The following is a 287,461-nucleotide window of genomic DNA, read 5'->3' as shown; positions in this document are numbered from 1 at the left end:
GCCTTTACAGCGATGGAGATGGCATCAAACAAATTTCCACCACATTCCAGCAGCTAAGGGAGACAGAAAATTATTTCTTACTGTAGGTATTATCCCAATTAAAGGACACTGGTTCCTAAGAAACGCTGACCGAGGGTTTATAATGTAAAGATAAGAATGTGTGGCTGCTCTCCTGGCTCACTGACACTCACAGTGTGTTCACCCTAATTGTAAGCACTGCCTTGTCATGGCTTACATGGGCCATGCGTGTGGGGTCACAGTTTCCTGGCTGTAGTACCACCACTCAGTCCTCAGCTTGTGGTGGATCTACTCCAACAGGCCCTCCAGCCGGTTGGGCCTGCACTGAAGAAGCAATTAATTCCTTTATTTTGCCCCAAATTGCTTCCTATGGCACTGCAAGCATTAGCCTCATCTTTGCCAACATATGCCCAGCCTCCAATCAAGTAAAAAATGGTGACCATTGATGGTGCAGCTGCTACCAGGTTCACGTTTATTAGTGTGGTTACCTACTGTATGTAATTACCAATGTATGCCTGATGCTCAAACATGTGACACTCCATGTTTTACATTAAGTATGATAAAAACTAAGGTCTTCCATACAAGTTTTTGCCCATGAGCAAAAAGTGTTGACTGCACTTATGTGTGCTTATCCTTCCTGTGTGCAGGGAAGGTTAGAGCCCATTACTAAGTGGAAGGCAACATATCCTTCTATCCTCATTTGAGAAGCCTTGGCCTGAGGTTATGGAATAAAGCCAACTGGGCTGCCCCAAGGAAGAAAGGAGAAGCAGTCACATGTAGAAAGAAAAGTCGTGTATTTCCATGTGTTTTCGTTTAGAGTCTGTCTCCTCCTCAACTGAACCGTGAACTCCTGAGGGCTGGACTCTGTCGGTTTTATTCACTCCTTTATCCTCAGAGCCCAGCAGATGTCTGCCATGAAGAAGGAGCCTGGTGATTATTTATGGAAGACAGGCAGGCCCTAAGCCTGGGCCTTCCAAACTCAACTAAGAGTCAACAAATATACCTGGCACGTCTCATTCACACACTTCATTCACGCCCAGTGCAAATCTCTAATTCCCACCTTTAAGCTTTCTGAGCAAACCGTCTTTCTTGCAGCCTTGTATAATTACTGCTTATTAAAATATGACCCCCCAGCCTACATCACCACCTGGCTTTGTAACTGCTGCTCATTTGTCTAGCAACCAGACTAGCTCTTCTCTACTTTGCTTCAGATATAGACTGCCACACAGCAAAGAGCTCCAGCTAGACTCCTGAGTCAGACTGTCTGGACTCGACTCCTGTCTTCACCAGTTAGCTGCATGACCATGGTGGTACTTAACCTCTCTGTGGCTCATGGAGGATAAAAATCACACCTATCTCACAGAGTTGTTATAAAGGTTGAATGAGTCAGTATTTGTAAAGCCCTTAGAAGTACGTCTAGCACACAGTAAGCGATAGCTAAGTGTTTTTAAATAAACAGTGATTTGCTCTTTCATTTTCCAATTGTTGTCCTTACAGACTGTCTGAGGATGCATGCTGCACATTCTCCATCTTCATCGTTCACAGTCGAGGTTCCTAACCCTGGCTGTGCATCCGAATCAGCTGGGGAGCTTATTAAAAATGCAAGGTGAGGCCCTGGAGTCTGTATTTTACTCCAATCTCTAGGTGGTCCTAATGATCAGCCAGGGCTGAAGACCACCACTTTACACTCTGCTGTTCCACAGTATCTGCTTTATACAAAGAAAGTGCTAGATAAATGCTGCTGCCTGTTCTAGCAGTTATGGGACCGCCAAGCTGGAGAGGACCCTAGAGAGCACCTCACCCAACCCTTACTAGCCAGTTGAGGATACAGAAGCTCTCTCACTCATGGCACACAGCCTGACTCCCCATGCAGTGCTCTTTCTATTGTCCTGCACCACGTCCAATTAAGGCTGGACACAATCTGATTTTCAACATTCTAGCTTATCACCAAGAGATGAGGGCAGAATGCTAAACTCTGAGTATCTGTTGAGGGGCTCCCCAAAAGGCAGACACCAATTACCTGCCTTCCTCCCCAGGGTGTAAAGGATGAGCCCATTCCAGGCCTCAGGTCTGCCTGCTCACAATGCACCACACAACAGGGTGACTCAGGGTGCTCCCTAGCCGGGCGGTGTAGGTCTGACACTTGGCTCTGCCACTTGCTGACTATGTGTCCTCTGAGCTTCAGTTTTCCCCTCAGTAAAGCAAAGCCTGTCTACAGGGCAACTGAGGATTAAATGAGATCATATCCTTAACATTCTTGCCACCTAACAGGTGCTGATGGACCCTACCTTCCTCTCTTGCTGCCAGGAGAATTCTACCAAGAATCGTTCTGCTAAACATAGTGGTACAGCCAAGAAGCAGGGGGAGAGTGTGTGGGATAAGGTGGCCGGACTGGGCTGTCTGAATAGGCCCAGATAAGCTGGGAGCAGAAGAGGAGGTGTGGGACATCTAGTGTTAGAGACACACCAGGACTGTGGTTCCAGAGCAGGTCATAGGTGTCCGCCCTCTCCTGGGAGAAAACCCCTCCTGTAACAGAGCGGGGGAAGGAGCAGCACTAGAGAGGGGCAAGACACATCTGGTCACAAACACACCTCCGCCTGTCAGATGCACAAATCCTAGAATGGTTCTTTTAGAGGAACAGCACAACTTATTCTGTTATCCTTCTGGGGACGAGGGGTTGCTTTTCATAAGGCAAACTTCCAAAACATACTACTAGGAAGTACAGCCTACCAAGTAGAAAACATGCCTCCCCGCAAAAAATCTGCTCCTCCTGGATTTCCCCTTACTGTTCTCAGATAGCAGGCTCAGCACCTCCTGGCTCCACATACAGCCAGCTGCCAGGCACTGCGATGGCTCCCCCACTCTCTTTCTCCCATGCCCAATGCCACAAGCCATGCGCTGGTCCTCATTACCACTTCCGGGGCCCATCGCAAGACAGCCTTGTGACCGATCTCCCCACCAAAGGTCACCTGTACACTGTCAGCATGACAAAGTCCTAACAGTTATCCCACTTGGGGTAAGAACCAATGCCATTAAAGAGCAAAGAAGAGTGAAGTTAAATTTCTACTCTCATAACCCAATTGGGGAAAAGAAACAATACTGGAAACAGGTGGATCATCTGACTGCAATAGGTTTTAAGTAAACGTGTCTGTAGTAAAAGTATGAAAACATGGAAGGTTGCCCAGTGAGTATCTGAAAGATGGGCTCTGCCTGAGGACTGTCCAGACCAGCTGGTAAAAATAAATCATAGGAGATTCAATTTTTACAATCCCAGGGACAAGACTAGATTTCCACCAACTTGCTTCAAACATGGACTCAGTGTATTCAGTATATTTTTAGATGTAGGATAAAAACTTACTCCCCAAACAAAAGCCTATCCCCCACTTCACATGCATGAAACACATTCCTATCAAGGCCAGAAGCAAACATTTGCTTTCTTGGAAGAGGAACCCCTCCATAGGTGTGAATTCTGTGAATGACAAAAACTAAGTTACCTCACTAACAATACAATTTTTAAAAATACTTTTCTAATCACTAAAACTTTTTCTGAGGATGACAACATTTTATTTTTTTTATTATTTTTTGTGTGTGTGAGGAAGATCAGCCCTGAGCTAACATCCATGCTAATCCTCCTCTTTTTGCTGAGGAAGACAGGCTCTGAGCTAACATCTATTGCCAATCCTCCTGCTTTTTTTTTCCCCCAAAGCCCCAGCAGATAGTCATATGTCATAGTTACACATCCTTCTAGTCGCTGTATGTGGGACGCGGCCTCAGCACGGCCAGAGAAGCGGTGCATCGGTGTGCGCCCGGATCCGAACCCGGGCCGCCAGTAGCAGAGCGCACGCACTTCACCGCTAAACCACGGGGCCGGCCCGATGACAACATTTTAAAAGCTCATGTCGTCTTCCAAAATAAATAAAACCTTAAAAATATTTAAATAAAATATTACAGAAAAAATCCAAATGTAAGGAAGAAAGGTCTTCAGGGGCTGGCCCCATGGCGTAGTGGTTAAGTGCGCACACTCTGCTGCTGGCAGCCCGGGTTCGGATCCTGGGCGCGCACCCATGCACCACTCGTCAGGCCATGCTGTGGTGCCGTCCCATATAAAGTGTAGGAAAATGGGCAGAGATGTTAGCCCAGGGCCAGTCCTCCTCAGCAAAAAGAGGAGGATTGGCATGGATGTTAGCTCAGGGCTGATCTTCCTCACAAAAAAAAAAAAAGCTCTTCACTTTTATAAGACAAATGAAACCAGAATCAAGATGAACAGACAACCAACCAGCTGGGAGAGAATATTTGCAAAACATACATCTGACAAGGGATTGATCTCCATAATATATAAAGAACTCACACAACTGAACAACAAAAAAACAAACAACCCGATCAAAAAATGGGCAGAGGAAATGAAGAGACACTTCTCCAAGGAAGATATACAGATGGCCAATAGGCACATGAAAAGATGCTCAACATCACTAATCATCAGGGAAATGCAAATCAAAACAACACTAAGATACCACCTCACGCCCGTTAGAATGGCTATAATCACCAAGACAAAAAAACAACAAATGTTGGAGAGGATGTGGAGAAACAGGAACCCTCATACACAGCTGGTGGGAATGCAAATTGGTGCAGCCTCTATGGAAAATGGTATGGAGATTCCTCAAAGAATTAAAAATAGAGATGCCCTAAGATCCAGCCATCCCACTACTGGGAATCTATCCAACGAACCTGAAATCAACAATCCAAAGAGGCTTATGCACTCCTATGTTCATTGCAGCATTATTCACCATAGCCAAGAAGTGGAAGCAACCTAAGTGTCCCTCGACTGACGACTGGATTAAGAAAATGTGGTATATATATACAATGGAATACTACTCAGCCATAAAAAAAGACAAAATCGTCCCATTTGCAACAACATGGATGGGCCTGGAGCGTATTATGTTAAGTGAAATAAGCCAGAAAGAGAAAGACAAACACTGTATGATCTCACTCATATGTGGAATATAAACCAACACATGGACAGAGAAAACTGGACTGTGGTTACCAGGGGCAGTGGGGGTGGGCACAAGGGGTGAAGGGAGTCATATATATGGTGACGGACAAACAAAAATGTACAACCCAAAATTTGACAATGTTAGAAACCATTAAAACATCAATAAAAAATATATATACTATTAAAAAATAAAAAAATAATAATAAAAAAAAAAAAGCTCTTCAGATGACAGGGACACTCTTGCTTACCACACATCCCCTGCTCACGTAAGAAGGTTCTAAGGCTGGTTCTAAGCTGAGATAATGTCCCTCTATTCATCAGTTCTGCAAAAGCCTTCATGAGAGAACAGGCTTCTTGACTGAATTAAAAGTACATCAGGCCCCATCACTGAGCCAGCCTCCTACAAAACCACAATTGTGCAGAAACAGTGAGAAGGAACAAAGCAAGATCACCTAAAGGAAAAATGCAATGCACCATAACACTTTTTTACGGGGTAAGGAGGAGGATATAATGTTCTTCAGACACAGGAAGGAACTTGAGAGTTCATGTAGCAGGGCTGCACCTCCCTGGGCAGCTATGAAGCCTGCCTCTTATTGATAAGGACTGTAGGCTGCCAGTCCCTCCCTCCTCAAAACCAGGACCTGCAAAATTACCTGCTTGATAGGAATCACACTATAAGGTACATCCCACTTACTAAAGATGAGAAAAAGCAAACAGACTTGTAATTTCATTCTTTTTACCCATTAGCATCAGCATTCAGAACAGCCCTAACCTGCCGGACAATGGTAACCACTTTTGACTACGACTCTTGACTATGCTCCCTCCAATATCAAATTTATTTTAAAACATCTAGAAAGCCCTACCCTGTTTCATGCAGGGCCAACATTTAGAGACAGCCAGGCTGTTCCTCTTCATGAAGTTCACTATCAGTCCACAAGATCTGCTTTATCTTTAGATTCATTAAAGAATCTGTTTGGTCAATGGCTTAGTCTTGTGTCCTCAATCTGAAGTGGAAGATGTCACTAATCTCAAGGTTGATAAAATTTAATGAAAAGGAATAAAACAGAGCCAACAAGAGCCTGTACATGAACAAGCTACCGGTAAAATTAATTACAGCTGTAAGAGAAGTTACTGTCAAGTGCCAAAAACCGGGCAGAGGAGTATTGGGGTGAGAAAGCACTAGGAAGGCAATGGAGAACTGACTAGAAAGACTCCTGCAGGAGCAGACTCCGGAGGGCCTCAGGGTCCTCACCTGGGAAAAGAGGGACTCAGAGCAGATGGGCTATAGGGTGTTTTCAAGGGAGGATGGCTTAGTGAGGTCAAGAGTAGGCACTGGCATTAAACAGACCTGGCTTTGAGGCCCAATACCACTACTCACAAGCTGAGACCTCTCAGGCTAGTTCCTTTACCTCTCTTTGTCTTAGACCCCTCACTTATAAATGGGGAAAATAACAGTGCCTACTCGCAAAACATTTGTAAGGGTTAAAGGAAATACATGCAAAGAGCTCATGAACATTCCATGCAGAAGAATATGCCAACCTGTCTACATTCTGCCCATCAACTCTGGCACCATCCAGAGAGCATCTCTTGTTTTTTTCTTCCCTGACAATCTCTGTGGATAATTTTAGATGCTACCATGATATGATTCTTTATAACTTTATTGTAGGGTGGCATTATATGTATGCTACTATACATATATTTAATAAAAAAAATTATTACAGGAGACCAATCTTTTCCCAACTAATCTCACCCTGGAAGTTGAAAGTATCCACCTGAAGAACAAAAAAGCACTGGGAGGAAAGTAGGCCAACTGCTCTCCAACAAAGGTAGAGCATGGCCAGCACAGCAACGTGAGACTTACCAGCACATCCACATAGAGAATCCAGCAGTGCTCCCGAGGACTAACGCAGAGGGACTTGAGGTCCACGCTGCTCTTATTGTTAAATATCCGATAGAGGGTGTTAGCAATCTCCGTGCCAAGGTCATCACCTCCTCGACCTTCAAATTCAGGGGTAGCATTGGCTGAACTAGATAGAAGGGCAACAGAAAAGCTGGGTGAGGCTTTTCAAATGCAAAGAGAAAAAAGGTAAGGCTTTATTCCAGTTTCCCTGTGGAGTGCTGGAAGAGCCAGCACTATAAGGAAAGTCACTAAAATGAGGAAAGGATGGCATCTGCCACTTTTCCAGCCTCCAGACACACGTAATGAGCCAGACCGGCACTATGCTCTGGATTTGTCAGTGGGTGTGATGGGAGGCCCCCCTGACTTCTAACAGAAGCCATCTTTATCCAGAGGGAAACAAGAGAGCAATGGTAAAGTGAACCTTGGCCAGTAATAATTAACTCTCTTATCTTGAGAGTACAATAAATACTCTTCTCTGGCAGGCCCAGGAAGCCAGGAGGCCTAGAGGATCAAACAGTCTGGCTTACAGAGGGTTTACATTATATACGCCATCCCTAGTTTTCACAGCCTTAGAATGCACTATGATGCTCTCAAAACAAAAACCACAATGTAAGTACCATAACCTTCCCAGAATGATTGAGAAGATATGTATGACAGTATGTCACAGAGTTATGTCATAAACTTTAGATTATCACTGTAATAAAAGGAAGGAAAATGAAATAAGAGAGAAAGACTGCCAGCTGATTAAATATTAGGTTATCCCTTTTACTTGATTTGCTATTTTTCAGGAGAAAAACTTTTCCATTTTGGCCTCTTGAATCTTATGCCCAATTACCTCAACAAAGAAGGAACAGCCATCAACATTTGCCACTCTAAGCCCTACTCAAAAGTGTTTAACAGGAAATTTTTGAAGGTTTTGGCTTAACAAAAACAAACCCTTTATACATCTGTGAGATTAAACATTCTATTAATCATTTTACTACAATGAGTAAGGCCCAAAAACCTAAGAAACCAGTTTTTTCAGTACGGTCTCTACAAAATCACATATTGAAGCTTTCTGGTCCCCAGCCCATCTGTCCATCCACTCATCCACCTAGAAGGTACCCAGCCCTATGCACTGGAGACTTGGAGACTGAGCAAGGCGGATGCAGGCCCTAAACCAGCAATTCCAATGAACTAGGGGGGAGTTTCATGCTAGGGAGCAAAAAGCTGGGGTAGGGGATCAGGGAGGGTGTCAATCAGTGTTGAGGGTTATAGGAGACCTCAAATCTGAAGATGAGTACAAGACTTTCAGGCCATAGACAGCAGGGGGATTCCAGGCAAAGCAAAACCTGTGTGAAGGCTCAAGCCTGTGCTCAGCCCATTTGTGTAATGCTAAAAGAAATCTCACCTAATACATTTAAATATCCCTCTTGTCTAGTCCATTCTAATACAGGTGAAAGAATGAATCCCAAAACAATCAAGAGTGTATCACTGTATAATAACTTTGCTTGTCTAAACATATAGTCTTCCCTTACCTCTCTGAGCCAGCAGAACCCCAATTCAAAATCCCCAAGAGAAACTTCATTACTGCCATAGCAACCTCGCTGTTCCCTCACTGCCTTTGCTGGACTCAGGCACTGAGCCATGAAAAGAAGCTCATTTATGGTGAAATAATCAAGTCACCAGGGACCAAGTTTATTATTTTGCACAGCCAGCAAGACACAGCCTGTTTCTAATTTAAACACTAAGCAATCAATATTAAGTTCCGTCTTTTAAGTGTTTAAAAACATATCTATATAGATCTCTGTGTAGACAAACCCAATGAGAGATGAAAACGTTTACCTTTTCCTGATACAGTGGGCCACATCCTCCTGGGTGTGACTAATTACTCGGGGGACTGATGAAGTGGCTCTTCTACTGCCCTCGGGGATGCTTTACAGAACTTTCCAGGCCCAACTGGCTAAATTAATCTACCTACAAAACCAAGCCCCATTTATTTTTTGACACTGGGCTAATTTAAAGTGGAAATGTTTCCCATTTTAAAAGTTGATTTTTTAACACATCATTCTTTCAGCATAGCTGGTAGCCAGGCAGAGAGGAAGGTTTAGAGGGTCTTGAGACCACGGAAAGCTCCTGTGTCTGGATGGTGCCCTGGCCATGGAGCGACTCTGGGGAGCAGGCTGGGAAAATGAAAGAAAGTTGTTCAGGGTAGGGGATGGGGTGCACTATTTTGGGAAACATGAGAAAAGCCAGAGACCCATATTCTGCCAAAGGATGGAGAGAAGGGCTGGAGTAGAGAAATGAGGGTTCCGCCTCATCAGCAGGGGTGCTCATAGCACAAGGACACTTTCTGATAGGGTTAGACAGAAACGTAGATCTGGAAAGGGCCTTAGACAGACCATCTCCAGAGGACAAAAAAACAAATGCCTGCAGGGGCCAGCCAGGTAACTACATGTATCTGAACCAAGGTATATATGTAATTAACAGGGAGTGACAGAGACTGTGGCCAACTTTCCAGCCCTCTCTAAAGGCATTTTAATTCACCAATTAAAAAAACCTCTATTAGAAACAAAAATCTCACAGGCAAGATCTGACCTACAGGATGACACTGTGAAACCTCAGATGGTCCAACTCTCTCATTTTACAAGAAGGGAAACTTTAACAACCTTTTTGAATGTTTACTATGTGCTAGACACCACTCTTAGCACTTTAGATGTATTAACTCTTAATTCTCACAACTCTATAAAGTAGGCACTATTATTGACCCCATTTTAGAGGAAACAAAACTGAGCCACAAAAAGATTATGTAATTTGTCCAAGGTCACACAATTAGTGACTAGGGAGCTAAGATTCCAACCCAGGCAGCCTGGCCCTTATCTGCTAGGCTTCGCTGGACTCCCCCTAGATGTGTAATTCAGCACACTTGGCTTGTAGCCTAACATCAGTCAGATTAGGTTCCTTGGGCCTGTCTTATGCCTCAAGGTAATGAATAGGTGTTCCGATCTTGGGACTTATTACTAGACCACGAATGCTGGAGTTAAGGAATGCAGGGGCTGGCCCCGTGGCTTAGCAGTTATGTGCGCGCACTCCGCTACTGGTGGCCCCAGGTTGGATCCCGGGCACGCACTGACACACCGCATGTCCCACCATGCTGAGGCGGCGTCCCACATACAGCAACTAGAAGGATGTACAACTATGACATACAACTATCTACTGGGGCTTTGGGGAGAAAAAGGGAAAAAAAGAAGGAGGATTGGCAATAGATGTTAGCTCAGGGCCAGTCTTCCTCAGCAAAAAGGGAGGAGAATTGGCATGGATGTTAGCTCAGGGCTGATCTTCCTCACATTAAAAAAAAAAAAAAAAAGGGAATGCAGAGCAAGAGAGTCCTAAAGAAAAAGCTTCTCTATTACACACAGTTTAAAAAGAGAGAGAACACAGGCTGGTAATCCTAGGCCCCGCTCATAGGCATTACAATATATTCTTTTGGTATGGGAGTATACACTTGGGTTTTTTTTAGCATAAAACCAAGTGCTTTCTACATTTGCAATTACCAAAACCAACTCAGATCCTTCATAAAGTATGAGCCAACCCCTCTTCCAGGGCTGTTGGGAAATCACTTACTGAGCTGAATAAACTAATAAAAATCCTGGGAACGCTGCCCCTCCCAGTTCTCCACCCCTCCTGACTCATCACCTGCACTCTGCTCCTCCTGCTAGGCACATCTCTGGTTTAACTGCGGTAGGTTGAGACCGAGGCCATGTCCACCTGGAACGGGACTTCAGACAGTAGGCCCATTGTTGGTTCCCTTGCAATCAATCTAGCTTGCAAATCAGTGGAGTCTTACAGCCAGGTCAGGCCATGACCAGGGCAGAAAAAGTGATTTAGTGGGTACCTATAGCAGGGCCACCTCAAGGCCTTACCCCTCCAGTAGCCACCTAGCCCCAAGGCAGGTCTCAATTCCTGATTCCTCTGTGCGCGCATGTGCTCATTTCTGAGCCTGCAGAAGTTTCCCTATAATTGGCTACGGGAACAACAGCACATTCTGAGCTTTTCATTGTAAGCCCTTGTCTGAAGTTTCTGGGAGTCATCTCCTCAGCTCTGGAGACTCTCAGAGTACAACCAGCTTCAAATGGCTTCTGCAGGTTACCTCTCTGCTTTGCCTGCACCCCTAGCCCTTCAGCAGAGAACAGCGGTCCCACCAAGCAGCACTAAGCAGGTAAGGAAGAGATATCAAGTGGCTCCACCCACCAATTCAGGGCTCAATGCTTCCGGTTCAATATTAGTGAAAAATACAAGTGATCACATTGAAAAGTAGTTAAGATCCCAAAGGGAAGTGACAAGTATTGGGCACACTGAAACATCTATGAATGAAACATGTTCTCCTCAACTTCCCAAGTTAAAAAACGAAGCCTCTCTGAGAGGCTAAACCACAGTTCCTAAACCCATCAACATGGTGGTCAGAGAGCTGAGAAGCGACCTGATGGACCACCATCTAGTGGTAATCCAGAGTGACATACCAACTCACTAAATTCTTACCTTTCTCTGGGCTTTAGATGGAAACCACCTTTTCCCAAATTTTCAAAATTCTTATTTAAAATGGCCTATTCTCAGACTACAACTAACAAACCAAAGACATGAGACAGGAGTTAGAAGGTCCGAGTTTGCTCCCAGTTTAGTGAAAGTACTGCCAGGCATCTCTGGAGCAGAGCTCAAGAACCCCAAATCTTGACTACTCCACTAGTATGAGGAGCAGGGTCAGTGCAGCCGGGGACCCTTCCCAAAGGGCATCGTTCCCAAGACACCGGGAAAATGATGGAGGTGGGAGGTGGTGTCTACTCCAGGCTCCACATATTACTCCAAATAGGCAAAGGGAAGCAGAATGAGTTAGCAGAAAAGCAATTGGTTTTTGAGACCTCTCTACCACTGGGAAGCTAAATAATTAAAACCTGCAAGCTGCTCATAAGTAGCTAAGTCAAGCTGGGCTCAGACTGGCAGAAGGGACACCTTGCCCCCCATTACTTTCCTCCCTCTGGGTAATAACTCTGTTTCAGCCTATAATGGGTGAATTCCTTGAGCTCTCCAGCAGAGGCCCCATACCGGGGTTTGGGGGACAGCACCCTTATTGCAGGGCACGTCCACAGGTGCCCAGGAGCCATTGCTATTCACTGGATCGGAATAAAGCGGATTGTTTGTTTACTCAATTAAGAGTTATCAGAAGACTCAAACGAGGTTCTGATAAAGATGGCTGCCAGTGTTGCCTGGTAACCTCTCCCTTCTCTGTAGGAAAGGGGTTTTGTGACTCTCTCATGGTGATTCTACTTGCTGGGCTGATCACACTAACTGTGCCATTTAGAGAAACGCAAATGTGCCACCTTGAGACTATCCATCTTGAGAAACAGATTCAGGAGAACTCTCTGGGAACTGGAGCTTCTGGGCCTGTTGGCATTCTCCTGAGACTTACAAAGGGGGAAAAGAGACCAGCAGGAGCCACTCTCAGCCAGGAGAGAGAGACTACTCCTAGAAGCCAGAGCTTGGGAAGAGGCGGCTCCAAGGCTCTTCTCACCCTGGAGCCACCCTCCCTTTACAGCTGTGACAAGAAAGGGACAAGAGCAGTGGCTAACCTGGAGCCATGGTCAGACAGAGCCACAATAAAATGCATCCTGTACTGAGCATCTGGTGTGGCTGGGCTGACTATCTTTGGTCTACCTAAGACGAATGAGGTAGAAGATAATGAAGAGGAAGAAAAGAAAAGCAAATTAGTTCCTCACACATGGTGTCTGCTCCTCACTGACTGTGTGAGGCATTGAATTAGGCAGATCAAGGCCAGGAGAGGCATTTTTCTTCCTCTAAGAGCAAAGGAAAGAACAAGCTAGAGGGCTGAACAAAGTCATCATCATCCACAGCAACTTAAGGAATGGGCCAATTCTACTGCACAGCTCAAACTGGTGACAGCAGCTGGGTAGAACCAGGAGAAGACTGCTTGGGGGTCCAGTAGAGAGGGCAGGAAGGGGCTGGAAGGAAAACTGGCCAGAAAGATGAATGCAGATACCTTCTGGGAACTCTAAGCACAATATCCCTCTAAAGCTGGCTTCTGTAGGCTGCATGAAATAGAAAGAGAAAAGATTCAGAGTCAGGTAGACCTGAGCTGGCATTACTAGCTATGTGATCCTAGGAAAGTCGCTTACCCTCTCTGAACTCCATTTGTCATCTCTCTCACAGGACTGTTGTAAGGATCAACTTCTGTGTTTGGAAGTGAAGATTGGCAGACTACAACTTGCTACACAACTAGCATTTGTGCAAAAAAGGGCTGACAGAGCAGGCACAAGGCTGCTATCTTTAGAGAGGCCTGCTTCCAAGGATGGCCCTCAGCTGGCATCTGGGAACTTGACTCCCAGAGTGTTCCCAGTCAACATTAAACTATGTCCACTGTGCCTAGCTGTGCATGCAAATCATGGTTTATGCAGAACATTTGCTTTCCTTCTAGGAGTCTGGAATTTCAGTATGTGTTAAGCAGAGGGTGCTTACGTGACCAGCCCCAATAAAAATCTTGGGTGCTGAGTCTCGAATCGGTTTTCTTGGGCAGAATCGTTGCACATGTCGCTGCATTTTTTTGTGTGTGTGAGGAAGATCAGCCCTGAGTTAACATCCAATGCCAATCCTCCTCTTTTTTTTTGCCGAGGAAGATTGGCCCTGGGCTAACATCTGTGCCCATCTTCCTCCACTTTATATGGGACGCCGCCACAGCATGGCTTCACAAGCAGTGCGTTCGTGCGCGCACGGGATCCGAACCTGCGAACCCTCGGGCTGCCGAAACGGAACACGCGTACTTAACCACTACACCACCGGGACGGCTCCGTTGCTGCATTTTTGTTGCTGTATGAAATCTTAGCTATGGGTATAACTATATGCTAAGTCTCGTGAGTCCTTCCAGCAAATCTCTGAATGTGCGGGTGGTCTTGGGGACCCTCAATATAGTATCAGTATTATATACTTGCACCTAGCATGAGCCAATAGAGATCCTTACTCACCTCAAGAAGGCCTGCTGTCACCACCTAGCTAGAAGTGAAGTTATAGACAGAAAATGAGACTGAGCCAGCAACCCAATAAAAAGCCCCAACCCCTAGAAGGGAGAAGTAACAAGAGGGAGAGAAATAACATTTATTGAAAGCCCACTGGGAGCCAGTCATTGTGCTAGTGGCTCACTCTGTCTTCATTATCATGTCCTCATCATCACAACAATATTATCATCCCCATTTTTCAGATAAAGGAATTTAGCACAGACAGACGGAGTAACTAGCCTGAAGTCACGCAGCTGGCCAGAGAATGAAGCCAGCAACAAGGCTGGCTGGCTGCAGAGACTGCGGAGTCCTTGCTCTTCCCACACTGCCTGCCTAGCTGCCACTCCCTCAGCCGTCAGGCTGCTTGGCTGGCCCTAGTCCTTGCTCCACCAAGCAACTCATGAAAAGTTTTTTGCAAAGCTACAGCAGGAGGAGAAGCAGGATGTTTTAGACTAAACGATCCTTATCATCTACGTTTGATATTTTTCAAAGCACCGTAACACCCATGATTTCACTTGACTCATAACCACCACGTGCCGGGCTGCCTGCAGATGCCCTCCTTTTTCAGACAGGGAAAATGAGGCCCAGCGAGGGCCAGGTGATTAGGACAAGGGCAGGACTTGAGCCAAGACCTTCTTCCACATATCCCAGTGCCTGGCACATAGGAGGAACTCAGTAAATATCTGCTGGCTGGATGAATGACGATTAAACGCAAAATAAAAGTGGGCTCAATGGGAAACCAGAGGTTCATTCTCTGAATCTTCATCTTTTGTTTTTCTTTAAAAATATCTGCATAGTACTGACCAGTCAACAAAGAACTCCAAGTAACCTTCATTTGGTTTCTCCAGCTTCGGTGTCCCCATTTCTGCTTTCACTCCTACCAAGATGTCTGTGTGACCCTGCAGACATATGCAAGAAGGGTCCTCACTCAAGGCAGGCAGCCAGGCACCCAACCACCTCCCTCCTCTCCCAGACAGACGCCCCTGGGGTACTCTCTTAGGAGCAGTGCTGGGACTTGGAAGTGGCCCTTTGAGAAGGTGAGGGGTCCTGCAGATCTAGACAAACCCCTCCCAGAGTTTGGCCTGGATGTTGGATATGCCCCAGAATAATTTGCACTCCAAAAGCCCTGAGGGGCCTGCAGCTGGTTCCCCGGGGCCTACCCACTCCTCTACCTGGGCATGGACTGTGGCCACAGTACTCACCATCTTGACCCTGGCAGACCCACTGGTATTAGACACCACATCGGTTTCCACTTCAACACATCGGTAGTCATCACAGCCACGGCCATCCACACGGAGGTCTTCCTAAGAGCAACAATCACAATCCTAAGGCTGTGATCCCAAATCATTAAAAGACTCCTAAACTAATTCACTCCTTTTTTTCCCCCTAGAAAAATATGCAATACAACATCTCCTTTTCTCATAGTGAATCATTCAAAATTCTGTCCTCACAGCTAGTAACAATATTACTATTTTACACGTGAGGAAATGGACACTTAGAGAAGGTAAGCAACTTATCTGAGGTCCACAGCTAGCGAGAGAAAGCTAGGTTTCCATCCCAGGTCAGTTCGAGTGCAAAGTCCATACTACATACCACTAACCAGAAAAGGCACACAAAACAAACAGAATCTGAACAAGAGACAAAATAAGCTGCCTCTTTCAAAATCCGCAATTCAGAAATTGCACCAAGTACGTGTTGTCAGAGCCACAGGATACGACTCTCAGCTGTGGCCCTCCTACCTCCCAAACTCAACAAGATCTACTCCGTAAACAGCTAAATAACTACCTGATATCTTCTAAAACAGGCATTCTCTAGGACAAGGTCAACAAACTTAGGCCTGCGGGCCGCCTGTATTTGTAAATCATTTTATTAGAACACAGCCATGCCCATCCATTTAGGTATTGTGTGTCTGCTTTCACGCTACAGCGGCAGAGCTGAGTGGCTGTGATAGCAACTATAACCTGCAAGCCCAAAATCTTTACTATCTGGCCCTTTACAGGAAAAGTTTGCCGCCCCCTGCTGCAGAAGATGGGTTTCAGGGTGGTCTACATACTGCCTGTCCCTTTTCCCCATTTACTTACATCTTCAGTTATTTACTTCTATCAGTATAACTCATAAATATCTATTTTATGTTGTGGTTATAATCCAATACTATCACTATCTATTTTGTGGCTCAAAGTGTTCCAGATTTGTCCACTGGGAGCTCTTCTGTGTTGCTTCTTGCATTCTTTCAAATGCCTCCAACCTTTCCTGAGCACTTTGTTACTTCTGACAACACAAGGTGTTCCAGTCTCCTGTATTTTCCCTGCCCCAGCCCTGGGGTCAGCCTTTTCTCCAAGAAGACCTGGTTCCTTTTACTGGAGAATGATACTTAAAAACCAGAATCCGGGTGCTCCGGGTGCTAAGTCGGTTCATTGCTACTGGAACATCACTGCTTCTAGACCTTTTCAGCAGACAGAGCTAGAAAATATGTGCATGTGTACTAAGCCACGTATATATCCACACCTATATTTATTTTTGTATCTCTCCATATATCTAGTAAAAAGCCATGTGTTCATACTGATAGGTTGGTTCTAACCTTCCTCTTGTCTTATTTGTAACTTCTTTCTCAGACAAAGACAAACCTGGCTTTCATTATCTACAATGTATTTATGTATTAGTATTCACATAAAGTAGTTACACAATTGCTAACCCACAGCCCTGTGAGAAACAAATTTACTAATAGGGCACACAGTATTTGTGTAGAGCTCTTCTTGTCTTTAGCCTACAGTGCCCACTCCAAACAGTGTTTTTCTGGTGTCTTCCCCCATCCTTAGGAGTGGCTGTTACTCATTTGTACCCATTAGGTTTATTTGCAACTGCTGATGTTTCAGTTTGGGTACCCCACATCCTGGTTACTTTTCATTTCTCATTTACTTCTGGGTATGTGGACAACTACCAGGGTTCTAGGAGTCAAAGCTATCAGAAAAGGTATGCACAGAGAAAAGTCACTGTCCCCTCATCCCTATTTTCATGCCTCCCCTTCTTTCTATCCCTTTCCCACCCACCCCAGGCAAGTGACCAGTCTCTTTAGTTCCTGGCTCACCTTTCTCGTACTTGCTTTGCACAAATGAGCAGACACATGCATATCTTTATATTCCCTCTTTCTTATAAGAATGGTGGCATACTACACATACTTTTACACTTTGCTTCTTTTTTTTTAATACATACGCAGGAAATCACTCCACATCAGCTCATAGAGATGTTCCTCATCCTCTGTAACATTTTTTTGTGTGTGTGTGAGGAAGATCAGCCCTGAGCTAACATCCATGCCAATCCTCCTCTTTTTGCTGAGGAAGACTGGCCCTGAGCTAACATCCGTGCCCATCTTGCTCTGCTTTATGTGGCACGCCGCCACAACATGGCCTGACAAGCGGCGCGTCAGTGTGTGCCCGGGATCCGAACCCGGGCCGCCAGCAGCGGAGCACATACACTTAACCGCTACGCCACAGGGCTGGCCCCTGTAAACATTTTTTGAAAGCACTTTCTTTTTTCCAGAAAAAGAATCATTAGCTTCATCAGATTCTCGAAGGGGTTAATGCTCCTCAAAATGTTAAAAAAAAAAAAAAATGCTCTGAAGTATGCAATTGTCACAAACTTGTCTTTAAACTGCCTGGCTAATTGCTTATGTGATTGACTTTTTTATTTTGAGAACTAAAATATAGAAAAGCAAAACACTGCATGCTCCCCACCACACAGTACTACTACCATCTGTCATGTTTGTTTCAGTTCTTTTACTCTCTGGACTCCCATTAAAGGAGAGAAAATAAACATCCTAAGTCAGGTTGAAGTCCCTTTGCAGACCATCCACTCCCAACCCATTCCTTCCCTGGAGGACTATCTGGAGTCTGGGGAGGCATGTATTTGAAAAGCAACAGAATTTCAAGTCTAGGAGAATGTGCCTCTGGTAGTATTCCATAAAGTGATCCCTCTTCACTGGAGGATCCCAAAACTATGTAACTGGGTCTCTTCACAACCCCACCCACAGAACATGAAGGCTTCCTAGGCCAATCTTTGACACCGCCACCCTCACCCGTTAGCCCCATCCCCCCACCCCTGTTGTACCCTGCTAGGAAAAGGGAAAACCCGGCCCAGAAACATCATTTACAAGGAATCTTTCATAGGTTGCAGGTATGGTACAAGTGTGAGCAATCACTAGGAGCATCAGTCATGGGTACCAGGCCTGGTCCCGCCATTAACTAGCTGCTTGACCTAGGACAAGTCCCTTCCTCCTCTAGACTAATTCCGTCATTTATAAAAGATGGAGATTGAATTAGATTAGAAGCACTCAAAAGTGCTTCTCTAATTCTACAGATCTTAAACAGCCACAATTATTTGCAAAAACTACTAGTAGCTACTATTTAATGTACATTTACTATATACTAGATAATGCACAAGAAACACTACACAGGTAACACATTTAATCCTTACAATCACCCTATCAGATAGGTATTTTTCATTTCATTTTACAAACGGGGAAACAGGTCAAAAGATGCTAAACGGCTGGCCTAAGGTCACACAGCCAGTAAGCAGCACTTAAATTCCAAGCCAGAGCTCCTAACCACAATTCCACATGGCCTCTTGCATTCTAAAAGGTCTCTTCGCTGTGCAACAAGAATCAGCACAGCCTCCCTCAAAGGATAAAGTAGCTGGCTATACTAGTTGGTCCTGATGATGGTGATAATGACTCTGAAAGCAGGGAGGCCACAAGGTTACAAGGCTTCCAACTACTGCTTTAAAATACCACTCACTCTGGAAAGATCTAGTCACAACCCTTTGTAGTGACAACCCACTTGTTGCAGGATGGGGCTAGGGGAGTGTCAGAGAACTGGGCCTCACCAGATCTTGCCTTTCCAGTCTTTAAATCACCCTCTGTCCCCTGGGGAAGGCTCAGTGGGAAAGGCTCAGGCGTCAAGAAATAAACAAAAAGCTACAAATTTTCCTTTCCAAGGATGCATAAAGTGTAATTTTTTTTCACAGAAAAAAGCAGCCAAAAATGGGAGAAAAACAAACCAAAACACCCAATGAACTAGTCCATGAATCACTGCAACCAGGACAACTTTCTTTTTAATCCAGTTTTCCTCATAAAAAGCTTAGGAAATCAATCACCCAAACCTGCTTGGCCTGGCTTACAGCCTGATGCCCTCCCAGAATTTTTCTTCATCTGTAGTACTCAGGAGCAAAAGAATTAATCCACATGTGAAAACTTAAACAGACGCAGCCCTGAAGTGAAAGTTCCATTTAAAAAATCAACAGAGATGTCAACAGGTGATGGACAACCAGAGCAGAGTCCTGTCCTTCCCAGCAGAGGGGACAGAGGCACCTTTCTAAACAAAGGGCTTCTGGATGCTGGGATGGCTCCTGGTGACTTTCAAGCTGTTACTGTGTGATCACAACCCTGCCAGTTGGGTGTGGTGTGATGGCATCACCTCCAACCTATATGTAAATCTCTGCTGTCACGTACCAGCTTTGTGACCTTGAGCAAGCTAGTTCCTCAACAGCTGAGTTTGTCCTTCATCTAGAAAGCAGGAGTAACCCCGATCTCAGAGTTACAAGAGAATCCAAAAGCCATAAATCACTTAAGGGGAACCCCCAGCAGAGAGTAGCACATAGGGGTCCCCCCTCAGCAGTTCCCTTCTCCTGCTTCTGGGGGCACGTATGAGCTCACTGATCCTCAAAAACAACCCTGGAGAGAGGTTACAGATGAGGACACTGAAGCACCAAGTTTCAATCCCCTGTTAGCAACAGAGTGGAAGGACATATGACTCAACCCAGAGCTGCTTCTCCTCATTACCCAGGGAACCCAGGCCATTACTCCTCAACAGAAGCCAGCAAGTCATCTCTAAAAATCCAACACACTTGAGAGGATTGAGACTTAAAGTGGTCCTCTGAGGTGATGTCCCCCCCCCCCCAACCATCACCTTGCTTTGACTTGTCCAATAGTTCAGAGCTTGCTAGAGAAGTGAGGCCAGAATGCCTCCCCTACGAGAAAGCAACCCCACTGCTTAGGAACGGGACCACACCTGGTCCAGCTTAGCAGACTCAGGCCCAAGACACAGCAGGCAAAACTACATGTTGATCTTCGTTTCACTTTCCAAGCCTGTTGAGTAGCTCCACATTCCTTTGAAAGGATGTGATTCCACTCACCTTGCAAGTGCCTGGCTCAGGCTTCTTGTGCCATGGGTCTGTAAGTGGAAAATGCATATGGCTCAGAATCAAGAGTCCTGGGGGCTGGCTTCAGTTCTGTGTGGCCGGATTGACCTAAGTACTGACTGCTCAATCTCACAGCTGAACACCAGGCTGGGCCCTGTTCTCCCTCCTCTGTGCTGCTCCCCCAACAATGCTTACAATTAAAGCTCGATCCACAGGCAAGAAACTGAAACCATCAGCTGAGCTACACTTTCCTTCAACAGCCAAGAAAAAATTCAATGAAATGCTTTGACAGGGCCCCAACAGGAACACCTCTCGACAGGGCTCATCAACTGCTGTGGCCTGGTCTGAAACTATGAGGGCCAGTTTAATGCCAGGTCATGGCCATGGCACCCAATGGGCAGAATTCTGGAAAGTCTATTGTGCCTACAGTTCTACTGAGGCCACATAACCGAGTCACCATCCACCTCCTGTTGGCCAGGGCCAGCGATAGGTTCCTGACCCAAAGGTACACAATTCAGAGAGTGACCAGCTCTTTTTGGCATGAAACTGATTCTCTCCTTGGAATTCAATCTCTGATCTGGGAGATGTTTGAGAGAAGAAGGGAGTTAAAGGAGCTGACAGGTCATAGTGTGGAGGGAAGCTGGAGAGGCCACACAGAAGTAAAGGTGTGGACACAGTTTACCAAGGTGAAGGGAAGCTGGACAGCAAGCAGCTGCGGAGAAGGGACACACTTCAGCAGAGGGAAGTGGAGGTGTCACCAGAGACACACAGACAGGCAGACAGTCACAAAGACCACGTGATCCACGGTGGAGCCCACGAGAGGTAGGGCCCCAGAACTGCTTAGGGACTTTCTAGCCCATGCCACAAACCCCCTTTTTCTTTAGATAATGTAACAATCTCTAGCCCTCCAAATCAAAAGAGCTTACATCTCAACAACCACAGGCCGAATCCCTAATGGGTCACTATGAAGACTGGGGCAATAGTGTGGATAGTTTGGGACAAAGCCACACTTCTGATGAAAAAAAACACTTGAAAGGGAGCCAACATCTCTTCAGGGTTGGCCACATGCCATGTACTCAATACTCTCTTACCTCATCATTCCTCACAACCCCATTCTGCCCACAGATGGACACGTTCTCATCTTACACAGGAGGAGCTAGCTCAGCCACCCAGGAAAAATCACTCTTATTGTGAATGGTGGAGCTGGGAAAGGAACCCTGTTCAGTCTCACTCCAAGTCTTCATTCAAACAGAGGTGGGAAGACCACGTGACCTCAAGCAGGAGGGAGCAGAGATTTCTGCAGCAGACTCTAGGCTGGACCAGGCCAGTGGCTTGCCCATAGGCCAGTGTCTGGTAGCTGCATCAAAATCTCCCAACACTTTCTGAAAAGGTCCATTCCCAGGCCCCAGCCCCAGAGATTCTGATTCAGAAGGTCCACGTAAAGCCTGGGAATCTGTACTTTGTGGGTGAGTAAAAGGTGCTTCAAGGCTTCAGAATCACTGGGCTAAGATGGAGGTTAGCAATATCATCTCATGGACAAAGAAAGCACATATCTAGGCAGTTAAGCAAACCTGAAAAAAGGATAAATCCTAGGTTCTGGAAATTCTGAAATCTGCCCCCAAATTCCTGAATATTGTAAAGGGAGAAAAAAATAATTTGCAATAACAGGTTAGCAAAACAAAACCTGTAGAAAGAAATGCAAAATAGGGTTCTAAGGGAACTTATAACCAACATCAGAAAAATACTACCTAAAAAGATAACAATGTAGCAATATATGTCATATACTACTTAAGGTCTAGAAAAATGGTGGCAGGGGGTGGAGGTCTCAGAATTTCCCCTCCCCCTCCTGTTTCCCCACATGTTTTCAGAGGAAAGGAGAAAGCGAAGTAGAAGTGGGGATTCTCTCTAGTCTTTGCCTTTGGATCCCTATTTAAGGAAGGGAAGACAATGACTTTCAATGCAGTGGTTAAGCGGCATGAGAGTTGAGTATGGGCTCTGCAATCAGACAGACCTGGATTTATATCCCAGCTCCACGATGCACTTACTGTGTGACCTTGGACAAGTGACTGAACCTGTCTGAGCTCAGTTCCTCATCTGTAAAGCAGAGACAATAAACTTACCTTTAGGACTGTTACCTTCAAAGGCTGAAAGAGAACTTAATAGAAACCAATGAAATCATATATTAAAATATTGATTTATCAACCTTTCCATTTACCCTGTGCCACTCCCCCAGATCCATTCTCCATCCTCTCCTGCCCTAATCTGTGCACCAGGTTGACTCCCCCTAAACTGCATCACCTGGATTCCCTTTGCTGGCCTCTGGTTGGGTATGGCCAATGGAAGATACCAGAAGGAGATCAGAGAGTGCTTCCCCTTTCCCCCTAACCTGGGGCCACATTTCCAATAGAGCCTGCATCTACCCAAGCCTACAACTCCTGTTGGGCAACTCTTCCTCCACAGTTCCAGCTATCACTGGCATCTGATTATTTCCTCCCTTGCCCCTTTGGCCTACGGGTGTACTTACTCCTGTGGAGTATGTCTTCTAACATGTACTTTTTTTTTGCTTGAGCCAGTTTGTTGGTTACCATTACTAGGGACTGAATTCTCAACACACATTGCCACGTTAATTTCAACTGCTTCTAACTACCACCAAACCAAGATGAAATATCCCTGAAATAGTAAAGGAATCAAAGGCTGAAAGGAAAGGGATGCCAAAAGCTGAAATTGACCATGCTGGACCAAAGGTGAAAAGTAAAACAAAAAATGATTAGGTCTGTGCAGGCAAGAACAGGATTCTGGCTAGGCATTGCTTAAGGTGCACTGCTGGCACTCAAAAACCAACAAAACAAAACTTTAGGCAATTTTAGAACTGAATCAGTGGAGATCCTGTGGTAGGCTCATTCACCTGCATTCTGACCTTTATTCAGACAGTGTAAATTCTGTTTTGCTCCTCCTTAAATATAGAATTCTGTTTCCCTCCTCCATAAGTACAGCAAATTTGTGGCCAACATTAATACCCTGATGAAGAGATTTATTTAAAGTCAATTACTCTGCATGGCTCTGCGATACATAGAGCAGAGCGTTTACCAACAACTGTGGCCCTAATATGTCCATGGTACTGGTGACAGCTTTAATTTAAAAAATGAAAACACTGTCCAACTCATCTCCCTTTTAAGGCCTACCTTACTCATTCACCATTACTGAGTATTTACGAAGTGCTGGACACTGGCTAGGCTTTAAGGGTACCATACAGACAAGTCAAGAGATTATTACCTTCCAAGATCCATGATGAAGGAGTGACTGAGCCTCTAAGACCTCTAGGATCAGGCTTCTAGCCACCTCTACAACCTGATCTTCCACCATTACCCCAAGCCCACTCTTGTGGCTCCATGCTTCCTCCACCTAAGGGCCTGTGGACTCACCATTCCTTCCTTCTGGAAGGCTCCAGCTTACTTAATTCTTAGTCATGCTGAGAGCTCAACTCAAATACTATTTCCTTAGGGAAGCCTCCCCTGACTTCCCAGACTAGATCAGATCCCCAACCATTTTTCCTTCACAGCACTCAGTACAATTTTACATATAAACACACAAAGAGATCTGTAATTTCTGTCTCTTCCTTCTAGCATGGGAGCTATATAAGGGCAAGCTCCTTCCCACCCTTTGAGTCTAGCTCAGTCCTAGGGTGAAAGAATGAATGAATAAGTCCTGAAAATACACAGGAGGGACACTTGACATGGATTTAGGGGAGCAATTCCATCTCCTTAGGGAAGCCTTCAGAGCATTATAGCCCCCAGTATTCTTTAGCTCCTTTGACCTCCACTGACTATATCACTGTCTTGGCATATATCTTATATTCCATCGCCTTTATTTTATTCATCCTTGAAATAATAAAAGAATGAAAAGCTGACGAAAAAGGGCCGCCAGAAGCTGAAATTGACCATACTGGACCAAAGGTGAAAAGTAAACAAAATGATTAGGTCTACACGGGCAAGAACAGGACGCTGGCTAGGCTTTGGCAGACATCTGGGAGACGTCTCTAATCTGGGGAGGTTACCCACAGGAAGGACACACTTGGCTTTTCTTGGTAGCTCATTACCAGGCCCAAGGTTCTCTGACTTTCATTCTGGAGCGGTCAAAGCCAGGGACTGAAGACTAAGCACACAATATCTTAGTATAGTTATAGCTGCCTCTAGGGATCTTAGTTCTCCACTGGCAAAATGGGAAACACCAACAATTACGCTACCGGCTGAGGAGCCGCTTTTTAAACTAAACCCTTCCCCCTTTCTTTGTAAGGAAATTTATATTTTCAAAGCGCTTTTACGTTGGATGCCTCCTCTCCCTGTGCCTCCCAACCACGAGGTGAGGAAAAGCGGGCCAGAGGCCCACCTCCAACCCCCATTTCCTGGAAGAAAAAAGAGAGGCTCAGCCCAGGGAAGCGACACAGGAAGGCCGAAGAGATGGTGCTCCCTCACTAAGAAAAGGCCTCAGGGACTGCCCACCGCTTGCTACCGGGGTTCGGAACCTTGTGGAGCCGTAAGGCTGCAAGTACGCATACAGTCCTAAATGGACGCTCACCGCCCGGTCCTAAACACGCCCGCGTTGCCGGCTTCGGGCTGCAAACGCCGGCCGCCGAGCTGTTTAATCACGAGGTAAACCCAGGCCACCGCAGCCCGGCCGCCTCCTCCCACGCGAACCGAGGGCCGGTCGCGACCCGCAGGGCGAGAGGAACCCGGCGGCCGACGCTGACGCCGCTGCTGGAGCTACCTGAACGCCATGCATGATGTACACCTTCTCCGCCTCGCTCAGCGCCACCGACGCCATGCCGCCTCGCCGCCCGCGCGCCGCACGTCATCCGCCCGCCTCGCCCCCGCGCCGACCGCGCCCCCCCCGCGCCCGTGCGTCATCAACCCGCGCGGCGGCCGCTCCTGCAGCCGCCGCCGCCGCCACTCTCGGGAGCTCGATGGGCTTCTCCTGCGCGCCGCCCCGTGTCTGCCCGAGTGCAGGGAGCCGAGGCGCCTCGTGCCGGGGAGCCATCGCTGCAGCCCGAGGCCGGGTCCCGGGTCGGGGTCTGCAGGGGGAGGCGACGGCGGCGGCAGCCCCACCGGGGGTCTGGGACTGGGAAACTGCCTCCGGCTTCACGGTCAGTTGGGAGCGCGGACTGGGGTTGGTGAAAAAGCTCGGGTGAGGCGAGAGGCGCGGGATGGGGCCGGAGCCGGAAGACTCGCAGTGGGAGAGGCGCGCGGCGCGGTTTGCTCAGAGCTGGAGTTGAAGTAGCAGGTCGTGTGTGTGTGTTTGTGTGTGTCCATCCGAAAGAGAGACCGACCCCGAGCGAGGGCGAGGCGGACGTCGTGATTGGCCCGGGGGGCTGTCTCCTCGCTCTCCCCTACCCTCCGACCCCCTGTCCTGCATTTCCCTGGTCCCCAGAATGGTTGACCACAAGAGGCGATGCAGCCCTCTTTAGGTGGTTCTCGATGGGAAGTGTCCGGGCCGGGAGTGAGTGCCCACTAGTCCCGAGGCGTCCTCACTCCAGCCCAGGGATTCTCCCCCCGCCCCCCTCTCTCTGAGGCTCGCCGAACGCTGACCCAGGACTTTGCTGGATCCCCTTGCCCTAGGTGGTCGCCAGAGCATTGTCCCAAGGGGAGTGAGGGGGAGAATCTTCATAACCGGCTCTGGCGAGGGGCATAGCGATGGCTAGAAGTCCTGGCTTGGTGGGGTGGTCGTTGGGAGCTGTGAACAGCTGCCCGAAAAAAGGCCAGCCCCGGCCATGGCCGGATAGGAGTATGGGCCTTGGATATCCGGAAAGGATGCCTGCAAGGTGAATATGGGGTCACTGAAGGAGCCCATTACAGCAGGGCAGACAAGGTACGATGCACATGTTAAAGGGGCCATGTGGATAAATGGGGGAAATTTAACCCCAAGTGATTGAAGAAAGAGATGATCTGATGACTTTTCCGAATGTCCCGTTTTTGAGGAACCTCCCTGTTCTCAAAAGTGGAAGTAACCTTTGATGGCTTGATAATCCAAAGAATGTTGGGTTTTTATCGGTAGTAGCTTCAGTAGTTTCACAGATAACTATTGGGAGCTTGCTATGGGTGGGCTTTGTGCTAGCTTTGGAACACATAAGACAAGTAAAACACAACTTCTGCTCAGAGAAGCTCCCCAGGCAGAGGGGAAGGTTCCAGGGCCAACATAACCACAGAACGTGGTGGTTAAGAGCTATGGTGGTAGCATCAATGAGCACAGTGGGATAGGGAAGTGGGTCAGAGGAGGGTACAGAGAGGAGGTACCTGCCCACATTCTTAAGCACTAAACTGGTGAGCCCCAAAATAGATGATCTCTTCTCAGTAGACTGGACATTAGTTGTTTCTTATGTCTACTCTACTACGTAGTTGTCTACAGGTGCACCTACAGGGGAAGACATGTTGCAGGGTTGGACTTTGCTCTCCAGGGAAACTGGGAGGGGTGAAGGCAGAAGGGTTTCCTCCCTAATGAAAGCACAGGTGCCCCACCTGTTGTGGCACATAGATGCCATTGTATGTGGTTGGATGCCTGGGTTCTATGTGAGGAACTCTGATGAGATAACAAGGGAATGCTGATGTTAGAAATGGTATTTTGTGCTCGAGATTGCTCAGAAAGGAGAGATCTTTGGATGTGGAGTTTTAGTAGCTAGGATATATAAGGGGATTGAGGCTTTAAAAAGTGGCAGCAAATGGACAGATCAGAAAAGACATGGGAAGAAAAGTCTGAGTTTGGATACCATGTAATCATCTTTGCATAAAAATCTTTTAATACGTCTTTAAAAATAGAGAATATAGGGGCCGGCCCGGTGGCACAAGCCGGTAAGTGCGCGTGCTCCACTGCGGCGGCCCGGGGTTCGCCGGCTCGGATCCCGGGCGCACACCCCGGCACCGCGTGGCAAGCCATGCTGTGGCAGCGTCCCATATAAAGTGGAGGAAGATGGGCACGGATGTTAGCCCAGGGCCAGTCTTCCTCAGCAGAAAAAGAGGAAGATTGGCAGACAGGGCTGATCTTCCTCACACACACGCAAAAAAGTAGAGAATATATGTTTAAACTGTTTTCCTGACAACTGACTAAAAGTTCCTTGCTAGAGAGGAGTGGGCAGTATTTGCTAAATAATGTTATGAATGACGTCTAACATGTTAGGCTAAATAGGATGAGAGGCGTAAACAGTAGAATGTTCATTTTAAATTCTCTCCAAAAACAATTACACCTTCACTACTTCAATGCTTCCAGAACATTTTTATCACGTTTGTTGTGATAATGCATTAGACATTTTTTAAACCCATAAAATCAGAGTTCTTTTTTGGTTTAGTGAAGCAATTCAAAGAGTTTATGATAGCCAGAAAATCAAGAAGCCAAGGATGGCACGTTATTCTGTTAAACCAGTTTTTCCGTCGGGTCAGATTCTTTTGGGGACATACTGTTTTGTAGGTCTGTCTATTCTAAATCTCTGTACTCTAGTACTTTCATTTAACAGTAACTTTCATAGTTATTATGTGCCAAGCACTGTTCTAAAGCACTTTATAGAGACTAACTGATTCAGTCCTTGCCATAGCCCTATGAAGCAGGTACTGTTATCCCTATTTTACAGATAGGGAAACTGAGGTACATGGAGGTTAATTGTCTTCACCAAAGTCACAGGTCACATTACGGGTAAGTGGCAGAGCCGGGATTTGAGACCAGGCAATCTAGCTCCCATACTTGCACTCCTAACCATTCGCTTATGCAGTCTTTCCCCCGGGGCTCCATTTCATTCACCAGAGTATTTAGTGAAAGAGGCCTGTGTTGGTTATGGAATTGGTAACTGCCCTATTAGTTTTAATTCCGAAAACAAGGAATCTGTTCAAGCATAAACTCACATCCCTTGAATCGTTTTTGTAGAGAAATGTAGACTATGGTGCTGTTGTGAAGTTCCTATATCTGTTTCAGCCAACCCTTTTAGATAAGAGGAGAGGTTACATACAGGCCAACTAGAGCTTAACTCCAAGTAGCAAAGGAGAGCCTTCAACAGCAGAGAAGGCCGATGGGTCTGGTACGGAAGGTTGACATAGGCATGGAGACCCAGATTCCAAACATGTGCCTTACTCCCAGAATAGACATCTAGAAGCTCTTTAAACAATCAGGAAGTACTGTATTTGTTTACATGCCTGTGAGTCGCTAGTGTTCTCGTGGGTCTGAAGAGATAAAAAACTGAAAAGACACACCTACCTAAAAGGAGTTTAGGATTTATTATAGCCGGGCACTTGAACTAGTGCATGAACAAGATAATAAAATAAAGTGCTCAATTGAGGCGCATGGTAATTAGCCTCAGAGGCCAGCCTATAATAAGGTGCTAATTGTGCAAGCCAGGTATCAAGGGCAAGAGGTAAAGAGCTGCTGCTAGCCACTAGCAAGCAACAATAACGTTACAGAGATGGAGTAAATCTTTCCCACCTAGCCTTGGTTAATTAAGGCAGTAAAAACCGGTTACAGAAGAGCTTCAGGGCAGTGCTGAGTCCAAGGTGCTGAAGTTGCAGAGAGCTCTTAAAAGCCCAGCAGGGGAACATTTTATTCCAAGTCTTAAATAGAGGTAGCCCAGTTTTAGGTCTTTTCCTTTGCATTTTCACGATTAGCCCAGCACCCCAGAAAAGCAAAAGTGAGCTACTGTTTTCCCTATAGATCTGTTTCCTTTAAACACTTTGCATTTGTGCTGTCTGCCTTGTCTTAAAGAATATTGGATATTAAAAAACCTGTGATAGTCTGGCCAGCAGGTCTGTGTCTGTCTTGCTGTTCTGGAAATTATAATTTGGGATTACAGTGATAGAAAAATTGATAGAAATACATGGGTAAGCTTATTCCCACTCAGAGGAAGGGTCTTCATATGTGTTTCATTTTCAAAGAGTGGCCGGGTGCTTCCTGTGTCTCATTAGGGCATGTGTAAGAAAAGGAGATCACATATCCTCATTAGCAAATCTGGAAGTATTTAAACACACATACACACCCTGATAGCCATAGAAAGTAACAGAGTGTGAAGCAGAAATGGAGGGGTAGTGTCTTAATATTGACCTGTTGGGGGCAGGGGGAGAGGCTAATGCCATGCTACCTCTAGTTTCTTCCTGTTTTTGCATTTTTTAATCATTTACCTTCCTGTTCAGAAGCAGATTCCAGAGGCAAACGGCTAGGTCATTCCTAGCTCTCGACTGAAGGTGAGAAGGCCTCCGTTGCATGTCACACCTAATTCAGTCTTTCATCCAGGAAATGCCAGGAAATATCAGGCAAACTCCATCTTTTCATGGTTCCTCCAAACTGTAACTTTCCTGGTATGGAGAGATTTGGATTTGCTTAGCTACCTAAGACGTGAGTGTCTCCTCTTCAGGGTCAGTGGAGATGGAATGCCTTTGGGTAGGATCAGTTTTTCACCTTAGGAAAATGAGCCTAGTGGGACAAGTATAGTTCTGGCCACAGTTCTGTTGCAATTAGTTTTAACTTTGTTATGTACAAAGTGTGCATTGCTACACCAAGAAAGAGTAGCAGAGAATTCAGAAAGGCAGGTTGGTTAGGAAGATAATGATCTATGGTGGAAAGACTATTGGGTGTCTATTCCAAAGATCTGGGCTTTGTCGCTAACTTGCTTGGTGACTTTGAGCAAGTCAGTTAACCTCTCTAAGCCTCAATTTACCCTAAAATACATATCTTACCAGGTTGTAAAACTCAGAATAGATCCTGGATATATAAATATTTAAACATTGAAAAACGGTCATGTTTAACTTTGAATTTTAAGACTTCCCTTTTTTACCACTTCGTAATATTTGATGTATTTTGATAGTGCTTTTTGCTCTCTGAAAACAATTAAATGAATGAATGAAAGGAAATGGTAATTACATGCCATACTTGACTGAAGAAACTGAGCATGCTCAGGAAAATTGCTAAGTGGTGGGTTTCTTTTTGCATATTAACAAAGAATGGGAAAAAGAAGTTAAGGGATGCTTTTGGTTAAAATATAAAATCCAAAAAATTAACAAAGGAAATGTTTAATTTGTTCCTGAGAACAGAGGATTCAGAATCTCAGCCCTGCAAGGGATGTTAGCAGTTAGCTCAGTCTTCCCTCTTGTTTGATAGATGAGGACACTGAGGCTCAGGGAGGGTAACTGTCTGTCCGGAAATTATGAGGTTGGCGAGCGGCAGGACTGGAAGTGGAATTCTGGCCTCTTAACTCCAGGCCCAGTCTTCATTCCATTTAGTGCTAGCCTCCCGTCTATCTCCAAAGCCCTCTAACAGGTGCCAGAGAGCCCGTCACCTGGTAGGCAGGGGCTTTGGACTCGTAGAGCACACTACAGCCACGTTCCTCCCAAAGCTGTGCTCTTGCATTGCCACTTATAGTGCCTAGGATAAGTGGGATCAGCAGAGACCTGCAAGCTAAGTGGCTCCCATTCTTGAAGCCTGGTGCAGTTGCGATAGTTGTTCTCTCCTCTTCCCTGGCTCTTTCCGAGCCCTCCAAGCCCTTTTGCTTTTAGTCTCTAAAAAAGCCAGCCTCTTAGCTGGGTGATGTCACAGTGGCTACATGTCTGCACATGGCACAATGTGGGGCCAGATGCCATTTTCAACACCCTCAGGTGGCAACCTTTGCTGGTTGGTCTCTGCCTAGCGTGGGTGGGCTTTCTCTCAGAAAAAGCAACCTGCTAGAATTTGGTGCCACAGGAAGTGTTTCCCAGCAGAAGCAGATTTTAGGGACTCAATTTTAAGGTGACTCTCCTGACTGAAGCTTCATGGCCCTCCTGCTTCCTGGGTTAAGGCAGGATCAGTCTTCTAAATGTTGGCTGGTGTTCAGCCAAGGCCCCACTTTAGAGTATAAAATGCTTAAGTTCAGGCCTGTGGCCTCTGAACACCACTGCTTGTGGCCCACCCACTATCTCTGCATAACCATGTGTGGGCAAGAGAGTCAAACTGTAAGTAACCCAGGTCACTCGTGGAAACATCAGCACCCCTCCCCTTTTTGTTTTCTAGATATTGGGCAAAATGAATGGTTGTAGTGAGTAGTTCAAAGTAGGCTCTGTAATGAGAGCAGGCTTAGGAGTGTATCCTGTCTCCACTGCTTGCTAGAAATATGAATTTAGGCAAATCTCTCCTTGCCTCAGTTTCCTCATCTCAAAAAGAGGGTGAGAAAGTGAGCGTACAGCCTAGTGCCTGGCAAGTAGTAGACACTCAGTAAGGGTCAAGGCCGCCCTGTACAATCAGCATGCCCCACACTGTGGCAACCGCAGTCAATATGCCCATCTTGGAACCTGCCCTGACAGAGGCCAGAAGGCAGTTCAGTGCCAAATGAGGTCGTGCACCTGGTTACAAAGGGTTCCAGATACTATGAGAGTAGTATCACACTCATTGACAAATAGTAATTGAGTAGCTAGATCAGTAATATATTGTTGCCTTTATAAAGATTTTCCTGCTGGGTTGCAGACTTTCTGGAAAGAGGAGTTAATGCAGGAAGATGGCAGCATAAGCAACTAGTAGTTACCATCCGTTAGACCTAGAAAGGAAGTTAGCCAACTCCCTAAACATTTTATGGAAGATCAGCTGACTCTTTGAGCTTCATTTCTTCACGCATCTGTAGGACAGGCTGGACTAGAGTTTGGAAGAGGTCAGCTAGGCCCTAGAGTGTCTTGCAGAAAGGCTGTGTTTTCGATGGCCAAGTGTGTGAGGTGTCATGCTAGTGGGTGTCATGCTCCATTAAAGAGATAGCCACCACAAGTAAAATGACTCACAGAAGAAAGAATGCTCTTTTTAAAAAAAGAATGGGTATTATAGGCTCCCAGGAGCTAGTGGAAGGAAAGTCTGCTTAGGGTCCATTTCTTGGGTTTTTAAAAGGAGTCGCAGAGCTTAGAGATCTAGCCCTTCCTGCTCACTTCAGAGATGAAGACGTTAAAGCTGAGTTGAAGTGACTTCTCAGGTCCATCAAATGTGTGTGAGGGAGGAGGAAGCAGAATTCGTGTTTCCTGCTTGGCTATTCCTGCCATCCCCGTCTTGCAAAAGAAAAAAAAAGCCATGTGCTGTGCTCTAATGGGGTCTCTGGTGGCAAGCAGAGCTGGCTTTGAATCCTGGCTTTACCACTCCCTCGCTTTATATGACTTTGGGAATATTACCCAAACCTCTGTGCCTCTTTCCGTCTATACAGTGAATAATAAAAGCTACTGTGCTGGGTTATTGTAAGAATTAAAACGAACTACTTTATGTAAGTCCTCAATCATAACAGGCATTCAGTTAATGTCAGTACCCATCTCTATTCCTGTAGACAGCACCATATGTTTTGTCTAAAACATATGTTTTAGGCACAATCTCAAGTGGGCTTTGATTTCCTCATCTGTAAAACAGAGGAGTTTGACTAAAATCTATTAGATGGTCTTTAAGGTTTCTTCCAGCTTTAAAATTCTGACTCAAGTAGTGATTTTTTTTTTTATAATTTTATTTATTTTTTCCCCCAAAGCCCCAGTAGATAGTTGTATGTCATAGCTGCACATCCTTCTAGTTGCTGCATGTGGGACGCGGCCCCAGCATGGCGGGAGAAGCGGTGCGGCAGTGCGCGCCAGGGACTCGAACCCAGGCCGCCAGTAGCAGAGCGCACGCACTTAACCGCTAAGCCACGGAGCCGGCCCCCTTTTTTTTTTTTTTTTTTCTCTTTTGTTTTTTTTGCTTTCTATTTTTATTGATTTCTATCTCTTTTGTTCTATTTACTTAGGGTTTCATTTTCTTTCTCTCTTTTTTTTTTTTCCGCGAGGAAGATCAGCTCTGAGATAACATCCATACCAATCCTCTTCTTTTTGCCGAGGAAGGCTGGCCCTGGGCTAACATCCGTGCCATCTTCCTCTACTTTATATGGGACGCCACCACAGCATGGCTTGACAAGCGGTGCGTCAGTGCGCGCCCAGGATACGAACCTGCGAACCCTCGGGCTGCCGTAGCGGAGCATGCACACTTAACCGCTAAGCTACCCGGCCCCAAGTAGTGATTTTTTTTTACCAGTTAATCTTATGTGTGGTCTTGTTTTCAAGTTGTCTCATTAATTTTTCTCATTGTTGCAACGTATGATAAAGCATACCCATAAAAAGGGAAAGTAGAATGTGTTACTCAAACGAGTAGTTTCTACTGATCCCCAACATTTGTGACCTATATTATGTCATCACATATGTGAGTGTGTATTTTTTTAATAGATCTAGAAAGCCAGGAGATGGTAAACTAGCCAGTTGTAGTACAATAGTCAGTTTTAATAAGTGGAGGAACTTTTGGCTCTATCAGCTAAAATCCTAAACTTTTTTCTGAAATGAAGACCCATTGTTAGGAGTTTGAGTGTGTGCATGAGTGGGATTTATAAGAAGGTGGCCAGTTATGAGGCAAGAAGGCAAATTTACCTTACTGACCACTTCCTGGTTCCTTCAGTGTACTTTAGTGTGTATAGGGTTTGGTTTGGGGGTGCAATATTTTACTTTTTTTCTTTTTTAATTTTTTCATTGAAAGTTGAGTATGACAGAAGCAAGAGACAGGCAGAGGGAGACAGACCCTCCTGTAGAGGCAGAAACAATATAGACTTGTTGGTAAAGATCTCATGGAACAGGCCAGGGTGCTCTGCCTGTCTGGACACCTTCCTTAGCTGGCAGGGTGTGTTGTAGAAGATAAGTCACCTTTCCTTTGGAAAGGCACACCCTTACCTTTTGGAAAAAGTTTAGTGACTCATTCTAGTTTTTCATGAAATATTTCAAACATAGTGATTCATGATTCATTCTTTGTTTTTCTGAGTTTCATCTAAAAATGGGTATAAAATTTACAATCCTTTTAAATCCTTACACAAAGTAAATTAAGAAAATTGTAGCCCAGATAAATTAATTTTCTGCTTGATCAGATTCATTTCTAAAGCTTCTAGGGCATGGACCATTTATTCATCTTTGAAGTTGCAGGGCTGGCTTGTGAATACTTTTAGACTTGAAGTCTATCACTCTAAAATGTGAGAAGTTCTAAAAGAGGCAAACACCATATTCTTAAGACAGTAGGATTTAAACCATAGAAGGTATTGATCTACTCATTAAGATGAATTTCAGTTGAGAATTATGATGGAAATATCAGAAAAGATGTTACCTTCTTTCAGTGGACCTTTTAAGTGATTGTTTAAGGGTAGACTGAGTTATTTAACTGTGCTAAAAATTAGGTTAGGTGAGAATTCAATGTTTAGGACAAGTTCAAGAGGATGCCAGCCCAGTCCCCCAATAGCAGTCCAGCATAATACTAGATTTATTAAAATTTTAGATAGTCACCTGAAACAAATTTTGACCTAAGTTAAAAGCTTCCTATTTATGAGTTTCTACTACCTTGCTGATGTTTGTGACATCTGCTAAGGAGTTGATGAAATTGAGTTTCAACGATATAGTTCTTACTAGTAGGGACCTAGAAGGTTTAATCCTTTAATTTTTTTTATATATATATTTGGATAAACCTTATCTCTAAGCCAAGAGAAAATAATTGCAACTGATTTTGAGTTTGTTAAACCAGTCTGTGTACAGATATTTCCTACAAGCCTTAGTGTCTGGGTTCATTGTCCTTTGTAAATGCTACTTTAATCTATACAGTCCCAAGATCTGCTGTATGCTGTGCATGAATGAATGTGTGGATGTGAGGATGTGGGTGGGTGTGGTTTAGGAAAATAATCTTCACAAGGTACTTTGAGATGCCCTTAAGGATTTGGTTTTAGATCTCGCTGAACTATTCCATGACTTCAGTATAGGATCTTGTCTCATGAAAGCAGGCGAAGTAGAACTTGTTGGCAGTCTGAGAGGATCTGGGTTTCTTGGGACACTCGTTGAATTGAGAACAGTGGAGTTTTGGCACTCTAATACATCCAGTGCAGAACTTTTATGTTTTATGTGCTGGTCATGCCTTTAGCCCCTGTTCATAAAGCATAGGCTTTGGGTCAGTTTTCTTAGGCCAGGTGATGGATTTATAAGTATTTGCCCCCTATTCAACAAATGATAATTAACTACAGACACTATAGCTGGATTCTGCCCATCACTAATAGTCAACACTTGGCCAGGCATCCAGCCTTGGGACCTGTGAGCTTGGCATTAGCATCACCATTTTCAAATCCTTTGAGTTGCCAAGCCGTGGATAGGAGCTTGGGAATTGAATCATAAGTGGTATACCCCAAAGGCGACCCAGCACCCCAGTCCCTTGGGCTCATAGGATAGGACCCCAGACTGCATTTCACTAAATACATTTGTGTCTGGCTGTCTGGGTTAGTGGAAGGACCCACTTGTGGTCAGGCATCGTGAAGCACGTCTGTTATCCATAGATGGATCTGGAGGCAATTCTCTGGACCAGAAGCAGTGGGGTTTTTTTAGAAAATTAGCTCTAATTTCAGTCATTTCTTGGTTTTGGCTTCTGAAACTCTAAGAAGGAAGAGTAGATGATTTCCTTAGACTTATGACAGGACATACTGCCCCCCATAGAGCTCAGATTGTCATTCTGACACTGCATCTTTCTAATCAGGATCTCTAGCTCTAGGGAGCTCCAGAACTTCTCTGATGCTGTGAATCTTTTTCTCCAATGACTTCCTTAGCCCCAGGGCTTAGTCCCTTCATCTATCTGGGCCTCAGTGCATTCCTCTGTCAAGTGGAAAGAATAATTACTTTGGACATGGATTACTAACATATGGAAAAGCCAACTCTTTTTAATGCTACAAAACCTTTGACCAAAAAAGTACAATGTAGAGTACTATAATTAAAATTGCAAAATGATCGTTGTTCTCGATCTTTCTTTGGAAAACTGGTAGCTACTTAGAGGAAGAAAAACCTCAGTTCCACCAAACTGGGACTCAGGCCTGTTGCCTTAGTGCCTCCCTGGGCTCCTTGGCCTCTGGACTGAGTCCTCTTGTCTGTCTTGCCTGTCACTGCCAGAGTGGCCTTACTGTAGCATGAATATGGTCCTCTCACAACTTTCCTCAGAAACTATAGTTGCTCACCATTACCTCCAGGGTGAAGTCCCAACACATCATGAAATTTGAGGCCTTGTAAAACATAACCTTCTCCCTACCTTTAAAACTTCATTTCCAGTTATCCTCCCCCACCCCATTCCCAACAAAGCCCGCATATGTACACACTCATGTACATGCACACAGCCCTGGACATCCAGCCCCCACCAGCGCCACCACTGGCCCTGGCAGGTCTACCCACCCCCTTGCCCTTATCTAAGCAATACACTTCACCTGGCTCCATGCCCTGCTCAGATCCCGCCCCTTCAGAAGTCCTTGCCATGAAAAAGTCTATTTATCTCACTTCTGGTTTTGTGGGGGTTTTTGTTTGTTTGGGGTACTGCCCCTCTGTTGTGCTGTTCATTAGTCACCTATGTGTTAGGATTATTGTGGAGTGTGTCTGTCTGGTTTATGTATCCATTCACTCAAGAACTGTTGAGTTGAGCACATACTCATGTCAGATACCAAGCTACAAAACTAAACAAAATGGGACTTGCAGGTTAGTAGAAAAAAGCAAATAAGATTAGTCTTACCAGACTGGGAGCTGGGAGAGGGGAATGGCAGGGCTGAACAGGGCAGCACAGACACATTATTGTACTCATCATCCCTTATGTGTGAGGCCCCTGCACAGTTCCTTGCATTTAGTGGCTGCTCCATGAATGTCTTTGAGTTGAGTTGAATTGAAGAGAGAAGTCTTCAAGAGCAAATAGGGCAAGGGAATGGGGTGCCGGGGCGGGGTGGGGGCTGGAGGAGGGTATGAGGTGTCCGGCAGGGGTGGTACTGAGGGTTCTGGGACCCACCAGCCTCCTCGTGTACCTGCCCCAGACGCCCAAGCAACCAGTTCTGCCCCAACTCCTCTCAAGCAAGGACTCGAGTGGGGAGTGGGTCCTTGGCAAAGAGTCGCTGCTCAACCCCGAGGATTGGAGTTTCCCTAATTCAAAATAGAAAAGGAAAAGAGGTCAGTATTTGCCAGTATTGTTGCCAGTATTGTCAGTATTGTTGTTACGGACAGAGTGAAGGAAATGTCTACAGTTCATTTCAACGTGGGTTTTTCCCCATATTTCTCAGATTTTCGTTTGGCTAATTTAACGAACAAATCCTTATTGGAAAGCTGCTTCCATTGTTTTGGTGGGGCTGGGGGCCAAGTAAACTTTTTATAGTAGTATGCCTCGCTTGGTTTTGATTGGGATATTTTGAAACTCTAAAGTGTGGATTGAAACGTGCTCTTCAGTTCAACACTTAGTGTCTAGCTCTGCCAGGTGCACCCTTGGCTGAGTCCTTTCCCAGATCACAGGCTCTCACTCACCAGTGAGGGGCAATGGGAAAATCTGTACACTCTTTGGTCCCTCATTGTTCGAGGATAGAACATTCTGATTACTTGAGTAAGAGTCCCAGTCCACCTTCTTCCTGGTCCTATCTGGTGCACCCTTCGCCATCTAGAATATGGCCACTGAAAGTAAGCAGACAGGTCCTCCAAGAGGTGAGCCTGGGGTCACAAAGCTCATGCCTTTTACTCATGCATTCGTGTAATGAACACATGAAGTAAGTGACTACTACGTGCCAGGCACTGGGCTAATGAAAAGACAGGGCTTGCAGCCCTCAAGAGCTTATGGTGGGAGAGCAGAGCAAGTCTTCCCTAAAGACCTATTACCTAAAATGAGTACCCTTCTTTTATAAACAAATCTAACAAGATTTAGTTTTATTTGCTTTTCTAGCCAACAGCCAATTAGCAGTAGTAAATAGAAAGTATGTTGGGAGGACTGGTAACTAGAGACACAGAAATGACAGTAGCCGGGAATGGAGGAGGAAGACAAAGAACCATACAAAGGAGATGCTGGAATTACAATTATAATAGTCTGAACAGACCAGCTGGTGTGAGGCCGAGAGCCCAGTGAATCTCTGTACCCCTGAGGACATCATTACCTAACACACTCCAGTAACTGATGTTCCTAGTAATGACTCTATCTCATTCCAAAGAAATGGATAATAATTGTACTTAAGACAGGAATGGCTATAATATCTTTTTTTTAAATTTTGGTTTTGCTTTTATTTTTAAGATTTCCATCTTAACCATCCAAATCTTTAAAGTATGTTTCTGCTTAGGAGCAAGCTACAGTTACCTGGGAAATTTACTTATATGGAAGGGCTTATTCTCAGTAAAACCCCACATATGAAACATAACTCTAATTTAGTCAAGTCATTGCCGTATGTACAATCAAGAATGAGCAATTGTCAGAGGCTAGAATACAATCAACTACTCTGAATATACTGGGGACATAATTTAATCACTGGAAGTATCTAAACAGGAGCATTGCTCTCAGACTTATTTTCAGTGATCATCCTTTTCTGAAAACCATACCATTTATGATCATTGGAGAATGGTTTGGTGGAGCCCACAGGTTGTGATGAGATGACCCTCTGCAGATGATGGAGGTTATGCTACAGCAGACAGGGGTGGGCTGGTGAGTTGTAACTGACCATCTCCGCCACCACAAGCTGTTCTTCAGGGGAAGCAGGAGTCGAGATGGATCTCAGTCATTTATTTGGTGGTTAAGAGGTGCCTAGAACTAGGGGTCAGGAAACCTCTGTAATGAGCCAGAGAGTAAGTACTTTAGGCTTGTGGGTCATACTGGATCATACTGTCTCTGTCACAACTAGTCAACTCTGCCATTATAATGCAAAAGCAGACATAGACAATATGCAATCTAATGGTGTGACTGTGGTCCAATAAAACTTTATTGGTTAGAGCTTAAATAGTGATAGTGGGAACATAGGTGGTATACGTATATACAAATCTGTATGGCAGCAGGAAAACCCAAGAGAACACTTACATTTGGAGGTTGTCAATTGTTGAGCTTTTGAATCATTGTGGGTTTTCATCTTTTTGTTTGTTTGCTTTTAGTTGAACAGAGTTTGGAATTTTAGAATTTGCTGGGCATAGGTCAGGTCCCAGACATCCCTGGTCTGCAGTCTCCTGCTATCCTTCTGGTTGGTGCTTCAGAAGGTGTCCCTATATCTTTTCATGCCTCTAGGGTGTCACTGGCAGCGCTAAATGCCACTGCCTTCTGGAGAGCACAGGGTTGCTTTATTGGAAACTTCTAGTTGATAGACCATCAAGAACCACCACTTTTACCGTACTTGGGATGGGTTATTCCATATGTGCCATGCTTCTTGTTCTCTAGGTCCCAACACAGTGTGCCCAGCATGTGGTAGTCACTCAGTATTTGCTGGGTCGATGTTCCTTTGGACTAGCCCACAGCACACATTTAACTGCCTGTCAGCCGTTAACTCTCTGCCGCCCTGGGAGGGGAGTCCCTGGCCTTATTCTTGCATTATTAGTCTGTGCAACTTTTGACTCTAGAATATGTCGTTTTGAGTAGTAGTTCCTGCTCTGCCCTCTTAGCTTTTTGGACACATCCTTACTTTTCATGACTGTACTGTATTCAGTGTAGGTGCCCTTTCTTTGTTGGGGGTGAGGGCAGTGGAAGAAGAAGGAACATTGGGCAAAAGGGTGAGGAGAACCCAACTCAGCCTTTGAAAGCTTGCCCTTGCCCTTTAGAGCCACAGTCTTCAGAAAAACATACATAGCCAGGGCTGCTTTTGAGTGATTTCCTCTATTATGAAGTGATTTGAGTTCTCGGCAGACTGAAATGTCACTTGCTGTGCTGTAGACTGTGCTATGGGTGGCTTTATCACTTACATCTAGTGGTGAACTTGAACCATCAGAGTTGCTGAGAAACCTGATTGATGATGCAAAAGGCCACAGAGTTTAAGATAAAGAAATAGAGGAGGTAAATCTGAGCTCGCTGTGTCTGGCATTGCATGCTGTGGACAGATAGGCTTTAGTTATTGATTCTTAGTTATTTCATTGCTGTCTCCAAAGACTCGAGCTGCAGCTGTTGGGAAGAAAGGGTGCGTTGCTCAGCGCTTGTTTCTGAAGGAATGGATGTCTTTCCTAGAGAGAACACATGTGTGCCGTCTGTGACGTGTACAGAGTGTTACAGTCTACAGCATTCATCAGGAGCTCCCTTGACCCTCACACCAACCTGTGAGGAGGTGGCTGGTGCTGGAATGTGGGTGTTTTCACAGGTTGGGAGCCAAAAACTCACAGAGTCGCACAGCCAGGTGTGGGGAAACATCTTTGGACTCATTGTCCAACATTTCTACAGTTTGCCCCATCACCCACAAGGAGAGCAGAACTCAGAGAGCCTCTTGTCTCTGGAAAATAAACCATTTTGGCCATAGGACTGACAAGGCTGGCTTGTTTCAGGAACTTTCCCCATCCTAGGGACTGTTTTGCCTTTATCATCAGCTCACGCAGTACAGTAAGTTATAATGTCTTAATGGTTGCAGCTTAACGCTAGTCCCAGGTAACCGCTATTTTCCTCCTACTCATCCTTGTTAATCCCACAGCCTCAACATCTGTCTCTGGGTTTGTCCATGGTGCAGAGGCAGCAGTGTTACTGCTGAAGAGAGTTTTCCCAGAGGGCTTGGTACTCCGCCCCTTGCCCCTTTGTGTTTTAGGTCAAAATTTGAATGTATCTGTTGAGACACTGTCTGCCCAGTAGATCCTCTGTCAAAGAGGAATTGTAGGTTCTAGTCCCACCTCTAAGTTGGTGTGCTGTGTGTGCTGCCACTGCCCTGGCTGACCTTGGGCAAGGCGTTTGCCCTTTGAAGGCTGTCTTTTCATTATCTGTCATGTGAAGGCTTTGAACAAGGTGGCCCCATTTCACAAAGGCTAAGTTAACTCTCAGGACCAGGGAAGAGAACTCACATTTTAAATGAACAGAAGGTTTAGGCAGCTTTTCTGCAAGAGGTTCACACATAGATACTCATGACTTACTTTGGAAAGGTAATTTTGTCAAGTCTCCTTGATGACAAGACAACACCAAATTTCTGGGTTCTTTCCTCTCTCTTCCAGATGCCAGTATGGACAGAATAGCTTATGATGCTTATCCCCGCCCACCACTTCCGAAACATTGAGCGGAAGCCAGAATACCTCCAGCCGGAGAAGTGCGTCCCACCTCCCCACCCCAGTGCTGTGGGAACCATGTGGTTTATCCGGGATGGTTGTGGCATTGCCTGTGCCATTGTCACCTGGTTTCTGGTCCTCTATGCGGAGTTTGTGGTCCTCTTTGTTATGCTGATTCCATCCCGAGACTACGTGTACAGCATCATCAATGGAATTGTGTTCAACCTGCTGGCCTTCTTGGCCCTGGCTTCCCACTGCCGGGCCATGCTGACGGACCCCGTGAGTATGTCTGGGCTTGTTTTGACCTGCCCACACTCTCCTCCTCTGGCGCTGGCATGGCCGCAGCCTGCATGTTCCCCCAGACCTTGGGAGTGTGGAGAACAGGAGCGCCAGGGCTGGGGTGGGAAAGTGGACTTGGCCTCACTGAGGAGACACCATCTGTGCCACAGCCTGCTTGTCTTGGTTGAATGATAATATGTGTACGTTGGTATATACATTAATTGAGCCTGCTATGGGAGAGGTTTGGTCTAGGGGAAACCTAGCCTCTATTTAGAAAGGTGTAGTCAGGTAACATGGAGACTATGGCCAGATGATTGGAGGGAAAGCATGCTGTGGGGTTGGGTCAGGGCGGGGCTTCCCAGCGAAGACAGCACTGGAGCTAGGTGCATTTGAAATTAAAGCCTATCCAATTCCAGGAACCTGCACAGAAATGGCCTTCACTTTGTTTGGGCAAAGCTCATCTTTTCCTAAAAAGCTGGACAAGCCTGTTTCAGGCCGCAGCAAGTGCCTTTTGGTGAATATCTGTGGGTAAAGCAGTGGTATTCTGCCGATGACGTAGCTAAATATACCAAGCTGTGCAAGTGGCTATTGAATGTTGTGTACCCTGGTATTAAATCCTCTGTTTCTGTTCATTATCTTGTATGGGAAAAGCAAGAGAGGTAAAGACCTCATGTACTTAATTGTTTCAGTATATGGGACAAGTGTGTTTAAATTAAGAAAGGGAAAGCGCTGCTAATGGCAGTGGTACTGGCCACACAGATTTCATTTCTGTGAGCCCCAGGGAAGGCGCAGTAAAGATGTGGGTCCTGCGCTAGTTCCCTTCTCGAAGGGCTCCATTTCCTACTGGCTCAGATGGTGGATTGTTAGTCCGTGCCAAGGGAAAGCAGCTGTCCCAGCTCAAGTACATGTCAGCAGCCAGTCCAGACAGCGCCTCTTTTCCTGCACATGCCTGGGGAGACACACCGGCAGGCAGGGGCCTGTTGGCCTGGTGTTAGTGCCGCTTGTGGGATCATTGAACAGCTGTCACCTGAAGGAAATGAAGTACATGGTTATGATTGTAAGTGCCTCGAAACATAAGGATGTGAAAGAGTTTTCCCAGTAGCATCAACTTGATCATACTAGAAACAAGTTAAGGGTTTATTCAGAAATTTTTGTGATTTTCTTACTATTGGGGATACAGAAGTAAAAGACATTATTTTGCTCAGCTTATAATTTAGTGTCTGCTAAGACCTAGGCACTATTCCTACCCTCAAGGTGCCCTCTATCTAGGGGAGAAGACAGGTGAGGCTAGCCCCGTGTGATGAAGGCTATGGCAGAAGGAAGCATGGGTTGCTGTGGAAGAACAAGGGAGGGGATGTTAACCAATCTACACAGGGTGACTACTTGGAGGAGGTGATGCCCAAGCCAGTCCTTGTCAGCAGTGCATGTGGGCAGGGGAGGTGGAGGGTGGTAGGGCAGGAAGACATTGACGACATTCCAGGCAGAGGGAACAGCATGTACAAAGTCACAGGAATGCAGGAGTGTGGCTCCTCTAGGCAACCAGGAGTTCTTTGGAATGGTGGGAACTTAGGAGGAGAATAGGTCTGGGTTGGTGGCGTGGGTGGGGGGCCAAAGAAGTAGGATAGGGGTTGGATGATGGGGAACGGTCTAGAGCCCCTGAGGATTTTACACAAAAGAGTGATCCAGATAATGTGATTTTTGGGAGGCGAGGGGGACTACTTTGGATCAAGGAGATCTGAGAAGGCCTCTCTGAGGCGATGCCGTTTGAGCTGAGACCTGAATGACGTGAAGCTGCAAGTCAGACAGGTGAAGATCTGAGGACAGAGCATTCCAGGCAGAGGAGAGAGTAGGTACAAAGTCCCAGAGGTAGGAGGGTGCTTGGCATGTTTGAGAAACAGGACTAAGACCAGAGTGACCGAAGCATGGTGAGTCGGGGCAAGAGGAGCTAGAAGAGGTGGAGAGGGCTGCAGAAGCCAGATCAGGCAGGGCTTTGTAGGCCTCGTGAGAACTTTGGTCTATATTCTAAATGCAGTGGGCAGCCATTAGAGAGGCGTGATGTGACCTGATTTTTAAAAAGACAATGCCTTGTGCTTGTGATGGGGGTTTGAGGTAGAGAAGTAAAAGCAGGAAGATGAGAGTTATTGCAGTGGTCCATACAAGCCATGGTGGTGGCTCAGACCACAGTGGGAGCAGTGAAGCTGGAGAGAAGCTGTTGGATTTAGAGTCTATTTTAAGCCACCAATTCTCAAGCCTGGCTGTACATTAGAATCCTTTGGGGAGCTTTCAAAAAGTACTGATACCTGGGCCCCACCCCCAGAGATTCTACTGTAATTGGGCAAGGGGGAGCCCTGGGTACTGGGGTGCTTTAAAACTCCCAGGTGTCTCATGTTCTGCCAGATCTGAGAACCGCCATTCAGAAGAGCTGGCAGAATAGAGGAGGGAGATTCGCTGGTACCATTTTTTTTTTTTTTTTTTATAATTTTATTTATTTTTTTTTTCCCCCAAAGCCCCAGTAGATAGTTGTATGTCATAGTTGCACCTCCTTCTAGTTGCTGTATGTGGGACGCGGCCTCAGCATGGCCGGACAAGCGGTGCGTCGGTGCACACCCGGAATCCAAACCCTGGGCCGCCAGCAGAGGAGCACGAGCACTTAACCGCTAAGCCATGGGGCCGGCCCTCGCTGGTACCATTTATTGAATCTGGGGAGAACAGATTTTGGAGAGAAATCAGGCTTTTGTTCTGGCCAAACTGTGTCCATATTACATGTAAGCAGAGACATCAGATGGGCAGTAGATAGCCAGGTTTGGGGCTGGTGGAGAGTCAGGATCAGAGAGTGGAGTGTGGAGGTCATTGATTTCTAGAGGGCATGTGAATCAGGGAACTGGATGTTAAGTAGGGGTGAGAGAAGCTTCCATCCTGGCGTTCTTGCTGCCCTCGTGTATGTTCTGTTACCCCCGCATTGACTCACATGGCCTCTCCAGAGACCCCCTCAGTCTGAAGAGAATGATTCTCACTGTGGTGTGTTGCTCAGCTTCCAGTTCCAAATAAGGGGAAGCCAGACTATATCCCAATGCCAGTCAGCTTCTCATGGGTGTCTTTTGCTGGTGGCCCCAAAGAAAACTGAGCAAAAAAGTGAAGCATTTGTCAAATCTCTACCATTAGTTAGGGGAGCAACTCAAAGTATGTCCAACAGATGTGCCAAAGTATGTCCAACAGATGTGCCGCATCTCAGGCTCTTTATGCTGCCACCTGCCTCTCTCCACTCCCAGCAAATGACACCTGATGCAAAACCCAGTGTGTAAAACAGAGAGAGGTGGAGCTGCAGAGGTGGGAGCCCCTGGGGCACCCTGGGCTTCCAAGGGGCAGAGTTGGGAGCCCAGATCTCACAGTGAAGGCAGATCAGTTAGGGTTCCTTGTTAACCCTGCAGGGAGAGTATGTTTTTAGAAGGGCATCACTACAGGATTGCAAAGAGTTCCCTAACAGGGTGATCGTGTTTGAATCTCAAGAATTCATGTTGCATACAAATTTTTCAGAAAAACTTACATCCTAAGATTATAAATAATGTATAACAATGTATGCATTGTGTATCATTTTGGTTTGTTAGTATTATTAGAAAAGAAAAAATCTCTTATAGTCTCCCCCAAACAGTTACTGTACTACTTCCAGCTCTGAAATTGTTGTTCTCAATGTAACATCGGAACAATTGCAACCACCACAGCTTTCTGGACCATTGAGCAAACATTTACTCCAACACAGAAGTAAATGGGGCCCATGTAGAGCTTGAGCAGAAAAGGGAAGAGGGAAATGTGTAAGCAGCCCCCTCAGAGGTAAAACTCCCATTTGGGAAATGGGGTAAAAGGGATAGGGCTATAAAGAGAGGGCAGGGGACAGAGGGACAGAGGGGCAGGTGCCTCACTTGGCAGGTGGGCTGGCCTGGAGGCGGCATGGACGTGGGCAGGAGCCCAAGTCAGACTGGTGTTTGATCTCAGGATGCCCTCTCCTTGCCCGCTCTGAGGTTGCATAATGTCATCAAAGGAGCTTTCTTTGTTCCTGAAATGCTTCAGACGTTTAGAGGTCTAGAGTGGCTCCACTGCCCAGAAGAGGCAGCCTCTTGAAGAAAACCTGGACTCAGAAACCCTTATCTTGGTACCTCTCTCTCTCTTTTCCCCCCTCCTCCAATTTCACCACCTTTTCCAGTTACAAATACATTTTTAATTCCTCATTCTGTGAACTCCCTCAAGAATCCTGAGGGATTCCCTTTAAAATTTAGATCTACGACACAGATCTTCTGTGTCCCAGAAGAAGCTTACAGCTGAGAGACATAACTTGTTTCTTTTTGTCCTGGCTGCCGGGAAGCTCAAAAGCCAAGCACTGCACAGTCACAGCAATTGTGTAAACCCTCTGATCAGCATTTTTTGCTCCTCCTTTCTTTGGACCTAATCATTTATTAACGTCATTGTAAATTATCTCAAACCTGAGATTTGCAAAAAGGAGGAATGTAAATCGATACAGTTTAACCATTGTTAAGGAAAAGAAAATTCATCTGTCTGCCTGCCGCTGCCTCTCCCTCCCTTTGAATCCTACCCTGTGAACACCTGGCTATAAACAGACCTCGCATGACTATCTCAGACCACTGCAGGCCACCGATTTTAGTTTCAGCTGCCAAAACTCATCAGTGGAAAGAGCAGGGCTCACTTCAACGTGCAGTTAGTATTCCCTTCTGGAGCCTCTCTCAGTGACCTTATTGAGCACAACCGTGTACAGAAGCAGTAAGTATTTGCTTAGGCCGGTAGCACGGAGCATGATGTTGGGCTCACAGGAACACAGGAGGAATAGCACTAGGCTTTCCTGCAGTGGACCGTGTAACAGGCTGCGTGCTGGGTGCAGCCAGAGAAGGGCCTCGCCCGTCTTGCCCAGAGGTCTTGGCACATTCCTAGGTCAGGACACTTGCCTCAGGGTTCACTTGAGTAGGTGTTACATCCTCCCTTGTGCCAGGCAACTTCTCATACATGCCACTCAGTAACTTATAAGTACCAACTGGAAAGTCTTTCTAGCTCCAGAGAGAGGAATGTGACCAATTGGGGGATTACCTACCTCCTACTGTGGGTAACCCAAGTGGGTTCGCCTCCTGGCGAGTTAAATAAGGCTCTACACCAGTGGAAGTTGTCTCACAGAGTAAAGTGTATTTGCAGCAAATAGGAGACCATGAGGAATCATTTCCAAAGTCATGATGTCCCTGAACAAAGGGAAGCAGGGACATTTTATATCAGATGGGGAATGAATGTTTGCAAGGAAGAGGTGGGTATTCTCTTGGGCAGGCTCAGTTGGAAAACATCCTTCCACATACACTGCAGGTTACAGTATTGAGACCTAAGCTCCTCCTGGAGAGATCTTAACATTAAAAATAAGGCAAAGGTCGTGGGCGTAGCTCTTGTGGTGAGGCTTGGTCTGGTTCAGGGTGGTTGGTGGTTGCATCTCCTTAACATAACAAAAGGGAAAAAACCAATTTGGGAAAACAGTTAAATGCTTCCAAACCCACCCTTGAGTTCCTTGGAGCACTTAGCACTACCTTTCTGTGGAGGAGACAGATGGCCTTGTGACACAGACCTGGGGCTGGTCACCCTGTTCTCGGCAGAGCTAATAGAGGGAGAGTTTCTGCTCAGACCACTAGGTGTGCACATGCCTTGATCCCATGGCCCCTGAAACAATTTAAGCAGGTTTTCATCCTTGTTGCTTAAAATCAGTGGAATCATTGGTGCTTCTTTGGAACGTGTTTCCATTGCTTTCCATTGTGTCCTTTTTACATCATCATAATTATCCTGGATACTTAATTGAAACTGGCCTTATTGTCCTGGGCCTGTTTTGGTCTTATGTTAGCGTGGTGATACAGTTGTTGGCAGGAGAATGAATATGGCATCAAGACAATAAAAAGAAGCCTCCTCAAGTCACTTAAATAGAAACATCTAATAAATATGTAAGTTGTCTTCTGACAGAGGCATAGGTTCTAGACTTGGCTTGCGTGGATCTGATTCCTGGTTCTGCCACTTATTAGTCATATGATCTTGGGAAGTTGCCTAACTTCTCTGCTTTAGTTACCCTCATCTATAAAATGAGGAATGGCGTAGTCTCTACCTCATAGGTTTATTGTCAGAATTAACTGACAAAATACAGTAAAGCATTTGGAACTGTGCCTGGCATGTAAGCCCTCAATACATATCTGTTGTATCATCATTATTATTCAGCTTGGGTTTATTGAATACTTGCTGTACGCCAAGCCCTGGGCAATTCACTGGGCTACAAGTTGAAAGACATTGTCTCTGTCCTCCAGGAATTTACAGTCACATAGGAGAGATCGGTGTGTAATTAAATGATAGGTTTTATAAGACAAATATAAGCTATCGTAGCACCAAGGCCAAGTGATGGGTTCTGCCTCGGGTGTGGCCTGGGGCCACTATGAAGAAGGCAGAGGAGGTGATCTCTGAGTGAGTTGGTTTGGGTGCAAGAGGCAAGGAGGTACCTGGCAGGCTGGAGGGGAGGTGCTAATATGGGGTCTGTAAGGGCACAAGAGGAAGACTTGAGAGCATGGTGCTTGTGGGAAACTCCAGGTAGTCCACAGGGCGGGACTGTCCAGGGAGGGAGGTGACACTGGATTGGTGGTGGCCTTGCATGAGCCCTGCCCAGGAGCTTGAACTCTGGGCCATGTGAGTTCTCTGGGGAGCCAGTGAAGGCTTTTAGACAAGGAGAATAACATGATCAGATTCACATTTTAAAAAGTTTACTCTGGGAAATAGTGGGGAGAAAGGATAGAGGTGGGGCTGTAGGATGCAGAGGAGAGACTGGAAGCAAGAAGACCAGGAGATTCTCTAGTATCTGGGGCACATGATGATGGGGCTGAACTAAGGCCTTGAGAGTAGCATGGAAGGGAGAACATGGGATTCAAGGCACAACTTGGGACCATATTAACCTGGTGGAGTAGGTGGGGGTGCGAGACAGAGCGTTAGAAGAGTTGGGGATGACTAGTGATTTCTACCCTGGATGACAGGGTAGATGGATGTGCCATGGGCCAAGGAAGGGAGAGTAGGAGGGACAATTTGGGGAGAAAGTAATGGGTTCAGTTCTAGCATATTGAAATTTGGGGGGTTGGTTTTATTTTGTTTTAATGCCTTGTGAACAACCAGATAGAGATATCTGCAGCTCCAAAAGAGGGGTCTGAGTTGGAGCTAGCAGTTGGAGCATTACCACTGAGTGGTGATGGGGAAGACTGTCCGGGGAATGCAGTATGAGCAGAGAAGAGGGCTGGCGGTGGAACCCTGAGGAACACTGGTGTCCAGGATGGGCAGGATCACACGAGAGAGGAAGAGGCACAGCCCCAGAGGCAGAAGGAGACCTAGAGAGAGTGGAGCAGCCGTAGGAGAGAGTGATGGGGAGGAGGGACTGGTGGTCTGTGAGGAAACCTGAGGAAGATGACTGCGAAGAATAGACCTTTGGATTTGGCCTCAGTGAGTTGCTCAGTGCCTTGGTGAGAGTGATTCCCTGGTATGGAGGCACACCAGGGCATTGACAGGTGTCAGAGAGCAGTGAACTAGAGTGAGAGGTGAGCAGAGACAGCAAGCGCACACGACTTCAAGAAACTTAGCTGTGAAGGAGAGGGAGAGTGTGAATCTGCTAAGAACACAAAGGAAAAGCTCAGAAATAATAGTATGGGCCCCTGAGGGACCCTCGTCCTCTAAGACAGTGGGTATCCGTGGATCCAGGGATGGGGGGAGGGACATGAGGAATATGAAGGAGCATACAGAGCAAAACAGCAGCCTCAGTTTTCTCTGAAGTAGAAAAGGAAGTGGGTAGGGGTCAAGGAAGGTACTAGAAGTTTGGGCTAGCCACTGAGGGGAATGGTTGATGGAGTCATATTAGGCCTCCCTCCCGCAGATTTAAATGGATTCCGCTACAGGGCCGAATATATATTAGAAGCATATGAGCATTTTTATGGATCTATATATTTTTATAAGTGTTTTTAGCTTACTATGTACAAAGAGAAAAGACTGTAAGAATATACTCCAAAATGTTAATAATACTTATCTTTGGGTGATAGAATCAGCAGGTAGGTTTTTCCCTTTTAATGTTCTCATCTCTCTCTATCTTTTAAAATCACGAACAAATATTACTTTGGAAATTAGGAAAAACATCAATAAGTTTTGTTCTGCCAGGCTGTAGTAATTTGGAAGCTTCAAGGCATCCCTGTGAGATGTATAAGAAGGCGGGGGGGGGGGGGGGGGGGGGGCGTGTTTTTCAGTAATGCAAGTGTGACAGCAGTGGCAAAAATGTCCCAGCAGGCCTTCCAATTCCCTGTCCAGAATTGTACAGAACAAAATTCCTTACTATGAACTAATAACAAGAAGTTCTGAAATCTGTGGAGATAAGCCCGGAAGAGCATATTCTTTAAAAAAAGAAAAAGAAAGAAAGAAAGAAAAAGACGTCTGAGGCAGAGACTGGAAAGTGCCTGTGTCACAGAATCCTCAGTCTCGGGCTGGCCCAGCCAGTCTCTGGCTCTTAAAGATGGGCTCCCTGGGGGGGTGGGGTCTTGTCTGGATGAAAATGAGCCTTCCAGGAGATTTATGCAAATGGAGTCACACTGGACGGGCAAACTTTGAGAAAGACTGAGCTGTTAAATGATGTCTCTGGTGGTCTGAGGTGGCAGGTGATAATGAAAAGACCAAATGAGAGCTCCAATCGCCCTGTGCTGTGCACAGGTTTCCTCTTGTAGCCCTTATGTGGGGCCTGCTGAGGTTTACAGCAAATTCTGGCGGTTGGGACCTTAAAAACTGGACCTAGAAGAAAACAAATATGACCTGGGCCTTCATTTAGGAAAACTCAGCCCCATTGCTTCACCTCCTTGGGGAAGTGATGTTCCTTAGTGCTTTTCCCACGTACTCGTGACACTAGTGACCTAGATGTAGTTTTGTGGCTTCAGGATCCACAAAAGGTCACACAGTTGCCCAAACTCAATTGCTTTTTACATTAAAGAGAATTAAAAATAAAGCCCTCTGGGCTTTTGTGGGACCCTCTCCTCTGCCTGGGCCAGGGCCCTTCCCAAGCCCCTTTTAAAATCCACTCGGCTGGGTGGTCTGGTCCCTGCCTTGCCTTTGTGAAGACTTCCAGACCTTCACTGCTGCCTCAAGTGGGGCCCTCAGATGTCTCAAGATGAGATAGTCATGGCATTTTGGTTACAAACTTAAGGAAAGTTGGTCATATTCCTGTTTTGGATAGCTCCTTTCTGAGGTATATTTTTTTGCTTGTATTTTTAATGAGTTTTTTTCCTCATTGTAAAAGCCACATGTTCCTACTAGAACATTTAAGAAATGTAGTGAAGAAAATAAAAATTGCCTGTGATCTTACTACATGAGATAACCGTTAATACTTTTGCGTGTATCTTTGTGTGTATGTGTGTGTGTGTGTATAAAATCTTTACCAAAATGGCCTTTATTCTACATACTGTTTGGAAATCTACTTTTCCCTTTAACAGTCTATCATAGGTGTCATGAGCTGTGTACTTTTATGGCATATTTAATGTCAAGAACTATATCCTAAATGGCACTGTATGTACCATATAGTCCTTGCCTACTAAAGTTTGTTTGCTTTTAAAATTTCTATCATAGGCTTTTCTGGCGTCGGACTGCATTTTGTAAACCAGAATATTTTTTCTACTTCTTTTTTGAACTTTTAGGAAACTTAGTAATGAAACACTTCAAACAATTGAAAAGGATATAAAGGATAATATGATGACCACTCATGTGTTCACCCCCAGCTTCAAAAATAAAGCATTACAAAGAGTTTTAGCCTCTTTATGTATACACCCTCCACCTGCCACTTCATTCCACTCCGTCCAGCCTCCCACCACCACAGAGGTGATCACTGTCCTGAGTCCCATGTGATTTTCAGCATCTTGGTGCCCATAGCACCCACGTACCAGGATCCACATTTTTAGAAGTTTCTTCTTGGGACCTCGTCTCCACCATACTTGAAATCCTGAGCCTCCGCCAGTGAGATGAGCATTCATGTGGATGAGTGACCCTTTGGATTTTCTCATTCCCTCCTTGTCTCCTGCCCCTCACGAACCATCAGCGTGTCGCCCTCAGACAGACCAGTGGGGAAGTGCATCATTGCTCCTATTGATAAGTTAGCCAAGTGCTGCCCGTCTCAGGAGTGAGTAGGTTCTTACTGAGGCAGGAGAAGGAGGGCTAAAGAGCTGGTGATAACAGAGAGCTCTGTGGGAGAGAAGTTGGGGGCCCAGCAAAGAACCACATGAGGGATGGGGTAGGGGCAGGAGGAAAGGTCAGGAGATGGGGGGCGCCTATAAGTGCATGCCAGCCTGAAGACCCCAGAGAGGCATCCCAGGGCCTCTTGGAGACAAGTTGAAAATCTTTCCATAATTGAATCGTAGTACTGGATTTTTCCTCCACTGCTGGGAAGACACCCTTACACATGCCGCTGTTCCCCACCCATTATTTCCTAGACAGGCCGGCTGCAGGCCCATCTCTGGCTGGGACTGTTCCCCCCAGGTGCCCACCTCCTGCCTGCACTGCCAGGCTCCTCGTCGCCCTTCAGGCCCAAGTGCCTCCTGGCCTTCCTGGGGTCCCCACCCTCAGCCCTCCTGCCTCCCCCTAGCTCCTGATGCCCCAGTGGCCATGCCTTTCACCAGGTGCCCAGCCTCCTCACTGTGTCTATGCATCTGTGTGCCTGTCTGCCCCACCAGGATCCCATCACTTCTTTGTACTCCACACAGTGCTCGGTACGATATAGACTTTTAGGAGAGAGTTGTTAGTTGATCTGCCTTTGCGGTTTCCATAGCTGGAATCTTTATCCTCTGTGAGTCACTTTCTTAGCAAAAGACCAAACCACAGTGCCCTTGCATTCTCAGCATTTAAAGCGTTTTCTGTTTCTTAAGTGGTTCTTCCCATTCCAAAATTATTCTTTTGTACGAAAGGTTCTGACACCCAGTCCTCATCCTTTCTGCCCTGTGAACCGCTCACTTGGCCTGTTATAGTCCCTCAGCCCCACTGTAGGGAGACCAGGGATGCTCTGTCAGCTCTGAAATCTCTATCTACCCACCCTAATAAACCACACTGTCACTCGCTCTGGGCCCCTTCAGAACTTGGGCACAGTCCCGGGTTCTGTTGTTCTGATGTTGCATTACCTTCCCTGATTGTAGTATCTTGTGGATGCCCACTGAGGAGTGGAGCCTGGTGTCACCTGGACCTGACACAGGGGTCTTGTGGGGAGAGGTGGACCCTGAGTCCCATCCTATAGCTGTGAATTGACCCAGTGTCAGGCCCAGCTCTTTTTTTTTTTTTTTTTAATTGAGGTCATATTGGCTTATAACATTGTGTAAATTTCAGATGTACGTTATTATATTTCAGTTTCTGTGTAGACTGCATGGTGTTCACCACCAGTAGTCTAGTTTTTATCCATCACCATACATATGTGCCCCTTTATCCCTTTTGCCCTCTGCCCACACCCTTCTCCTCTGGTAACCACTAATCTGTTCTCCTTATTTATGTGTTTATCTTCCACATATGAGTGAAATCATACGGTATTTGTCTTTCGCTGTCTGACTTATTTTGCTTAGTATAATACCCTCAAGGTCCATCCATGTTGTCACAAATGGCACAATTTTGTCTTTTTTATGGCTGAGTAGTATTCTATTGGGGGTGTGTGTGTGTGTGTGTGTGCGTATATATATATATATACACACCACATCTTTATCCATCCATTGATGGGCACTTGGGTTGCATCTACATCTTGGCTATGTGAATAATGCTGCAGTGAACATAAGGATGCATAAATCTCTTTGAATTGTTGATTTCATGTTCTTTGGATAAATACCCAATAGTGGGATAGCTAGATAGTGTGGTATTTCTATTTAATTTTTTTGGAAATCTCCATACTATTTTCCATAGTGGCTGAGCCAGTTTGCATTCCCACCAGCAATGTATGCAAGTTCACTTTTCTCCACATCCTCTCCAACACTTATTTCTTGTCTTGTTAGTTATAGCTATTCTTTTTTTTTTAATAATTTTATTTTATTTATTTATTTTTTTGTGTGTGAGATCAGCCCTGTGCTAACATCTGCCAGTCTTCCTCTTTTTTTACCGAGGAAGACTGGCCCTGGGCTAACATCCGTGCCCATCTTCCTCCACTTTATATGGGACGCTGCCACAACATGGCTTGCCAAGCAGTGCGTCGGTGCACGTCCGGGATCCGAACTGGCGAACCCCGGGCTGCCGCAGCAGAGCGCGTGCACTTAACCGCTTGCGCCACCGGGCCGACCCCAATTATAGCTATCCTGATGGGTGTGAAGTGATATCTCATTGTAGGTTTGATTTGCATTTTCCTAATGATTAGTGATGTTGAACATCTTTTCATGTGCCTGTTGGCCGTCGGTATATCTTCTTTGGAAAAATGTCTGTTCATATGCTCTGTCCATTTTTTGATCAAGTTGTTCATTTTTTTGTTGTTGAGTTGTATGAGTTCTTTATATATTTTAAAATTAACCCCTTGTCGGGTATATGATTTGCAAATATTTTCTCCCAGTCAGTGGGTTGTCTTTTCATTTTGTTGATGGTTTCCTTTGCTGTGCAGAAGCTTTTTAGTCTGGTGTAGTCCCATTTGTTTATTTTGTTTGTTTGTTTCCCTTGCCTGAGTAGACATGGTATTTGAAAAGATACAGCTAAGACCGATGTCAAAGAGTGTGCTGCCTATATTTTCTGCTAACAGTTTTGTGATTTCGAGTCTTAATTCAAGTCTTTAATCCATTTTGAGTTACTTTTTGTGTATGGTGTAAGATAATGGTCTACTTTCATTCTTTTGCATATTGCTATCCAGTTTTCCCAGCACCATTTATCAAAGAGACTTTCCTTTCTCTGTTGTATATTCTTGGCTCCTTTGTCAAAGATTAGCTGTTCATAGATGTGTCGTTTTATTTCTGGGCTCTCGATCCTGTTTCATTGATCTGTGTGTATGTTTTTCTGCCAGTGCCATGCTGTTTTGATTACTATAGCTTTGTAGTATAATTTGAATTCAAGGAGCATGATACCTCCAACTTGATTCTTTTTTCTTAGAATTGTTTTGGCTATTCCGGGCCTTTTGTTGTTCCATATAAATTTTAGGATTCTTTGTTCTGTTTCCTTGAAGAATGGCATTGGGATTCTGATTGGAATTGCATTGAATCTGTAAACTGCTTTACATAATATGGACATTTTAACTATGTTTATTCTTCCAATCCAAGAGCATGGAATATCTTTCCATTTCTTTGTGTCGTCTTTGTTTTCTTTCAATAATGTCTTATAGTTTTCAGTGTATAGGTCTTTCACCTCCTTGGTTAAATTTATTCCTAGGCCCGGTTCTTGTTTGGGAGCTGGGCAAAGCTGGTGGAGTCCCCCAGGGTTACGTCCTTGGCTCCCTTCTTTTTTGTTCTGCTCTCTTGTACTACTTCTTTCACTTTTTGCTGGAAACGGATCAATCTTTTCCGGGCCAGGGGCTCTGGTCCTGAACGAGGTAGACTCTAATCAAGGATCTCCTGGTCTAGCACAGTAGTTCTCAGCCCTGCTTTTTAAAAATGCAGGTGTCTGGGCCCTGCCCCTGACAGTTTTTATAAAGTAGTGTTGCATTAGAGTCTAGGCAGCTGTATTTTCACAGTAGACTGCAATGCATAACCAAGAATACACGACCACAGTATTAACTTGGTTCCCTACACTTTTTTTGTGTGTGTGTGTGAGGAGATCAGCCCTGTGCTAACATCCGCCAATCCTCCTCTTTTTTTGCTGAGGAAGACGGCCCTGGGCTAACATCTGTGCCCATCTTCCTCCACTTTATATGGGACGCCGCCACAGCATGGCTTGCCAAGCAGTGCGTCGGTGCGCGCCCGGGATCCGAACCAGCGAACCCCGGGCCGCCGCAGCGGAGCGTGCGCACTTAACTGCTTGCGCCACCGGGCCGGCCCCTGGTTCCCTACACTTTTTGTTTAGATCTCTGAATTTCTTCTCCACTTCTCCCCCATCCTCATAGTTCAGTTTTTCCTTGCTGGAACATCAACAGTAACCTCCTAACTAGTCTCTAGGATTTTAATCTCTCCCTCTTCTTATCTGATCCACACAGCACAGGCAACTGAATTCTCATCCTAAAGCACTGATGTTACCTAGTGGCTCTGGGCTGCCTATAAAGAAAAATCCCATGCCAGCCTTTAGACCTGGCATTCAATACTCTGCCCAGGCTGGCCCAGCCCATCAGTCCAGCCTGTCTGCTGACACTGTGTACCCTGGGCTCAACCACACTGATTTTCTCACCATCTCCCTATGCCAGGCTCATTCTCACCTCTTTGCCTTTGCTGTGCCCCTCCTCTGGCCAGAATCTCTTTTCTTCTACAGGTCTGCCTAGAAAACCTCTGCATTTCTCAGGACAACTCTTAAACCTCACATCTTGAAACTTCTCTGATTTCCCTGGTTAATTGGCTGCTGCTCCCCTGTGTTCCCTCATCACAACTGTCTTCTACAGCATGTAACCCCTCTACTAGGGGTCCAAAAGACCAGGAGCCACCTAAGGGAGAGACCTTGTTTGATTCCCGAATCCATAGCAATGAGTGCGGGAGCACAGACTGGTGAGGATAAGTTATTGAGACCCTGCCTGGGCCTGGGCACTGCCTGTTTTCCTTCTGTTTGGATGGGTGCACAGCCCAAGTAGACTCTGGTGGCATTTTGGCTCTGCTGTTGGCTCTACCACAAGTGTGGACGCTAGAATAAGAATGCAAAGTATTCACACGCATCCTAAAAGGATGGGATAGCAAATCAAGGGGAAGTTCTGGTCAGAGAGCAAGTTGAGTATCTGAGGACAGTGGCTTACAGTTGCTTGTGGATTCATAAGAACTAAATATAGATTACCAATCTTTCATAACCATAGTACTGGTAAAAAAATAAAATAAAATAAAACTTGATTCCAATTTAAACAAAATTCAGTGCTGCAAATTTTGATCTGGGAAAACTGGACTGTTAGATGTGAAGCTTACCAATGAAAATTCGCAAAGGCCAAAGCTATTGGGCCTGGGAAATTTAAAAAGTAGCTGGTGAGTCAAATCCTCAACTGTAATATTTACACAGGAAAGAATGGATTCAGTGAAAACAATTTCAGTAAAATGAAAAGAGAAAATCATCAGGAACAATATAACCGTTCAGTGGAGAAAATCAATCACTTTTCCTCAGGAAAATTCTTTGTCAGTAAATATTCCTCGATGTTGGCATAATTCTGAACAGAGTCCACATGTTGTTGGGATGCAAATGTCCTATCCCTGTGTGTGTAATTGCTGATTTCAAATGACTGTCTGCAGCGTGGAGTGTCAAAATGGATGGAACCCCCAGCCCAACCCTGATGCCTTTCCTCTTTATTCCAGGGGGCAGTGCCCAAAGGAAATGCCACTAAAGAGTTCATCGAGAGTTTACAGCTGAAGCCCGGACAGGTGGTGTACAAGTGTCCCAAGTGCTGCAGCATCAAGCCCGACCGTGCCCATCACTGCAGGTACACACGCCCCCAGGGCTCGCCTCCTCACGCCCACACACTCACCCACCGCTGCAGGTACACACGCACCCGGGCCTGCCTCCTTACCCCCGCACTCACCCACCACTGCAGGTACACACGCCCCTAAGCCTCGCCTCCTCACCCCTACACTCACCCACCACTGCAGGTACACACACCCCGAGCCTGCCTCCTTACCCCTACACTCACCCACCACTGCAGGTACACACGCCCCCAAGCCTCGCCTCCTCGCCCCCACACACTCACCCACCACTGCAGGTACACACACCCCGAGCCTGCCTCCTTACTCCTACACTCACCCACCACTGCAGGTACACATGCCCACGGGGCTCACCTCCTCGCCCCCACACACTTACCCATTCATCTGCGGGTGCCCAACCAAGCCCACTACTGCAGGTACACACGCGACCCCAGGCTCACCTCCTCACCCGCTCTAGGCACCAAGTGACCACTGGGTCTCCCTCCTGATTCCCATGAGCTCACTAGATTGGAAAGGGCATTTGGTTTGGGCTCAGGACACTGATCCCAAAACTTGGCTCTGCCACACCTGACATAGGATGTTGACTGTCTCCCCTTTGTTTCCATGTCTGTAACATTGGGAGGCTTCCTGCTCCTCCTACCTTACAGCTTTATTACTTTGTTAAGGGCGCTTGAGACAAAGCTTTAGAAAATCATTCTGTGAATGTCTAGTACTTGACCCATTTAAGAGGTGGGCCCTATTCACTTAAATTTTACAGAGAAATGAAGGGATTGTCCTTGAATGAAGGCTTTTCTTTAAAACAAAACTTCTAGAGGTTGTGACAATTGTAAAATTCGGCCAAAAAAGACATTTCCCCATCTTATCTGTGATGATTTTTCCCATTTGGTTGTCAGATTTCTTTGTTGTTTTGAGTCTTCTCAACAAGAAGACATCTGGGTAAAAATTGCGCTTTATCATTACAAGGAAACTTTAAATGCTCAATTACAGAAATACCAACATGTCGCTTGGTCCCTTTTTCAGACTGGTGTGTGTGCGGTGGAGAGAGGTTGTGGAGGAATGAACAGGCTCCTAATGTCAGGAGGTCATCCTTGTCGGAAACATTTGGGTTTTGTGAGAGATCCAAGCGACTGAAAGGTGCCATTTCTGGGTGGACCTCTCTGCCCGCTCCCCTCTCGGAGGAGAGCAGTCAGTCTCCAGCATTCAGATTCCACAGTCAGCTCCTAAGTATGTCCCAGGCCCCTCAGCCCACCCTGTCTCATCATTAGTCATCTTATTTTCATCCTCATGGTCGCCCCCAGAGATAGGTATTGCTATAGGAATGACTCCCTAGATGAGGGATTAAGGCTCCAAGGGGTTAAGTGACTGCTGCAAGATCACACAGCTGGTGAGTACTGGAGATAGGATTGGGTCCCAGTGGTTCTGACTCCAAGTCTGGGGCTCTTTGCACTAGAACTCCAGTTTGGGGATGACCCATGTAATTGAGGTGATTGTATGTATCTTTTTCTGTCTGTCTGAGAGAGAGAGAGATCTGAAGACCTCCCCAACTAGTTGCTACCTCTTGAGGGTGAGGGTTGAGGAGTTTGGGCAGGGGCCTGTGGTAATTGCTGTCTCCTATGGGGTTTTCTGTCTCTCGGTCAGCTTGCTTCTGAGATCTGTCTTAGAAGCTAATTCAAGGCTTGCTTCCTGTGCCTGAGATGGAGGCATCAGTCTAGTCTTTTCCCACCACCCTGAAGCTCAGGAGACCAGCTGTTTTCTAAGCATCACCCTGATGAAAAGGCGCAGCTTGCTTTTGTGATTCCTCGGGGCAGCCCAGTGTGGAGGAGCAAGCTCCAGCCTTGAATTTGAAGAAGTCAGCATTGGAGGTCCAGCACTGTCCCCACCACACTCTGGGACCTTGTGAGCCTCAGCTTTCTCCTCCATAAAAAGGGCTGTTCTTCCCTAGCTTGTTGTGAGGATGAAATATGAATGACTGAGTCACCTAGCTCGACGAGTGGAAGCTATTTGTTAGTAGGGGAACGTATGAGCGCTGGGAGCATGCTGGGTTTATACAGGCTGAACCAGAAACAGGGAGGTGTGAACTTTGTAGCAAAGAACTTTCCAGTGACCACAGTGGTTCTTTTCTCTTGCCTTCCTGCGTCCTCGGCTGCCTCCGCTGCCTGGCATTTTCCTCACCGCCTCCTCCTCGCCTCTCTCCCCAGGATAATCCGAGGGAGGTATTCTTGAGTGCTAGTAAACAAATCAGCTTGAGCAAAACAAGAGCTGCTGATTCAGATGAACTCGAGTGAAGATGCCTGTGCATTGCCTGTTCCTGCCTCAGGAAATGTGTGCTGACAACTGCTCCTTTGTGATGGCTCGTGGTGGCCCAAGCCATCTGGGGACCCATAGTTTTGGACAAGCAAAATCCCCAGTACACCAAACAGAGCTGGGTTTGTGACTGGTTGAGACGAGAGGCCTGCTGCCTGGTTAGAGGAAGTTAGTGTTGGTCTTGCCTGCTCAGACAAAGATGCACGTGCACACCCGTGTGTTTGCGCCCAGCTGTTTGGCTCCTCTCCTCCCCATAGAGTCCATGGAATTTAAAACTGTCTCCATTCCCTGAGCCCTGGTGGTTACCACAGATGGATACTCCCAGACCTTGGACCTGTAGGTGTTCCTTCCAGCCTGGTGGTATGTGGGTGGGTCTTCCTTCCAGGGAGAGGTACTCTGGAACCCCAGGCTGCTGTCACCCTGGAGTTGAACCTCCTCTTCATGAGGACCAGAGCAGCATGTGGAAGTCCCATTGGGGGAGCTGTTTATACTGATGTGGACAGGCAGGGTGTTAGGCTTGTGCGTTAGGTTCTTCTTGCACAAGGAGGTGGAGACTTCTGACCTTGGCAAAGCCCCACACCCCTCCCCACCCCCCCAGACACACACACTGAGGCTGAGACAGTCATGGACTGCTTAGTCGCCTGCCAGATTCTTATTTTATCTTTCTCTTGGTTAGGGTTACTGATAAAATTTATATAGCACTAATATTGTTTTGAAAGCATTTTATATACATTATCTCTAACCCAGAGAGATCAGGGGCTAATCCTGCAGAGGGTGGTTTAGAGAAGCTATGTTTCTTTGCCCAGAGCCCAAAGTGGGGATCTGAGAGCAGTGTTCTTCCCATTACGCTGCACTGTGGTACCCAAATCGTGTCTAACTGGCGCTAAGATGTGGTAGGTGCCTTTTTTGCTTAAAAATTTAACCACAGCCAGTGAGATGAGATGAAAACCTATATATGGAGCATGGTCCCCTTGGTACCTTCTTGCTATTTTCTTTTCTCTTCCTTCCTGGGGCATCCCAGTCTGATGTGGTAGAGCCCGTTTCCCCAGCTTGCTCTTTCCCCCTCTGTCCCATCAGAGCCTTCACTCAGCTGACCCTTGCTAAGCGGGGCTCTGGGCTTGGCTCTGGGTTGTGGAGGTGGCTTAGACATGGCCCCAACCCAGGGGCCTCCTGCCCAGGGAGGGCAGATGCACTTGTCCACCATAACACAGTTTGGTGAGTGCTGCTATAGAGAGAGGCACAAGGCCCTTATGGACATGGCAGTTTCCATGGAGACCCATCACCCAGGGTGGGCAGGAGGGCCTCAGCCAGCTCCTCTGGGGCTGAGTACCAAGGAAGGGCCCTTGGACCTCTCTGGAGAGGGAACACATAAGTGCAAAAGAACCTGAATGCCTGTGAGCCCATGAGCTTGTCTGGCTCTACCAAGGTTTTGAAGGAAGTGCTTTAGGGCCTGAAAGATGGTAGGGAGCCTGGAGGAAGAGGGGAGGGGAAGCAGCCGCCCTCTTCTAAAACAATGATTTAAAAACATAGAAGGGGCCTGGGAAACCTTAAAGGCGGGGACACCAAAAAATACCTCCGCTTAAGACGTTTGGTCTTTCCAGTGGCTGTTATCGCGTGCTTAGAACATGTTGTCAGGCCCTCCGTGCCTCTGCCCCCGGAGCTCCCCAGTCTGCAGCGTCTCGCACTGGAATTGGTGCTAGAGAGGAGTGCAGGGAGAGGGCTGATGGACAGGTGAGGAAAGTGTGAGCAAGGAGGAGCCTTGGGGAAGAAGGTGGATTTCGCCAGGGAGCAAGAGTGGAGAAAGGGCCCTCTGGGGGCCTGCCTTGGCCGTTGTGTCTGGGGAGGGGACAACGCTGAGCCCACCATGAAGGGGGCTGGGAAGAGGGCTGGCTCTGAGGTGACTGATTCTCAGTAGGGTGTCAGGGCTTGTGGTAGGAGGCCCACATTTTTTCTTCCTCCTCATGACAGATGGTGCCTTAAGTGAAACAGAGAGACAGGGTGTGGGCAGTCACCACCCTGGGCCTGGAGCATCCTTCACTGACCCACTCAAAGACCCACCTCCAGGCTTTGGGTCTCTCCTGGCCTCAGCCCCAGAGCCATTCAGGCTGGATGTGTTGTGAGCCGTAGATGCGTCAGCCTCTGAACACTGCCTCCAGCCCTGTGCATGGATGGTCCTCCCCCACCCACGTGCCCACCACCTGGCCCAGGAGCCTGCATCTGAACAACTCTGTAAGCCAGAGGGAGAAGCGCCATCTTGGCATTTCCTGTCTTTGAAAATGAGAAACTGAGAAACCAGCACTCTAGACCATTCTTTGCAGCTCCCATTGGGCTGTCCTCATTCTCCCTGCTCCCTGAAGGATGAGTAGTTTTCTAATTGGGTGGCCCAGTGAGACTTAGCCCATTGTGAGCCCCAGCTTCCTGGGCTTCAGGCCTGATCTCTTCTGAGAGGCTGGGAGGAGAGCAAAGGATGGATTTGCTGTGAGACTTGTTTAAACTCTTGGGCAGCTTTCAGAAGATGTCAGGCCACTTGGTGCCTCTCTGTTGCTGAGCAAACACTGCCTCAGAGCACCCACTTGAAACCCCTTTTAGAAATAAGTGCAGATGGAAGAGAAACTGCTCAAGAGCCTGGAGCAGGGAGGTGATTACCCTCGGGAATTTGGTCCCCAGACAGGGAGGGGATTAAGAAACCCCAGAGCTGATTGTCCTGGGAAAGACATGCAAGAAATGGACTATAGTGGGTGACTCCACGGAGGGAATGTGGGGCCTGGGGGCTGAGGCCCAGGATGCAGGGAGCAGCTCACTCTTCACTGTCTTCTTCTCTGTACTTTTATGATTGTGTACTGGGAATAAGTGTTACCAATTAAAACATATATTATATATTCATATGTGTTTTTTAAATTGGTAACACACATACAGAGAGAGAGAGAGAAACAGAGACAGAGCAATAGAGACAAGGTAATGGAGTTGCTAGTACCTGACTTTCTCTTCATTTCCCTCCATGTCCCTTTCATGCCTCCCTTTCTTACCTTGCCCTCCTGGCCCCCAAGCAGATTCTAGAGCTGGGCCAGCATCTCTGAGATGTGCCCATTCCCGACACATCCTGAGATGTGTTAGTGACGCCCTTTAAAGTTGTGGAGAAGAGCAAGGCTGAAGACCAGTATGGCTCCACCCTGGTCTGAGGCAGGCCCAGTATCTGTTCTCACTTTTTCCTTATGACAATACTTATTTCCTATGGATGGGGAACGCGAGGCTCAAAGCTTAGCCAGTCTGACCAAGGTAGCTCAGCAGCCCCAGGCCTGCCTCCCACCGCTGAAGCTCATGCCATGCTGAGAAAAGGCCACACCTCCTCCTTGGGGTGTGGGTGAGCCCTGCAGCCCAGAGTCGGCTGTGGCCTTGCCCTGGAGCCCTCCTTCAGGGTGATCTGTGTTCCTAGCCTGGAGTCCAGGGAACAGCTCACCTCCACACCCGGAAGAGCTCCCTCCATGCTTTCCCTCCCTGCCAGTTGGTCACCCAGAGCTCAGCAAGCACCATGATGTGAACTGATGCAGCCCTTCTCCTGTCAGCAGGGCCCTGAGGCCAGCCCTTCCTCCAGGGTCCACCTGCTGTAGCCCACTGTGCACCTTACTAAGAACCCGAGATCAAGTTAGTGATAGAAACTAGTGGAAAGAAAAGTTGGTTGAACTAAGGAGCTTTCAAAAAAGAAATCTAATTATATTATTTCCAAGCTTGTATTTATAGTATTTCAGACTATTTTGAACAAATAATGCCCCTAAGATAAATGTTAAGGAGTTTATTTTAATGACTTGAACAAGGAACAATTTTTGATGAACCCGTCTATTAGCAAATGGGTCTTTCTAAACTTGAGCTTTGGAAAGTAGTTGCTTTCAAGCCGCCATTAGCCTTGCCCTCTCATTTCAGATTATTACTTTGTATTGTCCAAAAAGGGGTGTGGAGGGTGTTTGCTATCAAGTAAGCTTGAAACAGTCTCAGTCCAAAAATGATCCCAATAACAAGTTAGTAATTTGCAAATTAATGAGATTTCTGACCAACCTTAAGCTCAAATGACTTTTCGGCTTTTTTTGGCTGAGTGGATATTATCTGAGAGCTAGAAGGTCCTTGCAGGGGGGCTTCCTGCCACCCTGAGACACCCTGCACTTGACCCGCTCTGAACTCGTCTAGCGCTCTCTTCCGTCAGCCGCACTCTCCCTGATAGCACAAGGCAGTGCTTTGGCGGAAGTTCCACCTAGCCCCAGATTTTTGGTCTTTGGGGGAAATTAGGAGCAGCTGTTTTCTGTATCCTATCTCATCCTGTCGAGTTTTTGAAACTGCTTCTTCATTCTGTCCTCTCGGTAAACCAGATTTGCAGCTCGGTGTTACCTCAGGAGAGCAGCCTCTTTCTCAGCCATGTTAGTTCCATCCTATTTTTATGTTAAACAAGACAAGAGGCCTTGGAGGTGAATGAGTGTCCTCCTATTTGGAATGACTGTGACCCTGGGGGTCCTGACCCTGCCTTCCAAGCCCCTTGCAACACACACCCAGCAAAACACTGTGTAGTGCCCAAGGGGGCCATTTCTGAAGAGTGGAGCTGGAGCGTGGGTTCTCTGTTCCCTTCCGGCCCTCCCGTGACTAATACCCCTGAAGGTCTGCCTTGTGGGCTCTTTCAGTGTTTGTAAGCGGTGCATTCGGAAGATGGACCACCACTGTCCCTGGGTCAATAACTGTGTTGGCGAGAACAACCAGAAGTACTTCGTCCTGTTTACAGTAAGTCAGTTTCCGAATTCTGCCCCACCCTCTGTGAAGCAATGGAGTGCTTTGTTCCTTTGAAAATACTCAGCACTCGGTGTTCAGAATACTGCCTGGCCATGTAGACCTCCGCCTTTCGGCCAGAGCTCACCTTGGTCAACAAGTGCCTGCTCCCAAGCCCTTCACTGGAGCGTTTAGAAGTGGACTCAAGGTGATTAGCTGTAAGCAGGGGCTGTGTTCTGGGCTCCTATCCCAAGTGTCCAATCTAAGTAGCTAAAGAAGGCAGTTTTCATGATGACTGCAAACCCACCCTTAGCTGCAGGTAGGTGGAGTATGTTTAGTGTGAGGGCTGGAGGGGCCGTTGGCAGTCAGCACCCTGACTTTTCAAGTGAGGAGAAGCAGCAGGCTTGGAGCTCCCCAGGGCAGCCCAGGTCACCTAGAGCCCAGGTCACGCCTGGTGACGGGCACTTGTTTCTGTTCTTGTCCCACATACTCCCAGTGAATGGCTGCTCACCTCAGACCCAGGCCTGGGGCAGGGGAGCTGGTGGGGAAACCACCAGATGCCTCTCTGGCCCCCTCCTAGTCAGCCCTCAGCCTAACTAAGTGTTCCTGAGTGGGAGGTTCTGAGCGTCCCTGTCCTGGGAGCCTGCATAGTCAGAAGGTTCTCACAACAATGGTGTCTGCACTGCTTTCCTATTTCAGATGTACATAGCTCTCATTTCCTTGCACGCGCTCATCATGGTGGGATTCCACTTCCTGCATTGCTTTGAAGAAGACTGGACAAGTGAGTATGTGCCAGGGCTTCCCTCCCTGCTCCAGGGGAGTATGAGCCCAGCGGGGGCGGGCTCTTTGTTTCCATCATGGTGCCAGGGGCCAACCTCATTTTATTAGATCTCCTGCAAGCCTATGGACTGACCAGGGAAGAAACAGCAGAAGCCCGAATCTCTCTTCATGAAAAAAAGCAGCCCCTTAAAGTCAGTTCCACAGGTAAAGTAGTGAGTTGGACAGACCCCCTAGCCTGAGCGTGCCCAGGGAAAATGCAGGCCCCAGCACGGAGGCACGTTTCAGGGAGTGGGAGCCACGCCAGGAGAGAACTTTTGTTTCCATGTCTCTAAACGTGGCACCTTAACTGAAGGTCGTTCCAATCTTGCAGAAATCCACGTTTAACTTTCTGGCTAGGACATGGAGGTTTTTTGTTAATTTGTTTGTTTTTTTGTGGTGGTTGTCTTTTAACTGCTTAATCACCAATTTACGTTAAGATTGTAGACAAAGTCTTTCTGCTTTAGAAGTATCCCATTTAAATGTACAAATGCTGAGGAGGAAACTCCCACCAGAAGATTGCATAATCCTGAGGGGAAAAAAATAGATGCTGAAAAAAATAAATAAATAAAATTTTAAAGCAGAATAAAAATAAGAAATAAATGTTTTTAAGTTGATGCTGGAAGAATTAAGAGAGGCCACCTGCTGGGCTGGATCTTTCACACGTAAAATCTGTGAGACAAACATCTTGAGCAGGAACATCATATATCCACTGTTTTTCCCTTTTTCATTTCACCATCTTTTAGAAGCTTTGCTCCCCCTTTACTTACTGACTTCTTGGGCATTTCCTTGCTATTATTATTCCCCAGAACTTGTCAGGCTGTGAAAAGGACGGTGGCTTTAGCTCCTAACTGGATGTGAAGAGGCTTTCCCTGCCTCTGTTCATAGCATGCATCTGCCCCCTTCTACTCTCCCTGGCCCTGCCCCCTGCTCTGTCTGGCTTGACCCCACCTAGGGGAAGAGAACACCATGTGTATTAGTCACTTGGGCTGCCATAACAAAATACCATAGACTAGTAAGCTTAAATATTTATTTCTCACAGTTCTGGAGGCTGGGTAGTCCAAGAGCAAGGTGCTGGCAGATTCATTTCCTGGTGCAGACTCTCTTTCTGGCTTGCAGATGGCCACCTTCTCCTTGTGTCCTCACATGGCAGAGAGAGAAAAGCAAGCTCTCTGGTGTCTCTTCTTATAAGGGCTCTAATCTCATCATAAGGGCGCTACTCTCCCTCCTGACCTCATCCCATCCTCGTTACCTCCCAAAGGCCACATCTCCAAATACCAGCACATTGGGAGTTGGGGCTTCAACACAACTTTTGGGGGGAAACAGTTCAGTCCATAGCACCATGTCTCCCCATTTTCATGACTACCACAGTTCTGGCATAAGCCAGAGAGGAGAAGGTCAAGCTAGTAGGGAGAAGAGGGAGGGGACGAGTGGGTTTCTGGAGATCATACCATTCTGCATAGCTGGGTGGGTCACCAGCAAGTTCCTTGGTGAACATTCTGAAAGGGCACACATTCTGCTAGGCCCTGGGGATCCAGTTCAACTCCAGATGTGGTCTTGGCAACTTGCTAGTGGAGTCTGACAAGGACATCTTATCGCAAACACCGCCCACCCATCATCAGGTTAACAGACATGGGCAGTGATGAGAGTAACACAGACTATCAATGAGGCAGAATGCCTCTGTCTTTGGAGTGGAGCTGGCAGGGGCCGTTTTCTTGATGCCCACTTAAAGCCAGGCATGGCACACAGGGCTTTTTGAGCAGTGCCTTATTTCAACCTTGTAACAAGCCTGCAGGGTAGAAGAGATGCTCCCTACTTTGCAGACAACAAAAGCTGGGGCTCACAGAGGTTGAGCAAGTTCCCAAGCTCACACAGCTGAGAAGAGGGCCTGCGATTCAAGCCTCGGTCTGGAGCGGGGTTTCCCAGCCCTGCCTGGATGGCTCCAGTGCCCAGGGTCCTCCCTGCATGCTCTTGATTGTGTTTGGTCAAGATTCCTGATGGAGGAGGCTTGAGGCACCCAGTTCCTGTGGCAGCTAGGCTGAGAAGGTGCCAGACAGTCCCCAAAGTGGACGCCTGAGAGTTGGCCATTTGTGAAGTTAAGACCATCACGGTCCAGTCCTGGATGAGCTGTTGGGCCATCCAGCTTGTGTAAGAAGGGGCAGGGGGCTGTTCCCAAGGATGAGGGCACTTGGAGTTGATATTTAAAGAAGAGTGGGGAGGTCATTCCACATTCCCTGGAGCTGGTTCCTGCCTCTCCAAACTCGATCTCTAGTTCCTGGGGCCAGCCCAGGAGGGGCCAGGTGCTGTGCGAGAATGGAAAACAGGCCACAGCACTGGGCTCTGCCTCCAGCTCCAGGGTAAGGAGGGAGCAAGACAATTCCACCCAGTGAGCATCCCCGTGTGCTCGGGCTGGGCCAGGCCGAGCTGTACAGATGTTCTCATGCATTCCCAATCATCCCACTGTACAGAGGGGAAAACTAAAAGCTGAGAGATCTGACCTCTGGCCCAGATTCTTTTCTGGTCAGGCACTGCTCCAAAGTTGGTTGCACAGCAGGGAGGCAACGTCCCCACCCTCCTGGAGCTGGAGGTGCAGTAGAAGCAGCAGATATCAAGAAAGGAAAAAAGCAGGTAGTTCCACAGTGCAGGGGATAGGAAACACATGGGGCCAGAACAGAATATCAATGGGGGCATCTTAGTGAGAGCTCAAGGTCAGGAGTTGGTGCCAGGATCCAGGCCCCACCTTGTCTGCCTGACTTCAGAGCCCTCATCCTTCCCAGCAACCCACCAGAGGCCAGGCAGGCAGCTGCCACACCTGTGGCCACGGGGGGCCAGCCCATCAGGCTGCTGGGCCACCCCAACCAAGGCCTGCCCAGCAGGGAACCAAGAAGGGAAACCATCTGGAGGCAATAAGTTCCAAGGGAAACGTGAGAAGATGAAAGCATTTAGATGAGATGTTCCTTACCGTACCACCCATAGAGTGCTGAGTTCCCAGATTCGGGAGCTGGTTTCCAGATCTGACCTCCCTTTCCCCTTCTGATGTTCTTGTGAGGGAGCCAGCAGGGCAGCTCACAGGGGGCACTTACTCCCTGAATTCCCAAAGCCCAGTGAAGCCCGACTCTGCCTTCTAGGATTGGACCTCTCCAGCCAGGGAAACAGGCCTGAGCACTGGAGCAACGAGAAACATGAACCACAACCCGGGCTTGACAAGCACAGGCAACAGCTATCAGTGAGGGCAAGAGTCTTTGGGCAGTAGTGCCAACCACAGGGCCAAGACTGCACTGCTGGTGTCATCAGCCATCTCCCAGTGGGGGCCAAGTTCCCCCAGGGGTTTCCTGAGAGGCTGCCTGGGTGGGGAGAGCCAGAACAGGGGCTCCCCTCCCTGCTCACTCCCACCGTCTCCCACAGCACCTCTGCTTTTCTCTGGTTGGGTTTCTGCTTTAGACTTTATTCAGACAAAGGATTCTGCTGCTTAAAACCACACATCTAGTCAAACCTCACCACTTTAGAGTGGAGGGAGTAGGGGTCTGGGGAGGGACAAGGCTTGCCTCAGGTCACAGTGGGCTCGTAGAGGAGCCAAGAGAGTGAAAACACTGCTCCTGTCGACTCCAGCCTTGGAGACTGACTGTCTCAGCGATGCAGATGATCCTGAGAGGGACATTTGCCGTGGGGGTTCTCACACCTGGGTCAGCACCAGAGCAGCAGTCACACTGCCCATTGGTGAGCTTCGAATCCCAAAGCCACCAAGTGGCCCTCCAGACCTGCCGTTTCCTCTCACCAGCAGATAGTGGCACAGAGGGGGCCATGCCTCATACAGGAATGCCCAGAAAACTCATGGCCAGACCAGGATTGGACTGAGGCCCCTCCACCTGTGCAACCTGTGTTGTGCTCTGAGGAGAGGAAGGTCTCCCTGTGGTGTCCTCAGGCCTTCTTGCCTCAGATCTGAGTCCCTTCTGGGTCCTTGCATGTGCCAGGCACTGTGCCTGGCACCAGGATACAGACATCACGTGCTGGCCAGGAAAGAGACAGTGTGCAAGGAGTGATGCGTGTTCGGGAGGGGAGGCCCCAGCAGGAGGGCTCCTCTGAGGAGCACTGGTGCAGCCTGGCGTGGGGCAGGATGGTCCCTGCCAAGGCCTGGAGGCCAGGGACGTGTGGCCTCAGGAGGAACCAGTCCTGCTGGAGGCCGAGTGGGAGCCCTGGGGGCTCTGGGTGGTGGGCAGCAAGCAGCGGCCATGAGCCCCATGTGCTCCTTTTCTTTCAGAGTGCAGCTCCTTCTCGCCACCCACCACCGTGATCCTCCTCATCCTGCTGTGCTTTGAGGGGCTACTCTTCCTCATTTTCACGTCGGTGATGTTTGGGACCCAAGTGCACTCCATCTGCACAGATGAGACGGTAAGCAGGCGGCCTGCCCACCACCTCTGCACCTGGGGTCGGGGGAGGCCCCAGTGTGGCTGGGAGGCATGCTTGCAGGCCAGGCCCCTCTATTTGCCGTGACACTGGATCTGCACGCACACACGAGTCCTCCCCACTTGGGGCCGGCACAGCAGGTCACACCAGGAATGGGGCCCAGCAGCCTTGGTGAAGGGCTCCCTTTGCCACCAATCCTTGCATCTTCTCATGATGGTTCTGTCTTGTACACAGCACTGTGTCAGGCATTCTGCTGGGCACTGGGACACCCTTCGCATCTGGGGGCCACAGGCCTGGAGACAGGGTGGTGGACAAAGAGTGCCTTAAGCCGGGTGGCATAGGCAAGGTCAGCTTCCCAGAGGAGGTGACTTCATGACTAGGTCCTGAGGGCAGAGTCAGGAGACAGCCGTGCCTTGAGCCCCGCAGAGCAGTCAGTGGGCAGCAAGCTCTCACCGGGCCTCTAGGTCACTTCTGCTTGCCCCAGCTGTGGTCCTCATCCACTGCCTTCTCCCCACCCCTACCTTCCCCCTACTCACAGCTCCTTCTCTGGGAGCTTCGAAGCTGCTGGCTGGGCCAGACTGGCGTCCGCTCCCCTGGTGCCACTGCTGCTACCTCTCAACCTTCCTAAAGTGTCCAGAAGCCTCAAGGTGGTCAATCCATGGCTGTGTGTGGGCATTTCTTTTTTGGCTTTGGGGTCCAGGTAAGGGGCCCCAGGAGGAAGGGGCAGAACTTAGCACTGGGGTGAGGAGCAGAGGCATCAGGTCGTGAGTCCATCCTGGCACTACTCCTGGCTTCCCAAGGTCCCCCTCAGGTGGCAGCTGTCAACAATTGTCTAATGACCTTTTGGGGTCGGGGCCTGGGTTTGGGACCTCTTGGGTAGTCAGCCTTAGATGGAGGCTCAGAGGAAGACCGAGACATTGCCACTGCTGCTGAGGCCCCCTCCCCTGTGGGTGTGGAAAATCAGCGTTCAGGGAAGAGAAGGACGATGCTGTCTGGCTGCCAAGGCACTTTCATTTGGATCTGTGGGAATTCTCGACGGGTTTAGAAAGTTGGGGAGCTCTCACCAACTTCTCTTCTTTTATAAGAAATAATATCATTGCAAAAGAATTTCTGTAAAAATAGTGGCCAATGGTGTAGATCCAGCTGTGTATCCAAGCATTAAATATGACCAGCCTTTCTGCATGAAACCTGCAGGGAATCTAGAGGTGGCTGTGCGGCCCCGCCTGCTGTTGGGATGCTGCCAGGCCGCATAGGCCATGCTCTGGGGGAGCCAGAAGGAAAGCTCTCATGGCGCTGGCCCTAGCTGCTCTTCCCCTCAGGGCCATTCCCAAAGGGAATTGTGTCAGAAAGGGAAGGAGAAAGGAACAGAGGGCCCTGATGCTCGTGGGAAAGGGTGTCTTCCCCTTGACCTGTATCTTCCCAGATGCCTAGGCTTTGAATAGAGACTCAGACTGGGCTGTCCCCTCATGCCCCCTCCCTACTCCCCCACCTCACCAGAGACCACAGCAGACAGACCCCTGGCCGGGCTCCTGCCAGGCTGCTTCTCTCCTGTCCCACTGGGCAGGGCCGTGTTTCAGGCCCTGCGTGCTGACTGGCTCCATCTGAAGAAGGGAAAAGGGGAGGGACCAGCTTTCTCCCCCAGCCCCCATTTTTCCTGTGAGACTTGGGGGTGGAGGGCATGGCGCTGGCTCTGCAACAAGTGCTGAGGTGGCCTTGGGTCACGCTTCTCCCCACAGGAGCACTAGGAAGACCTTTGCCGTGACTGAGGCTGACTGGTCTATCCCTGCAGCCCCTCTAACCTATACTAATCCTTTCTCCTTCCTCCTCTGTGGTGACCTCTCCCCTCACCACAGTCTCTCACTCCTGTTGGACCTTCTCAGTTGTGCCTCGCCAGCCCTGCAAAGCAGGGGGCTTCTTGACTCCCTGGCTGGTGAGACTGACAGCGCCAGAGCAGTCATTTGATTTGTTCCTTTTTTTTTTTGTCTGCAAAGTGGTCATAGTAGCTTCAAACTTCCTCTGAAGCTGTGGCAAATTAACAGCCATCATTGGCTGTCATGATCGTGAGCTCCCCGCCAGCTCTGAGGCTTCTCACGCCAAAGCCTTCCCAGCCCTCCACACACAGCCCAGCACCAGGCCAGAGGCGCCTCTGAGAACCCAGTAAGGACTCAGGTCTGTGTAGATGGCCTCCTTCACTTAACAAAACACACCGGATCTACTAGGAATAATGGCCTAGGGGCCTGCTGATTTGCTCATTTTTCCCTCCCTTCCTGGAGGGACTTGTAAATATGAGCCCACCCAAAAAAAAAGTATGATCTTTTTTTCTTTAACACTTTTTATGAGAGAAAGAGAAGAAACATGTAATATGTAGATAGCTTTATGGCTTTAAAAAGGAAGCATTTCCTCCATTCACCTCAAGCTAATAAACATCCCTCCCCAAAACCTCAGCAATAAAATGCTTGACTGAAAGTATGATTGTTCTTGTTTTCAGGGAATAGAACAATTGAAAAAGGAAGAGAGAAGATGGGCTAAAAAAACAAAATGGATGAACATGAAAGCCGTTTTTGGCCACCCCTTCTCTCTAGGCTGGGCCAGCCCCTTTGCCACGCCAGACCAAGGGAAGGCAGACCCGTACCAGTATGTGGTCTGAAGGACCCCTGACCAGCATTGCCACTCAGACACAAACCACATCACAGCACTACCGTCCGATCCATTCTCATGAATGTTTAAACCGAAAAAGCAAAACAACTACTCTAAAACTTTTTTTTTATGTCTCAAGTATAAAATGGCTGAGCATTGCAGAGAAAAAAAAAATGTTCCCATGTTTTATTTTTAACAGATCATCCTTTCTATTTTTTGGTGACCGAAGCTGCTCTTCTTTTTCCCTTTTTAAAATCACTTCTCTGGCCTCTGGTTTCCTCTCTGCTGTCTGTCTGGCATGACTAATGTGGAGGGTGCTATCTCCGGCCATGCCCACTTCTACTAACTGAGTGAGGCGTGACGCTGGTGCGTGGATGGACCGTCTGGACGCCTGGTTGGGGATGCATAGGAGAGCCAGGAGGACCTGTGACTTCTCACTGCCCAGGAGGCAGTGGCAGGCACCCCGATGGGACTTAAAACCTCACCGAAGACGGATGCTTACCCCTTGAGGCCTGAGAGGGGCAGGATCAGGGCTGGATCCTTCAGAAGGGCCCTTGACACAGCAGCCTCATCCCCCACGTGGATGCGATTTGCCTCCTAATTCATGAAATCACTTGCCTGCCTTGTACTTTATGGGCTCCGGTGTGTAGAATGACTTTAAGGGGTTGGGGAGACAGATGAAAGAGGTCTTATTTGTATTCTGAATCACTAATTACATTCCTTCTGATTATGTGGAAGAGTGTGAAGGGAAGAAGTTTTTCTGGTTCAAAATGCCTTACACAATCAAAAGAAGAAAACAATTCCAAATTTCAGGCGAGCTGCATTTTCCTTTGTTGCATCTGCTTACTCTCCTACCACCCCACCTCCCTCCCTCCCCAAGCAAGATGTCAGTGAAGCAGTGTTAATGCCGAGTGAAACAGCCACAGTCCCCAGCACATGCAGCCCCACCGTCAACCTGTTTTTCCTCACTTTGTAAATCTCTAAAGTGGGTTCACTTTCTGATATTTTAGACCCATAAACGGGCACATGCCCATGTCTTATCTATATTTTAACCTGGGAGACTGTTGACCTGGCCTGGGGCTGACCACGATGCGAGGGCGACATTGCAGCCCTCAAACTTCTCAAAGTTGGTAGACAGCCATCCCATTCACTGGAATAAGCAGATTCATGGAGGCTAGGGCCCTGAGACTGAAGAGCTCTTCCTTTTGGAGGCACTTCCTGTGTCAAGTCTCATTTGCAAGAGGAAGGCCTGAAGATAGTGGGGGAGGTGAGGAGACAGGGAGTGCCCGGCAAATGCAAAAATCACAGAAATTTGAATACTGACTATCTGTGAACTCTTACACATGCATTTTTTTTAAGTGATCATCACCACAAACCTCCTTTTTTAGCTTTTGCTTGGGGTGGGGGTGGGGGGTAAGGCTTATAAAATCCAGTCCTGGATAGGGAAAAAGTTAATCTAGCCATGTGATTTTTCAGAAAAGTAAGCGAAACATGCTGCCTCTTTTCAATTCTGTCAGTGCTTCCACATGGAAACAAAATGCAATAAAATTTTTCCAAAATCTGTTCTGATTAAGCTCTGCTCTCTCTCAGCGTTACCTGCGGGGAGAGCCAATGGTCCAGTCAACACGAGTTTGCTCTGTTTGTTTCATTGCTTTTAAAGGACGTTTATTCATACTCCCTCTCTTGAGTGAGGTGTTTACTGTGTTTTTAAAGGACCTTTACGGTCCCTTCTTGAGCAAGCTTGCCCCACCAGGCCCCTCTCCTTTGGCTTTCTGCAGCCTGAATCCCTTCCCTTGTGCTCCCGGGCTCTCTGCTACTACAGGAAAGTCATCAAGTCTGCAGAGTTTGCTTGTAGGGTTGGGCATGGGGGAGAGACTCATTTTCCTCTGCCCACCCAGCAGAAAGCAAAGTCAGCCAGAGGAAATCGCTGAAAATCGCCACAAATAGTTCTGGTGCATTGCTTTGAGGAGCTCTCCATTATCCCTTTGATGTTTAACCAAAGAACTCTGCAACATTTTCTAAGTCCATTAACCTTGACTTGCTGCTACTGTCCTATTTATGCTATAGTCAAGACTGAGATCTGAAATTTTTTTTAAATGCTGTTTTTAAATCCAGTTTATAGCATGTTTTCCACATGCCTCTTTTTTTTTTTTTTTTTGGTGAGGAAGATTAGCCCTGAGCTAACATCCATTACCAGTCCTCCTCTTTTTGCTGAGGAAGATTGGCCTGGGGCTAATATCTGTGCCCATCTTCCTCTGCTTTATATGGGACGCCGCCACAGCATGGCTTGACAAGCAGTGTGTCAGTCCGCGCCGGGGATCCCAACCTGCGAACCCCGGGCTGCCGAAGCAGAGCGCGCGCACTTAACTGCTACGCCACTGGGCCGGTCCCGTTTTTTTTTTTTTGAACAGTTCACTTAGGTGTGTGAAAGAAGTGTGGCTGTTAAGTGACTCAGAGCAGTTGAGAAGGCTCTGACCCTGCTCCCACCCCTCAGGGATCCATCCCTTGGGAGGCAGTGCTGCCGTGCTGTCCTCCTGCCGAGGAGGGAGACTGGAACTCAGGGAATATTTTTAAGTATTTGGATGCCCTCACAATACTCCAACCTCAAGGGCCTTTTTCTTTAAGTGACCCAGGTTGGGTTTTCCCTCATGGAAATTCTAAGGAATGCAGTAGTTAGGGCTGAAGATATATTGAATTTTTTCTTGAGTCCTAAAAATAGAAAGTCGTCATTTAAACCTGAGCATACTGTGTATATCTCTCCCAGAGAGGAAGGCTCCTTCCGACATCCTGTATGATTCTCCCTCTGGGTTTTTACAAGCCCTTTGGCTGAAAGAATGAATGTTCCCCAGCTCTCAAGCAAGAGTGAAATGTGCACTCACTAGGAGGATAGGAATACCCCAAGATTCCCTGTGTTTTTCCTATTTCATTTTCGTTGAGTTGGAAAACATTCTGCAGAGAGCACAGTGACTGAGGAATGTGGCTGTCCTTTGCAGTATAGTAATTGGTCTCCAGCCTGGCGTCCACACAAGAAGAAACAGGCATTGCTGAGCTCTCTCAGTGTTCGCAGACGGCTAAAAAAAGAGGACATCTCTCTACACGAAGGCTGCCCCAGCTTTTTGCTTCGGTGCAGGATTTCGGACAGCACTGAATGGTGCACGCATGGGAAACAAGCCAGTAGTAGCCACGGGGTTTCAGAACATGGGCTGTGGAAAGTGGAAGGGAAAAATAAAGAGGAAGGTGACATGGCAAGTTGCATTCAGTGACTCCTTCCCACCTGTCAGCTTCAGTTTTGTGTTCATAGCAACCAGATGGAACATGCAAAAGTCCTAGGTCCAAACAAATCGCCTGTTTGTATGGGCTTGGTGACAGTGTGCATACACAGTGAATTTGGGTAGAAGTGCATGTGCCGAGTCTCCTCTTAGTCATACCATTTCATCTTTGTAATAGTTTTTTCTTGGAAGAACCCCAAGTGAGACACCTTGAATTACCAGCTTTTGCTTGTTCGGCTAGGCCGCTTGGAAAGTTAAAATCCAGCTTCCTGATGCAGGAATCTTTCAGAAGAGATAGATTAAGAAATGTTTATTAACTACCCACGTGAGGTCAGCATCACACAGAAACCCCAGATCTTGGGAGCCTGCATTGGGATCTCCCAGCCAGGCCAATGGGTTTTAAGTTTCTGTCATTTCAAGACTTGTAGTGCATCAGCCTGAGGGGTGAGCCAGCCAGGGGTCTCAGCCTAGAAGGGGCCCTTCAGCACCAAGGAAATGTGAAGAGGAAGATTTTGCTAGAAGCCATCTCAGGAATCGTGCTGGCAGTGCACTGAGGCAGCGCGTCGCAGAGTGTGGCCCTCAGACCAGCAGCATCAGCATCGCGTGGGAGCTTGTTAGAAAGGCACGTTCTTGGGCTCCACCCCAGACCTGCTGAATCAGAAACTCAGAGGCTGGGGCCCAGCAAGCTGGACTGTAACAGCCCTCCAGGTGATCCTGACACACGCTCAAGTCTGAGAATCCACTTGGGGTGTGCAGGGGTCGCCCCAGAGGTGGTCCTGGATGCCTGCTGATGATGTGGTCCTGTATGCTGCTGAGCTCAGTGTGGTGCTGGTTAGGGGGTGCCTACTGTGAGTCCTCTTCCCACATAACCCGCAGCCTCCCCAACAAATGAATGCTGAGAAGACAAGGAAAGTCTGGTTTTTTGAAGGGGGTCCAAATTATTAGTCTGTCCAACAGTCTTCCCGCACATCTCATCTGTCCAACTGGTTTCTGGACCAAGGGGCCCTTTGGGTGAAGAACCGTCCAGAAGGGAGAGGGGAAAGAGTGGAGCAGGGGTCCTCCAAATGGGAATGGTGGCGGGTGAGTAATTAGAGCACGTGTCCTGGCCTTTAGTGTCCATCTGTGGGCCTCAACACCCATGTGGCTTTTTCTTGTATCTTTTAAATACATATCTTACCTGAGAGTCACCTCATAGGAGATAAAGAATTCCCATTGAAAGAGAAACAAGCCACTGGCCAGCCTACTCTCCCAAACCGAAGACTTCATTTCCCAACCCTCTCCCTCAAGAAAAAAATCATTGATGACTTGAGCAGCGTGATTACCCTAGCAAAGCTGAGTGGCCCCAGGGATCCCTCTCCATCTGCGCACACTGGAGCTGATGAAACTGATCCAAGGAATTATGAAAAGCATTGCAGAGTAGTGTTTGCAAAAACCTTCTGGGGGAAGGCACGTGCTCTGACATGGACATAAAGGACGCCCTGGAGTTCTGCAGCTGAGGTAACGTAGTCCGATGATGGGACATTTGGGCCCTGGCCTCAGTCCCCGGTTCACATGCCTGCTCAGCTACTTCCTTCCCGTGTGACCTTGGGCAGTAACTTACTTGACCTTTAGTTTTCTCATCTGTAAAATCAGGGAGATAATGTAAGTCACAAGGTTGATGTGAGGATTAACTGAGAGTAATGAAGATAAATGTTAGTATGGTATCTGGCACGTGGTATGGCTTGAGTAAATGTTAGCTCTGTTAGAGCTGTGCTTTTCAAACCATGGTCACAACTGTTCATGATCTATGAGATCAATTTACTGGTTTGCAACAGCATTTTAAAAGAAATAAAAAATAATGCATTACACACTGGAGAATAAGTATCGTTGCATGAAACTTGGGGGGGGCGCATCATGCTGGGTTGCAACAGAAAAGTGTTTTCTATTGTGGGTTGCAATAAAAAGATGTGTCTTCTCTCACTGTCTTCTCTCACTGACGAAGAGAGAGTGTTATCTGGCCATCTCTGAGGAGGGCAGGTTTGCGTGGGCTGCAGCATCTCTGCCTTGCTGCATCTGGTGATGGAGGGAGCAGGGCGACCACCTGCTCTTGCTCTGTGGGTCTCAGCTGAGTCCTTACAGAGCGTTTGCTTGGGTCTCTGGAAGACTTAGTACTGATACGTTAACTTTGGGGCATTGGTGGATTTGTTCACAGATCACGACTTATGTGTCACCCAGGCAAACGAGGCCCGAAAGGCCCAGGCCACACACTCCCTGCAAGAGGTGCTGGCTTAGGCTGTTACCGTACCCTTACCAGGGATCAACCATTCTTGTTCGCTTGAGCCTGAAGTCAGTATTACTGCTGCTTCTGCGAACCTCCAGCTTAAGGACTTTGCCTTCAGGACGCCTTTAAATCCACGCAAAGCTCAAAATTGAGTCCTGCCTGGAAAAAGAGACCGATTTGGCTCCTCCTGAGCCTGAGGGTCCAGACCCTCCTGCCTTTTTTATACATCAGATTCGTCTGGAATATTTTCTTCTCTCCAGACTCAGAGTTGACACTCCTTGGATGTTTGTCCATTCAGCTGCTGAGGAACTTCATCTGGTGGACATCGATTCATCGCTGTCTGGAGTACTTTTACGAGCTTGCTGAGGAGGTTGAGTATAATCCAAGAGGGCTCTTCTGGGAACACACCATCGGAATGGAAAATAGTAATCCTGTGGTTCTTTTGCTTCATTTCTGTTTACAGCTTTTCTCTGCCTTTGAGATCAGCACAGGCAGAGTAAGAATTTGCAGTAGGACTGAAAACACGTTGGGCAGAGAGAAGACACCAATTCTGGTCCCGGTTCTCATGTGTGACCAGCAGGACAAGGCTTGGCCACTGTCATGGCCTCTCAACCTCTGTTTTCCCATCTGCCAAGTGTCAATACTTGTTTGTCATGAGGACCCACAGTCATGGCTGTGAGTGAACCCAGTCAGTGTGGATACAGCCAATCTGTCCTTCCTGGGTGTCCCCTCTGTAGCCTGGTCTGCCACATGATGATGTCCCAGCTACCCTGCAATCATGGTTAAAATGCTCTCTTGACATGCTGCAAATGATCACCCAGGAAGGAATGCAGGATCCCCAAAGCAATCACCTCGTGAGCCATCACTGCTTCTGCTAAGTGGGGAGGCCTGGCAAGGGGCCAGTCCGAGAGCAGTGCGGCATCCTGCACTCATGACCCACGTGAGGCTCCCTCGAGACTTGTGTCAGCAAGGTCCATTTTCTGAAACATCTTTTTTGTTCTGATTATAAAAGTAACACCTGCTCATTGGTGAAAACTTGGAATGTGTGGGAAGTCTACAGAAATACATACAAATCATCTAAACTCCTATCCCCCAAGGTGACCACAGGTTCCATGATGATGTCATGGTAACTTTACGTTCTTCCCTTGTCACCACATAGACAAGATTTTCCAATGTCACGTGTAACTGTATTAACACCATTTTTTTAATAGGTGCGTAGTGTTCTGCTTTATAGAATAATTTTCTTAGCCACCATTATTGGACGTTTCAATTGTTTCCAACTTTTCGTTGTTATAATTCATTGTTTAAGACTGTTGCATAAATCTTTGTGTCTCAGATTGTTTTTCATTTTTTTAACTTTATTGTGAAATAATTTCAGACTTACAAAAAAGTGGTAAGAATAGTACAAAGAGCTCTCATATACCCTTCAATCTGTCTTTCCAAATGTAAACGTTTTCTATAACCATAATACAAATATAAAAACCTGGAAATTATTGAAACAATACCATTAACTAATCTGTATGCTTTATTCACATTTCTCCAATTGTCCCACTGACGTCCTTTTCTGTTCCAGGATGCCACGGTGCATCGTTTGTCGTGTCTCATTAGTCTCCTCCAATCCATGACAGTTCTCAGTCTTTGTCTTTCGTGAACTTGACTCTTTTTTTTTTAATTGAAGTGAAATTCACAGAACTTAAAATTAACCATTTTAAAGTGTGCGATTCAGGGGAATTTAGTACATTTATAATGTTGCACAACCACCGCTTCTACCTGGTTTCAAAACATTTTCATCAGACTTGGACTCTTGAAGATGATAGGCCAGGTATTCTGTAGACTATCCTTCGACTTGCGTTTGTCTGATGTTTTCTCATAATTAGATTGAGACGATGCATTTTGGGCAGGGGAACCACTGAGGTGACGTTGTCTCCTTCCCGGTGCACCGTATCTGAGGCACATGACGCTGATATGTCTCATTACTGGTGATGTTAACTTTGATTGGGTTAGGGTGATATCTGCAGTTTCCTTACTGTAAAGTTACTGTTTTACCCTTTGTAGTTAGTAAAGTATCTTATGAGCAGATACTTTGAGATCAGATTCTTTAAACTACAATTTTCTCAAAAGCCCAGAAACTTAAATCTCTGAGATGGTATGGGAAGAAAGAGTGCGGGAGAATTCAAGCTGGCCCAGGGTGTGGTTAGATCTCAGTCTATGTGTGTGCCTCAGTTTCTCTTTCTGCGTAACAGAAAGGATTATACCAGTTATGTGAGGATCTTGTGTGGAAAAGAAGAGAAAGCCACAACTAGGTACTCAGAGATGGTTCTGAGGCGGAGAGTCGTGTGAATGAGCAGTATCGTGCCTGGCAAACCCTCAGCCAATTCCTTTGGCTTTCAGAAGAGATGGAGAAGACAGAGGCCCCACTGGGGGGTAAAAGGCTCTGTGGAGGGTATTGTGGGCCTGGAGAGGTGGCCCAGCTGTGCTTTTAACTCCTTTGGGTTTCTGCCCTTACCCAACATCCTCTTTCTGTGGCCGGGTGGCTGAGTCGCAGCCGACACCCAGAGGCAGGTGAGTGGGCAGCTTGGGAGAGGCCACAGGTGTGTATGCTGCATGAGCAGACCTGACGCCGGCCTCTGCCTCCCCACGGTGACCCTGTGCACCTTCCAGCTGCCCGCTGCATGTTGGCACTAGCTGTACACACATCTGCTTCCTCATCTCACGTGTTTGTATCCTGTGCTCTCCCCTTAAGCCTGTCATCCTTCTTCATGCCAAGTTTGCAGTGCCTACCATGGGGGGAGTGGCCTAGATACTTAGGGAGGGGTCATCTTTTTCACTGGTCTCGGGATGGGTGGCCCACTCATGCCCAGAGAGGCCTGGGATGTCAATTCTTGGTCCTTGGCCACTGGGCAGCCTGGCCCCTGTGCAGCAGCTAGCCTTGCTTGGTGAGGCTGGGCAAACCCTTGCACCTGTGAGAGGAAAGTGGGGGAGGCCTGGTGATGGGTGGGACCCAGGCCAGTTCTCCCGGAAAGCCCTGCTTGCTGTGCTGCTCCACGCCGCTCCCCACTCCGCCCCATCAGCCCTCGAAGGGCCTCCCAGGCCTGACCTGCCCACAACAGGCTGTGCCCCAGCAGCCGCATCCACCCATGCCCTGGGTCTCAGTGCTGGGCTGTGCCGGGCTGGGGCGTGTGCCTGAGGGGGCACAGCCCGGACCTGCTGACCCTCCCTATCCCATTGTCCCTCCAGGGCATTGAGCGCCTCAAACGGAAGCACCAGCCCAGGCAGCACACAGGCAGCTGGGAGTCGGTAAAGCAGACCTTTGGCGGGGACTTCTCCCTGAACTGGTTCAACCCCTTCTCCGGACCGTGTCACCCAGAGCCTCTGCGTGACAGGGACTGGGTGCGGCAGGTGGCATCGCTGTCAGACACCGACAACACGGAGACGACGACGGAGGAGCAGTCAGAGGAGGGGAAGTACAAGGACTCTGTGGAGGTGATAGATGAGTAATGCTGCTGTGGGAGAGGGATGGACACTAAAAAGTCACTGTCAATCTGTACACTGGCCTGTGGCTACGGGGTTCGTGGGCGCGACGCGCTCCCCTGCACGCGCTACTTCCCTCAGGCCGCTCACTTGGCGTTGCTGTCCTTTGTAACCCACTCCCACTCCCCGTGTTGAGCCAGGTCTCGGGGTGGGGCCTGAACTAGGGTGACACAAGGTTCGAGGGACTTTTTCTGAGTTCGTCTAAGAGGAGTCCGCCAGGAGAGGGAGTGTCAGGAACCATTCTCCAGACTGGATGTCCTTCGAGTTTGCGCAGCGTCCCCCAGCAAAGGAAGCTCTGAACAGGGCAGCCCGGGGACAGAAAAGAACTTGCCTTTGGCTTTTCTTGGGATGTCTGTCTTCTCTTGGGAAGGTTGGGGCCCTGGCTCCTGGCTTTTGAGAACTAAGGCCATGACCTTATGATGGAAGGACACAGCAGGGCTGGCCTTAGGGACCTGAGGTGGGACACTGACATCAGGAGAGATCAGCCGGGAAAGGGGCCCCCTGCTGCCTGCCTGAATTCGGAGAAAGGCCTGGCTGCCGCAACTACCTTTAAGGGTCAGCTGTGGTTTGAGAGAGGACCCCAACACTAGGCTACAGACACACACGTGCGGGACGTGTCCAGGTTGGAAACAAGCCTGAGTTATGACAGCTGCGCCAAAACTTAGCTCCCGGTCCGTAGACTTTAGTCCTCATAGAGTCAGCTGGGCGCTGTCCTGCCTTGTGGCTACAAATCTGTCCATTCCCAGGTGGGAGTTGGGGGAGGACCTGTTTAGAGCTCCTGGGGACTCAGACCTCCCCCACAAGAACAGAATTTAACTCTCCCTCCTGGAGGGAGTCTAACAACCACATGGGCAGAACTGACCAGAAACCGGCCGATGTGTTTAAGGCCAGTTCTCCCAAGGTAGTGCCCATCTTGTCTCTGAAAGGATGGGTGGTGGCCAGGGCCTGTAGATTGATGAACCAAGAAGACAGACAAACAGACACACACATACCCCGCACACTCTACCAAGATGAGCCTGGACCCTGGTCACCCCATTTGAAGCCTGAAGGCCTGAGCAGGGTTCTTGGGCTCCAAAACCCCATTCCAGCGGTTCCTGAAGCAGCATCTTCTGCACAAAGTCCAACAGAAGGATTGGTGTCCCACTTAGGTATAAGAATGGATTCCCCACCCCCCACTGCCAGCAGAGGCCTTTGTTCTTCTCTTTGGCCCATTGCCCTGGAATTGGCTGGCACCAATATTGGTGGCTCAGGCACTAAGGCAGAGCCTGCCCACGCAAGGTCTCTTTTCAGGGCCCCTCTTCCAGCTCGAGGCAGAGCGTGAGTCCTGGTCCAGGGGGGCCTGTCGTCCCAATTAAATGGGGAAGAAGGTCAGTATTTGGAGGTGCCACCTAGGACACTTAGGAAGGCTGTGGTGACCGTGAGAAAGAAAGGAGGGCCAGGCAGTGACCTAGTCCTTGGACAGCATCCTTGGGCATTCCATGAAGGGCAGTGGTTCTGTCAGACCCCCTGCCTAAATTGATGACCACCAGGCTCTGGGGTTAATTGCTCAGAGGGGCAGGTGTTCACAGAGCCATCTCTGTTCTAACCCCTGCTCAGAGCTCTCTGATGATGTCCCATGAGAGGGCTGGTGGCAGGCGTCGCGTTGACAGAGCAACCAGAAAGGCTCGGGCCTTCCACAGCCAGGCCGTGGGCCAATCTTCTTGGTCCATATCAGCTTTCCTATTTATTAATAGTTAACAATGATGCCCATTAACTCGAAGTCTGGGCAGGGCGTTGCTGCTCACCCCTTTGGGAGAGAGCTGTCCTCTGACCGTGGAGGCCTGCTCTTTGTTGTCCTGACCCAGAAGGCAGCCCTGGGGTGCCAGCAGGGCGGACTATATACCCAAGAGACTCCAGGCAGTGCCGCCTGAGTCCCTGAGGGGGCCGCAGTCAGAGGGTCAGTTAAGGGGAGACAGTTCTCTGGTCACTGTTGGCTGACGACATCAGTCTGCCAAGTTCAGGCCCGAGGTCAGAGGTGTGTGCTTGAGAAACGTCCTTGCACAGTGGGATTGAAACTGCTCTTCCTTGGGGTGTCTTGGTCTGAAAGCAGAGGTCCCCATGAGCCCTGAAGCCTGTTCTGTTTTCAGATTGGTTGGTGGGAAGGCGTTTTACCCGCACAGAGTCAGACCTGGCCCGTGCCTCCTTGCTGAGCCCATCTCCGTGCTAGACCTCAGACACCTCAGACCCTGTCCTGGGAGGGGCTGCACTGGGCCCTAGCCAGGGCTGCGTGGGTGATGACCTGTCCAACCCCCACACCAGTGACACAGTGGCCTTCCCTCTGCGGTGGCTGGTGACAGCATAACATTCTGCTTAGCCTCAAACTGACAAGACGAGGGCCAACAGGGAGGGAGGCTGGGCGCAAACTTCTGCCTCTTTCTCTGAATAAAAAGCTCTTTGCTCGACCTTAGTGACTGGAGTCTCCTGTCTTGGAGATATCTCAAGGGCACCTCTACGAAAGCCTCTTTTCTTCCATTTCCTGTGGGGGAGACCAGTGAGTGTCACACGCAGGCCAGAACTGTGCATGCAGAGTCACTAACTACACCCTTCTCTCTGAGTCACCTCCTATGTGGGATTTCCAGCAGAAGGAAAAGGCACCTTTCATGCAGGGAGCATTTATTGAGCATCTACCATATGCCAGGGAGGTGGGCATTGGGGCAAGAGTGCCCAGGATTGAGGGGTTTGACTTTACAGCCCTGCCCCCCACCCCTGAATGTCATGCACATTACACAGAAAATAACCCTCAGTCAACCCACACACGTGCCTCCGCCAGAGGGTGTCCAGTTGGGGTTACAGCCTTTGGGAGAGGGGCTGGGCGTCCTGAACAGGGCCCAGAATAAAGAAGCCCAGCCCCTCGGAGAGACTGTCCCTTGACCTGGGACGTTCAGAGGATCGGACGGCTACCAAGTGCTCACATGATCCCCAGCACAAGCTACTGTAAGAAGCTTGTTCACAGAAAGAAACAAGTGACCCAGGGGACCACAGAGTCATCTTGAAGCAGTCAGAGTTTCATTAAAAGCATATCGACCATTTGAGCAGGTCTCTGGAGGGCAGAACAAAAAGGAATGGCTTCAGTTAACAGAGATGCGCTTTCAGCTGGCACAAGGAGGCGCCTCCTCCCAAGATGACCGCCCCCACTCCCCGCAATGGACCCCTGCTCAAGGGAAGTGGGTGCTGCTGGCTGTGGGGTCTCCCTCCCTTGGGCCTGCCCGAGGCTTCTGAGAAAGAGAAAGCAGCCTCCTCCTGGGCTGGCCTGGCCTTTACCCTGAGGGGCAACCTGCCCCCTGAGAGAGCCTGTCCCCAGGCCTGGGGCCATCTTGGGGTGGGTTCCTGTGTTGCCTGCTGGCTCTGCTTCCAGGCCAGCCCTTGGGCTCACCCGGGCCACCAGCACTGGTGAGATGTGGTGGGCAAAGCAGGAGGCTTCAAGTGGAGCACCCTTTGTGGTGTCTTCTTTACCCCAAAGATCAGGAAGGGGCACCCTTATTTAAAACCCTTTTCCTCCTTGGGCTAGTCAAAGTCAGTATCCCCTGTGGCTGGCCTGCCCTCTCTGTGCCCTGAGGTGGAGGCCCACAGGGTCACAAAGGCAGCTTTACTCCTGTGGGATGGTGGATGGGAGGGACAGAAGGGCTAGGGAAAATTGTACTTCCTTGGCCATACGCAGGCTAAAATGGAAGAGATGGAGGAATTGAAGCAATAGGCCCAGCAAATTCACAGACAGGTCTAGGACCACATGCGAGGTGGTTTCCAAGTGGAAGCCTTCCTGCAAAGGGAAGCCCAAGTCTGGTGGAGACTCCAGGGGGCGCAGGGCTGGCTGTCCTCACGCTGCCCGTGGGCTGTGAGTGCTGAGCAGGGCAAGGGCCAGGGATCAGCCTGCTACTGTGGGAGGGCGGTTCTCTGATCACTCTCTGAACACTGCCTGGAGGATGTGGGATGTTTCAGGTGTTAGAGGTGAGAGGGATTTCCCTCTCATTTGTCTGCATGGGACCAAGGTGGAGGAGGCTGCCAGTATCCTTGGCGAAGGTTCAAGGTCTGTCTGGAGGGAGCAGGAGGTGTGCAGGGTACCCTCACCAGGAGAGGTGTGGCCATTCATTGTCTCCCTCCCCCACTGCATTGGCCCCCTTGAAGGTTCATGATTTTAACTTACCCACACCATCACTCACAGGTTGGAGGGGCCGCTGGCTCACCCACCACCACCAAGGGGCTGGGGATTCTTAAACCTGGAAGACTGGAGATTCCTACTAAACTGCAGGTGACTCGAAGGCTCACCCGGCCCTGGGGAAGCACAGGAGCCATGGCATTGGGCTTAAGGCACCACAGTTTCAAGCTACCCGAAGTTATAGAAAGTCAGCGGCAAACTGACACCAGCTGGTCTCCCAGCCCTGCTTCCGGTTGGTGGGCAGGACCAGCCTCGGGCTCAGTGGGTGCAGATATCAGAGGGAAAGCCCCCAACCACCTGTTGTTCCTCAGATGAGGGCCCCTTCGGGGATCAAGGAGGGCTGGGAGCGCAGCACCCAGGAGAGGGAATCCTTGGATTTCAGGAGACAGCACCTCGGGAGCTTTTGACAAATACTGATGATTAGGCCCCAAGCCTGGAGAATCAGACACAGCCGGTGGGGTTGGAACATTCAGTCAGGGTGCAGGGACCACTGGCAGCATCTTGGCTGTTGGCAGCCTTGTTAATAAACTGGCAAGCTGAGGACCAAGTTTAGCCTCAGACATGCTGTATTGGTCCCCACAGTGATTTTCACAACTTGAGTTAGTTGCACCTCATAAGATCCAGGAGCTTACACTGTTGAAGACCATACACACTCTTCTAGCTTCTTCTGCAAGATCAGAAGATCCTGAAGACAGACCTCGGTCCCATTAGGCACTCAGGCCATCTTCTGTCCATTTTCCTCTTACTGCTCAGCCCATTTGGCTCTCACAATAGTCCTGTGAGCTGGACACGTCACACTAGTATCCCCATTTTATACTGAGGTGCAGAATCTCTGAGGCGTGCTCACGGTCAGTCTCCTGGCTAGTTGAGAATAAAGCTGACCCCAGTATGACGCTCACCCAATGTGGGACCCCAGCTTTGAGGCTTTAAATGACTCGGTTTACCTCTCTGGGCCTCAGTTTCCTCAGATGTAAAGCAAGGTGGTTGAACCAGCTGATTTCCAGGGGCCCTTCCAGCTCTGACATTTCACAGACCCTCCTGGGAACCCCGCCTGGGTTGATAGAGGTTCTTGCTTCATGGGTGTTAGCAACAGTTGTCTCTTATATGAAATCCAAAAGGAGCATCTGTTTCACGATGCGTCACCTGACAGGAATCCTCTACCTCTCTCTACTCACTGTGTGGTTGGGGAGCCACCCCACTGGCAACACCGGCATCAGCTGGGAGCTTGCTAGAAACACAGACTCTGAGGCTCCACCCCGACCTGCCGAATCAGAATATGCATTTTAACAATATTCCCCAGGTAATTTGCACACTAAGGTCTGAGAAACCCTGGTCTAAGGGAAAGAGTAGTATACTGGTTTTTCCTTGGACTATTCAGACACCCTGTAAGAAATAGGCTGGCAGAAACCTTCTTCTTTTTTTTTTTTTTTTGTGAGGAACATCAGCCCTGAGCTGACATCCATGCCAATCCTCCTCTTTTTGCTGAGGAAGACCGGCCCTGAGCTAACATCTATTGCCAATCCTCCTCCTTTTTTTTTTTTTTTCCCTTTTTCTCCCCAAAGCCCCAGTAGATAGTTGTATGTCATAGTTGCACATCCTTCTAGTTGCTGTATGTGGGACCCCCGCCTCAGCATGGCCGGAGAAGCGGTGCATCGGTGCGTGCCTGGGATCCGAACCCCGGGCCGCCAGTAGCAGAGCGCGTGCACTTAACCGCTAAACCACGGGGCTGGCCCCTAGAAACCTTCTTTCAGGAACAAATCATTAGAGTTTGGTAAAGTCCTTTGCTGGATATATCAGTATATCAAAATCAATAATTTCCATATAGTCCAGCAAACGATTAGAAAATATAATGAAAAATATTTCATTCACAAAAGCAGCAAAAACTATAATACACCTTATAATTAATCCAACTAGAAATGTACGAGTTATATATGAAGAAAACAATAACACTTTTCTAAACGTCACAAAGAAAACCTGAATTCATGGAACAATATCCCACATACCTAGAAGGGAAGACTCAATATTGTCATTTGGCATAATTCTCCACCAAATAAATTGATAAATTCAATGCAGTACCAATCTAAATCCCAATAGTTTTTAAAAGTTCTATGGACAAGAAAAATGGGGGTGGGGGGCAACACATGCCTACTACGTGGGGGGAACACATGCCTACTACATATCAGTATGTACTGTAGAACTATAATAATTTAAGTGGCATGACATTGCATTAGAAGATAAATAAGCAAATTAAAGAGTCCAGAGACCCAGATATATCTGGGAATTAACAATATGATAAAAGTAGCATTTCAAAGCACTAGGAAAGGGTAGATTATTGGCCAAGTTGGAGCTCTACATTATTGCATCCCCCAAAATTAAATTCCAAATAAATACCTAATTGTATTCATAAAGCCAAAAATTCTAGAAAAAAAACATAGGAGAATATTTCTATATTCTTGGGGTGACATGAAACCCGGTATCCCTAAGGAAAGGATTGACAAATTTGGCTACATTAAAATTTAAAAGTTCTAATGATGAAAGGCATCTTAGAAGGTAGAAAAATACAGACTATGATAAGCAATTTGCAACACGTAACACTGTTGCCCGTCCAAAGACTGCACACAGACTGGTGGCAGCGGCTGCAGAGAGGAAAAGTGAAGGGCCCAGCTTTCCTCCTGACCTGAGAGGTTTTGGGGGCGGAGGGTCACAATGTCAGGGAAAAAGCAGGCAAGACGTAGGTTTTCTGAGGGAGGACGATGAGTTCAAGGAGTTCCCTGTGGAAGACTGGGCTGGTTTAGGTGACGATGAAGATGCACATGTCTGAGAGGATCATTGGGATGATGACAATGTAGAGGATGGCTTATCCAATCAGTTATGAGCTGAACTAGAGAAACATAGTAAGATGGAGACATTATAGCGTCCAGAAGAAGTGTTGAAGTCGCCTATGCTTGAACTATTTACTAAATTCTAGGACAGAGAAGCCAGGATGAGACATTTAAAACAATATGTTCATTTCATTACCTGCTTGGGTATATTTTTGTTTTTGTAACACAAAAAATAAATGTTTCGGTCTAAAAAAAAAAGTTTACACACAAATTAATATGAAAAAATAAATGAGAAAAAAGGATATGAACAGGCAATTCACAGGGAATAGTGAATTAACATAAGAAAAATATTCAGTCTCACAAACAATCAGAGATGCAAATTAAAACAATGAGATTACTTAACCATTAGGCTGGCAAAAATCAAAAAGATCTGTTAGTGGAGCATAAATCAATGCAATCTTTTCCAGAAGCAATTTGGCGCTAGCAAAATGTACCTACATTCTGACCCTGTAACCCCCTACTGGGAATTCACGTCTCAGAAATACTTGCACACATGTGCAAAGATATATGTCCTGGAGAGGTCGTTTCTGCCGTTTGTAAGAGCAGCTTAGGCAGACTCACGCTTGGTCAAAGGTCTGCAACGGGGAGATGCCCAGGCTTTCCACACAGAGCTTGGCGTTCGTCAAAGGGATGTGCAGGGTATGCTTGAAGATGCAAGTGCAGATAAGTAGCTGGCCAACTCTGCCTGTGGTAGGCAGCTGCGGTAGGGTGAGGATGAAGGGGGGGAGAAGCTATCTGTGAGTGAGGTGCGTGTTTTCATAAGTTAAGGCAGATAAGTAAGTTTCTGCAATTATGAAACCTTTGATGATTGGCTCATCGTTGAACATAGGGTGCCGAGGTAGGTATTGGAGTCCAAGGACAGAGTCACTTCCGACACTGCCAAAGAGCCTGAGAGGAGGGGCGTGACCCTTTATCATAGCCCCCAGTATTCGTTTCATCATCAAGCACAGAATTAGATTACATCTCGATGGATGGAGCTGGGTAACTTTGGGCAAGTCTCTTTCTCTCTTTAGAAAACAACAAGTTGGGCTCGGGATGGAATCATAAGCAGCTGAGTTCAAGCTCCCGTCCTGAGTCCATGGCCAACATCACCAACCACTGTCAGGACTTCCTGCTCATTCTCAACACTATGCCCTGGGTACCCACCACTTATTGATTAGGGTGGGCATTTGAGATAAAATCTTTTTTTTTTTTTGAGGATGATCAGCCCTGAGCTAACATCCGATGCCAATCCTCCTCTTTTTTTTTTTTTTTTTTTTTTTTGCTGAGGAAGGTTGGCCCTGAGCTAACATCCGTACCCATCTTCCTCCACTTTCTGTGGGACGCTGCCACAGCATGGCTTTGACAAGCAGTGCATTGGTCTGCGCCCGGGATCCGAACCTGCGAAGCCTGGGCCGCTGAAGTGGAGCGTGCACACTTAACCGCTTGCGCCACCAGGCCGGCCCTAAAAATGTTTGCCATCACAAAAGAAGACTTCTAATGACACTTTCAGCACTCCTAATTTCTGACTCTGTGATAGACGCCAGTCTCCTGGTCCAGTAGTCTCTTTGGCCCACATTTTCTCTGTGCCTGAATTCCTTGTGACTACCAAATGATAGATGCTCAATAAATGTTTGTGTTTACTCACACACAAAAGTTTTTTAGTATATGGAAATAGTCCACAGAGAAGAGGGGCATCTCAGATCCTTAGGGACCCTGATCCCTTTTAGAGTCCAAGGCGTCTCCTGCTCCTGGTTCTGGTACCTTGACTTTTGCATCTGTGTGGTCTTATGGAGGACACCCAGGCTTGTTGTGTCTTTGCCCATGTATGTCTGGAGCTGAAAGGAGCCTGAGCTGTTATTATTGAACCAGGTTCCTTTTTGCCCATCATCTAAACTATGAGATTGCAGCCTCTGCTGGGTTTTAATCACAAGGCAACCAAGTGAGAAAGTGGGAGAACAAGTCTCAACTCCACCTACTCAAAAATGGGGACTCAGGGATATTTATGGGGTAGGGGGGCAAGGTGGTCTGAAATGTGGGGATAGATGATTGGAGGTAAGGAGAAGTGAGGTAATTGATGATCTGTGCAAGCGTCGTCAGACTTCATGCCTCTTTATAGGATGCATGTTCACAAAATGGTGGCGTTAGCATGATCTAAGGGTGGAGTTTTTAGCCTCTTGACATGAAGAGGTCACTTATCGGGCACCTAGGCAGGCCCAGTTGATGGGTTGGTGGTCTCAACTGGCGTGAACTGGACAAGGGGTTCCTAATTCCTGAAAAACAGCTCACACATCTGTTACCATGGTGACCCAGGCACCAGGGAGATGTTATCTATAGGAACCTAGTGGGAGTCAGACTGTATATTGCCTATGCAGCACAGTTACCAATGAGTGAGTGAACAACCGAAAACTATAATTAGTAATCGCAAAAAAAACCTTTGGTTACTAGCTACCTAATCCTCAGTGGCTGCTTACCGGTTTCACTGTTGACAGTCTTCGGGGTAGCTGTCTTTCTTTTGAGAGTGATGGTGAACTTGACGGCGTTTCCCAGCAACACAGGATCTGCCTGAACATGTATCTGAAGAAGGTCCTCCTTTTTAGGTAGTTTGTACTCTCATAACTGAAGAGAGAGGATGTGTGGGTCATGACCACCCTCTCCTCAGGGGAGCCTGAGAAAGACACAAAAGCAGCTTCCTTAGGGGCCAGCCCGGTAGCACAGTGGTTAAGTTCACCTGCTCTGCTTCGGCGGCCCAGGGTTCGAGGGTTCGGATCCCGGGCACGGACCTACACACTGCTCATCAAGCCACGCTGTGGTGGCATCCCATATACAAAATAGAGGAAGATGGGCACAGATGTTAGTTCAGGGACAATCTTCCTCAAGCAAAAAGAAGAGGATTGGCAATGGATGTCAGCTCAGGGCCAATCATCCTCACCAAAAAAAAAAAAAGCAGCTTCCTTAGAGTGCTCCTCCAGGGGCCAAATATCCCAACCCACCCTGGAGGCAAAAGCAGCCTGCCCATCCACTGGGACTTCAGAGACATTCCAGGAGCCCAAGAGCTATGAATTCACACAGAGAGGTGTTCAAATCCCCATTCCTGGGCTGGCCCCGTGGCTTAGCGGTTAAGTGCGTGCGCTCTGCTGCTGGCGGCCCGGGTTCGGATCCCGGTCGCTCACCGACGCACCGTTTCTCTGGCCATGCTGAGGCCGCGTCCCACATACAGCAACTAGAAGGATGTGCAACTATGATGTACAACTGTCTACTGGGGCTTTGGGCGAAAAAATAAATAAATAAAATTAAAAAAAAAAAAATCCCCATTCCTGAAGAATAGCACATTCTGACATCCGTGAAAATGGCAGAATAAAGACCTCCAAAAATCCACTTCTCCATAAAAGCAATGAGAACACTGGCAAAAATGATCAAAATCAACTTTTTCAGAACTCTTGAAATTAAGCAAAGGCTTGTGATAATCTGAGGGGCATTTATTCAAGAAAAATAGTTTCTGCTACAAAGACATCCCTCAAGGTCCTTCCAGCTACGAGGGGCTGTTGTCCTACCCAGGACTGGGCAACCCATGACTAAGGTGGGTAATCATCCCATTACATCCGACTCGGGCTCCAGTCCGGGTTCTGCCATGAGGAGCTGTGTGACGTCAGTCAACTCTCTTCACTTTCCTGAGCCTCAGTTTCCTCATCTGTAAAATGGGGATAAGACTGCACTTATCTCGAAAGGTTAGTTGTGAGTTAAATGGATCATGTAGGTACCGTACATGGCACACGGTAGAGACCCCTTATGCTACTATATCATTATTGTCATTAGTATTATTATTAGAATTATATTTATAAAATATCTGGCAAACTGAATTCCCTTCTCAGTGGGAATGGCAGGAGAGAATGGGTATGCTTTTTGTTTCTGGAGATTTTTATTAGAACTTTCCACACCTGCGTGGCTACATACCCAAGACCCCCAGAACATAGGGCAGGGCAGGAGAGCATCACAGACACAGAGCAACGTCCCACCTGCCCCTCCTCACCCAAGCTGAGCTCCTGCGGCCTGCTGTCCCCCGCCTGCCGGTGTCATAGCCCTCAGGCAGATCTAGTCACTTTGTCCAGACTTCTGTCCACACATGGAAATCCATGTGGCAGTTTGGGAACAGGACCCACTCCAAACCACCCCTAGAGATAAACATACCTAAATGACCAGGGACATCTTCATCATCAGAAACCTACTGATGTTGTTCTCAGGAGTTGGGGAACCTTTGTCAACACTGGCAAGGGAGGGGCCATCGCTGAGCCCCTCCTGCCCCACCTAGAAAGCTTGTGGGGCACAAAGCAGGGTGAAAGTAGGTGGGGTGGGGGGAGTCACATCAGACCCTAATCTGGCCTGTGGTTCCCAAAGAGCCAGGGGATCTTCACCACTAGACGCAGTGAACTCCTCAAGGCAAGGACCAAATCTTATTTGCCTTGATGTCTTTGGTGTCTGAGGCATAATAGACACCTAATAAATGTTTGCTGAATGAATTAATGAATGGATTAACAGTTTCAATCTTTTCCTGGACCGTGGACTGCCATTTGCAGGGATTCTGATTTTGTGGATCAGTAATTTGTAACTAGCCAGTCTCTCAACTCTCAGATTAGTTCTTGCTATTTTTAAGTTGATTCTCTTAGTTGTCTAGGTAGACAATTATATCATATGCAAATAATACAGTTGTAGTGCTTCCTTTCCAATAGTTTCGAGTCTTTTTTTTTTTTCCTTGTCTTGGTACATGAGCTAGAACTTCAGAGCAACTTCTGAATAAAAGCTGTGAGAGTAGCCATCCCTGTCTGCCTCCACCTTCAACTGGGAGACCTATAAAAATTATAAATTTCTGTTATAAATACAACAGTGCTGGACACATAAGTGCTGTATAAATAATTTAAACATAAATTAGCAAAGGGCCCTAATTTAGACTTTTGATATAATCTCTAAAAAGGTTGTCCAGGCAGGTGGGGAGGAACCTTCTGAAAGGACTAAAGAAGATGACACTTGTCACAGATCTTTGAACTGGTGGCCTGGGCTTGGCCACACCCACCTACCCACCCCCTCCTGGCCTGCACATTAACATTCTTTGCAAACTCCATCATGCCTGGTGAAAAGCACAATTACACTCCCCCTGTCTCCCCAGATATTAAAGATAGCAGTTTATTAAATGTAAACTTTTACAATTTGCCACAATTTCTGAAGCCTGTTTTGGAGGCTGTTCAGTTTTAATTTATAAGGAGCCTCAAAAGAACGGTGTGGCCTGGGCCTCTTGCGACCTCTTAGGTAAGGTAGCTGGACAACCCTTTCCACCTACCAAAATCAGAGGGAGAGCAAAGGGTAGCCCCCAGCCCAAGGGTGATCAGAAGGAGCACAAATACACGGAAGGGAGACAGGCAAAGGGTCCTGGGGAGGAGGGACACACATGCCATCTTAACTCTGTCACCACTCTGCTCTGGGCTGCAGGTTTTCCTCCCGTCCTGTCTAGTGGCCCCAGCCTGTCAGTGCCTCCTGGACCCAAGCCAGCCATAGAGCAGTGTGGCGGGAGGCAGGGGAGTGGGGGGATGCTGAGCTCCAAGGATACTCACACTTTCAAAAGTCCTAATGGACCATGTTCTGTTTCCTGTGGAACAAAGCACATTCCTCTTCCCAGGTGTGGTAAGCAGGCAACCTCTATGATGGCCCCAGTAATGCCCACCTCCTGCCATCGTGGAAGCCCCTCTCCTAGAGTGTGGGCTGGACCTAGTGACTCACTTCTTTTTTTTTTTTTTTCAGATTTTATTTATTTATTTATTTTTCCCCCCAAAGCCCCGGTAGATAGTTATATACCATAGCTGCACATCCTTCTAGTTGCTGTATGTGGGACGTGGCCCCAGCATGGCCGGAGAAGCGGTGCATCGGTGCATGCCCGGGATCCGAAGCCGGGCCGCCAGCAGTGGAGCGCGCGCACCCAACCGCCAAGCCACAGGGCCGGCCCTAGTGACTCACTTCTAAGTGATAGAGCACAGCAAAAGTGATGGATGTCCCTTCTGAGAGAGGGTTACAAAGACACTGCAGCGCTCCCTCTCTCACTTGCTGGCTCTGATGGGAGCAGCTGTCCAGTTATGAGCTGCCCTATGGAGAGGCCCGTGGGGTGAAGAACTGATGTCCACGGACAGCCCTGGGGCCTGCCAGCAGCCACGTGCGTGAGCCTGGAGGGGATCCTCCCCCAGTCGAGCACTGAGACATCTGCGAGCTGTGAGACCCTGAGCTGGAACACCACGCCTGGATCCCTGACCCACAGACACTGTGAGATGATAACATCTGTTGTTTTGAGGCACTACATTTTGGGGTAATTTGTTACAGCAGCAGATAACTAACACACTAACTGCTCCGCCAAGTTTCTTTGCCTGGGGTGGGGGCCCTAGATAGGCAGCCCTGACCAGAAGCCCTGCCTGGTGGTCATAGGTCCACAGTGGATCCAGCAGGCCCATTGAGGGCTGCACATTTCTAGGGATGAAGGAGCAGTATTGACAGGGGACCCGGGAGGGGAAAAGTTGTCAGGGCCTCCTTACAGCAGAGGGCCTCCAAAGTCAGCTGGGGCTCTCAAATTCCCAAATATGTGACCTGATTTTTTGTAACCTAATCTTGGAAGGGACTTCTGCAACACCTAGGAGTCCAGGGTGCTCATGCTTCGCCCACAGCCTGAAGAGGTGGCTTGGAGGATGTCAGGAGGGAGCCCTACACTGGAGTCAGTAGAGCTGACTCAGCCTCCACCTTGCTGTGCAGCCTTGGGCCACCTGCCGCATCTCTCTGGGCTGGTGTCCTCATCTTTGAAACAAGCATTGACCTAGCCCACTGCTTCCCAAACTCCAACACTCAGAAGAATCACCTGGGAACAGGCTACTAACAGGCCCACACCGTGTCAGGTGTTGGCTGGGTACTTGTTACTTGTTATTGAATCCTCATAATAACCCAAAAGATGAGATGATGGAAACCCAGAGAGGCTCAGAGTCTTGCCCAGGTCATAGAGCTTGCAAGGAGAGAAGCAGCCAGTTATGTACAAGTCCACTTGCACCCCTGAGAACTAGAGCCTCTTATCGCAAGCTCTGTCTGCCAGTGACTCAGTCTCTTTTACTCATCTGAAACAGCACATAAAACATTGACCAGCTTAAACTAGTTTTGCTTCCTTAAAACAGGTTGTTGATTAATCAAACCTTGCTCAATAATAGAGACAGCACTGCTCATGTGCCAGGTGGGAACCCATAGCCCCAGGGTGACCCTGAAATGAAGAATCTCCAGAAATGTTGTGAGAAGTCCTTCGATTAGGAAAATCTGGCTTCCAGTAGCCCACGTGGCTTAATTATGGACTGATTCGAGACTAGCCAATCAGTTTACATGGGCTCAGCTGCAGCTTAGAAGCCCTTAACTCCTTAAATTTTGCCCTGAACCTTGGATCGGGGAGACAGGTTTGAGAGCTTTGTCTCCTGTCTCCTTGCTGGTTGACCTTGCAGTAAAGCCTTTTCTTTTCTCAAAAGCCAGTGCCATGGTATTGGCTTCTGTGTGCATTGGGTAACAATTGTTTCTCATAGTTCAGCCCATCCACCCAGCTGACCCCCTGGACTGGATAATGTGCCAGCATGGGGGTAAAGGGGAAGGAGTGGGCACTTTGTGGGCATGGTAGGCTCTGTGCCTGGCCCACAGAAGGTCAGTGTGAGGGCCCCATGGTAATCCCACCAGCCACTAACCTGGAACTACCAGACAGGCCATGAGGGAACAGGAGCCCCAACCATTTATGGAGTACCCTACGTGTGCTGGGCACACACTCACAGCCAACTGGCAAAGGGGGCATTTCAGACTCACCTAGAGATGAACACACGGCTGCCTACCACCCAGATGGCAAAAACAACCACTTGGCTAAAGTCTCTGTGGGCCCTTGGAGAGTGTTCTCAGTGTGGTTGGGAGACCCCTGCGAGTCCCGAGGTCTATGATTAAAACTATTTGCACAATAATATCAAGATATTATTTGCGTTTTGCACTCTTATTCTCTCACAAGTGTACAGAAGATGAAAAGCTCATTGATGTGGTTTCAGATTCCATATTGCAATCAACTTTAAGAAACCGCCACTTGTTGTGCACAGGCGTAGAATCAAAGAAGACTATCCAACATTATCTGAAAAGGCTGTGGAAATCTTCCTGCCATTTTCATGTACATATCTGGGGGAGTCAACTAAAACAATACACCTCAATAGAGTGAATGCAGAAGCAGGTAAGAAGATCCAGCTTATTTCTATTAAGCCAGACATTAAAAAGATTTACAAAAGTGTAAAACAGTGACACTCTTCTCTCTACATATTTTAGGCTTCCAAAAAATAGTTATTTTTCACAAAAATATGTTATGTTAACATGCGGTGAATTTATTCTTTCTTTTAGAATAAATTAAGTGAATTTTTTTAAACTTCCCAGTTTAAATTTCTAAAATGGTAAATATTTGCAGATAGAAACGTCATAAACACAAGCTGTTTGGGGTCCTCGATAATTTGTAAGAGTGTAAAGGGACCTAACTGGCTGAGAACTGCTGCTCTGGGCAAACGGACTTCCACGTGCCAGGTGGACTGGGGTGACCAGCCATCCTGTTTGCCCAGGACTGAGAGGTTTCCTGGGACACAGCACTCTCAGTCCTAAAACCAAGAACGTCCCAAGAGAACTGGACTAATTTGCCCACCTAAGCTGGAGCCCAGCTTGCAGGCAGGAAGAGAATCTTTCACCTGAACCATTTGCAGAGGCAGAAGCTGAGGCTGGGAGAGGTGAAGCCATTTGCCTACAGTCACCCCCAGGTGGCAGGGCTGGGGTTCTGAACTCAGGTCTGACTTGAAAACTGGCACTCAGAATAGACCTAGCAAGTGTGTATTTCTTGATAGTTTGGAATGGTTGATTGGGCATAGCACAGTGGTGTGGTTCAAAGAGCTTACAGCCCAGCTGAGGGAAAAAACCTAAACACTGCTGAGCAGTTGGTGAACAGCACAAGACAGCATCAAATTTGGGGCAAAATTACTCTACTGACTTCTACATTATTGGAATTTTTTACAGTGAGATTCAATGTATATATTCTTTGGGATATTAGTTGTGGTTTACTATCATTATTACTTTTATTGTTATTATTTGGTTAAGAAAACATATGAAGGACTCTCAGAGCTGTGATAGTTCAAGCAAATGGGAGCCCAGTAAGGGCCAGAGTGGGCAGGGTCCACCTGAGCCTGGCCCTGTTCCAGGGGCCCTTTGGGACCAGACCCACCTTCAAGTAGCTCATGTTCTGGTCTCGGTGGGTGGGGAGTGGGGGCTGGGGGTCAGAAAATAACAGGGATCACACAAACACTTTTAGGAATGACAAGTGCCGTGAAGAAAATACAACAGGTCCCCGTGAGAGCAGCAGGCTCCATTGGCCCAGGGAGCCTGGGAAGGTCTCCCTGAAGAGGGGGCATCTGAGCTGTGACCTCTGTGACCACCAGAGGCGGCCAGGCCCTGACTTTATAGCCAGAGAGATCTTCCTGGCGGAAGAGAGGTTGGATCTGGAGGTCTTGTCCAAACCTATACATACTTTATGGGCAAGAGAAGGGGATTTCTCTAGGAATTAAGGGCCCCCCACTGCTTTCCCCAGAGTGCAGGCTTTAGCAGAGAAAGGGCAGGGCACTGAGGGGCATGTCCAAGCAAGGGAGATGGGGGCCAGTGGGGCAGGCCTCCCCCACCTACCAGAGCACACACTGCCCTGGACACCAGCACAGAGTCCTTCAACTCCATGGTCTCGAGGGGACTCTGGCTCAGCAGGTAAATGCAGCAATTCAGGATGTTTTTCTCAAACTATTTTGGGAAATTAAAAAAGAGGTCATTAATAAGTGTTTGCTCTATGTCAGAAACTTAACACATACTATCTAATTTGCACTTCACAATCACCATGGGATAACCCATCTCCAGGCAGGGAAATCACAAAGAAGTTTACCACAGCATCAAAAATCAGAGACCCTTTAAATGTCCATCCACAGGGCAACAGTTAAATAAAGCCATAGGGTGGAATATTATGTAGCCATTAAAAAGAGGTATTAGAAGAGTTTTTTTTTTCCTTCTCCCCAAAGTCCTACTGTACGGTTGTATAGCCTAGTTGTAAGTCCTTCTAGTTCTATGTGAGCTGCTGCCACAGCATGGCAACTGACAGATGGGTGGTGTGGTTCTGCAACCAGGAAACAAACCTGGGCTGCTGAAGCGGTGAGAGTGCCGAACTTTAACCACTGGGCCATCTCCAGAAGAGTTTTTAATACCATGGGGAAAATTCCTTTCTGATCAAGTTAAATAAAATAGACTACAAAGGTGTGCACATATAACATTATGTCAACTTTGAAAGCATTAGTAATAGAAAAAAAAGTGAAACATTAAAATGTTATCACTGAAGGAGGAGATTATGATTTCATTTTCTTTCCACATTTCTGTGTTTTCTAAGTCTTGTAAGTCTTTTGTGATAAGCATGTGTTACTTTTTAATTCTATTTATATATTTATTTTAAATCACTTTATTGAGATATAATTTATATCCCATAAAATCCACCCTTTAATCTGGACAATTCAATGGTTTAGTATATTTACAGAGTTGAAGTACATGTGTTACTTTTGTACTCTGAGAGGGACACTACCAAAATAAAAGGAATATATAATAATCTTCATTCTCCAGAAGGCATCTGGGAGAGTTCTGTGGTTATAATCCTTTAGGGTTCTTAAAGTCATCCTTGATTTTCTAAGAGGGGTAACTACCTAGGATTCGAGTGATTCCTTCTTCCCCAACCCTCCTGTGGTCTTCATTTTGGCTGTTTCTTTTCTCTGTTGACCCCCCACCCCCACCTCTCCTGCCAGTCACTTGCTCCCATTTTGTTTCCCTCTGCCTCCTCCTCTGTAAATGGCGATGGTAGGTCGGCCCTCCAGGGATGAAGTGAGAGTGAACCAAGAGGATGTACATGAAGCATCTTGCAGAGTGCACACAGCAGGCCTCACTCATGGGAGTCCCTCCTCTGTTGTCCCCACTTCCATCCTCTCCTGGGTGTCCAGACCCGGGGAGAAGAGGGAAGCCAAGCAGTTCTGTAGAGCATGACATTTTCCAGAAGGTTTTTGTTGCAAAATCTAGTGAGAGGGAAGGTTGGAAGTTTCTGGTGCCGTGAATCCTCACTCCTGGACTTGTGCCTTTAGAGCCATGGAGCCCTGCCTCTTTCCACATTGTTGCTCTGCCTCATGGCTACACAGAAACATTCATCCTTCCACTCATCAGAGGTCTCCAGAACAAAATCTTCTAAAAACTCTCCCTCAAGTTTTAGAAGTTCTTTATCTACGCCAACATTCCAATTGTAATGAGGCTTCCTTGTAAATAATTGTTAAGTGGTTCGTTCTTTGATAAATACACTGGGAGGTAGGGGGTGGCAGAAAGCAGAGGAGGATGGGAAAGGCCCCAGGCAGGGCCTGGAGAAAGGGCTTCCAGCTCTGAGTCCACCACCTGTCTACACAGTCTGGGGAGGTCACCCACTCTCTGAGCACGTTTCACATGTATGAGGCTGGGGTTTGACCTGAGGCTCACAAACTTTTCTCCACAACCTTTACTGGCTACTACCTAACTAAAAAGAGGGTCCAACAAGTCAGGTCTGGTCCAGCCACAGGATGACAAATTAATTACCTGACGGAAGTTCCAGGGTTTTTCTTTGACGGAAACCTGTGTAAAAAGTGAAACCTGTGTAACGGTAGCCTGTGTTGAGGATGTGCTCATTTTGCTCCCCTCAGCAGCCACGAAGACCATGTCCTCTGAAGCAAGAGCACACGCACACGGGGTCATCGTCCACTCCCTGGGACACAGGAGGCTGCCTGGGCTGGGCATCTGCAAGGTCTTCATGAGGGGTATGGGACAGTGGGTGTCAGGGGGCAGGGCATGGGAGGCGAGGGCTAAGAAGGCACCAAAAAGAACTTCCTGGGGCCGGCCCCATGGCCTAGTGGTTAAGTTCCACTTCGGCAGCCCAGGTTCAGTTTCTGGGCACAGACCTACACCACTTGTTGGCAGCCATGCTGTGGTGGAAACTCACATACAGCATAGAGGAAGATTGGTGCAGATGTTAGCTCAGCGTGAATCTTCCTCATGCAAAAGAAATTCCTAAGCCAGCTGTAAGAGAATTCCACCAGGCAAATCTGGGGCAACTTGAGCACAAACATGATTAAGAACAGGAATGAACTGTAAACCGTTGTGGAAAAAATGAGATCCGTGAGTCCATACAGATGATAAATAGATTGATTGATAGATGATAGATAGATAGATAGATACATACATACATACATACATAGACAGACAGATGATAGATAGATGGGGGTGAAGGGAGGGCTCTGCTTCGAGTAGAATACTGGAGGCCAGCAGTTAAGTGTGGAGGGAGAGCTGGGTCTGGAAAATCACTGTGCAACCATCACAGTGAAGGTTGGTTCAGGCAGGAGCCATCGGTGGATGCTAAATCTAGGGGTGGGGAATTTTGATGAGAAGCAGGATATTTGCATGGTCTTAAAGCATCCCCACACAGACTGCTTATTAGTTACAAAGGAAAAAATAGTAATTACAGAGCAGAGAAATTGGATGACATCTTGACCAAATGACCAAATTTAACATCCCCAATGAGGGACGGGTGGACATCGTGTGCCTCCAGATTGGTGTCCTGAGAAGGACACAACATCACTTATATAAATTCCAGCCAGGGATGCATAACCTGAATCTAAAGATGCTGAATCATCAGACCAACCCCAAATGAGGAATGTTCTGTTAAAAATGAAGGGAGAGATCCATTCCTCAAAAATGTCAATGTCAAAAAAGACTAAGAAAGGCTGAGGAAATGTCCCAGATTAAAGAAGGTAAAGAGACACGACAACTGAATGCAACACATGAGCCTGGACCAGATCCTGTCCTGGAGGGAAAAAATGTTAAAAAGAACATGATTGTATCAACCGACCAACCTGGAACACCGATAATTAGATTAGATACAAGTGTTAAGTCAACACTGAATTTACTGAAGTTCATAACCGTATTGCAGTTGTATAAGAGAACGTTCTTGTTCTTAGAGAATACGCTCTAAAGTATTTAGGGGTAAAGAGCTATAATGTATGTAACTTACTCTCAAATGGTCCAAAAGTAAAGTGTGCGTGTGTGTGTGTGTGTGTGTGTGTGTGTGTGTGTGTGTGTGTGTGGAGAGAGAGCGAGTGATGAAGCAAATAGTCCAAAATGTTAACAATAGGTGAATCTGGATAAAGGGTATATGAGTGTTCTTTATACCATTTTTGCCCACTTTTCTGAGCTCAAAATCGTTTCCAAACACAAAATTTTTAAAAAAGAGCCCCCTGGTTTCTAGCTTGTTCACCTGATGGCTTTTAACCCCAGGAAGCCTCGGGAGGAGGGGAAGGTGTGGAAAAAGGTTGGCATCAACAAGATGCAACATGATGTCCAGCACCGTCGGGAGAGAGGCCGATGCTGGTGATGGGGCAAGTGACCTCGAGTCACGTTTGCATAAAGGCTCCAGTGTAGCCACAGGAAGGAATGAGTTGGGCCAATGAAAGGTGGAGAAAAGAGAAGAGACCTAAAAGAGCAGAGAATTTCAGAAGGAAGGGAACACCAGTCATGACTCAGGCCCTGCCCCCGGAGGTGGTGAGTAAGAAGTTGTTGGTGACCCCTCCGCAAGGGCAGCCTCTGTACAGTGGTGGAGGCAAAAGCCAGCTGGGGTGCAGTCAGGCAGGAGAGGAGGAGAAGGGATATGGCAGAGGAGCTCGGCCACAAAGAGGATGCTCCAAAGTGTCCATTATCTGTTCCTGGGTCAGGTCCCTTCACCTAGGTTGCAAGTGTCTCAAGAGCAAGTGAAGTTCATAGACTCCGCACGGTTGCTTCTTGTTTCCTCACGTGAGTCTCCCCCGACACTCCCCCAGCCAGCCTGAGTTGCATATCACCTTCACACCATGTGGTGAAGAGAATATACAAAATGTTTTCCTCATGTTTAAAGATGTGTTTGTTCCCACTTTTCACTTGCAGGTGGTACTTGCCCACGATGGTGTTGAGGGGGGTGCTGACAGCCACCTTGACCTAAGCAAAGACACAAGACGTGGTAGACACGTCCCTCCTTGGCCACACTCTGAGTCCTATGAATGCCTCGCAGGATTCCTTGGTTTTAAAAAATCACCCCGTCTGGAGCCAGCCTGTGTCTCTCAGAGACCAGGAGTGGTCAGGGCCCTGGAGGGCCAGGACGGCCTGGGATGGGCAGATGCGTGAGACAGAGAAGCAGCCAAGAAAAGCAAGAGGCTCCGGCAAGTCCTGCCAATGGCCCTAGACAGACTCGGTTGAAACCTTGATGAGAATTGTCACCCCTCTGAGATTTACTCCCTTCACTACAGCCTGGAGATGAGGCCACCTTCCAGGCTGTTGATTCCATAAATAATGCAAATGTAAGGTGCCTGGCTGACCCAGCACTTCAGGGGACACCCTAGATGTCAGCTGTCTTTTGCAGCAAAAAACTCCTTTCTCTGTTGCTGGAATATAAGCAGCCTGAGCCCCAGAGGGGCATCAGTCCCAGGGTGCCCCAGGCTTTCATCCAGCCTTTTAGGATAGGTCATGGCTGGATAGATAATTAGGGTAGATGTTGCTGCAGCCACAATGGCACTAATAATAATTCTCATCATTGTCACAAAACACTTCTGTTTGTGACCCAGGATCCTCCCAAACCTTGTGAGGTGCTTATTATTATAAGGTATCTTCTAGGAGCAGTGGGCTCGCCGTTCAAATCCCAGCTCTGCCTCTTACTAGCTGTAGGACCTTGGCTTGTTACTTAACCTCTTCTGTGCCTCAGTTTCCTTATTTAGATGCTTGGAATGATAATAGTGCCCCCCCATGTAGTACTGTGTGATAATTAAGTGAGCTAATGTATGTAAATGCTTAACTATCATTATTTTGCTGGTGGGGAAACTGAGGTTCAGAGAGGTAGCACAGGAGGTGAAACAAGGACAGAACTCCCTTGACACTACTCCAGAATCCACCGCTCTAGCTCCCCAAAGCCCTCTCACACACAGCAAGAGGAAGGAGGTGGAGCCCCTCTGAGGACATGAAGGCCCCTGCTCCCAATCCACACGGCGGCCAATCTACATGACTGCCACACAGGGCCTGTGCTCCATGAGGGGATTGTCTTGGGCACCAGCAGGATGACTATGACAATGTCCTGTTCCCTAAGGCTCAGTCACCAGAGCTCAACGCCCAACAGGGCAGACCATAATTTCCTCTTCCCAGCCGTGTCCCCAGCACCGCTCGGCACACAGTAGGCCTTCGATGGTTGTTTGTTACAAAGGCATGAAGGGGAATCTTCCAGGGTGCAGGAAATGGCATTCACCTTGACCTGGTGGTGGTTCCATGGGTGTATTTATACATAAAAATTCATTGTGTGTACACTTAGGATTTGCATCCTTTATGTATGTTATATACTAATAAAAAATTTTAAAATAATACTTGGTTGAATGAAGAAATGCAGCTCTCTCCTCCACTCCATTTCTGCCACTGGGGTGGAACCATGAAGCCAACTTTCCTACCAGACCTCGTACAAAAATCAAGACTTCCAGATGAAAGGAAAATGAGTTCAAAACCCTATTCCTAGAGAGATTTTCATCACACCCTGAAAAACACTCAAACGCTGCAAAACCAGAGTTGGGAGTCTGGGAACTGGACAGGAGGGAGAGGAGGAAGATCCCCTGGGCCAGCGGTTGGCCTACTTGTCTCGTTTCCAGCTGCAAATTCTGCTTCTCAAGGAACCCAACGTCACTGCCACATTTAAATCATGGAATTAACCTCACAGTAAAACTTCTGGGGATTTATCCTAAGGAAATATTACAGGCTAGTCCAAAGAGCTGGCTGAGAGACGGTTCATGACAACACTGAGAAGACGGTGGATGACTGTAAAACCCTAACGCCCAGAGGGTTGGGCCAGGCAGCTCCACGCCCTCACACTGGAGCAGGAAGCCACCAGGAAAATTTCTCTCGTAGGGGACCGCTGACTGAATGGGGAATGTTCACAGTATCTTGTAAAGTGAACAAAGTGAGAGACAAAATATCCCCATTTTTGTATTTAAATATTATATAGTCATAGAAGAAAGCCTGGAAGGAAGGATTGACAACTGTTAATTGGTGGGATGATGGGTTTTTATTTACTTCTTACTCATTTCCTCCAGGGAACACTGGCCCTTTTGAAATTAAAAGGGGAAGAGGCGAAATTAGGAGGTTTAACCACAGTCAGAGCTGCCGTGTGCCTCGGGCAAGCTGCACTCTGCTGTGGGCTGGTTCTCAGTACCGTAATTGACTGCAAGTCCTATAACGTCCCTGAGATGTCTAGACTTCTTGGACAGGAACTGACAGTGTCGCTGTGGGTGGGTGGCACGAGGTGGGTGGCCTCCCCGTTGAAAGTTGTTGGCCTACTGGTCTGGGGTCAGGTGCTGAAGGCACCATGGCAATGCTCAACAAGGCCAGGAAAGGGCTCCTCAAATTAGGCAAGGAGCCTGCCAGAGCCAGCCGCCACTCATCACCCAGCCAGTGGGCCCCCACCTCTACACCAGACTCACTGGGATTGGTCGCCTGCCAGCGATGATGCTTTGCGGATGACCTTGGACAGAGCACCACCACTGTGTTTTGAAGATGCCAGGATTTGGCCCTGGAGACACCCGAAGGGCACAGAGTCTTGACGCTGGCCTCAAGAGAAGCTCCCCTGCTTCGGGGGCACCACCCCTCAGCCCAGCATTCAGTGTCCCCCCTCCTTCAAGGCTCCTCACCTGTCCTCTGGCTCCTGGGGCCCTCCGTCCAGCCCCTCCATCTGCAACCTTTCCCTTATCCAGCTGCCCTCTCCCCCAGGGCCCCAAGGCCTCCCTCCACCCGGCATGTCAAGTGTTCATTTTCTTCTCAGCTGGGAGGACTCTTCTTTGCCTCCTGCTCTCCACGCCCTCCCTGATCACCCAAGGGAACCCAGGCCTCCCTGTTGTCTCCATGTGTGTGAAACACTTAGCTGGTGCCTCTGCCGTGTTCCATGTCCCCATCTGCTTTGCATTACTGCCTGTCTAGACCTTGCTGGGCTCTGATTGGACAGATGGACAGGCTCATTTACTCCAGGGCAACCAGCTTAACCTCTGCTTCTCTCACCTGGAAGAGGTGAACACCACCGCCAACCTTGCCAGCTGTCAGAGGACCCTCATTAAAAACGTTGATCAGGTGATGTCATGACCTCCAAGGACTCCCCATTGCTCCTGGAATCAAATCCAGCCCCTTTCCACAGCCTGCATATGCCCTCCTCATAGCTTCTCCAGCCTGCCCACCCTCCTCCCACAGTGACCTGCCTGCAATGACCAGGTCTCTGGTCCTCAGAGATCCGGTTCTTGACAATGCTGGGTGGCCAGTGTTGCCTCCTTGGGGACCCTTGCACTTGCCGTGCCCCCGGCAGGGACCCCTGCTCTCTTCACATGGTGGCTCCTGCGTGGGGTGTGGGTCTCCGCAGGGAGTCCTCCTCCCAGGGAAGCCCTGCTGACCCAGCTGCATCAGCCCCGCCTGACCTGCTGCTGTCTCCCTGGCCGGAGGGCCCTCTTGTTCTGATTTCTTCAGTGCCTGGGCCCCTATCTAATATCTCATACTCTTGTCACCTCACTGTTTTTCTCCCTCTACTAGACCCAGCAGGTCTAGGAGGGCAGGGATGCTTCACCGCTGGATTCCCAGAGCCCGAGATGGTTCCTGGCGCACAGTAGGTACTCGACAAATATTTGCTGAGTGAGTGAATGATCCAAGGTTATACATGTAGGTGCTCAGTACATGTTTGTGAGAGGACTGTGTGTGTCCCCAGGGACACTATACAGTCACTGAAGTCGGGGACAGTGAGGTCCTGGTCCACCAGGCAGAGCAGGTGGCCCAGGGCACAGCACGGAGTAGGTGCTTATTTCATCTTGGCAGAAGGGAACGTTCCCATCGTGACTTCCAACATCTCTCCTGTTCCTCCCTCGGAGAAGGAGAGAGGGGAGCTCTCCCCTGGGAAACTGTATCGTATGTCCTCTTGTAAAGTTGATCCATTTGACCTATTTTTATTTTTATTTTATTTATTTTTTTTTTGTGAGGAGGATCAGCCCTGAGCTAACATCTGCCAATCCTCCTCTTTTTTCGCTGAGGAAGACTGGGCCTGGGCTAACATCCGTGCCCATCTTCCTCCACTTTATATGGGACGCCGCCACAGCATGGCTTGACAAGCGGTGCATCAGTGCGCGCCCGGGATCCGAACCGGCGAACCCCAGGCCGCTGCAGCGGAGCGTGCGCACTTAACGGCTTGCACCACCGGGCCAGCCCCCATTTGACCTATTTTTAAAGCTTAAAAACTACATTAAAAAAGCAGGACACTCTGCCCCCATTATCTCACTGCCTGTCACAGATCTCATAATTTCCTGTCTGTTCCCCTAATTGTGCTTGTGCACACAGCTTTACCTAACTGTCACCAGGGGGTGAGGCATTTCCTATTATCTTTGCATCCAAAGTGTGATATTTTTAATCACTATTACTGGCTTGCCTCCAGCCCACGCAGCTATGGTGTCAGCAAACAGCCCTATGATTCATCTCTAGAAACGTCTCAGACCCCCTAAAACAGCTGCCCCACTGAGTCTCTGCCCTTTCTGCTCTGCTCCCTCCCCAGCCACCCTCCCCTACACCCCCCAGGTCCTGGCCAAGGAACCAGAGCATCTGAGGATGGAGAGCTCACCATCAGCCAGGCCCAGACTCAGCCTCCCATTCCCTCGCCACTGCACCCCGTATTATTCCTGAAGTACAGATGGGGAAACTGAGGATCCGGGAGGCAAAGGCACTCCTGGCTCAGACTGCTCTGGAAGGGCCCCTCAGGATCAGAACCCACATGGTCCAGCCCCTAAGCCCCATGCGCGGGGCCCCAGGCTTTGCCATCTGAACTGCAGGTTCAGGCTGTCCCAGGACTGCAGGGCCCCAGGGAGCACCAGCCACAGGTAACACACCTGTCCTCGCCGGACCACGAGTTTGATGTCTGGAACGCCAACGTGTGGGGAGAAATAGCACTCTCTTTTCTCAGAAAGTCCGCGTGGAGGACATTCAGATCTGTCAGCAACACAGCATGTGGAAAAAGAAAGAAAAGAGGACATTTATTTCCTGATGGTGTCTTTCTAGCTTCAAAAATCTGGTGGTGGGGTGAGGTGGAGCAGGGCAGAGCTGGGTTTCCATCCTGCTCCACCTCTCCAAGGCTGTGGGCCTCTTTGAGACTCAGTTTCCTCACCTGTAAGATGGGGTGCACCTACTTTGTGGGGTCACGTGGGGGTGAGCTGAGACAAATGGACGTCAATTGCTCGGCCCAAGCACCTCTGCGAGTACCCTGTCAGGCGCCCCCCCTGCCCTAACAGTCCCCCTCTCTCTGCAGAACAAAGCCAAGGCCGAGGTCGTCTCCACAGTCAACACAGAAGCTATACAGAGCTGCCAGAGAAAAAGAGGAGTGGGCAAACCAGGACAGGAGCTGACAAGGCCTAACACTTGGACATCAGCCCAGACTCTGACAAATCAGACCCCATCCAGAGGCGGGAGTTCAGCCCCTGAAGAGAAAGCAGGGGGAGAAAGCGGCGGGTTATGCCCTTTCACCCAATAGAGGAGGAGGCACGAAGGAGCTCCCGCGATCCAAGTCCAAGGCCTTTTGTATTATAAATGGGTTTTTTTCCTTGATGCTAAAATTGAAAAGCACATTCACTAAAAGAAATAACTTCCACCTGTGCAAAGGTGTGCACACGCGCGCGCGCGCGCGCGCACGCACACACACACACACACACACACACACACACCCTTCTCTTTAACACGCGTATCTCTCACCATTGTTATAATAAAATTAATTTCTGTTCTCTCACCTTGAGAACCAACCCCCTCCCTTTTATCCGGAATTCAAGCTCATGGTCACAGAAGGGAAATGACCCCAATAAAATGTCTTGGGGTAGCTCAGCTGTTATCACCTTATAGAAGCAACAGTGAGGCCTAGAGCTATGGGCGTCAGTCTTGGCTGCACATGGGAGTCACCCAGGAGCTGTAGAACCTGCTGATGTCCACCCCAGAGATTCTGATTCTGTTGGTCTGGGTGTGGCCTGAGCATCTGTATTTTTAGAGGCCGCAGGTGATTCCAGTGTGCAGCTGAGTTTAAGAACCGCTGGCTCAGAGTGATTAATATGAACCAGGCAGAGCCCCCACATTAGAGGGACACCAGAATCACCCAGATTGCTGGGCCCACCCCCAGAGTCTCTGATTCAGTAGCTCTGGGTACGGCGGAGAATTTGCCTCTCTAGCAGGTTACCTGATGCTGCTGATGCCACTGGCCCAGGCACCACGCTTTGAGAACCACTGGATTAGAAAGCTCCAGGGTGACCTGTGAGGTAAAGTGAGGTGAGATGGGTGGGGCTGTCCCCTGGAGGGCTCATCCAACAGGTGAAATCCATTCTGCAGAGTGTGGAGGCCAGCAATGAAAACCTGGGTTCCCTTGACTACAAATGGGTGGGTGATCACACCCACACGACAGGGCTGCCTTGGGAACTGGGCCAATGGTGTGTTTGGAAACAGCACAGCATGCTCACGCCTGAGCGGCTGTGGGAGGGGGGTCAGCCAGGTGTGCTCCCAGGAGCAAGCTCCCAGCGCACCGCCTACCCTCTGAGATGCTCCTCAGGGCCTACAGGGCCTGCTCCCTGCAGGCTGGGGGAGGATCCTCTGGCAGACAGACCTGGGCCCATGGCTAGGTGGGGTCAGGAGCTGCACCATCTTAAAGGACTTGATTATTTTACCAATGGCAGAGCTCCTGCTATGGGAGCCAGAGCTGACTAAGGAGAAGTCAGGGCTGGAAAAGGGATTGAACAGTCTCACCCACATTCTGACTCATTCCTGCTTCCTCATGAACCCAGCAGGTTGCTGCCCTGGGCAGCCGGCCTGCCCAGCGGGGCCCAGGGATAAAGGCACAGGCTTTGGTGCCAGGAAGCAGGGAAGAGCGGTTCAGAGGTCCAAACCCTAAACACAGTCAGTCTGGGTCTGAGTCGTGGTTCCATCATTCCCAGTCAGGTCGTGGGGCCTTGGGCAAGCTCCTTAAGCTGTGTCCTCGACTGCCGGGAATGATCAGCACAGTTCCTCCCCCATCAGCTGGTGTGCACGTTGAGTGCTTGGCACAGTGCCTGGCACACAGTAGGCACTCAATAAATGCTGGCTGTCTCTAATGGCAGACAGATCTTGCATGCAGCGGGTTGAATGGTGGTCCCCCAAAAGATATGTCTACCCGGAACCTGTGAATGTGACCTTATTTGGAAATAGGGTCTTTGTTGATATAATTAAGGATCTCGAGATGAGATCATCCTGGATTATTAGGCTAGTCCCTAAATCCAATGACAAATATCCTTACAAGAGACACACAGAGGAGACACACAGAGAGAAGAAGGGGAGCCATGGGAAGATGGAGGCAGAGATTGGAGTGATGCAGCCACAAGCCAAGGAACTCCTGGAGCCACCACAAACTGGAAGAGGCAAGGAAGGCTTCTCCCTTAGAGCCTTCGGAGGGACCTGGCCCTGCTAACATCTTAATTTTGGGCTTCAACCCTGCAGAACTGTGAGAGAAGACATTTCTGTTTGCTTAGCCACCCAGTTTGTGGTCATTTGTTATGACCACCCTAGGAAATAAATACAGGGCATGTAATGCATGTGCACTACTGGGGTGACACCCCTCCCTCTGGGGCACTGCAACATGACCCACACATCCCCTCAACGGCATGTCTGGGAGGCCAGAGGGGCCCTGGGCCTACTGGAAGTCACACCAGGGCTGTCATTTTTAAAATACCTTTGTATTCTGTGGCTATTGCACCTGGATGGGGGGTAAAAGTAGATGGAAAACGTTCACTGCTTGTAATTTCATAAATGCGAGGGGACCCCATCGGGGAGGGCTGGGAAAAAGAAGTGTTGGTGGAGCACAGCCCCCTTGTTTTGTGCCGCCAGTGGGCGAGTTGGAATTTAAGTTCTGAGTATTAAAAACAAGTCTCCATAACTGATGATTTTTGCTATAACTTTTGCCTATTGGAGTCTCTGGAAAAAGGAAGACACCAGGAAGAGAGGCAATTTCCAGATGGAGATCACTTTTGGAGTTTTAAAAAGTGAATTTGCTTTTAAACCAAAAGTAGCATTAGTTGCTAAGGAGCTCTTGTGACGTCACCAGCCTGAGAAGCTGATGATTTTCCAGCTGGGTGCGTATTTTTGAGTGGGTCCATTGGCACTCTAAACATGACAAAAGAGCTCAAGAGCACCTGCTTGTCACTTGGACCTGGGACACAGTGTAGCTGTCTGGCCTTGTAGTATCTCGGCTGCCGCTGGCTTTTTTTTTTTTTTAAATCCTGAATCCACAGATGCTAACTGCCTGGACACTGTCAGCTCTGGGCTGTCGGAGCCTCGGCCCGAGCCGTGCTGAACAAAAGCGAGGCCAAACTCAGTGGGCAGGACTTCCACTCAGGACAGCTGCAGATTTGGGACACCCCTCTGTGGGGCCCCTAGCTATGAAAACATCAGATGCTGGCTGGACCGCATGGGTCACATATAGATGCCCACAGGAAAGAGCTTGCTCTCCGATGGGACCACCTGAAATCCAGCTGCTCATCGGCTCTGTATTTCTGAGGCCGAGGCTGATCGTGTTCCTAACTGGTGATTTCTGCCAAAAGCTGCCAGGTGGGGAAGGGGCAGCACAGCAACTCCACGTGCTCCTGACAGATCCGGACCCCTGGGGGATGTCTGGGTAGGATGCTGTTGCCCTGTGTTTGGCTTTCCAGATTAGCGGCAGTTTTCAGCAGTGGACTGACAGCCTGCCTCTATTTCCCTCACCTTTCTCCTGGTACACACACCTGAGGAAGGCAGTTTGATTATTAAGTGCAGCTGTCCCCAGAAAGGGGTTGATCATTTCTAGGCTGCTCAGTGGATAAACGGTCAGGACAAATGGAGTGAGAGATCATGTAAACCCACTTCAAAAATGTTTGAAAGTTCAGGATTTCATCCTGACTGATTCCTGAGTTTGATGTGTCATTCTGTTTAAATCATATAAAAGTGCTTTTGTCCCTGTGCATACAACCCTTCTAGATGAAAGGTCTGGGGGAGAAGAAGGGATGACTGAAAAAATGTGAAGTTATGATTGCTGAATGGGACACACTGAGTTCATGATCATGGAGGGAAACAGAACCCCAGCACCAAGGGAGGTACAGAGGCGGCGGGAGGGCATGAACGGTCTGATTTTCAGAACTGTTCCTGGAAGCTTTCCCCTCTTCCTGAGGAAACGTCTGTGCTGCCTTTCCCGGCTGCTGGGAGCACTTTGAATCCAGACTGCTGAGCCCAGGATCACACCCAACAGTGCCAACCGAGACGGCAGGGGCCCAGTACCTGCACTCTCCCCCGAGAACACTTACAGGCGTGGTCCATCCTTGTGAAGCTGTGCACTGGTGCCACAGACACGCAAAACTGCCTGGAACTGACTGCCTCGGGCTGTCCCTCTGAAACCACGACTGACCTGAATTATTCGGTCTGGGCTGAGAACATGGGAGGCCACGTTGGGGCCTGGCAGCCTGTACCACCTGGTGTATGTCCTCCTTGGGGTGCCATTACACTGTAACGGGGTGCTGTTAGCTGTAAACTCTGTGTCCAGGGGACCACGTGTGCCCTCTGGGACTTTTTTTTTTTGTGTGAGGAAGATCAGCCCTGAGCTAACATCTATTGCCAATCTCCTCCTTTTTTGTGTTCCCTTTTTCTCCCCAAAGCCCCAGTAGACAGTTGTATGTCATAGTTGCACATCCTTCTAGTTGCTGTATGTGGGACGCCGCTTCAGCGTGGCCAGACAAGCGGTGCGTTGGTGCGGGCCCAGGATCCGAACCCGGGCCGCCAGTAGCGGAGCACGCGCACTTAACCGCTAAGCCACGGGGCCGGCCCCAGGGACTGTACTTCTTGTGTGTGCTCCTGACCCTCACGACACTGCCTCAGCCCTGGAATCTTTCAGGTCAGCTTCCATTTTCTGGCCAGAGTTGTACTATGCCTGAGTTGATGCCTCGGGTCGAGTGAGAAAAGGTTCGTACAGAAACTGAAGGAAGAAGGCACCTGGCTTTCTAAGGGAGGCCTATGGCTGATGGGCTTTGCTTTAACCGGCTAAATCCAGGACCCGTTAGGGCATCACTGAGGTCAATACTGCAGGTTGTTCTCACCCGTCTGTGGGGTCTCACTGATGACAATTGTGCTATAAGGTCCTTTGGCCACGGGCCAAGGGGATGGACCTGCAGAGAAGAGTTAACACAGCAGGCCTGAGGCTGCTCGCCTTAGACAGGCCTGTTGCAAGATTAGCCCTTGGCTGGCATCCGGGAACTTGGATTTTGGAAGGGTCCCCACCACCCTAATTGATGAGTGGCTCACTGTGCCCAAGCTGTTTGTATCAACAACTTAGCTTATGCTGAAATGGAGTCTGGGATTTTGATGTGCACTAGGCAGAGGGTTCCTATATGACCAGCCCCCAGTAAAAACCCTGGGTACTGAGTCTCTAATGAGCTTCCCAGTAGATGACATTTCCCATGTGTTGTCACAACCCATCACTGGAGGAGTTGAGCCTGTCCTGTGAGACTCCACTGGGAGAGGACCCTCAGAAGCTGGTGCCTGGTTTCCCTGGGCCTTCACCCCACACGCCTTTTCCCTTGGCTGACTTTTCCTTGTATCCTTTCACCATAATAAATCATAGCCATGAGTACAACTATGTGCCCTCCAGTGTCCATCTGGCTGACCTAGGCTGCCACCACTGCTGCCAGCAGGCAGTCCTGGAGAGTCACCCCACAGGACTGCTCATGGGAGCTGGAGCCTCTACAGAATGCAAAATATTTAACCAGTTGTTAAATATTTTGACATCACCCCTTCTGTAGAGGTCTTGGACCCCCCAAACTGAGAAAGTAAAATAAACAGTTGTCCTTGGTTCATGACACCTTAGGGCACAAACGCTAATCCTCCTTAGAGGAGTTTACTCTCAACCAAGGTTTCACAGGATTCTCATAGATAAGGCCACACTCAAGATGAGCTTACAGCCCCAAATTGAAAAACACAAGGAAACAATCCACTATTTCAGAAAAACCAAATAAGTATTGCCCCAAGAAATCAGATAATACAATACACAAACTATAAAATAATATATAGAACATGAAATAGCAATTCAAAATGGCTACGGGCATTAAAGAAGGGATCAAAAAGATGGGAGAGGAATAAGACACTGATAAAATTGACAAGACAGATTTTATTTTATTTTATTTATTTATTTTTTGGGGGCCGGCCCTGTGGCTTAGCGGTTAAGTGCACATGCTCCACTACTGGCGGCCCGGTTCAGATCCCGGGCGCGCACCGACGCACCGCTTCTCTGGCCATGCTGAGGCCGCGTCCCACGTATAGCAACTAGAAGGATGTGCAACTATGACATACAACTATCTACTGGGGCTTTGGGGAGAAAAAGGGGGAAAAAAAGGGGGGAGGAGGATTGGCAATAGATGTTAGCTCAGGGCCGGTCTTCCTCAGCAAAAAGAGGAGGATTGGCATGGATGTTAGCTCAGGGCTGATCTTCTTCACAAAAAAAAAAAAAAAAAAGAAAAGAAAGAAAAAAGACAAGACAGATTTAAAAAAAATAACTTCTAAAGATAAAAATATGGTTCCTTAAATTTAAAAAACTCAGTCAATAGGTTACATAACTTTTGACATGATTGAAAGGGAATTCATGAACTAGAACATAAATCAAAAGCAAATATCCATAATGCAGCCTAGAGAAATAGAAAGTAAATATGAAAGAGCAGCTCAGAGATGTGGAGGCTGATGAGAAAGTCCAAGATACATGTAACAGGGATTCTGGAAGGAGAGAACCAAGAATGAGAGAGCAACAGCATCAAAGTGATAATGCTAACCTTCTAAAATAGATAAGAGACATGAATCCTCTTATTTAGGAATCAAGAAGAATACCAAACAGGATAGAAAGTAATAAATGCCCATTGTAAAAATTAAGTCTCTCTCCCACCGCAGAACCTGAGACCCTCTCTCCAGAGGGACAACTATGAGGTACCTTTCCAATTTTCTCTGCCATAAACGAGCATTTATTTACACAGGTGGGAGCTTTTTCAACATGCCATTCTGTACCTTGATTTTTTTCCCTCTGAAACATCTTGGAGTTTATTTCCTAACCACCCAAGTAGATCTCATTCTTTTTAGTCACCACTATTGCCTAGGGGTAGGGGGTCATTGAGATAGTTTCAAATCTTCCTACCTGCTACAACTTCCTTGTACACGTGTCTTTGCACTTATGTGTGACAATATTTGCAACAGAAATCTTCCAAAGTGGAATTGCTGCGTCACAGGATGTCTGCGTCTTTAATTTCAGCAAATGTTGCAAAGAGCCTTCCAGAGACTGTGTCAGTGATACTCCCATAAAAAGATGGGGAGATGCCTTTAAAACAAAACAACACTGCTGACTACTAAACTTTTCATCTTGGCCAATCTGATAGGTGAAAAAAGGAAATTTCATGCAGTTTCTGTTTGATTTATTACCACCCTCCTTACAAGTAAGATTGAGTATCTTTTCATATGTTATAATACTTTGAACTACCTAATACTGTCCATTTATCTTTTGGGATACTGGTCATTTTCTTACAGATGTACAGGAGCTCTTTTTATACTACAGAGCAGCTTTTGCTTATTACAGTAGTCTCCCCATATCCACAGGGGATACGTTCCAAGACCCACAGTGGATGCCTGAAACCACGAATACTATCGAACCCTATATATACTATGTTTTTTGCTATACATACATACCTATTATAAAGTTTAATTTGCAAGTTAGGCACAGTAAGAGATTAACAACAATAACCAATAATAAAATAGAACAATTATAACAATATAGTGTAATAAAATTTACCATAGATCTTAGCAACCTCAGCATATGATTTTTTTTCTTTCCTTATTAAGTTGAGAACTTTTACCTTTTCACTTAAAGGAAGCACTTTACAGCTTCTCTCTGGCGTATCCGAATTGCCAGCATCACTACCCTTGTGCTTTGGGGCCATTATTAAGTAAAATAAGGGTTACTTGAACACAAGCGCTGTGATACCTTGACAGTCGATCTGATAACCGAGATGGCTACCAAGTGACTAACAGGCAGTCAGCGTATACAGCGTGGACACATTGGACAAAGGGATGATCCACGTCCTGGGCAGGATGGAGTGGGATGGTGTGAGATTTCATCACACTACTCAGAATTGCACACAATTTAAAACTTAAAAATTGTTTATTTCTGGAATTTTCCATTTAACATTTTCAGACCACATTTGACCTTGGGTAACTGAAACCACGGAAAGCGAAACCTCGGCTAAGGGGGGACTACTGTATATGTATTGGAAGTACTTTTCACAGTTCCATTACCTTTAAGTTTTGCCACACATAGTGTTATGTAGTCAGTTTTATCTATCTTTTACTTTATGTTTCTAGGCTTTCTGTTCCTTTGAAACATCTTCACTCTAAGATTATTTTTCATACTGTCTTCATTTTCTTCTTTTACAGTTTCATCTTTGACCTTTCGGGAATTTACTGTGCCATGAGGTAGGGATCCAGCTTTATTCTTCTCTAAATACTATCCAGTTGTCCCAACACCACGAATTGCACAATCTCTCTTTTATGAAATGCTACCTTTATCCCACACCTACCACCATTTTCCAGGTCCCTGGAACAGCCCAACCTCCTACAGCTGTTGGAAGAAGAAGTGAAATACTGCTCATGAAAACACTATGTGTTTTCACACCCACCGCCATTGCATGCTGAGTTGTGACTGTTCCTCGGGCAAGCCCAGCAGAAAGGATGTCTCAAGAAGCATCAGCACCCTCCTCCAACACCCTAATACTGGTGGCCACGAGGCTACTGTCTTTGGTCATTTTGACCTTGAGAGTAAAGTCAAATTGTACCCAGCAGGCGAGGCACTGTGATGCAGCATTAAATGGACACACACCAGGCTGGTGTCCCAGCCCTGCTGCTCACAGCTGAGAGGTCAGGCAAGTCCTCAAACCTCCCTGAGCAGCAGATTACCCCCTTTAAAATTATGGCATGACCCAGGTAATCCTACCTTTCTTTCATGTAGTTCTTGGCAATCTATAAAGCACATGCACAGGTTTGGTTTTTTGTTTTTTATTGAGGTCATGTTGGATTATAACACTGTGTAATTTCAGGTGTATGTTATAGTTCAGTATCTGTATAGTCCACATCATGTTCACGGCCAATAGCCTAGTTCTCATCTGTCACCATACATATGTGCCCCTTTATCCCTTTCGCCCTCCCCCCACCCCCTCCTCTTCTAGTAACCACTAATCTGTTCTCTTTATCTATGTGTTTGTTTATCTTCCACATATGAGTGAAATCATACAGTATTTGTCTTTCTCTGTCTGGCTTATTTCACTTAGCCTAATACCCTCAAGGTCCATCCATGTTGTTGCAAATGGTACGATTTTATCTTTTTTATGGCTGAGTAGTATTCCATTGTAGATATATACCACATTTTCTTTACCCATTCATCTGTTGATAGGCACTTGGGTTGCTTCCATGTCTTGGCTAGTGTGAATAATGCTGCAATGGAAATAGGGGTGCATAAGTCTCTTTGGATTGTTGATTTTATGTTCTTTGGATAAATACCCAGTGGTGGGATAGCTGGATCATATGGTATTTCTATTTTTAATTTTTTGAGAAATCTCCATATTGTTTTCCATAGTGGCTGCACCAGTCTCCATTCCCATCAGCAGTGCATGAGGGTTTACTCTTCTCCACGGGTTTGATGTTTTTTATAGCTGAGAAAACCCAAGGCCTAGATCCATTCACTGACTTGCCCAAGGCCACACTGCTAATTAAAGCTCAGTAGGGACTTGAACTTGCATATTCTCCCTCAAATCAGCAAGTTCTTCCCATCACACCACACTGCCCTTTTTCAGTCCCAAGTCCTCTCTGCCCTCCACGTCTGAATCTGGGAGAACAGTCAGCCACCTGGAGAGGAACTCAGAATTCCATGGCCTACAGGGAAGAGTCAGATTTCTTCTCAGATGTCACTCCAAAAAAGTAGGAGAAGCTGGAAACTTGGTCCTTCTGCAGCATTTCAAAGCAGCCACTCCCCACCTGTCGTGTTGCTTCTCAAGCAAGAGGTGGGCCTGCCGAGCAGAGCCTGCCAGGAGATCACCCAGGGCTCAGGAGTCAGCGCATGTGGTCATCATTTGGGGAACCTGGGGGAAGGTTATAGGGAATTCTTCTTCTTTTGTTTTTTTTTTTAAAGATTTTATTTATTTATTTTTCCCCCCAAAGCCCCAGTAGATAGTTGTATGTCATAGCTGCACATCCCTCTAGTTGCTGTATGTGGGACGCAGCCTCAGCATGGCCGGAGAAGCAGTGCATCGGTGCGCGCCCGGGATCCGATCCGAACCCGGGCCGCCAGCAGCGGAGCGCGCGCACTTAACCGCTAAGCCATGGGGCCGGCCCGGGAATTCTTCTTACTATTCTTATATTCTGTAAATCTGAAGCTATGCCAAAATAAAAAGATTTTTTTTAAAAGAGATAAGATAGGGAACAGCACAGGGCCACACAGCCACAGTTGGGGTGAGAGGGCTATAGCCCTGGGCATCCCCCAGAGGAAAGAGTGGTTTGGGGCCAGCTAGCTGAAGGGGCATCAGATGCCAGCTGGCCCAGACAAAGGGTGCCACGGAGATTTCACCCAGTCACTGTTGGATGGTTCCATGATCCCTTCAGTTTCTCTCCTGCAATGCCAGGGAAGACTCCAGCCCTGATGTCCAGCACTCCTCAGAGTTGGTCCTTGGCAGAGGAAACAGACCCTTTTTATGTGGTCTTGGGTTAGATGTGATCCTGCCATGAGGTGGGGCTTGGGAAAGGGACAATGATTAGAAATAATAAAACCTTGGAAACTTCCATATCAGACCTAGGAAATCAGGAGCCAAGATGAGCTGATTTAAAAGGGAAAGAAAATGGGGAATGGCACCTCTTTGTCTCTTATGTGACCCCAACAATGGGTCACCAAAAGCCAGGACCCCGTGACCTCACCCACGTGTGGCTTGCTGTTCTGGTTACCATCAAGATCAGCTCTAGAAGAGCTAGACTAACCTCTATTAACTTTCGGGTTTTCTTTTTTTTTTCCCTTCAAATTAAAAAAGTAAGGGATGCTTGTGATTTTTTAAATTTTGTTTTTTATTTTGAATACAAAATGCATCCACGTGGTTCAAAATTTTAAAATTTTGATGCCACTTTGATGCATTCTAGTTGCCAGTTTCTTTTAGATCTTCCCAAAGATGTTGTATGCACTGAGAAGCAAAGGTGTGTAATTTCCCCTCTTATTTACATGAGTGGGAGCATATCAATGTGTTCTGCACTTTGAGTCTTTCCATGAAATAATATATCTTGGAGATGTTGGAGATCTTTCTATCAGCATGTGGAGACTTGGCCTATTCTTTTTAACAGCTGCATAGTATTCCATTGTGTAGATGGCCCATAATTTATTTAATTGGCATCCTATCCATAGGCATTTCAGTTGCTTTCAACATTTCACTATTCAATCAGTGTTGCAAAGAACAAGTTTGCACTTAGATCATTTTACCCATATGTGGGTATATCTGTAGGAAGAATTGAATGCCTTGAAGTGGAAATGTTGGGTCAAAGAGCATAAACATTTGTAATTTTGATAGATATTAATATTCTGCTCTCCACAGGGGCACTTGTAATTTTTTTTTTTTAATAAGGGGTTAATTCTACTGAAAGGAGCCAGCCTGATGCAGCAGCACAAGTCCCAGACCAGGGGTGAGGAGATCCAAGATGGAGCCCCAACGCTGCAGTAACTCACTGCATGTCACGGGAAAGTCAGCTTCATTAGGTTCCTCATCTGTCAAGGGAACGGACGGAATGATGACGCCCAGGAACAGCAATCCCCTTTGCTGGCTTAATGAGAGGCAGAGAGCAACCCCAGTCACGCTGAATAATGAGACTGAGGTCAGCAGCTCTCTGCTGTCCTGAGGACCAGTGTCTCAGCACTGCATTTTCAGATATAATAAAACAAACCCATCCCTGGAGTGCACACGGCACTTACAGGAAGGCTTGGCTGGGCTCTGCCTGCAGGGAGGCCCTGGACCCTTCCACCCAGGGCCCAGGGATGGGAGGGGGATGCTTGCTTTCCTCTGTATTTCCTTTTGATTCATCAGAATTTAGCACCATGTGCATCAATTATCTATTTAAAGCTAAATTCACCATTTAAAACAGAAAGGAAGAGAAGCCTCTCTGGAAAGAGTCCTGGATGGAGTGTGAGAGGGTCTGGGCTTTAGTTGCTTCAATTCTCTGGGCCTCCTTCATCTCCTTTGACCAATGAGGTGCTTGAACAAGATGAACTTTCTCTGGTACCTTCCAGGCCAGAAAATCCAGGGCACCAGAGTGAGTGTAAAAGCATCTAAAGGGAACAGACTTTGGGGTCAGACAGAACTGGGCCTGAGTCCTGGTTCCTCTACAGACCTTGGGCAAGTTACTTAACCTCTCTGTGACTCCATTTCTTCATCTGGAAAATGGACATAAGAACACACATGTCACAGGTCTGTTGGGAGGACTAGGGTGTCGTGTGTCTAAAGCAGGTTCTACGGTGCCTGGCTCTGTAAAGGGTGCTGTGACCAGGTGACAGCAATTCCAAATTCTCTACAAATGAGCTCTATGGGAGACCTTAGAGAGGGTGTCCATCCCAACACCCTCTTTTTATGGATGGGAAAGGTGCAGCCCAGAGAGGGTGGGACATATTTGGTGTTGGTAGAGGAACGCTGTGAGCCTTTCTTCTCTCTTCCTACACAGAACTTCCAGGCCTCAGCAGAGCCGGCTCTTAGTTCCTGTGCGATGGCATTTTATCCATCAGCTGGTCCTAGGGAGTGGTCTATTCTCACCTTTCCTGCCTGGGCACAGCTGACACCAGGGTCTGGTGACAGGCCATTGGGACTGTGAGGACTCCAGAATTACAGCCACCACATCACACCAGGGCTGGCCTTCCCCCCAAGTGATGGATCCCTGCCACCCCCTGGGATATCGGGGTCAGGGGCCTCCCACTTGAGACCCTCTGCTCTCTGCTCAAGGGGACAGGTCTCAGGCCCCACCACGGGACAGTGTCTGAATGCAAACTCTCCTAGAAAAACAGGCATGGACTGAACTTCCCATTAACCCACAGATGATGGGATGAGGAGAAGAGAGAGAGGCAGGAAGGGTCTGAAAACAACTGGGTGAGGGTGCAAGACAGGGACACATTTCAAAATGGAACTCTCAGGAGACTTTGATTTTACAGCCAGGAATGAAACTTCTCATTCTCTGTCTCCAGCACACAGCCTGGCACATGGTCAGTGCTCAAGAGACGAATGAATGAGTGGATAAAGGAGCAAGTGAACAGCTCAGAGAGCATTCTGTTTATTGAGCTAATGTGTGAGGGAGGGCTCTGCACCACGGCTCTCTCGGGGCAGGGCCAGCACCTGGCACACGGCAGGTCCTAAATCAGATCTGGGCCAATAGAAGGATGACTGGTTCACAAAAGGACGGGGCGCCCAGAGGGCGGGAAGACTATGTCCTCTTCTCCCAAAGGAAGCCAGGAGTCCATTTTGGAAGGACAGCCTGGTCAGCATTGCTTTGGGGGATTCAAACCTGCTCCCTCCCCAAGCTCTGTACCCACCTCCCAATTCTGAGGAAGAAAGAGAGGCGAGGCCCTGTCAGCTGTCCTGGGCACCGTGGGGGCCACTCAGGCGCGAAGCCCTGGGTCTAAATTGTAAAGATACCCGTCCTGCTACATTTTCTCCCTTTATGTGGAGACAGGGAGGAGTTAGAAAATACACATCCACAGATCTACAGGAGCAAAATCTTGTCCTTTCGTATCTGAAGCTATAAACTCATCTCTAATCTGACTCCTTTTCTTGTCATGTATGTAAACAACTTCATAGGAGAAAATAAAAGAATCCAATAAACCCCGAAGTCCCCTCTCATTAAGCCACTCCTAGTGCTTGCCAATGTACAGGAGTGTTACACGCCATGTAACAACCAGAGCGCCTTCAGGACACACCTGGTACCTGGTACCTTGCCCGGTGGACACTGCCTCGTATCCAGGTTCATGGGCACATGATGTGCTACTGTATTTGCCTCACCATCTCTCAACTCTCAGGCAGCTACCTGCTAATAGAAGTAATGCAACTAGGAACCCTATTGTCCAAATTTGTATTTTTTCTTCTGGATTTTCCCCCGGTGTAGAAGCACCAGGTCTAAGAGTACAGGGTCTGATTTTTTTTTAACTCTGATGACATTCTGATAGATTATCCGTGAGCAGGACTGAACCAGCAGATGTTGCTGCTTTCTCCACAGCTCTACCAGCATTGGATTTTATTACTTTCCAAACTGCATTCTTATTTTAATTTATATATATATATTTCACTGGTAGCACAGTTGTACCCCTTATTATCTGTATTTTTTCTTATTTTTTCATTCATTCCTTCACAGCAAATTTTATTGAGCACCTGCCAAATGATGGAGCCCTGGCAACACGGTGGGGAACCAGAACAGACACAGCCTGTGCCCTCGAGGTCCTTACAATTAGGTTGGAGAGAAAATGAGTAAACCAATAAGTTAATTTCTTAAGTGAGAAGTGCTATTCAGAGAATTAAAAAAGGGTGAAGTGAGACCAAGTAACTGAGTGGCTAAAGTCTGAGCCCTTTAGCTCAAAAAAATGGGCAAAGGAAATGAACAGAGAGCTCACAGATAAAGAAATGTAAACAGCTTTTAAACATATGAAAGTCTTCTCAACCCTGTACCTAATAAGAGAAGTGAAAATTGAAACTATACTGAGATACAGTTCTGAGGAAAACTCAAAAGAGTCATCACTACTTGCTGTCTCCAATTCCTCTTCCCACCATTCCCTCTTTTTTTTTAATTATGTAAAAATATAGTAAAATAATAAAATTTGCCATTTTAACCATTTTTGAGTGTACAATTCAGTGGCATTAAGTACATTTGCAATGTTGTGCAACAATAACCTCTATCCATTTCCAGAACTTTTTTTCATCCAAAACTGAAACTTTGTACTCATCAAACAATAAATCTCCATCCCCCGCTCCTTTTAGCCCCTGGTAACCACCATTCTACTTTCTGTCTCTATGAATTGCCCATTCTAGGTACCTCATATAAGTGGGATCATACAACATTTGTGCTTTGTGTCTGGCTTAGTTCACTTAGCAAAATGTTTTCAAGGTTCGTATACGTTGTAGCATTTGTTAGAATTTCATTCCTTGTTGAGGCTGAATAATATTCCATTGGATGTATATTCCACATTTTGTTTATCTCTTTTCTGCTGATGGACATTTGGGTTGCTGCCACCTTTTAGTTATTGTAAATACCGCTGCTACGCACATTGGTGTAAGAGTCCCTGCTTTCAATTCTTTCGGGTGTATACCTAGAAGGGGAGTTGCTGGAATCACACAATAACTGTTTCACTTTTTGCGGAACTGCCAAACTCTTTTCCACAGTGGCTGTACCATTGCACGTTCCTTCCAGCAATGCACAAGGGTTCCAATTTCTCCACACTCACCAATACTTGTTATTTTCTGTGTTTTGTTTGTTTTGGTTTGGTTTTTGTTTTTTGATAGCAGCCATCCTAATGGGTGTGAAGTGGTATCTTATTGTGGTTTGGATTTGCATTTCCTTAATGACTAGTGATGTTGAGCATCTTTCATATGCTTATTGGCCATTTGTGTATCTTCTTTGGAGAAATGTCCAAACTCCTTCGTGTTTTTAAATTTTTTGTCGTTGTTGAGTTGTAGGAGTTCTTTTTATATTCTGGATATTAATCTCTTCTCAGATATATGATTTGCAAATATCCCCCATTCTGTGAGCTGTGTGTTCACTCTCTTGATGGTGTCCTTTATGAACAAGAGTTCTTAATGTTGATGAGGCCCAATTTATCTATTTTTTTCCTTTGTTGCCTGCTTTTGGTGTCATATTCAAAAAATCACTGCCAAATCCAATGTCATGAAGCTTTTCCTCCATTTTCTTCTAAGAGTTTTATAGTTTTAGCTCTTACGTTTCAGGCCTCTGATTCATTTTGAGTTCATTTTTGTATATGGCGAAATGTAAGGGTCCAACTTCATTCTTTTGCATATGAATATCCAGCTTCTCCAGCACCATTTGTCGAAAAGACCATCCTTGGGGCTGGCCCCGTGGCTTAGCGGTTAAGTGTGCACGCTCCGCTACTGGTGGCCCGGGTTCGGATCCCAGGCATGCACGGACGCACCACTTCTCCGGCCATGCTGAGGCCGTGTCCCACATACAGCAACTAGAAGGATGTGCAACTATGACATACAACTATCTACCGGGGCTTTGTGGAAAAAAAAAAAAGGAGGAGGATTGGCAACAGATGTTAGCTCAGAGCCGGTCTTCCTCAGCAAAAAGAGGAGGATTAGCATGGATGTTAGCTCAGGGCTGATCTTCCTCACAAAAAAAAAGAAAAGACCATCCTTCCTCCATTGAATGGTCTTGACACTCTGTCAAAGGGTTTGTTTCTGGGTTGTCTATTCTGTTCCACTGGTCTATATGTCTGTATGCCAGTACCACACTGTTTTGATTACAGAGCTTTTTTGCAGAAAGTTTTGGAATCAGGATGTATAAGTCCTCTAACTTTGTTCTTTTTCAAGATTGTTTTGGCTATTTGAGATCCCTTGAGGGTTCATATGAATTTTGGAATGGACTGTTCTATTTCTGCAAAAAACACCATTGAGATTTTGATAGGGATTGCATTGAATCTGTAGATCACTTTGGGTAGTATTATCATCTTAACAATATTAAATCTTCTAATCCATGAAGACAGGATGTCTTTCCATTTACTAATGTCTTCCTTAATTTCTTTCAGCAGTGTTTTATAGTTTTCAGTGACCAGTATGCCCCCCTTAGTTAAATCTATTCCTAAGTATTTTATTATTTTTGATGCTATTACAAATGGAATTGTTTTCTTAATTTCCTTTTCAGATTGTTCATTGTTAGTGTATAAAAATGCAACTGATTTTTGTGTGTTGACTTTGTATCCTGCAATTTTCCAAATTTGTTTATTAGCTCTAATGGGTTTTTTTTCTTTTGTGGAATCTTTAGGATTTTCTACATATAAAATCATGTCATCTCCAAACAGAGATAATTCTGCTTCTTCCTTTACAGTTTGGATGTCTTTTATTTACTTTTCTTGCCTAATTGCTCTGGCTAGAGCTTTCGGTCCCATGTTGAGTAGAAGCAGTGAAGGCAGGCATCCTTGTTTTGTTCCTGATCTTTGGGGACAGACTTTCAGTGTTTCACCATTGAGTATGATGTTAGCTGTGGGTTTTTCAAATATGGTCTTTATCACGTTAAGGAAGTTTCCTTCTACTCTTAGTTAGTTGAGTGTTTTATCATGAAAGGGAATTGAATTTTGTCAGATGCTTTTTCTGCATCAATTGAGATGACCCACCATCCCCTCACGAATCTAATATAGTCAGGCTCTTGCCCCCACCACTCCTCAAAGCTGCTCTTGTCAAAGTTATCTCTTTGCCAATCCAATGGCCATTTCTCAATCTTCATCTTACTTGACCCTTCAGCAGCATTAGCCCGGGAGATTGCTGCCTTTTTCTGGAGATGCTTCTAGGATGCCACACTTGCCTGGTTAGGCTCCTACCTCACTGGCTGTTTCTGCTTACTGTTCCTCCAATCTCCCTGACTGCTAAACATTGGAGTGCCCAGGCTCAGTACTTGGACCTTTTCTCTCTAGATGATCTCATCCAGTCTCATGGCTTCAAATATCACCTCTATGCTGCTGACTCCCAGATCGCCCCTTGAGCTCCAGACTCGTACGTCCTACTGCCCATCCAACACCTCCACTTGGATGTGTAATAAGCATCTTAAAATTGACAGGTTCAAAACTGAGCTCTTGATCTTCCTGCACGATCCTTCTCTTATCTTCATTCTTTAAATTGCTCAGGTCAAAACCATGGAGGCATTATTGACCTCTCTTTCTCTCATACTCCACATCCAACCCATTAGCAAATCCTGATGGCTCTGCCTTCAAAATGCATTATTTAGAGTCTCATCACTTCTTTTTTTTTTTAGTCGTATTTTTTTAGTCGTATTTTAATCCCCCAAAATAAGCATTATTACTTTCTTTTTACATTTATTTGTTGGTTTTAAAGGTATCTTTTTGCATCCCACACCTTCTATTGTGGACCATTGTCTTTATTCCTCAAGTTCCTTCAAAAAGTTCTTTCTCTGAGAGGGTGGTCATTGTGAGTGCCCTCGGCATTTCTTGTTTGTTTGAAAATGTCTTTATTTTATTTTTAATTTTTTGTTTATTGCAGTAACATTGGTTTATAACATTGTATAAATTTCAGGTGTACATCATTATACTTCTATTTCTGCATAGATTACATCATGTTCACCACCCAAATACTAATTACAACCCATCACCACACACATGTGCCGAATTATCCCTTTCGCCCTCCTCCCTCCCCCCTTCCCCTCAGGTAACCACCAATCCAATCTCTGTCTCTATGTGTTTGTTTATTGTTGTTATTATCTACTACTTAATGAAGGAAATCATATGGTATTTGACCTTCTCCCTCTGACTTATTTCACTTTGCATAATACCCTCAATGTCCATCCATGTTGTCACAAATGGCTGGATTTCATCGTTTCTTATGGCTGAGTAGTATTCCATTGTGTATATATACCACATCTTCTTTATCCATTCGTCCCTTGATGGGCACTTAGGTTGCTTCCAAGTCTTGGCTATTGTGAATAACGCTGCAATGAACCCAGGGGTGCATGTATCTTTATGCATTGGTGTTTTCAAGTTCTCTGGATAAATACCCAGCAGTGGAATAGCTGGATAATATGGTAGTTCTATCCTTGATTTTTTGAGGAATCTCCATACTGTTTTCCATAGTGGCTATACCAGTTTGCACTCCGACCAGCAGTGTATGAGAGTTCCCTTCTCTCCACATCCTCTCCAACATGTGTTGTTTCCTGCCTTGTTAATTATAGCCATTCTGACGGACATGAGGTGATATCTCATTGTAGTTTTGAGTTGCATTTCCCTGACAGTTAATGATTTTGAACATCTTTTTATGTGTCTGTTGGCCATCTGTATACCTTCTTTGGAGAAATGTCTGTTCAGGTCTTTTGCCCATTTTTTAATTGGGTTGTTAGTTTTTTTGTTGTTGAGATGCATGAGTTCTTTATATATTTTGGAGATTAAGACCTTATCAGATGTATGGTTTGCAAATATCTTCTCCAAATTGTTAGGTTGTCTTCATTTTGTTGATGGTTTCCTTTGCTGTGCAGAAGGTTTTTAGTTTGATGTAGTCCCATTTGTTTATTTTTTCTATTGTTTCTCTTGCCTGGTCAGACGTGGTGCTTGAAAATATGTTGCTAAGACTGATGTCGAAGAGCATACTGCCTATGTTTTCTTCTAGAAGTTTCGTAGTTTCAGGTCTTACATTCAAGTCTTTAATCCATTTGGAGTTAATTTTTGTGTATGGTGTAAGGTAAGGGTCTACTTTCATTTTTTTGCATATGGCTATCCAGTTTTCCCAACACCATTTGTTGAAGAGACTTTCTTTTCTCCATTGTATGTTCTTGGCTCCTTTGTCAAAGATTAGCTGTCCATAGATGTGTGGGTTTATTTCTGGGCTATCAATTCTATTCCATTGATCTGTGTGTCTGTTTTTGTGCCAGTACCATGATGTTTTGGTTACTATAGCTTTGTAGTATATTTTGAAATCAGGGAGTATGATACCTCCAGCTTTGTTCTTTTTTCTCAAGATTCCTTTACCTATTCTGGGTCTTTTGTTGTTCCATATACATTTTAGGATTCTTTGTTCTATTTCTGTGAAAAATGTTGTTGGAACTTTGATAGGGATTGCGTTGAATCTATAGATGGCTTTAGGAAGTATGGATATCTTAACTACGTTAATTCTTCCAATCCAAGAGCACTGAATATCTTTCCATTTCTTTGTGTCTTCTTCAATTTCTTTCAGCAATGTTTTATAGTTTTCGGTGTACAGCTCTTTCACCTCTTTGGTTAAGTTTATTCCTAGGTATTTTATTCTTTTTGTTGCAATTGTAAATGGGATGGTATTCTTAATTTCTCTTTCTGCTACTTCGTTGTTAGTGTATAGAAATGCAACTGTTTTTGTACGTTGATTTTGTATCCTGCAACTTTACCATATTTGTTTATTACTTCTAAAAGTTTTCTGGTGGATTCTTTAGGGTTTTCTATATATAAAATCATGTCATCTGCAAATAGTGGTGGTTTCACTTCTTCCTTTCCAATTTGGATCCCTTTTATTTCTCTCTTGCCTGATTGCTCTGGCTAGGACTTCCAGTACTATGTTAAATAGGAGTGGTGACAGTGGGCATCCTTGTCTGGTTCCTGTTCTTAGAGGGATAGCTTTCAGTTTTTCACCATTGAGGATGATATTAGCTGTGGGTTTCTCATATATGGTCTTTATTATGTTGAGGTACATTCCTTCTATACCCATTTTATTCAGAGTTTTTATCATAAATGGATGCTGTCTCTTGTCAAATGCTTTCTCTGCATCTATTGAGATGATCATGTGATTTTTATTCTTCATTTTATTAATGTGGTGTATCACATTGATTGATTTGCAAATGTTAAACCATCCCTGCATACCTGGAATAAATCCCTCTTGATCATGGTGTATAATCTTTTTAACGTATTGTATGCGATTTGCTAGTATTTTGTTGAGGATTTTTGCATCAATGTTCATCAGTGATATTTGCCTGTAATTTTCTTTTTTTTGTGTTGTCCTTGTCTGGTTTTGATATCAGGGTAATGTTGGTTTCGTAGAATGAGTTAGGGAGCTTCCCCACCTCCTCAATTTTTTGGAAGAGTTTGAGAAGGATAGGTATTAAGTCTTCTTTGAATGTTTGGTAGAATTCACCAGGGAAGCCGTCTGGTCCTGGACTTTTATTTTTGGGGAGGTTTGTGATTACTGTTTCGATCTCCTTACTGGTGATTGGTCTATTCAAATTCTCTACTTCTTCTTGATCCAGTTTTGGAAGGTTGTATGAGTCTAAGAATTTATCCATTTCTTCCAGATTGTCGAATTGGTTGGCATATAGCTTTTCATAGTATTCTCATATAATCTTTTGTATTTCTGAGGTGTCTGTTGTAATTTCTCCTCTTTCATTTCTGATTTTACTTATTTGTGCCTTCTCTCTTTTTTTCTTGGTGAGTCTAGCTAAAGGTTTGTCAATTTTGTTTATCTTTTCAAAGAACCAGCTCTTGGTTTTATTAATTTTTTTCTTTTTTTTTTTTTTTGGTCTCTATTTCGTTTATTTCTGCTCTGATTTTTATTATTTCCCTTCTTCTACTGATTTTGGGCTTTGTTTGTTCTTCTTTTTCCAGTTCCTTTAGGTGCATTGTTAGATTGTTTATTTGAGATTTTTCTTGTTTGTTGAGATAGGCCTGTATTGCTATAAATTTCCCTTTTAGAATCGCTTTTGCTGTATCCCATAAATTCTGGCATGTCGTATTTTCATTTTCATTTGTCTCCAGGTATTTTTTGATTTCTTCTTTGATTTCTTCGTTGACCCAGTCGTTGTTCAGTAGCATTTTATTTAATCTCCACGTATTTGTGGCTTTTCTGATTTTCTTCCTATAGTTGATTTCTAGTTTCATACCATTGTGGTCAGAAAAGATGCTTGGTATTATTTCAATCTTCTTAAATTTATGGAGACTTGTTTTGTGGCCTAATATGTGATCAATCCTGGAGAATGTTCCATGTGCATTTGAAAAGAACGTGTATTCTTCGGTTTTTGGATGGAATGCTCTGTATAGATCTACTAGGTCCATATGTTATAGTGTGTCATTTAAGGCCAATGTTTCCTTATTGATCTTCTGTTTGGATGATCTATCCGTTGGTGTAAGTGGAGTGTTCAAGTCCCCTACTTTTATTGTGTTACTGTCTATTTCTGTTTTTATGTCTGTTAATAATTGCTTTATATATTTAGGTGCACTTACATTGGGTGCGTAGATATTTACAAGTGTTATATTCTCTTGTTGGATTGTTCCCTTGATCATTATGTAATGCCCTTCTTTGTCTCTTTTTACAGTTTTTGTTTTAAAGTCTATTTTGTCTGATATGAGTACTGCTACCCTAGCTTTCTTTTCATTGCCATTTGCATGGAGTATCTTTTTCCATCCCTTCACTTTCAGTTTGTGAGTGTCTTTAGGTCTGAAGTGTGTCTCTTGTATGCAGCATATCTATAGGTCTTGTTTTTTCATCCAATCAGCCACCCTATGACTTTTAATTGGAGCATTTAGTCCATTGACATTTAAAGTAGCTATTGATAAGTATGTACTTACTGCCATTTTTTAACTTTTTTTTTTCTCAGTGTTTTAGTAGTCCTACTCTGTTCCTTTCTTATTCTATACAGAATTGATGGTCTCTTTAGTTTGACCTCTGTCTGAAAGCTCTACTCTTTAACTCCCCTCCTCCCTCCTTTTATGTTTTTGATATCATATCTAACCTCTTTTTTGTGCATTTGTATCCATTACCTTCTTATCATGGAAATAGATAATTTTTCCTATTTGTGGTCTTCTCTTTTCCCCTTAAATCAGTCCCTTTAACATTTCCTGTAGCACTGGTTTCTTGGTGACAAACTCCTTTAATTTTTGTTTGTCTGGGAAATTTTTGATCTCTCCTTCCATTTTGAATGATAACCTTGCTGGGTAGAGTATTCTTGGCTGTAAGTTTTTTCCTTTTAGCACTTTAAATATATCATGCCATTCTCTTCTAGCCTGTAAGCTGAGAAGTCAGCTGATAGCCTTATGGGGTTTCCTTTGTATGTAACTTGACTTTCTCTTGCAGCTTTTAGGATTCTCTCTTTATCTTTAATTCTGGACATTTTGATTATGATGTGTCTTGGTGTGGGCCTCTTTGGGTTTATCTTGTTTGGGGCTCTCTGTGCTTCCTGTACCTGGATGTCTGTTTCCTTCCTTAGGTTAGGGAAGTTTTCATTTATTATTTCTTGAAATAGATTCTCTGCCCCCTTGTCTCGCTCTTCTCCTTCCGGGACACCTATAACATGGATGTTAGTGCGCTTGATGTTGTCCCAGAGGTCCCTTAGACTGTCCTCAATCTTTTTAATTCTTTTCTCTTTTACCTGTTCAGCTTGGGTAATTTCTTCTAGTCTTTCATCCCGCTCACAGATCCATTCTTCTGTATCCTCTGCTCTGCTTTTGAGTCCCTCTAGTGAATTTTTCATTTCCAGTATTGTATTCTTCATTTCTGATTGGTTCTTTTTTATATCTTCCTTTTCTTTGTTGACATTCTCACTGAGTTCATCTATTCTTCTCCCCAGATCAGTGAGCATCCTTAACACTCTTTGTTTGAACTCTCTGTCGGGTAGGTTGCTCATTTCTGTTTCACTTAGTTCCTTTTCTGGGGTTTTGTCCTGTTCCCTTACTTGGAATGTATTCCTTTGCCTCCTCATTTTGCCTCTTTCCCTGTGCTTGTGTCTACATATTAGGTAGGTCAGCTATGTCTCCTGCTCTTGGATAGGTGACCTTATGTAATTGATGGCTTAGGAGGCCTGCAGTGTGCTTCCCTCAGTTCTCAATGTTCCAAGGGTGACCCCTATGTGGGCTACGTGTGTCCTTCTGTTGTGGCCTGTTTGCTCTCCCTGTAGGTGCCCAGGGAGGCCGAGTTATGCTCCTGGCCAGCTGTTGTAATGCTCAGCTGCTTGTAGTTGTTGTGGGCCCTTCAGTCTCTTTATCAGGTATGGAGAGCCCCAGCACAGTTGGCTGCATGTTCTAATATCACATTTGTGTTGCAGTATTTCTTTTAAGTGAGTAGGCCCCCAGCATGGCAGGTTGTTAGGCTCAGGGCCTTACAATTGCTATAAGCCTCCAGCCTTTAGGTCTCTTGTCAGCTCTCTGAGGATTGCAGCTGGGTGGGGCTGGCCTCACGTCTGGGAGCACCCAATTGTTTCAGGCTTTGGAAGGCGGGGCAAACCCCCTATGTGGCTCTTTGAGAAGCACAAGTCTTCTGCAGCTGACAAGCCCTGCCGCCCACAGGTCCACACACAGTCAACACAGTCCTGCCCCGTGTGCGTTCCCCGACCTCCTGAAGTGGACCCAGTCTCTCCACGGCGGGAGCCCCACACACTCCACCACCCCCCCACACTCTCCACCCACTCCTTGTGCCCGCATTGCCCCACTGAAGTCGGCTCAGTTGCCAGGCTGCAGCGAATCCAGTCACCAATCTACGCAGGCCCACAAGTTGCCTGAGGGCTTGTTGTTGGGTGGGGCCAGTCTCTAGGGTGGGCTGCCTGCCCTGGTTGAACTGGATTAAATCGGTGCTCTAGCGGGTGGGGCAGACCCTGGGCTAGCAGGCCTCAGGGAGAACTCCAATGGTGTCTGTGTCAGCACGCCCACACCAGGCCACAACAATGGCCGCCGCCAATGTCCCAGTCCCTGGAGAGGTCTCACCTCTCACCGAGATGCACTCACGGCCTATTAGGTTAGCCTCTTTTCACCAAAGCACTGTGCACCTTTCTTTCTGATGATTTTAGGTTGCTTTCTGAAATGGGTGAGTTTGCGTGTGGGCCCTTTAAGAGCCAGTTTTAATTTCTTCGTGAACCAGCTTTTCTGGGGGTACTCCCCAATATTTCAGTAGCAGACAAAGTCAGATATTAGGCCACTTGTCTCGATTGTGCTGGGTCCACAAAATGCCCACAGCGGGTGCGATCCCCGGCTCAGGACCCCGCGCCTCCAGGGAGGCTGCGTACCTGTGGGCTGTTCCCGGCGGCTGTGAAGCTGGCGGCTTATGAAGGCAGCGTTTTTCCTTTCCAGAAGGGAGTTTCTGCCGCTTCTACCTCAATTAGGATTGTCTGTTGTTGCAGGAGTTCCTCTTATCCAGTTTTCAGTTCTGTCTCAGGGGTAATTTTTCCACGAGTACTTGTAAATTGGCTGTGTCCGCGGGAGGAGGTGAGTTCAGAGTCTGCCTATGCCGCCATCTTGACTTCCTCCTGCCATATGATGCCATTTATATGAAATGTCCAGAATACAAAATCCATAGAGACAGAAAGCAGATTAGTAATTGCCGGGAGCTGGGGGAGAATGGAATGGATAGTGACTCCCATTGGGTGTGGGAGTTTCTTTTTGTAGTGATAAAAATGTTCTGGAAATAGAGTGGTGATGGTTGGAAACTTTGTGGATATACTAAAAAACTACTGAATTGTACACTTTAAAAAAGAAATAACGGGGGCTGGCCCCATGGCGTAGTGATTAAGTTTTCGTTGTTTGCCCGGGGTTTGCAGGTTTGGATCCGGGGCGCAGACCTATGCACCACTCATCAAGCCATGCTGTGGTGGCAGCCCACATACAAAATGGAGGAAGATGGGCACAGATGTTAGCTCAGGGCTAACTTCCTCAGCAGAAAGAGGATTGGCAATGCATGTTAGCTCAGAGCCCGTCTTCCTCACACACGAACACAAAAAGAAATAAGTAAAACAAAAAACCAAAAAAATGGTAACACTGACCTATCAGGCCACTGGCTGTTGAAACTGGAAGTCAAATTGCCAGCTCCAGAGCAAACAAAATAAAGTTCAATCCATCATCCAGGGTGTATACCAGAAAGACAAATACTGATACACAGTTTATTCTCTTATTGAGATAATATACATCTGAAATGAGAGAAGAGACACAGTAAACACTACTCCATCTTCTTAGATGATTAGAAGGATGTATCTCTCTGCTTTTTGAAAAATGACGAATCTTCCTCTTAGAGAAACATCTCGTTGTATCCTGTGGTCTCCCTGTAGGCATATTTGTTGAGCTGAGAGTGAGAAGGTCTTAGGTCAACACCATCTTTACGTATTCAGCAGGTGCCTGGATGAGAGGCTGGGTCCCCTCAGGACAATGGCTGCTCCAAGATGGATTTCTTTCTGCCCTTTTCATGGACTGCCAGGGAGGCCCGGTCACCAGCTCTCAGTAGCCTTCATGTCTGGCCTTGGCTGGGTGCCTAACCCACACGTGTGACCACACCCTACAAAGCCTTGACTGGCCTTCATCTTCCTCATTTGTAGAATGAAGGGGTCAGACTAGATCAGGGAGACTTGAAGAGTGTTTCAGGGAGCACTAGGGACCCTCAGAGGGGCAGGAGGTGGTTGGGGAAAAAAGGGTTCTGAGCTCTGGGGAACACTGTTAGACACTGTGAAACAGGCTCCTCTTCACAGGACCTCTCTGGGGCTTTTACATGCTTTAATGTGTGGGAGGCAGGACAATTGTAGGAACTAAGACCCAAGCCCTGGAGTCAGACAGACTTGGGCTGACATTGTGGTTCCGGCACTCATTAGCTGTGTGACTTTGGGCAAATCACTTAACCTCCCTGAACCTTAGTTTCCTCCCCTCTAAAATGGGAATAACAAGAGTACCTACTTCACAGCATGGCTGGGAGGCTTCCCTGTGTCACAGTGGGGCTAATTGATTAACATTCTGTGAATCACAGCTTTGCCTTGGCCCCTGTGGCAGCTCAGAAAGTGCAGCATATTGTGTGCCCTGGGGATTTTGAAGGCGGAGGAGGAGTTTGCCCAGGAGAGGTGAAAGGGGAAGGGAATCCAAGGCAAAGGAAAAAGCAAGGTGGGACTGGACCTGACGGACTTGAGAACTGCTGAGATACAGATGTTCAGGGTGACTCAAGCAGTGTGGGTGTGGGGGTGTTGAGGAGGCAGCAAGAGAGAAGTTGGAGAGGCGGCTAGGGCCGGGTGCCAAGCAGTAGGAGCCACAGAACAGTTCTAGAAAGCTCATCTGTCAACTGTACGAGTAACGGAAGAATGCAAGGAACGTGCTCCGTGCATGGGGAGGAAGGAGGGGCCAGCCTCGATGTGACACATTCCCCCTGCCAACTGGCCGCCGAGTCCCTCTCAACCACAGGGAATGTCTGAAGGCTCAGGAGAGCTGAGAGGGCTCTCGGACATCCAGGAGCCCCCAGGGAATTGGAGCAGGTGAGCGTCATGCTGGAAGCTACGCACAGGGAAAGTGTGCAGGCAGCACACAGACCATTGTGAACTAGGAGTTACATTCCCATGGTGGTGTAAGATACAAAAACGTCACAGGGATCTGGGAGAGAAACCAAAGGGCAGAAGAGGCTTCACAGTGAAACAGGGCAGCGGGAACGACCTCTGGGGCAGTTTCCTTTCCTAATTAGTAAAATAAAACTAGGTCTCCAAAGTGAGGTCAAGCTTTTCTCCTTGAACATCAAGAGAACAGACAGACCCTCCTGAGTTTGAAGAGCACCAGCCTGGGTGACATCAGGAAGAAGTCATCGCTCAGCTGAGCCCAGGCCTGGGGTGGGGATCATCAGCTCCACTCTAGGAACTGTAGCTCACCCTGGCTGCTCCCTCTTACTCCAAAAAACTAGGAAAGAGAAAAAAAGTAGGAAAGAATTAAAATTCCACACCTGGTAGTTTTAACTTGCAAAAAAGTATTTATTAATCCAGTTTTCCTTCTCTTGCCATAATACAAAAGCATGACACAGATGGCCTGATATATCAGCGTGAAGTTGCCAGAAAGCCCCACCAGTCATTGATTCCGATGTCACGTGACTGGCTTGTTAGACAAAAGGACTACAATTACAGAGTGGTTTCAAGTCCACACATGAAGCAGACCAACCCCAGGGTCTCCAGCACTTGCCAAGGCTCCCTGGGTGTCCTGGAAGCGTGAGAATCAAAAGTACCAAGCAGATGTATTGAGAACTCTTCAGGCAGACCACTGCTGCGGGTGTACTTCCTCTTACAGAAGCCAGAGCTATCCACCCACAAGCCTGCTCAGTCAGAGGCCTGCTTCCCTTGGGAGCATCTCCCTTTGGCTGATGGTCGGAAGGCTGCTCACCCAGAACACCTGGGTATAAGCAGTCCCCACACACCAACCCAAGCCTGAGCGGCCATTATTGTCTTTCCAGCTGGTCCATCCAACCAAGTGATGCTACTGCTGCTTGTGTGGAAGGGCCTTCCCGGTTGGTGGGAGCTTCCTGTGGATGAGGGTGAGTCCGCAGAGGATGAGGAACACTCCTCCCCACCACAAGACCTCCTGGTACTCTCCATACAACACAAAGCCCAGGAAGGCCTGCGGGACAGAGACAGCTGTGAGGCTGGGTAAACACATGCACACAGGACTAGACCACGGTGGGTGGGCACAACCTCACTCCCTTGTGGCTGCCTGCTCTCCTAGGGCAGGAGGAAAGGTCTAGAGCCGGAAGTCTTGAGCTTGAAACCCAGCTGCCACCTTCAGCAAGTCACTCTATTCATTTCCGTCTCACCTACAAAGTGGGAGGGAACCTTCCTCACAGCACTGGACCCCAGGAAAGTGCACGAGAAAGCCCAGCAGAGGCTAGCAGCCAGGCCCAGCACAGAGCTGGTGCCTGGAGTTCGCTGACTTGATCTGGCCTACCAAGTCCTCCCTCCCTTGATGCAGGACTGACTGGGCTCAGCCCCACCTGATTGACCTCCGGCTACCAGAGAAGAACCCCGACCCTCCACATCTCATGCTCAAGTTCACAAAGCCCCAGGAGACGGCTGGGTTGCACACAGACTGCAATGAGGGCTCCAGCCGGAGGGGCAGGAAGCAGGCAGGCTTCTTCACAGTTGGACTTCATTCCCATCCAACTTGAGAATTCCTTCCAGTTTGAGAGATTAGAGGAGCAGCCACCAGGGGTCAAGCCACACGCAACCTCTGCTTCCGTTCCTGTCATTTCTCCTATCTGGGATAGGAGGGGTTGCCCAAGGACAACCCCCCAAAACACCTCCCAGAACCCAGGTTTGGGCCAGGGGACCGTACCCTCAGGCTACTCACCGAGCTGAGGATGTTTGAAAAAGTCACTGTGACAGATGCAACGGCTGAGGACATGGAGAAACTGAGGCCCCGGCTAAAGAACGTCCACATCAGAGAATTGGCGGTCGCCATCACAATAATGCCTAAGATGCATACGCCCATGTTCACCTGCAGGAGAAGGTGTCATTGCAGCCAAGCCAGCCCAACAGCACAACCAGCAGCCCCTTCACAGCACACCCAGGGTCGTGGTTACCAGCAGCTGGGCCCCTACTGAGATCCCCCACAGCCTGGGGGCTCCGCAGAGCTTTCCTGAACAGGCCTTCACTTGACCCTCAGTGGGCAGTACACCCATTTTACAGCTGAAACAAGCTCAGAGAAGACACATTTAGCCATCATGCTGGCCACGTGACCTTGGGCAGAAGTAAAATGCTAACGCATTACCAGTATTTTCTACTGAACACCAGTCCCTTATTGGTCCTACAGTGACCAATGCTTGAAGTTCAGTTCCAGGCCAAGCAGTTATCATTCAGTATGTAGTGTAAGTAAATCAGCGGCAGACTCTCACTTCCCGGGACCAGGTAAATCATGAATTAAAGTCATGTTTCCCCCATCCTGTGCCAGCTACAACCCACTCAGGCTGGTCCCACTGGGCAGTCTTGAGCTTCTACTCTGTGCCAGGCCCTGTGCTAAATGTTTTAAGTGCAGCATTCTTATTTATTCCTTAGCTTCATTTTACAAATAAAGAACTTGAGGCACTAAGTAACTTGCCTAAACTGCCACAGCTGGTGGGAGCCGCTAGGATTCAAACCCAGGCACTGTGGCTCCATGCACTTAACCAGAACACAGCCCTGCCTAGGGAGAACACTGCCTGGCATCACTGGAGAACTTGCAGCTTTCGTTTTTAAAGGAGAGAACCTTGAGAGAACAGAGGGTCTAGAGGTCTCCAACACAAAGGATAGGCAGGCCCCCTTGCTTGGTGTGGAGTTAGAAACCCGCCTGCAGACAGAGCTGCTTCCTCCCGGGGCTGTGCTCATCTAAACATCATACTCTTATTTCTCCTAACAGTTTTCCAGCAGCTGAATACATTGTGTCTTGAGAAAAGGGTGTCTTTGTATAATTTACACAAAAGCATTGTTTGTGCCAGTGGAGCCTGCTTATATAAAGGTTATAAAGGCCTGGTGCACAACTGAAAAGACTAGAAAACCTCATGGCTCATAGAGTCGCTCATCTTATTTTGAACCACTTACCCCAAGAATTACCACCAACAGGATATTAACCTCAAGCATGGCAGCTCCCATTGGATTAGACCTAAATAGGCTTAAACCTGAAGAATCAGCCTGTCCACTATCCAGGTCAGGGCCTAACCCTGGGTTGCAGATGCAAGGAAACCCCGCTAGCAAGCAAAAGCTGGCCTGTGACTCGGGATCGGAGAGGCAAAGAGGTAATCCTTAGCAGATGTGGGGCGGCAGTTTAGGAGTTCTCAGTATCAGGGGAATGTCCAGGACGTTTCTCTCAGTCTTCCCTATACCTAGGGTATCCCAAACTCAAGTTTCCTGGCAGCAGGGTAGCCCAGTTGAAACAGTTAATTGCGGAGTAAAGACATGGGCAACAGGCGTCTCACCTGAAGAGTCACGTGGAGAGAAACGTTCAGGCACAAGGGGCTTAAAATGAGAGGCAGAGAGTGGATGTAGGAGGTGTGCATCTTCCCCGAGAGCGAACTAGCCCAATCGGAGGACAGATTTTAGGTCCCTGGTAAGGTTAGAGGCCTCAGTCTCCAACGTCTCTTACCGCCTACACTGGACGAGGGTTTGACGGAATTGAGAGCCCAGGGAAGCTCTCCCGCCCCGGCTGACTGCAGCGCCCCGCTGCGGATCGGGCCGGACAGACCGGCGGAAACGAGGCGGAGCCCTGCGCCCCCAGCCCCGCCCCACCCTGGAGCCGCGCCGCGCCCCCACCGCCCGGCCACACCCGCCCGCCCGCCGCAGCGGCGCCCCGGGCTCGACCTCGCTGCCGAAGGCCAGCTTGGCGGAGGCGGCGGCCAGGGCCCCGAACGCGCCGGCGCACAGGCAGTTGAACACGCCCCAGAAGCGGCGCCGCATCGCGCCAGCCTGGAGGTGCGGGGGGAATTCGGCAGCGGAGTCGGGGTAGGCGACGGAGCGCACGGCGCCGCCTGGGGGCAGCGTCCCCTCGACCATGGTGCCCGCTGCCACCTCTCTCCGCGCCCGCCACCGGCAGAGCCGAGCGCGCCCCGCGATTGGACGGCGGCCTCACGTGACGTGGCGCTCACGTGAGCAGTGAGGCCAGTTCGCGCTCCGCGAGAGCCTCAAGGGGCGGGGCGGGGCGGGGGGCCGGGCCGGGCCGTCGGGGCGGAGCCCCGTGTAGCCTTCTGCCGACGGTGGGTGGCCTCCAGTATTAGGTTTAGGGTTACCCGGGTGCATGCCTGAATCGCTGCCTGAGGCTGAGACTGTGGTACTGAGGTTGCTGTTCTGGAATAACTAGTCTAGCAGTTTTGGTCCTTGCTGCTCGGCGTGGTCCAGTATCTGCTTCCCCTAGGAATTTGTTAAAAATGCTGAATCCCAGGCCCTGCCCACAGCCGTTGAATCAGAATCTGCATTTTAACAAGATCCCTAGGAGATTCACCTGCACCTTCCAGTTGGAGAAGCACAAAATGGAGAGATGTTTGGGCAAAGGGCGCTAGAGACCTCCACAGCAAGAAGACAAGCTCCGGTTAGGACTTCTGAGAAATCAAAAGACCCAGATGGATACACGCTCATTTTAGGAAATTTAGAAATTATAATTAGAAGAAAATAAGTCATCCATAGTCATTCCACTCAGATTATCCAGATGAACATTACAGTCATGTGCAGCTTCCGTCAACGATGGACCACATACACGACAGTGGTCCTGTAAGATTATTGTGGAGCTGAAAAATTCCTATCGCCTAGTGATGTAGCTGTCCTCATGTTGAGCACAATGCATTACTCACGTTTGTGGTGATCCTGGTGTAAACAAACCTACTGTGCTGGCAGTCCTATAAAAGTATAGCACATACAATTGTGTCAACTACATAATACTTGATAATGATAACAAACGACTATGTTACTGGTTTAGGTATTGAATATACTATACTTTTTATCGTTATTTTAAAGTGTACTCTTTCTACTTATGAAAAAAGTTAACTGTGAAACAGTGTGCCGGATTATGCCAGTAGCAGCCTTATATATCTTGTGTTTATTGCTGTCTGTTGATTGCATCATTTTCCTTTGTGCTTGATTTAATCTTGTGTTGTTTTGTTCATCATGGCCCCTAAGCATACAAAATCCACTGCTAGTGTTGCCAGTAAGAGGCCACGTCGAGTCATTGACCTGGAAATGAAATTAAAAGTGATTAAGGAATATGAAGGTGGAAAATCTGTGATGGTTATTGCTCGCCAGTCAGGCATGTCCTATTCCACCATAGCTATGATCTTGAAGAACAAGAACAAAGTGATGGAAGCTGTTAAAGGATCTGCTTGGTTGAAGGCAACAAAAATTCGAGAAAGGCTTATATCAGACATGGAGAAATGTCTAAGGACCTAGATTAAAGGCTAGACACCGAAGTGTATCCTTCTCAGCACCATGACAATCATGGCCAAAGCAAAACGTTTGTGATGTTGAAAGAAAAGGACAGACCCAACTATGATGTTGAATTTACTGCTAGCTCTGGGTGGTTTAAACGATTCAAGAATTGTTATTCATTACATAGCATGAAAGTGAGTGGTGAGTCTTTGAGTGCTGATGTGAAAGCAGCTGAAGAATTTTTGGAAACTCTAGATAAGCTGATTGTGGAGGAAAATTATTTACCAGAGCAAATATTCAGTATGGGTGAAACCTGCCTATTCTGGAAACAGATGCCTGAAAGGACCTTCATCCATTAGGAGGCCAAGTTGATGCCCGGTTTCAAGGCTTTTAAGGACAGGATAACAGTCTTGCTTGGGGGCAATGTTGCAGGCTACAAGTTGAAGCTGTTTGTGATCTGGCACAGTGAGAACCCCAGGGCCTTCAAGCACTTCAGTAAGCACACACTGCCGGTGTATCACAGGAGCAATAAGAAGTCATAGATGACTCAGCTCCTCTTCCAAGATGTCCTCTTGAATTGCTATGACAGTAAAATGGAGAAGTACTGTTTGGAGGATAACATACCTTTCAAGATTTTGCTTATTGTTGATAATGCTCCCGGACATCCTCCTTTTATTGGTGATCTTCATCCCAATATCAAAGCAGTGTTTCTCTCTTTAAATACCACCTCTTTTATCCAACCAATGGATCAAGGAGTTATAGCAGCTTTTAAGGTCTACTATCTGAGGAGAACCTTTGCCCAGGCTATTGCTGCTACTGAGGAAGATGCAGTTCTGGAAGGATTACAACATCTATGACTGCATCAAGAACCTTGCCTGGGGGGGCCAGCCCTGTGGCGTAGCAGTTAAGTGCGCGCGCTCCTCTGCTGGCAGCCTGGGTTCGGATCCCGGGTGCACACCTGATGCACCGCGTGTCAAGCCATGCTATGGCAGCGTCCCATATAAAAAGTGGAGGAAGATGGGCACAGATGTTGGCCCAGGGCCAGTCTTCCTCAGCAAAAAGAGGAGTGGCATGGATGTTAGCTCAGGGCTGATCTTCCTCATAAAAAAAAAAACCTTGCTTGGGGGGCCGGCCCGGTGGCGCAAGCGGTTAAGTGCGCGCGCTCCGCTGCGGCGGCCCGGGGTTCGCTGGTTCGGATCCCGGGCGCGCACCGACGCACTGCTTGGTAAGCCATGCTGTGGCGGCGTCCCATATAAAGTGGAGGAAGATGGGCACCGATGTTAGCCCAGGGCCGTCTTCCTCAGCAAAAAAAAAAAAAAAAAAAAAAAGAGGAGGATTGGCGGATGTTAGCTCAGGGCTGATCTCCTCACAAAAAAAAAAAAAAAAAAAAAAAAAAACCTTGCTTGGGCTTGAGGTGATGTCACCAAGGGTTGCATGGCATCTGGAAGAAGACACTCAAGAAGTTTGTCCATGACTTCAAAGGATTTGCCAAGGATGAGGAGGTTGCAAAAACCAACAAGGCTGTGGTTGAGATGGCAAACAACTTTAACCTGGGTGTGGACAAGGATGACATTGAGGAGCTCCTAGAGGTGGTTCCTGAGGAAATGACTGATGAGGCGTTGTTGGAACTGGAACAGGAATGCACAGCTGAAGGACAGGCAAGAGAAAAGGAGCCTGCAGGAGAAGAAAAAGAAGAAGAACCCCCAAGAAAATTTATAGTGAAGGTTTAGCAGAAGCTTTTTCAGACCTCAACAAATTCCTTAAGAAATTTGAAAACAGGGATCCCAATGCCGAAAGTTTTCATTAATACAGAGGAGTGTTCATGGTGCATTATCTGCTTGCAAGCAAATCTGTGATGAAAAACAGAAACAAACCAAGCAGACCACCATGGACATATTTCTGAAAAGAGTGACAGCTCCTCAAGAAGAGCCTCAGGCAGGTCCTTCAGGAGGTATTCCGGAAGAAGGCGTTGTTATCGTAGGAGATGGCAGCTCCATGCATGTTGTTGCCCCTGAAGACCTTCCAGTGGGACAAGATGTGGAGGTGAAGACAGTGATATTGATGATCCTGACCCTGGGTAGGCCTAGGCTAAGGTGTGTCCTTGTGTCTTAGTTTTTAACAAAAAGTTTAAAAAGTGAAAAAGTTTTAAAAATAGAAAAAAGCTCATAGAATAAGGATATAAAGAAAATATTTTTGACAGCTGTACAATGTGTTTGTGTTTTAAGCTAAGTGCTGTTATGAGAGTCAAAAAGTTGAAAAAAAAAGTTTATAAAATAAAAGTTACGGTAAGTTAAGGATAATTTATTATTAAAGAAAAATACTTTTTATAAGTTTAGTGTAGCCTAAGTGTACAGCGTTTGTAAAGTCCACAGTCGTGTGCAGTAATGTCCTAGGTCTTCACATTCACTCACCAGTCACTCACTGACTCACCCAGAGCTACTTCCAGTCCTGCAAGCTCCATTCATGGTAAGTGCCCTGTACAGGTGAACCATTTTTTATCTTTTATGCCATATTTTTACTGTACCTTTTCTATGTTTAGATACACAAATACCATTGTGTTACAGCTGCCTACAGTATTCAGTACAGTAACATGCTGTACAGGTTTGTAGCCTAGGAGCAATAGGCTACACCCTAGAGCCTAGGTGTGTAGTAGGCTATACCATCTAGGTTTGTGTAAGTACACTCTGTGATGTTCGCACAACAAAATTGCCTAATGATGTATTTCTCAGAACATATCCTCATCGTTAAGTGATGCATGACTGTACTTCTAATTTCCTATGAACTTAACTATGTTTAAGAATGTTTAGGGGTGGCCCCGTGGCTTAGCGGTTAAGTGCGCGCGCTCCGCTACTGGCGGCCCGGGTTCGGATCCCGGGCGTGCACCAACGCACTGCTTGTCCGGCCATGCGGAGGCCGCGTCCCACATACAGCAACTAGAAGGATGTGCAACTACTACAAAAGGAGGAGTATTGGTAATAGATGTTAGCTCAGGGCCGGTCTTCCTCAGCAAAAAGAGGAGGATTAGCATGGATGTTACCTCAGGGCTGATCTTCTTCTTCAAAAAAAAGAATGTTTAAAATGTTTTCATTTAAAAAATAGTACATTTCTTTGAAAATAAAGTGATGTTGAAGTGTATAAAGGACTACTTCCACTCTCCAGGAAAATCACTGTTATTAGAGTACTTTTTCTCTACGCATATTTAGTTTTATATATAGCACATATTAAAAAATAGTTTATATAATATGTATGGAAATTCTTTAAAAACATGACTTCACAGTGAACATACTGTTCAGCAGCATATTTTCTTCCATTCAGGAAGTTTTTGTGGTAGTACTTCCTTGCCACCGTCTCTTACAGGGTGGTTTTGTGGCTCAAATAAAAGTATGGATAACAGTGATAACTCCTATGTGGTACAAATGGCCCCATTTTGCAGTTGAGGAAATTGAGGCTCAGAGAGGCACCATGCCACTGAACAGAGAGCCATGTGAGCCCCCTGCTCAAAGGGGATCCCCTCTGAAAGCTCTTATGTTATGTGGAACCTACAAGAAATCAAGTGGTGTTGCACTTGATCAACTCTGCTTGCTTTAAAGAATATAAAACAAGTTTTCTTAAAACAAATGATGCCTCTACTAGCACTAGAGGGTGAGCATCTCAGAGCCACCTCCTCTGTAACGCAGTCTCTGCTGCTCCTCTACTTTCGCACCAGTCCTGTGGTTGTATGTCTGTCTTCCTGCTAGCCGGCAAGCTCCCTGAGGGCAGGGACAAATTTCTTTCTTCTCTAGGTCCCCAGTGTCCAGCACAGGTCCTTGTTCTGGTGATGATGGTGAATTGGCACCATCCTCGGCCACTCCACTGGGAAGTGATTTCTGCCTCCTAGACAAAAGCTCTCGTGTAGCACAAATATCACCTACCAGGAACTTGTTAAAATGAAGATTCTGCTTAGGTCTGGAGCTGGATTGCAAGTCTGCATTTCTTTCTTTCTTCTTTTTTTTTTGGTGAGGAAGATCAGCCCTGAGCTAACATCCATGCTAATCCTCCTCTTTTTGCTGAGGAAGACTGGCTCTGAGCTAACATCTATTGCCAGTCCTCCTCCTTTTTTTCCCCCAAAGCCCCAGTAGATAGTTGTATGTCATAGTTGCACATCCTTCTAGTTGCTGTATGTGGGACGCGGCCTCAGCATGGCAGGAGAAGTGGTGCGTCAGTGTGCGCCCGGGATCCGAACCCGGGCCGCCAGTAGCGGAGCACACGCACCCAACCGCTAAGCCACGGGGCCAGCCCAAGTCTGCATTTCTAATAGACTCCCAGATGGTGCTAATGCTGCAGGTCGGAGGACCACACTGAGTAGCAAGGCTCTGACTGTTGCCTTCAGTGCACTCACATGCCTTGCAACATACTTGCCTCCCTAGCCATCAGGGCAGAAGCCATGTGTGTTTTCTCTTTCTTTGTTCCTGCCAGTGCCCAATACTGTGACCAGCTCATGTCCTTGCTACAAATGTTTGATTACAAAAAATAAATACAATAAAATTTTAAAACTTACTAACAGCAACATGATGCAAACTAGAACACCCTGACCTGGGACAGTGTGGAAGGGAAGGAATACCTCATCTCACATTTATTAAAAAAGCAATTAAAGGGGCTGGCCTGGTGGCGCAAACGGTTAAGTGCGTGCGCTCTGCTGTGGCGCCCGGGGTTCGCCAGTTCGGATCCCGGGCACACACCGATGCACTGCTTGTCAAGCCATGCTGTGGCGGCGTCCCGTATAAAGTGGAGGAAGATGGGCACGGATGTTAGCCCAGGGCCAGTCTTCCTCAGCAAAAAGAGGAGGATTGGCAGATGTTAGCACAGGGCTGATCTGCCTCACAAAAAAAAAAAAAAAAGCAATTAAAACAAACCTCAAAGATAGCTTATGGGCAAAAGATGCCTCAGTGAATTCGGGGAGACCCATTCAAACTCTCCCTCACCTTTAAAGGCTAGAAGTCACAAATTTAAGAGGCCTTAGGAGCCAAGGAGGGTATTTAAATGAGTGAAGCCCTGGGGTGAGACAGTAGGGATAGGTGGGGCCTGTGATGACCTAGGGAGTGAATGTCTTGTCTCTCTATTGCCCTCTCTCCAACCTTACCTCAGTTTCTTCCTCTCTCCTCTCTTTTCACTCTGTGTCCATTTCTCTGCCCCTTCTTTGCTCTGTTCCATCAAACAAATGAGCACATACTCTGGGCCAGGCCGTGTTCCCAGGCAGCAGAGTTGCCAAGATGACTAAGATTCCTGCACTCTTTTGGGTTCTGGCTTTTTACAAACACCTCAGTTCTAACTCCCTGTCCTGAGCTAGCCTAAGGCTTTATCTCCTTGCTATAAGTGATGTTATGGGTTGAATTGTGTTCCCCAAAAGATATGTTGACCTCTTAATTCCCAGCTCCTATGAATGTGACACTATTTGGAAATGGGGTCATTGCAGATGTAATCAAATTAAGATGAGATGATTAGGGTGGGCCCTAATCTGACTAGTGTCCTTAGAAGAGGAGGCAGAGACATAGAGGAGGAATGCCTTGTGACATGGAAGCAGAGAGTGGAGTGATGCATCTACAAGCCAAGGAACTCCAAGGATTGCTGACACCACCACAAGCTAAGAGGCCTGGGACAGATTCTCCCCTAGAGCCCTCACAGAGAACGGCCTTGCCAACACCTTGATTTTGGACTTCTGGCCTCCAGAATTGTGAGAAAATAAATTCCTGTTGTTTTAAGCCACTCAGTTTGTGGTAATTTGTTGGGACAGCCCTAGGAAACGCATACAGGTGATAATACCCAGGCCTCTTTATTACCAGCTTCAATACTCCTCCTCCCACCTCCAAGGCAGTCCCAGTGTCTCTACCTTACACTGAATTTTAGTTCTTTTTCTGTTTCTAGCTCTTAGGGAATTACTGTTATTCCTTGAGAGTTCAACTATGCATTAATTTTTTAAAATTGTTTTTCTTCAGATTTATTGAGCTATAATTTACAAACCATAAAATTAACCCCTTTTGAATGTAGTTTATTTTTTAGTAAACTTATAGAGTTGTGCAACCGTCACTACAAACCAATAACATCAAAAAGTTCCTTCGTGCCCATATGGTCATTCCCCTTCCCATCCCTAGCCCCAAGCAACCAATGATTTGCTTTCTCTCTCTTTAATTTTGCCTTTTCTGGACATTTCACATAATGGAATCATACAATATGTGGTCTTTTGGGTTTGGCTTCTTGCACTTAGTATGTGTTTTTTTGAGGCTCATTCATGTAGCAAATATCAGTTTGTCTCTTTTTTATTGCTGAGTAGTATTTCATAATATATAAAAAGTGTTCAATGTCATTAGTCATTAGGAAAATGTGATATACCACTACACACCCACTAGGATGGTTATAGCAAAAAAATCTGACAGTAACAAGTGTTGGTGAAGATGTGGAGAAATTGAAACACACTGCGGGTGGGAATGTAAAATGGTGCAGCCAAATAGTGCGTTTGGAAAACAGGTAATGTCTTAAAAAGTTAAAGACGTGCTTACCAGATGACCCAGCTATTCCACTCCAAGGTATCTACTCAAGAGACATGAAACAGATGTCCGTACCAAGACTTATACACGAATATTTATACCTGCATTATTCATAATAGCCCCAGACTGCAAACAGTTCAGATGTCCGTCAAATGAGTAAATAGTGAGTAAGTAAAATGGCACATCCACACAATGGACTCTTATTCGCAATAAAAAGGAATGAAGTGTTGATACACTGAAGTTCCTTAAGGGCAGGGGTTTGGGTTTGTGTGCCTTGTGCACTGAGGCCCAGGGCCTGGCATACAGTAGGTGCTCATTAAGTGTAAAGTGAATGAACAATGCAAACCACTGTATTAAATTGTTTATTTTTAGAAGATTTTATTACATTTTGAAAAATGGCCATATTTACAGTCATAAAAAATGCTCACGAGAAAAAGTAGGAATACAAAAATAATCTATATTAACAAGTTTGCTTTTCATACATGCTGCGCAGTTAGTCATTAACCTCACTGCAAGTTTTGGAACCACTATATATTGTTCGAGCTGCCAATGGAAGACTCAGAGGAGATTATGGCAGTACCTAAGGAAAAATGATCTGGCCAACGTCCACTGTAAACTTTAGCTACCGGCTTTTATTTTAAAAAGATGAAAAGTTTTCCCAGTTGATTTAAAGCCTTCAAATGGAGTGGCAACCCCCAACAGCAGTTTGCTGACTGCCACAGGGCGTGGATGGATGCAGAATGTACATCAGAAACTTGAGGGTCAGCACCCCCACCACATACAGTTAATCATTACGGCCCCTAATTCAGCTCTACTAAGTAAGCAAGGGTAGGTCTTACTTTCATAAGAGGAAAAAAAAGTCTCTAAACAAGGTGATGCCTGGGTAGTTAGTCGACAGGGATCATTACGATTCATTCTTTTTCTTTTCTTTTAAAAATACATTTTCAGCACGCAACTTTTCTCTCTCCTAGTAAATAATTTAAAAAAAAAAAGGAAAAGAAAAAAAATTAAGGCTCCAATTCTTACAGGAAGAGTTATTCTTGGCATTCATTAAGTTTGTATTTCAAATTAAGACTACAATTTTCAATCTGTAAATTATTTAACATTAAACAAGAATCTCATGTGTATGATAACTGACTGAATTAGGCTTGGAATGGCAATGACTAAATTTTTTTTTTGAATTCAGGAAGTTCCCTGAAGAAAGCAGTTAAGTGATTCAATAATTAAATTAAAATTTAATTAAATAATCATTTTAAAACCAGAGTGAGTTTATTCAGAATAATTTCCAGAGTTTACCTCAGTAAGTTTGACATTTTCCTTCTTCAGCCGCACTACGTACTGGATCTTCTGATGTAGGTTTTGGTGACCTACCAACTTTCCGTTTTCCTCAGCGAGAAACTCCACCTGCTTCCTTAACATTTCCATCTCCTGCAGGTAAATCAATCCAGGAGGGAGAAATGAGCTGCTCTTAATTTTTTTTAAATAACATTATTTCATGCCTTCCAAGAGCACAGTGAGAGAGAGAAAGAGCCCAGGTTCCTAGCTTTGGTGATCACACATCTCTGCGCACGCTAGGGCAGCTCTGAACCACAGGACACCCAATCACAGACCTGAGTCTCATGCTGATTGGTTCTATTAATTCACGTGTCCTAAGTACATGACAAACCAACACACAGATGCACCTGCACTGTTTTCTCCTTTTCCTCGTACAATTCTTCCAGCTTGGATCTCAGTTGTTCCTTTTCTTGGAATGCTTTAGACTCCAAAGCTCTGGTTCGTTCAACTTCCTCAGTCATTCTAAGGTAGTCTGTCTCTTTGTTCTGAAGGGCACTCTGGACTTCTTCTAGACTATAACAATAAGATCACTTTATGGTATTCCAAAGGAACTAATTACAAAACAGTACTCAAATTAGATATTTTTCACCCAAGCCCAGAATTTTGATGTGAAAGTATCACTAACATTCAGCCCTCCCCTTCTATAGCTCAGGAAGAGAGCAAGAGCTGCATACATGCTTTTTTGTTGTTGCTTTGCCCAAGATTTTTGTTTTGGAAAACTCTTCAAACCATTTTTTTTCAATTTTTTTTTTGAGGAAGATTGGCCCTGAGCTAACATCTTTGCCAATCTTCCTTCTTTTTTCCTTTTTTTCTCCCCAAAGCCCCAGTAGAGAGTTGTATGTCATAGCTGTAGGTCCTTCTAGTTCTTCTATGTGGGATGCTGCCTCAGCATGGCTTGATGAGTGGTGAGTAGGTCTGTGCCCAGGATCGGAACCTGTGAACCCTGGGCCACTGAAGTGGAACGCATGAACTTAATCACTACACCACTGGGCCAGCCCCTCAAACCATTTTTTAAATAATAAAAATTTAAAATGAAAACTTTTAGATTCAGCCCACTTGGAGCAAAGGGAACAAGTATTATTACAGTCTGCATGTTTTAGTCAGTGCCCCATATCTTAGAGTAATCATTTTTGATTTCCAAAACAAGTTCCTGGACAGTGGGACACTAGTAATTTCAAGGATGTGCTATTTAGAATTTACACACTTTATATAACTACCAATTGAAAAGAAACATATGGAAAAAGGTTACTATAGAATTATATAGAATTTCACTGATTTTATAAAATTGAATGAATCCTATAAGCTTCCCAAAAGAAACAAATGCTTTTTATTTTACAACACATATGGAATAAAATGCTGATATTTAAGTGATGAAATATACAGAATTTAATATACCATTTAAGGCCAACTAATTTCTAGAGCAGTGTTTTCAGACTACATTCCATGGAACCTCCGAAGGACAGTGTGGGGAGGAGGGCACTGATGTTCTCCCAATTCATGTGGAGCTGTTCTGCATTTGTCTTGTGTATTTTGCTTCAGTTTGATGAAATGGCAGACACTACAGTTGCCTACCCAAAAGCCAGTCCCCTGCTGCTTCCTTACTTATAAAAACTCATTTTATTTGGGGGAAAGGGAAGGGAGAGAAGAAGCAAATCCAGTTCCCAAGGGTTAGTAAATAATAACTGGTCTAAGCTGAGCATGGTTATCCCTACCCCACTGCCAGATATTGGTTTTCTCAGCTTGCCCTGTAGGTGTGCCAATTCTGGCCAAGGAGACACAAGCTGATTCTTGGGGGGCTTCAGGGAGGTTTTTCCCCTGACAAAAGAAAGCCCTTTTGAACCCACCCTACTGTAAGCTGTGATCCTCTTGTTTATGATGTTCGGAGCTGCGACAGCCTTCTTGTGGCCAAGAGGCCACAAACAAGAGTACCAAAAACAAAAGAATGGAAAGGGTCTGGGTTCCTGATGGCATCATTAAGTCAATGTACCTCCAGACCTCTCGTTATATGAAATTAAACATCTCTCGCCTACACCACTGTTAGCTTGGTATTCAGTTCCTTGTAGCTTTTTTAAAGCATCCTCACATATGCATATAAACAACATAATGTTTAAAATCACTGCTGTAGGTTGGGACTGATAAAACTGTGTGTGCCATTTCTGGAGTGTGCCTCACTTGCCCACAGTATGGCTCCTATATGTTCCAGGGACAGTGTATCACCGGTTACTAGATTATGAAATAAATTACATGCCAACTTAGTTTTATTCTTTGTGCTAGAAGTTCTCAATGGATATAATTTCTAAATTAGCAGCAATTCTACAAACTGAACAGCTGGATTCTCATAGCTCCTGTAAGTGATCCAGATTTCTGTCCTAGCTCTACAATTCACTGGCTGGGAGCCAGTCCCTGAACTGCTCACACCCAGAGGAAAGGGTGGAACATGCTCTGTTCCACATCTCTACTCTGATTCTATGAAGCAAATGACTGGGTAACAAATCTTTCATAGGTTGGGTGGCCTTTGTCAGTTGATCATTAAAAAGAATTTTGGATGACAGATGACTATGTAATTTTTGGCATATTAACTTGGACGGAGTTCAAATAATTGGATGACAGTACTCTTAACAAAACTCCTTCCATTGCCATTTACTTACTATGTGAATAAGATTTCTCAGCATTTATATCTATAAAAACAGAAAATAGGAATAGAATTGATACTGAATACTGTCTCATTCCAGAATGCAGTATAACAGAATAATGAGCTAACTGAAGACAAAGCATTAAGATAAAATGCACTGAGAGATGCATTTCCAATACAATTTTACTATGTATAATAATTATTTGTAAAATTTACAATAAATTTAGGATACTCTGATTAGTAATAGCTGTAATGAGAACTCAATCCAGAAGAAATATAACTCTTAGAGCCATATGAATACAACAAACCTTTACAAATTACTTTTAATTTGTATACATATTTTCATTGCTAAGTTGTATGATAGGATAATCAATAAAAATTTTTCTAAATAATAAATTAGGATATAATTCTGCATAGGTATAGAATGGAAACTCAATTTCAAAGAAAAAAGGAACAATGTAAAATTTTAGATAGGATTTTGTTCATGTATTTTTGAACGGACAGAAAACAGCAAATCAGTCGGATACTTTTAAAAGAACACCACAAGAGCTTTATTTCTAAATGTTACTATTTTCAGTATGCCGGAACCTTCTATCCTTTGCAACAATTTAAACTTACAATGAAAAATTTTAGACATAAAGTCAAGTTCAAAAGCGTGCAAGTGGGTACAGGTGTTCCAAAATTCTTTTGGAAGGTATAATAAGTGAAAATGTTTGAGGATCTCTGTTCCTGATGAGGAGTATCGATCCAGAGATTCCAATATCTTTCTAAAGTTTCAACATTTTATTTGTTAATACAACCAGTTTATTTACTTTGAACTTAGAAAATACAGTATATCTTGTTCATCAAAGAATGAGGCAGTTTATAAGATTATTATATAAATTAACATAAAAACTATATGAATAAATTAAAATCATGTCTATAAGAAACATATAAAAGAGCCCCAGGTCAAGACCAGAAGAAATGTGAGTACTGATCTCTCGGTCTCAGAGGGCCTCCGGTTTTAAATCAGAGGAAACCAGAAGAGGCGAAAAGGGAAAGCTGGTCAGTTACATTGTTCTCACTGTCCTAGAGGAGAAAAGCCATCAATTTCTCCAGGGAAACTAAGCTTTTCCCGGCACTTATTTAAGTTTTTTTTTTTTTTAGAGTGGCTTCATGCGAGGAACTTCTTTAGCAAGTGGTATTTAAGACATTAATTTTGTAAACATCTATTATGTTCACATATTACTGCAGAAGGAAAGAAGTTACTTGCCTTCTGGATATAGTAAGTACTTCTTCCCTTCCAGGAGAATAAAGAAAAGATCAACAAGAACTTGAATTATAAAATAGTGCACTTACTCTGCTTTCATTTTCAGCATTTCTTCAATTAATTTATTCTATAATAAGATAAAAAAAGAAAAAGATTTAGGCTTAAGTTCTTAAATAACATTGCTAAAAAAAGGTCAAAAGTAACCAGTCCACTCTCCCTCATGAAATCTCTCCCTCATAAAATCAATTAAACCAACATCCTTTTCCACAATCCCAGCTACACACACTTAAAGGGGTTACTTATTTATAAGACTTCATGTACTATATGCCCTCTAAGGCCTCAAACAGGCACTCAATACTTGCTTCTAAATGGAGAACGCTGTGTGGGTATCCTGAGCAGTAGGCTTACCATCTAGGCATGAAGACAAATTCAGTCTGAATTCTCAGCTATGTCTAAATACTGACGGTAAATATCAACTTAACAGTGGGAATACAGAAAAGACAGAAATTTCAATAGTAAAATGGTTTCTAGAATATATAACCATAAATGCTAACTATAAAATCATTTCTCGGGCAAAAGAAATTGCAACTATTATGTAAAAAAGAAAAATCATACTTTAGCAAGTCTTTCTTTGATAATTTCTTCTTGCTCATTCTTCAGCTGCTGATTGTCTGGATGATTCTGTTCACTGCACAGATTAGGGAAGGAGGATGGGGAAACATTGTCAAGTATACTCAAGTATCAATTTCATATCTATTATGTGCAGCAATGCCAAATTGTGCAGAAAAAAGCTAACTCTATGGTGATTAGGTCAAGTTAGCACAGTTGATAAATGTGATCAACACATGGGGATGAAATAAGGCACCTCCCCAGAATTCAGGATTCGTCTCATGCCAAAGCGAGATGAGCAAAACTGGGAAATCTAATCAAGGCCTGGTTGAAAGTAAAATAAAACAGAAACATAGTCAACAGTGGTATCATCTGAACATCAAGTGAGAGTAAAAGGGGGCTGAAAGAAGGGCAGTCCAGGAGCCTGGTATGAATGTGATCAGCTGGGAGGGGACAGGGAGGGTTCCTCAGGCTGGGCTGGCCCGTGGAGTCCCTGACGCCCCCTCTGCTTGGATTTCATAATCAGCTGGCAATTTTCTGATGATACTCCAGCTTCCCATGTATGCTGACACCGTGTATGCTGGTGGTTGGGGAATCCAACCACCAGCCATAAATCTCTTCATGGTAAAGGAATGCTCCTCTATATAAAGAAAATTACATTCTGGATGATATATCAGTATCGTGTGAATTTGATTAATGTGAGTCCATCTCTGTGAGCCTCACCAGGCCGACATAATAAATTGAGTTTCTGTGGGAAGCCCCTGGACCAGGGAGACATCCCCCCTAGGAGAACCTGCCTGAATGCTGCAGCATTCTTTAGGAATCTCTCTCTCACTGGTGAGTAAAAGATTGTTTCTTGAAAGAAAACAGAAGCTACATAGTTTCTTTCATTTAATGGCTCTGGCAACCTAGACAAAAATGGTAATGAGACCTCAATGAGGAAAACACCTGAAATCATTAGGGAAGATGTGTTTTCTGTGCTCTAATCCAGAGGTGAGTAAACTTTTTCTGTCAAGAACCACATAGAAAATATTCTAGGCATTGGGAACCATATGGTCTCTGTCACAGCTATTCAACTTGGCTGTTGTAACGCAAAATCAGCCATAGCAGTATTTAAATAAAAGGACAGGACTATGCTCCAATAAAACTTTATTTACCAAACAGGTTGTGGGCTGCATTTGACCTCTGGGCTACAGTTTTCTCATACTCTAATCTTTCACGAAGAAGGTTCTGCATGTCTCCTCATAAGGCACGGAAGATTATAAAATACAGTATTTTTAATTGTGGTTTTATAAATGATCTAGAAACATTCTATGTTCCATACTCTAACTCTTGATGAAATACAATATACCAAGTACAATGCTTTTCTTTAATATGACTGGACAGAGCATATGGAAACTAGGTAAGCAGACCATGGACCACCTGCATCAGAATCACCCAGAAGGGGAAGTAAAACCCCTAGAAGGGGACGCCACTAAAATGAGCATCTCCGATGCTAAAACTTAAGGAGAACCATTTGGGAATAGATTGTTAGCATGGCTACCAGTACCATCCTCAAATATCTGTGGTCTCACTTGGGTTTTGGACAGTGCATCTCAGGGCTGCTCCTGGACAGGGATGGGCAGTTGCAGGAGTGGGAAAGCATCTGTCAAGGGCCTTCTGCCAAGAGAAGAAGAGCAGACACCCCTAACCTGGGAAGCTGAATTCAGTACGGGCCTCCATCCCAAATAGAGACCCCCTTTGATTCATTTCAGCTTATTGCATAATGTTACAGGCCCTCCTCATCTACCATCCCTCACTCAGAAAGTTAATAGGCAAGATCATAATTCAACCTTGTATACTTAATAACTACCATTTATCGAGTGACTCCCCTCTGCCACATGCTGTAACCAACATTTTATACACGTTATTTTTGGTCTTTAAAACACCTTGTGAGAGAGCTATCATTTTCTTCATTTTATTGCTAAGGAAACTGAGGCACTAAGAGGTTAAAAAATGTGTCTAAAATCACACAACTTTCAAGAATCAGAGACAGGACATAGTCCGGGTGTGGTTGCCCGTGACACTGCTGTGCCATTAGCAAATACAACTAGAAAACTGCCTTAGCTGAAGCTAATACACATAAACACACACACAGAGATACCCAAACCGGAGGGAACGCTCCTCTGTAAAGCTCCTGCCCAGGAGCCTTCCCTAGACCATGAATCATGAAGCAAAACCAACTGGTAGGAAGTTCTCCCTTTTCCTGCAGAACCTCTTGAACCTTGTCTTGTTGACGTATTTGTTCCTCTGCCCTCCTCTCCCCCACAAATAGAAGTAGATAGTTTGGTTCAAGTATTTCACGTTTGAAATTCATTTCAATAGCTCTACAACAATACAAAGAGTAGGCAAGATCATGAATGCCTTATCCTCCTACTCTGGAAAAAGCAAGATACTCATCAGACCTGATTCAAAAGCAACCGATGGAGCATCTCCTGGGTTAGTGGGAAACATCATACACACTGTGAAACCAATTCCAACGTCACTCATTTAACTCTACCCAGGCAGGCCGAGATTTAGCCCATAGAGTTCTGGTGGCTCTTTCTCACCTGCTGTCCTTTTGTCTTTTAACATCATCCAGCTGACCCTGCAGGAGCCAGTTTTTCTCTCTCAACTGCTCAGCTTCCAGGCGTAGGTTTTCCATTTCACACAACTGCTCCTAATAACAATCCAAATCATGTCTTTTCAGAAAACACATTACAGTAGGCATTATTTTGCTCCCCACGGCCATGGGTAGACGGGTATTTCTCTTTGAAGCTCCTCCTATACACAGAACACTGCACTGGGTATCACTGGATAAAGAGTAGACTACTATATATCAAGCTCTGGGGAGCCTGGAACTGTGATTCACTTTCATATCCACAGCATCTTACACATAGTCTCTTATCAGTATCACATAATTCATTAAAATTCCTTTCTGAGAAAAGATGACAAAAAGCATCTACTTTGGTAAATGTTCTATTTAATAGATTCTAATTAAAAAACAAAAACAAACCCAGGGGCCGGCCCTGTGGCATAGTGCTTAAGTCTGGCACGCTCCACTCTGGCAGCCTGGGTTCGTTGGTTCGGATCCCAGGCATGGACCTACAACACTCATCAAGCCGTACTGTGGCAGTGTCCCACATACAAAATGGAAGAAGGTTGGCATAGATGTTAGCTCAGGGCTAATCTTCCTCAACCAAAAAAAACAGGAGGGCTGGCCCCATGGCTTAGCGGTTAAGTGTGCGTGCTCCGCTACTGGCGGCCCAGGTTCGGATTCCGGGCGTGCACTGACGCACCGCTTCTCCAGCCATGCTGAGGCCGCGTCCCACATACAGCAACTAGAAGGATGTGCAACTATGACATACAGCTATCTACTGGGGCTTTGGGGGAAAAAAAAAGGAGGAGGATTGGCAATAGATGTTAGCTCAGAGCCGGTCTTCCTCAGCAAAAAGAGGAGGATTAGCATGGATGTTAGCTCAGGGCTGATGTTCCTCACAAAAAAATAAATAAATAACAAAAAGAGGAAGATTGGCAACATATGTTACCTCAGAGTGAATCTTCCTCACCAAAAAAAACCCCAAAAAACAAACTGATGTGCCACAGCCCATCCCTCAAAATACTTAAGTGGATTTTAATTTGAAAATCATGAGCATAACCATCCAGAAGAAATACATACTTGTCTGTAAGGAGTGTCCTTTTTGATTTACTTCAACTTGTCTGCTGTTTGATTTCTTTTAACCTGACCCAATTTCTTCTAAGTACCAAGATCATGCCAATTTGGATGACAGCCCCATTCCTGAGACAGCAGCATACTGAGAGCTGCCCTGAATAAAAACGCCAGGAATGATCCTCTCCACGAGAAACAAAGCTGAAGAGTGATACCATCTTCACATACTTTACGTCACTTGGTTACAGTAAGCTAATTTTGTTCCTAAACAAAAACTCACTGTAGAGCAATGACGTCACAGGCTAAATGGTATCTTCTATGGAGGATCACATTCTCCCTACCCACTCCCACCCCCACAAACCTACACATCACCTACCCAAGCACTCTTCCACACACCTCCCACCCCTAAATGCTACTCTAAACACACTCTCCCCACACACAAACACCATACCCCCAGGCACCTGGATTAAAAAAACTAGAAGGAAGTTTAAAGAAATGGCAAACAAGAGAAATGTATTTTTAATTATCGTAGACAAAAGCAAATCTCTCTAATATATAAAGAATGCCTACAAATCATTAAGAAAAAGTCCAACAATAGAAAAATGAGTAAAGAATATGGTTCACAGAAAGAGAAAAACAAAAGATGCTCAATCTTATTCCTAATAAGAAAAATACAAATTTAAAACTACAGTGAGACAACATGCTTTAGCTATTAAATTGGCAAAGATCTAAAAGTCAAACAGCACTGTGATGAGAGTAATTGGTGCAGCCTACATGATATGATACCATCATATAAAAAACAAATGGAGCAGGGAGACAATGCTTACAGACTTGGTTATATATGCACTGAAAAACTCTAAAAAGCTAAATAAGAAACTGACTACACTGGAAGCCTCCAGGGACAGCAAACCAGGTAACTTAGAGTCAAGGGTGACAGGAAGCCTGTTCTCTGTCTACCCTTGAATTGTGTGGCTTTTGAATTTTGTATCCTCAGTAATCATGAAACATACTGCTTATTTTAAAGCATTAAACTTATTGAAAATAATTACCCAGTTACCTTCATTCTGAGGATTTCAGCGTTTTTGACTTCTCTGTCTTCATTTAGCTTTGTTACAAGATGCTGCAAAGAAATCTTAGAGGCTCTTCCATCTTCTATCTCTTGTTCTTGTGTTTCCAGGAGTTTTGCCAAATGTGTTTGAAAATGAGGTGGTGTTTTAGGGCTCTAAAATAAAATCGAATTTGATCCAAATACCCAATTAAGTGACGTTATAAAGATATCATTTTAAATGTAGATGCCAAGCATATAGAAAATACCCAGGCTCTTTAGCTTGTTATTCTAATTCTTGTCCAAGTAAAACAAATAAAACACTGGTACCTTTTTATCAAGTAAAAAGCAGAAAAGGTGTCAGGGAAAATCTTTTTCTATAAAAAGACAGAGCTGTGGTCTTAGTAAATTTCCAAACTTTTATCACTCACAAAACTGTTTATTCCTCCTGAAACCCACTCTCTTTCTGAGAAGTACCTGGGGATACTCAGCAGCAAAATCCATCACATGTTCTAGTTGCCTCATTTTGAAGTTATATTCATTCTTTTTCTGTTCTACTTCCTCTTTCTTTTGGTTTAGCTGGAAAAATTGAAGAGATGTAAGGTTACCAGTCAGAAAATAAAATGGGGCACATGGTCCAATTAGGACAGACAATCTTCCCAAGGCATGTAGAAATAGGCTTTTCATGTTATCTTTTCAGGACCTGATGAATAATTTGAAAAGCAGTAACATATTAAAATAAAACCACAACAATTTTTAAAGTAATAAACTGTAAAATCTGAGGCTGCCATTTGTGTCTATATACCTTAGTTGCTACTATAACCCTCTCATCTTCCATTCCCTCACAAATTTATTTACACTTGAAAAAAAAAACTTTCTTTTTAAGCTTCACAAGTAATCAAAGGGTCTTTTGAGGAAAATTACGAAATATAAAACAACAGCCAAAAAGAGGATAAAAATCAGTCATAACCCTACTGGTGGTTAGAACTTGCTGGCACATGTCAAGGGTCAAGGGCAGAAGCAAGACAGCCAAGCAAATCTAAGCTCACAGCACAGCTGCCCAACTACCTAAGATTAATTACCTAAGTGCCTTGATAGCCCACCTGTCTGTATATACAGAGTTAGCCTAGGCAGGACGTCATGACGACAACCTCAACAACTCTGCAGTCCTCCTGCCCGCCGCCGGCCAGCCCCATCCTGAGCGACACTTCCCCCTATATCTCACCTCCTGCTGAAGTTCCTGGATGAGGGCCTCCTTCCTGGCCAGTTCCTCCTGGGTAGACTGCAGTAGCCCCGACTGCTTTTCCGAGTCCTTGGTGAGCACGCTCAGCTGCTCAGTGGTATAAGCCAGGTCCTCACAGAGCATCTCCTTCTGTTAGGGGACAATCCCCACACAAGGAGAATTTCTTAATTGTGGTACTCCAATAAGGATTCGCAAATCAATATTTAATTATTGAAAGGTTAAGAAAGTTTTAAGAATTTTTTTTTGCTGGTGTGCTAATTCATTCCAAGACAAACCAAGCAGTTAATATTTAAGCGAACAGGTCTAGAGGTGAATATTATAGTAAATTCACATAGCTATCCCAATTGAAGTTTAATTGCATTCCCATCACCCCCAGGATCTCTAACCTGATCTCTCTTTCCTCGGGAAGATTCGAGGCATAGGTCTCTAGCTTACCTGTTGTCTCACCAATTGCCTTCAGTCCTTTATACACTGGAAGGTAAACAGCTGTAAAGATGAGTACCCCTCAGCTAGTTGGGGAGGGGCTGGGCAGTTTAACAGACTGTGATACATAGTTACAGGCCACCAAAGTTTAAGCGGAGTAGCTTGATGGAAAGTGGCAGAGGGAATTAGAAGTCCTGTAGGTTGCATATGTAATTCCTGTGTGCACAGTATATGTAATCCCTACCAAATTTGAGCAGAATCTGCTTACTCTAACTTTCCAAATGTGCATATATATGCATATATATAATAATATATATAGTTATATATACATTAATATAAACAATATTATAGATACAATAATTGTGTGTGTATATATACATATATTCTTGATATATCACAAATATTTTTACATGTACTAACTCTTCTATTATATCATTTTCATTGGGTGGGCTATATTTCATGTTATGGATGCACCACAATTTAACTCATCACTAAATATTTTGGTTGATTTGAATTTTTTACTATTATATGAATTTTATACTCATATCTAGATTATTACTTTAGGTGAAATTTCTCAAAGTGCAAACTCCAAAGCATATGCAAAAAATTTAAGGCTGTGTGTTACAAGACCACCTCCCCAAAGGCTGAACTTAAACTTCACCAGAAGTTTGAGTAATTGCCCTTCTCTGCACATCTTCCTCGAGTTTTAATATTTGCCAGTTGTAAGATCACAAAATAGCTCTTATTTTAATTTGCATTTCTTTGATTTCAAAAAGGTTTCTTGGCTACTATAATTGCTCCTTTGGGGAACTACTCATACACCTCCTTATGTCCATTTTCCATCAGGGATGTCTTTGTCCTTTCTTGAGTCTTCTGACTCATAAGAGCTCTTCTATGTATTAAGGTGATGATCCCTTTGTCATCAGTTGTAAATATTTTCCCCCAGTCTATTGTTAGTCTTATTTTTAATATTGTATAATCTTTCCCTATGGTTTCTAACTTTAGTATCAAGATTTCTTTCAAAGAACCACTCAATTTCAAGATTAGATACGTATTCGTATTTTCTAATACTTCCAAGATTTCATCATTTATACAGAACTCTAATCCATCCAGAATTTGTTTGGTTTTGGTAAGACCCTAACCATACCTTCTCAAATTCGTGAGACAATTTTCCCAGCACATTTACTGAATCAATCCATCCTTTCTTCCTGTCATGAAATACCCCTTTACCATTACACTAAACCCCTCGCATTCACTGCGGTCTATTTGCGGATGTTCAAAGTTGTTGCAATGATCTCTTCCTATCACCTGTCCCATGGAAATAGTTATCATCTAGGTCACAAGTCCCTCCTCATTATTTTTCTAAGTTTTCACAAGAAATCTTTTGTATTTATTCCAAAGGAACTTTAAAATCATCTGGTCAAATTTTTAAAATTGGGATTTGGATTAGAATTACAAAAATTTCTAAACTAATGTCTCAGCAATATTGGGCCTTCCTGTTCAAGTCTCTCTTTGGATCCCTTTATCCACGTCTCTTTTCACGTCCCTTAGAAAGTTTTATGTCCTTAAATTTTCTCCCTAAGATTTTGATACACTTTGTTGTTTCTGTGAACAAGACTTTTTTTTTTTTTATCCCATTATGTTTTTTAACTGGTCGTTACTGATATATAGTAAAGCTATTCTTTTTTTTAAAATTTCTTTTCATATTCCTTAGACAAGTTTTATGCCCTTAACAGTTATTACATATTCTCCCCTCAGGTTTTTTTTTTGTTTGTGAGGAAGATCAGCCGTGAGCTAACATCCATGCCAATCCTTCTCTTTTTGCTGAGGAAGACCAGCCCTGAGCTAACATCTATTGCCAATCCTCCTTCCTTTTTTTCCCCAAAGCCCCAGTAGATAGTTGTATGTTATAGTTGCACATCCTTCTAGTTGCTGTATGTGGTATGCCACCTCAGCATGGCCCAACAAACGGTGCATCGGTGTGCGCCCAGGATCCGAACCCGGGTTGCCAGCACCAGAGTGCGCGCACTTAACTGCTAAGCCACGGGGCCGGCCCTCCTCTCAGGTTTTGATACTCTGTCGTTTTTGTGAATAGGACTTTTTAATCTCATTATATTTGAAAATGGTTATTGATGGTATATAGTAAATGTATTTTTTAATACTTAATTTATAACTGATTACTAAACTCATTTTTCTAATAGATATTCAGGCAATACTTTGGAGTTTCCATGTAGACACTCATATCCCTGCAAATAAGTCATTTTCTCTCAGTTTTTATAATATTTATATCTCACTTACTGCTCCCATTTCATTGCATTGGCTGGGAGCACACGTTGTTGAAAAACAATGATATATAAACAATTTGAATGAAAATTCACATACCACAGCCAAAAATATAGATTTTAGCTAATAAATATGGAAGATAACTAGAAAGGGAATGTGAACTGGCTGTGTGTGGGGTCAATTCCACTTGAATCTAAGATACTTCAATATGCGTAGTCACAATTTTTTTTTTTTTTTATGTGAGGAGATCAGCCCTGTGCTAACATCCATGCCAATCCTCCTCTTTTTTTGCTGAGGAAGACTGGCCCTGGGCTAACATACGTGCCCATCTTCCTCCACTTTATATGGGATGCTGCCACAGCATGGCTTGCCAAGCAGTGCATCGGTGCATGCCCGGGATCCGAACTGGCAAACCCCGGGCCGCCGCAGCGGAGTGAGCACACTTAACCGCTTGCACCACGGGGCCGGCCCCACAATTTTTTTTTAAGAAGGAAAGAGAAAGAAAGAGAGAGAGACCAAAAGAGATAGAGGAAGTAAGGAAGAGCTTTTAGGTAAACTGCCACGAGCTCTCATCATCCAGCTACTGCCACCCAAATAGCTAGATTTCCCTTTTTACTCTGGCAATAGGCAGTGTGCAATTTTTAGTCTACATTTTATACTTTATACATGGCTTTTGTGGACTAAGTTTTCAATTAGTCTCCTAAAAATATTCCCAGCTAACACATAGTGAGCACTTACAAGGTGCCAGGCAGTGTTCTAAGCACTTTCCATATATGACCTCATCTCATCTTCACAACATCTTATGTGATAGGCAGTATTGTTATCTCTACTTTAGAGATGTGACAAATGAGGCACAGAGACAAATGTAACTTTCACAAGGTCACACAGCCAGAATTCAGACTCCTAAGAAGTCCAACTTGACAGCCTGTGCTCTTAACAACTTACTATTCTACTCTTATTTTCCTTTGACCCGGATTTTAGTTGTCTATTTTAATCTTCTTACATCATATGTATATCAGCAGCTTCAAATCCTTTCTGGGATACAGCAGGATATAAATACAAATTACTGGGTATATCCACCTTAGATATCTATCCCTATAGGTTCTTAAAGTTTAAAACAAGTACGTATAGAATTTATTTCCTTAACTTTCCTCAGGCCTCTATTTTCTCCATCTTAGAGGTACAGAGAACCATCTTCAGTCACCCAGGCTAGAAACCTTGGTGCCCATTCTGACTGCTTTCTCTCGTCACACCATATATCCCAATGGACACCAACAACTGTCAACTGTAGTTCTGAAACACTACTCAACTCTATCTCACCCAGTATTCCCACTAGCACTTCTTGGTTCAGACCTTATCGCCTTCTGCCTGGGCTTCAAGTCTATGCAGTCCTGGTTTCCTAAAACATACAGCAGATGCTCTGTAAGACCCTTCACTACACAGACTCCGTCCATCTCCACCTCAACTCTCACACACAACTGTTCCCCTTGCTGGGGATGCCCCGCAAACACAGTTCACAGCTGCCAAGCTTCCCTCCCTAGCAAAGTCTTGTACAAATACTATCTCCTCTGGGAAGCTCTTTGGAATTCTCCAAGCATAATTACTCCCCTCTCTCCATTTTCTATGCTCCCAGGTCATTTACTACATCATAATACATCTATCTCTTAAGCTAGATTGAATGCTTTGAGGTAAGTAACAGTGTTTCAATCATTCTTCCACTCCCAAATGCCAGGCCAGGTACAGGCTGTATGATAGGTGGGTTCAATAAATATTTGTTGAATTTGTTTCATGGGTAGCATAGTTTACCTATGAAAGTCTAGCAAGAAAACTTTATTTCTAAAGCAAGTACAGAGGAGTATACACAGTGGGTTACCATCTGTGTAAAAAAAAGAAGGAAACTGAAGGTATATAGGATTTGCCTAAAATACCTCTGGAAAGATACACTTGAGGGAATGTATATTGCTCTATATATTTTGAATTTTGAAACATATGACAGTACTGCTTAATTTTAAAAAAGATAAATTTACATCAGCAACAAAAAAAATTAAAACCTACTTTAGCTAAAACACAAGAGACAAGTTGTTAACCAGCCCTTTCTTTGCTCCCTGCTGCTACCATCACACCCAAGTAAATGCAGTTTCCACTCTGCTCCCCATTTGGAAGAGGGTCAGTTATAGGAAATTACCACGCTGTTAGCACAAATGAATGAAAATAAATCAACTAGATAAAATATAACAATTTTAGTGTTATCTACTAATTGCCTAACTACTCTAGGAAAAATGGCTCTAATTATTACTCATTCCTTTAAAAAAATCCTCTATTTATTCACTAATAATCTCCATACACACATATACACATTGACAAGGAATAAAGCAAAAAAAACAGTCATGATTGTTAACATCTACCTCTATGTCCTCAGAGAGTATTCTCAGCCTAAGGGTTTCCTTCAGGTCCAGAATCTCCACTTCCTGTCTCTTAATCAATACTTTGCTCTCTTCTTTGTCAACCAAAGTAGAATTGTATTTGCACTGCAGAAAAGAAAGTCATGATACAAGAGCTGTCTGCTTTATTATCAGTTTATTTTTAGATTAAAATAACTTAAGAATGAGTCTAAGTTCCAAGGCGATGGCCAGATTAACACAAATTAATTCAATACTTGTTGAATGAAGGAATGGAAAGATAAATGCATGAATGGTGAAGAGAAGTGGAAAAATCCCACAGGCATCAGTGAAAAAAACACCTGATTTTGCCATCTTTATCAGGAGACTGCCTTCAGAAATAAACGTGGAGGGGCCAGCCGGGTGGCGCAAGCGGTTAAGTGCGCACGCTCTGCGGCAGCCCAGGGTTCGCCGGTTCGGATCCTGGGCGCGCACGGACACACTGCTTGGCAAGCCATGCTGTGGTGGCGTCCCATATAAAGTGGAGGAAGATGGGCATGGATGTTAGCCCACGGCCAGTCTTCCTCAGCAAAAAGAGGAGGATTGGCAAATGTTAGCTCAGGGCCGATCTTCCTCAAAAAAAAAAAAAAAAGAAAGAAAGAAACGTGGAGTGCAGCAAGCTCCCTGTGGAGCAGAGGAGTGAGGAACATTGACAAAACCCTTACCTTGACCCAAGAGAAGGAAGAAGCATCGACATTCAACTCAGATATATATGCAGGAGAAATAAGTAGTTATTTTAGGAAATGATAAAGTCCAATAATGGAAAAACAAACTCACTTTCTACATAATTAATGTCTTGAATTTAACTAAAATGTGTTATTTTCTTCTTGAAGCACTTAGGAACACCACTACCCTTAACTATCACAGGCAACAACCAGACTGTTTCTGATCTAGTTTGGAACAATAAGTCCCAATTGGCACACAGAGAACACTGTTCCTGGGTCAGTGAAATCAGAGAAACGCTGCAGTCTACACTGCCTCTTGGAGATGCACACTGCACGTTAGCATATTAAAGGCTCTGCAAGTTCTGCAAATACAGAAATCTATTGAGCTTTAACTAGTATTTCCAAACCTGTTTGACCACAGAATCTTTTTTCTGGTGGAGCATTTGTTAATCTCGAGGAGTCTGTGGAGTGTCCCTCATGCTCAAATTTAATATCTGGTTGGTGACAGAACTTACATTTATATCCTTCAGTTCTTGCTTCAGGGTGTCTATAGTTTCTGTTTTCTCACAGATTGATGTTCTTAGCTCCTGGATCTGGCTCATGAGCTCTGCTACAACTTCCTGCCAAGGACAGAAACAATATCTTCACACCCAATGACTTTAAGGAAGAGATCATTTTTAAATAATAAATCATTTATCTTTCCTAATGACAACAAGAGAAGTCAATTTTATCTTAGCAAAATATCATATGTCAAATTACATCATTAATATTACCAAGTCAAATTTTAATGGCTTTATACTATTTTATTTAATATTTTGCTTTGGTTTTATTAATGAATAAGAGCTGGACATATAAGGAATTTATACCTAATTTTATACTTGGACATACATATTATGTCTATTAGTCTAGTAAAAGTCAATACCAGAGATTTGAGAATTTGTATCATGGGGCTCAACAAGAAAGGGTCACACTAATCACATCCTAGTTAAAAGGGGCAGGATGTGTTTTAGAAACATTGCCATCAAGAGTGACAGAACAGTTTGCACTTGAAGTTACGCAGAGAAATAACTTAAACAGAAGACCTCATTCTCTAGCAACCTTGGAAGATGAACAAGGCCTAAGTGCATACAGAAACACTAGCTATCAGTCACCTGGGAACAGGAGGCTGGAATGTTAAAGCAGCATTTACAAAGAAAATGCAGAGGAATATAGCTTCGACCTTACTACCTTGTCAGCATCTCTAGACTTCTCCAGAGAACTGATTACTTTTTCGGTAGCACATAAACTCTCTTCTAGTTTCTGTACTTTTGCCATCTATGGGGAAAAAAAAAAAACGTTTTTAAAAAAAGAATTAAATCACAAAGTTAACCACACATACATATAAAAAAAGGGAGTTGAAATCTGCTTTTCATATTATACATTGTACTCTAGGAGTAATACTTGAAAATGATAACTTGGGTTAAAAGACAACGATTTTGTGGTCTCTATCAGAGACTACCAACAAATTATGATTATAGCCATCTGGAGTTAGAAAAACAAGAGTTGAAAAATAATACAACCAACCAAAAATTCCATCTTTTTATTACCAATTTTAAACATCTGAAAGCTGAAACAGTTTTTATAATAAACCTCTTTAGACATCAGGAATAAAAGTTACGAATCTCAAATTTTAGAGTTAGAGTATAGGACATTTACCTGCTGCTCACACTTGGCCATCTCTTTCTGTTTCTCCTGACGTACAGCCTCAAGAACTTCTAAGATTTCTCTGGAAGAGAATTATTATCTTTTACTCACGACATCATTCAGTGGAAACAGGAACTGGGTCTATTCATACAGAAGAGATTCAGTGCAATGCAACTGAACTTTATGAGGCACATTTGGTGTCAGATGTCGTATTCCAGTAGGGGTCAGAAATAGGGGTCAGAAATTTGAACCATTTCTTCAACAACTATTTAATGAGAACCCATTTTTGTGCCATGACAGTTGATTTCTCTTCAGACTACTTAGGACTCCCTAACATAACATATAACAGTATTTCTTTATTACCTGTCATCTTGTGCTAGAATGTAAAATTCATGAGGATGGGGATGTTCTGCTCACTGTCTTACCTCCAAATGTTCTGGCATTTACCAGAATAGTGCCTGTCTTGTTGGATATCACTCAGTGTTTGAATGAATGACTAAATGTTAATTGTCTGTTTCCCAACTAGATGTATGCATCCTCTAGATGTATACACCACTGTATACCACGGCCTAGAAAAGAATCTGTCTTATATTAAGAACTCTGTAAGTATCTGTTGAATAAACAAATTCTTCTCATTAGAATAATAATCATCCTGTCGGCTGACGCCAAGAGGCTGACAGATTACCAAGGAAAAGAACTTGGAGACAGAGGGAAGAAAGACAATGGCATTCATATAAAGGGACCAAGAGGAAAAAAAGAGCAGCTAGAAAAAGAATAGTAGACATAGAAAGAAAAATCAGCCCCCATCTTCCAATTATAAAGGAAAGAAGTGATCTTATTATATATACTGTGATTTATTTATAGAAGGCCTTCAGTTCTGATCACAACCAATTGCTATTTATTTAAAAAGTACTATAGCTAATTATTGCATATTTTGAAAAATTAAGTTTCTCTACACAGCCATTTATACAAAATAATCTGATATTCATTATGGAATGCTTAAAAAAATAAATTTACAGGGTATTAGCAATAAAAAAAAAAAAACCCAAGATAAAGAATGTGGTAGTAAATGATATTCTAGTGAACTAATGGAAAAGATAAATAGCACTCACTTAGAACTGTTTTCTTTATCTTCTTCAAATTGTAATAATAATTTGTTATTGCGTTCTTTTTCTGCCTCAAAAAGCTCCATCAAATTCTAAAAGACAATGTTATATTAGATTTTAAGTAATAGTTACTAGCAATGTGTAGTCAACAAACATATCAAGTACCTTCTATGTGGCAGGCACGATGGGCCAGTACAGGAAGTTAGGAAGAGGTCAAAACAGTCCTTGCCCTGCACTCCAGTGAACAGTCACACATCCAGGACAAATTCACCAATAACCATTACCCTTCTTAACTTACATTCAGATCAGATTTCAGAGTTTCATTTTCTTTTTTGCAGTTTTGGAGGTTTTTTGAAAGTTGGTCAATTTCAAACTTCATTACTTCTTGTAAGTTGTCATAGGAATCCTGTAGGCAGGCTTTGGTCTCAAGAAGCTTTTCATTTTCTAATCTTTATCAGGAAAACATTTTCACAATGGTAAATATAAACATTAAATGTAGTTCTGCTAGTCAGATTATCTGCAGTTCAACTTCTCCCATTTACAGACCATTCCCAACTTAGAGAAGCCTTGACAGATATAAAGCTCCTCATAAACTTAAGTGAAATGTCCATGATGCACAAACATATAAGACACACTGGATCACAGAGCAGTTTGAGGGGGATGGAAAAAACAGGGTGGGCATGTTAGCCTATAGCCTTCTGCTTGCTCATTCTCTCTCCCACGGTTTCAACCAGACATGCTTAATTGATGGGCAATTTAGGCTGATGAGAGTCATTACATAACCCTCACATAAGCTAAAGACTGGCCATTAATTTAGTTTTGTTGATAGCTCAACTCTATCCATTCATCACATATTCTCCCAACTCTAGGAAGGTTTTTTGATGACAAATGTGGCTTTAATTTAAGCAAGAGAGAAAAATCCCTTGGTATAGAACTATCTTTTAATTCACATGATTATTATGTACTGCTTTTTAGGTTTTCATCCTCTCATTCCCTTCTGCAACATATTGTGACATGCTCAAACATCCAGAGGTCACACAGGAACTAGTAAACAACCAACCTGACCACTGGACCATCCAAGGCAGATGTCCCAGCTTGTACACAGAAGGTCATTAGACATAGATCTACCTGCTTTACTAACTCAAAGCAGAGCAGAAGCAGCACATTACAAAGTGGTATAAGTCAGTTGCTAAAGACAGATATATAGATCATAGATGGTGGGAGGGGAAATGTATTTATGATACAAACTGATATATAAAGCAGGCAAGATAATTCAAGAAACACATAGCAGTGCTGTGCAGTTTCATGCAGGGGCCTTAACAACCTTTGAGTGCCACAATGGAGTATAAGCAGCCCAATAAGTGATATACATAATGTTACAGCTGAGACACTGCAAAAAATTAAATTATGTCCAACATAAAAAGCAAGGAAGTACTTGATTTTTTTTTTTGAGGAAGATTAGCCCTGAGCTAACATCCATTGCCAATCCTCCTTTTTCTTGCTGAGGAAGATGGGCTAACATCCGTGCCCATCTTCCTCTACTTTATATGGGACACCCTCACAGCATGGCTCAATAAGCTGCAAATAGGTCTGCGCCAGAGATCGAAACCTGTGAACCCCAGGCCGCCGAAGTGGAGTACACGAACTTAACCGCTACACCACTGGGCCGGCCCCTTGATAATTTTAAGATAGAATTTAAGTACATAGCCAAATATAGTGGATTCTTAACATTTTTTTTTTTTTTTTTTTTGTGAGGAGATCAGCCCTGAGCTAACATCCGCCAATCCTCCTCTTTTTTTGCTGAGGAAGACGGCCCTGGGCTAACATCTGTGCCTATCTTCCTCCACTTTATATGGGACGCCGCCACAGCATGGCTTACCAAGCAGTGCGTCGGTGCGCGCCCGGGATCCGAACCAGCGAACCCCGGGCCGCCGCAGCGGAGCGCGCGCACTTAACCGCTTGCGCCACCGGGCCGGCCCCGATTCTTAACATTTTAAACCTAGTTCAACTCTGATATGTAAACATGAGGAAATTAAGATTCAATGAGATTAGTGGAGTGACTTTTTAAAAACTGATACAGGGCCGGCCCCGTGGCTTAGCGATTAAGTGCGTGCGCTCCACTGCTGGTGGCCCGGGTTCGGATTCCGGGCGCGCACTGACGCACCGCTTCTCCGGCCATGCTGAGGCCGCGTCCCACATACAGCAACTAGAAGGCTGTGCAACTATGACATACAACTATCTACTGGGGCTTTGGGGGGAAAAATAAATAAAAATAAATAAATAAAAAGATTAAAAAAAGAAAAAAACTGATACAAAACTAATTTATGACAAAGTCAAGATTAGATTCAGTGATTCAGATGTTAAAAACAAATGCCAGGTATAAGAAAAGGCAACAGTGCACCTGTGGTGATAAATGGCAACTGACTTGCAGCCTTGGTGTTGGGGATATAATAGCACAGGGGTGGTGGAGGTTGTGCTGATCCAAACAGCACACGCCCCTCTCTAAAGAGAAAGGAGCAATGGTTGCCATGCAGGAATGGGGGCCCAGTGCCACCAGACTGTCTTATTTTTATTTTTTGTGAGGAAGATTAGCCCTGAGCTAATATCTGTTGCCAATTCTCCTCTTTTTGCTGAGGAAGACTGGCCCTGGGCTAACATCCGCGCCTATCTTCCTCTACTTTGTATGTGGGACGCCTGCCACAGCGTGGCTTGATAAGTGATGTGTAGCTCCACACCTGGGATCCAAACCTGTGAACCCTGGGCTACCAGAGTGGAGCATGCAAACATAACCACTATGCCACCGGGCCAGCCCCTATCTTATTTTTAAGAAGATGCTGAAACATGGATTTTTATTAAAAAGCCCTCAATTTTAAAAATGCTATGTTAAACTTTTTTCTTTTTTCTGTGAGGAAGATTAGCCCTGAGCTAACATCTATTGCCAATCCTCCTCTTTTTGCTGAGGAAGACTGGCCCTGGGCTAACATCCATGCCCATCTTCCTCTACTTTATATATGGGATGCCTGCCACACTGTGGCTTGATAAGTGGCGTGTAGGTCTGCATCCAGGATCCGAACTTGCGAACCCTGGGCCTCCAAAGCAGGTGCGCGAACTTAACCACAATGCCACTGGGCTAGCCCTGTTAAACTTTTTTTTTAAACCATTCTGGCCCAACAAAAACATGTCTATGAGTGGATTTGGCCTGTAGATCTCAAGTTTTCTTCCTCTGTTTTCTTTTTTGCTGAGGAAGATTAGCCCTGAGCTAACATCTGTTGCCAGTCCTCCTCCTTTTTCCCTTGAGGAAGATTAGCCCTGAGGTAACACCTGTGCCAGTCTTCCTCTATTTGGTATGTGGGTCACCGACACAGCATGGCTGATGAGTGGTGTAGGTCTGTGCCTGGGATCTGAAGCTGCAAACCCGGGCCGCCAAAGGAGAGCATGCTGAACTTAACCACTATGCCATGGGGCCGGCCCCTCTTCCTCTATTTTAATTCCTTGTTGTACATTTAGAAAATACACCAGAGCTATAGATTTTAATCTTTGCAACTTCTATAAAAATTAAATTCAAGGTTGCCTACTAACAGTTTTTCTAGAGTGAGAAGTCACACTCATACCACACTTACAGTATCACATTCAAAATATCCATTATTAAATTATTGCCATGGATCCAGGGGATAGTATTAAAAACACAAAATGGTTTTAAGTTATGTTTTACAAAAGGCTGACATTAGCAAGGAAAAAAAACCAGTAAAAACAAACCAACAATTCACATCTTAGATTACTTTGCTTCAAGATTACCAGCACTTGACTAACCACTAGCCTCCAGAGAGTTACTGCGCACAGTGGTGCCAACTATTCATGTGGTCTACCTTGTACTGTCCCTTCTTCTAATAAGGGCACACTTTTCCCTCTGGGACAGTCACATTACCTGCGTTGGGCCAATACCACCTAAAACCCTGGTAAGTGTCTGGTCCTGAGCTAAGCAGATGACTCAAGCAAGACCAATTCAAATTTTTCCTGGGACTGATATACAGCTGTTGGGAAGAGGATTTCTTCACAGGGGTTATTAATGCTGGGAGCGAGAATATGGAGCTGTCTGAGGCAATCTGTTCCTTGTCACATAGAGGAAGGCCCTCGATAGGAGGAGAGAATAAGGGCAACACACAGAGGGAAGCAGAGCAGAGAGAAAGAGAGACAGAGAGAGAGAGAAAGAATGAGAGAGAGAGAGAAAGAATGTGTACTGACAATATTATTTGAGACTCGATCTAGTTTGTCCCTGAAACCAAATTCACCTCTGGGGCTTCCCAATATTGTGAGCCAATAAATTACCTTTCTGTTTGCTTAACTAGTTTGAGTTGGGGTTATAGCACTTGCACTTTAAGTAGTCGTGGGTTACAGGCCAATCAGGCAACTTAAACCATAACAGAACAACTCTACCTGACATTATCTAGTTGAAGCTGTACATGCATGTGTCTTTCTGAAAGGTTGTTGAGTTCTTTCTCCTGACTCTCTCTGAATGAACTATACTCCAATTTCACCGAAGATAGCTCCTTGTCTGCAGAATGAAGAACTACTCGCAGGTCATGCACCTCACTTTTCAAAACTAAAAAACAAACAAAACAAATCCTCAGCAGGTTTCTTTACATGTATTTTTTTATAAAGTAGGCAAATAAATTTGATAGGTACTCTTTATACAATCAGCAAAAACAAGTTGATGAGATCATTTTAAGTAAAGATGTTTAATGACTAAGTGAGAGGTACCTAGGAGCACTGAGATTTCTATTTTCTGCCATTTCCTTGCTCATGGTTTTTGGTATATTTCTACCAAAAAAGGAAGAGTTAACATCTGTCCCTGACTTGTAGATCACTTGATTTTTCTACATTTTTCCTGTAGAATGTGCATCAAAACTCTTAATATAAGGGAAAAAAATCAAGATATTTAACGTATTTTAAGTGACCTATTCTTACTTATTGAAAACCCCTTGGAAATGTACCGGAACTTTCCAAAATGGGTTACATACTTCTGGTCCTCTAAGGAAATTCCAACTGGAAGTAAAATTAGGTAACTTTTTAGATCAAAGAAAATAAAATGGCTGTCTTTTTTGTTTTAGCTTTATCACAAACTAGTGCAAACATTTTCATAAAAGAAGAAATAAACTGAAAAAACCTGGGAATCAAATGATACTCCCACATTTATGAATACATACATATATATAATATATGCTTTGTCACTATTAAAACATTATTCATCTTATGAATTCAAGACACTTCATTTTCAAAGCAGTATTAAAACTTTAAGCAAACAGTTGCATCATTTGTTTGTGAGAAGTCCTAGAAAAATTACGCTTTATGATATATTACTGTTACCACTGCCATGCAAACTCAAGTCTGGTCGTCTAATTAAAAACAAACAAACAAAAAACAACCAATCAAAAATGCAGGGACAAGATTTACTCATATGAGTAAAAAAATACTGAGTTACAGGATTCAGATCACAAAGCTCCCAGTTGCTCAAACTTACAGTCGTTCTTAGTTTGAGTGTCCTGAAGCTGCTTTTCAAGGACATTTAATTGTGAGAGATGCTCTTGCTGCTGTTTGGTCCAATCAGTTCTTTCTGATGAGAAAAGCTTTGAGAAAGAGATAAATTTACTGGAAAAGGAACACTGGCACACCAAGATACACTACAAATCATGACCTTGTTTCTGTTTTTAAAATCTAGTTTTATAAGGTCTCTGACCAAAGAAAACTGGCTGCTCCCATGAACTGCAGTGAGGAGGACCAACAAAGGAAAGGACCACTGCAAGCACCTGGACCATCCATCCCGCTTTCTTCCAAACAAACAGCAAGGGATCCATCTGCACTATTGACTAGGTGGGCCCGATTTCAGGCCAGGGCTGTGAGCAGTATATGAAGTAAAATGGAGAATAAAACTCAAGTAAGCCTTGACTAGGACTTTGTCAAGTCATTTTCTTCCTGTAATACTCTGACTTTGAGGATCTGTTTCATACGTTTTCTGAGGCTACACTCTTGGCCTCACCTCCTGCACTTGTGTAGAATGATGTTCCAGTTTGTCGACGTGCTGCTGGAGCTTTAGGTTTTTATGTTCTTCTTCATCCAACTTGACTTGAAGGGCATTCATTTGTTCCTACAACACAAAAACTTCAGATGTCAAAAATTCTTTTAATGGAAATCTCAAACATTCCACCATTTCTTCTGCATTAAAAAAACGAAAAACAAAACTCAAAACCTCATATGAACAAAGGTATCAAAGGCCAGTTTGGAGCCAGAAAACAATTTCCAAAGACTATACTAATGATTTCTCACGTTTCAGAATTACACTTATAGTCCATAAAAGTGGATCATTTGAAACACAAAAGAAAGAAGTGATTAAAATTAAAATCATGAATTAAATCATAGCGGCATCTTGAGACTTCTAAGAAGCTTTCTCAGGGCTGCATGGAGTGCCCTCATCAGAAAGCCTCCATGCCTCAGAAAGGGCAGAATTTTGAAATTTGGGCTGGTCTGGCTTACTCTTTTATTACACAGTAGAAAATTTTTTGGGTTTTTTTCTGAGGAAGATCAGTCCTGAGCTAACATCCATGCCAATCCACCTCTTTTTGCTGAGGAAGACTAGCCCTGGGCTAACATCCGTGCCCGTCTTCCTTCACTTTATATGGAACGCCGCCACAGCATGGCCTGACAAGCAGTGCATCGGTGCGTGCCTGGGATCCGAACCCAGGCTGCCAGCAGTGGAGTGCACTCACTTAATCGCTACGCCACGGGGCCGGCCCCCGAAAATCTTTTTTTTTAAAAATAAACAAGTCACCAGAATCCTGAGATAAACACATTTTACATGTTATTTCAAATACACCAAAAGCTGTCTAAAATTTGATCTGTAATAAGATTCTTTCAACTATGGTATTTTAATTTCCTTTAGCAGACACAGTACAGTGCCATATAAACCAGTTCTGAAACCTGAAGCTAGTGGCAAACTGGTCTTTTTACATAAGAGAGAACCAAAGCCTAGGGAGATTGGAGAGTGACTTGCTAAATATTGCAAAGCGCATTAAAAGAATAACAGTAGGCCGATTTCTAAGCCAGGGACCTTTACAAACCCATACTTAAAAAGATATGATTTTAATACTAAAGAGGTTTGAACACTGCAAATTATAGAGAGTTAAAATGATACAGAAAATTTGTTTAAAAGAATCTCTATTTACTTTTTCTAAAACTAAACATTACCTGCACCATTCTGAGCTCTTCAGAAATGGCCTCAAAAGCTTGTTCATTCATCTCAGGTGGAACTGGCTCATTTAAGATATCATCATCTAACTTGCTAGAATTCTGCATGTGCATAGAGCCAAAGCTCCCTGTTTCAGGGCTTAATTTTGGTCGAGGCCAAAGTTGATAAGCCTTGGTTGGTGTAGTTATAATCTGCAGCAAAAAAATGATTACAGAAAACAACATTAGCACACATGAAAAAAATAGTGTATTTAGTAATTGTTTGAACAGAGAGCATAAAATTGAAATTCTATTCATCAAAAGAAAAGAAAAAGTATCCTTGAGAAGCAGCATAGAATTGCCCAAGTGGAAACAAATTTATCAATTCAATGCAGTCTCTAATAAGATTTTTAAAAATGAAACTTGATAAGCCAATTCCAAACTTTATACAAAGAATAAACATGCAAGAAAAGACAATTAAAAAGAGAACGAATTGGGAAGACTTCCCTGGCCAGTATAAAAATACATTATAAGGGTCTGGACATTAAAATAGTCATTATTAGCATATGAATAGAATTATTACCATAGAACAGTCAAACAGAATACTGGAAAAAAATACAAAGTCCAGAAATAGAATGATTTATATGTGTAAAGTTCAGATTAGTGAGAAAAACATGGACTATTAAAAAAAAAAGTTGAATCCCTATGCCACACCATTCAAAAATAAAATAGCAGATGCATTAAACATCTCAATGTCAAAACAAAATTAGAAAAGTAGTAAAATAAAGTAGAATATACTGATGGTCTTGAGATTGTCTGGGCCTTTAAAAATGCATAAAAGTCACAAAGATAAAGGATTGATAAACCTAGCTATATCAAAATTTTAAAACTCCTGTATAACAAAAGTATCATATACAAAGATGAAAGACAAGCAACACGATGGCAGACTATATTGGCAGTACAGATAAAAAACAAAAGATTAACATTTTAAAATTCCTACAAATCAGAAGAAAAAGATGAACAACTAGTAGGAAAAAGGGCTCTTTTTTCATAGAAAAGGATATACAAATGGTCAATGAACATAGGAAAAGATATTCGACCTCACTAGAAATGAGGGAAATGAGAATTAAAACCTTAACGAGGGCCGGCCCCGTGGCTTAGCGGTTAAGCGCCCGTGCTCCGCTACTGGCGGCCCGGGGTTCCGACCCCGGGCGCACGCAGACGCACCGCTTCTCCAGCCATGCTGAGGCCACGTCCCACATACAGCAACTAGAAGGATGTGCAACTATGACATACAACTATCTACAGGGGCTTTGGGGAAAAAAAAGGAGGAGGATTGGCAACAGATGTTAGCTCAGAGCCAGTCTTCCTCAGCAAAAAGAGGAGGATTAGCACGGATGTTAGCTCAGGGCTGATCTTCCTCACACACACAAAAAAAAAACACCTTAACGAGATATCATTTTTCACTCATCAGACTGTCGAGCATTAAAGAGCCTGACAACACCACTCCCGGGGGCCGGTGCTCACCAATGAGCACTCCCAGACCTCCCAGGAAGGCGTGTGGTGCAGCCCTTGGAGGGCACTTCAGCAGGACTGACTCCACTGCTGACATCCTAAGACTACCACCTCTCCTTCACAGAATCCACCCCAGAGAATGCTTACACTGGAAACCACCAAAATAAGCCAGGGGTCATCCAAAACATGGAAGCCCAGGTTTAAAATGAGGTAGAGCTCTAGGGACTAGTTAATGTGGAAAGAACCAAGGCATATCCCTGAGTTAACAGAAGCCCACTGCAGAATAACATATGTAGGACGATTCCACTCATTTTTAAAAACAAAGCATAATAAAAAATCTATAACTCTACATATCTTCTCAGTCCATGTATATTTATTGCACAAAATTGCTAAGAAAAAAGATTCTCAAATTGATAACAAATTACCCCTGGGTTATGGGAGATGAAGGACTAGATTAGACCCAGATTGGCAAAGGTGCTCAAAAGGAGCTTTAACCTAAACTTGTATACATATGCATATTTCTTTTCAACAAGGAGAATGTATTCATAAAGTACTCATATAATTAAAAATGAACAACAACAACAACAGATCTGAATTGTTATGCTACTCTTGGCAAACGTTTTAATCCCCTTAGTCCTGTTTGCTCAGCTATAAAACAAAAGAAGCAGGACTAGAAGGCCATAGGGCTTCAAGCTCGATAATTCTACTGGGTTAAGGGGCTACAGACACAAATTGTAAAACATTTGGCAATATTCTCCAAGTACTTTAAAATAATTTCCTACAGAGATATTAAAGGCTACCTTTTTTTAAAAAGCAAAGAAAAAAAATTCTACCTTTATAAGGAAAAATAGCATTTTCCAGGTTCAATAAATCATGAAATATCCATACAATATATTCTTGTGCAGATGCCAAAACAAACCAAAAACAAAAAGAGAGAAAGTTCTTTTTTTCCCTTCAGACATGGGACAAACTCTAAAATATCATCATTAAAAAAAAAAAAAAAACAACAATCAAGGTGTAGAATGATGTGTATTGTATGCTACTGCGTGTATAACACAAGAAAATAAGAAAAAGAAAGAAAACAAAAAACAGAAAGACTTGGTGACATTGCCTCCAAAGAGGGTCGTGGTTGGTTGTAAAGACAGCAGACAGAAAGTGACTTGACACTATACTCCTTGTACCTTTAAAAATTTCAGTCATGTGAATTATCTACTCAAACAAATGAATAAAATTACTTTTAAAAGCGGTTTACTATTAAGTGACACAAAAAACATTACTGTTAAAGGTAACCATTAGAGAGAAACATCTATTTAAAGACATATAAGGAAAGTTTTTTTTAGCCTTCAGAGAATTTGGTACAAAGAGCTACAATCACCAGCATCAGCATCAGCATCATCACTTCCTGGCCTTCTGCTCTCCTTGTGTACTCTCCGTCTCTCTCCTCATCCTCAGATGCTCAGTTTTTTCTTTCATGAGGGCCATGGTTATTTATGCCTCCCGTTATCCCCAGTGGTACCTGTGATCCTTTAGTGGTCTCTGTCTTTAGGATTTCTATTCTTCCACTGCAAGCTTTGAGCACATGATACAGCATAGCAACAGCTGCCATTTACTGAGATCTACCAGGTGCCAGGCACTTTATTATCTCATTTAATGCTCTAAAAACCTGCAATTAAATTACCCTCATCTCCAACTGAGACACAATAATGAGGCTCAGAAGTTAGGAAACCCTGCCCACGGTTAGTTACAGATTAGAGTTTGACCCCAGGTCTGATTCCAAATGCTGTATTCTTTCCTACACCACCCTGCCACTAGGGGTATATATCAGAACACTAACACTGTGTCACCCTGGGGTTAACCATCTGCAAGGGATTCTATCTGTATCGGGGGGATAATCTGCACAGACTTTCTCCATTATTAAGAAAATGAGATAGCACTGATTTAAAGTTGAAGCATTGCTTCAGATTACCTACCTTTAGTGTTTCAGCATGAATTTTATTCAGCTGAGAAACTTCTTGCCGCTTGCAGGCTTTTGTTGCTTCCAAAAGGTTTTCAAGATTAAGGTTTGCTTTTTGCAAAGACTGAAGCTCTGATTCTAATTCTAGCTGCCTTTTCCTAATAGATATTATAAAATCGAGTATTTCAGGTAAAGAATAATGTCACACATTTGTAGAGTACTTTACAGTTTATACTCTCACATAACTTTATAGTTATCTCTTTATATCACAGATATTCTCCGATTATTACCCCCATTTTCCAGTTGCATAAAATATAGCTCAGAGATTGATGACTGTTTAAGGTGTTCAACTAGCAAACAGTAGAGCTCCAATTCAAAGCCCAAACAGACCAGGATGATTCCATACGTGATATGTTATTTTTAAAACAAACGCTTCTTTATACTTTAGAACAGGATTAATCTTAATTATGAATGTGGTTTATCTTTGTTTTCTTTTACACAAAGAGCATCAAGTAAGAATATTAATAAATCTGTAATTTCTAAAAATCCTGTTTTAATTCACAACAATAGTGATTTAAATTTGGTGGCCAGATAAAGAATTTACTACATAAGTTCAATAAACACTCATCTCAACAGGTATATCCCTTAAAACATTCATATCATCTAGTTCATTAAATATATTATTAAAGAGCTGGAAGTTTATGTCAATTATACCTCAACTTAAAAGAAAAAAAAGAGCTAGAAGCAAGCCCTTTTCCTTTATGTCAAAACAAGTTGGTTGCTATATGAGAATTTAATATTTAAAGTAAAATGCTCAATTAAATGGTCAATGTTAAACACTAAAATAAATCAACACTAAAAGATATGAAAATAAGTGAGAACAAATGTGCGTTTACACTTTACCTAGTTAGTTCTTTGAATTCTTCATATTCTTGCTTGGAATTATTCAGCTCTGTCTGAATTTGCAGGAGCTGTGCTTTTAACTTCTCAGTGTTTGCTAATGAGCATGGCTCTTTCAGAGCTTTAGGAGAGAATCCTTGCTGACCTGATAATAAAGAAACAACTTGGTCTTTGAAAGACAAAAATAACAGAATACATTTTCTAAGTTCTCTGCCAGGTATCAAGTTGGAAGCACAAGGAGGAAAAATGAGAAATGGGTTGGAAAGTAGGCCCTAAAATACAAGAGCCTTTAACTCAACAGGAGACACAACACAGTATGTCAAAGAGTATTAGCAGTTGCTTTCTTTCTTTTTTTTTTTTGCTTGAGGAAGAGTATCCTTGAGCTAACATCTGTTGGCAATTTTCCTCTTTTTTTTTGCTTGAGGAAGATTAGCCTTGGGCTAACAGCTGTGCCAATCTTCCTCCACTTTATATGTGGGTCGCCGCCACAGCATGGCTGATGAATGGTGTAGGTCTGCATCTGGGATCCAGGCTGCTGAAGCAGAGTGTGCCAAACTTAACCACTAGGCCATGGCGCGGCCCCAGAAGTTGCTTTTGAGAAGCTGAGAAGCCACAGAAGAAGGGGCATATTTAAGGCACCACCTTTTCCATTAGGAGAAAGAGAAAATAATGACTAAAGTACAACACTCACACTGCTGGATGGAGAAACACCATTAGTTGAATCCTGCAGGAATTAGTGATAGTAGCTAATGTTTTAACAGTCAGTGAATTTTAGAAAAGGAAACAAGATGAAAGAACTTGGTGTCATCTACCAGGTAGAAAATACTAACTTTCAGTGATTGGAGAATATGTTGAAAAGAGTTCCACTGAGTTTCAGTGTGGGAAAATATGTAAAAGTTGTTTAGAGAATGATATATGTTTAGAAGATGGTGGGGTCCAGAAATTACCATTAGTATCTTTCAAAGGTAGTAAGTCAAGGTACTGGCCAACAAAATACGGGAACATTGTAGGGAAAAATAGTCGAACTGATACAGAAAACCTGATCTTAAATTTGTATCTAAAATCTTGGTCTCTCCACAACCCAAATACTGTGAATTTTATTCTCTTATTAAGTCATAACAGAATGGAAGACTTAGAAAAGGAAAATTTAAAAAGGACACAACAGGTTTCTTTACGAGTACAGAATAAGAACATAAGAGTTTTCTCAATTTAAACCTGAAAAGAAACTAAGGCTGCGACAGACTATAATAAAAGACCATGAAAATATTCACTCTATACCAATAGCTGCCAAGCCTGTAAGTTAAATTCAGTACTAACTAAACCATTTTTCACAGAATAAAAGTAAACGAAAATATCATATAACTAACAGAGTGTATACTAGCAAGCATGCCGCAACCACATCAGGACCAAAACACTGTGCTGGCACCCCAAGTCAGAGCGCTCTGCCATCTCACATTGGACAGACCTTAGAGCAGGTGGATAAACATCTCAACTCTACATTCATTCATGGTGTGATGAGTTAACCACTTTTCATTTCAAATACTTAAAATAAGAAAATTCCGTTTAATAAAAATTAAGAGTGGGGCTGGCCCAGTGGAGTAGCAGTTAAGTTTGTGCGCTCCGCTTCAGCGGCCCGGGGTGTGTGGGTTTGGATCCCGGGCACGGACCCACACACTGCTTATCAAACCACACTGTGGCAGGCGTCCCACGTGTAAAGTAGAGGAAGATGGGCATGGATGTTAGCCCAGGGCCAATCTTCCTCAGCAAAAGAGAGGATTGGCAACAGATGTTAGCAACAGGGCTAATCTTTCTAAACAGAAAAACAAAAACAAAAAAATTAAGAGTAATATCTGAATCAATCTTTTATCAACAAAACAGAAAAATATAATCCATATTTCCTTGATATGTCTATTAGCTTACATAATTTACTACTCTGTGATTTTTGAGAAGAAAGTGTAGAAAATGACTTTGATAACATAAAAGCATTAAGTATGAATATAAGAAATTAGCACACCAAGTCTAGAGGCTAAAATGAAGGCCCCACCTGCAGGGCAATATAAACGCCCTTTAAAACAGCCCTCTGCCCCTATAAGACATGTATACAACAATCATTTCTTACTTTTGTCATTTTTCTCCGTGCCAGATACTTCAAAGAAAGCTTTTTCTAGTATTGCAATGGTCTGGGCATCCATTTCTTGGGCTCTTTTCACAGGCTCTAATAATCTCAGTCTTCTATTCTCCTCCCTGAGGGAATGATTTTCCATAGCATACTTTGCGACTCTGGGGTGGTGCTCTATCTGTGACATAAAAGAATCACAGACTTACACATTTACACACATTTCCTTAATGAACAAGTCTTTCTGAACAGCCATTAGAAAACACGAAGAATGCCGCATGCACTGCTGGTGGCAGCCTGCTGCAACCACTGTGGAAGGCAACTTGGCATTTGCGATCAGACTGGATATGTGCATATCCTACAACTCCGTTATTCTACATCTGGGTCTGTACCCTTAAAACTTTCACCCAGGCACGTGAGGAGATAAGCAAAAGGGTGTACACTGTGGCAGACTTTTCATGCAAAGAAGACTGCTTAAATTAACACATTGAAAAGAATGAGGAAACTCTCTTTTGACCAGAATTGAATGCCCTCCAAGAGACATTAAGTGAAAAGGGCAAGGTGCAGAAAAGTGTGTATGGTGAGCTGCCTTTTGTGTGCAAAAGGAATAAAAGTAAAAATATCTATCCATATTAGTTTGAATATGCATAAAAACCTCTAGAACAATATATAAAACTGATAAGAGGTGATCTTTGTTTCTTCATGATGTGCCTGGATTAATTATCCACCCTCCCCAGGGAAAAGGAAAAATAACAACAAAACTTTAAAGGGCTCAACTGTAAAGAGACCACTGATTCAGAGAACCACAACTGCCCAGTGGGATGAATGGTGCTTAGCCTGCTGGGGCTGAGTGCTCTAGAAACATTACCACAACTTCCTCCCTTTTCCCTTCAGGTTTTACTATTTTGGAAAATGGGGGAAAAGAAATTATGCAATCATACTGTCAGTTGAATTCATTTAAAACACGTCCCACTGTATTAAATTACAAGAATTTGGTGACAAATTTATCTTTGCCTTGAACTTCTTTTATTTTTAGAAATACTGCAAATGTCACACACTCACTTGTTCTCGCAGATTTTGAATCTCATCCCTTAATTCGGACAGCAAACGATCCTGCTCCTCGGGTAGAAAACTTCCCCGAGATTCCTTGTGGAGCTTCTCCAGGCGCATTATTTGATCCTCTCGGAATTTCACGATCATTTTATTAGACTGAATAAATTTTTCTTTTTTGAGGGTGAGGTCTTCTAATTGGGTAATTTTTTCTACCAGAGACTTAAGAAATTCATAACTTGTTAAACATGAAAAATAATTCAGCTTTTAAATTTTCACAAACCAATCAACAAACACTAACTTCACATTTATTTACTTATTTTTTTTTTTACTGTGGTAACATTGGTTTATAACATTATATAAATTTTAGGTGTACATCATTATATTTCAATTTCTATGTAGATTACATCATGTTTACCACCCAAAGACTAATTACAATCCATCACCACACAAATGTGCCTAATCACCCCTTTCACCCTCCTCTTTAACTTCACATTTAATCTCAAAGGCAAAATTAGATTTTTCATAGCCTTCCTTAGTTTTATTTATTTGTGACATTTATTTTACTCAGAAAGGCACCATATAGCAAAAGCCTAAAGCATCTTGAATCCCCTTTATACTAATTCAGTTTCTTACCTTCTTTTCCTGTTCAGATTTCTTAAAGAATAACATTGCCTCTTGGAAATACTTCATGTAATTAGTCTTGTCTCCATCTGTAATTGATCCAGTAAGAAAGAAAGGGAAAGGGAAAAAAATAATGTTTATCTCTTAAATTTTAAAACCCAGAGATGAGCTAAAACAGCCTTTGATTGACTGCTCTCAATTAATCTAAAAGAATCAGACTGAGGGCCGGCCCAGTGGCATAGTGGTTAAGTTCGCTCACTCCACCTCAGCGGCCCGGAGTTCGCAGGTTCAGATCCCGGGCATGGACCTATGCACTGCTCATCAAGCCATGCTGTGGCAGCATCCCACATAAAAAAATAGAGGAAGATGGGTACAGATGTTAGCTCAGGGCTGATCTTCCTCCACAAAAAGAGGAAGATTGGCAACAGATGTTAGTTCAGAGCCAATCTTCCTCACCAAAAAAAAAAAAACAAAAAAAAAAACCAGGCTGAATTCTGGGGCTGGCCCAGTGGCGTAGTGGTTAAGTTCTTGTGCTCCGCTTTGGCGGCCCAGAGTTTGCAGGTTTGGATCCCAGGTGTGGACATACACACCACTCATTAAGCCATGCTGTGGTGGCATCCCATACATAAAATGGAGGAAGACTGGCACAGATGTTAGCTCAGCAACAATCTTCCTCAAGCAAAAAAAAAGGAAGATTGGCAACAGATGTTAGCTCAGGGCCAATCTTCCTCACACACACAAAAAAGAATCAGACTGTTATTACCAGATGATGTATTTCGAATTAACCCAGTCTACATGTTAGCTATTTTTTAAAGAAAAATAAGTGTCTCTTATCTTATTTAGTAAACATATACAGATTACAAATGACATGACAAAATCTTGGACGTGGATGTAAATTAAATTTATTAGTATCTCTTTTTAGCAGTTTTATTAGGGACGAGTTATTCAAAATTATTTCTACTCTCCTTTCCCACTATATCGTACAGAATTCAGTATCTGTGGTATCTGTATCTGGTTACAGACTAAGCACCATGTTCCCATGTAGGTGAAATAAACAGAAACTTGTGGAAAAATTTGGGTAGCCTTATTGTGTAGTAACTGTCGTCAGAAGGTTGTCATACTAATATTTGCACGTGGTCTTCTTCAGGATAAAGGACACTGTGCTCATCTTACCTCTAGTCAGAAAGCTCTCTGGTAGCATCTGCCCTGAAGTAAACTGGGCCAACTGTTCTTTGAGCCTCTTCACTTCAGCTTGGAGTTGGTTCACATTTCCTTGGGTGTCTTCATTTACCACTGCCTAGTCAAGAATTTTTTAAAAAGCATTAAAAGAGCACTTTTTGAGTTGTAGAGTCTTGTGTTTATATTTGTTTGTATGATTTGGAGTGATGAACACCAAACAAAACTGCACTCCCATCGCACAAACAGTCAAAAGGCCACCAGAACCACAGGGTGCTGGAGAGGGGAGGAAGCTTCCTTTCCCTGTGCCTTCATACCTAGAGCCAGAGATCGTTCCCTGCTCACAACTCCTCCTTTACGCTCCCACTTAGGTCTCTGCTCTGTTGACTAGTCCTGGACCCTGTTGGCCTGGGTCATGCCTGGGATCTAGGTATGTTCATCTAACATTGCCTTCTTCTTAAGACAGAGAGCTCCACACCCATGGAGGAGAGCAAACACCTCAATGGGTGTCATCTCCCATCTGTCTTGGCTCTCTATAAAGGCTGTGATGAACTGCAGGACTGGCTGGAGCTCCATCAGCTTGGCAGAAACCACCCTCTCCAGAGGAATCCAACCCTTTATGTCCTAGCAGCCCTTCTGGAAGGAGGGGTTGGTTTGACAGCTCCATTTCTGTTTTATTACCACACTAAATGCTATTTTAAAGAAATGTCTCTTTAAGAAATTCTCTTAAAGAAATGTCTTGAGACTACTTCTAAGAAGTTCAAAAAGGCCCACAAAACCTACAGGGTGATAACAAGAGCCAATGGCAGAGTGCCAACCAGATCAAAGGGACCCAGCTGTGAATACCCAATACTTCAGTGAGGGAAAAAACCCTGACAGCCCCAAGGTCCCCGTGTTCCTGTCTTAAACCAGGTCTGCCTATTAGGAAAGAGCTAAATAGTTCATCCTTAAACAAGTCCCAGATATCCCAGCCACTTTCCATTGACAGGCTGCAGCAGGGGACTTACCATTGATAGTGACTAGTATAAGGCTCCTGGCTTTGTTGTTCATGTGTTAAGAAGCCATTTCTAGTTGCTCCTCATTCTTATGGCCAGCCTCATTATAAGGCATTCCTTGTACATTCTGACATCATTGTCACATCAGTGACATCACAATTCTAATTATCTCTGCAGTTCTATACTCTCTAAAAACTTCTAGTAAGTCCCAAGAGATAGGGTGAGGAGGCTCTAATTTTTCCTCCTTGTATTACAAATACCCTACCAGGAGTCATAATCCAATAAAACGAATGAATGAGTAGACCTATACTCTTCTGACTTACTCAGGGGAAGAGGCAACATGGACCTCTTCATTCTTACCATAATAAGATGATCAGGGAGTCTACTTTTGGGGTAAGAATGACCAATTTCTCCTTTGAAAGAGAGGAAATTAATCTGCCAACTTATGGCACTATGATTCTTTTGTCTAGAACCAAAGGGGCCTCCAACCTCTCTAAAACAAGTGGGGACTCCTTGGTATTTTGACAGTCTGCACCAGGGGTTGGCAAAGTGCTGCTTGCCTGTGGGCCAAATACAGTCTGCCCCCTGTTTTTGTGAAGTTTTACTGGAACACAGCCATAGCCATATGTTTACACCTTGTCTATGACTGCTTTCTCACTACAAAGGCAGAGCTGAGTAGTTGGGACAGAGACCATATGATCCAAGAAGCCTAAAATATTTACCATTTGGCCCTTTACAGGAAAAGTTTTATGACCACTGGTATACACGAATATCAAGGAAGCTTCTTGCATATAAAGAAAAATAGGGAATCCTTGGAGTTACTGACATCTTGAAAGACAAAGTTTGTCAATATCATCAAATTACTTTCATAGTGAATCCCTACCACCACCACCACACACACACACAGCTGTGCTAACAAGATTTAGGTAAATAAATTTAGTTTCCAACCCAATTACAAAGGCAAAACTTTGCCTTCCCTTAAGAAAAAACTAGCCAAACAATAACAAACATAAGACCCAATCTAGGTCTCAAATTACATGAGTGATACAGAAGGCTAGAAAAGACAAAACAGAAATCTTGCTTCAAGTTAAGCTTGCACAGAGAAATAAATAAAAGCTAACGTTAATATTAGGGCAATCACAAAAGTAAGATACTAGAAGCTTAAGTATTTTTCTAATTTACTTAATTGTACTCAGTATTTTACCTTATTTTTAATCAGCTTGGCTCTTTGAGCAAAATTAAGTGTTGATAGGGTTTCCCCAAAACACCTGGATCCAGGGTGAACATTTGCAATTATGGCTGTTTTAGCATTACCTCCAAGGGAGTCCTGTTTAACGATATGAATGGTACACATTTTCAGGGGAGAACCCACAAGACCTTTTTTAAGCAAAGAAAACATATACTCTCACCACGAAGACTGAGAGATTATCTGACTATCAACCACAGCAAGCACAATCAAGAAAAGGGCCCAGGAACCCAATGATCTACTTTACCCGCAGTAAGAAGGTAAGTTTGGAGTCTCTGTAGCAAACATGTCTCTGTTTTCCATTACCCACATCGACAAGTGCGGTAATCACTTGGCCCAGGCAGCTCAAGGATCGGTTTATGTTACCTGCTTCCTAAAGTGAAAGGGGAAAGAGAATAAAAATTTAGGTGCACTGGTTTCTTTTTAGTTATTTTGAATTAAAATATACCCAGAAGGGTGACAATTTTGAATGCAAAGGCAAGTTAGGGATAATATTAGTTAAGGATAACTAACTTTTCAGCAAAAAAGATGTCCTCACCTATCCCCTAACTTTTTCCTATTTGACGCACAATGCACTTTTAATATTCAACGACAAACACAAAAATCACATGAAGGAGAAAAAAAATCAATGTCACATCATGACTGTAATAGTTTAAAACTGACCTGTAGGTAGGGATAAAAACTAGAAAATAACAGAGAAAAAAAACGTTGGAGTAGTGCATTAATAGGCATATTTTTCAATCCTTTTATGTTAAAATGTTTATTACATTATGATAACTAATAACCCACCCCCACATCCCACAAAGCCACTGATGAACTTATTACAAAAGAATATTCAGTCTAATTCTGCAAAGTATAATAAAAACCCTTTAAAACAGTGAGAAAACCCTTTAAAACAGGGAGAAAAGAAAAATGTTTGGGTTAACTATGTTACACTGGATTTTTACTGTAAGGAGCATATTTCAATAACTGGGTCTGCAGTGGTGAAAGTACAGAAAAAGACAGAAAGAGTAGAAATTATAAAGCAAGATGTGCTGATTTCAGAGTTGCCACTATCTGTTACCACTAAGTGAACCAGAAAGGTGGTTTAGTGCCACAGTCGAGGGCACTGTCTGTGGAGCTGGACTACTTCGGTTTGAATCTCAGCTCTACTCTTAGCTGTGTGCCCCTGGACAATTTACTTCAGTTTCTTTAACTGAAATAGAATGGATAATAGCACCTACTTCCAGAGTTGTTGGGAAGGTTAAATGAGTAATATACATAAAGCATTTAAAATAAGCCTGGCATATGTCCTATTATAAACATATGCTATTTTTCTTATGCTTTATGTCTCAATAGAAACATGAGACCATGATTACCCGAAACTGCCTGAGAGCTCAGGAGGCTCAAATCCTCACTTTTAATGCAAAAAGTAGACTCTCCTTCACCATTTCTGACTCCGCTTCCCTAGTCCTCATATATCCTAAACTATAGAATCCACACATATTTTATTGACAATACGTATTACAATACATATATACACTTTGGCAATACACGTTACAGAGAACCTCCCACTAGGTCCTTAACCCTCTCCCCGAAATATTAAACAGCGTCACTGCTCTCCTTTCTCTTTAGGCTCTCCCCTCTTGAATCTGGTAGTGTGAGCCAGATGGCTAAGTTTTTATAAAACAGGCTTTCTACATGAAATCACTCAAAACCTTTAAGTGTTTCCCAGTGTTTGGAGAGTTAAGAGCAAACTTGGCCTGACACTCCCGGTCCTCAGTGATCTGGGCCTACTTGCATCTCTAACTCAACCCATGCATTGATCCATGCTGAAATGCCAAATGCCAGGCTCACTCTGCCTCCACAATAACCCTTGAGATGTCCCCCTGCCAGGCATGTATTCTCTGTTCCTCTCTCCCTATCCAAATTCTGCCCCCTTTGAAAACACAACTCAACTTCTTTTCTATGCTTTCCACAAGCAGTCCATGTCACACCCTTCCTCTAACCCCTGCTGCCACTTGTACCATCATCCCTTCTGGCATGAATTCAAACATTCTTGCTACTGATAGACTTGTCCTATCCCATGTATGTTTACTGTCCCTACCCCACAACAAAAATTTCTATACCTTACAAATAGAGCAATTTCTTATTCCTTTGAAGCCCTCACAACATTTAGTTTGGTATTGACTTCTAGTAATAATCACACACAAGCTGAAATCGAAGACCATAATTCCATTCTTACCTTTAACCTCATCCCTTCTGCATGGGTATCTTTTTGCCTTTCAGATCCTGCTAAATCCACCAGATTGAGTAGGGAGGTCCGAATATTCACAGTCTCATTGCTTTTCTCCATTGACTCTACCGTAATTGTAAAGACTGCATGCGACCTAGACGATTCTCTATTCATTGATGTCGATGCCACACGTCTGTTTCTCCATCCTCCAGACAACACCTAGGCAAAAGAAAAATATATTATCACAACTTCCAGGTGGTCACAACAGCCACTAACATCAGTAGGAAATTTGTAGAGGGCAGTGAGAGAATAGTGGTCTATCGAGGAACATACTCAAGTTATTTTCCTTTTCCTTTCCTTTTCTGTCCTCTCTCCCTGTTATGGACCGAGAACAAGCAGGAAATCAGAAGGCATACGATCTAGAACTGGTTTTGCCATTCTCTATTCATGTCAACTTAAGGCAAATCACAAAATCTCTCTGAACCCCTTTCTTTACCTAGACAATGAGAAAGTTAGACAAGATAAATCTCAAAATTACCTTCAAGCCCAAAGTTCTGTCAGCTCTTTTGGTCTACAAAGTATTTGTTTTCCCTCTCTATTCCCTATGGCAAGCAGGATATGAAGGTTCAGACTACAGGCGCTGGAATCAGATGAACATGAGTTCAACTCCTGGCTCCAATATTTACTAGCTGTGTGGTCTGGGGCCAGTTGAACCTTTTCAAGGCTCAAGCCCATATTTGCAAAATGGGAATATGGGTAACTACTCCATAGGGCATCTCAAACTGTAATATGCCTACTAATCAGCTAGGGATCTTGTTAAAATTCAGATTCTGATTCAGTAGTTGTGAGGTGGGCCTGAGATTCTGCATTTGTAACAAGCTCCCAGGTGATATGGATAGTCCAAGAACTACATTTTTGAGTAGCAAGGTCATAATAGTACAGAATAAAATGGGCAAATTAGTATCTTACCTCAAAAAGTAGATTAGAAATTCAATGAAATAATGTATCAAAATAAGCTAGCACAGCATATACTCAATAAATGGAGCTATTATAACTCTATTAACCAGCGACAGCATAAAATTGCAATTATTTGTATCTTTATATTTTTTGGATAGTACTTTATGCTTGGTGTTCTAGTGGTTAAGATTCAGCACTCTCACTACTGCAGCCCAGGTTTGTTTCCTGGTCAGGAAACCACACCACCCATCTGTCAGTTGTCATATTGTGGCAGCTGTGTGTTGTCATGATGCTGAAAGCTGTGCCGCCAGTATTTCAAATATCAGCAGGGTCAGTCATGGTGGGCAGGCTCCAGGGAGCTTCCAGACTAAGAAAGACTAGGAAGAAGGACCTGGCCACCCACTTCCAACAAACTGGCCATAAAAACCCTATGAACAGCAGTGGAGCATTGCCTGATATAGTGCCAGAAGGTGAGAGGATGGTGCAAAAAGACCCAGCAGAGTTCCGCTTGGCTGTACACAGGGTAGCTGGGAGTCAGAATCGACTCCACGGCACTAACAACAAACTTTATGCTTCCTTTGCATAACACTAAACACTGTATACTAAATATTAAATAAGCCATTATACATTCATACAACTGCAAAAGAGAGAGAGAGAGATCCTCAAACAGGGGACAAATTCCAAAACACTATTATCTTAAAAAAGCAAGGTGCAAAAGTAGCACAAATACCATTTGTGCGATGTAAGGAGAAAAAGCAAATACAAGCACGTTTTTAAAACAGTTATACAAAAATCAAATACAAACAAAAATCAAAAACAAAAAACAAAACTACTTGGGGAATGTTCATGAATTGGAAGATTCAATATTGTTGAGACGTTAATTCTCCCAAAGATGACTAACAGAGTCAACACAATCCCATTCAAAATCCCAGCAGCCTTTTTTGCAGAAACTGACAAGCTGATTTTAAGCATATGAAAACGCAAAATCCAAGAATAACCAAAATAATTGCTAAGAATAAAGTTGAAGGACTTACTCTACCTGATCTCAAGACTTACTACGCAGCAATAACAAGCTACAATAATTAAGACAGTTTTGTATTGGAGAAAAGAGACATAGATCAATGGAACAGAATGCAGTCAGATATAAACCCATACATGTATGGTCAACTGATTTTCATCAAAGGTGCAAAGACAACTCAGTAGGACAAAGAAATGATTTTTTCAATAAATAGTGCTGCATACTGGATCAAAAACAAAAAGGCAACCCATAGAATGCACAACATCAAGAATGAACTCTAGGGCCGGCCCCGTGGCTTAGCGGTTTGGTGCGCGCGCTCCGCTGCTGGCGGCCCGGGTTCGATCCTGGGCGCGCACCGCCGCACCGCTTCTCCAGCCATGCTGAGGCCGCGTCCCACATGCAGCAGCTAGAAGGATGTGCAGCTATGACCTACAACTATCTGCTGGGGCTTTGGGGGAAAAAATAAATAAATAAAATTATAAAGAGTGAACTCTAATGTAAACTGTGGACTTCGAGTGATCATGATGTGTCAATGTAGGTTCATTAATTGTAACAAATGTACCACTCTGGTGGGGGATGTTGATAATGGGGGAGGCTACATATGTGTGGGAGCAGGGAGTATATGGGAAATTACTGTACCTTACTCTCAATTTTGCTCTGAAACCTAAAACTACTCTAAAAAAAATAATGATAAAGTCTTAAAAAAAAGCAAGAAAAGGAAAAGAAGCATTGAATAAAACAAAAGAAAAAAACACTAAGGAAGATGGTAGAAATGAGTCCAACAATATCAACAATCATATTAATGTAAATAAGTTAGGTAAAAAACTGTCAAGAAAGGTTAAAAAAAAAAAACAGCAAAATACAGCTACATGGTTTATGAAAAACACCTAAAACATTAAGACAGAAGGACTGATGGGAAAACATACCAAATACTAGTCAAAAAAATACTAAGTGGTACATGAATATCAGACAAAATAGACTTTTTTTTTTTTGGTGAGGAAGATTAGCTCTGAGCTAACTAACATCTGTTGCCAGTCCTCTTTTTGCTGAGGAAGAGCGGCCCTGGGCTAACATCCATGCCATCTTCCTCTACTTTACATGTGGGATACTTGCCACAGCATGGCTTGACAAGCAGTGCGTAGGTCAACGCCAGGGATGTGAACCTGTGAACCTCAGGCTGCTGAAGAAGAGCATATGAACCCAACCATGCCACCACCAGGCCGAACCTGGACAAAATAGATTTTTAAGGCAAAATGTGTTAACAGGCAAATATAGGGTCATACAAAATCATAGATTCAAATCAAAGGAAGATAAACTAATCCTATTACTTTTATATAAGCCTAATAAAACAGTCTATCTCTACATGTATACATAAACTTATATTGACAAGAATCAAGACAAAATTGACAAAACCAATACCTTAGTTGGAGATTAATACATCTCTCTCAAGTATTAATAGATTATACACACAAAAAAATTAATAAAAATACAAAACTTCGTATCCAAGGATATACATTCTTCTCAAGCACACATTTATAAAAACTGGCTGTTGTATTAATCCGTAAACCATTTCTCAATAAATCTCAAAGATTAGGCATCACACAAGACCACATTCTCTGATCTCAATGCAATTAAGAATCAACATGAGGGGCCGCCCCAGTGGTGTAGTGGTTAAGTTTGCCTGCTCCACTTTGGTGGCCCAAGGTTAGCAGGTTTGGATCCCGGGCATAGACCTATGCGCTGCTCATCAAGCCATGCTGTGGTGGCGTCCCATATACAAAATAGAGGAAGATGGGCACAGATGTTAGCTCAGGGCTCATCTTCCTCACCAAAAAAAAAGAAAAAAAAAAAGAATCAACATGAGAAAAAAACTTAAAATTCTAATAAATTTGAGAATTTTAAATCACATTTCTAAGTAATACATCGGTCAAAAAAGAAATTATAATGGAAAAATACTTAGGTCTACATGACAATTAAGACATTATAACTTGTGTGAAGTTGAAGCAACATTAAGAAGTAGATTTATAGCATTAAATACTTATATCATAAAAGAAAGGCCAAAAGGAGCTAAGCATCAAGCTTAAAAAGTTGGAAAAAGAATAAACCCAAAGAAAGTAAAAATAAAGAGAAAATTAAAGAGCAATGCCATATGAACAATACCAACTACACAAAAGAGAGAAAATTGCAGAAAAAGCAAAGATCTAAAAAATGAGAATACTAGGAACAACTTTATGCCAATATACAAAAACTGAGAGGAAACTGAAATTTTTCTAGGAATACATAACTTACCAAAACTGACTCAAGAAGAGATGCAATGCCTGCATAGCTCTCTTAAACTAATTTTATTTGTAGTTAAAAATCTCACAAAACACAAGGCCCAGATGATTCTGGGGATGAGTTCTACAATACTTTTTAGGAACAGGTCATTCCAATCATACAAACTTCCAGAAAATAAAGGTGATAATAAAACAAGACAAGGCGAGTACAAAAAAGGAAAATTACAACTGGATCTCTATCTTTAACACTGATGAAAAATCCTAAACAAAATATTAACAAATCTAATCCAGCACTCTATCATGTTAACATGTTAAAGGAGAAAAACCACATGATCATCTCAAGAGAGGCAGAAAAAGCATGTGACAAAATTTAACACATGCTCTTGATATTATAAGATAGTTAGCAAGGTGGCTGATTATAAAAGCAGTCTATAATAATAAAAAGAGATTATCTACAAAAGCAAAAAAAATATATAAGGTATATTAGAACAAAGCTAACAAAAAAAGGTAAGACTTTTATGGTGAAAATTATTATACTGCAAGACATTAAAAATCTAAATAAATGAATAGACATACCATGTTCATGTATGGACTCAATACTGTAAAGACGTCAATCCCTCCAAACTGGTCTATAACTGCAATGTAATCCCAGTCAAAATCCCAACACAATTTTTTGAGTATATATATATATACACACACACTGAATCACATGTAAAATCTCTCTCTTACTGAAAGAGTCATAGTTTAAAAAGTTTGAATCAGGAGACTTGCTGAAGGCAGAATAATGAATTGATAAACTGGAAGATATATATAAAATATATCTTATATTCATATAATGGAATATTATACAGCCATGAAAATAAATGAAATGCAACATAAATTTCATAAAGAATGTTGAGTTAAAAAAGTCACAGAAGGCTAAATACATATCATTTTTAAAAATGCAAAAGCCAACATATTAAGAAATACATACATATGTGATACAAAAGTGGAAGAAAATGATGACATTCAGCATAGTGCTTATGTTTAGGGAGGAACCAAGGATATGAGATACAGAGGAACACACAGGTAGATAGGATAGTATTGGTGATATTTGGGTCTTCAATTGTCTAATGGGCCCCTGTAAGTTTATTTTAACATTATACTTGATAACTCATATGCATGTGACAATATTTTGTATGTATCAAATATTACATAATAAAAAATTGTTAAAAAAAATTGTTTAAAATCAACTGGCCATGTCAGATTCTACACAAATGTGAGTAGAATATTTTACAGATTCCTGTCAAGAGATTTGTTTGTCCTGAGCTGAATGCTCAAAAGAGACTGGCTTTTGGGGCTAGCCTGGCGGCACAGTGGTTAACTTTGCGCACTCTGCTTTGGCAGCCCGGGGTTCACAGGTTCGGATCCTGGGCGCGGACCTATGTACCACTTATCAAGCCACGCTGTGGCAGGCATCCCACATATAAAATAGAGGAAGATGGAAGATGGGCACAGATGTTAGCCCAGGGCCAACCTTCCTCAGCGAAAAGAGGAGGACTGGCAACAGATGTTAGCTCAGGGCTAATCTTCCTCACCAAAAAAAAAAAAAAAGGTTGGCTTTTGATACCTAACAGGTAAACAAGGGTAGCAAATAAAGGGAAGAGAACAGCCAGCTGGTTTAAATTTTTTAAATTTTTTTTTTTCAATTTTTATTTATTTATTTTCCCCCCAAAGCCCCAGCAGATAGTTGTATGTCACAGCTGCACATCCTTCTAGTTGCTGTATGTGGGACACGGCCTCAGCATGGCCAGATAAGCGGTGCGTCAGTGCGTGCCCAGGATCCGAACCCGGGCCGCCAGTAGTGGAGCGCACACACTTAACCGCTAAGCCACAGGGCCGGCCCAGCCAGCTGGTTTAAAGGGCAGAGATCCCAGGACCTCCTGAAAGGGACAGCTCCCAGGAGGAAAATAAGGACATTAACAAACTGACCCCCAGGGATCTACAGGGTGGTTTTTAGAAGTGCCTGATTGGAATGAATAGCACCAAAATAACGCAAAATCAAGAGGCTCAAAGTTCTGTTTAACTAAGGGGAGATCTATAAAACACTGTCATATTCTTTTCTCTTTTCTTCTCATGAATATTCTGTGTTATGCCTTTATAAAATATTTTTAGTAGCTCAATTTTTGTTTTTTTTGAGACCAAGGTGCTTTTCACAGCATGTTATGTTGTCTAAGGATCAAATTGCTCAAGGCAGGGTACCTGATAGGCTTCAGCAGCTGAGGTCACCACCTGCTCCACCGCACCAACAACAAAGACTCCCTTCTTGATATGCTCCCTTAAGTACAGTCCAGCTGAGGCAGAGTCCAGTAGGTCGTAGATCTGCTCGTTGTAGATTTCAATAAAGGAACACTTACAAAGGAAACTCTTTCCACCTCCAGCCTGTAAAAGAGAAGCCTCGTTTAGATATATTATTTTCATGCGATCATCCCTATCTTTCATGAGCATTAATCTTTCACTTGCTTCATAAGGTATAAATTTCCTACAATATTATCCTTTACATGATACAAGATACCTAAAAGTCAGTTTAAAAATCTACATAACTAGTTTCAACATATCATTACATTTAAAGCAGCATCACTGTGGCCCCAGGAGCCCTAGAAGTTTCCAGAGATGCCTCAGCACCAAGTCAGGGAGATGGGAATTTAGCAGTCCAGATGGGCAATTCCCTTTTTATGTCTTATATATTGGACTTCCTCATAAAGTTTTATTTGAAGCAAGTGTAATATTCTTTAAAAGACCAAAAATAATTTATTTTAAAAGGCTCTCTATAGAATTTTTAGCCACAGAAATGCACGGCACTAAACTTATGTCACTGGCATGCAATGTGCCTGTCTAACTGCAACGGTTAGGGATAGTTTCTGTAAAGGAGTAAATGGTAAACCAATGTTATATATCAATCTCCTTTGTAGAACAGAACATGTAACACGAATAGCTCTTAAGCCTGGAATTCACCAAGCTAAAGAAGCACAATCGTGAGAATGGCCCAACTTGGGAGTCAATGGACGAGGGAAGCCCCCATCCCCAGGGTGATGGAGCCACACCACATGTGGAGCAAGGAGATCATGGTCAGGTGGTGGCAGGTGCTGTAAAGGAGATAAGGAAGGGCCCATCACTACTGGACGCCATGAGGATCTATGGACATCTGCAGTCAACTGTGAGCCTAGGTACAGGTAGCAGGTGATGGGGCTTAGCGAATCTCTGTTTTCCTCAGTTAAGATTTTCTTTACTTCTCTCTTGCAAAATTTGAGAGACTAAGAAGCACTACACTCATCTTTCTTTTAAGCCAGCAATCTGGATTCATGAATGATGTATGTTTTATAAACTGAAAACTTTTAGAAAATAATAAACTCAGAATCCTTAATTTTATCTTAAAAATTGAAAGTTTTTTTGTACCACACTGCCTATCCACATTGTAAAGTACTACCCCTCCACGTATCGTGAGCTAATTATTAGTAGCTAACTACTCAAAACTAGCTATTCATAGAACTGCTTTATTTTTACGGTAAGTTTTACCTTCTCTTTTTCACGATCAATTAAGGAAAACAAATATTCAAAACTTCGTGGGATTACTCCTCTCAGGTTATGAGAAAAATTATCAGATTCAGATGGTCCTAAAAAAATGTAAAAAAATATATATAGCTGTTCATTTTTATTCTATTATAGGAGTCCTTTGAAGTGGTAACACTGAAAGGCAATTTATACAGAAATAAGATAACACATTGTATAATCAGTTTCCTATTTGTGCCCCCAAACAAGTTAAATTTTGGTCTGTGAGAGGCTGCACAATAGAACATACCTATCAATAGGACTGATGGAAAGGCCCACAATTTTAAAAAGTAGTTGTTGTTTGAAAAATAAAAAAATCCACCTAGGTATCAAGTTTCAAATGTTTCCTGCTGCCAAGTACCAAAATTAGCAGAAATACCAAATAATTGTACTTTACTTGTTGCATATGACATTGGGTGTCATGGGCTGACACAGCAATTTCACTCCCAGATATATATCCCACAGACTGACTTTAAAAGACAGGTACAAGAAAAAATGTGCACAGCACCACTATTCATATGGTCCAAAACTGGAAACAATCCAAATGTCTACCAACAGTAGAATGGAAAGTTTGTGGTATAGTCATACAATAATATACAGCAATGGAAATAAACTACTACTACATGCAACAATATGAGTGAACCTTAGAAACAATGCTGAGAGAAAGAAGCCAGACATAAATGAGTACATACAGTAAAATTTCATTTGTAAAAGTTCAAAAACGAGCAAAACCAATGATGACAGAAGTCAGAGTAATACATACTTCAGGGGATGGGGGTGGGGACAGTTACTAAGAATCTTTATCTGGGTAGAGGTTATACAGGTATATAAATATATAAAAATTCATTGAACCCAACTCAAAAACCGTTTATTGAGTACCTACTTTGTGCCAAGCATTGAGCTGGGAACATAGCTGCAAATATGGACTTTGCTATCATGGACCTCGCAATCTGAGAGAAGCCTGGGAAATAGCCCTAATTTTACGAGGTCAACATCATATATAGAATTATGCCTTCCCCAAAAATGTACTAGGTGCTGTCATCACAGAAAGAGTAGACTAAGCCAGCAAATGTCAATCTTTAATTTACTTACCCATCATAGTAAATGTTTTCCCTGAGCCAGTCTGTCCACTGTAAAAAAGAATGTTTTATATATTATTTTTACACATGAAATTTAGAAGACTACCCTCCTATTTTAATATGGTCTATTAGTATATACATTTTTCCCATTAAGAGCTTATTTTCCTTCTTTTTTTAAATTATATTAGGTAAAAAGTGAATAATTCATTTTCTTTCTCTCCTATTCTACCACAAGAGCTAATCACTGTTAATTGTCTGGTATGCTTCTGGATTATACAAACACAGCCATCGGAGTTTTCCCTAATCTTTATTTACAAAATTGGAATGATGCTCTTCAATACTGCTCTGCAACCCGTTTTGTCTAAGTCAGGAGAGCTCTACCTTGTTATTTTTAATAGCTGCATAGTATTCCACGAACATATCATAATTTATTTAACCAGAACCTGGACTTTTATTTCCAATTTTTGCTATTCTAAATAATGCAGCATGCTCATCTATCCAAAAAATCAAATGGTCATTTCTCTCCAAGTGTTTCTCATTTCTACCCTCGACTACCAAAAGCAATTTTGATTAAGTTATTAATGAATATGCCACAAATTTTTGCTTAGGAAATTTTTGCTTTCCTAAATTCTGCCTTTAAAAGATACTAAAATGTCTTCATTTAAAAATAAAGCAATTTTGGGGCTGGCCCCATGGCATAGTGGTTAAGTTCAGCGTGCTCCGCTTCAGCGGCCCAGGTTCGTGAGTTTGGATCCCAGGAGCAGACCTACACCACTCGTCAGCCATGCTGTGGCAGCAACCCACATACAAAATAGAAGAAGACTGGCACAGATGTTAGTTCCGGGCTAATCTTCCTCAAGCAAAGAAGAAGAAAAGGGGAAGACTGGCAATGGATGTTAGCTCAGGGCAAATCTTCCTCAGCAAAAATTAAATAAACAAATAAAGAAAGCAATTAAAAAAACTTTATGCTATAGGCTTGAGTTTTGTGTGTAGTGTTGTGTCTCCTTGGCTATCCCAAGAAACAGGAGTAATAAAAAACTAAAAATAAAAAAGTTTATGTTGAAGACAGATGTCAAGCAGAGTGTCAAATGTCTTTAGCTTGGATTCACAGCACAAATACGAAATTTTGAATTTACTTTTTGGTTAAATGCCCCAAAAGCTAGAAAACAGCATGGTGTACTTGTTTGCCTCTTTCTTTTGGAAGTAGGAAAAAAAAGTTCTTTAGTAACTCAGACTGAGAAATGGATATTATTGAGTCCCCTACTTGAGAGTGAAGGGGACACTGCTAATAATTACTCTAGAATTGGGACTGTCTTAGGTAAACCAGGGAGCATGCTCATCTATCCAAAAAATCAAATGGTCATTTCTCTCCAAGTGTTTCTCATTTCTACCCTCGACTACCAAAAGCAATTTTGATTAAGTTATTAATGAATATGCCACAAATTAAACATTACAACTAGTATGCCTACAAAGTCTTCAAAGAAAACAATTCTGAAGATATATAATCTCTGGCAACTGTGGCTCTTATTTCCAATTCTTTTTTTTTTTTTTTTTTTTTGTGAGGGAGATCAGCCCTGAGCTAACACCTGATGCCAATCCTCCTTTTTTTTTTTTTTTTTTCTTTTTGCTGAGGAAGATCGGCCCTGAACTAACATCCGTGCCCATCTTCCTCTACTTTATATGGGACGCCACCACAGCAGGGCATGACCAGCGGTGCATTGGTGTACGCCCAGGATCCGAACTTGTGAACCTCAGGTCGCCAAAGTGGAGTGCACGCACTTAACTGCTTGCACCACCGGGCTGGACCCCCAAAACATTTTTTTAACTTTACCACTCAAAATATTCTATGAAAAAAAAAATCTTTTTTCTCTTGACAAGACATATGAGAAAACAGTCATCTGCCTCACTGCTCAAGAGAGAATATTTAATTCTGCTGAACACAACTGAAAAATAAGCATGAAAGGAAAGTTAAATTTTCAAGGAAGAATGTATGTGCAATAGGAGCCTAAGCTTTAAACTTCTTAAAGTATTTTTTATTGTCCTGTGTTTTGAGCCAATTATAGATGAACTAGGGGCACACATACACAAATAGAAACATCTGCTCAAAACAAATTATATAATTCACTACATCCTATTAAAAACCTTTAGTTCAAAATAAAATTAGAAAGTCTATTGATAGAAGAAAAAAAAATAATTATACTACAAATTATATTCCTATTTATGAAATAAATCTGAAAGGATACTAAAATTCACCTTGTATACATGCCAAAGTTGTCACAATGCCTTCTGGACCTCCAGCTTACATTCCCACATTAAACCTACAGCAATATTTTATGGCTGCCAACATTTAGAAATTCAGGATCATCACTCACTTTAAACATACATTTTGGAAGACAGTTTGTCAGTTTCTTATAAAAGTTAATCATAAACTTACCACATGACCCAGCAATTGCATTCCTAGGTATTTACTCAAGTAATCTGAAAACTTATGTTCACACATAAACCAATATTTGCATGTTGGTAGCAACTTTATTCATAATTGCTAAAAACTGGAAACAACCAAGATATCCTTTAATAGGGGAATGGATAAACAAACTGTGATACATCCATACAATAAAATACTATGCAACCAAAAACAAAAAAAGGGAATAAGCTACTGATGCATGCAACAACATAAACGAATCCTAAATGCACTTTACTAAGAGAAAAAAGCTAGATCCCAAAAGGCTACATATTGTATGATTCCATTTATATGATACTCTGGAAAAGGCAAAACTATAGGAATGAAAAATATATTAGTAGATCCTGGACATTAGGGGTTGGGGAAAGGAGGAGTGGCTGACTACAAAGGGGACAAACGGGGAACTTTGTTTTTTTTTTGGTGAGGAAGACTGGCCCTGAGCTAACATCTGTTGCCATCTTCCCGTTTTTGCTTGAGGAAGATTGGCCCTGAGCTAACATCTGTGCCCATCTTCCTCTACTTTATATGGGATGCCGCCACAGCACGGCTTGATGAGCAGTGTGTAGATCTGCGCCCAGGATCCAAATCTGCAAACCCCGGGCTGCCGAAGTGCAGCGTGTGAACTTAACCACTACATCACCAGGTCGGCCTTGTCAGACAGGGAACTTTTAAGGTGAAGGTACTATTCTCTTCAGTATGGGGTGGTAAAAACATGGTTCTCTGCGTTTGTCAAGACATCATGCAACTGTACGTCACAAAGGGTGAACTTCAAAATATGCAAACTAAATAAAGAAGCAAAATACATCAATCAGGATGTTGGAGATCCCAGGACGGAATGTGTCTAACTGTATTACAAGTGCATGACATAACTGCACTGAAGGGGCTGGGTGGAAAAGAAGCTGATCTAAGTAACTTCAGAAAATGAGGTGTTTTTTTTTTTGGCGAGGAAGATTCGCTCTAAGGTAACATCTTTTGCCAATCTTCCTCTTTTTGCTGAGGAATATTAGCCCTGAGGTAGCACCCATTCCAGTCTTCCTCTATTTTGTATGTGGGTCGCTGCTACGGCATGGCTTGACGAGTAGTGTAGGTCCATGCCCAGGATCCAAACCCGGGCTGCCAAAGCAGAGCACGCCAGACTTAAGCACCATGCCATGGGGCCAGCCCCCAGAAAATGAGGTTTTGACTGGAAATTGTAAGGCTTAAAAAAGTGGGATCCGTACATAAACACTGTATTCAGTAAATTCGTTTCTCACAGGGATACAGGCTAACAATTCTGAAACTGCTTTACACATGTACTGGGGTTGAACGAATAAACAAATGGATGATAGAAGGGAGCCAGGTTTCTCACTGTCAGCAAGAGAAGTTACAGACAAACAAGAAACGAAGGCTAGAATGAACCCTATGGATTCACTGGATTCTAGAAGAACTCACATGGATTCTAAACCCTTGGATTAGAGTCAGAGACAACAGTATGAACTCATGTCTAGCATAATATATATACAAATGGATACAGAAACAATTATGGATTTGTCTATATTCATGACTTAGTATATACACATATATACATATATTACCTAGCTCTGTCTGCTGAGAAGGCCTAGAAGCACTGACACTCCAGTAAAACGAACACACCTAATGCCCAGATCTTGGTTTCTAAATACCATTCTCCAATAAAAGGAACCAGGGCTCCTTGGCAAAATGGCCCATTCTAGGTCTAGGACAGGGAAAATATAAGACGAGCCAGGACTATCTTGTAGCAACATAAAGTAAGGAAGTGCTCAAAAAACAAAAGGATGTGACATGCCAAAGAGACATAGAAACCAATCTCAAACAGTTCCCAACGACCAAGCTAGAACAATATGAGCAACGAGATAAAAATAATGCAGTATTTGGGGCCAGCCCAGTGGCGCAGTCGTTAAGTTGCATGCTCCACTTCGGTGGCCTGGGGTTCATGGGTTCAGATCCCGAGCGTGGACCTACGTACCCCTCATCAAGCCATGCTGTGGTGATGTCCCATAAACAAAATAGAGGAAGATGGGCACAGATGTTAGCTCAGGGCCTATCCTCCTCACAAAAAAAAAAATAAAATAGTAGTATTGGATGATAACCCAAATTATAAAATAAATATACATGAATCCATACCATATAAATAAATAACTGGATATATAAATGAGGGAGAAGAGATGAATCTTCCTTACAGAAGAATTCCAAATAATATATGTAGATACTCTCCTCTCCAGAAGGTATAGTAGCCCTGCCACTGCGATTATCCAGGTGGGGCCAATCTAATGAGTCCTTAAAATTAGAGAATTTGTCCCAGCTGTAGTCAGAGGGAGACGTGACTAAGGAAGAATTGGAGAGGTATGTTGTTGGCTTTGAATATAGAAAAGGGGGCTGTGAGCCAAGTAACATGGGTGACCCCTAGAAGCTGAAAAAGGCAAGGAAATAGATTCTCCCCTAGAGCTTCCAGAAAGGAACATAGCCCTGCTGACACCTTCATTTTAGCTCAGTGAGACCTGTGTCAGACTTCTGACTTACAGAACTTTAAGATAATAAATTTGTGTTGTTTCAAGCCACTACGTTTGTGGTAATTTGTTATGCAGCCATAGAAAATGAATAGAAGCACTTATTATTGTACCTTTGTATAAGGACACAGTCAATAACTTACTATGCAAAGATGGTACCATTATAACCGCTCATGCAAGACTCCACAATGCCTTTGGCCACAGTTGAGAACACAGACTCCTACAAATGTAAGCACTAAATATGTTAACATTCCATAAAAATGAAAACAGTTTTCCTAAACTACATTCTAAAATATAACAATAAAAACTGTGTGCTTAGATTTTTTAATACTCGTGAACATGAAAATCACATCCGCTATAGAAAAAAGGCTAAAACATATAAGATGATAAAACATTAAATATAATTACGTCCATTAATCTCCTATACAATTATAGATTTAAAGCTCACATCTAGACTTTATATAGAATTTTGTTTAGCACACTGCATGCAAATATTATACTAGTATTAGCATAACATACATAGCCCTATGTGTTCTTCAGTGCTTTTCTCACCAGCTTGTACTAAATAACTGATATCTGATTTTTATTTTCATTTTTACATATAAGTAGATGCAGTCTTATCAACAAGGCAAGAATGCCTACACCTTCATTGTCTAATACAGTAGCCATGAGCCACATGTGGCTATTGAGCACCTGAAATGCGGCTAGTCCAACGTGAGATGCATTGTAAGTGTAAAATACACATCAGATTTGGAAGAATGAACATGAAAAAAAAGAATGGAAAATATCTCATTAATAAATTGCTTTCTACTGACTACATGTTGAAATGATATTTTGGATGTACTGGGTTAAATAAGATACAGAATTACAATTAATTTTACCTGTTTCTTTTTTACTTTTTTTAAATGTGGCTACTAGAAAATTTTTAATTATATATGTGGCTGACTTTATATTTCCATCATCCAGCCATGCCCCACATGAAAAGAAAAGAAATCTAAAGATCAAAATGTCTTACCAAAAGCATCCATGTGTCTAAGGGAATAATCAAGATCTGTGATGTCCACCATGGTAGCCATTAGCCATATGTGGCTATTTAAATTTAAAGTGCTCAATAGCTACTTGTGGCTAATGCACCTGAGAAACTGAATTTTAACTTTTATTTAATCTTAATTAAACTTAAATAGCCACATGTGGCTAGAGGCTACTGTAACGGACAGCATAGATACAGAACATTTCTACCATTACAGCAAGTTCTATTGGATAGTGCTGACTAGATCTTAACTAAATTGTCCTTAATTAGAAAAGCAGTTATTGACATCATAGTAATCTTAAATCTATCACTCTCTGCCATAGACTGAATGTTTGTGTCCTCCCCAAAATTCTTATATTGAAACTCCATCTCCAAAGTGATGGTATTTGGAGATGGGGCCTTTGGGAGGTAATCAGGTCATGAGGATGAAGCCCTCATGATGGGACTAGTGCCCTTACAACAAGAAACATGAGAGAACTCTCTTCCTCTCTCCCTCTCCCTACCATCTGAGGACACAGTGAGAAGGCAGCTGTCTACAAGCCAGGAAGCAAATCCTCACCAGACACTGGATCTCCTGGCCTTGATCTTGGACTTCCCAACCTCCAGAACTGTGAGAAACAAATGTTTGTTGTTTAAGCCAGCAGCTAGTCTAAGATATTTTTGTTAGAGCAGCCAGAACTAAGACACTCTCCTTAAACTAGGCAGTCCAACTGTACTTATCAATCATCCACATGGCTCTCAAAAGTATACCCTCACTAGATGGAGAGGGAAAGTAAAGTAAAGGAGGCTTGTCATTCTGGTACGATGTTTGATGAAGGAAGAAAAATATTTAATAAAATTAAATTTAAAATATTTGTGGAATGTTTGGGCTTCCTTATCCGAGATCTATCAAACGAAAGAGACTAGAAATAAAATCCTCACAAATAACAGAATCTTACATGTTCCAAATGGAAAGTTAAGCCTCCAAACTTTCATTACCTGAGTGGTGTCCATGTGTGCAACATGATCAAACGTGAAGATCTTGGGCTCAGGGTTGGAGTGCAGCCGGAGAGTCGTAGAGGAGAGCAAAGATAAGCATAAGTTTTGCTCTCCCTCAGCTGATCCAGAACCCTCTGTAGGTGGACGAATTCGCACAAAAACTTTGATGGCATCACCTTCATTACTAAAGACAAAAAATATAGCAACTAAGTCTATTGGAGAAAAGAAAACTAGGCAAGTTTCTAAGGGAGCTGATTTCAAAGAGCTCCAAGCACTCCTTGTCTCTGACTTCCCTCTTAAGAGCAATAATAAAATAAGTCATCCCAAGGGAGAATTATGTTGATAATATCCATAATTATGTTGATAATTATGATGATCAGATATGCTGATTCTATCTCTTAGCCTGGAAAGTGAGAGTACAGGTAGCAGAGAGGAGATGTGATTTTTCCAAATTTCCAGGCAGCCGAGGAGCAAGCTTAAGTCTGAAACAAGTAGCCCTTACTATGCTAAATGGTTGTTTTAGGAATACTACATCCCTAAATCTTTTGGTCCCATCAACATTTCTCCTTACCTTGGCTGGTTAGACTGACAATTTGTCACATTGCGTAACTCAGCTAGAAAAAAAAATAAGAAGTCATTAGAGGTGTTTGAAAGTGCAATATAAAACCCCATTCTTATCTAGACTGCTGTTCAGTTGTTGACACTCCTTTTCAGTCTCCTCAGCTCCCTGACCTCCTGACAGCAGGGTGCTCCAGGGCCCAGGCCTTGATCTTCCTCTCTATTCTATCCATACCCACTCTACTGGTGATGACAGCCAGTCTCATGGTTTTAAATGCTATGTATATGCTGACAATTCCCAAATTTAAACCTTCTCCCTGGACCACTCTCCTGAGCCCCAAACTCTTACATCTAATTGCCTACTTGACATCTCCAGTCGGATGTCCAATAGGCAATGTCTCAAATTTAACACGTCCAAAACTGAGCTCCTGATCATCATACTCCCACCCCAAACATGCTTCTCCATCTCAATTAATGACAACTCCATACTTCCAGTTGCTCAGGCCAAACACCTTAGAGTCATCCCTGACCCCTTTCTTTCTCAGACTCCATATCCAATCTGTTAGCCAATCTTTGGCTCTATCTTCAAAACATATCCAGAATCCTACAACTTCTTGTCAAATCCACTGCTGTGACCACCATGGAATCAAGCCAGCAACATCCCTTATTTGAGTTACTACAACAGTCTCCCTGCTTCTCTCACTCCCTCATCTCCTGACTTCCATCTATTCTCAACCCAACAGGCAGAATGATTCAGTTAAAAAAGAAGTCAGAGATCAACTTCCAGCATAACAGCATGAGGAACTCCACTGACCCAGTGCCCAGTGAAACTGGTGAAATAAAAAAATAAAAACCATTTAAAGCCTCTAGAAATGGTCCTAAAGGCAAACAGCAAATAAATATCTATTCAAGAAAATCTATGATTGGGGCCGGCCCCGTGGCGTAGCGGTTAAGTGCGTGTGCTCTGCAGCTGGCGGCCTGGGTTCGGATCCTGGGTGTGCACCGACGCACTGCCTGTCATGCCATGCTGTGGCGGCATCCTACATAAAGTGGAGGAACATAGGCACGGATGTTAGCTCAGGGCCAGTCTTCCTCAGCAAAAAGAGGAGGATTGCCATGGATGTTAGCTCAGGGCTGATCTTCCTGACAAAAAATTAAAAAAGAAAAAGAAAATCTATGATAATTCCAAAAGAAAGGTGAGAGTCTGTGGTACTTGAACCAAGATTGCTCCCTCCCTACCAGCTCAGTGAGTTGGAGACTACATTCCAGACCGCAAGGCCAAAAACACAGGGATCCCTCTCCCCTCAGCTCCCAGTTGGAGGGCTTTCTTCCCAGGAAGAGCAGGTTACCAGAGTTTCTCATCCTGCCTCCAGCCAGCTGCCTGTTGCTGAGGTTAAGTCCCAGGCAAGTGTGGTTGAGAAGTGGGGGCTCCCTTCTCCCACCCAGGCCCCACTCGTGGAATGAGGTTCTACCACGGACATAGCATGCGAAGAACCCTGATCACCCTTGTCCTGACTCGTGAGGTGGTGGTTCCTGGCTAGGAGAGGCAAGTCAAGAGGACCTACTACACACACACACACACACACACACACACACACACACACACCAACAAATACTCAGCAACTAGAGCAGAGGAGTCTCTGAGAGAAGATTGTCATTGTCCCCACCCCCAGCTCCAGAGGCTAGGCACTGAGATTTCTGCCTCAGCGGAGAGGCCATAAAACAGATAGCTCCTAAATTCTTCCCAGAGGAGCTGACTTCATTTGCAACCTAGCATGGAGGAGTTCAAGTCTAATGGCATTCTCAAAAACAGTGAAGGCTGTAGTGAAGGGCAATTAAGAGGAGATTCAAGATACAAGCTAAACTGCAGACCTCTTAGTTTGCAGGAGAGAATTGGGGAATAAAACTGCTGGGAGCAGCTCTACTGGGGTCAGAACAAATATCACACACAGACCTCAGAAACTATTCCTTCAAAGGAGCAAGAACTTAATTGGATTAGTTTGTAGCACAATTTATGTCCCAGGGCATTGTTGAAAACAATAGGGAAATCAGCTAGCAATTCCTGGAGTTTAACAATTGAGTGTGGTCAGGGAAAGAGAGAAAAAGATCCCCACCAAGACCACTGTCATCCCAGGGTAACTGTGGGCATACCCAAAGCTGTGCTTCCCTGAGGAGCAACATCAGAGACTTAACACTGTGGGAGGGAAATAGACTTCACTAAAATAATCCAGCCAGTCACTAAACAAATAAACAAGCAAACAACAAATCCCGAGGATGGGGAGACAAGTACCCAGAGTTGCTATATTATCTAAGATGTCAAGTTTCTAACAAAAAATTACAAGGCATTCAAAGAAACAAGAAAGTGTGACCCAAAAACCGGAAAAAAAGCAGGTACCAGATATTGCCTGTGAGAGTACCCAGACTTGGGTTTATCAGGAAAAGATTTCAAAGCAACCATTATAAACATGTATATAACACTAAAGGAAATTATAGTTAAAGAATTAAAGGAAAGTGTGATGACAATGTCACGTCAAATAGAAAATATCAATAGAGATAGAAATTATAAAAAAGAACCAAATAGAAACTCTGGAGTTGAAAACATATAACTGAAATAAAAAGTCACTAGAAGGGCTCCACAGAAGATTTGAACTGACACAAAAAAGAATTAGGCAAACTCAAAGATACATCACTAGAGATTATAAAGGCCAAAGAACAGAGAGAAAAAAGAATGAAGAAAAATGAAGCAAGCCTCCGAGAAATGTGGGACACCACTGAACATACCAACATACATGTAATTGAGAGTGCCAGAAGGAAAGAAAAGAGAGAAAGAACAGAAAAAAATTCAAAGAAATAATGGCCAAAAACTTCCCAAATTCATTAAAAAACAACCTACCCATCCAGCAAGTTCAAGAAATTCCAAAAAGGATAAACACAAACAGATCCACAAGCAGACACATCATAGAAAGAATGCTGAAAGTCGAAGACAGGAGAAAATCTGGAAAGCAGCGATAGAAAAACAGCTCTTTACTTACAAGAGACCCTCCCAATTAGATTAACAGCTGACTTCTCAGCAGAAAGAATGGAGGCCAGAAGAACTGGAGAGTATTTCTTGCTAGCAGGCATGCCTTATAAGAAATAGTAAAGGCAGTTCTTCAGGCTGAAAGCAAGTGACCCCAGACAGTAATCCAAATCCACATGAAAAATTCAAAGAGCACCAGGTAAAGGTGATTACATAATTATAAAGGACAGCAGAAATGCCTATTTTTCTCCTTCTCGTAATTGATTTAAAAAAACAATTGTATAAAATAATATGTATATAATATCTTTTTGCGTCTATAACAAAAAGAAACATAATATATGTATAACATATCTGCCAATAACAGCACAAAGAAGGTGGGTAGGAACAAAGCTGTATTAGACTAAGGAAATGGCTAAAGATGGTAAAGTAATCATTATAACAATGTATTGTTGGATTTGTAACATTAATAGATATAATATGTTTAACAATAATACCAAAAAAGGGGGTGAAAGGGAATAGAGCCACATAGGAATAATGTTCATATCACTGGAATTAAGCTAGTATAAATCCAAAGCTGATTCTGATAAGATGTATATGTTAAACCCTAGAGCAATCATTAAAAAAATCTTCAAAAAAAGAAAGCAGGAAACGAGGAATAAAGAAACATAAAAGACATGAGACATATAGAAAACAAAAAGCAAAATGGCAGACGTAAATCCAATCATATCAATAATGACATGTGAATGAATTAAACAACCCAATCAAAAGGCAGAGATTGTCAGACTAGATGAAAAAACATGCTCCAACTGTATACTATCTACAGGAAACACACTTTAGATTCAAAGATACAAATAGATTGAAAGTAAAAGGATGAAAAAAAGATATCTCATGCAAACAGCAACCACAAGAAAGCTGGGAGTGGCTATACTGACAGCAGACAAAATAGACTTCAACAACAACAATAAAAAGCTACTAGAGATAAAGAGGGACATTTTATAGTGATAAAAGGATCAATCTACCAGGAAGATAACACAAATATAAACATATATTCACCTAGTAACAGAGCACCAAAATACATGAAGCAAAACTGGCGGAGATGAAGAGGGAAATAGACAATTCAACAATAATAGTTAGAGACTTCAAGATGCTGTTTTAAATATGAATAGAGCTAGACAGCAAGTAGACTAGTTGTTACTCAGGGCTGGTGGGAGCTGGGGAGGCAGGGGGGTGAGAGCTAAAGGATATGAGATTTCTTTTATTTTTTTATTTTTATTTTATTTTATTTTTTTGCTGAGGAAGATTAGCCCTGAGCTGACATCTGTGCCAATCTTCCTCCACTTTACATGTGGGTTGCCGCCACAGCATGGCTGACGAGTGGTGTAGGTTGGCACCCGGGATCCGAACCCATGAATCCCAACCACTGAAGCAGAGTGCACCGACCTTAACCACTAGGCCACGGGGCCAGCCCCGAGATTTCTTTTTCAGGTGATGAAAATGTTCTAAAATTGACTATGCCGATAGTTGCACATATCTGTGAATATATAAAAACCATTTAATTTTACATTTTATATGGATGAACTGTACGGTATGTGACATACCTCAATTAAGTTACTAAAATAAAAAAAAAAGTCAGACGAGTACTAAATGCAATGAAAGATCTGGTATGAGATCTGGTTCTAGGGGAAAACAAATATAAAAGTACATTATTGGAACATTTGACAAATGTAAACTATAGACTGTGGATTAGACAACAGTACTATAGCAATGTAAAATTTCTTGATTTTGATAATTGCAATGTGATTAGTTAAGAGAATATACTTGTTCTTAGAAATTATACACTGAAGTATTTAGTGGTACTAACATTTAGTAGTACTAACCATTTTACTCTCAAATAGTTCATAAAAAATAATATGTATATACACACAATTGGGAATGAGACGGAGGAGAGAGAATGATAAAGCAGATGTGGCAAAAGGTAAAGTAGTTAATATGGGTAAAGGGTATTATACAAGAGTTCCTTGTACTACTCTTGCAATTTTTCCATAAGTTTAAATAATACCAAAATTAAAAGTTACAAAAATAAATAAATATATGTGTATGTGGCACAGCAAGTCACTCCTCTCTTCAAAACTCTGCAGTGGTTTTCCATCTCAATCCGAGTAAAAGGCAAAGTCTTTACAGTAGCCTACACGACCCTACACGATCTAGTGCCACTACCTCCCTCCACTGCCAGCTCACAACTCATTTCTTATTACACCCATGGTTCCACTCCAGCCAAAGTGGACTCCTTGCTATTTCTTGAACATGCCACACTCAGTACCTTTAACTTGCTATAACTTCTCCCTGGAACGTTTCCCCAGTTTCTTCAGGTATTTACTGAAATATCACCTTCTTAATAAGGCATTCCACAACCACTCCCTATGTGAAACAACAGCATGTCTCCCCAGCTATCTATCACTCTAACTCCCTTTCTTGGCCCTATTTTCCTTCAAAGAACTTATTACTACTGCCATCATTAATATATAATTTGTTTACTCTTTCTCTTCCAAATTGACTATAATGCATTACCTAAGCAGTGCCTGACACACAGTAAGCACTCAATAAATATATTTGAATGAATGGATACTAGGAGACCAGTAAAAAGGACTTCTTAATTTCTATTCTGCTCATTGCATAAGAGCTCAAAGTAAATGTTTACCACAGAACAATTTGATCTCTGGAGACTACCCTTTCCAGCTACACCCTCAAGCAAATGAATGTCTGTGAAGTGGGAAACAGACCACAGACTGCCCAATTCCTCACCTGCCCAATTCACACTTCCCCCAAGAGCTGGCATCAAAGAAACAGCCCCTCTGTACCTTTAGCAAAAATAAAAATAAATGAGAAAGCCAGGATACAAAAGGAAAGTGTTCATGTTAGGAAAGTTGAAGTCTGGTCCTTATGAGGAGCTGGAGAAAGAAGAAAATTAAGATTAGAATAGATAATAGGAGTAGGGGTCATATATCCTGACAGCAGAAAAGGTCAGCAAAAAATAGGAAGATTTTAGTCAGACAGGTAACTCAGATGACGTTTTGGAGGTTTTATGCAGAGGAAGTTCAAAACAGGCACCTAAATCTCAGCTGTCCTTAAAGACAGTGTACCATGCTGAAAGCAGTCAATGAATGCAGTCAACCTTTTTATTCTATACAAATGATGGACAAGTCATTTCTTTATCACTGCTGTGGTATGAATGTTTGTGTCCCTCTCAGATTCATAGGTTCAAATCCTAACCCCCAAAGTGATAGTATTAAGAGGTGGGGACTTTGGGAAGTGATCAAGTCATGAGGACAGAGCCCTCACAACTGAGATTAGTGCCCATAAAAGAGACACCAGAGAGACAGCTCTTCCCTTCTGCCACGTAAGATTACAGCAAAAAGACAGCCTCTTTGAGGAAGCGGGCCCTCACCAGACACGGAATCTGCCAGTGCCATGATCCTGGAGTTCCTGGCCTCCAAAACTGTGAGAAATGAATGTCTGTTGTTTATAAAGCCACCCAGGTTATGTTATTTTTGTTAGAGCAGCCCAAACAGACTAACACAACTATCATCTATAACAACCATGAATCCTCAAGATAACAGCAAAAGATATCCCATTTTACACAAGCTTTCTTTTTCAGCCATTTGAAATTAAAAGGTTCAGGCCATCCCTGCATGTCAGCACTAGAAATAATAGAACCAGGATTTGAGTTGCTAGGCAGGAGTGTAGCAGAAAACGATGACACTATCATGGGCCACAGTTATAGCTTTTCTTTATGCTAATAGGACTTGTTTTCATCTTCTTTCTACCTTTCATGCTTCCTCAGATACAGATTTTTTTTTTATCCTGGAAGAAAACTGAACTTATTAGAGTAAGGCTTTTCTTAATATTACAGTCTAGAAGTAAAGGACTAGTTTATTTCAGCTCAACCCTCCTGCCTGAGAGCAAGTAGAAAAGCAGAAAAACTACAGCAAACATCTACCTGAAGGCACTGGAGTCCTGCCAAGGCGGTCAGGAACTGTGGAGCCAAAGTCCAAGAGAGACAGCAGCCCAGGGGTGTGAACACAGCATGTGAGGCTGCTTTTTCCCTTGAAGCGATCACAGATTCTGAAAGCTACAGCTAAGAGGCTGAGCATTTGGGCAGAGCTTTTAACAGACTCACAGATGAGAGTAACAAAAATTGGTGCTCAGAGCATTGATAAATGTTTCACACTTTCAAATGGGAGACTGAAAGGCCATACCCGAGGTGTAAAGATGAACCAAAAACAGATCCAGACTTCTACTTCCAGTCATGATGGAGTAACAGGGACTGGATTTACTCTCCTGTCTTAAGTAACCAGGAAACTGGGCAAAATATATGCAACAAGTTTTCAGACACTGGACAACAGACAGCACAATAAAGTGATCCTGAGAGAAGGGAAATGGAGGTGAGCCCTTTGGTTGCTCCAGCTTACCTGCCTGGGGTCTCAAGACCACAGTGCAGGAAGGGGAGTGCAGATAGAGCTTAATGGTCTTGCTGAGTTGAGAAGAAAGAGTTCAGAGTTTGGGGAAGCCAAGGCAGCTAGAATTTGTAAGGTAAAAAAATCAGAGAAGAAAGGTTCACAGAGAGCGCTAGTGATTGGATGAATATGAATTTACACATGTGTACAACTTTTCTGTAAATCTAAAACCATTCCAAAATGATATGTTTACTTAAAAAAAAAAAAAGCAGCAGCAGCAAAGCTTATAAGCCAATAGTGAGATAAAATGAAATAAAAAGTGCTAAGGAGTTCTGGCATTATTCCTAATGAGACCTGAGGAAATACTGTCACTGAGGAGGGCTAGGATTGGAACGCAGGCATTCTGGATCCAGAGCTCCTGCTCTTAAGCACCTCATTATGCAGCATCTTAATCCAAGGATAAAGGGAAGATAAAAATTGCTCATGTGGCTGCCATAAAATGTTGACATTACAAAAGGTCCTTTGTGGGCATTCACTGTAAAATTCTTTCAACTTTGAGATCCTCAATTTGTCTGCCTTAAAATATGTTGAAGAGTATTCACAGCAGCTTTAATCATAATAGCCCATCTAGGAACCCAAATGTCCATCAATAGGAGAATAAACAAACTGTAGTATACTGACATAATGGAACATTAAACAGCAATGAAAAAGAATTAACTGCTGCTACATACAACAGATAGACCATGCTCACAGATATAATGTTCAGCAAAAGAAGCCAGAACAAAAAGAATAAATACTGTACCATTTACATGATGTTCAAGAATAGGCAAAACTAATCAATGGTGACAGAAGTCAGAGTAATGGTTAAGGGAAGGCTATTAACTAGGAAGGATCACAGGGAACTTTCTGGAGTACAGGAACGGTTTTATTTCTTGATCTGGGTGGTGGTCACAAGAGTATATTCATATGAAAAGTTCATTGAGCAGTAGTCTTAAGATTTGTGTCCTTTATTGTATGTAAGTTATACCTCAACAAAACAGTACATTTTTTAAAAAGTCTTCCTGCTTTGAAAAGCCCATAAGATGCTTACCTCTGCAGTCCAGATAAATACCTATGGATCATTTGACCAAATACGATTAAGTTCAGAAAGGTTATCTTAAACTCAGTCAATTTCATTAGGGTTATATTTCACATTCTCATTTCTCTGATTTCACAGTCAGCAACCCATGGTGCCAATGACGTCACAAGAAATAACCTTCATTGGCACAAAAGTAAAAGTTGCAGAGAGCACTGCATGGGCTCCCTCCTCCCATGTGTTCCCACTTCACGCTCCAGGTCTCTGGACTGCTGGGAATGCAAAGGGCACTTATCTGGGATGTCATCAACCTCAACTTTGCCAACAAACTTAAAGGAGCCGGAGGGTTCTCCATGGAAATCACCACCATCACAAAGGGGAGCTATGAAAATCCTTGCACCCATCACTTCAAGCAAGTGATATATATGGACAGGGCAGAGTCCTTTAACAGAGAGGCACATACATATATCACTTCTCATTAAACAAACAGATGCTCTAATTATATCACAGGCATCAGTTCTCTTGCTTGAGTCCAGATTTACTGAACAAATACTGTGGTTGTGCAGAAAGCACAATAAACATTTTGGTCCAATCACGTACAATTTGTGTGCTAATATTCCCTGAATACTGAAAATGGTGGAGGAAAAGGAACATTTTAGATGGAAAAAGAGAGCACAATAAGTTGTTCAGGTAATGGTATGATCGACCTAAAAGGATAATGAAACAATAAACACAGAAAAGAATTACAAACGACATCTAGAAGGATTAACATTGTTGGAAAGGTCAACACCAGAAGTTCACAATTTCTTCCATCTTCTAACACAGGCCTCTTCTCATTACCATTCATACCATTCACTGAGATCCATCAACTCCGCTTTAAAAAGCAAGATTCCGTAAAGGATTACGCAACGTAAGAGATGCGGTACGTACTCAGGAACAGCAAAGGACCAAGAAACTGGTGAAAATTGAAGGGTTTATCAAAAGCAAAAATGACAGCGCTCCCCTCCCTGAAAAAAGCAAGAAATTGGACAGGTCTCCTTGAGGAGAAAATAGGGATTGTGAGAAGATAAAGAACCGCTGAATTCTGTGCTTTAAATGTCCCTTATCTGGGGAGAGTCTATAGCGCGCCCTCCAAGAGAGAAAGACGTGCTTGGATCAGGAGTAAGTGCTCCCCTTCAGGAAGGTCAGTAATGTGGAAACGCAGGAGGTAGTGAGAGGCAGCCCCGGTCGGGACACGGGAAGAGGCAGGCGACGAAACGGCAGGACCGAGGACGCGAGGGGAGAATGGGCAGGTCGCTGAGCCAAGCCCCTGGATGAGGGCTTTCGTTTCTGGTTCAGCCCAGGTGCCTAGACCGGTGCCTGGCTGGGAGTGTGCGCCCGAACACAGACGGAAGGGAAGAGGGCTGTTCCGTCGGTGTATTGTCTCTGAGGGACGGAGATTCCAAACGCCCCCGGCCGCTCAGTCCGCTCCTGCCCTTCACACCCAGTAGGGAACCCTGCGGGCGGCCGTCCTTTCACACCTGTGTTTGGGGGCGGGAACAGGGTCACGAAGCCGAGGCTCCTTACTTACTTTTGCAGCCAGGCGCCATGGCGCCCTCACGCATCGATCCCGAGACCAACGCAGCCGACGCCCTCACCTCCAGCCGCGCTGCCAGCAGAGTTTCTGCCCGCTCAAGATGGCCGCGAATTTGAATTTGGCGCTCGGCTCGGACGTTGACGCCAGTACGGAGGCCGCCATGTTGCCCGGCCTCCCGCCAGGGGGCGGGGCCTACGTGACGTCACGAGTCGGCGCCCCTGTACCGTCTCGAGGCGGCCCGGTGAGCTTGTTTTTCCGCAGAGCAGCCATGAGCAAGCGGAACCAGGTGTCGTACGTGCGGCCAGCCGAGCCGGCGTTCTTGGCTCGCTTCAAGGAACGGGTCGGCTACAGGGAAGGGCCCACCCTGGAGACCAAGGTGAGCCCGGGCTGGTCGCGTTACCTGGGAAACGCCGCCGCCTCGCCACTTCCGACTTCTGCCTCGACTTGGAGGCCAGGTACTGACGGGTCACGCGCGCCCGGCCCCCAGTACGGGTGGGCTTCGGACCCCAGGCTGACCTTTTTCAAACAACTACAGCCGCTTGCGCCCAGGAGGTTTTTTGTCGTTTTCAGAGTGCTGCTGTGTTCTTGAAAATGACCCGACGCAGGCAAAGCGCCTCGTCCTCGATAGAGGGTTCTGAAAGATCACTTTCCTGTGTCTTCTTTCTCACTTGGGTATTGGAAAACCTGTAGTTTGCAGGGTGAGTGGTAGCGTCGTCCCATTTTCCAGGTAAAGAAACTGAGGCCAGTCGACTAAATGACCTGATATCCTAGGCCTCGAGTCTGGAGGAATCATTTGGAGGAATGCCCTGGATCTATTCCTATGCTTGGTTGTTACACACACAAAAAAAGTAAGCATATTTTTTAAAGAAGTAAATAAAAGCCTCGAATGTGTTGGATCTGAGTAGAAGAAGAGGAGTTTAAGGAAGGAGCCACACCCGACTAGTTCAGGGATGGATTTCAGTTGGAGTCAGCTTCTGAGCTCTCCCAGGCTTCTACCTGAACTGGTTCACACCAAAACCTGCCCTGCCTCTTTGAGTAGGAAGAGACTGTTATGCTTAGGGGATGCCTGGAGACATAAAGAATTTATTTAGCACTTTGTGTCTAGCACTTGCACTAAGACCCACCCTTCAACTCACTTAGAGCTTAGAGGAGACAAGACTGAGTTACGTGAAATTGCTCAATCCAGTGAGTATGTGCTAAACCCAGGCACTGTGCCAGGCTCTGAAAGGGCAAGGAGATGGATCTCCAAAATGCCACATTCTTTAACACCTTCCTGCGTGCCTTGTCTCTGCCTTCACAGGTCACCACCTCTGTGAAGCCCTTCCAAGCTCCCCCAAACAGTTACTCCTGCTCTGGTCTTCTCTTCACTTTACCCATGTTTCATCTGTAATACTCATCATTTTGCTTTGCAGCTACTTGCTCTCCTGTGTATCTCAACCACTAAATCTGACTCTCTAAGTTAGGATCTTAATCCCTCTGTATTTTCCCAGCACCTGGCACAGTGCCTGGCACCAAGTGGTGGGTGACTAGTTACATTGGTTAGATGACTATGCTTGTCATCAGGCAGGGCTTCGTAGAGGAGGGGATATTTAGACTGAATCTTGAGCATAGGTAGTTCACCAGGTAGAGATGGAAGGAATAGCAGGGGTAAAGGTGTAGAGATGGTGAGGCATGGGCTGTATGTAGAGGTGATTGAGGGACTGATGGAGGTGAGGCCATATGGACTATGCAGTAGGCAACAAAGAGCCATTTTTGGTTTGAGATAACTTGATCAGGGAGTAACTGATCCCCAGAACAAAAACGGTGATGATGACAAAGAGGATAAGGTTTCGAAAAGGGACATGGATTCAGCAATGAGAATTTGAGACCTAATTTTTTTGTGTGTGTGAGGAAGATCAGCCCTGAGCTAACATCTGCCAGTCCTCCTCTTTTTGCTGAAGAAGACTGGCCCTGGGCTAACATCCGTGCCCATCTTCCTCTACTTTATATGGGACGCCACCACAGCATGGCTTGACAAGCAGTGCATCAGTGCACGCCTGGGATCCGAACCCCAGGCCGCCGCAGCAGAGCGCGCGCACTTAACTGCTATGCCACCGGGCCGGCCTTGAGACCTAATTTTATAGTTTGTTTGAGGTCCTAGTGATCATTATGTGTGCATAGTTAACACCTTGAAGATTATAGCTTGGAATACTATTTTAGGAGCACGCTGAGGGGGAAAGCTTTCCAATTAATATCAGTGATTTGGGCTTATTTATTTAATCAAGGGACTTTTCCATAGAGAGATACCCAGTATTTCTGTGTTTGTGAAACCAACTTCATTCTTAGTTTGGCATATAATTATCATTCTAGTGATACGTTAAAAAGAAGAGTTTCATGAGAAGTCATTATATAATTGAGCTAAATCATCTTAATTACCTTCTCCAGAGTTAGTTCAGGAGTGGCTTTGAATGTCCTCAGTGGCTGCTGCCACCCTTCCTTAGACTGTTTCTCTTGTTTTCCAGCCAGCTGTGTAAACAATAAGAGAAGAGAGTCAGAAATAATGATTCTCAATCTAATGAACACCAAGAATGACTTTATTTCACTTTCCCATTTCCTTGGCTAAAAATACTTATTACCTACTTGTTTGTGGTCATTCATTGGAAACTTTCAGAGAAAAATAGGCAAAACTAATGGATAATCAGGGAACTAACATGGATATCATTAAAGAGAAATGCACTTGTCAAGTGATTGAGCAGACGTGGGATGTAGGCAGAATGGATGAGTGTGCCTGTGAGTAGTTTGCCAGGGCTTCAAGTAGTTCATCATTTTTCATCCCATTGATCATTCATGAGCAGATCAACAAATACCTCTTGCGTCCCTGCTATTTGCCAGGCTCTCTGCCTCTAGATACAGAGATGAAACACATAGTACCTCTCTCAAAGGAGCTTGCCTACTGGAGTCAGATAGAAAAACATTGATAACGCAGTGTGGTACATACTACCTATGAGTTATACACAGTGTGAGAAAGAAGGGGGGGGGTGAGATCAGGAAAGCACTTCTGAAGCTCTGAGTCTAGAAGGCAGATTGAGTAGGAGTTGGCCAGGGTCAGTGGGGCTTTCTAGGCACTGAGTACTTGTTCAGAGACCAAGGAGGCAAAGGAGCTAATACAGTCATGATCTACAGTACTCAGACCTGGCTGGAATCCAGAGGCCATGAGGGCGTTGGAGGATAAAGCTGTGGTTGTGGGCTGAGGCCAGATCCTGCAGGGCTTCGTTTCCCTGCTTGGGAGACAAGGAACGCTCTGTGAGAAATGGACTAACAAGCTATTTGAATAATGTCTGACGGGTAGGTATGCCTTTCAACCCAGCAGTTTCACTTCCAGGAATTTATCTTACATGTAAGTTCACAAAAGTGAACAAAAATGTGTGCAAAATTTTTGGCATAGTGGAAAAAAACTAGAAGCAACCAAAATTTTTGTTTACAAGGTACTGGCCAAATAAACCATGAGATGATCATCTATATAATTAAATACTAGGCAATGATTTTTAAAAATAGGTAATTCCATATGTATCTCAAGGTATTGTGCAAAGATATTTTTTCAGTAATAAAGTTGGAGGAGTGAGGCTTTTATGGTGACTGACATTTTTAAAAATCTGAATCAACTGGCCAAATGTTACCATTTGTTACATGTGTATAGTGAGTACATGGTTTCTGTTATGTTATTCTCTGTACGTTTTTATGTTTGGGAAGTTTCTTAATTTAAAAAGAAAAGAAAACAAGTCATATAGTAGTATGTACAGTATCTGTTAGTATACAAAATGTTTTATATACCTGTATATTTTCATACACTTAGAAAACAGCTGATAGGATACCCACCAAACTAGCTTTTGGAAGGGAGGAGAGATGAGCAGAGGTGGGAGAAAAAGTACCTTTTATTTGTTGCTTTCTGTATGTTGGTGCTGTTGGATTATTTTTTGTCACACTTTGAGATGGAAGTGAAAAGCGTTGATGAAGAGCAGAGAGAACTCATGTAGTTAAGCACTGCCCTGAGTAGGCTGGTAATGCCAGCAGTACCTGAAGCAGAGGGCCCTTGACACTGGGAACTGCCAGCTGGGTCCTGCTGAAATCGGAATTAATCCCATTGGATAGGCACCCTGGGGTAACTGGCAGGTATACCTCTTCCCTAGGGTGGTGAGGTTAGGCCCTTAAGAGTTACTTGAAAATTCATTGCCAAACACGTTTAGTCAATAAAGTTACCCCCTCACTTTAGTAATTACAGTTTCTCATAGAGACAGTGGTTGTATTTGGTTCAGGGTCAGCTACCTACACATGGTGTTTGTGTTTTCCCCTAGAGAATCCAGCTTCAGCTCCCAGATGAAGATGGTGATCACAGTGACAAAGAAGATGAACAGCCTCAAGTGGTGGTTTTAAAAAAGGGAGACCTGTCAGCTGAAGAAGTCATGAAAATTAAAGCAGAAATAAAGGCTGCCAAAGCTGGTATGTCTGAAAGTAATCTGGTTTTTCTAACAATTTAAGGAGCCTGGAGTATGAAATTATTTTATCTATAGTGTATGCTTGAAGGAGACAGTCCCAGGGTCGAACTTTGGCTTTAACACTTAACCAGAGGTGTGACCTGGAGCAAGTTATTTCACCTCTCAGCCTCAGTTACCTCATCAGTAAAATGGGAACAATAATTGTGCCTACCTTATTGGGTTGTTATGCCTACCTTATTGGGTTGTTATGAGGATTAAGTGTGAATTTAAGTAAAAACATCTGGTTTTTAAAAAAGTAAGTAGTTTGGTTTCCAAACTTGTCAAAAGAGGTCTATTTAATTAGTGCCTGAAGTATGGTATGCTATATAGTATATTTTGCATTATTTCTAAATATTTATTACAAAGCTTTTAGGGGAAAATGCTAGAGTTCCAATCACTTTTCAAAGTACTTGAAAATGCAGGCTGATTTTAATTAATTGGGACTGGCAATATTATGGAATACTTCAGTAAGTGAGTTTTTATTAAGTGATTGCATGTCTTGTGGGACAGAGCTAGAGGCAGTGGAGAAGACCAGGCTGAATTGACTCAAGGACATCCTTAAATACAGTATGATATTTTCTTGCCATTTGACTCTCCAATAAAGGGAGAATAATGAGGAGAGAAGAAAGTTCTTTAACTTTGTTTTTGCTGCAGATGAAGAACCAGCTTCAGCTGATGGAAGAATCCTGTATCGAAAACCAGTCAAGCGTTCCTCAGATGAAAAATACTCAGGTTTAACAGCAAGCTCAAAAAAGAAGAAGACAAATGAAAATGAAATAGATAAGCAAGACTCAGTTAAAAAGAACTCACAAAAGCAAATCAAAAACAGTAGCCTCCTTTCTTTCGACAATGAAGATGAGAATGAATAAGTGTAAACATTTTGGACTTAGTCTTCTTTAAGAGTTTATGGGGTGTTTTTTAAAATAACATTTTTTCCTACTATAAAAATAATACAAGTTCATTTTAGAAAATACAGAAAAAAATTTAGTAAGATAAAAACTATGTCTATCCATCAATACGCCTTTGACTTGAAATGCTAACTCTGTAGACGTTAACTGTTAACATTTTGTTATTTCCCATGTGCAGGGTGTGTATGTATGTAAATTATATTTTTTTTAAACAAAATTGAGATTGTATTGTGTATGTTCTCTCTCCTTCTCATTTGGCATTATATTGTGAGCATTTTTCCAGGTCAGTAAAATTCAAAAACCTAACAATAGCTACAGAGGATTTCGTAATTAAACAGATCCCCTGTTGTATCTTCCTCGTTAGCAGAACACCACTTTGGATGGGAGAGACAACAATGTGCCTAGTTATGAATACTTTCCCAGCTCCTGCTAAGGGTAGCCATCTGACAGCTCTGACAAGTTAAGAGATACAAGTGGGTCTTATACAAGTGAGGATTTAATGTATAATGTGGTGACTATGTTGATAACACTGTAAAAAAAAAAAAAAAAGATATAAGTGGAAGTCTGCTTAATAAAGCAACTAGGTTTTTTGATACAAAAGGACAGATTTGGCAAGAATGAGCCTTTGTCCTTCTCTCTCCATCCTGCCTGGAGCACAGAGAGGAAACCTAAGACTACTGGAGCCATTTTTAGGCATAAGGAAGGCACTACCCTGTCTGGGTGGGACAGTGGAAAGATTCGAGGAGCTTGGATCCTGATGGCATGCCTCGAGGAGCTGCTGCACCAGCCTTGGACTGCCAACCTCTGGACTTCTTGATACATGAGAAGAGTCAACACCCTCTTATTTAAGCCTCCGTTGGGTTTCTGTTACATGGTCAAACGTGCTTGCACAGAAACCTCTAAGTGTATTTCTGATGATTTCCTTAGAATGAATTGCTAGAAGCAGAATTGTTGGATCAAAGTGTTTGAATATTTTTAAAGCTTTTGATGCTTGCTTTCAAATTGCTTTCTAGAGAGGTTTCTACCATTTTATTCATTGACGATCTACAAGAGCCCACTTCACCTCATCCATGATAACAGTGCACCAGTCTTGGGCTGGTATCAGCCTTTTCGTTTTTGTCAACTTGATGTATTGAAAATGGTGTTTAATAGTTAAATTTAATTGGCACTTTCTTTGACTTACCAAGGAGGCCAAACTGTTTTTCATATGTTAACAGACTATTTTGTATTTCTTTTTAAATTAACTTTTTGTTCATTTTCCATTAACATAGTCATATTTTTCTTACTAATTTGTAAATTATGTAATCTATGAGTCTTTTTTCATTGTGGTGTGTTTCCCAACCTCTGTATCAGATAAAGAATCACCTATATTTTCTTGTTCTTTGTGTTTTTTTTACATGTTAACCTTTGTTCCATCTGGAATTTATTTGGTATATTTTTTCTTAAATAATTAATTGTCCTAGAACCACATCTCTTTCCCACTTACTTGAAAGGCCACCTGAATGAGAAATTTCTCTTAAGTGTTGGGGTAGGGGAAGGAGAGAAGCACCGTAAAGTCAGAACCTTTCCAAGTAGTTCCTCAAGACCTTGCTTAATAACCTAACAATTTTCCTCATTAATGCAAGTCAACCAAAACTGGGCACTTGTCAATATCCCATCCTTCACCAGCCACATCCGTCAGAAATTATGAATTTCAGAACATCCATATCATGAATTTGGTGCCACATCTATCTTTTCCCCCATTTTAAGACCTAGTGTAAAGAATACTCGAAAGTGATTCATGTGAGTGGGCTAGGGGGCTCTGAAGGAGGCTCTCTCTGAATCACACAGACTAGTCCTGAAGCCATTCTGCAATACTATCTGTCTTTAATGTATACTTGTTATGTAAGCCAGGTTTTTGTTCTATTCTTGTACCAACACCACACTGTTTTAATTACTATAAATTTTAATATGTCTTAATATCTAGAGGTGGGAGGCTTGAGGGAAAGGACTTCGTCTTATTCACCACTGTATCCTCAGTACACAGAACAGTACCTAGCATGTTGAGAGCATAAGAAATATAGTTAGAATGAATGAGAGTTTCTCTAATGCATATTTTTTCTTTAATAGACCAGTGGTTCTCAAAGTGTGGATCCTGGACTAGTGGCATCAGCGCCCCCTGGGAACTTAAAAACCAAATTCTCAGGCCTTACCTACTGAATCAGAAACTTCAGAGGTAGGGCCCAGCATTCTCTGTAGCAAGCCTGTCAGTGGTTCTGATGCGTGCTCAAATTTGAAAAATACTGATAAAACCTGTCATATAAGAACTACAATAAGTGAGATAAAATGTAAAATTTAAACAATATGAAATACTGTTTAAAAGGTCAAATCTTGAAGTTTATCATATTGGTGAGGTCTTACTGTAGGTGATATTTCTAACAATATAAGTGTTAAGAAGCCAGGAAGCACATCTTGTAACGAAAGCCCAAGACTAAGATATGCTGGCATGTGAGATCTGCTGAGCAGCCTTAAGCAAATTGCTTCACCTTCTGTAAACTGCTTTCTAAGAAGAGTGGGTTCTGTTAACTGCAGGATCTATTTTGCTGAGAAAGGTGAGTGAGTTTGGGGCCAGAGAAGAGAGGCTAGTCCTCTTTCCTTGTGAACCGCCCCCTTGCTTCTCAGGAATGGATCATATGAGCAGGACTAGACAGGTAGGCCAATAGTGTGATTTCAGGCTGAGGCAAAGATAGTAAAAAAAAAAACCTGGAACATCTTGTACCCAAAAGTAAAGGGGTCCTCAAAGAATAATGGGGGCATATCAAAAGGACATAAGCGGGGGAAAGGGATAGATCTTCCTTACAGTAGAACGCTAATGACCAATGGCCAACTCTGGAACAATGTGAACAAAAAAATAATGATAGGAGTGGATTGCAACCCATAGAATAAAATTCTTATCAATATAAATTATTAAATAAGTAAGGGAGAAGGGATAGGTCTTTACAATAGAATTCTAATCAATAAATGTAGGAGAAATGATGGAAATAGAAAATCACCATTTGGCAAATTCCACAGTAATAAGTTGCAATGGGCTGAATGGCAACCTCCAAGGAGATAGGTCCTAATCTCTGGAACCTGTGAATGTTACCTCATATGGTAAAGTTTTTGCAGGTGTGATTAAATTAACGCTCTCAAGACAAAGAGATAATTGTGGATTATCTAGGTAGCTCTAAAAACCATCACACATTTCCTTAGAGAGAGAGAGGGAGATTCAACACAGAGAAGGCAATGTAAAGACAGAGGCAGAGATGAAAGAGATGCAGCTACAAGACAAGGAATGCTGGCAGCCACCAGAAGTTGGAAGAAGCAAGGAACAGGTTCTTCCCTCAAGTCTTCTGATGGAGTGTGGCCCTGCCAACACCTTGACTTCAGCCTAATGAAACTGATTTCAAACTTCTGGCTTCCAGAATGGTGAGAGAATACATTTCTGCCCTTTTAAGCCACCAAGCTTGTGATAATTTTTTACAGCAGCCATAGGAAACTAATACATAGGTGGTGTTTTCAAGATTCATCAAAAGATGTCAAAATTAGTGGCCAAAAATATGCTGAAAAACAGAATATTTGCATAGTCTCAAAGTATCTCTCTGCAAGATACTTACTAATTACAAAAGGAAAACTAGTAACTTTACAGTGGAGAAACCAGGCAGATACCACCTCATCTAAATGATCAAAGGTAACATTACCAGTAATAACTCATGCTGACATCATGACCTCCTGATATGATGCACTGAGACGGGCTCATCACTTCCAAAAGGCCAAGAAGATCCCTCTAAGGCCTTCCTGATGCCCTTTTCAAGGATAGGGCTCAAGGGCAACCAGTGCCCAGTACTGAAGAGACCAAAATCCTAGGAGATAGCAATGGCACAAGAATGTCAGTTCAGACCCCCGGGCTTCTCTGGGGGCCAAAAGTGTCCGTGCAAAGATGCCAACTTACCCTTTCTTCTGAAGAAGTCCTTTATTCTGAGATTATAGCTTTCTTAATCCTTTGGTGTTAAAATATACTTTCTTCTATGAAATAATGGTTATAACAAATGGTAGTTTAATGTGCTTGTGAAAATAAAAGGTTGATAAATCTATATCAGCCTCCAAAAAAATTTTGAAATGTATTGTCTGGGGAAGCCAAACATCAAGGCCCTCACTGTCTGATAGTGTATTCCACAACGATGGCAGTGTTTTATAGCTTTGTGGTCCCTAGCCATATGTGGCCATTGAGCACTTGAAATGTGGATAGAGCAACTGAGGAACTTAATTTTTCCTTCTACTAAGTTGTAATTCATTTAAATTTAAATAGCCACATATGAGTAGTGGCTACTGTATTGGACAGTGCAGTTTGAGGTACTATTGGGGTAAAGGGGGATTTAAAAAGGAAAACCATTAGGAGTCCTGCAGCTCATGAGGGAGTCTCCCACCCAATGTAAAGGTCAAAGGTGTTCTTACATTTGACACAGAACAGTGCAACACACAATCATCTCTGGCTGCATGGCTCAAGATAACCAGGGCCAAACTGTCAAACTGGGAAGCAAGACATATGTCTTCTAAATTTTCAAACTTCCATTTCTTCGGCCTTTTTCCCAGTCCTGGGCCCTGTCTTTTCCAGAGTTTTTTGCTTTCTCGAGCCTCCTGCTATGGAAACAGTCTTTTGACTAACATCTACTCTCACCAACCTACTGCTTCTCCCGAGTCATGCATGAAGTCTTTCAGGCAGGAGAAAGGCTAGACAGAAGGCATCTGTCCAGGCCTGAGGTTAGAAATCCTCCCCATTGGCCCCACAATCATTCTAGGCTAATGGCAGCCCCAGGTTTAACAAGATTTAGGCATAAATGATCCCAGAAGCTGGGATAGAAGGGACCCTTTAAGATCATCACTGGGCCGGCCCCGTGGCTTAGTGGTTAAGTGCGCACGCTCCGCTACTGGCGGCCCGGGGTTCGGATTCCGGGTGTGCACCGACGCACTGCTTGTCCGGCCATGCTGAGGCCATGTCCCACATACAGCAACTAGAAGGATGTGCAACTATGACATACACCTATCTACTGGGGCTTTGGGGAGAAAAAGGGAAAAAAAGGAGGAAGATTGGCAATGGATGTTAGCTCAGGGCTGGTCTTCCTCAGCAAAAAGAGGAGGATTGGCATGGATGTTAGCTCAGGGCTGATCTTCCTCACAAAAAAAAAAAAAAAAAGAATAGCTAAAATCCAGAACACTGATAACACCAAATGCTAACAAGGATGTGGAGCTACAGGAACTCTCATTTATTGCTGGTGAGAATGCAAAACGGCACAGCTGCTTTGGAAGATAGTTTGGTGCTTTCTTACAAAACTAAACATACTCTTACCATGTGATCCAATTGCCCTCCTTGGTATTTACCCAAGAGTTGAAAACTTATGTCCACACAAAAACCTGAACATAGTTGTTTACAGCAGCTATATCTATAATTGACAAAACTTGGAAGCAATCAAGATGTCCTTCAGTAGGTGAATGGATAAATAAGCTGTGGTACATCCAGACGATGGAATACCATTCAGCACTAAAAAGAAATATACTATCAAGCCATGAAAAGACACAGAGAAACTTAAATGCATATTACTAAGTGAAAGAAGCCAAATCAAAAAGGCTACATACTATACAATTCCAACTATATGACATTCTGGAAAAGGCAAAATTATGGAGACAGTAAAAAGATCAGTGGTTGCCAGGGGTTAGGAGGAAAGAGGGATGAATAGGCAGAGCACAGAGGATTTTTAGGGCAGTGAAATGACTCTGTATGATACTATAATGGTGGATACATGTCCTCATACATTTGTCAAAACCCACAGAATGCACAACTCTGCGAGTTAACCCTAATGTAAACTATGGGCTTTGAGTGATAGTGGTGTGACTATGTAAGTTCATGGACTATAACAAATTTATCACTTGGTGCACGATGATGATAGTGGGGAGGTTGTGCATATGTGGGAGCAGGAGGTACATGGGAACTCTATGTACTTTCTGTTCAATCTTGCTGTGAACCTAAAACTACTAAAAAATAAAGTCTATTTTTAAAGAAGGAGGGAAACATATGTTTACTTATTTATAATCATCTATCTCTGGAAGGAAAACAAAAAACTTCCAATATTGGCGTCTAGGGTGGAGTGGGGGAACAACTGGGTGGCTGGAAAGAAGGTTTTTCACTGTTATGCTTTTTGTACTTTTAGAATTTTAAACCATAAGCTTCTATTATCTAGTCAGAAAAATTAATGAAAATTTTAAAATAAGATAAAAAGTTCACATCCTCTGAAAATCCTAAGGCAATAATTTAAAATGATGAAAAAGCTTTCTATACAAAGATGTTTCAGTGCTGAATTAATAGCTAACAGGCAGGGCCAGCCCAGTGGCTTAGCGGTTAAGTGCGCGCGCTCCGCTACTGGCGGCCCAGGTTCAGATCCTGGGCACGCACCGACGCACCGCTTCTCCGTCCATGCTGAGGCCGCATCCCACATACAGCAACTAGAAGGATGTGCAACTGTGACATACAACTATCTACTGGGGCTTTGGGGAAAAAAAAAAAGGAGGAGGATTGGCAATAGATGTTAGCTCAGAGCCGGTCTCCTCAGCAAAAAAAGAGGAGGATTAGCATGGATGTTAGCTCAGGGCTGATCTTCCTCACAAAAAAAAAAAAAAAAAGCTAACAGGAGTACATACCATATGTCAGGCTTTGCACTAAGTGGACTAGCTGACTTATAAGAAAAAAATGGCCTTAACTTAAATATCAAACAGTAGGAAAACAAATCAGTAAACTATGAACAGGTCAATAAAATGTTAGGCAGCTATTAAAATGAAGTTTATAGAAAGTCTATAATAGAGTGGCTAAATCCTTATGTTAAATCAAAAAGCAAGATATAGTACTGTATATAGGACAATGATCACAGTTATTTTTTTTTAAAGGGAAGAAAGAAAAGCTAGACAGAAGAAAGGCTGGAATAAATATACTAAAGTAACTATATTTGAATGGTGAAAGCATGTCATTTCGATTTTTTACACTCTTCTCATTTTATAAATGTATTTCAATAAGCACACATTACTTTAAGTTGAAAAAATAAACCTTTATTTTCTTTAACGGTTTTCACAATTTTGGCATCTCACAATTTAATGGGAAGGCTTAATGACGGAAAATTACCTGTATGTGAGTTTGGTACTACCAGGATTTCCAGTGAGATTCAACTCTGACATTACCTGTTTGACTTTGAGCAAGTCTAAGTATCTTCTCTTTTTCCTTGACTCTGAATGTGGAATATAGATCCTACCTTCCTACAAAGGTACTGTTAGTGTTAGATGTGCTTGTTTACATTAAACAGCTTGTTAGCATTGCAGGAAGCACCATCAAAAGTATCCTTTGATTTCTTTGCTTCTTGAGAGCTTTAAGAAGCCATTGTTTGTTGTAAGTGAGGCACCCCCGACCCATACACATCCCCGACACTGTTCTCACCTTCCCTTGAAGGGCAGCTAGCTGCTGGTCAGTGGTACTACCTGCAGGCACCTGAGAACTCAAGTCTCCTACTCTCTCCTTCCCTTAAGAGTTTAAAACAAGTCAAGCCACATCCTCATAAACATGCTTACATTCTCCTCTATCTTCCACTCCTCTCTATTCTCATGTACCTTGTCCTCACCATCAGCCCCCAAATACACATAAAAGTCCTGCAATGTGAGTTTTGATTCAGTTAGTCAGCGAGGCTCCCCTTTCCATGGCAAAGAGAGGTGTAGAGCTTGAAGTGAAATTAGATGCAATGGGTGGTATCCAAATCTAACTCAAGCTCCTCAGAGTACCCAGAAGTACATTTCACAATGTCCACTCAAATCCCAATTTTTTTTCCTCTGATTAAATGTGAGTTTTTTCAAGGATAAACTGGTCTTAAATTGTGTTATCATTTAAATCTAGACATTATTGTTTAAATAGCCTTCTGTAGATTAAGCATGAAATCACAACCCAATTTCAAGAATGTTCTTAAGAAAAAATACATTATGAGAACCAAAAAAAAAAAAACTATTGCTGAACTCTGCCTGTTTTCAATAGCCAGATTTATAAACTTTTGGAACATCTATATCTCAAAAACAATTCATGGCAGTTATTTATTACATACTCATTTTATTCTCTAGAGAACCCTAGTAAGTGTCCTCATTATTCTTTGGGGGAAGGGGAATTGAAGCTCAGAGAGGATAAGGTCACACACCTATTAAGTGACAGAGAAGGCATCAAACTCAAGACTATTTAGTTCTGAGTCTATTTTCTTAACTTTTAGGACACATTGCCTCTTGCTCAACATACAAAACATTCATGCCAGCTGAAGACTGAATCTTAAACTCCTAAGAATTTAGAAGGGAAAAAAATGGCTTTTCATACCCAGTCTTTCCACACTGGTTATGTCCCAAGTTTTATTCTCCAGCATGAAGCCTCTGATGTCGAACAAGCGCTGAACTGTGCCTAAAGGATTTCTCACATTCAATACATTCATAAGGTTTTTCTCCAGTATGAATTCTGTAATGTTCACTAAGGTGTGCTTGCTTGCGGAAAGTTTTTTCACACTCACTACACTTGTAAAGTTTCTCTCCAGTGTGAGTTCTCTCATGTTCTATGAGGGAAGAGTTCTGAGTGAAGGCTTTTCCACATTCCATACATTTGTAGGGTTTCTCTCCTGAATGGATTCTCTGATGCTGCATGAGGCATGCACTCTGATTAAAGGCTTTCCCACACTCTTTGCACTTATAAGGTTTATCTCCAGAATGACTTCTCTGATGACGAGCAAGGCATATGCTCTGACTGAAGGCTTTGCCACATTCAGAGCATTTATATGGTTTCTCTCCAGTATGAATTCGCAGGTGTTTAATAAGGGATGGACTCTGACAAAAGGCTTTGCCACATTCGTTGCATTTATAGGGTTTTTCTCCAGTATGAATTCTCAGATGCTGGACAAGGATTGCTTTTGTCTGAAAGGCTTTGTCACATTCGTTACATGTATAAGGTTTCTCTCCCGTATGAATCCTCAGATGTTGAGTAAGATTTGACTGTTTACGGAAACAAGTTCCACATTCACTACACACGTAGGGCTTCTCTCCCGTGTGAATCCTCTGATGCTGGGTAAGAGATGATCTCTGAGTGAAGAATTTTCCACATTTGCCACACTTTGAAGGTTTCTTCTGTGTGTTAAGTCTCTGATGTTTCATTTGCAATGAAATCTGGCTTGAACTCATGCTGCTTTTAACACAACAAAGGGGCGTCTGTCCAACAGGTTCGGGTTTAGAGGAAACTTTCTCTCAAATTCAATATTTACAAAGTACTTCCTCAAAGATTATAGTTAGAGTAACACTGTTCCCCTGGGAAAGGTGCGTGTGTATGTGTGCACGTGTTGTCCTCTCTATCATTCCTCTTCCTTGTTCAGCATGCAGGTTCAACTTCTCCAAATGCAAATCCCTGATGACCAGGTTCTCTGACCCTCCACATCTTCCTCAAGTCATTTAACACTGTGCCATCAGGCTTGGTCTTGCCTGAAAAAAAATTCACAAAGAAAAATGTTTTCTATGCAGAAAAGGGGACATGCATTGTGGAATCCTGATTTTTACCCTCTTCTCAACAATAGAGAAAGGAGATCACAAATACCTGGGGAAAAGATAAGAATAGGTAATAGTGAGAAAGAGATTAAGTAGTGACAGGTCTTGGGAAATCTGTAAAATTCCTTATTGTGATTGATTCTGAAACACTCAAATACTAAAAACTAATCCAGGAAATTCAGGATCACCCACAGTGATCAACAGTAGGAGAATGTGAAAGGGTAAGTATACTAATCTTGGGTAAATTAAGTGTTGGGGAAAATTACTACCTACCTATAGTCTCTACTTCTCAAAAAACAGGTGAAAAGTAATTATATTTCCTTAGGCTGCCTATAAGCAATATCTTGGCAGACTAGTGATAATTAAAGAGTTTTTCTTTCCAGTTTTCAAACGTGATCCAGGCTATAACTTTTACTAGGTCCATCTCACCAATCCTTCCTTATTCACTCACCTCGACAGGTGTGTCTCTGGACTACTCCTTCTCTCTAAAACATTCAGCATCTACAGCTCTTCCCCCAGGTACAACTGGGGAATCTCTATATTTGAAAACTCGAGTCCTGCTTACTGAAAGAAAATAAGATACCACTGTTGTGTTTACAGAAAAGTAAGACAGAGGTGGTCCTTGGAGAAGAAGGTCCCACTGGACAGTGACTTCACTACAGCATCATGGTCCAGGACCTGGCCCTCACCTCTGAAGCCAAAGAAATGCTTCAGATATATACTAATCAGATATATACTAATCGGATATAGAATCGGATATATACTAATCAGATTCACAAGGAGAATGATGTAGAAAACAGAAAGTCACTTTACTAATTCACAATGTAAAACTTTTATGTTCAGTGTCCAGCTGGTTAACACATTCTCTCCACTACAGAAAAACAGTATGGGAATGAAGACACTGTCATCAGCACATTCTTTGGGAAGCACAGAATTGGAGAAAGAGTGGAATACTTAGATGATCTTAATGGCACCAAACTGTGAAACCCTGACATCCTGAATAAAGGCACATGGAATCAGAGAATGAAGACATTCAGCTACCACACATCAGAGCAACCTCTTCCCTGGATGGCGCTGGAGACACTGACATTCTTATTTGCTGAGGCTCCTTTTTATTTTAGTTTTCTAATTATACAAGTTACACATCAATATATCCTCACTTTAAAATATTTAGATAATATGGATAAAACAGTAATTTTTATACCCATCATCCACCCCCAACCCAAACAAACCCATTCCCTTCCCAGAGATTATCATTATTAAGTTTGGAGTATAATCTTCTTTTTTCTACATATTTTTCTGTACACATATAGCATTTGATTCCCTTTCCATAAATAAAATCATTCTATAGGTGCTGCTATGCAATTTGCTTTTTTTTCCTTCACTAATGAACACGTCTTCAAGATCATTTCATGTTGGTACATACAGATCAACTGGGGTTGAGAGTCAACAGGTACACACTGGTATATCTGCACGAACTGTTTATAGTCAGAGACTGATCTGATTGGGCAGTCCTGTACCACACTGGTTGTTAAATACATTGACTATTTTGCCTGAACCTCTCTCTCTATCTTTATCTGCTGTATAAACTTCCAGTATGAATGCCATATACAAAAATAAACTCCAAGTGGTTTAAACAGTGAAACATAAAACCAAAATGCTAACCACACTTTTATTTTATTTGTATTATCCCAAAATAAAAAGTTTTTTTAATCACAGAAAGAAAGCATGCTCATTCTATAAAACAGTTAGTGCAAAAATGAAATTACTTGAAATCCTACCACCCAGAGAAACCAGTATTCTGATGAACATTCTTCAACATGTACACATATACAAACACATGTATACATATATTATGTGTACCTATTAGACTAGACTGAATTCCTCAGGACATAAATAGTCATGATCTATTCACAGAGTTCCCATAACCTAAAAATACAGTTTACCCAGTACTGTCCTTACTGAGTTTAACAGATACCCAGGCTCCAAGATGCCTTCTGATGGCCAATAACAATGGCAGTTGTGATTACTTAGGCTCTTGTTCCAAACAGGGCCAGGAGCCCCTTGCATATTCTCTGAGGAAGCAATCACCTTGGCAATGGGTCTTCCAATAATTTACTATTAGTTTTCCCAGATCCAACCACTACACCATTAAGGCATCATACTTAGCAGTTCAGTGCGAGGTTTCACCAGATGACTGCAGAGCAGGTAGCTAGTCTTGCTACAGTTTCAGTGCCTATGATAAGAAATTAGTACACTCTCTGATCTGTCCTATAACCAGTTACTCCACAGCCTTCTTCCACAATAGGCTGCTCTCACTCTGATTTGAGTAAGATGCTCCCATTTCTGAGTGGTTCTGTGTTTTCAGTCTGCAGGGTCTAGGTACAGTGGTCACTGGTGGGTCCCACTACAGGTCTACCACCACTGCTGAATGAGCACCCCCAGAGCAACCCATCCTGGGCTCCCTAGTTAGATTTCACTTACTCAGAGACAAGCTGTTAGGAACATAAGTGACACTGCTTTGTCTTCTGGGGACTCTTCTCTTGAGGAAGGGCAGGAATCTGGGGCATGGAGGAAGGAGAGAGAGCACTCACAAATTGTCAGCCTACTTCCTTCATACTCTTGATTTGGGGTAAGCCAGGAATAGCCTATGCCTAACGACTACTTTAAGTCTGAAGGAAAGAATATCGTTGTTCTCCTTAGAAGAGTATCACCAATGACAAAAAAGTCAGTGAGTGGGTAGACTTCAGAGAGACGTGACAATGCACAAAAAAAGAGGACAGGTGTTCCTAAGAACTAAGCATCCTGGGGTAAAATTTCCTCCACAGGAGATAAGGTTCAAGCCCACCCCCCAACTCCAAACCTAATGAAGAAAACACTGACTTCAAAAGTCAAAGACTGTGGACTACAGTAGAGGGCAGTGAGATGACCACTGGACTGAGGCAAGAGGTCTGGATTCTAGTCTCTGCTCTGCCACTAATTTGTTCAATGACCTGAAGCAAGACACTCAATTTCAACTGTGATTTTTTTTTTTTATCTGTGAAATGAAAGTGAAAAAATAGTTATCTAAAATGCTTCCTCTAGTACTAAGGTTCTGTGATTAATTCTAAAAACAGATGGGAAAAGAACAAAAACCTCAAATCAAGCCCTTCCAGTGTGTCTTTTATTGATGCTGGTTATGCAATTCATTTATTTGAAAAGTACTAACTGAGCAGCTACTATGTGTCAAGCAGTGAGATCACCTCTTGTTGAGACTGGGCTGAGGCAACAGCAGGGAAAACTCCCCAGTAGTTATTCTTCCACAATCAGAGGTTAAGACTGCCTCTGTGTGAGCAGAATCTCCAACAAAGGACAGGCGGAGTCTGTCTGAAGATGTTAGGGACACCTCCTAAGAGGAAAGGTTTTAAGAAGCCCTCTGAATAGAAAGGAAAGAACACTGTATTAAATGGCAGGGACCGGGTTTCCAGTTTAATCCATCCCACTCCACTAGCACGTCTTATGTGACAATGAACAAACTATTTTCAAACTTCTAGTCAAATTTTAATTCAGGTCAAATGTGAACCACCATATCTGTTCCTTGCGGAAAATTTCTCTTCACGTTTCCAAGGCACTTCTTCCTCAACACTCGGAAAGTATTTCACACGTCCCTACTGTACCACTTACCACTCTTGAGTTTTAATACTCTTATTACATTCTGTCTTCCTCCACTAAACTTGAAGACAAGCATAGCATGGGTTCTGGGGCTAGCACTCTCTGGGTTTGAATTCTTGTTCCATTTATTAGCTAAATGATCTTGGGTAAGTTATTTAACCTTCTTGTGCTTCAGTTTTTTCAAAGGTTAAATGGAAATAACTACTTCACAGGGTTATGATGATGCATAAATGAGTTAATATACGGGACGCATTTAGAAGAATACCGGCTGGTAACAAATAGTACCCGCTATTAAATTATTATTGTCTATACGTCTTCATACAGTACCTACTCTGTTGCTATTAAAGAATGAAAAATCAAAGGACGGAGATAACTATCACATATACCCGCACAACCCTGTGAAGCGGCAAAGCGTGGAATAATATTCTCTCTGGAAATCAGAAAACGGAAGTACTCAACAGTTCACTTGCTGGCTCAGGTACACACAAATGGAACCCAGGTCTCCCGACTCCCAGACCAGGGCTCTCAACAGACTTCTCCGTTCCCTCTTCAGGGCGAGCTGGCCAAAGGTCCCTGGCCCCTAGAAGCATGAGGCGCTTTGCTCGGCCAGCCCGGGACCGAGAGAAGCGACGGGGCGGAACCGCCGCAGCCGGGCAGGAAAGACACTGCTCCCCAGGGTCCCCCCGACTGCGCCGCTTCGACGAACCTCGCGACACTTGGGCGTCAGGCCGCCGAACAAGTCCCGACGCTCCCTGCTGGCGTGACGTCACCAATCCGCGCCGCAGTAAATACTTTCTGCTGCTTTCTACTCTCTAGGAAGGCGGGAGCGGCTTCATCTCGGTGGTTCCTCTCCGGCACAGAGTCGGGGGCTTTGGTGCCCCGACCAGGAGCCCCGGCTCCAAAAACAGTCTGCAAACCGATTTCGTCATGCCCCTTCTCGGAATAAGGAAGAGGAAAGGAAGTGAGAGTGGGGGGCCGACCACAAGGAGTTCTTACTATGGGTTAATTTATCCTCCAACCCGATCACATTTATCTTCCTTAAAGACTCTTTTCCATGTCGCTGTCCTTTGGAGGTCTTCTCAAGGCTTTCACAAAGCTGGCTTCAATCTTCCTTACAGTCTCACCTGCCAGAAAATTGGCCTCCTCACAGAAACCCCAAACACCCTACTTCTTCGAGATCTTTGTTCAACAGTAGGCCAAAAGAACAAGAGCTCTGCTTTGGGTTTAAGTCCCAGATCCTCAGTGTGTGAACTTGGGCTAATCACTTGACCTCTCTCTGACTGTTTCCTCACTTATAAAACGGAGATAATAATGGTACCAAATTTTATAGGGTTTTTTTGTGAGGATTAAATGAGATTAATTCGTGTAAATTATCAAGCACTTCTGATACTTAAAAAATGTTTGTCCTATAATGTTCCTCAAATCCCAGCCCCGGTCCCCATTGTTCTGCACTGGCTTCCGTGACCTTTCCAACACTCAAGGTAGTGCCCCTGCCCCGGTTTTGCAAAACTTCAGGTCATGCTGGTCCTCATTCAGGAAATACTTGCACATTAGGGCTCATCCTCACAGGGGTATTCCAGGGATAAAGGCAATGGCAGCAGGGCACCTGAGCCATTTCCAGGCAGTCCTACTTATCTGCAAGCTCAGAAAAATAGGGCTGTCTCCTTATCATCATATCCCTAGTGTGCAGTAGCAGGCACTCAGTAAACACTTCAATAAATAAATGAGATGCAGCAGAGAAGTCATCTGCACAAATTTCCAGATGGGCTGTTTTCCCAAAATAGAGTCCCTTTAGGAGGCTGAAATCAGGAGTGGAGATGCCACAGACTGAGACCATTGCTAACCATCTTCAGCTAAAAGTGGACCCTTTGTAGAAGTGTCACCTGACATGCCAGGGAACAATCATGGTGAGCTTGCCTTACTTTTTACTAGGTGTCACATTCTCAGCACTTCTTTGGAATCAGGTAGCAGGTTCTCCTCCCTAGCCCTAACGTCCCATAGGCCAAAGAGCCTAGGCCTAATCATTTTTCCCTCTAACTTTTAAGGCTTCAAAGAATCTCTAAGTCAGCAGGCTCTGCTGTGTGGAAACTAACCCTGAAGAGGGTACCCCAGGCAGAGCAGGTTACTAGAAACAGGAAACTGGTGCTTAAACGCAATTTGGGCTGAGCTTCTTTCACTGACAGGTGGAAAATGGATGGGAAGGATGGACACCAAAAACATTCCACAAAACTACAATGACCTTAGCCCTGCTGTGGCCAGTAGCTAAAGGGGAGTAAAACTGAAACCACCTGGGGTCAATGCTAGATTTCTCCATTATGTAGGAAGAAAGGCGAAGTCAAAATGCAACATCAACTTATTTTTCACCCTCACTTACACACAGTAAGGTCTGATTCTGAGGGCCAAAAAGCTTCTTGATCTTAAGTAAGTTCCTCCCATCCTCAGGAGTAGAGCAAAGTTGGAGCCATAAATGGTCAATATACTTGTGTCTTATAATAGACAAAAGTAATGAGGCATCATGGAGCAGAGGTACAACCAATAAAGAGAAATCTGAAAGAAAAGAGAGAGAGGACACTGGAGTTTCAATTTCACCTGACACTTACTAGTGTGTGACTTTGGGCAAATCCAACCACCTTTCTGTTTTCCCTTTCGTTGTTTTGAGGATTTGATGTGGCCTCATCCCGTGTCCTTGTGAAGGCACAAATTTAATTTCAGCACACTGAGAATAAGCAACACATTCCAGTCCTTTCTCATTCCAGAGCCCAAGGAAAAGCCATGAGCTCAGGAAGTGCTTCCACATTGGGATTTCTAAGCGCAACTCCTCTCCTGCCAGGCCAGCATCTCTGTTCAGCTCCTGCCTATCTTATTTCATGGATATTCCAGTTGACATAGCTATGATTCTACAGCTGCATGCATCTCTCTTCCTGTTGAGCCTGACATCAACATATCTGAAAGCACTTTGTTAAACTGTGATAGGACATTTAAATGCCTAATTCCTAAGACAATATTTTTTTTATTTGCTACAAAATGTTACCTTTTCTTACGGGATCGTCGGCTTAATACAACCATACACTATGTGTCTTGGGGAAAGGTTCAGAATTCTTGCTCCTGGCAAACACTTCATGGATACACTCATGTACTCACTATACCTCCCTTCTGCTGGTAACTGTGGACCTAAGTCACAACCTGTAGGTTGGCATGGAGAACTGTCCGACTCAATATTTTAGTTGAGCTCAACAAATATTTACTGAGCACATTCTAAGTGCCAAAGACTGTGGACACAAAGATGAATAAATATCACATGGCCCCTGCCCTGATGGAGCTGACAGTTCAGTGGGAAGAGAAAGATTTGTAAACAAGCCATTACAATGTAATACAGAAAATGCAGAAATAATTAAAAATACGTGAGGTCAGAGATAGCTTTATACATACCTGAGCACATTCATAAGTGACAAATGGGAGCTTTCTAGGCAAGCAGAAGCAAGAAAGGGAATTGAGGCAATAGGAACAGTATGTGCAGAGGTGCCAAAGTAGACTCCAGTGATGATGCAGAATCACAGGAATCTGCACTATGGAACAGAACATGCAAGGCAGGAAATGGCAACTGAGAATGGTGACGTAGCCATGGGCCAGATGAGGGGCCTCTGACACCTCTTTAAGGGGCTAAGACTTCATTCTGAGAAAACAACAGAGCTGCCACAGTTATGTCTTGCAAAGACTATTCAGAAGAAATGTGAAAGATGGCCTAGTAGGGCAAGAAACTTGAAGACTGGTTACAAAAATAAAAAAAAGTCTAGGAAATAAACCGCAGAGCTGGACTACAGCAATAACAGTGAAGATGGCTTCCAGACGTAGGAGATAGTGTCAACAGGATATAGTGGTTGATTGGATATGAAGACTGAGGAAGAGGAAAGATTGAGGAAGAGGGCAATTCGCAGGTTTGGGGCCAAGCTGGAGTGACTAGGCAGATGGGGGTCCAGCAACTGAGAGAAAATCAGGAACAAATATTTGTAAGTGTCAGACCATGGGATAGGGGCAGTGGAAAGACGATGAGTTCTTTTCCTTCCTGTTTCCCCAGGAAGTGAAAATGGTACCAGGCTCTCTTAGCCTGACAATTAAAAACTCAGAGTTGTGTCCATTCCATTTTAGAAAAACTTTCTAACAAGAACTTAGACATCTTTCACCCTTAAAGTTTTCTCATTTCTTCCTCAAGAAAACTCTCCCTATCCTCTCTAATCTCCACTCAAGACTCCAAAGACAGTAGTGTATATTACAGGGATACCTCGTTTTAGTGCGCTTCGCTTTATTGTGCTTCCAGATTTGTGAGGTTTTTTTTTTGTATTGTTTTTCAGGTTTTTGCTGAGGAATATTCACCCTGAGCTAACATCTGTTGCCAATCTTCCTCTTTTTGTATGTGAGCCACCACCACAGCATGGCCACTGACAGATGAGTGGTGTAGGTCGACACCTGGGAACCGAAGCCAGGCTGCTGAAGCAGAGCATGCCAAACTTAACCACTAGGCTACTGGGGTTGGCCCAGATTTGTGTTTTTCACAAGATCCTCCACCAGCAAGAAGATTATGACTTGCTGATGGCTCAGATGATGGTTAGCATTTTTTAGCAATAAAGTATTTTTAAATTAAGATACGTACATTATTTTTTAGACATAATGCTATTGCACATTTAACAGACTACAGTATAGTGTAAATATAACTTTTATACACACTGGTAAACCAAAAAATTCGTGTGACTCGCTTTATTGCAATATTCGCTTTATTGCGGTGGTCTGGAACCAATCCCGCAGTATCTCCAACATATGCGTGTATTCCAAATACCTACCTACATATCAGGAAGTTCCTATGGTTTCTGGTGAGCAAACGTTCATTAAGTTATATTAATTCAACAAATAAATATTTATTTATTGAACATTTACTGTGTGCTAGCAGTGAACTCTATAGTATTTTTCAGTTGGAAAGTATAAATACACTGACATTTGCTTTTAGTAGACTATATATATATTTTTTCATGAGCATAAAATATAAAGTTTTCTAGGGTTATTTTTGCCCATAAGGTATTAATTTACTCAATTATGAAATGCCCATGCCAAGTTTTGAGAACATAATCTTCATAGCTGCAGAGGGCAAAGTGTATGTGATATTTCTGCCACATTCCCATTAATAGTAATTAGTGGCCAAAAGCAATGCTGACAAGACAATTGCTCTGGAAAAAAAATCAATGCTGAGTTCCAAATAACCAACCATTCCAGAATCAACTTACTTTTGTCGTTTTAATAGTCATCTTTCAAAAACTGTGTAAGCTTCAGAGTATAAAAACTATTTCAAATATCAAAGGCTATCCTCACTTAATCTTCTAGAGCTGAATCTCTGGGTAGCAGTTAAGAACATGAAAAGGAGTGGAGGAACAAAGGGAAAAACATGCCCTTTCTCTCAAAAGAATAAAATACCATCAAAGTCAGTGGCAAACCATGCTGTCTTGATTTTCAGGGATTTGAAAAAGAGGTAATTCTCTCCAGAACTTTTTCCAAATTCATCCCATGAGAGATGTTTCCCTAGATACTCCTATCCTGCAGGGAAGGGTAAATATCCAGGAATAAGATAGTCCCAATAAAAACAGAAACACATGAGATCTAACGAATCTATGGTTATAGCCAGTAACAGCATAACTACATGAAACCTAGCCTTCCCCAACACAGTGATCAACACTCTCTTAAGGACTGGTCCAGCAGCCCCCAACTCCAGCCAACCTAAATGGCTGTCTTTCTTCATCACTAATGCTTTCTCTTCCCTAAAGGCCAACAAACCAAGTCTCACTTTGTTTGGACACTGTTAACCTTGTGGGTCCCTCTCCCCTGGTCCCTGCAAACCAGTGGCCCAGCCAAACTTAAAAGAGATGGGTGTACCCCTTAGTCCAGGGCAGAGATATGTGGCTTGCTCAGTCACATACAGGCCTCCTGCTCTGAGGCCTCTTACCACCAGCAGCCTAGCACAGACCATTTCCCACCTGGGTAAGCCAATATGCCTCTAGGACAGTGGTTGGGCCTTCCTCTCCATGGCCATCTAAGCAAATCTGACTCCCTTCCCACAAACTGGCATCATTCGAGAAGTCTCTCTTGACCTCCTACTACCTTCTTAGCCTCAAGTCACCCTCCAGCTTGAAAGGGTCAGGAAAGACTCCCCTCACATGATAAAAGCCTTCTTCACCAAGGTATCTGTAGAAATCAGCCAAGTTCTTGCCACATATCCCCTCATTGGTTGAATGAATGTATTCTTTTGTTTTTCACTCATTTGTGCTTCATAGGACCACTTCGACAGATGGGCAGCCTCCCCCACAGTAGCACGGTCAGAACTGCCTCAGACACCTGGAGGCTACTTAGCACTACCTCAGAACTGCTGCCACTTTTACAATGACAGTGTTTGGAAAGCACCTCAGCCTACTGGCCAGTGAACATACATGACAAGTTGAGAAAGTGGGGCAGGGGTGTAGTGAGGAAAACACAAGCGCTAACTTAACAAATGGCACCTCAAGGTATGAGTTGCATGGGGAGAGAAGAGTGGCAAGCAGCAAGGATTTATGTGAAAAGCAGGAACTTCTTTCCTACTCTATATTCCCATATGCCCACCTGGAGTAGGCTCTGCATTCTCCAAGGTCCCACCTCCGTTTCTGGAAATACTCTTCAGAGTGCAGCCTTGGAATACTCAAAGGCTTCTTCATCCTTCCCTCCAGGAACTCTACCTGCCCCTCTCCCGCCAGCCAGATTCCTAGTCACTCTTTCTAGAGAAACTGTCATAACCTAAATGCCAGGTTTATTCACCACTGTGAAGTTTCTGATGTCTGAAAAGGACTGAACTATGTCTGAAGAATTTTCCACATTCAATGCATTCATAAGGCTTCTCACCAGTGTGAATCCTGTAATGTTCACTAAGGTGTGCATACTTGCGGAAGGTTTTCTCACACTCACTACATTTATAGAGCTTCTCACCAGTGTGAGTTCTATAATGTTCAGTAAGAGATGAGCTGTGAGCAAAGGCTTTCCCACACTCTTTACATTTATAGGGCTTCTCTCCAGTATGAATTCTCATATGCTGAGTGAGGCAGGTATTCTGATTAAAGCCCTTCCCACATTCACTGCATTTATAGGGTTTTTCTCCAGTGTGACTTCTCTGATGCCGAATAAGGCAAATGCTCTGAATGAAGGCTTTACCACATTCACTGCATTTGTAGGGTCTCTCCCCTGTATGAATTCTCTGATGCTTAGTGAGGGGGGTGCTCTGAGTAAAAGCTTTGCCACATTCCTTACATTTATAGGGTTTTTCTCCAGTATGAATTCGCTGGTGTTTAATAAGGGAAGGACTCTGACAAAAAGCTTTGCCACATTCCTTACATTTATAGGGTTTTTCTCCAGTATGAATTCTCTGATGCTGAGAGAGGTTTGCCTTTGTTTGGAAAGTTTTCCCACATTCATCACATTTATGGGGTTTTTCCCCAGTGTGGATTCTCTGATGTTGTGTAAGATTTGAGTGTTTGCGAAAAGAAGAGCCACATTCATTGCATAAATAAGGTTTCTCACCAGTGTGAATTCTCTGATGATGAATGAGGTGAGTGTTCTGATTGAATGCCTTCCCACATCTATTACATTTATAAGGTTTCTCTCCAGTGTGAATCCTCTGATGTTCAGTGAGATGTGAATGATTGCGGAAAGAACTCCCACATTCATTACATTTATAAGGTTTCTCTCCAGTGTGGATTCTGTGATGCTGAGTAAGAAATGATCGACATCGAAATGTTTTCCCACATTGCTCACATCCATATGGTTTCACTCCACTGTGAATTCTCTGATGTTGAACAAGGAATGAACTACGACTAAAGGCTTTCCCACATTCCTTACATGCATAGGGTCTCTCTCCAGTATGAGTTCTCTGATGCTGGGTAAGGGATGAGCTCTGAGTAAAAGTTTTTCCACATTCGTTACACTGCCAAGACTTTTTCTGTGTGGAGAGGGTTGGACACTTACTTTGGTCTGAAATCTCATTGGTGAGTAAGCTACTTGTCTCCCACTGATGTAGGCTTTCTTCTGTAGAAACCCTGAGATGTGTAACAAGGCTTGAGGTCAAAAGCAAGCTTTTCTCAAAATGATATTCTTGGCCAGTCATTTCAGGAGGTACTTCCTTGTGGATGAAAGTTATTCCTCCAAAACCTCTTTCCTGGAAAAGGAGTGGCCCAGGAACCTCTCTGGGAGGGTTTCCCTTCATGCTATCACATGCATATTTTTCTTCAAATGTAGAATCCTGGTATTCATCCTCTTGGAGTCTCTTTGCTACCATCCCTGGTGAAGCAATTACAGAGACATCCTGCTCTGAAGCAGGCTTGTTCACCCAACCTGAAAGAAACCATCAGAATGAGTATTTCTTGTGCACGGCAGAGTGGAGGCCCCTGATGTTCTGGGACCGAACTTTGACGGGTCTCAGTAACGGCCACTGAGTAAGGACCAATAAAAGCAAGTGGGGCAAGTAATTCAAAGTTGCAAGGAGTGGAAGAGATCTGCACCAGGGTAAGGTGATCACCATTAATGAGAAACCCCATGGAAAGGGCAGCTGCAGACACCCAGGGCGTGAGAGAACTAGAGACAATGGAGACAAAGGGAAAACAATAAAAAACAGGCTAACGATTAGGGCAAGACAGGAAACATGGATGGTTTATATTCAAAGAACGGATGGTGGGAGAATGTAAAAGGGAAACTGCTGGAAATGAGAGAGATAAAATGAGTATGGGTGAAAAGTTGGCCCCAAGACATGCTCACCCATGTCCACCCCCAACACCCCTAAAAGAGAAGGTAATTTTATCTCCTGAGCTTTATTCAGTTTCTCTTGTAAAATTCCCAAAGCCCTGCTGTTTCTCCCACTGGTTGTCCCTTGCTCACTCACCTGGACAAATCTCTCTTCCAATCTCTCTCTCTTCACCTGCTTGCATATTCAACATCCACAAATCTTCTCTTTGCTTTGATTGTAAAACACTTCAAGGTTGGAAAACTGGGAGCCCTGCTCATAGGGGAGAAAAAGGTGGGGGAGGGGATATCACTATCCCAGTAAACAGAAAAATGAGAAAGAGCTGTTGCCTAGGGCTACTAACTAACAACTCACAGAAAACCTGTCAGGATAGCAATGTGACTACATCAGCAAGAATCAAGGTTGGCTTCCAGCCTTCCAGGTTCACAACATTTGTCAGCTGTCCAAAAAGTGACAGCCACTCAGACTGACATACTAGCAAACACTCAAGTGCTTAATGAGTAAATCAGAATGTTATTTATAATGACAAAGATAACTAAGAAATAGACAAGAATATTTATGTCAATTAGTATCTGTCCATCAAACAATCATCTATAGGAACAGTCAATGACTATAGTCAAAAGTTGCATGGGGAGGGCCGGCCCCGTGGCTTGGTGGTTAAGTGCACGCGCTCCGATGCTGGTGGCCCAGGTTCGGATCCCGGGCGCGCACCGAGGCACCACTTCTCCGTCCATCCTGAGGCCGAGTCCCACATACAGCAACTAGAAGGATGTGCAGCTATGACATACAACTATCTACTGGGGCTTTGGGGGGAAAAAATAAATAAATAAAATCTTTAAAAAAAAAAAAAAAAAAGTTGCATGGGGAAATGGCCTCACAACCAGTCTGATCCACCCACCTCCACTATATGCCAAGGAGCTGCAGAGCAGTCACGAAACTCTATTTGATACAACCTAGAGATACACTGACTGCTCTTTTTTCTAGATGTCATATCAATTGAACAGTTTTTCTTCAGGCACAACTCAATATAACACTGTAGGCTGCAGTTTAAAAAAAAACACTTTGTGAAATAATTTTTGACTTACAAAAGATTTGCAAAAATAGTACAGAGTTTCTGGTGTTTGGAATTCAAAATCACAACTGTTCATCCAAAAATGTCTCTCCATATTACCCTGAAGTGAGAAGGAGAAATGGCAGCATTATTTCAAGGAAAAAAAGAAGACAGAGAGATGGTTTTACCATAATCAAGAGCTCAGAAGGCATGAAAGAATAGGAGAGTCTGCTGAAGTACATAATAAGGCTGGTCCTGAGGGCTTCTCATCAAGGTCTGTGCCTCTGTGTTGAGTTTTAAAGGTTTAAGAGGATCCTATCTGGGATTTCCTAATCCTCTTCCATAGGAGGGGCATAAAGGGGACCCACCACATAATCCTACAGAGACTCATGAAGTACAGTTTGGGTTTGGGTATAATCAGAGGTAGACAGTAGAGAAAAAGTCAGATATGCTCCCACCTGCCCAGAGCTTACATCACAGCTAGACAAAGAATGAAACCAGTAGTTGCGAATACACAAATTACAAAAGTGGAAATATGGGGTGCTATGGAATGTAGAGCAGAAGGGATCTAATCTCATCTGTGAAAGAAAGCTTCTCTGAAGAAGAGATATATGGGAACTAGATAAGGAGGGAAAAGAATATATCAGAGAGATGAAACAGACTATACAAAAGAAATCAAGCCCAGTACTTTGGAAAAATGAAAGAGATCCAGTAAAACAAAGTATTAAGCACCAGAAATAAAGTAAACTTGAGGCAAGCAAAGGCCAGATCAAATACAACCCTGCAAACCATTTTAGGGAGTGTGAAGTGAGCAGAAAGCCATAAAAGGGGTTTGAAAAGGTTTGAAAAAAAAATGTGACATGATTAGATCTGCTGTTTAAAAAAAACAACACATTCTTTTGCCCATTGCATAGAGAAAAAGTCTGTATAAGGGGTAGAAGGTAGGGAGGCAAAGTATAGGGTGGAAGACCCTTTGGGAGGTTGTTTCAGCAGTCCAGTAAGGAGACTGGATCACCTAAGAGACCAAATCCACAGGATTGGATGAATATTGGGGTAGGTGTGAGGGAGAGGGAGAAGTCAAGGATAATTTGCCAGTTTTCAGCTTAAGTGATGACAGTGACCTTTAGTGAGTGTGGGAACACTGGTTTGGGGAGGAAGAAGACACATTTAGTTTTGAAATATCCACACAGAAAGTAGGCATAGGGGGCCAGCCCCATGGCGTAGCGGTTAAGTGCATGCACTCTGCTGCTGGTGGCCTGGGTTCGGATCCTAGGCACGCACCAACACACCACTTGTCAGGCCATGCTGTGGTGGCGTCGCACATAAAGCGGAGGAAGATAGGCACAGATGTTAGCCCAGGGCCAGTGTTCCTCAGCAAAAAAGAGAAGGATTGGCACGGGTGTTAGCTCAGGGCTGATCTTCCTCACAAACAAAAAAAAAGAAAGTAGGCATAAGTATCTGGAATGGAGGAGAGAGGTAGGGGCTGAAAACTTATACTTAGAGTTTTTGTCATAAAGAGAGTAACTGAAATCCTGGGAATAACAGAAAAATCATCACAGGAGTGTGGCTAGGAAAACCTCAACAGTGAGTTTACACATTTCAAAGTAAGTTTAACTCTGGGTTTTGATTTTAGAGATTCCTAATCCCCTAAGACAGAGAAATAAATAAAAGAATTTAATATATAATAAAATTTGCATTTTTAATCATAAAAATTTGATTATTCATAAATTATGTTGGAATTGTTGTTTAAATACCTGGAAAGAACACTTGGTAAGATTCCTACCTCACACCATATACCAAAATAAACCTAAACTGATTAAAGGTTTAAATATAAAAAAATGAAACCACATAATAAAATATTGACAAATGATTGATTTTAAGGTTAGGAAAGACTTTCCTAAGCATTTTACAAAAAAGCACAAACTACAAAGGACAGAACTGGATAAATTTGGCCACAGAAAAGCAATAGTTTCTACATCCAAAATACAAATAAAATTCGAAGACAAACAATCTAGGAAAAGTATTTTTGGTTTACACATCAAGGAGCAGACAGACCCAATAAATAAAAGACTTCTCATTAATGAATAAGGAAAAAAGATGAACTGATAGAAAAACGGGAAGCACAACAAATACACCAAGAATAACAAAAGGCCAATAAACATATCAAAACAAAGTTCCATCTTGGTGGTAATCAAAAAAGTGGAAACTAAAAGAATGAAAAATAAATTTTTATATCAAATTGGAAATTTTCTTTTTAATGTTGAAACTCAAGACTGGCAAAGGTGCAGGGAAAGAAAGCTTCTTACATGCCACTGGTGGGAATGTAAACTGGTACCATCTTTCTAGAGGTAATTTTGCAATATATATCAGGTCTTAAAGGTGTAGGTTGAGTTGCAATTGGAATACCAGGATGACCATCTTGTGGGTATAGGAACTCAGAAGAGAATACTCATTATGTATATACAACACTTGCGATGTATCTCAGAAGATCCTCAAAACCATTAGTAGGTCATAAAAATGCCTACATTCTTTGACCTACTAATTCTACTATTAAAACTTTTTCATAGAGAAGTAACTTCCCAAAGAGGAAAAAAGCTGAATTCTATTGTTACCTGTAAAAAAAACATCCCCTGCAATGTTGATGGAAAACACAATTTTTCTATTGATGGACACTGAGGCTTAGCAAATTAAGGTACTTCCACTTGGTGGAAATTATATAGACATTGAGATAATTAAAAATAAAAATTTGTGGGGCTGGCCTGTTGCCTAAGGGTTAAGTTTGGCACGCTCCGCTTCGGTGGCCCCAGGGTTCAGTTCCCAGGCACCGACCCACAACACTCACCAAGCCATGCTGTTGCAGCGACCCACATGCAAAATAGAGGAAGACTGGCCACAGATGTTAGCTCAGGGCCAATCTTTCTCAAGCAAAAAGAGTAAGAATGGCGACAGATGCTAGCTTAGGGCGAATCTTCCTCAGCAAATAAATAAATATAAAAATAAAAAATAAAAATATGTGACCACCTGAAAATAGTTCTACCATATGTAAATGGAAAAAAGTGCAGGATAAAATTTCAACTACAGCATAACATCATATATGTATGTTAAAATATGCATATGAATAAGATCAAGAAGGAAAATTAATCATCAATCACTACAGTGATATGGTGAATCATGAATGATTTTCCCCTCTAGTTCCCAAATTTCCTCTATTGCCTATATTTTGCTTTATTTTTTAAAAACTAACTTAAATCTCTAAAAATATATATCAAATTGTTAACCATGATCATCTCTGAGAAATAAGATTATAGTAAACTTTTGCCTTAAGGCCTATCTTTTTGTAATATTGGAAGTTTTCCTGTAGGAATAAATAACTTCTGTAATCAGAGAAAAAAGTCAAAAAAATATAATCAGAGATTTATGTACAAAGATCACATTGTTACTATAGTTGCTAAAACACAGGTAAATACTGTTGACATATCAATATGATAGATTATGAAACTACTAAAAATCATGTTTTCAAAGAATATTCATGAGAAAATACAGTATGTTAAAAGAGGATACAAAACACTAAAACAAAAAACATGCACACATATATCAGCACTAAGTAGGCATTCAATAAACAGAAATTTTTATGAATACACAGATATATACAAAACACAAAGACACAGACAGGACAGAGGAAAACCCACCAAAATGTTAACACACTGATCTCTGGGTCATTTAACGAGTTACTTTACTTTGTCCTTTATACTCTTCTATACATTTTACTTTCCCTACAATAAACATATATTACTTTTATAGTCACAGAAAGTTATTTCAAAAATGACAGATCTCACTTACAGGTTTCAACACCCCAAAAGACAGAAACAAAAGCAAAAAATGCCAGATCCAATGGATATGGCATTGGCCTTCCGTTCAGAATAAGACTAAAGAGGATTGGACTGGGAGTCTGGAAACTGCTCTGTCATAGCTCATGTCAGTGGGCCTACATGACAGGCTATTTATCAGAAAAAGGTCACAAATTAGATAATATCCATGAGTCCTTCCAGCTCTAACATTCTATGAATCCTTGACAAAATGAGTTAATTCATGTAAAGCATTTATAAAGACATCTGCCACATGGTAGGCACTCAACAGGGGTTAGGCATTATCATTATATTTGATATGAAAATCTACGGAAAAGAAAATACATCTTGGTGACAACCGCTCTCCTCCAACTGTGGATCATCTGAGCTGTCAGCAGTTTGTTCATGTCAAGCTGCAAACTTTTCCTGCAAAGGGCTAGAAAGTAAATATTTTATGCTTTGTGGGCTAAACGGACTATATGGTCTCTCTCTCTGTCACAAATATTCAACTTTGCCTTTATAGTTTGAAAACAGAACTAGACAACATATAAATGAATGAGCTTGTTGTGTTTCAGGTGGTCTACAAAAACAGGTGGTAGACTAAATTTGGCTCCTGGGCCATAGTCTGTTGAGCCTCTCATCTACAAGTTTCCCAGAAACGAATGTACAGGCGCTTTCACAAAAGCCTAGTGTGGAATAATCTGATTGTCAGTGATTTAAAGATGCTAAAAAGATTGGTCTAAATCTAGATTTGGGGGGAAATGGGTATTACAGTGAAGGATAAAAGGAAAGAAGCTTTTAATAGCTTCATCCTGTTAAAAGCAATAGAGAGCTGGCTTCCCCCTCATACCTTGTAAGCTTTCTTCCTGCTACCACCTCATTACCCCTCAATAATTAGCTGAAGGATTCTGGGCAAGCCAGGGGAGGTTTTTCAAAAATTTGAAATCACAATTCCTTCAATAAGATCACACTTAATTGTACTCCTCTCTGAAGCCCTTCTTGGATTTGTCGGTTGGCCAAAAGTAACATACTCACCCAGGCTGCAGCGGCACACTAGATCTCTCTCTTCTACAGCTTTGGGTCACTTAACAGCAATGTGTCCTTGGACAAATCATTTATTCCCTCCGTACCTGAATTTCCTCGTTAAAAACTACAAATACGTTGTTGTGAAGGTTAAATAAATTAGCACCACTGCTTCGAACAGTGCATGGTACATGTTAAGTACTAAATAAATGTAGTTTAAAATATGATCACAAGAACCTGCTCATTTATACATCTTCCAGCACTAGGAAGCATTTTCCCATTTGGCAGGTTCCAACGTCACTCATTCTGTAGCCTCGTCCCTGAATTCTGTGTAGTAGCTGGCAAGTAACGGATAGTAAAATTTTGTTATAAGGTATTAACGTTTGCATACGCGCTACCACACACACGCTGTCAAATGAGCCTTGTAAAGAAAGAAAGGCAGGGACTACTAGACAGTCCATCTTTAGAGATCAAGAAACAGCCTCCGTATCCTCGGGAATTATAACCCTGGTCTGGAGACTCCCCACCCAGGGCGCTTTACACTACGTGCCGTCTCCTATTACGACGGTCCCTAAAAAAGTTTCCAGGCTGCAAGACCAATTGAGAGAAGTAGCTGGTAACCAGAGCGAGAACTCTGAGACCCGGAATTTCATTTCCGAACACCGGTCCTAGCTCTTGACCATTTATCCATCACTCAATCATCATTCACTCCACCGTCTTCTCAGGCATGTCCTCCGTGCCCGGCCTTGCGCCGGGCCCTGGTAAGTGCAGCGCAGCGGCCGCCGGCAGCTCCGGGCCGCACGCGCAGGCAGCAGTCGGGCGGAGAGCGAGGCCCGGGCAGGCTTCCTCTGTAAGCCTCCGACCCGCTGCCCGCCGAGGCGCGCCTGGAGCGCCTCCTTTCCCCTCCCCGGGACCCCGCCCGCTCACCGTGAGGTCCGGGGCTGCCCGCGGGGCGGCGACTGCGATCCCAGAAGTGCACGGACGCCCAAACCACGGCTTACCCGCCGAGGCCGGAAGAGCAGTGGCGCGGCCGGTAGTGCGTCACCAGCGGCCCCGCGCCCCTGTCTCGCGCATCCCTCCTCTCTTCTCTAGGAAGCGGGAGGAGCATGTCGACGGAGGCCTCAAAGGCGGCGTTTCGGCCTGGTTTCCCTCTAAACCCAACTGCGTTCCTGATGTCCCGTTAAAGACTACGTTGGCCCGGAACACAGTGACTCTCTCATCCCTCAGGAAAACAGTAGATGAATGCGTTAGGTTTGGAAAGAGTGCTGGGTAGAAGTCAGAATGGGCCATCTTGGCAAGGCCTGGTATATTCCATCTGCTAAAAATAGCCCCTGATTAAGAACCTTGAATGATCCACTATTTACTTAGAATAATGGACAAATTCTCAATCTAGGCCCCCATACACTGACCTCAACCAACAATGTGTCTTATTCTACTATCATACACATTCTCCTCTAGCATAACTGAATTCCCATTGGCCCCCTGAAGTCTCTGACCCTGGATCTATTTTGCAGGATTTGCCCCTTTGGGATAGTCTCCCTCCCCTCCACCTACTCTCCCCAACCTTATCTGTTCAAGTCATACTGGTTCTTCAAAATCCGGTGCCAAACCTTACTTGACTCTGTGGCTGTTGCCTACACTCTGTTATCGCTCCTTATGAGTAGTTCAGCTCTAGCTGGCCTCCTATTCAGCGGCCTCCTAAATACACACGTGTCCACTTTTATACATTATTAGGGAGATATACACAGGTAACATTCCACCCAAGGGTAACTATGAGGGACCCAATTCATCTCTATACCACTCTCCCCAATTATAGGGAGCTATTGTTTATCACTATATCCCAGTGTTTAGCACAGTGTCTGGCAGAGAAAGTATTCAATAAACACTTGTTGAATCCATTAATCAGATACAAGGTTAAAGACAAGATTATTTGCATTTTTGAGAAACTGAAAAATGCAAATGTCATAGATTAAATACAAAAAACAACCTCTCTGCACATCTGAAAGGAAGGACCATCTAGCTGGCGTATTCCCATCTATCACCTCAGTCTACACAACTCCTGTCTCCCGTGGTAGAATGTAAGCTTTATGAAGGCAGGGACCTTGTCTCTCTTATTCACACTATAACCACACCTAGAACAGTGGCTGACATACAGTAGGCACTCAATAGCTTTTTGGTGGATGACTGAATGAACCAGCAGAATCAGAATTCTTTCTGGAGCTAAGGACCTCCACTTTCATTACTGATACTGATCCACCTAGATTCTCATCTCTAAATAGAAATAGACCACTAAAAATCAAGAAATTTTTGAGGAAAATCAGCAATATGAGAGGAAGAGTTTCAAATTCAGCATCGTCAGAGTCATAGGAGATATGAGCTGGTAACAGTTTATGTTCCAATAAGTTACATGAAGTAGTTACTCTACATAGATCGTACATTGTATGAGAGAAAAAACTGCGGGAAAATCATCTTTCTTCCCCCAGATTACCTAAAGTACACACTCTACAGAGATAAATGTTACTTCCCTTTGGGAAATAGAAACTCCTGGTAAATCATGTTTAACTCCCACTACCACCCCACCAAAAAAGATTGCATGAAGTGTATGCTGCAAAGATGTCAGTAGGTTTTCTATGCAAGATGCAACTACTAGTACCATTTACCGTTGTTTACCCAGTATCCATTTCTCCTCTTCTTTCTAATGCTCTGTGCCCATTTTACAGACAAGGAAAACATGCTTAGGAAAATTCACGCAACCCAATATCACAGGTTGTAAGTTAAAGAATCAGGCCAGAAGACCAGAACTTTGAACTTCAAAAACAATGCCCTTTGCAGGCTACAGCAGACCATTCCTCTTCCCTTTCCATCATTCCAATTGTCCTTGTCTAGATCTTCTCTTTTTTCCGTACACTATCTCTAAGGGGGCCAGAACTACATACACGAATTTCAGATCCATTGATCACCATTTTAGCAAGGATATCATGGCAAACACTACAAGTTGCCCTTGAAATATCCACTCTCCTCATCTGCCTTACTCACCAAACCAAATTTTTATTCAAGGTGGCCCTGTGCCCAGATTTCTCAAGTTCTCCTGCAGCTACAGCTGACCATATGACACAGTTCTGGCCTAAGAGATAAAAGTGGAAGGCGTACAGGTGGAGCTTCCAGGAACACTGCTGTTTTCCTAATTAAAAAGAACAGACTCACTTGAAAAATGTTTTTTTGTCCTTTGTACTTCTTCCATCTTGAAACATAGTTGTGAGCCTGATGATGCAGCAGCCATCTTGTAACCATGAGGAGCAAGCGTAAAGATGCTAACCACATTATAAGAGTGGCATGACTAGAAGAAAGAAGGAGCTTGGTTTTTGAGTTACTACACCAGCCCTGGACTGCCCACCCTGGACGCCGTGCTAAGTGATTAAAAAAAAAAATTAACCTCTTTTGGGCCATCCACCATAGTTGGGTTTTTTAATATGCAGTGAAATGCTGTCCCAACTGATTCATTTTCCCAAAGGAGATTATATGAAAAAGTATAGTCTACAGACCGGAAAGTTTTATCTCTAGGGAAGGTAAAACTAATAGTAATTCAGCTTTTCAGTCCAACCAGATTACAGGAAATACACAGTCCACAGAGGTGAATTTCCCTTCTCTGTTAGATACAATTATGGGAAACCAAGGGGTTTTTTTCACCACGGCACATTATATGAAGAACATGCTGTTTAGAAATATATATATTATTCGTGTTAGTGAGATATTCTTGCTAGTAACTCACCTCTTCTTCCCAAGCAGACAACACAGAATAATACACAGTCAGTGCTAGATGCAGCAGATCTTTTGAGGCACTAAGCATTAAAAAATATGAGGAGCCACCCCAATCCCAACACTCAATTAAAAAAACAATAACCAAAGTTTAAGGAATTCAATCAAGTTTTGAATTTTCTCCTACTTCAATTCATTTTTTTGAAATATTAAATTCTTTTTAATTTTTTTCTTTTTCTTTGGGCTCCTGCTTTGCTTATACCCTAAACATGCTTAACCTACTTTGGGGGTAATTGGGCATTGTTTATAATGTACAGAAAAGACGCGGCCTTCCCTCAGTGAAATATAATTCTTTTTTGTGTGTGTGTGTGAGGAAGATCAGCCCTGAGCTAACATCCATGCCAATCCACCTCTTTTTTTGCTGAGGAAGATTGGCCCTGGGCTAACATCCGTGCCCGTCTTCCTCTACTTTATATGGGACGCCGCCACAGCATGGCTCCACAAGCGGTGTATCAGTGCGCGCCTGGGATCTGAACCCGCGAACCCTGGGCCACTGCAGCAGAGTGTGCGCAGTTAACCGCTGTGCCACCGGGCTGACCCCTGAAGTGTAATTCTTGATAGCTCAGCATTCTTCCCAAGAAAGTTTAGAACTACACACTCCACAAAGATATATGCTGCTTCTCTACATGAGACAGAAATACGCCTAACTTTATTCCCCTCATCAGGTTATGTAAAGAAAACAGGGCACAGAGTTGTAAGTTTATCTCTGAAAGGTGTTAACATACCTTTCTTCTCACATCAGGGTACATGTACTGTCCAATGCACAATACTGTATTCTTGCTTCTCTCCATGAAATACAACTGCTGGTAACTCAGCTTTCCTCTCCAAAAAATTATGTGAAATATGTACAATACAGATGTACATGTTGGGTGGCAGCTGATTACATGAAGTACACTCTGCACAACATTGCCTGTTGCTTCTCTCATGGAAGGGCTGGCAATCTATAGACTACAGGCCAGATCCAGCCTGTCACCCAGGGAAGTCCCTAAAACGTTTTCCACGTCTGATGCTTTGTTTTTAAGTTGTGCTTGCTTATAGGAACCAAGACAGAACATTGCCAGCTAGCCAAGCTGCAGAACCAGTCCAAACCAGAAAGGCCCAAGATGGTGATGGGGTGCCGTGTGCAAAAGGAAACATGTGCAAAAGGTGCCCTGTGCAAGAAGGGAAGATCTGCACATTCCCCAAATGCCCCTGCCCAGAGCGATGACGCGAGACCCCTCCCTCTTCACATCCCATAAGAACCCTACTCATCTTCCCTTGGGAGAAGGTGTTTTAGAGCATGAGCTCTGCCTTCCCCATTCATTGATTAATGAATAAAGTTTCTGCTCTGCTATTCCGAACCCGGCCTTGTTCTATTGGTGCAAGTCGCTCCATGCAAAAGGACCCATTGCCTGTCACTGGTCCCTTAGGGCTCGGTAACAAGACCACTGCTTGTTTTTTTCAATAGTTTTATTGGAACAAGCCATGCCCATTCATTTGCTTTTGTCTATGACTGCTTTCACACTACACAGCAGAGTTGAGCAATTGTGACAGAGATCATATGACTCATAAAACCTAAAATATTTACTATCTGACCCTTTACAAAAAAAGTTTGTCAACCCCTGCTCTAGTGAAATCCAAGTTTTGGTAACTCAGCTGCTCTCTCAAAGCAGGCTCCATGACACACTCCCTGTGCAGAAATATATGTTGCTTCCTATGAGATGTCCTTTCAATGGTGGCTTAGTTTTCTTTCTTATACAGAGAAGCATCATAAAGGTTGGTATGAGAGTATACTTGGTAGATATTATTAGTGGTCAAACTCAGCATGCATTTTCTCCCCTTTTACTTCCTGTCAACAGTATGTTTTGTTGGGCCGGCCAGGTGGCATAGCGGTTAAGTTCATGCGCTCTGCTTCGGTGGCCCAGGGTTCGTGGGTTCAAGTCCTGGGCATGGACCTACACACCGCTCATCAAGCCATGCTATGGTATCATCCAATATACAAAATAGGGGAAGATTGGCACGGACGTTAGCACAAGACTGATCTTCCTCACCAAAAAAATTAAATTAATTAAAAAAATCTGTTTTGTTTAGGTATCCACCCCTCTTCTATGCAGCCATGGATGTCACGGAAACAGATCCTAAACCCAGCTCTGAGGGAGTCTCTTGATTCACTGAAGAGTAATACAATTCCCCTTGCCTATGATTGCCTCCAGAAGGAGCATATATCAGTTAGCTTTTGCCTTTTAACAAACCACTCCAAAACTTAATGGCCTAAAACAACAAACATTTATTACTTCTCATAATTCTGTGGGTCACATAAGTAGTTTTCCTAGTCCGAGCTGCTCAGGGTGAGTTGTTTAGGATGGCCTCACTTGCATGTCTTGAGGCTGGCAGGCTGATTGGTGTAGGGGGCCAGGTCTCATCTGGGATGGCTTGTCTCTGCTCCACATGGTCTCTCATCCTCCAGTAATCTATCCTGGCCTTCTTCACATAGCAGTCTCAGAGTTCCAAACAGCAGCAAATGAGGGCAAGCTCCAGTGTGGGAACACTTTTTAAGCCTCTGCTTGAAACAAGTTTGCTAATGTTTCATTGGCCAAAACAACTCACATGCTGAGCCCGGGTTCAAGGGGTAGAGAAATAGACTCTACCACTTTAATGGGAGGAGCTGCAAATCGCATTGCAAAGAGGCATGTGTACAGAGATTGGAAGAATGTATAGCCATTTTTGTAATCTATCCAGGACATATGATCTTTTAGGGGCTAGGGAGAGAGAAAGGAGGCTCTTAGGAAGGATTTTCAGCATTCTGAGTGAGCTTCCAGAAGCAGTTCTCTCCTGTTGGGGACCAAGTTTTGAGTGGATGTGAGAACCAGAATACTATAATCATCTTGGTCTCTGCCTGGGGATGAAGCCGTACTCAGAGAGGGCAGAACAAGGGATTCCAAGTGAAACAAGCCAAGCTGCTAGCCTGAGCCAGCCCTGAAGCCCGCTCCACCTTTGGTTATCCAGTAACCTGAGTGAAAACATTTCCTTACTGATTAACCCATTCTGAGTTGGGCTTTCCATTTCTGGAGGCTGAAAACCTTCTCTAAACTTTCTATTTGCAATAGCACTTACCTAGGAGATGTTAACATAACACTGACTGCTGTGTTTCACTGCAGCTGAAGCTGATAAACAACCATGAACTTGGATCGTCCTCCAGTCAAAGCTGTGAATGTCTACTCACTTTGAGCGACTGAAACATACCAACCTAGACCTTCACCCACGTCAATGAAGATCTTTCTTGACCAATGAACAATGAGATTTGTTTTAACTCTAATCATGTACAGATTTATGGACTCATTCAGTCCTATCCAGCGTGCAAGCTTAACTAGCATAACCACCATGAACCCCCACTTTCCTAACACAGAAAACTCCTCAGGAAACTAGCCAGAGAATTTCTTAACTAGCGTGTGTTTCCTTGCCTAGAAAGTAAATAAACTTAGCATTTGCTTACCTCAAGTGTTAGCAAATCAAGGCCACCAACCCAAATCCCAAATCCAGCCCACCAGCTGTTTTGCACTGACCACAGACTAAGAATGGTTTTTACATTTTTAAATGGTTGGGGAAAAAGTAAAAAAAAAAAAAAAGAATAACACATTGTGACATGTGAAAATTACATAAAATTCAAATTTCAGTATCCATAAAAAAGTTTGATTGTAACAAAGCCATGATCATTCTTTACATAGTGTGATGTCTGCTTTTCTCTACATCAGCAGAATTGAGTCATTGTGACAGAGACTTCAGGGAGCATTATCTTTGCTTTCCAGTGCTGCTCAGGCCACTAAAAATTGCAGTGAGACCATAATTTTTGGCTCCGTTCCAGTCCATTCCATTCTATTCCATTCCATTCCATTTCCAGTGCATACTTATCATGTCAAGACAAGAAAAAAGGTGTAAAGTGGCTTTGGAATGCCATACTTCAAAGGCACAGTGAAGTGTGGTTTATTTTATTATCAAATTAGGTGAGAAACATTGTATTTACTATACAATGACATGACAGCTGTGCAAGAAGAACAAAATATACGTTGACATAATCAGACTAAGCATCATCACAATAGTCCCAATTAATAGGAAGAAAATGCTTAGAAAAGTTAGAAATTTTAAAATGGTATATAGTATCATGTCAGGATTTTTTCACAAAAATAAAAATGAAGCTTCAACAAAAGTAAGCTTCTGAGTGGCTCATTTATTAGTCAAGCAAGGGAAGCTGTTTATCTACAGTGAGTTAATTCAGTCATATTTGATTGCAGTGACCAAAGAAATGGGTCCAAAGAAATTAAGCTTATTTAAGACTTTAGTTTTGGAGGGAAAACAGTTGCTTAAAGAGTTGAGGACACTGGGAACAACATTAATAGTCAATTAAAACACAAGGAAATGACCCAGCAATTCCACTCTTAGGTATCCACCCAAGAGAATGGAAAACATATGTTCACACAAAAATTTGTACTTGAATGTTCATAGTAGAATTATTCATAATAGCCAAAAAGTGGAAGCCACCCAAATGTCCATCAACTGATAGATAGATAAACAAAATGTGGGATTGTGCATACAGTGGAATATTATTCAGCCACAGCAAGGAATATAGTACTGATTCATGGTACAACATGGGTAAACCTTGAACACATTATGCTAAGTGAAAGAAGGCAGACACAAAAGACCACATATTGTATAATTCCACTTATATGAAATATCCAGAATAGGCAAATCCACAGAGACGGAGAGTAGATTAGTGGTTGCCCCGGGCTGTAGGGAAGAAGAATGGTGAGCAGCTGCTAATGGGTACAGAGTTTCTTTTGGGGTGATGAAAAGGTTCTGGAATTGGATAGTGGTGATGGTCACACAACTTTGTGAATATACTAAAAGCCACTGGATTGTACACTTTGAAGGGGTGAACTTTATGGTATGTGAATTATATCTCAATTCTTAAAGTTATTAGCAAACAAACAAGGCTAATGATTTTGAGTGGTTTTCCCTGACTCTTGATGAGTTGACACACATGACACTGCTGTACTGCTCAGTTATTGTTGTTCTAGAAGTCAGTGCCAAGTTTGAGGTGACTGAAGAATTAACCTTTATGAACAGTCTGTGTAACAACTACAGGCAAGACTACGTCCAAAGAAACTGAGAAAACACTAATTCGGTACAACCTAAAGTGGAATCTATTAGGAATGTTACATGTGATGGCAAAAATATGTATGAAGCAGAAAAGACTTAGGTGGATAAATTTACAAAGCTTGTGAAAATGTAAGGTGTTTAAAACCCATGGTTAATCATTAGCAAGTACTTTGTGGAAATACTTGAAATGTATTGTTGAATCAGTAGTGTCAACAGTGAACTTCATCTGCTCTTGTAGACTTAGTCATTGTCAGTTTTGGGAATTTATGTCAGAAATAAAATACTCCAACTTCCCCTTCCACATACCGGTTCCGTGGCTTAGCAGTGGTAATGTTTTATAGTGATTTTTTTGAGCTCAGGGCTAAGACTGAATCTTTTCTGAATAAGAACCACCTTTAGCTGCTATCATCAAAACTGAATGGCTTTGGAAATTAGTTTTTGCTGTAGACTTGATAATATTTCTTAATGAATTCAACCTAAAATTAAAAGGCAAAAAAGTGCTTGCATATGAAACTTATACTGTAGTAAAATCATTTCAACAAGTGACATTGTTTGTATCACAAGCATGTCAAGCTGCTTTACACACTTTCCTGGCTATTGAAAAAGTTAAAACAAGAAGCAAAATCTCCATTCCTATCCAAATTTACTATAGATACATTGTTTGAACTCACACTACAGTTCCAGAAGTGGTTTTCAGACCAGACCTCAATGCAAGTGCAAAGGAAATTTCTGCATTTCCAAACCCCTTTAAGTTGCAATTGAGAAGCTCCCACCTAAACTTTGTTGAGGAAATATAATTAAAAACAAAATTTCCCAACCCAGAAATCCTCTCCACAAAGGTAGTGAAGAAAACACTTTTATTATTGAACAAGCATTAAACCAGAATGTGATGTGCATCACAGGAAATCTGCTGAGATTGTAAAGACAGAAAGAAACCGCACCCTTTTCTATAACCAAGCAGATACAACCCATTACATACATGTTCTCAAGATAAAGAGTAACTAGTCCTCAAGGTAGAAGACTTGACAGCACCGTTTGTCACACATAGTACATCCTAACTTTATCATGGCAATTGGGGTGACCATATGTATGTGTTAGCTAATAGGTTTTATCAGGAGGAAAAACAAACTTTCATCTCTTTATGACAGGAGGTAGTTTTGCAACTTGCAGCAAGATGCCCACGAAGGTAGGCTCCTACCCTCCCACAGAAACTGGGAGACAGGGGCACTATCTCTCTTGATGTTTGCGTTTCAAAGAGATGGCTCGCAGGTCCTTGAGAAAGACATTCCTGGGTCCTCAAGTTGATAAAAGGCCAGTTGGCTAAAGCCTATCTAGTCTTCAAAAGGATTTATTTACATTTCAAAGAGAGGAGAGAGTACTTACAAGTTTTTCTAAGGTAAATACTCTGAGAAAAAGAAGGGGAGGGAAATCACTTCCCCCATTTTCAACAAGGAGAATTAAACCTCTTATTTTGAATTTGTATTTGTCCTTACACTTTCTATGTGAAAAGACATTTTCAAAGATAAAATAGGTAAAAATCTCATTATCAATTAGCATTCACAGATGAATATTTGCATTGGATTTTGATGATAGGAAACACTAAGTTTGAAGCCCAATTAAGTAAAATATTATCCCCAATAAAGAATTCCATTCTTTTCATAAGTACATTTCTGTAACAAAAAAGTGTACTCATTATTATAGTTTTAATTTAATCAATAAAAATTTTGTGGAAATTTGTTTTCTTTCTTGTTACGTATTATCTATGTAATATCTATGTAATATGATCTACGTCTTATCCTTGATTTTTGCCTCTGAGCCTGCAAAGCCTAAAATATTTACTATTTGACCCTTTACAGAAAAAGTTCGCTGACTTCTGATCTACAGTCACACAGCTTACTGTCTATATTAACATGATTTTACTATTTTACACTAAATATGGAACTCAACATTCAACAACACAATTTTACCTTTTCAGGGAATATTTTCCCTGGAAGATAAAAGTTGCAAATAACTTTATTATTTATTTCGGGAAATTCTTGAAAATCCATTTACCTGAACAATAGACTAGTCAACTATCCCTGATCAGGAAAGAGTCCCCTTCTCAGAGCAGTAGTTCATTCAACTGGGCTTATCAACTGAATGTTTTCTATTCAAGGATCTTAGTTGGGTCCACCAATCCTAATCTGTTATATCACAAAGTTTTGCCCAATCCCAATCAGGCCCTCTCATTCAATCCCAATCAGATTCCCTCTAGTTTTAACCTAGACCTCCTACACCAAAACTTAAAAATACCCTGCTTTTGATCTCCCCTTCCTAGATCTCAGACTGTCACAGCAGTGGTTTCCCTTACTGCAGAAACAGTAAACTTGGCTTTGCTTGACCAATTGGTTGTTTTGGTCGTGTCTTCAGGGAGTCAGCAGTCTATCCCACAGTCTTAGTCAGCTCAGGCTGCTGTCACAAAAGACCATAGCGTAGGGAGCTTAAACAACAGAAATTCATTTTCTTGCCATTCTGGAGGCTGAGATCAGGGTGCTAGCATGATTGGGTTCTGGTGAGAGCTCTCTTCCTGGCTTGTAGACTGTCACCTCCCTGTGTCCTCATGCGGCTGGGAGAGAGAAAAGCAAGCTCTCTGGTGTCTCTTTTTATAAAGGCACTAATCCCATCATCACCTTACGTAAACCTAATTACTTCCCAAAGGCTCCATCTCCAAATACCACCATACTGGGGGTTAGGACTTCAATATACGAATTTGGGAGGGACACAATTTGGTTCACAGCACTCACTATCTTGAACAATGAGGATAAGTGTCAAATCTTAGGTTTGGCAAAGTGGAGAGCTTAAGGAAACTTATGTCAGCCTACAAAAACAGAAACTAGTTTAAGAGGCAAAGAGTGTATTAGGGATCAAAGAACTGCAATTCGAGGAGCACAGATGCAGGTAGAAACCCAAATACTGTCCTGATAGGGAGTAAAAGTCAGGGGCTTTTAAAGGCAAAGAAGGGAGGTTGTATTACAAAGAATTTTAATTGGAGTTGAAGGCAGAGGATTAGTCTTGGCTAAACACTGATTGACTATTGATTCTATCTTCAGAAAGTCCACAATCATCAGTCTTTGTGATCAGGATGTCCATTCTCCTGCTGACTTCCCCAACAATTGCTTGTAAAACACTTGTCATTTTGGCCCAGTCCAAAGGTTTTGCCCATCCAAGGTTCAAGATAGCAAGGCAGTTTCTCTAGAGAGGTAGCTTTGACTCCATTTTAAAATGGCTTGACACTTATTTCCCTGAGGTATTTGTGGAGCAGAGACACTATGCCAACCTTGAGCTGCCTACCTTTGAACTTTTCAGAAGGAAATAAACAAATTTCTACATTTTTATGCCACTATTATTTCTCATTCTCAGACTAACTTTATCTTAAACTGGATACATAGAGCTAAATGAGAAAACAAATTGCCTGGTGACCCTGGAACTACAAAGGTAAGGTGGATGTTCTCCATGATGAGGGTCTTCAAGCTATGAAGACTGATGAATTGGTTCCTTTCTACGCATTTACCAGCCAAGGGGACCAGTTACTTATGTCAATTGGTTAGGGGAGAAGATGCCCTGGCCTGGGCAAGAGACTCTCTGACAAATCTTAGCTATTTGAGCTACATTAACCAAGAATAGGCTCTGCTCTACTCAACTAAGTGATCATGTCATAATTTAATTCCGAGGATAACTCACATATCTTCCAACTCTTTAGGTACTTCCTTGAACCTATCACACAACAGTTTTAAATGGCATCTGCACTAAGATTCGTGACAAACAGTAAAACAGATTTGGATATGTTTTCTTTTTGATCTAATATTTCTCCTTTAAATGTCATGTAGAAATAAATGAAGAGCAAACAAATGAAAATAGACAAAGTCCATTTACTCAGAGTTTGCTACAGCAAGGGAGACAGCCACCATCACTTGCATTGGGCAGAGATTCAACAGCAGGCAGGAGAGTGGGAAAGCTTCATAGTGGAAAAATGGGAAGGTTTCAAGTATGCCCTGACTGAAGTCTGTTGGCATGGGGAAACTTTAGGCTAACTAGAAGTGGGGCATCCTGTGTGATTGCTTAGGGTGCATATTTGGCTTTCTCTGGTTGGTCCTAAGTTGGAAACAGGGATAAAAATTAAGACAGCTGTAAGTTATTAATCAAGTTCTGGTCATTTTGGGTCGATTGTTACATGGGTTATTGTTTGGCTTCCTGGACTGTTTGCTAGAGACAGTGGTCTGACTTCCTACAAGTCTGACTTGTAGATAGTGGGCTGGCTTCCTGGGATGGTTACTGTAGAAAGTGGGTTGGTTTGCTGGGCTGTTTGCTGCTGATTGTGGGTCAGAGTTCTATTTTTATGAACTATTTTTATGGTCTGGCCATTGTCTGTTTGTATATTCAGTCTCTCAACCGACACAGAATAGATAATCTGATTTTCTCCAAGAGTCTGACAATGTTAAACTTGGCCTGAGCCTGTGCTCCTGGAAAACAGTGACAATTAAGAAATCTTCCCACTCTTTAGTGTTCCAGGAAACAACTTACTGTGCAAGCCACCCTTCCCCATATGACTTAGGTAAGACTCACAGATACTCTTCCTTGTTTACCAATGACAAGGCCAGATACAGACCCTCTGAATTCTTTGATTCATAGGTGATTAGCTGAACTGTTTGTACCCACTGACCAATCTGGACAAAATACCTGCTCACTTGACTTGCCCAAACTTTAGTTAAACTTCTCTGCCCCAAGCCCTTACATTTTGACCTAGCCTCAGCCTGAGCCAGCAACTGAATGTGGAACAACTCCTTCTTTTTTTTTTTTGTGAGGAAGATCAGCCCTGAGCTAACATCCATGCTAATCCTCCTCGTTTTGCTGAGGAAGACCGGCTCTGAGCTAACATCTATTGCCAATCCTCCTCCTTTTTTTATTCCCCAAAGCCCCAGTAGATAGTTGTATGTCATAGCTGCACATCCTTCTAGTTGCTGTATGTGGGACGCGGCCTCAGCATGGCCGGAGAAGCGGTGCGTCGGTGCGCGCCCAGGATCCGAACCCGGCTGCCAGTAGTGGAGCGGGTGCACTTAACCGCTAAGCCACGGGGCCGGCCCGTGAACAACTCCTTCTTATAACAGCCTCTCCTGAGAATCAGCTGAGATGAAGGAAAGACATTCCCTGATCACCAGTCCAGTTATGACACTTGCTCATGCACTCCCTTACAAAAGTTCTTTCCAGCCTAGTTTATTCCCACCTATAAAAGAAAAGTCCTTTGGCCTGACTGTTGAGATGTTTCCAAATCTTATGGTCCAAGGATTCTCTCTATTGCAATAGTGCCTGTCTTCCTTTTGCAATAGTGTATCTGCAGGCCCTCCAGGACCAGTTCAACTGACCCCATCTCTTATCAACAGAGTGATTAAGAATTGCCTTTCAGAAAATCTGCAGAGTCACATAGCCAGGGCGTGCGGAACAGAAGAAATAGTGACCGATGACTGAGGAACCAAAGATCCTCCTTCCCGTGGAACCCAAGGACTGGGACACGACCAGAACTCAAAAATCAGACTCTAATCAGAAGCGTGGGGTCCCACATCCAGGAGGATCTGGTTTTAAAATTCCTTCCCCACCTCATCAAAAATATTTAGAACCCTATCATAAAAGTTTAGAACCTCATCACAAATGTTTATAACCCTGTCATAAATGTTTAAAACCTCACCATAAATGCTTGAAGCCCACCAATCAAAGCTTGTCCCACCAACATTTCCATGTGCCAGCATGTTCTCCCTAACCTCTTAAATTTTGCCTCAAATCCTGAATCAAGGAGACAGATCTGAGGGCACACGTCCCCGGTTCTCCCTGCAGATTGATCTCGCAGAATAAAGCTGATCTCTTTTCCCAGAGGCTGATGCCGTTATTAATTGGCTTGTTTATGGGAATCCGGCAGAGAACCCCCATTTTGTGCACTAAGAATAGTACCCTTCCCCCAACTGCAACGTCCTTTTGAACAGTCTCTTCTTATCTAACTCTGGATTTGTTTTTTATTTGACAAGTCAAGAATCCCTGTGGTAGCTTCACAGTCCTACCCCACCCCCTTGCAATGGGTTGAAGGGCACTGTTTCAGGAGGCAACCTGAATCTTCTACCATGTTGGAAGGCATCTATAAGTACATCCTAAAAAAGGGAGCTGTAAAGAGGTGTTTCTACCATGTAGAAGAAGGTAGGGTGAGACACATCAGTCTCTAAGACCTTTAATTTTTTTTCTACACTCTGTCTTCTCCCTATGGCAGATTGTTCTACCACCCCCAAACACATTGCAGATTTTTTTCCCCCAGCTTTATAGAGATACAATTGACAATACTGCAGATTTTTAATTGGATTAAACCGGTCTGACGTTTCCATTCAAATACAGGCGACCCATGCCGGGAGGCGTCGAGATGAGAAGATCTCGGAGATTCCTAGAGCGGTCGGCCCCTGGGGCCACGGAGGCGCTCCTGCCGCCTTCCGCCGGCCTGTGGCCCCTGGGTACGGAGCGTTGGGGACCAGACCAGGCGCCCGCGTTGCTGAGGCGGTGATTTCCGGGCCCCTCGGGCCGGGGCGCCCCGGAGCCCGGGTGAGGGAAGAGACCGGGACCGGAGGAGGCCGGGACGCCACACGGAGCCGAGCGGGGCCCAGAGTCGCTGGGGGCTCCGGGCTTCCCCGCTGGGCAGCGGGCCGGCTGTCTGCAGTAGGGGGGAGGGACGGGCAGGAGACCCGGCGGCCCCCAGCGCTGGGGCTTCACGTGCAGTTGATTTAAGGGGGAAAGTGTTTTGTAAGCTTCTTGAAGGGTTTGTCATTGGGGGTGAACTGGGGCCTAGAAATGGGGGTGGGGTAGGAGGAGAGTAGTGTAGTGGAGCTGGCAGTCAGGGGGCCGTCGCATTGGCCTGACAGAGTGTGGGAGTCTGAACTACAGCGGTGGTCAGATAGGTAGATTTAAGGAGTATTAAAAAGGTAGAACAATAGCAAATGCCTTTGTGTTGCTTACTGTGTGCCAGGCCCTGTTCTAAATGCTTGTTTCATTTAATCCTTACAATAACCCTATGAAGGAGGTACTGTGTATTATTATTCCCTTATGAAGCGTGGAAGCTCAGAGAGGTTCATCTGCCTAAGGTCAAATAGCCACTAAGTGGCAGAGCCAGGATGGAAACCCAGGCTATGTGGTTCCTTTCAGGCTGTTACAGAGAAATTGCCACTGAAGAGTAAGGGAGGGAGAGAAGATGAGGAATGTCTCAGGTTTCTGGTTTGTGTCAGGATGGGCGATAGTATTGTTAACTGAGATGAAAACAAAATGGGACAGCTGGATTTTTTTAGGAGAAAGATGATCAGCTCACTTTGAACATGTTCAGTGGTGGCACTTTCCAAAAGGCGTTAGCTAGATGTCTTTGGGGCTAGGGAAAAAGTTGATCAGATGTAAAATTTGGAAGTCATAACTAACAGGTGATGGTTATGACCATGAGAGTGAATGACAGAGCTTGGGGCAGAGATCACAAACTTCAGGCTCATGGGCCAGATCAGACTCACTAATGTGCTTTATTTGTCCTGTACTGTGTTTAAAAAAAATTAAATTAGTTGCCAACTTTTCATTATAAGATGCTGTGTTAAAAGCTAGATTTGTGGTGTTTCTTGAAAGGCTGGAAGATCTTGGCTCACATTCCTGTAAGGCGTTGGACTCAAGCGAGCAGCAAGTGCCCCGCTAGATGGGCATGCACGCTCCAGTTCATCTCACTCCTCCCTGTTGTTTTATATAGTCCTGCTTGTTTTACCCTTTACATTCCCTGCCTGGCCCCTAAGGTATTGAGTTTAACCTCTGACTTAGTGAGAGCTAGAGTGAGGAAAAAAGAGTTAAGATAGAGGCCTTGGGACACTGTCACTCAAGGGTATGGAAGTCAGTAAAGCAGTTTAGGGGAATATAACGGTTTAAATACTACATAAGAGTCAAATAAGAAATGAGAGCCGACCTTAAACTTGAGAAATGACCTTTAGACTTGACAATTAGGAAGGCATTGGCAACCTTTGAATAGTTTCTGTAGAATAGTTGGGACTATAGACAGTTTGTAGTTGGTTGAGGAGTGCCTGAAAGATGAAGTACAGATTATTCTTTTCCAAGGTTTGGATGAGAAGAGAGGAAAAGAGATGAGGCCTGAGCTTGAGAGAAACAAATGTCAAGGGAGGGTTGTTTTTAGAGTGGCTGAGATTTGAGCATGTTTACAGGCAGCCAGGAAAGATTCAGGAGAGAGTGAGAGGCTGGTGAGGCAGGAGGGAGAGGAGGTAGATAGCGGAGTTTTCTGAGGAATCTGGAGGGATGGGATCCCTCCTTTGAGAATTGCCCACAAACAGGACCTCTTCCCAGTAGCTTCATTCTCCCTCCTCAGGTTAGTCTTCACATGCCATAGAACTCTTGCCATGTGAGGCCTGTCGTCACCCTGGAGGGAACCCAATGATAAGTCTCCTAACCAAATAGACACTGAACATAAAGCCATTGCTGGCATCAGCTTGAAAAGCAAAGTGGAAGAATTGATGGGAAAACTTCTCATTTTTTCCCTTGTGTTTTTCCTAATATTTGCCAAATATTCAGAAATTTTTGAGCCAATATGATTTCCTTCCTAAAATGTTCTGATTTTTTCCCCCAGCCTCCCCTGTCAGCCTCTTCTCTAGTAGCAGTGACAGCCTCAGCTTCCTGCAATCACCTGTCCCTTGGCCCTGATATGCACTGGGGCTGGGAACCAAAGCAAGCGCCATCAATAGAGATGAAGAGACGAAAAGCGCTGTCTGCTGTTTGCTGAGGCTGTGTGCCTATCAGGCCAGTGCATATTATTAGAGAAGATATGCAAAGGGTTCTGTCATCCTAGAATCAAAGTTTTTGTTTTTCAATTTTTCTAGCAGTCCTAGAAAATGAGGGCTTGAAGGGACCTGAGAGTTAACCAAGTCCAGCAGGGATCTGCAGAGGTGCCCTTGGGACCTCCTGGCAAGACTGTCAGGTAGCTAAGCAGGTAGACTCTGGGCCCACTGCTCATGCTTTCACCAGAGCAGCCCTGGATTTTATACACTAGAATTGATGAAAGTTGCCAGGTTGAATATAAAGGAAGGGGGTCTTCTGCTAAGCAAGGTTTTGGCAAACAACCAGCGGTTTCAGCTACAGACTCTGTTCTTGGAACTTGACATTCTGGGCATAGTTATGATGAAGAGCCTTGGTTAGCTGGACCCAGAGCTGTGGGGGCCCTTGGCCAGGCATTTCTCTTTGTCAACAATGGTTTCTGATGTCTTTCTCCTTAGGTGACCACTCTCTGCCTGTCCAAGGCCAGCGAAGTTCAGGAGGTTTCCCAGAGTAGGTCCTCACCAGAGTGAGGGGTATGGTAACAGTCATCACTGTGGAAACCCTTTTCCTAGCGGCAGGACCTGGGACAGTAAAGGAGGAGGAGGACAACAGGGATGCCTGGTGCTAGGTAAAGACCCAGGCCAGGGTGACAAGTGGTGATCTCCAGACAGGCCTGTTGTCAGTAGGTCAGGGCAACAGTTGAGTTGCAGGAGACGAACAATGGCCTAAGACCCCCTAAAGAACCAACAAAAATCTCTGGGCTCTCTGTTGTTCAGACACCAGAGGGAACTTGCTCTGTGCAAATTCCAGACCTTTTAAATAGTTTGAAGGCCTCGGTCTGACATTCCGGGACCCGCCTGATTTGACTCTGGTCCACTCCAGCTTTGTCACCCACTGCACCCCAAATGACACTGACAGTCGTCTCCCAACACACTCTGCTTTTCCACCATTGTGTCTTTGTCCATGTTGCTTCGTTTACCTGGACTGCCCAACCTCCAAGCTCTCTACCATTTGAAATCCTAGCTCCTTTCAAAACCCAGCTCAGGGGCCGGCCCGGTGACGCAAGCGGTTAAGTACGCACGCTCTGCTGCGGCGGCCCGGGGTTCACCGGTTCAGATCCCAGGCGCGCACCGACGCACTGCTTGGCAGGCCATGCTGTGGCAGCATCCCATATAAAGTGGAGGAAGATGGGCACGGTTATTAGCCCAGGGCCAGTCTTCCTCAGCAAAAAAAAAGAGGAGGATTGGCAGATGTTAGCACAAGGCTGATCTCCTCACAAAAAAACAAACCAAAGCAAACAAACAAACAAAAAAAACCCCAGCTCAAACACCACCTCCCCCAGGAAGCCTTCAGCAATTGCTCCCATGTCCTCTTGAACTGTGAGCAATCTTTCCCTCACCAGCCTTCCCTTATCTCCATTTGACTTATACTTTATCTCTTTACATAACTGTCACCCCACTTGATTTTGAGTTCTGGGTGCAGGCAACTCTTAGCTAGCTAGTATTTTTTGTTAACCTGGGAGCATACCTGAGAGAGATGCCTTGCCCTCCTTCCCATCCTCACCATTCCCTGGGGAAAAGAGGATCCGAGCTCCCAACCCTGTAATAAAATCTGGTCTGTATTTTTTCTCCTTGATTTTACAGTCCTCCTTAGCTTCAGAGACAGGGCTGCTCTTGGATTTTTTTTCCTCAAGTCCTATTCTTCCAGAGGGATGGGTCGTTTCTGAGGCTTGTTGGCTGATGTGGCCCCTACCTGACAGTCAGGGAGCAGACATGGGCAAAGTGGGGTTGCCAGGAAGTCTGAGGGTGTTGTTAAGTGGGAGCAGCCACATGATGGAAGTTTGAGGGTGGTATTAGGAAGATCTACAGGAGGGAGGTGGCCCGGGTTCTGGGCTCAGCTCTGCCATCTGCCTGCTGTGGAATATGGGCAGATTGCTTCACCACACCCCATCCAGTTGCTAATCTGCAGTGAAGGGAGAACACTAACCCGCCTCTTAGTCCCAGACTCTCCTAGCAGTGGGGATTAAAGGCAATATGGTACCCCCTTCCTCTGACCCTATCATCTCTCCTCCAGCGTTTAGCTTCTGGTGCCCACAGGGGCACCCTCAGAAAACCTGCTTGTCTTTGGGAAAGGGCTAGTGGACAAAAGCCAGAGGCAACAGCTCTAGGATTGAGCCCAGAGTTTCTCTCTCTACCCAGTGGCAGCAGCTCCTCACCAGGGCTCCATTTGGCACCTGCTCTGAAAGCCTTCTCTTGGAACACGAAGCTGGAGCTTGATGGGGATGACCTGGGTATGGCCTCTGTCACCCTTGCCCTTCAGGGTTGCCTGGCTCTGCAGAACCAGCGGGTTCTCTGCTGACCCTCAGTGCTGGGGAGGGTCTTCAACCTCAGGAATTTATGAGCATGGAGAGGCGTGAGGGCCCTTTCCCCTCTGTACGTTTTCTAGTCCATCTTCACAGTCCTGAGAACTCACTTTCTGCGTTGTCCTTGTGCACAGGAGGAGGCCATAACCTACATTTGGGAGTCTCCCCAAACCTGAACAAGTTGTTGAGTAGGTGAGAGGTTCTCTCCGAGGAGTATAGGGCTGACCTCAGTGATGATGGTAGAGAGAATGAGAGGTTATGAGAGTTTATTCCAAAGCAGGAATGAGAGAGAAAAGTTTTAAAAAAAAGTTTAAATCTCCATATAAATGGAGATTAGAGGAGGAATGGAAAGAATTAAGAGCGTTGAGGAAGAAAAAGGGGAGGGGGATGAAAAGAGGGAAAGCAGAAGGGAAAGAGAGGTGAGGGGTGGGAAAGAATGCATAAGAGAAGAAATGGGAAGAGAAAAAAAGGGGAAGGAGGGAAAAAGCCCAGAAAAGGATATGACCTTTGTCCCATTGCTGCCAACTGCAGGGCCAGCCTCCCTTCCCAAGCTCATTTTCAGCAGAAATGTGAATATTTCCCCCAGGTCTGTACATCTTGAATTCCCTCTAGTACAGGACAGCCTCCTGAGCTCCAGTTGGCTGTTTCAGAACCAAGCAGCACTCCAGAAGGTGTCCAGCTCTTTGTGGTGCAGCTCGGCTCAGAAACAGAAGAACATGGACAAGAAGAGGTGTGAGCGGTCACAGAATCTGGCCTGTTCCCTGCCCCAAATCAGGAGGTCTTTCTAACCGACCAGAGCCTCTGTTGGCTTCTGTGTGGATACGGAGCCTGCTGCCTCTTCCCCTCCCTGCCGGCTGCCTGCTGACTTTCTTCTGTGGCCACATTAGGAGTGTAGATATGTTACAGACATGGAAATGTTGTGAATGTCTACAGTATCTGTATCACTTGAAGATGTTTTGTCTCTGCCATAGGAAACAGATGACATTTTTCTGTTTTCTGTATCTTTTGTTAGATTATGAGGCCAAATCTGAGATTGAGGAGTTGGTTCCAAAGCAGAAAGTATCAGAAGAAACAGAGGTACACAAAATCACCTCCAGAGAATTTCAGAATAATGATCCCCAAGAATGCAGGATTGGAGGATTCAGCAACTGGGATGACAGTTTGAAAATTCATCAGGGAAGTCTTGCCAGAGAGATGTTGAGGACAAGGACCAGAAACGTAAAGCCAGCAGAAATCAAGGATGCAGAAGTCTCCACAAAGAAAAAACAGAAAGGTAAAGAATTGGAGAACTGCTTTAATGTAGGTTCAAAAGTATTTCACATTCAAGCATCCACAGGGAAAAGAACAAAGAGCCAGGTTTAGAAGTCATACGTCACAGCTTATGAAAGTCTTCAGCGTGTTGCCCCTCTGGCAGCCAGGATTCAAGAAGCCCTAGGAGGGAAGGGAAGTGCAGAGAGGTCGCATGGCAGGACCCAGAGCAAGAAGGAAGAGAGTTTTCCAGGTGTGTTACCCTCAGAGACAGAAGTGCCCCTGACAAGGAAAGAGGGCAAAAATAGCTACCTAGGAGAGAAACCTTTTATCTGTAAGGAGTGTGGAAAAGCCTTTGGTCAGAGTGCAAACCTCATCATGCCCCAGAGAATCCACACCAGGGAGAAACCTTTTCTGTGCAGTGAATGTGGAAAAGGCTTCAGTCGGAGGTCATACCTCATAAGTACATCAGTAATGAGAAACCCTGTGAATGCCAGGAATGGGGGAAGACCTTCAGCTAGAGCTCCAATCTCATAGTGCATCGGGGCGTCCACACCGGGGAGAAATCTTTTGAATGTGGCGAGTATGGGAAAGCATACAGTCGGAGTTCAGGCCTCATTGTCTGCTAGAAGATCCACACAGGTGAGAAGCCCTTTGAGTGTAATGAGTGTGGAAAAGCCTTTGGACAGAGCTCCCATCTCATTCTCCATCAGGTAGCTCATGCCCCGAAGAAACCTCAGCTAGCTCCTTGGGTTAGTGCCCAGTGTTAATGGGGCAGTGTTGAACCCTCATGTTCATGTGCTTTGATTCACCCAGGCTGACATCTCATAAATACTAGGAAGTAGGCGAGAGTTCCTGAACTATTCACTGTTGGAAATCTGGACCCACACAATCACTTCTGCTTGTTATGTTGCTTTATTCTCTTCATTTTGTATGTGTCTCCAGTCAGATGTTTTGGTTCCAAGAGGTAGATTCAAGGTCCTCTCTTCCATTTTGACCACAAACTCAAGAACTCCATTTCTACAGTGCTGATTAAAGTGCAGATAAATTCCATCCCTGTCCTCCCCACCCCTACCCGATGGACTGTTCTAAGACCTGGTGGTTCTGCAAGGCTTTTCTAAAAGATGTGCTACATGACTAAACAACAAGCTGGGTGTTCTTGGGGCCAGCTTGGTAAAATATGACCTTGAATTTACTTGTCTTCCATCCCTGCATGACTGACCTTTTTTCCTTTTCTCTTGCTTCCCTGAGGTTGTATCTCCCAACATAAGCTTTGCCTCAGATTGTGTTTTATAGGGAGCCTATGATAAGGCAAACATAAAAAAAAAAAAAAAAAACCCAAAACCAAGAAACCTTTTTTCCCAGCGACCCTTTATTAAATCCCAGGAAAAGAATTCTGATTAGTCCTATTTATGTGACATGCTACCCCTTGAATCAAGTACAGTGGCTAAGCAGATGGAGTATTGCAACTGGCCAGAGCAGGAGCAGGTACACCCCCTATGACCAGGGCAGGGAGTCTGTTAGAAGGAGGGGAATGAGACAGTGTGCTGGGCAGGCAAAAACAATAGCTACCGCAGTCTTCTACAGATGGGCAGGGGTCACAGTGTCAACTTGGCAACTCGCTTGGGCTTTGCTGGTTTGGATAAGGCTTATTTCCAACACTCTGCAAAGGAACTCAGGGGAGGTTTGTTAAAAGATAATTTTTTTTTAAAAAAAAGGTAAAATCGTGAGTCATACAAATATAAAATGAATGAACATGTTAACCATATTGTTTAACCCATTAATAAATGAGGGAACCAAAGATGTTACAATCAGGTCAAAGAAGTCAAAGATGGGCACATTTACATGGCCTGACTCCACACCATGCCTCTTACCAATGTGAATTACCTTTAACCACTCCTTGCGTTAGTTCCTAGCTCTTGGTGTGTCCTCTGCTCTTAATAGCTCTTCCTCAACTCCTGCCTCCACCTGGTTTAAAGAATGTGCACCAGAGGTGGGGGAGCAACACGAAGAGGTGGGAGGCCAGCATGACAGGCTGGGGGTACAGAGCTGAACAGTGGAGGCAGCCACAGGAAGAGGGGACAGGTGGCATGGAAGAAACCTGCTAGAGGTGACCTGCGTACTCTCCATCCACGATGTTATGACGAGTTGGGTGTGCAGAGCAAGGAGACGTAATTCCAGAGATATAAGCCCAAGTGCTTAGAGCATCGTCAGTGTTAACCCAGAGGGAGAAGCAACATTTGGGGGAGAAGAACAGATCAGGATGGGGCAGGTGGTTGGGGGTTTTATCCACATGAAATGCTGACAATTCTTTCTCATAGAGCCCCTCAACAGGCTATGGGAGATGGACTGAAAGGGCTGTAGATGGGGAATGGAGCGGAGTCCCCTGAAAGATGTGGTAGTGTGGCAATAAGAGTCCCAAGGGAGAGTGTGTGCTCTAGGGTGCACCAAGGACCTCTTAGAAAACTGCTTGTCCACACTGGGGGCACAGTTGCACAGGAGAATTTGTCCTCCACTCAGGGATACCCCCCAAGACATCCCCACCTCTGCTCAGCAGGATGACTCAGGGACCCTCTCCAAACCAGGGACAATTGAATGTTTTGATTGCTGCCCTGCCTGACACTCCCCTTCTCAGTTACCTACTCCAAAATAAGGGCAAGTCCTGTCGTCCCCTGCTACCCCCCACTTGGTGTCCAGAGCCCAGCCTCTGCAGCCACTTCTACCTGGGTTCGGATCCCTTTCCTGACACTTACTACACACCCACGGACAAGCTTCGTCTGTCACTCTCTACTCATGGCCCATGTACTGGGTATTCTCATCTGCACCCCACATCCATCCTACACCTCTCTCTGCCCTAGGGTGGAGATCCCTGTGGATGGCATCTCCCTGATTCCCTTTACCTCCGGCTTCCTGGTTGGAGGCACTGGTAGATCAGAGGGAGAGACAAGAAAGAGATAGGGTACTTGTGTCTGCTCCCTCTCTGTTTTGGCACCATGGCTCTGACAATGGCCATCCCTCTGTCCCCACAGCTCCTGTGGAGAGGCCCCTCGCCCCAGCTCCAGCCAGACATTTACTCCTTTGCCTCTTCAAGCCAGAGGTGGCCCAGGCTCCAGCTGCTGCTGCTATCTGGTGTCTCACTGTCCCCTGCCACACCCCTGTAAATTGCCCCTTCATTAAACTCTCTGCTCCTTGCCAGGCCCCCAACTGATATCGCTGGCAACCAGGGCTAGACTCTTTTATTTACTAGATCAGGCCACACTGGCCTTTCCAGCTACACACTGCTTAGTGACAGTGGAAGTACAACAGATATTTTCTTTATTCATAAAACTTCCACACTACAAAACGAGACAGCGCTGGAAAGGGTTTCAGACTCCTGGACACGCCAACTCACAGAGCATGAGCATTTCCATGCATCCAGAGCATAACTGCCGTGCCTGGCTTGTCTCTTGAGCCAAGCACTGTATCCCCAACATGCTCCTTGCTTTCCAGGCAAATCCTCCTAGGTACAACTCTCCCCCATCAGATTTGGAAATCCTTCCCATCCTTCAAGGCTTGGCTCAAATGCCACTTTCTTCATGCTCCCCTCTTCTCTGAACTTCCCACAATTATCCTGGGCTCTCCTGCCACCAGCATGTTCTGCCTGGTGTTGGTCTTCCTCCCCCTGCTGGACTCATTCTTAAGCAGGACCAGGTCTCACTCACTGTGGATTCCTTAGCACACTCAGCATGGTGCCTTGCATGTAAAAGGCAACAACTTGTCTGCTGAATGAATGGACGCTCACTAAAGAGAGACATTTGAGCAGGGTTACCTGCTGGAGGTGCCCAAGTCTGACACGACTAGCTGGATTTCTCTAGCTGCCTCCCGTGCGGTCTCCCCATCTCTCTTTCTTCCCTTCCTACTCGCCTACCCTGAGTCACCACCAGCTTCATCCTCCCCACACCTCCCTCTCCCTTCTGTCGGTCCCCATTCTGACAAAGGTTTTGTAGCGCCTGAAACCACAGGTGTGAGAGTGAGAAGGTAGCTCAGTGGCCCTCATGTCCAGCTCCTACATTGGACAGCTGTGGAAATGATGCTCAGAGCCCTCAGAGGCTTGCCCAGGGTCACACTGCTATGGGAAGCTGAGTCCTGTGGGAGGGATCTTGGCCTTGGTTTGCAGCACCCACACACCAGAGCTTTTGACCTGGGGAGTCTTCCTACCTCCCCACGTGCATCTCAGGTTTGCCACTCCCACCGAACTCATATCCACCTCACTGGGGCCCACTTAGACTCATTCCTGGGCCTTTGCTCATTCTGCTCCCCTCCCTAGGTTTCTCCCCATCAACCCAGTGCCAACTCATTCTCCCAGGGCCAGCCCATGAGGCCGCATCAGTGTTCCCCTCCATGCGGATCTTGCTTTCTCTGCACACACCTCAGCATTTTATCATGTCTTATCTTCTAGGGTCCTTCAGTCATTTCTGTGTGTTTATGTATGTAAGCGTCTTGTCTCCAAAGACCGTGGAGGCCCTCACGGGAAGCTGCCTTAGCCTTATTTGGCAGCACCTGGCACAGAGATGGGCTGATGATAAGGGCTCAGCTTCCTCTTAGTTGGATCCAGTGTCAGACTGGAAACCTCGACCCCATCAACACTGGGCTCTGACCAGGGAGGCCGGCGGGTGTTTCCTCTGGGCATGAGTGGTCTGGTGAGAGATGAGGTGGGAGCTCTGGCTGAAGGCCTTCCCGCACTGGGTGCAGCGATAGGGCTTCTCACTTGTGTGGGTGCGCTGGTGCCCCAGGTGGTAGGAGCTGCAAGTGACAGCCTTGCCGCACTCATGGCACTCGTAAGGCCTCTCGCCTGTGTGGCTCCGCCAGTGCACCAGGAGGCAAGAGCTTCGGCTGAAGGTCTTGCTGCACTCGGGGCACACGTATGGCTTCTCACCTGTGTGCACACCCCGGTGCACGATGAGGCTTGAGCCCTGGCTGAAGGCCTTGCCGCACATGCCACAGACGTAGGGCTTCTCCCCTGTGTGCACCCTCAGGTGCCAGATCAGGTGCACGCTGTGTGTGAAGGCCTCCCCACACTCCCCGCACCTGTATGGCTTCTCCCCTGTGTGGATGCTCTGGTGCACGATGAAGGTGGAGCTCTGGCCAAAGGCCTTGCCACACTCAGTACATGTGTCGAGATTTGTGCTGGGGGCCGCCAGGCTGGCGCTGTGGCAGGCACCTCTCGCAAGTTCCATACGGTCTGGCCTCTCTCTCCTCGGAGGCGTTTCTTTTCTTTCGCTGGGACCTGGCTAGTACGTGGCTCGTCTCTCCTCACTTGCTTGTCTGCAGGCTGTTCCGAATGCTCTGCTCTCCTGCTTCCCGCTTCTCTGGCTTCCCCAAAAGCACAGTCCTCTGGAATCTCACCCTAGAGTCTTTCAGAGAAGTCTCTTTTCAGATTTGTTTGCTCCAGAATCAGATCCTCCTTTTCAGCTTTGGCCTCAATATCTAAACAACACATAGAACATAAAAACAACATATAGCCAAAACAAAAATAGGGTCAGCTTTATATCCTAGATGGGAAACATGAGACTATATTGGGATTTAAGAAAACTCAATAAACAACATCCCTCTTTAAAGAAGCAATATAACATTGAAGCCAAGAGTGTGGTCTCTGGGGCCAGATTGCCTGAGGCAAATCCTGCCTCTGCCCTGAGCAGTTACTTGCCCTCTCTGTGCCTCAGTTTTCCTATCTGTAGAATGGGTTAATGCTAGTACCTATTTCCTGGTGATGTTTCTAGAATTAAATAAATTAATGTGCATAAAGTGTTTAGCTAGGTAAGTATTAGCTATTAGTATAATTCTCTGCTCAACTGACAAATAAGATATGCAGAGACAAATATATCATTATTATTATTGAAAAGCTGACATTGGTGAATGTGGCTTACAGCTGCAGGTAAGTGGGGTTACTAACACCGAATCCCAGAATGAGACAGCATTAAGCACCACGGATGCAGTGCTGGGCTTCCATAGGTTTGCTCCTGTAACACCTGCAGCAAAGAGGAACAGGGCGGATGCATGGTTTCTGTGGAGAAACGTGACCCCAACAGAGAGGAGGGAGGAGGACTGGCTTTCACAGAGCCCATTTCTTTTCCAAACTTGCCAATCATATCCAACCTCTTTTTGTCTTGCGGCAAGAGTGAGCACAGGGTCGGAGAAAGTCCGCACAGGGTCGGAGAGAGTCCCTAAGTGTTACACCAGTGGACTTCCCGAAACATCCAGAGTTGGGAAGCAGAGTACTTAAATTCATAATTTTCCTATACATGTGCTATGGTTTCAGAGTATGGGTAGAGAATAAAACAGAAAAGAAAGGGCAGTAAAGGAAAGCATGCATTGTGGGGAAGAGGCAGGGATGCACTGTCAGCATACATTTGCCCAGGGAGGGCAATGTCTGTGATGTAAAGACTGCCAAGCCTGGCGGGAAGACACAGAGTGTCTTGGGAACCGGCCAAAGCAGCAAACGGGGAGTCAGAGAAGAGCTCGGATTTGGAGAGTGGGGTCCTGGGAGTCAGAGAGCTTGACCCAGTCCCCCTTGCTAGCTGGAGAGAGGCAGGACAAGAACTCCTGGGAAAGAACTCAGGGGTCCATGAGATAAAGGAGGGAAAGGAAAACAAGGGAGCTAAGGGAAGCATTTGGAGGGCTGGCTGGGGGCAAGACCAGCCCTGGCTTTGGCAGTGGATCCCCAGCCTCACAGCCCTCAAGCTTAGTCTAGGCAGGAAGAGAGAGCAGAGCAGCTGATCCTCCAAGTGGTGAGGAGGAACACACGCACGCCCCTTTCCAGCCCAAAGCTGCAGGAAATGGAGCCAGATAGAAGGGCCATGCTTGAGGAGGTCCAGGAGAGGGAACTCAGGCTTTTGCTTCCTGGAGGGCTGGAGAAGCAGGGGAGTGTGAAAATGCTAAGGAAGCTTCTTAGCAAAGCAGTCCAGGTTCCTCCCTGTGGGCATGGGAGAGCCAGGAAGGGGAAAACTCAGGCCCAACACTGGGAAAGGGTGCTACCTGGTCAAACTGGTTTTGAGCAAATTCCCGAAGAGCAGAGAACTGTCCCGAGGGTACAGATGGCTAGGGTCTGCCTCAGTCTGGACCTAGCCCTTAGTTTGTTCTTATCTCCCATTCTCCTACCCCCTTATTGGCTTCCCTCAGCTTTCTGGTTGTACTTATGTGCCCCAAGAATTATTTCCTGCTTCGGTGTCTTTTCTCTCATCTTCCTTATGGCCTAAAACACCTAATTCTTGTCCTTCTGCTCACCAAAACTGCTCATCCATCCACCTATCCTTCCATCCATCAATCGTCTGGGCCTGGCTCAGGTAACAGTTCCTTCAGGGAGTCTTGGTCCATCCCTCCCACAGCTCCCAGTGACTGCCCCCTCCTCTATCTTTGACTACCTCTGCCATCCATCCCCATTTCTTTGGCGAATTAGGTTTGTTTCGCATGTGTTCATCATATCTTGCCAACTAGGCTATGAGTTTCTGCAGGGCAACAGCTGAATCCTATTATGCTTATAGCCTTCTTAACCTGGTGCACTTATCAAGTCTCTGTGATGACACAGTGCTGGGTTGGCACAGTCCCTGCCCTCATATCTGCCAGGAGGTAAAGCATGCTTCTGTCATGTTTGCCTCAGACCTCAGAAAACTTAGTACTTGTGCACATCTGGCAACAGGCTTAGGAAGGCTCTGAGTGACCAGCCTTGTAGTGAAAGTCATCCTCAGAACCACTATGTCTGCCATACAGCCACAGCTAACCAAGGGGTGAGAATTTGTTGGAGTGGGTTCTTTAGTTATAGGGGTTATTAGAAAGGCTTTGGGATCACAGATCAGGAAAGTAACCTGCTTAATCAATGTGAAATCGGGATGCTATGATGGGCTGGCAGCATCTGGTAGACAGATCCCTTGTGGCCTCCAGCCTGGCCTGGCATCCGGAGCTGGGTCTTCTCACAGAGCAGTGGGCCACATTCTGGTGCCTTCCTCCACTGACAGCTCAGCACGTTGGTATAATTCTCAAAGAGATATTTGCTAACTGACCAGGAGGAAAACAGCCTTTCCAGAGACACATGGACCCTGTTTGGCAGCCTTGGGGGGACGCTAGGCCCTGAAGCCTGGGTTCCCAAGAGGCCCACTCTACTGAGAGTTTCAGAGAGTATCACCCACATTTTGAAGGGATGGAGGCCAAGGCCAGTGGGAAGCAGCCTTACCCAGCCTGGCTGAGGCCCCTTGCTTCAGCTCCAGCAGCACTTCCCCAGCAGTGGCCCTCAGGACAGGAACCACGTGGGTCCCAGGCAGCAGGTAGCCTCGGAGGGCTGAAGTCAGAGGAAGCCCTGGCTCTGCTCTCAGGGTGGCTTTCTCATCCCAGATCTTACGCTGTTGTCGCCACGCTGGGTCTGAGATCTGGAAAGAAATGTTGGAGAAAAGTCCACAGTTGACCTTGGGAGAGGAAGCTAAAGACGGTCAAAGTGTTGGCTCTACCTTCTCCTCTTCCCTTGGCTGGTGGCAGTGGGGACAGGCCATAGTAAGTGCAAGGTAAACTTTCTGGGAAGGTCTGGGCCGGAAGGCAAAAAAGCCATATACCGAAGAGTCATCTCCAGGAGGGGATGCTGGTCCCATACAGCTCACAGAAGCATCCCTCCCAAAGAGCATACCTTCTCTTCTTGGATGAGGAACTCAGCCTGGTTAATGATCACAGCAATACCATATGACTGATCAGTTTACAGCCCTGTCCTGCCCCACTCTCCTTTGACCCACACCACCCTGTGAGGCTGGCCGGGCAGGTGAGGAAACTGACTCGGAGTTTTGTGACTCCCCTGAGGTGACCCAAATAGTCAGAGGCAGAAGAGGTCCTAAAAGCCCCTCATGGCTCCCTGGTGCTTGGCACTTGGTACGAGCTGGCCACTTGGACACTGAGTTAATAAGAAAGAAACAAGCCCAGTGCATCTGGGCCCACGTATCTAAGGTCTCAGGCCCTATGAAGGAACAAAGAATGGCTCATGAAAGAGCCAGAAGATGAATCCAGCTCCTTCCCTGGCAACCTCTGGTCCTTTTACCACCCTCTTCTAGGTCCAGCCTATCTTCCCACCTCTCGCCTTTGGTTGTAGTCTACCATGCACCCATGGGAAATGCCTGCCCTCAGCTCTGCTGGTGGCGTTCCCAAGGCCAGAGCCACAGGCCTGGTGCTCCTCCTCCTTCAGGCTCACATGGCTTGTCCTCATTTGTGTGCATCACATTCTCACTCAACCCCAGGTGATGGCAGAGAGGAAACTCTGATGTGTTCCTGACTGTGGCTTCTTTGGGTTCACAGAGTGTCACCTGAAGGGACAGTAAGCACTGTCCACCAGAGACTTGGCCCATCCCAGGAGTGTTATCAGCTCCTGCTGGGAGGCAGGGCCAGTCTTGGGATGAGGCCCAGGTGAATACAGCTCATGACAGTGGGCACCCATTGTTCCAAAGGCCTAGCAGGGCCCAGCAAGATGGAAAGAGGGAGAGGTGCTCCTGCCCACCCCAGCCTCTGGAAGCCACTCCAGCCCCACAGCTGTCTGGGACCAGGGACCATCCATCCTGCTTCTGCCTTGGGTCCAGACCCTGCCAGAGACTCTTACTTCCTGATACATCCCCTCATGGCTTCTTCTGGCTCCAGGAGGTCACAGAACCATCTGGCTCCTTCCTCAACTCAATACTCCTTGGAATCTATTTTAAACAGATTCTACCTTTTGGAACCTGAATTATGACTTCACATCTCTCCTCCCAGATCTGTTCCTGTCCCCTCAACAGCCCAGGCCTCTGCTTATTACCGTCTAAGCTTCAGGTAGATTTGGTGTAACTCTTTCAGCAGCAGTGATGGGGAATCCAGCCCAGCTCCTGTGGCAAGACTGAGCTAAGCTTGGCTGAGGCCTTTGCTGGCTCCAGTCTCTGCCCAGCTCAGGGCACACCACCACCAGGGAATTAAAGATGAAAGGCTTCCTGGCAGCTTCTCCCACCGACTTCTGTGTGAGGCAGTCAGCAGGAACTGCACCCCATGCTGAGCTGTGAAAGAAAAATGTTTTCCCAATCAAGAAAGGCTTGTAGTTTTTTTCTAATCCATGCCTACCCTGTCCTCCAACAGGAATATGGCAGGCCTGTGCATTAAAAGTGCAGTCTTTTAATGGTTACAAAGCCATTTCAAACTCATTTCATCGCAGCCTCACATCCCTGGTGGAGGTGGGGCAAAGAGGACTGACGTTCAGAGAGCTTAGGGATTTGGCCTGGGCTGGAGGTAAGTGAGGGGCAGGGACAGCCTAGAATGCCCTCTTCTCCACCATGAGGTTGGAGAGCACGACTGGTTCGTGCCCCGCGCACCCGAAACCAAGGAAATTAGCAGGGCAGGACCAGGGTCCCGGGAACTTGGAGGAAACCTCCCTTGCCCTGGACTGAGCCCCTCTTTTTCCAACTACCCCCTCCCCCACCCCGCGCCCCCGTCTGACCCCTTTCCCTGCCCGCCACCCCCTCCTCCACGCCTCTGCTCCTCCCCAGGCCCATCGCGGATTCATCCCCTGCAGGCCCTGCCCTATCCCCAACACTCCCCACAACCCAGCCCTGTTGGAGCCTCCACCTTCCGCTCGCTGACCAGGGGCTGCAGCCCTTCTTTCGCTTTCCCTCGCAGCGCTGGATTACAGCCGCGTTCTCCCCCCCCCCCCCCCCCCCCCGACCCCAGACTGCGGCCCCCTCCTCCTCCTCCATCCCCCGCACGCCTTCCCCACCCCGGCCCCTCCTCCTCTTCCCTCTTCCCTGCGATCCTCGCTCCGGCCAACCAGAGCGTAAGGAGGCCAAACCCAGACCTTCGGCGTCCGTGCGCTGCTCAGTCAACGGCCAGGCGGCGGAAGAACCCGCCTGTAGGCTCTCGCCCGGCAGCTCTGGGAAGCCAGGGGGTGTCTTCATCTTTGTGGTTCTCCTGCTCTGTTCCTCCTGCTCGACCCCGGAGGCGGCGGGGCCAGGACCCAACTGGTCCTTACTCCCAAATGAATTTCAAATGAACCTATCTCAAAATACTAGACGAAATTTTGAGGTATAATCTTGAAGAGGGGAAGTCTTTGATTTGACATTACATCGTAAATATTCGAACAGCAAAAATTAACAAGGACTATAAACTGGGGGAAATATTTGCAACACATATGGCAGACAAGAAGGTAGTTTCTTTACTACAGTTTATACAAATCAGTTTTTAAAAGGATCACCAATCCAACAGGAAAACTGCTCAGGAACATGAACAAGCAATTCGCAGAAGAGAGATACGCATGGCTTTTAAACATGGGACACGATATCCAGTTTCACTCATAATTAAATGCAAATTAAAACATGAGAGCTTTTTCAATTCTCAGATCAGAAAAGACAAACAGCAGTTTTAGAGAGGATTCAGGTAAATGGGCATTTTCATACACATACTAGGAACCACATTTGCAATTTCTATCAAATGCATCTACCCTCTGATTTACCAATTTATCCTGCAAAGTCGCGCACATCCCAAGGACTGTGTGCTGGGATATTCAGCACAGCATTGTTTGTAATAGCAAAAGATAGAAAAGAACCTACATGCCACCAACAGGGCACTCGCTACATGAATCATGGTACATCTATACAATGGAATATGACAGTGAAAAAAAGAATGAGGTAGACCTTATAGGCTAATATAGAACCATCTCCAAGACACACACAGTGAAAAAAGCAGGGTGTAGACAGTGTGTATCCTACGCTCCTGTTTGTGTGTCTCTATGTATGAGTTTTAAAGGGTTGTCTCTGGGGTACTCCTTCCTGGGGTACTCTGGGATGGGAGGGAGACTTAGTTTTCATTGTTTGCTTTCCAACCATTGCACTTTTTACCACAGGCAAGCATTGTTCTTCCAATATAACAAAGAACTTTTAGATGAGGAGAGGGCTCCCTGGAGGCACACTGAGAAAGTAGCTTGGGATAAAGGGGCACAGGCTTTGGCCTCAGAGTTATTCTAAACCTGACTGTGACAAATGGCTTTGAAAATAGGAATAAGAGAACCTCCATTCTCAGGTGAGGATTAAATGAGATAAAGAACACCTGTCATTTAGCACTGTGCCTAGCACAGAAACCCTTCAACTAATGGAGTGGTTACAATCTGCTGTTGGCCCAGCAGGGGGTCTTGGGTAGCCAGGTAGCCTGCTAGGACTTAGGTTGCCTCCCACAACCCTCCTCCCAATGCTACAGAGGTGTTAGCCACTGTGAACACAGGAAGGCCCCAGAGAGGCACAAGGAAACCAGGGCCTGTCGGGCCTGGGCTAGGCCCCATTGTCACAGGTCATGTCTCACCAGGGTGTGGAGGCCCACATTTCTGGCTTGGGAATTTGCTGCTCGATCTTTCATGCCCTTTAAGGTCTCCTCATTCCATCAGTCCCTTCTCCTGTGGCTCCCTGCCACTGCCTGGGTCAGTATCCCATGGTCTCTCCTCGACTCTGACAAAAGCTGTCTATGTGGTCTCCAGGATTCCTTTCTTCTCTCACCAGCCTAGCCTCCACACTCCAGCCACAAGTGTATGTCACAAACACTGGGGTTACACATATTCCCCGGCTGAACTCCTAGGCCTGGCGTTAGATCCCTGGTAACTGGGCACCTCATTTCCCCAGATCCTTATTCTGCTTCCCCTCACTACTCATTCCACACTCCACAACAACAACTCACCACTCTGAACTAGCCATGATCTTTCTCTTTTATTAACTTTTCCCCTCCTGATCATAAAAGTAGTTCAGGCTCATTGTAGAAAATGTAACCACAGGAAAATTTAACCACTGTTAACACCCGATGTACTTATGTCCTTCCAGTCTTTTCTATACCTGTAAATTTAAGAAAACTGGGCTCTCTGTACACATCATTTAATTCTGTACTTTTGCATTTTTCATTTAATACTATTGTGAACATTTTATTGTATCACTATTCTTTAAATTATGATTTTTAGTGGTTGCATAATATTCCATCATATCGTAATTTAATCATCCCCTATTGTTAGTCACTTGGGTTGTTTCCACTTTTTGTAAAATAATAACATTGCAAGTATATAAATCATTGTTGAAATATTCATCTTTAGGATAGCTTTCTAAAAGTGGTACTACTGTATCAAAGGATATCAACATTTTTTAAATAGTTTAGCTTCCCCTAAATGGTCGTGGTTTAAAATGTATAAATAACAATGATGGGATAAGGGGAACAAACTTCTAGAAGATGGAAAATGGACGAAGTGGTAACAGAAAGTTGAGTGGAGGAAGTAACAGCTTGGAATCCTTGCTGAGGGCAATACAATGGAAAGAGGCAGCTGATCTACCCTGCCAAACGTCAGAGCTACTTGGGACTTGGAAAACCCATGTACAATGAAGGGCTGGAGGGAGAAGTGGGGCTAAAAATAATGGCATTGGCCGAAAGTCTGTAGTAACACTTGATTCCCTTCTCTCTTATTCTAGAGAAGCATGCACAGCATCCAACCCCCAGACAAAAACATCAGAGGATTTTTTGCTAAAGAAATGTAAGAGCCCCACACAAAAGATCTCTGCATTCTGGCATTTAGAGGTCTCCAGGGAAACAGCTTGCTCCCTACCAGCCACTCTAGAGGGAAACTTTTACTGAGCAAATCCCACTCCCACACAGAGGACGCAACTGGGCTTTCGATGCACACACAGGGATATATTTGTGTGTGTGTGTGTGTGTATCAGTAAGAATCATATTTGAGGAAAGTCTCCAATGACAGTAAACAAGATAAAGAGAAAAAAGGACCCAAGGACAGAGGCATGAAGGGGGTGAGATAATTCAGGTGACAGAAGAGACTTTTAAGAAAACCTTTCTAATTAGAATACTCAGCTTTGAGAGGTATCTCTAGAAAGAGAACAGTATGCTACAAAAGAACAAACAGAAAATACGACTCCTAGAAATTAAACTAACTACTGCCCAAATAAAAAATTCACTAAAAAGCCTGAAAAGTAATCAAGGTACTCTCCCAGAAAACAGCACAGGACAAGGAAATGCAAATAACAGAGAAGGTAGTTGAGGATTAATCTAGAAGGTCCAACATTTGATTGACAGGAATTACAGAAAGAGTAAAAACAACAAAAAAAATATGACAAGGCGGAACTGTCACATAAATAACACAAGAAAATTTCCAAGAGTAGAAGTACCTGAGTTTGTATATTGAAACATTCCACCGAGTACATTAGGGAATTGAGTACACCAACGATAAAGAGGAGACTTTAAAAGCTTCCAAGCACAGGGGTGGGGGAACAGATCACAGTAAATATTATTTATTGATTGTCAAAGAAAGAAGTATCAGACTGGAATTGATATCTCATTAGCAACAGTGGTTGCTGTAAGTCAGGGAGGCAATGCCTAAAAACTTCTGGGAAAATTTTTCAACCTAGAATTCCAGAGCCAGTCAAACTACCAAATCAAATGTGAGAGCAAAGAAAGTTGTTTTAGATATGTAAGCGCTCAACAATTTTGCCTTTCACATACTCTTTCTTGGCAAGTGACTTGAAGATGCACTGCAGTAAAATGAGGGAGTAAATGAAGAAACAGGAAGATATGGAAATCAGGACACAGTGGAGCCCAGTATAACAATAGAACAGTAGGCAGAAAGAACATCAAGGACGGACTGGAGCATGAGGCTGGAGGTCTCTGGAAGGGAAATATACTGGAAAAAAGGGGACTCTGTTAACAGAGTATCTAATTGGATGGAGAATTTGAAAACAGCTGAGGATGTGCTAAAAGCAACCAGTACAAGGGGAAAAGACCTAAAACTTTAGTAAAAACAAAACGCTGTTCTAAAAAGGAAATATAATCATAGCAAGCTACTTAGATCTGCAGTGAACAACATTTACATGGTCATAATAACACTCATGTTGTTTATTTTCAACTTTCAGGACAAATCAATAAACAAAGCATAAAAGACTAACTATGGTTACAGAACAGAATTCAAGATTATCAGACTTGACATTGTCAAAGGCAGAGAGGTGGAAAAGGGGAGAAGCAAAGGGCAGGATCCCATATCTTACAAAATGGGGAATTGAGATACCGTTTATAGTCAATACAAAACTAAACATGTAAATATAATAAATTTTTCCTAATTATAACATTCTTGCTCCTTATAGAAAATATGAAAATTACTAAAAACCAAAAACCCTGATAATTACCCATAATGCTATTATCAATAGGACCTGGGTTTGAGCCTAAGCTCTGCAACTTACCATCCGCATGGCTGTGAATGAGTCACTCAACCACTTAAAACATTTTCCTATATTTCCTTCAGGTAATTTATCTATATACTTTTTAATAGTATATAGTATATGTAACGATATTATGTGAGAATGGTACTATATATGCAATTTTGAATCCAGATCTTTTTCACTTTAAAGCATCAAGTAAAACTCTGGATACATATCCTATCATGCTATTCTATACTTCTAAATATACTTCTAAATATGCCCTTGGCCCTAGAGCAGTCAGAGGTTTCCCAGAGACAGGACATAAACCTTATCTTCAAAGGAACCTAAGGTTAAGCAAAGCAGACAGGGGCTGGTGGGGAGTGATGGTGGGGTATCACAGGCTCCAAGAATGGTGTGAGCAAAGGCACGGAGAAGAGCAAGTACCTGCCTCTAGGCTGCAGTAAAAGGTGCATAGGAAGTGAAGAGATTGGAAAGATTATGAAATTCAGTAAATCATGTTAAGGGATCCAGACATTTTCCCCATAAGAGACATGAGATGAGGGTCTGGTAGACCTTGTTTGCCTTGGCACCCCATCTAGTGGCATGTTTGCCACAGAGTGCCTACATTTTTGTAATGAACAAATGATACATAGAAAGCCAGAAACATCTCCTGGGTTTCCAGTCTGGGTGCTCCAGGTGGTGGGAGTGATACCATTTGCTGAGGGAGGGAATCCAGGAGAAGCAAGATTTAAAAAGGTATGTGTCTAGGCAACATCCTTAGAGAGTCTGTAGTCTGACTTCATTTTTTAAAAATGTCACTGGTGATTCTGTAGTGCATCCCCAGGTGAGAATTTAGGCCCTAGAATATCCATGGATTGGCTTCAAGGAGCCTGTATGGCCCCCACAAATGAGCACAAAACTGAATGAGCAATCTGCATTTCTTCAGGAGAGGATCCACAACCTTTATCAGATTCTCAAAGGGGCTGTGACCCCAGAAAGGTTAGGCACATTGGATGGAGGAGCAAGTGAAGAAGCAACAGATGTGGGAGATGGACAACTGCCTAAGCAAGGGAGGGAGGGGACTCAGAGCATAGAGAGAGGATTAGCTTTGCTCAAAGACACCTCTTCCTGAGCCTGGAGGAATTCATGGCCTATTGGGTTTGAGAGGGTGTCTGTGTGTTGATGTAGACTCTCTCCCCCATACTGTGTGTGTGGATGAAGAATCTCTCCCCCGTACTCCCAAAGTACGTACATGATTTCATTATTTTTGCATCACTGTGCTCCACTTAATACAAATCTGTTGGTCTCATTTGAAGGTAAGGACTTGGCTCTACCCTTAATGCCCATCATTAGGCCTGGCTCTTTGATAGCCAAAAGTCTGACAGCTCTTGGCAACTTAATAAAATGGGGCTTCAAAGTTCCCATCCACTTCTAGCAAGACCAGCCAAGGGAGAAGGGAGATGACCCCAAGGAAAAGGAAAACCAAGGCCAACTTTGACAAGGGTTAGTCACTCCTCCCCTATCCAAAACCATGAAGAAAAAGGAGGGTTGTAATTTTTTTTGAGGGCAGGAATTGGACTGGGACGAAGAGCTGTTATTAGTTGGGGAAGGATATCATCTGTCTAGTAATCCACCAGGCTCACATGATTTGTGCAGGACTGAGGGTCCTAAACCTGGGTGCAGGTTTGTGGAAACTCAGACCTGGAGATGAAATATAAGCAGAAATGTAAAAAGCCATTTTGGTGATCAAGGAACATGTTATGTAAAACTCAGCCTGCTCATATAATAAATACAAATAAAAGGGGCCAGTCCGGTGGTGTAGTGATTAAGTTGGCGAGTTCTGCTTCAGCGGCCCGGGGTTTGCAGGTTCGGATCCTGGGTGTGGACCTATGCACGGCTCCTCAAGAGATGCTGTGGCAGGCGTCCCACATATAAAGAAGAGGAAGATGGGCACGGATGTTAACCCAGGGCCAATCTTCCTCAGCAAAAAGAGGACTGGCAACAGATGTTAGCTCAGGGCTCATCTTCCTCACCAAAAAAATAAAATAAAATACAAATAAAACAAGTTAGGTCACAGAATCCTAACAGCCAAGGGTTGGCAGAGGCACAGAAGGACCCCCAGTGCAGCCAATGTGGGTAGCAGCCAGTTTTGCTGAAACCACAGAGAACACTCTGCCCATCCAGATCCTTATACTGGAGTGGCCCCTCCACCTTTGATATCACACATTCTTGGCCTGCCGGCTTTACCTCACTGCAGTGGCTCATTACCTTGGTTGCATATTGGATTCCCCTCTGGAGTTTTAAGAAATACTCAGGCCTGGGAATAGGAAAATTTTAAAGTGCCCCAGGTGATTCTAACGTGCAGCCAAGGTTGAAAACCATTGCTTTACTGCAAGGCTGGGTCAGTGATTCCTAAACCTAGCTTTACATCACTATCACCTGGGTAGCTTTTCTGACATATGTATGAATGGAAATCTTTAGCCAGGAAATCACAATCATCTTGAGTATTCAATTATGAGGATGACTACACAATGTGAAGCTAAAATAGCTTAACTGTCTTAATGGTCATAAATCCCAGCTAATATCATTCAGCAAAGCATACTTCTAGCCTCTTGGTGCGTCAAGGTCACTAATTTATCCCAAATCTTCACACCTGCTCTCCCTCTTATGAGCTTCCTGATCATGCAGGAAGAAAAACCTAACTTGTTCCCAATCTCACCAGAGACATGTGCTGTTATCTTTGGGTCTCTCCAATCTCAGACAGGGGGACCGGAACAGTCACTGTAAGGGTCAGTGAGGGCACGAGCATTTTTGATTGTTACTTTTGAATCCCATTGATTTCTTGTATTTGTGTCTGTATGATTTAGAGTGAAACTGGGAAAAAAAGTTGCACATGCTTTGATGAAAGACTGTAGTTGAAGGGGCAAAAAGGTTAAGAGGAAATTAGTAAGCTTTCTTGTGTTTGCCTTCTGTATGTGAGAGTGCTCTGTAAACGACAATACACTACGTTGATTAACCTTTAGTCTTGTAGAAATGAGGCAATAAATGCATGGGACTTCTGCACAAGAGTCGCAACAGACTGCGTATCACCAGGTATGGCATTTATGATAAATGCTCTTGCATGCTGAGAGCAGGGGCGGAGAGACAGACTCAGAAATCAGGGGACTCAAATTCCAGTCTTAGATTTGCTGCTTGCTACTCACACTGACTAAGGCACACCCCAGAATCTGTCAACTCAGCTTCCTCACCTGAAAAGGAGACTATATGCCCCTTTCTCAGGCTCTCCACAGATCTGGGTGGGGGTTACAGGTGGTTAGACAAGCATGGCAGAACAAAGAGAACCTGGATTTAGGTCCTAGATTTGAATATAGGCTCTGTCACTTGTTACTT

General features: G+C 44.3%; 9 protein-coding genes across 31 annotated transcripts in view; 2 read left to right on the top strand and 7 right to left on the bottom strand.

Annotated features, from left to right (window-relative positions):
- Nucleotides 1–24,987, bottom strand: part of LOC131415073 (exosome complex component RRP42) — a 54,776-nt gene extending 29,789 nt beyond the window's left edge. For 2 of the 6 annotated variants that reach the window (XM_058556522.1, XM_058556536.1), the window contains exons 1-5: nt 24,905–24,987; nt 15,151–15,252; nt 14,753–14,847; nt 6,870–7,035; nt 1–53 (exon numbers count right to left, since the gene is read on the bottom strand). The exon at nt 1–53 is cut by the window's left edge and continues 18 nt beyond it. In XM_058556522.1, coding sequence (XP_058412505.1) covers nt 1–53; nt 6,870–7,035; nt 14,753–14,847; nt 15,151–15,252; nt 24,905–24,961 — 473 coding nt within the window. In that variant the 5' untranslated portion in view covers nt 24,962–24,987. Of the gene's footprint in view, nt 54–6,869; nt 7,036–14,752; nt 14,848–15,150; nt 15,253–20,134; nt 20,237–24,715; nt 24,883–24,904 lie in introns of those variants that run through there. The other 4 variants (XM_058556526.1, XM_058556533.1, XM_058556534.1 and 1 more) reach the window with 4 other exon arrangements.
- On the top strand, nt 15,186–83,365 carry ZDHHC3 (zinc finger DHHC-type palmitoyltransferase 3). 8 transcript variants are annotated; one of them, XM_058556544.1, is made up of 8 exons: nt 15,186–15,252; nt 24,905–25,280; nt 56,835–56,959; nt 63,926–64,022; nt 64,707–64,788; nt 64,896–64,991; nt 69,082–69,212; nt 80,631–83,365. In XM_058556544.1, the coding sequence occupies exons 2-8, from the start codon at nt 24,918–24,920 to the stop codon at nt 80,889–80,891; spliced, it is 1,155 nt and encodes a 384-aa protein (XP_058412527.1). In that variant the 5' UTR covers nt 15,186–15,252; nt 24,905–24,917; the 3' UTR covers nt 80,892–83,365. The 8 variants fall into 8 exon arrangements, with proteins under 8 accessions (XP_058412527.1, XP_058412545.1, XP_058412538.1 ...); XM_058556562.1 differs by lacking the exon at nt 80,631–83,365 and adding an exon at nt 71,716–73,426 and having other exon boundaries at nt 15,189–15,252; XM_058556550.1 differs by lacking the exon at nt 15,186–15,252 and adding an exon at nt 41,068–41,397 and having other exon boundaries at nt 25,191–25,280.
- Nucleotides 83,366–88,555: 5,190 nt separating this feature from the next.
- Nucleotides 88,556–111,503, bottom strand: TGM4 (transglutaminase 4). Its single transcript, XM_058567477.1, is given in 13 exon segments — nt 88,556–88,824; nt 88,827–88,906; nt 90,430–90,589; nt 92,008–92,046; nt 92,049–92,149; nt 97,223–97,311; nt 97,722–97,829; nt 99,678–99,713; nt 101,922–102,101; nt 104,598–104,703; nt 106,971–107,061; nt 107,064–107,141; nt 111,491–111,503. Coding segments are annotated over 13 exon segments (1,350 nt in total).
- A 23,120-nt stretch (nt 111,504–134,623) lies between these two features.
- On the bottom strand, nt 134,624–138,188 carry TMEM42 (transmembrane protein 42). The gene is made up of 3 exons (XM_058556621.1): nt 137,994–138,188; nt 136,012–136,158; nt 134,624–135,285 (listed from the first exon to the last, which is right to left on the bottom strand). Exons 1-3 carry the CDS (start codon nt 138,183–138,185, stop codon nt 135,145–135,147), a joined length of 480 nt encoding a protein of 159 aa, XP_058412604.1. The 5' UTR covers nt 138,186–138,188; the 3' UTR covers nt 134,624–135,144.
- Nucleotides 138,189–146,414: 8,226 nt separating this feature from the next.
- Nucleotides 146,415–214,245, bottom strand: KIF15 (kinesin family member 15). 2 transcript variants are annotated; one of them, XM_058556503.1, is made up of 35 exons: nt 214,065–214,245; nt 203,960–204,002; nt 203,389–203,572; nt 201,524–201,600; nt 196,408–196,445; nt 195,283–195,380; nt 193,969–194,148; nt 187,486–187,695; nt 185,509–185,634; nt 185,220–185,342; nt 183,018–183,141; nt 181,857–181,933; nt 181,233–181,442; nt 180,174–180,351; nt 178,058–178,199; nt 177,171–177,312; nt 173,707–173,898; nt 172,502–172,609; nt 171,986–172,091; nt 170,902–171,067; nt 166,766–166,916; nt 166,474–166,559; nt 165,374–165,443; nt 164,906–164,992; nt 164,194–164,298; nt 162,981–163,103; nt 157,852–157,998; nt 157,104–157,205; nt 156,639–156,803; nt 154,482–154,591; nt 151,900–151,972; nt 151,374–151,411; nt 147,751–147,916; nt 147,365–147,496; nt 146,415–147,035 (listed from the first exon to the last, which is right to left on the bottom strand). In XM_058556503.1, the coding sequence occupies exons 1-35, from the start codon at nt 214,096–214,098 to the stop codon at nt 146,973–146,975; spliced, it is 4,176 nt and encodes a 1,391-aa protein (XP_058412486.1). In that variant the 5' UTR covers nt 214,099–214,245; the 3' UTR covers nt 146,415–146,972. The 2 variants fall into 2 exon arrangements, with proteins under 2 accessions (XP_058412486.1, XP_058412488.1); XM_058556505.1 differs by having other exon boundaries at nt 214,151–214,245.
- Nucleotides 214,246–214,281: 36 nt separating this feature from the next.
- KIAA1143 (KIAA1143 ortholog) lies at nt 214,282–220,859 on the top strand. Its single transcript, XM_058556615.1, has 3 exons — nt 214,282–214,446; nt 218,402–218,546; nt 219,236–220,859. The coding sequence occupies exons 1-3, from the start codon at nt 214,339–214,341 to the stop codon at nt 219,448–219,450; spliced, it is 468 nt and encodes a 155-aa protein (XP_058412598.1). The 5' UTR covers nt 214,282–214,338; the 3' UTR covers nt 219,451–220,859.
- Nucleotides 220,860–226,586: 5,727 nt separating this feature from the next.
- ZNF501 (zinc finger protein 501) lies at nt 226,587–240,845 on the bottom strand. 5 transcript variants are annotated; one of them, XM_058556474.1, is made up of 4 exons: nt 240,781–240,838; nt 235,127–235,299; nt 231,586–231,662; nt 226,587–229,038 (listed from the first exon to the last, which is right to left on the bottom strand). In XM_058556474.1, the coding sequence occupies exon 4, from the start codon at nt 228,742–228,744 to the stop codon at nt 227,929–227,931; it is 816 nt and encodes a 271-aa protein (XP_058412457.1). In that variant the 5' UTR covers nt 228,745–229,038; nt 231,586–231,662; nt 235,127–235,299; nt 240,781–240,838; the 3' UTR covers nt 226,587–227,928. The 5 variants fall into 5 exon arrangements, with proteins under 5 accessions (XP_058412457.1, XP_058412466.1, XP_058412447.1 ...); XM_058556483.1 differs by lacking the exon at nt 235,127–235,299 and having other exon boundaries at nt 240,781–240,826; XM_058556464.1 differs by lacking the exons at nt 235,127–235,299; nt 240,781–240,838 and adding an exon at nt 233,139–235,115.
- ZNF502 (zinc finger protein 502) lies at nt 239,474–248,474 on the bottom strand. 6 transcript variants are annotated; one of them, XM_058556429.1, is made up of 5 exons: nt 248,399–248,460; nt 247,484–247,578; nt 242,638–242,724; nt 241,691–241,804; nt 239,474–241,146 (listed from the first exon to the last, which is right to left on the bottom strand). In XM_058556429.1, exons 4-5 carry the CDS (start codon nt 241,743–241,745, stop codon nt 239,573–239,575), a joined length of 1,629 nt encoding a protein of 542 aa, XP_058412412.1. In that variant the 5' UTR covers nt 241,746–241,804; nt 242,638–242,724; nt 247,484–247,578; nt 248,399–248,460; the 3' UTR covers nt 239,474–239,572. The 6 variants fall into 6 exon arrangements, with proteins under 6 accessions (XP_058412412.1, XP_058412405.1, XP_058412422.1 ...); XM_058556422.1 differs by having other exon boundaries at nt 247,484–247,809; nt 248,399–248,459; XM_058556439.1 differs by lacking the exon at nt 247,484–247,578 and having other exon boundaries at nt 248,399–248,474.
- Nucleotides 248,475–270,226: 21,752 nt separating this feature from the next.
- Nucleotides 270,227–279,204, bottom strand: LOC131414991 (zinc finger protein 3-like). The gene is made up of 2 exons (XM_058556409.1): nt 277,090–279,204; nt 270,227–274,349 (listed from the first exon to the last, which is right to left on the bottom strand). The coding sequence occupies exon 2, from the start codon at nt 274,097–274,099 to the stop codon at nt 273,503–273,505; it is 597 nt and encodes a 198-aa protein (XP_058412392.1). The 5' UTR covers nt 274,100–274,349; nt 277,090–279,204; the 3' UTR covers nt 270,227–273,502.
- Nucleotides 279,205–287,461: the final 8,257 nt, after the last annotated feature.

The sequence above is a fragment of the Diceros bicornis genome, chromosome 2 (genome assembly GCF_020826845.1).
Source record: "Diceros bicornis minor isolate mBicDic1 chromosome 2, mDicBic1.mat.cur, whole genome shotgun sequence".
In the NCBI taxonomy this organism is placed as follows: Eukaryota; Metazoa; Chordata; class Mammalia; order Perissodactyla; family Rhinocerotidae; genus Diceros; species Diceros bicornis.
The sequence above is the reverse complement of the archived record's forward strand: the minus strand, read 5'-3'. Positions and strand labels throughout refer to the sequence as shown.

Bases quoted from the DNA above. Each gene is read 5' to 3' on its own strand.
- ZDHHC3 (XM_058556544.1), top strand. From the start codon at position 24,918: ATGATGTACACCTTCTCCGCCTCGCTCAGCGCCACCGACGCCATGCCG. The intron at 25,281-56,834 runs GTCAGTTGGGAG...TCTTTATTCCAG, and splicing joins AAACTGCCTCCGGCTTCACG to GGGGCAGTGCCCAAAGGAAA. The intron at 56,960-63,925 runs GTACACACGCCC...GGGCTCTTTCAG, and splicing joins GACCGTGCCCATCACTGCAG to TGTTTGTAAGCGGTGCATTC.
- ZNF501 (XM_058556492.1), bottom strand. From the start codon at position 228,744: ATGAGTTCAAGCCAGATTTCATTGCAAATGAAACATCAGAGACTTAAC.
- KIAA1143 (XM_058556615.1), top strand. From the start codon at position 214,339: ATGAGCAAGCGGAACCAGGTGTCGTACGTGCGGCCAGCCGAGCCGGCG. The intron at 214,447-218,401 runs GTGAGCCCGGGC...GTTTTCCCCTAG, and splicing joins GGCCCACCCTGGAGACCAAG to AGAATCCAGCTTCAGCTCCC. The intron at 218,547-219,235 runs GTATGTCTGAAA...TTTTTGCTGCAG, and splicing joins AATAAAGGCTGCCAAAGCTG to ATGAAGAACCAGCTTCAGCT.
- ZNF502 (XM_058556439.1), bottom strand. From the start codon at position 241,745: ATGTTGAATATGCAAGCAGGTGAAGAGAGAGAGATTGGAAGAGAGATT. The intron at 241,147-241,690 runs GTGAGTGAGCAA...GGTTTCTTTCAG, and splicing joins TGGAAGAGAGATTTGTCCAG to GTTGGGTGAACAAGCCTGCT.
- LOC131414991 (XM_058556409.1), bottom strand. From the start codon at position 274,099: ATGGAACTTGCGAGAGGTGCCTGCCACAGCGCCAGCCTGGCGGCCCCC.
- KIF15 (XM_058556505.1), bottom strand. From the start codon at position 214,232: ATGGCGGCCTCCGTACTGGCGTCAACGTCCGAGCCGAGCGCCAAATTC. The intron at 195,381-196,407 runs GTAAGTAAATTA...ACATTTTTTTAG, and splicing joins GAAAACATTTACTATGATGG to GACCATCTGAATCTGATAAT. The intron at 177,313-178,057 runs GTAAAGTGTAAA...AATATCTATTAG, and splicing joins GAATTCAAAGAACTAACTAG to GAAAAGGCAGCTAGAATTAG.
- TMEM42 (XM_058556621.1), bottom strand. From the start codon at position 138,185: ATGGTCGAGGGGACGCTGCCCCCAGGCGGCGCCGTGCGCTCCGTCGCC. The intron at 136,159-137,993 runs GTCGAGCCCGGG...CTTCTCCTGCAG, and splicing joins AGCTGGCCTTCGGCAGCGAG to GTGAACATGGGCGTATGCAT. The intron at 135,286-136,011 runs GTGAGTAGCCTG...TCTGTCCCGCAG, and splicing joins TTTCAAACATCCTCAGCTCG to GCCTTCCTGGGCTTTGTGTT.